General features: G+C 39.3%; 1 protein-coding gene and 1 long non-coding RNA gene across 4 annotated transcripts; one reads left to right on the plus strand and one right to left on the minus strand.

Annotated features, from left to right (window-relative positions):
• Nucleotides 1-50258: 50258 nt before the first annotated feature.
• Nucleotides 50259-181665, plus strand: edil3a (EGF like and discoidin domains 3a). Of its 3 annotated transcripts, none has more exons than XM_086314079.1 (10): nt 50259-50672; nt 83761-83787; nt 92886-93014; nt 116686-116799; nt 126878-127059; nt 142322-142477; nt 143286-143430; nt 143647-143831; nt 163915-164070; nt 178706-181665. In XM_086314079.1, the coding sequence occupies exons 1-10, from the start codon at nt 50609-50611 to the stop codon at nt 178853-178855; spliced, it is 1308 nt and encodes a 435-aa protein (XP_086170205.1). In that variant the 5' UTR covers nt 50259-50608; the 3' UTR covers nt 178856-181665. The 3 variants fall into 3 exon arrangements, with proteins under 3 accessions (XP_086170205.1, XP_086170203.1, XP_086170206.1); XM_086314077.1 differs by having other exon boundaries at nt 50260-50672; nt 83758-83787; XM_086314080.1 differs by lacking the exon at nt 83761-83787 and having other exon boundaries at nt 50260-50672.
• LOC147317275 (uncharacterized) lies at nt 52343-54422 on the minus strand. Its single transcript, XR_015131820.1, has 3 exons — nt 54317-54422; nt 53832-53915; nt 52343-52431 (listed from the first exon to the last, which is right to left on the minus strand). It is a non-coding gene; the product is annotated as an uncharacterized LOC147317275 (long non-coding RNA).
• Nucleotides 181666-245631: the final 63966 nt, after the last annotated feature.

The following is a 245631-nucleotide window of genomic DNA, read 5'->3' on the forward strand; positions in this document are numbered from 1 at the left end:
GATATTTATTCTGATCTTCTGAAATCCTGCCCCTGACAAATACGCTTCATATTCTAACAATTACAAAAAACTAAAACTAACAATGAAACTAATAAAACCAAACTATCTACTGAATATTTTCAAACAGTGAAAAGCAAACAGAAATGATTAAAACTGCTCTGGAAACTAACTGAAACAAAAAATAATACAAAAATAAATAAAAATTAAACCTATGACAAAATGCATTGAAATCAGGATCTCGCAGTGGTAACACATCCAGACATTTTGATATTGGTGCTCTTTTAGCTATGACTTCAGATTTTTCCTCTACAGTGAGTAAAGAAGACACAGTTTGCATGCTTAAGTCTACCAGTGGCAACTGCATACACAGCCGCGTCCATATTTAGTTATTAAAAAGGCTATACCAATAGTGAATGTAAACCTGAGGGTCTGAAAGTCTGAAGTTCTCTTTGTTGCCTGACTCTATTAAATACCTGCATGCACAGCTTTAGGTGAGCAGCTCTCTCACTCCCCCAGCTGCACATTTGCAGGTGCAAACAGCAGTAGCACCATTAATGATTCAAACCATTAGATCAGTCAGTAAATCTGAGAACAGTGAACTGCGTAATGCACTTTGGTACACCTCAGAAAGGTGAGCTGTCACACAGTGTTGCACAAGTAAATCATTTGATACTCATTAGCTTTCCTCAGTTTTGTGTCCTGAACTCAATCACAGCCATTTATTCCACTTTTAGTAAGCGTGACCTGCACTAAAAAGTCAAAATTATTTCAAATTCTCTCAGTGTTTTCAGTAGTGATAACTACTGTTGGCATACATAATTACCATAACTGTATGTACGATACAACCTTTAACTCACAAATTATAGTAAGAGGTAGTGTGGTAACCATTAAATCACATGTTAATATTCAGCTTTTTCAGCTTTAGTTGCATAATAACACATAAATAGACATAACGACCACAGGCTATATTACACAACCATTATTTTATTTTCTTAGTTTGTACAGTCACTCATATATTGTGTTATTAATAGATTGAGACACTTGGCCTACTAATTTTCACTTTGTCTTTTCATGTTGTTATATTATTTTGAGTATTTAACAAATCAATAAATACATTTAGATCTTTAGGTAAATTAAAATATTATCAGAAATCAATATTCATGTGTGAATTTACTTATTGTCATCAGTCACAGCTTCAGCAGGGGATAACACATAAATCTTATGAGTCAGTAAAGTTTACTGATTAATGTTGCATTAGAGCTGTAACATTCTCAATGTGCTTAATGATTTGATGAACAAAGATATTAAGGTAAAAATGTCATTTAATTGACATAAAATGCCATTTGTAGAAAAGCTTGCAAGGTTTGTTCTTTGAAATGAAACGCTAACTGCGCTGACAGTGGGGAAAAAGCTATATAAACTGGGTTCATCAGGAGGTGGAGAAGAGGAAATAACGCAATAATACTGCCATTTTTGCAGGGCAGTGGGCTGGACACCATCAAAACCTGATGAAGTGATGAGGAAAACAAGTCTTCAGCGTACAGCATCGAGAGTAAATCAAAGCTTTGTAATGGTTAATGATCTCATCTCACTGAATGCCTCATGAAATTAATTTATACGGTTTAATCAGTCCACATTCTGCACTTCTCTCTGATTATAGTAGATTTACAAAGTTATTTCTTTCTTTGCAAAGTAAGACGAATAGCTCTGGGCTCTGCAATATTTTCTTCTTTCACCTTAATATTTATTGAAATTTTTAGCATGCCAACATGCACACACGTAACATTAATGCGAGATAAAATGCAGATGTGCAGTCATCTTTCTTTTGCTTTGTTCCTTCATATAATAATACATATAATGTATTCTCAGCATTAGAGCCAGACAATTACATTTCTAAAGACAGAATAATCTGTAAACCAATGAAATTAAATGGGATTGTAGTGGATTATGCAGGGAATAAAGAAGAGAGTAAAATGCATTATGTGCAGATTACAGTAAACCCCATAATCTGTTTGTCCTAAATGGGCTTTGTTCATTCGAAGCCACAATCCATCTGTCCCTCTGGGACACTGTTTCACTGATGCCATCTCCAGCTGTAATTATTTAGACAAATCTCACATTATGGTTTTTCTTTGCACCTTCTAAATATGCTCAAAGGCTTGAAGCGATTCTCTATGTATATCTGAGAGAAGAAAAAAAACATTTTCTGCTGTAGATTGAAAATAAAAGTCTGTAAGTTTACTGAGAATGTACAAACTTGATAAGGTAAAAAATAAATTTCCTCTGTAAGGTAAACATATATTGGCAGGCAGGGATTGTTCAGGATATACAGTGTGTGTGTGTGTGTGTGGTTTTTTTTTAAAATATGTGTATGTTGTGTTTTAATATCTCCTGACTAACCACAAATTGGGTGTACAATGTTTACACGATGATTCTGTCATGACCTATATAGTGCATAAAACATTAATAATGTCTGGATTATGAAAATACAGCTGGAACAAGGTACATATTTTTCTCGAACACACACAGTGCTTGATATCAGAGTTAGGAGACACAGACATATGCTACATACAGTCAATCATGCGTAGTGAAGTGGGAGGACCCAAATGTAGGACACATGGAACAGACTTGAACAAACGGCAAGTCTTTATTTTGTCTGATCAAAGTCCAACAGCGAAAGTAAACAGGAATCCAAATCAGAGTGGGCAAACCAGTGGGGTGTATAACGAAGCCAGATTAATGGGTTTGCGATCTTAAAATCAGACTTTCCCGTGTCATGAAAATGTCTCTCTTTTTATCTGGCTCAGTCACCATGATACTTTATGCTGCACACATAACCAGGTCGGGAGAGGGTGATATTCTGACTTTCTGTTTAAAACTGGCTAGAGGTGCCAGGTTTTCGCTGATTATTGTATTTACAGCATGTTCTAAGTGGATTTTAGATGCTCTACAGGGGGAATGTGTTTTATATGTGAAATTTCCCCTCACTCCCAACCGACTGCACTGGCTGGCTGCCCCTCCCTGAGCTTAGTTCTGCTGAATGTTTCTTCAGGTTAAAAGGGAGTTTTTCCTTAACAGTGTTCCCAAATGCTTGCTCACAGGGGGCTGTGGGTTTGCTTTCCAATATTGCAGGGCCTTTATCTTACAATATAAAGCGTCTTGAGGTAACTGTTCTGAGTTTATGCTATATAATTTGAAATTAAATTGAATTGAAATGTGTTAAGCTATTCCTTACAAAACTACTAAATAAAGTGCTATGTTGTCTTGAGAATTTGTATGTATTCATTTGGTGATGGAGAAAATGTATATGTTGTTATACTTGAATGCAATCTGCTGCTAAGTCTCTTTTATACTGCTGTATTTACAGCTATTAGACCATGTAAAACAAAGAATACCTGTAGGCCAGAAAGGCAAGGACACAGCACGACATGACAAAGTAAAGAGGAAAGACTGAAATTATATGTACAGAAAAAGTTTGTGTTTTCACTTTAGGGGAAGTGGAAACACAAGCACAACAAGATACAGGTGAGGATAATCAAGACAACAGCACAAGAGGCAGGAAGTAAAAACAAACAAAAGACATTTAACTAACAAAATAAAACAGGCAGTGAAAAACAGTAACTAAAAAAGCTAAAGCAGAGACATTGATGAATTAACAGGACAAAGAAACAAAGGAAACATGCAGTGAACTGATAAACTCTGATCACTAACGGAAACTGAAAAGAACAAAAACATGAAATACTAAGACAGATAGAAAACAAAAGCTACACTAAACAATGTAGAAAACAAAGAAACCATAAGACACAAACCAGTAGCTAAAAAAAAAAAAAGAAACTAAACTTCAAAACCTCAAAATCACTGGGACACACCCAGAGGTCACAACACAATCACTCTATTTATTGCTGCATTCCAAATCACATTCCTTATAAATGGCATGGATTTAACTTACCATGACATGCATTCCTTCGGTGGTCTCTATTGTTATATCTCTTCTCTTTCTGTCATACATCAGCTGCCTTTATATTTTTGTTGTCATCCTTCACTTACAGAAGACTGCAGTGAGGAAGCTTAATGGCCCATGTGCACCAGCCCACATGGAGTGCATGATGTGAAATGTTTTAATACATAGACTTTATACACCTGCATTAGCCTTGTGCGACTATACTTTTGTACAAAAGCAAGAAAAAAAGTTGCTTTGTCATTTATACAGGGAAAAAAATGTTTAAATATAAACTTTAACACAGTCATTGTATAGGCTGTATCAACTAAAGAATATGCTCTCATCACAACATGAAGTTTTAAATCATAGAATAAATTACATTATGTAGTTTTATTTTGAAATGGCTATGCTCTGATCAGGAAGTTGTTGTTTTTTAAGATAAGGACTGGAACTTATGTAGCATCTTTCTACTTAATTTGACAACTCAAAGTGCTCCAAATGCATCCCATTTTGAATGGTCTCCAACTGAATAGCTATGGTTAGTATACTGTAAATTCTTGCATTATTAATGCCGTCAGATAAACTGACCAGAATCAACACACTGTATCCATTTATTCATTTTCTTTACCAGTTATCCAATGAAGGGTGGCAGCAGGGCCCATGTAGCTTTCATAAGGCGTGAGGCAGGTTACATCTCAGACAGGTCACCAGTCTATCACAGAAACCTTGTACATGTATTGCATGTATTTTTGAGTGGCAGCTTAATATTTAATATTGTGAATTCCAACTGCAGCAAGGATGTTTGTCTGTATAGTATCTGATTCGTGGCCCTCAAGCAAGGCACTAAACCTGCTCACGGGCATTGTATAGTGACATCACCAAAACTGATTACATCTTCAGCAAAAAAAAGAGAAAGCAAGAAAGAAGTTGGTAAGAATGATGACATGGTCCATATATCACAATAAAGTAAAATGATAAACAAACGTCAGAATGAGGGCTTCAGTAGCCTGGCGTTTTGAGTGATATGATCACACTGCACTATATCCAGACAACAGCTCTGTGCTGAAAAATGCCATTAGCAGTTGGCTGCTCTTCAGCAGGGTTGTGGGTTCAAGGAGATGCACAGCAGTGCCAACAGGCTGATGGGTAATCTGACATGACAATATTATCGTGTAGGAGGGCACAGTTGGCACTTTCTCCTGTCATCTCTGCTCCACTCCACTTTGCTCCATTACCACACACAGCACAAAGATTGTTCTCTTTGTGAATGCTCCCATCAAGAAGGCGCAGAATAAGAGAAAAAGCATGAAAGTCAGGGGTAGAGAACAGAAAGAAAGACAATAGGCCTCAGAAGATAATAGAGACATAGCGACATTGTGACAATAAACAAGAAGACAACTTCTTCTAATGGACTTTCACTAAGGTATTTGTTTGTATCGCTCTTAAATGAGTTTACCACAGTACGCAGCTAAGCCCATTTCTGCACTCTAACTCATAAATGACTGCTTTGTGTTAGCTTTAATTTAACTTTTTTGTTTTCACCCAACTTCATTATTGCAGAGAATGTATAATGGGAATTTAGCCGTACATTATACCCTAAGCCATAATGTCTACACATTTTAAAAAGTGCACATTTTCTACAGTTTGCTTTCCATGACATGAGCTGGCTGATTCAAAGTACTTCTGATCACAATAGCACAGACTAAAGATATTATATTAATTCAATTTAGTAGAGACATTTGGATTTTACCATTAACAATTTACAGCTCAAGTCAGATTCCTATGGATGATTTTTAAAGAGCATGGCAAAAAAAGAAAAGTGAAACATACTTGTCTTATGCTAAGATTAATGCAATGATATAAGGAGAGTAAAATCACTCATTTAAATAACCCTGCTTAAAATAGTGGAGAGCTTCATTAATCTTTATGTCATTCCCAAGGATAAATGGGAGAAGTAATTAGAGCTAATAGGAATTTCATTTTCCCCTCTATTTTGTGGAGTTATTATTCACTATCTGTCTGTGATGGGGGAAAACGATTGCACAGAAATAGTTTGTGGGCTATGTGATAGAATGAGGTTATATCATTTCTTTTCAGTTTTTGGATAATAACTGGAAACTTTAGCCTCTTTCAGTGTCAAAAATCACAAATAAATTCCACGTACCTCCAGGATTTATGCCATTTAAGTAGACTCAACAAGACAAGCCTAATAAATGGGGGAGAACTTGATAAGACCACCACAGCATTACCACAATCTTGTGAATTTTAATATGCAAAGTTATTTAAAAAATATATTTAAAAAGGGGGGTTTTCTTCTTTGATTTTGAAAATGGTCTTCATCCAAATGAAAATGAAAAAACAAACAAAGAAAACCAATTATTGTGAGACCCTGTGAAGAAGATTTCTTTGATGTTCCAAGTCGAATTCTTCATTTCCGTTGTCCACATGTAAAGTTTCTGAAAATCTTCAACATGGAAGGAGTTTCTCAAAAGCTCCATTTTCAGTGACCTAAAACATTGTTTACATACAAAAGCACAGAAAAGGTTACGTTTTCCAAAACATTTGTGTATAAGTGGATAAGGCTTTGATGCATTTAAATAACCCAAATAGAGACATTGCAAGGAAACTTTGGCTATGAAGTCTGAGGTGTTACATGGTTCATGTAATAAAAAAAAAAAAAAAATAACATTTTAGATGACATCTAGGTCAAGTAATGTAATGCACTGAAATACAATGAAAAAATTAAACAAATACAAATTTAGCTAAATAAAGCCACTGCATTCAGGTGATAAATTAAGAAATATTAACTCGTACTTGCTTCCAGTCACTGTCCAGCCAGTTGGGCTGTGCAGAAACTGAACAAACCAGCATGATATTACAAAAAAAAAAATATAGCATCATATTAAAAAAGCCATTTCTAAAAACATCAGTGACACTTCAGAATGACATTAATGCTTGCTGCATTTGAGCTTTTCTCTTTTCAAGAGAAACGACTGGATAAAGTCACTGCACGTAGAGGCTGGTTTTATACCGCTTTCATGAAATTGCCGCCGTTTCATGTTTAACATTTAAGATGTCAAGTGCTGTTCTGTGAGTGGCTACATTTCAAAATATAGGAAAAGAATTTCTATCACCACCGAATGCTGCAGGATTACTTATAGCAACATTAACAATGATACTCTGCCACTGTACATTATGTCAAACAACACATTTCTTTTTTGTTAACTTAGTAGCGATAAATCCATGTGGCCAAATGGTTGTTTTTCAATTCATGATCAGCTCTGAAAATCGTATCTTAGAAAAAAAATAAGTCAAACACTCCCTTGACTTCCCAACTTATCCCAGAGATGCCCTTGAGCAGCACACTTAACCTCATATTCTGAAATCAAGCTGCTCAGTGGCCAGCTCAAAAAGACCTGCAGTTATATTGGGCTGTTTCCAGGTGCCGTTAACATTACTATAGTAATATTAAATTAATTTCTTCAGTGCTCTTACCTGCTTCAGACACTGACAATTGGCTGTGTCTGTGAATGTGCAGAGTAACTGTGTGTGCTGACTAAAAAAATCTGGGCAACAGAGGAACACATGATTGTATAAATGCAATGGTTGATTACTGGTAAACATCCTGAGACATACTGAGGGATTTGCTGAATCTGCTACAACATAATGGGCATCACCATCAAGCTATCATCTAAGCAAAGATTGCATTGTAAATATGCTAAAATAACATGCTTTCCAATAATTTTTTTAAGTTTTGCTCCATTTATTTTCACTCCAAACAGAATGAACTATCTGTGAGCCCCTGCTACTTTTGATCTGTATGAATTTGAGATGATTTAAATCAGACTTTATCCATTGAAAACATATATTGCAAAAGAGTGGAATTCAGCTTTTACATTTTTATATTAAAAGCTAATCCCACCTGTACAGAGTGTGACAAATAATGGGTGTCACCATATCGTAACATATCTTAATTAACTGGGAAAGATTTACACATATTTATTATTTGGGAAAGAAGCAGACTTGAGGGCAAACCATAATCATTTTCAAGTAGTCACACTGGTGTTTTACATGATTGTTCATTTTAGCTTGGAAGTATGGAAACAGACCGTAATGCTGAGAACTAATGACAAGATGTATGCCACAGCTGCCTGAAAATTAACAATACTGGTAATTACCAAATGTTTAACCCACCAGTACAAGCTTTTTCATGAAAAATGATATCTTTAATGTTTTCAGATTTTTTTGCTTGCTACAAAAGAAGCAGTAAAGCATATGACATTTTTTAAATAATATGACCAATTGCCGTTATTTACTTGCATTCATAAACAGAAAAAAAATGTTTTTTGGTTCATTTTTGAAGTCCAGTGTCCAAATTTGGGTGTAGAAATGTGAATTCAGTTTGTTATTTGCCAAATAAATAATGGCATATTTTTTTAGGTAGGTAGGTAGGTAGGTAGGTAGGTAGATAGATAGATAGATAGATAGAGTTGTTGTAGCTGCTTTGTCTCCTGTTTATTTGCAATTGTGAAAAATTTGGTCATGTTATGCTGTTTTCACTTAAATTGGTAAAAATCACATCTTCTGACACACAACGAGTCCCAGAGTACCACATTTTTACTGTGGGGGCCCTAGTGCCAATCCATCACCTGAATGGAAAATATGATTTACAAGGCATCCATACAACCTCCAGGAGTGATAAATTAACTGGAAAAAACATTCTTTGTTGATCCCATAAGAATATGACAGCAATATATACATGCATATACATATATATATATATATATATATATATATATGTGTGTGTGTGTGTGTCAACAGCACATTCACAAAATGAAAAACTTCTAAAGTAAAATGTTACAGTACAGTACAACAACTGGTTACGTACTGAAGTTCTGAAAATAAGTCATCCAGTCACATTTTGTTTTTGCTGTGGTGAAAGATTATGAGCAACTTTGGGGGGCCAGGAGGCCTGGCACACACGCTATGCCTGAGGGGATTGAGTAATGGTGTAGTAGCACATGTATGTCCTCTAAAAGTGTTTATCAAAAGTGAGTGAGAGCTATAGCAGGTGGGGGGAGCTGGACAGCCCTGATAAAACACATAAACAATAACTCATCCGTAACTAATGCAGTGTCATCAGTTTCATTTTTATCATGCAATCTGCAAATGGAACATGCTTCAGGTTTGATAGCCACTGGTGTACCGGTCACGCAGCTTGCATCGTGCCATGTTTATTGCGTGTTTTGTTATAGAAAAACAAATGTTTTGCTTATGGATTACCACTGAGGTACTTATGTTGATATCAACAAATGCTCAGCTCACAGGCGTTCTGTCCTGCTGTAAAAGTATTTTTCCATCCTTAAATGCGCATAAGCTTCTTTGAGCTGTCCCTGCATCTGCACAGCTGCGCTGAGGAATCGTTCCCTGTCACCACATCTAAGCCACTTTGCTCACCTCAACAGGGAGGGAGAGAGAAAGGGAGAGGAAGAGAGAGAGGCAGAGAAAGAGAGAGAGAACCACTCTGGGATGATAACCAATGTTAAGAATTTCAAGCGAGAAGAGATTAGGCCACATTCAGCTACAATGGAGGGAGGACTAAAGGGAAAGGACTTTTCTCAGAATCCAAAGCAATGCTTTGAGGATTGAACCAAAACAGAATATCCTTTTAAAAAGTGTCAGAAGTATTTGTAAGATAAATCTATCTGGTAATACACGAGTTTTAGCTCCGATTTTTAACAATTCAGCAACTTCTTTTCCATCTCCCTACCTGACAGCGCATGTCTCTGTATAATAATCATGCCTGATATCCATTTTGACTGCCTTGTTATATAACTGTCCCAAGTAAATATGACCACACTAACCAGAGAAAGAATGAACAATGGCATCGTTTAATGTCTGGAGTATATTTGTGTGTGTGACTTTGTGAATAAAAGATTCACCTGACAGCTTCATAGTTGATGGGATTTCTTTTTTAGCACACTCAGCAATATCTTGCTTTTTTTTTCCTCCCCTTTTTTCTCCCTACCCTGTCTCCTCAAATAAACACTGAGTCTGTATTCTATAGCTGACTTAGGGGTGTTTGAAATGCATGGTGGTGGTGCAGCAGTATGATAAACACCATCCTCGTTAGACCACTGAGGGAATCTACATCAGGGTTCACTTGAGGGCAAACAGCATTCATCATTGAAGTGCTCTGATGTGAGTTATAAGCTGCTGTAGCCATTATTATGGGTCAAAAGCCTCATGACAGCACTGGGGTACAAAGAAGCTTTGACCACAGCAGACATAAAACAATAGCATCAATATGGCAGTTCTTTGTTGTGTGATAGTGAGCCACCATAGCGACCAAAACTATTGAGGAAGTCTATTAAGAAACTTGAAATTGCTTCTCTCTGGCTGCTTGACTGCCTGACTTCTCTTTCCATTTTCAGAATGGCCCAGACAGTAGAGACAGAGAGGATGGCCTTTATTTTTCTAATGTGGTTACTCTGTATGCCCCCACAATCGTCTTCTCACGTTGGGACCTTAGGGACCAATATAAATAAATTTCATAGCAGTTATCAATATTTTTGAACTAAAAACAGTTATTTCAGTTTCTCAGTAGAATATCTAAAATATAAAATATCTAAAATTACCTTACACACATGAGCATTAAAAAACATTACCTGATCAAATTTGTAAGAATAAGAAGCCTGATACTACTGCAACAGTGATGTTCTGATTTGCACTTTTAGCACAGCTTTACACTGTTTTTAAAATGAGAGGCATATATACACTATATGACCAAAAATACTGGCCCGCCTACTTATTATACCTACACGGGCTGCTCACGGTTGGCCAGGGGAGGTTTGGAGCTCTGCAGTTATTGAGTCAGCAGAGCTTTGGAGACTTTTACGCACTGTGCCCCTCAGCTCTCGGCGACCCCGCACTGTAACTTCACGTTATCTGCTCTTCATGGCTGAGCTGCTGTGGTTCCTAAAGACTTCCGCTTTGCAATAGTACCGCTCGCAGCAGATCGTGGACTATCCAGGAGGAATAGCCAAGTCACAAACTGACTTGTTGCAACAGTGGTGTCTTTTTACAGTCTCACGCTCGAATTCAGTGAACTCTTTAGAACAACACGTTCTTTCACAAAGGTTTGTAAAGGCATACTGCATGGCCAACCACTTTATTTTATACACCTGTGGCAACAGGATTGAAACAAACACCTGGATTCAAAGATTAAGAGGTAGTCTGCAATACACTAAACTCAACGGTACTCTGCATTTTTTATGTAATTGTAAGTGCCTTCAGTGTTAATTAAAGCCATATTCTAATCCACTGCTCTGATTTGAATTTCAGTAACTCTTTAGCTTGTAAGTTAGTATTTAAGATGTGAATTGTAATTTGTGGATTACAAGATTACATTGAATTAATGTTGATTTTTCATCCGAATTATTATTATGGTCAAGATTGAAATCTCGGTGCTAAATAAATGTTGATGAAACCTACAGTGTCATAGCTATGAGATTATAATAACTATATATAATTGATTGATGAGCTATTTATAGTTGACCAGGCAACAACAAAGAGGTTAAAAATTCACAGATTTATAGTTGACCGGGAAATTAAAGCTATTATCAGTTGGACTGTTGCATTGCACCTCTCTCATAGTAGTACAGCACATCTGTTCAACAGTCATTGATTTATAGTTGATCGAGAGATGATATTTGAAAATTATGAATTTATGGTTCACTGGGAGACAATCTTGTATCAGTTGACATTACTGCACCCCTTGCATCTCCTCTGCGAACACATCACTTATTTTCTAATATTTGAGTTTTACACAGCCCAGTGTTTAATAGTACAGTTAAAATGTTTAATCAACATTATTATATCACTTATCATAACAATAGATAATCAAATTACATTATTCTGAAGTATTGTAAAAAAAAAAATTGTTAACATCAGTTGAAATTCCTCTTATTTCCTCTTGATCTTTAGTGTTAGATCCACATTGTTTCAATATTACCTGAGGGTGCAAGATGATGAAGAATCAGTGTTAGAATTCAATGAATTTGAGGTTGACAGTAAAACATGCAGATTATAAATGAAGGTTGGGGAATGATGTTTGGACAAGCACGGCAGCAAATTATAAACCTGATGAGAGAAAACAAAAAAAACCGTGCTCAATTAAGCGATATCTCCTGGCATGAAACAGAAGCTATTAATGAAGAGATATAGTGGCATCTCCAAGACACGGAGAAAAAGAATCAGGAGCTGGAAGTAAAGCTTGATGAAGCGCTGGGGGAAAAAAAATAATGTAATTCTTCAAGAAAAGGAACAACATACAAAAGAGAGAGACATGCAATGCAAACTCCAAAACATGGGGAAAAAACAGTGCTGCAAGTAACACTTGATGAATCACTGCACAAAAATGCAGAAATGCTTCACAAGAAAGAGTAACAGCAAGAAATACAGAAAGAAGCATAACCTGTTCTCCTAGACTTTGAAAGAAAATAATCTAGAATTGCAAGCATGTTATAACAAAACTAAAAGTAAAAACTGGAAAAATATACGCTCAGGCATGCAATGTGAGTTCAATGAAATGCAGAGGAGAAATTGGGATTTAGAAGACATATACAACAAATGTACAACATTTGAAGAAAAAAAAGCAAAATTAGTAGAACTGGACAAAAGATACAAGAAATTTGAGGAACAAAATGCAGAAATCAATCACATGAAAAACCTCATCGTACTGAACAAAGAGCTACAGGAACAGTGCCTGAAAAAGAAGAAAAACCACTTCGGCTTTTTCCAGAAGAGACACTTGGCTGCTTCCTCACTCAATCCTGAGGAGGAGTAGCCTCATCTTCCTCCATTTTTTTTCTATTTTAATCTTCACCTCGTCTCCCCTCCTTCCCTTTCTGTCCTACCACCTCTCCATCGCTCTCCCTTTTCTCTTCCTCTCCTCCCTTCTTCATCCCTTTTCTCTTCTTTTCCCCCCCCAACCAGTCACGGCAGATGACTGCCCCTCACTGAGCCCAGTTCTGCTGGAGGTTTCTTCCTGTTTAACAATTCCTGTACGTTGAAGCTCTGATTAAACTTCTTTACTCAAGTAAAAGAAAAAAAGAAAAAAGTACACGCTCCGGTTGACCATCTTGGGGAAAGACCCCCATCCCCTCTGATTGCCTATATGGGCATCAAGCACACAGAGGTGTTGCTAGCAGACCCCGACTCCTGCGAGCACTCCCACGTAATGCGTGGGAGTGCATATGGGAGTGGCAGGGGCCACAAAAGCCGATCCCTTCCTTTCTGTCACTGCAACAAAGCCCAGCAGCAAATCCAGCTCAGCTGCCTCTTGCTGGGGGAGAAGATGAGGATGAGGATTTTAACATGGATATCCTGGGAGATGAAAATGAGGAAGATGCCATTCTCCCTCCTGCAACGTCGTCGGGGTCTAGCAACTCCATCGTTGGGGAAATTCAGTTCAGTGCAGTGCAGGATGACAAGGGCAAGGAGAGGGATCTTTACAACGATGAAATATTACCTGCTCACCAGGTACCCATCAAGCAGCTCATGCCCACTGTCCCGGCGTTTATGAAGGAGATGAGGCGTTACTGGAATAAACCCTTTTGCCACCGAGTACCCATCAAGGGTTACACTGGCCTGGAGATTGCAGATAGTGAAATTTTGGAGCTAACCAAACCCCTGGTGGTGGAGGAGCAGTTGGTGGCTTTTCAGCCCCCTTGAACTCATGTCAGTGGGACCAACCCTTCAGGTAAAATGGAGCATTTTACAGCCATCATGTACCAGAAAGTTTATAAATCAGCAGCTCACTCAATAAACTATCTGAATGTGGTCACCCTGATCTCTGTTTCAGGAGATGGGTACCCTGAGTCCTACGGTTTGGGAGGAGGTATGTATCATCACGGATCTTATTTTCCGGCTCTCTAGGGGTGCAGTGCAGGGTTGTGGCTGCATCATGGGCCTGGTTGTCGCAGGGGAGAGATCGCGGTGGCTCAGTTTCACCAACCTGCCTGACTAGGATGAGCAGGTTATTATGGATTTTACGTACAAACCGTCACAGGCTACGGGATTGTTTGGGAAGGTAGTAACCACTATGCAGCAGGCTGGTCAAGAGGTGCATGACCTGCTGATGTGGCACAAAGACTGTGTCTCGCGACACAGGATGTGATGTGAAAATTGTCACTAGACACCCGTGACACAAGCAACATGGTGAGCACAAAAACTGCCTAACCGTCTACTTTCAATATGGAAAAGTAGCGGCTCTATTCTGTACTGCTCCTGAATGACTGAACTACTCACCCTATCGCTAAGCTAATTTCTGCCGCTTGTATCTGCAATCTCATTCTAATAGTGTTAACATAAGCATCAGGTGAGATTAACAGATTTGTGGGCTTTCTCAGCAACGATGCACCATCTGGTGGCACAAGGCTGCATAACATTTAGCACAATAATTTACTGGCATTGAGCATCAATTAACATTTTAACAGTTAGGTTAAACGACTAGTAAAAGGGGCATAGTTCAAAGGCTAAAAAAAATATCTAAAATATATATATTTGCAATAACTCCAGAATCCAGAGAAAAATGCAGTCTCCCTTTGTTTGCCGTTTCCTATTATCACCGTAAGCAGAGACAGCTAATTATATACTGCATCTCCATTTAAATTTTTGTGTATTTTTCTGTCCTTTCTTTCCTCCAGTTACAGAAAAATAATAATAATTTGAGCTTGTTGCATTTTCACAGTTTTTTTCTAGCAATGTAAGATGGCTATTTGCCCAGCCTCAGCTACCCAACTAGGTAAGAGCGGTTTCCCGGAAAAGAATAATGCCAAATTTGTTTGTTAAAGCCCTGGGATTGAACGTGTCCCTACACTAAACATTTTTTGTCCTCTTTCTTTTTAACACCACTGGAGCACCTGCTGAAAATGTTCATTTAAGATGATCAACATAACTGAACAGTATTAGTGTGAGACTGTCATTATCTTTGAACAGAATGACATTTGCAAGGCCTCATGTATAATGTAGTGTTGTTTCACGAGCTAAGACCTCAAGACAAAAACACTTCTTATATAGTAGCTGTGAGAAAGCATTGTTCCTCTGTTCTAATTAACTGTATCACAGCTATGCCAAAAATACACTCAAGGACTGATTTGTTTTAGGCATATGGAGATGGAGAGAAAAAGATCTTCAGATAGAACACCCAAGTCTGTGGGGAGAGAGACCCTGAAAACCTGCATAAATTACTATGTTGCTCACAAAAATCTCTCATTTCTCTGTATAACGTGACCTAATTTCTCGTACCTGGGGGACAGCATCTCTAACTCCCCCTCCATCGCAACACTCGTGCAGAGGCAAAGCATTGCATCAGAGCACTGAACATGAAGAACTGAGGCTTTGATGACGTGAAATAAAATGCAGTTTACCACCGGGTAAAATCTGGTATCTGAAGTGGCAGTGCAAATGTCATTAGTGAGCACTCGAAATTTATGGTTTGCTATTGTTTTAGAAGCAAATATCAGTGCTGATCCAGATCCAGTGTCAATATAGACATTTGCATGAACGTACGTACGTAGTTCATGCGTGCTTTTCACTTAGGCTAAGATACCTGCTAATATTCACTTAATTTTTAAAGACACAGACTTCGTAAAAGTGCTAGAAAGAACGATTGGGTAGCAGGGAAACATCCGGATCTTGTTCAACCAATTAGGAGATAAGATGGTGGCAAAAAAGTACCATTTTTTTTATAATTTTTTGCTTCCCAAGACAGTACTTGGGAAGCAAAATGGCAGGGGTTTAGAATAATGTATATACTTAGTTAGTAATGTATTAATACAGGTCAAAAACTAAAGGATACAAAGAATGAAAATATTTTACATTAGACCATAATATAACATCAAATCATATTTTAGTGTGCATAGCCATATACATATATGAGCCAACAACTTCAACACTCTGGTCCAAAGCTTGCACCAGTTGCTAAGTTTCCAGAAACAGTTAATTTAGGTTTAACTGTGAGCAGCTTTCTTTTTGTGCTTCATTTTATTTTGAAGACATACCCTTTTGCAAAGTAATTGAGCAAAGACAATCAGGGGAAACGTGTGAGACGACCAATATTGTACAAAGGGAAGCTGCGTTTCAACAGAACATTTGTCTCTCTGGGTGCTGAGAAAGTTCTACTTAACATGCAGATCCCAAAACAAAACAGTAGGAGGGCGTATAGACTGAGAGCTTGATATGCAGACAGGCATGGCAGGACAACAGCAAATAATAAACATGCTAATTTACGAAAGTGTAGCAGCCACTTATCTAGAGCCAAAAAAGTCACATCAAAATTGGCTTAAGCATTCTCTTCACCTCTGCAACAAACAGGCAGCAGCAGGCATTATGAGATGAGGTTGAGTGCTGCAGCCGCAGTTTGTTTGCTGCTTTCCACCCACAGCTTATAAAATATTAAAGGGCTATTTTGATTAGAATAACATAATCATCACTTCTGGCATTTACATATATAGTGCATGCTTTCAATGGAATAATGGCTAAGCTCAAGGACAGGATAATATTGGTTATGGAAAAAGTCTGAAGCCTTTTATTTCTCTGGAGTATGTGTTTTTGTGGCTCATTAGAATGCAGACATTCCCACTTAATGCAAATGGAAATGAAATGTGGGGAAAATACAATTCAGTCCAGTTCAGCATTGTTTTCTTTTGAAGATATTATACAATGTATTAAGAGAGATATATCCGTTTATCTGCCAGACCTAAACTTGTATGTATAAGATATCATAGATATCATACATAAGATATATGTATGCTTATATCTTATACATATTTTTTTTCAACTTGCTTTTATTTTTTCATGTTAATTGGTCCCGTGTGTGCAGGGGACGCAGTGTTCACATGAAATAATTCTGTCATTTTGATGCATGCCAGGATTATGATTGCCTTTTAAGTGATTTGAAAAACACTGCAAAGATGGAACATTATTTCTTTAAGAAGCCACCATAATGTGGTCTGAAAATACATCTAAGATTATGAAGTGCTGACAGGATCCCTCAACACATTCTCATCTCTAAACCAGTTGAGGTCTTGAGGATGTGCTGAGCACTATTCAGATAATCAACATAACTTGACACTTAGTCATTCATAAACAGGATCTGGGCTGTCTGTAAGCGCTGGCATAATAAAATAAATGTTTAAATGGCTTTGCTTTTCAGTCTTTCAGCAAAAAACTGGAATGCACAGGGTTTATTAAAGGTTAAAAATGATTACAGTTTTTCAGTTACCTCAACAAGTATTTATTTCTGTAATTAAATTATATTAGCAGTCATATACTCTGTGTGGTAACTTTTTCCTTTCACTCTGTCACTAGATCATTTTAAACAGCTTGATCCTAACCTACTGAGACTCGCCTCTTAACTTGAAGTCACCGCAGCTGACTGGCACTATTTCTTTTTTCCAACCCTGAGCCACGGGAATCTATGAGGTCATCCCATACAGTACGTAACCATTGTAGCAGCTGCCAGGCACAACATCTACTTGATGAGCAGTTCGATTTCCAGCTAAGATGCTTTCATCAAAAATCTCCAGGGGAGAAAACTCAATTTCCATTTTAAACTATTTCAGGTGTTTTGCAATAAACGGTCCCAGGTGCCAATATAATGTTAGGGCCCTCGCTGCATGTGTCACATCTATGTTGATTGTTTGGTTTATGGTCGTGTCATAAAATATAATGACACTCATTGAACTCCTGTGGCAGAGGTGGGAGAATGAGCATAAAGAAAATATATAGTTCTTCTCATGAAATTCAATTATTCAGGATCACTTGCATCATGTGAGATTTCTGAGTAGTCTGTATAAATTCATTATGTGTGTTTTCATTGCGATGTTTTCACTTTTGTGGATGCTTCCTTATATAATGTAGACTGTAGCCTGTATCTAGTGTGATTGTGATAATTCAAAAAGCTTAAATATTCGTAGTACTGTTTAATATATACTCATTTGCACCAGTAAATACTTTTTCTGAAGGTGTGACAAATTAAAAAAAAATTAAAAATACTATTTTTTTTGTGTTTTGTTTTCTGTGTGGCTCTCTTTCTCTCCCCACCTCTCTCCCTCTCTCTCAATCTTTATTTTCGCTTTTTTTTTTTTTTACCAGCAATAAAATGTTGTGGCTCTGTAGTTCAAAATCTATCTACTCTCCTCCCTCCAAAAAACATCTACAGTTTTTGTCCCCAGTATATGCAAATATTGAGCAAGATCTATTATTCAGTTTTATGATCACTGTGTGTGCAGTGGTGTATCACCTAATTTATACACTTCATTATGGCTGAGTCAGTCTCAGGCTGAGGCGCTGTACTCTATTGTGCTAAAGTCTTCGTCTGTTATGCAATGTAAGTCGCCGTGGTGAAACAAAGAAATGTTGGTTTGGTACACTAATGTTGTATTAGGTAATGAAGAACTGAAAATCTGTTTAGACACGATAAGAGGTTTTCCTCACTCTGTTGCTGCCTGAGCCAATCATCATTCAATCATGTAGTGTCTGGCTACTTCCCTGCCACTGGCAACGAACCAAGCCATTGCTGACTTTATTTCCACATATAGACTACACTATTTTCTGCACTAGAATACTTTCAAGACTCATAGTTGGCAGACAATCAAGCCACAAACAGAGGAGTACATGCATGGTAGGAGTTTGTGTGTCTAATGAGATTTTCCCCACCAAATGGTATTTATTTGAACATGAATACTGGTTGTATTTGTCAAACCTGCTACACTCTTTAGTATCCAGTCATGCAGGGCTAGTGACCGCCTTGGAACCACAGCTAAATAGAGAAAAATATATCTGAAAAATACAGCTTGTGATTTTCTGTCAGTCGCTATGTGACTTTGGTTGAAAAGAGGTATATGATGCTGCACTGAAAACCTCCTTGTGAATGCTCTGGTCTCAAACAATTTTATTCCAAGGTTTGCATGGAAGACATCAACTTCTCCACAAACAGTTGCCAACTGCCCAGCAAGTGCAGCAGTAGTGAAACAGGAAAAAGTGTAATGCACTGTTAACCTTCAAAATAAAGGTTGTGCCTTTTTCCTGCAGCTAACATCTTGCAAGATGCGCAACCTTTAATTTGAAGGGTCTTAGACCAGTAGGTCCCTTCCTTGCAAACAATAGATATTTTGTACAACACCATCCTTGTCACTTTTCACCTAGTGACAGCCAGCAAGAACACAATAGTAGTACAATACTACTACTTAGAGCACTCAAGGAGTACATGTTTCACCAGGAAGTCCCTACCAGTCTGTTGGCCTATGTGACTGTGACTGAGGCCTTTATCGCCCAAAGTTCAGTATGCAATATACGGTCTATATATTTATATGCAGAGGGAGAGAGAGTAGTAGATACTTGGTAAATCATCTGTTTGGTTCTTAAATTTTGCTTCCTGAGTAACACACTTGTCTTGTTCCTGTAGATACTGTCACCAAAGTAAAACATGTATGATATTTTAAGGCATGAAAATTAATAAATCTTAAAGTGGGTCATCTGTTAATCGGAGGGTTAGGAGATGACTGCCAAGGTATCCTCGGGCAAGATACTGAACCCCAAGTTGCTCTCCGAGTGTGAGTGTGTGTGAATGCTTTGGTAGAAAGCACTTAGGTAGAAAAAGCATAGATTGCACGAATGGGTGTGAAGCATGCTGTAGAGCAGAAATGTGCATTTTAAGAACCAGTCCATTAAATAAGTAAACATCTACACTACATATCAGAAATCTCTTTGATTTCCAACCAACTGTCAGTCTCCGGTTATATTGCTACAAACTCTACTTGTATTTAAGTGTTGAACACAGAGAACTAATGTAACTTTACATTTATTGGTAGGAGCTTGGATATGACCGCGGCCGTGATAAATCTATTGTGGCTTAACAATATGACAAGAAAACAAGTGCATCACTTCACCAACAAAAGGGGGCGAATTTCAAGGTTTTTGTGATTCACGTTCTCCTCTATTACATGGCTCTTACATAAAAAAATAAAAAAAAGAATTTTTTGAGAAGATGGCCTCCTGGAAATGATGTGTGACTGTGTTCCTACCAGATAGTACATAGAGAGCTTTCTCTAAAGAAGCCAAAATCACTGTCTGCCAAATTATTATATCAGCACTTTAGAAAACTGCTCTTCACTCTCAGCCATAAGGACTTTTGCTTTTTTCTCTATTCACAAACAGTATTCCTTTCCTCCTTTTTAAAAGTGTGAAGCACATCAGTTGCCACTTCTATGTTCTAAATATTGAAAGGAATACCTGACCTTGCAATGGCTTGAATTTCAATCAAGCAACACAGAGTTTTCGAAACAAAAGCACAAACATCCCCCGCTGCATTTTCATTTGCTCACAGATTCGGTTTTATTTTACATGCATCATGCATAAAATACAGTGCATTAAAAATTTACAAGATTTTTTCACCCAGAGTATCTGTCAGCTTTATGAACTTGGCTTATTTCCTCATTTGGACTCTTTTCATCCTGACTGTATGACACCTTACAGTTGATCAAAGTCGTTATGCAGTTTCAACACTGCCTGCGTCTGATAAATTTACCCTCATAATTTACTCTCATGCCAAGGCATTTGCTTCATCCTTGGTGGGCTGTGAATCCCTGTAAATGTTCTCTTAGAAATCAATAGGGCCATATCGTTTCTCACAGTGCCTGTGGTGACTGTAAACTATCTGTGGGGAGAGAGCTGTGTGATACAGGAAAGATAATTGCTTCCAGGAGTCTGAACACTTTAAGAAGTTACCTCTTTCTTTGATCAGGGTCAGCCCAGTTACGTTATTAATGAAATTTGTGTGCTAGATACTGATACTGGTGGTAACTGAGCAGCTAACGCAGACACATATGGCCTTGCGGGTGTACATTGTATTGACATAGCATGTTCTGGCTATTTTGGTGAAAACTATCATGTGAATGTTCGAACATAATAAAAATCACTTTATCCTTAAGGAGTCTGAAAACTGGGTAAATACAACCCTGGACGAACAACAACATTTGAATTATTACACCATGTGATTATTTATTTACAAAAATACAGAACCATTGAGTGAAAAACCAACCAACCCATGCTGCTTCCACAAGATTCAGGAGGGTATGTAGGAGACAGGTGCTACTAAATGCATTTGATTAACTGATCATTAGCAAGTGTGAGCACCTGTATAAAAGCAAACAAAGTTTGGGCAGTTTGCTGGTCTAAAAGACATCATCACCAGGAGTGGAACCTGAAAAAAGTAATCCAAGAGCTACATCTTAGAGTTTAAATGTTAAAGTTCATGACAGTAAAATTAGAAAAAGCCTGAACAAGTATGGCTTGTTTGGAAGTGTCCCCAGGTGACATTCCATCGTCTCTAAAAGAACATGGAAGAATAGCTTTTTAGCATGACTGTATGTAGTTGTATTTGAGCAGTGCATCCCCTCCAAAGCCGCAGAGAGCGATGCTAAGTATATTCTATGTTCTGTTCTATGTTGTGCTCACAAATTTAAGATATTAATCATACAGTCATATCTGGGTGTCACATATTGCATTTATTTTGCATATCTCCCAAATGAACAGTTGACTACACCATTTGCAGAGCTAAATATGAGTGCACGTTCTCGCACTATGACAAACCTCCAGGTACCTGTTTATGTCAGTGCCCCTTTCTTCTGTATCTAATACACAGAGAATCCTCTGAAGTGATATCTGATTGGAGGCCAAGCACACCAGAGACAAAGTCATTTACATATCCCACATCTTCTGTGTACACGGTTCCCATTTATCATCAAAGTCAAATTTATGGATAGGTATTTCAGCGAGCGATATTAATCAAGCACAAATCCAAAGGGAAACAGAAATCAGGAGCCAGAGGACAGCAACTTCTTGTCTGTGTGCTGAAGGCCCATGTCTTGGGTAAATATTGCATAGCGCTAAAGTGTAGGAGTAAGCAGAAACAGCAAAGAGAGGGAGCACAGTGTGCAGAAAGTGAGTTATTTCAACTCAGCGTTTTGGCTTTGCCTGATGTGCTGGAATATACGCACTGATGTTTTTGAGGGACTAAGTGGTATGGTCGCAAGAGGCAATGTTATTTCTCATTTCATATTGGGCGTCAATACCAGCTCCACCAAAAAAGACATACTGTATGCATTCAGTAGAAGGACAAGTCTGAACAGTCACTGTTAGAGGGGGAAGATTCACAGTTACAATGCGGTATTATAGGTGTAGTAGTGGTGATATAATTTAAAACCCTAGCATGGGTCAGTTTCAACAGGAACATTAAGTGGGCTGTCATAAACCCAGCAACAAGGGTCACTTGATGAAAAGATACATCCTTCCTAAGGTCTTAATGTTCATGACAGCAAGTTCACAGAGCACTTAAAGACCAGCTTCTGTAGACAGAAAGCATTTCTGGACTGGGCTGAAAGCTTGGAAGTTACACGCAGCATCACAGTTGGGTGCTATTAACAGTGCTTCATGCTTCAATCCAACATGACTTTTACTGCAAAAAATAGACCTAAGCGCACAGAAAAAAATGACAGTGTGAATATTTGGAAATAGCTGACATTTTGTGCCCATGCTTTATAAGCTATAGAGTATTTTTATCATATCATTTGCTTTGGCACTGATAGAGGTGGGTATTTGGATAACCGCTGCTCATCTACCATCACAATGAACACCGGTGTACCACAAGGCTGTGTGATGAGCCCTTTCCTCTACTCCCTCTTCACCCACGACTGCAGACCTGCTGATGGTTCCAACACCATCATTAAGTTTGCAGATGACACCACGGTGATTGGCCTCATCAGTGACAACGATGAGGCCGCCTACAGGGAGGAGGTGGATCGTCTGGCTGAGTGGTGCGACAGAAACAACCTGCTGCTTAACACCGAGAAGACCAAGGAGCTCATCGTGGACTACAGGAGGAATGCTGACCCACATCCACCCATCCACATTAAGGGGACGGCTGTGGAGCGTGTGAGCAGCTTCAAGTTCCTGGGAGTCCACATCTCCGAGGATCTCACCTGGACGACCAACTGCTCCAAGCTGGTCAAGAAGGCTCACCAGCGCCTCTTCTTCTTGAGGACTCTGAGGAAGAACCACCTGTCCTCAGACATCCTGGTGAACTTCTATCGCTGCACCATCGAGAGCATCCTGACCAACTGTATAACAGTCTGGTACGGGAACTGCTCTGCCTCGGACCGGAAGGCGTTGCAGAGGGTCGTGAAAACTGCCCAGCGCATCGCCGGAGCACCACTTCCTGCCATAAAAGACATCTACAGGAAGCGGTGTCTGAAAAGGGCTGGGAAAATCATCAAAGACCCCAGTCACCCATCACATGGACTCTTCACCCTCCTGCCCTCTGGGAGGCGCCACAGGAGCCTCCGGACTAAGACCACCAGGTACCGGAACAGCTTCTTCCCCACAGCTGTCAGACTCCTGAACTCTGCCTCCTGACATCTGACCCACGTTAAACTCATGGACTGAACATACACACACCCACAATGGACAACTGTACCCTCAAACACAATAATAACATGGACTGAACCACCACTCACAACCACTAGCACTTTATATAGCCTCTGTAGGAATTATATCTCACTTATCTTAACTGCACTACTGTATAGATCTGTGTAAATAATCATTCTGTACATTCGATAATCTTTAATCCTACAACTGTTTACAACTTGCATAGTTCCCATTTCTGTATAGCTGTATATCTCAGATTTCTGTAAAGTTATTTATTTCATATTCTGTATAGTTTTTCATATTTATATCCTGTTCATATCCTGTACATAGCTTGTACTCACTACAGCCTGTACATACTTATAGTTATAGAATATTCACAACATACTTCATACCGTGTACATTATAACATACCATAATAGACCCATTTCTGTAATATACTCACATATCTATATTATTGCTAATATATATTGTAATATATCTATATCACTAAAGCACTTCTGGATGGATGCAAACTGCATTTCGTTGCCCTGTACCTGTGCATGTGCAATGACAATAAAGTTGAATTCTATTCTATTCTATTCTATTTGGGACGGGGACCTATCAGCATCGATACATAATGATGTTACTTAATTTATGACCCCATATTTTAAATGTAATGTTTGTTTTTACAGAAATTATCAAACCATCTACCCAGCCATGTTAAATTATTGTGGCTGTGGATATTCTTCACTTGACAACAAAAATTACCTTGATTGAAGTCATCATGTTAATATTTTTTAGGGAAATTTATGAAGAAAGAAACTTTCCAGCTAGCATTTTAATCTCTCCACTGTAGACGGACACAGACCGCTAAGAGGCTGCTTCATGACCGAAGTTATTGGAACCATGTGCAATGAATATGCAATGTTGTTAAAGCAGCAATAAGATGGAGAGGGACTGCTATCAGTCTGCAATTGAATGGGATCTAGTTGGTAAATTCATGCAATGTGTTTGTTATAATGCGAGCAATTGATAAAAACTGCAATTATGCTCATTGTCTACACCCACAGAGATTCACATTAAAGAGAACATCGCATTTACTGCTTACAGTCCAGACAGACCAGAACCTCTTAGATCAGAAGCAAATATTCAGAAAGTTCTTCACAAATACGGAAGTGCAGGCAGGCGATTTAACTGCAAAATGACTTATGTGCTCATCAACCTTGCCTTTACACTGTATCTATAGAAATATAACCACAGTAGAACCAGTTCAGTTTAGTCCCCAAGTGCAGAGGGTCATGTTGTGTGGACTAAGATTTACTCTGATCTGTTTGCATTTATAGTCATAAAGTCACATGCCCTTCATTTTCATGTAGCACTCAAAGAAAGCCAAAATAACTTACACTCAGAAGAAAAGAAGCACTTGTGTACAGCAGACACAAAGAGAAAGTAACACATTTTATGTTTTGTCTCACTTTTTTCTCACTCTACATCTGAGTTGAAAACAGTAAATGCACGTTCCATCAGTTTGTTGTGTTGTTCACATGCTGTCCCCAGAGTGAGTATACATTGTGAGCAGGGAGTGAGAAAAGAGAACAAAGACAAACTCCTGTGTATGGAAATAGGGAACCTGTCCATGTTTGTGTCTTCAAGGTCATGAAAAGGACAAAAATACAATGGCTTTTTATTTCTTTAACGAAACGCATGATTTATCTGTCAACAAGTCATACTGAGGTCAATAAAGGATGACAGAGTTGCAGATGAATTAAGCATGAACTCACTTTGAAGCTGTGAGAAACACCCTATGGACAAAAGTACTGGGACACCCATACATCACAGCTACAGGAGCTGATTGGTCAGCATGTAGCTCCTGGTGCTTCAGTTTCTGTGCTGATGTTAATGCCAGAGGAGGTTGGGAACACTGCAGGAACTGAATCAGCAGAGCATTGTTAGTTTTTATACACCATGCCCAGCTCTAAGCTATACGTGGTCTGACAGTTTATGGCTGAGTTGCTGCGCTACTTTGCAATGATACTACCTGCAGCTGATCACGGCATATCTAGGAAAGAAGACACTTCACACACTCATGTGTGTTGCAAAACTGGCACCATACTTCTAAACGATTGTTTCACAATGTTCATAAAGGCAGGCTCTGCGGCTAGTTACTTGATTTTATACACATGACAAAAACCTGAAAGATTAACACGTGACACAGAGTTTTGTCCATGAAGTGTATATCAAACTGACCTATTTTATAGTGTTCATTGTGGCTTTATGTGCCATTACACTACAACATGCATTGTTACCATGCAACACAGACTCCTAGTTATACGTTTCATGCTATTTTCCTTCACCATGCTGGATTTACTTGTAACACAGTGTGCAGGGTCAGAGTCTTATCTTTCATTAATTTCGTTTAAAGTGACTTTTGCATCTCAAACCACGAAAATAAAGGTGATTAAGATTAACAAAAAATAAGAATAATCAATGCACTTCAAAGTTATTTCACTTTAGGAGATACTGAAACAATCCCAGGATGTTGTGCTCTATAGTCTTGTTGAATGTATGAGTTCAACTCCAGAGTAAAAGCTTATTTATTTCTAGTAAGAATGCAATGGCTGCTATCTGTGGAATGAAAGTCTTTTATAATCAAGTATTTTAGAGGAATAGTTTGGCATTTGGGGCGACCGTGGCTCAGGGGGTTGGGAATCGCATCTGTAACCGGAAGGTCGCCGGTTCGATCCCTGGGCTCTCTGTCCTGGTCGTTGTGTCCTTGGGCAAGACACTTTACCCTACTGGTGTTGGCCAGAGAGGCCGATGGCGCGATATGGCAGCCTCGCTTCTGTCAGTCTGCCCCAGGGCAGCTGTGGCTACAACTGTAGCTTGCCTCCACCAGTGTGTGAATGTGAGAGTGAATGAATAGTGGCATTGTAAAGCGCTTTCGGTGCCTTGAAAAGCACTATATAAATCCAATCCATTATTATTATTTCTCTAAACATCTACGTGCTTTATTTCTTTTTATTTTCTTTTTCACATTAATTAAAAGGTTAGGCCTACTGTTTTTCTCCATTTCCAGCCTTTTTACTGCTCGACAATCTGTTTAGGACATGCATGTAAAGGGTTAAAGTTTCAATAATAATGTTGACGTGGAACAAAGATTGGTCTGCAATAATCTATGGGTGCATTGTAGCAAGGCTCTTTGATATCTCTCTGTCCATAAGTACTCAAAGTGACTCTCCTGTAATCATAGGCAGACTAACCTACACAGAGCATGAGCAAATAATCCCCAAACCCCAAAACAGAGCCAAGTCACATCATGTGTTCAGGCATCCTGATTGCAGCACAGTCAGGATTATTAATGCTTTCAAAGTAAATTATACTGTGCAGGAATCGTTTAGGATTTCAGCAGAGCAGGAATCAGGTTTCCTTCAGAGTCACGCAGCATTCCTTTTAGTGTCTGTCAACAACTTACAAGAAATGCAAATCAGTATAAATAAATAAATATCAAGGGCCATTGGTGACTTTCAATATCACAAGCTCTAAACAGTTGAGAGTTAACATACTAATAATAAATAAAATTAATGATATATCTGTTTAACATCTTGAGCATGTTTAAATATGTTTTGTTTTTTCAATAACCAGCACTAACATAATTTAATGTAATTTAGTTACATGTTTTTCTGTAAAATGAAACATTATGCTGTTGAACTTATGGCACCTAACTGCAATATTCTACATACAGTTGGTTCAAGTTAGTTTGAATTCATGTATATGGTGTGAATTTATTCTAAGTTGACTTTTTGAGTGCTATGACTATTACATTATTCAGGTGCCAGCTATGGGCTTATCTGGTGTGAACTGCCACGGGGAGTTTAGTGTCCTGAGTTAAGGACTCGTCTGCCACGTGTGAGTTAGGCCTTTAAGGCACAACCTTTCAGGGTTTCTAGCCACTCAAAGAAATCTGCAGTATGAGACCAAGTTTAGTTTTAATTTAGGCCAACAATGTTTCTGTTGTAGCTACAAAGTCCCAAAAGGCATAACTCACACTTGGAGAGATAAAAATGTAATTAAAAAAAAAAACAAAAAAAAAAACTTTTTGCATAGAGTATAAACTATACTGAAGTGAATATTGATAAGAACAAGCTGTATTAAACTAGCCTGGTCCTATCCCCTGAATCACGTGGCCTCTTGAAATTTGTGGGTTTGTTGTAGTCCAAATCAGCAGCATGCTCTCAACCGAACTGTGAGGCACCTATGCAAATGAGACTAGACCTAGTCAATCTGTGACTGAGACAGGAAATGGGGGCTGAATATTCCAGCATGCTTGCTGGTTATGTGATATTATGCATGCAGACCGCTTGGAAATGAGCCACCCATACTGAAGATGGAGTGGGCAGGAAAACACCAGTTTCCAGGTTTTGAAGTGGCACTCTTTCACAAGTACCACTTCATTCCCAAACAAGCCTTCTTGAAGCGGTATTTAGACTTTGCTGCCAGATGGGTTTATGTATCAACCAGATACATGAAGGTATCGCACAATGAATGGGGTGCTCTAACATGACTACTCATTCATTCTAATGAAAAGTGCTCACATAGAGCATATACCAGAAATAAGTAGTACTTTTCCTGGACTAAGTCAGTCTGAGAAAAATATTCTCTAGAAACTTCTTGGAACCGCTGCATCATTTTTAATAGATGTACTGGTCAGAAAAATTTCCATAATATTTGAATTTCTGTTTCTTAAGTAGTAGCTGTATGTTGCAAAACCTATTTCTGGAACTGAAGCCGAATAAACAAACACACAAACCTGATATCCGCTCACTCTGGTACATCTGTTAACCTGCTTGTTAAGGCAAATATCTCATCAGCAAATCACATCACAGGAACTTAATATTCCAAAACTTTTAACTTTTGTAATATGCTGTTAGTCCATCTGATTGGCATAGAGAGAAGAATGCACACATAAGAGATAAGATTATTAGTCCCAAAATGGGAAATTAGTTGTACATGTACATATTTATTATTTCATCAAATTATAACACATCTTTCCAGGAATAACAATTTAGCTTCATACAGTGTATACAAGATCCAGTAATAGTCCACAAATTCTTCTGCTGCATCAAGCCCTGGCTTACCTACCCACACTACACTGTGACTTCTGGCATCTCTGTTCTAGATACGGTGTATTATGCTAGTAGTGACTAATTTACCTTCAAGCCTAGTCAAGCAGAGATTAAAAGCAGGCTAAACATTTCTGCACCTCACCTCTCCATTATTTTAATTTGTGCCATCTCTTGGGGGAGTTTATCAGACTTTATGAAGCACCCCTCGGGACTTGTAAACAGACTTTGATGTGTGAAATCAGTTCCTCTTTAACCTTACTACACTATTTTGGCTGTTGTTCCATTAGCTATTGTAGTTTTGTTCATTCTGATAAATATTTAACCACAGACATACAGTCAGCTCGCTCTCAAGACAACACTTAACATTCCTTAAGTTATCTTGAAACTGCTTTAAATTATTCTGCCATTTCACACACTTGACCTTTGATGATACAAAGATGTGAGCCTAGATTTATTATTTATGACTGCCTTCATTTTCTTTTTACTGTGAATGACCTGTTTTCACTCGGTGCTGTGATTGTGCATTACAATTGAATCTGTTGTCTTCTAAACTATATGATTACCTTGTAATAGTACCCCAGGACATTTGATAATCCCAGCCTCCCAGTATCTCTGCTTATATTACAAAATGTTAACATTGCAGTGAAGTTCATAATATCTCTTAAAATTAGCAGTAACTGGATTTTTCAACAATACACCCATGAACCACATTACCCAGGTCACAAGTACCTAAAGGTTCATTTTTCAAGTATGGCAGTCCAGGTGGGAATAGCATTAAAAAGGAATACCCGTTCCTTTTAATGCCAAAGGGAAAACATCAAACAGAGAAAAGAGCATGAACTTAAGACATTTTCTTTTAAGGAATATATTCATTTTCACCTCTGATCAACTTTTAACTTTAGCTCCTTAGATCACAGAATACTTGTGTATCCCTGCGGTCTGGTGGAGGGATGATATCTGACACAGTTCAGTCCTTGAGACTAAGGTGCGTGCTTCTGTTCAGTCTGACCTGAAACATGTTCAAGATCTCTCCCCTGGGTCACAAAAACATCTAAAAGACAGACCATCAAGGGCACAGTGAAAGAAACAAGAGAACAAGAAGGCTCCATTGTCTTCTGTTTTTGAAGTCCATGTGCATGTGTTTCAGTGTACCGTGTTTGTGGATGAGGCAGAAGAGAGACAAAGAGGTTGAACAGGAATAGGTTGCACAGAAAAATGGAACTATTTCTTTTTGAGTATAACACTAAAGGCTTATTTTCGCCTTGGCTGAGGGACTTAAGAGCAATGCATAACTTCACAAGGTTTCACAACCTCACAAAAACAAGGAAAAGTGTTAAGGCATCAATTGTATTTAAATTATTTTACTGTGGTGAAGCGCCATAGTTTTCCCTAACACTTTCTTTTAAACAGACACCTGTTATTGCCTTAGCCTTTCTCATCTTACAAAGCTGACTGATAGACAAGAAAACCAAATTAGTCTGAGAAGGAAAAAGATTTCACTCTTGGAAGAAATAGCAAAAGACAAAAGCAAGAATGTTGCAGAAAATTGTTACCAAAATGAGTTGGAAATGCAATCAGTTACTCATCAGTTTCATGTGACAGCCTATCTCAATTTCACAGAGCCACCCCTCATTTATTTATTTTTTTATTTTTATATTTTGCTTGCATGCAGCCAGCCATTCATAAGGAAAAGAAATGGGAGGAAAGGATAAAGGATGCCAAATAAGAAATACACTGAAAATCAGCGTCTGCGGGTCCTATGGAGTTAAATCAAAACTTACAATATTTAGTTGAAATCATTCAAAGACACAACAGTGAGTTTCTATTTCATCTGTAAACCACAATGGAGTTGCAGTCATGCTTTGGGGTTGCATTACTGCATTTCATGCATCGCCATCTGCAAAGTGTCCTGGAATTTTGTAAATAAAGTCTGCAACATGGAAAACTGTGGTCAAACTATTTATTACTGCGCACAGGAGAACACACATACACATCAAAACATAACAGGTTCATAGTAATGAGCGTTCTAACCTCGGGGCGTCGCAGCACCACTTTTATAACATCGCACAAACTCTGTGTATCTTTTAGTTACAACAGTCTTTTGTCCAACCCGGGCTGTTGCTGAACAAAGAAGACTCCCACTGTCCTTTCCCAGGCCAGCACCTGGCGCTGGCCCTGAGCTTCATCCTTCTGAGCAAAACAGCAGATCACATAGTGAAACATTGTTAGGCCCAGCTAAGCAGTTTTCACAAGGTCATGCTGACACATACTTACTTAATCTTAAGCATGCAAAGGTCATACAAAAATCATACAGTGAAATTCTAACCACCTAAATCTAAATGTGAGGGTAAACTAGAATTTTCCACAATTTGTACCACAATGATCCCTGCTATGCTTTTAATGCCAGTGAAGTTAAAACACACACACATGCAATGGAATAATCTCAGTCATGGATTGGCCTCTCCAGAGCTCAGATCTCAACATTTGAGGTTATTGATTGTAGGTTATTGTAGGGTCTTACAATATCCAATATATCTTACAATATAAAGTGCCTTGAGGTGACTGTGATTTGGTGTTTTATGATTTGAACTGAATTGAATGAGGGGTGCCTCAAAACCTTTGAACCGTACCGTAAGTTTCCACATGGATTACTACAAATATGAACATACTGTAATTAAGGGAGTCATTATTACCTTATAGTAAGTTTTTCTTCCTCCTTACTTTCTTGTAAAGATTTGCTAAGGTCTTTTGTGATATAGGATTTAGCTACCTTTAATATAAGTGCACACAGGTGAAAACCCTTAAAATGTAAATTAATATAATGAGAACAACTTATAAAGAAACACTAATTCAGACTTTAAGGAATATCTTAAGTTGATGTGTTTTGCTTAACCTATCAGCTGCATAAATATTAAAATATATTTTATTTTTATTAAAACCCAAAGCATTCAAAGAAGTGGCTCTGAGAAGACAAGGTAAATAACAGTGACTCAGTAGCTGAGATCACAGCTAAGATGTTACATGTTGAACAGAATTAATTTTCTCACAAAAAGCTTTGGGGACTGCTGTACACTCATATCTGAATCTCCAAGTAGTATTGTGCTGTCAGAAAACTGTCAAGACAGGCTTAAATACTCCCATGTCAGCACACGACACCTTGTAAATAGCAGATTGAGTCTTGAATGGGAAACGGCTGATAGTAGGAGAAAAACATGAAGCTCATCATACTTTTCTATGCTGTGGTGTGCTGGGGGAGCAGCACAGCAAAGAGGGACTCATCCAGGCTGGAGAAACTGATCAGGAGGGCTAGCTCTGTGGTTGGCATGAAGCTGGACACTCTGGTGACAGTGGCAGAGAAAAGGACATTAAAGAAACTGATGGACATTATGGACAATGCTGGGCATCCTCTGCACACGGCCATAAACAATCAGAAGAGTCTGTTCAGTGACAGGTTGCTTCTCCCCAAGACAAGAACTAACAGACTTAAAAACTCCTTTGTCCCACACGCCATCAAACTGTTTAACTCCTCTCTGGAGGGGAGAGGGAGGGGAAACAGGAGGACAAAGGAGGGGGGAACAACTAAGCTGTAGTGCCTCTGCACCTCACTGTACAATACCTTGTGCAATACTTTTTGTAAATAGTCAACAGTGCAATAGACTCAATACTTGAAATGTGCAATTCACTTGTATTTTTATTTTTTATTCCTATTTATTCTATTTATCCCCTTTGTATATTTTATTTATATTTGTCTCTGTATGTGTGTGTGTGTGTGTGTGTGTGTGTGTGTGTGTGTGTGTGTGTGTGTGTGTGTGTGTGTGTATATATATATATAACAGTTCTGTAACTGTAACTTCGGTCGTTGCTGTGCTTTTTTTGGAAGTCGAATTTCCCAGAGGAACCCACCCGAGGGATTAATAAAGTTCTATCTTATCTTATCTTATCTCATTAGGGAAGTGGTGTTCCCCAAAGTCTGCCATGGAAGTTCTTTTTTGCAAGTAAAATTTTATACGAGATATCCATGTTGTGATGGTCACTTCTACGAAAAACTTTGTTTTTCTTTTGCTAAATATAATATGTTGTTGACCTTTCACTTTATTTTTGTTGTGCTTCAACAGAATTTATAAGTTTCATCATTTTCAGATGGCTTAGTCCAGTCCTACCTGACCTACTTTACCATTTTCAGAGAATTATTTATTTATTTATTTATTTATTTATTTATTTATTTATTTATTTTTTGCATCTTAAGCCACTTAACACTGGCCTTTGAATCATTTCACTGCAATGTCTGCACAAAGCAACATCTCTATCCTTAGGCACTTTATTACAGTAGTCTGTTGCAAAAACACACTTTAATCCTGCTGAATCTATGAAAAATAGTTTGACAGAGATAAAATAGATAAAATATACCAACAAAATGTTCTTCAAAGAGCTATTAACTAAGAACTTTGTACAGCTCTGCATGCTGTGCAGTGTGTCCTTAACTATTTCTAGGGATGCACTGAGCCACCCGGCATTTCTTCAAGTTTTCTTCAGCAATAGTATTTTTGCAGCAACTATGTAATTTCCATAAAGCTTTTAGCCCAAAACTTGGTATATCTCAGCACAGTATGCAGAAGAAAAAATAAATATGCAGCAGATGAACAGCATCAGAAAGTCATTTCCTTAATAAATGGGAAAGAAATCCCTTACAGAGTTTGGGGAGATGTATTTCAAGACTTCTACATTTTACTGTATATGAAACCATAAAACCAGTTACTTAAAAAATTCAGAAACATAAATCTCTAATAAATATTAATATAAATGAATAATCCAAATAATTATGCCTGATTTTCTTTACACTTCTTCCTAACACGTGCCTTTTCCTAAATCCACTAATCGTATTACATCCATCCATCATCCATCCAGGAGCCCAGGAGGCATCCTTGTCAGATGCCCAAACCACCTCAACTGGCTCCTTTCGATGTGGAGGAGCAGCGGCTCTACTCTGAGCCTCTCTCGAATGGCCGAACTTCTCACCCTATCGCTAAGGGAGAGGCCAGCCACTCTTCAGAGGAAACCCATTTCCGCTGCTTGAATTCGCGATCTCGTTCTTTCGGTCACCACAGCTCATGACCATAGGTGAGGGTAGGGGCGTAGATCGACCGGTAAATTGAGAGCTTCACTTTTACACTCAGCTCTCTCTTCACCACAACAGACCGGTACAGCGTCCGCATCGCTGCAGCCCCTGCACCAATCCGTCTGTCGATCTCCCGCTCCCTTCTCCTGTCACTCGTGAACAAGACCCCGAGATACTTAAACTCCTCCACTTGGGGCAGGGTCTCGTCCCTGACCCGGAGTGGGCGCTCCACCCTTTTCGTATTACAGTCACTAATAAAATAATTATGCTAAGTATAACTAATTGTTTTATAGTTGCATGCAGAATGAGTGATATAAAAAAACAAAACAAAAAAGAATCATTATGTAAGTACAAAATTTTCCTGAATTCGGTCTACAACTGAAGGGTAAAGCTATGAAAATCATCCATCTATTGATGACAAAGACATAACCATAAATTTCCAACTGTCCCCAGGTCAGAACAATCCATACACTGCTTCACACATGACATCAAGTCTATTCAAAGAATCTGCAAAGTCAATATGCTAACAAAAAACTATAACTCAAGGATTCCTGGGACAAGAATGGTGCTCGGATGACTGTACGCTAACCTGAACCAGGCAGCCAATATTAAGCAATTAAATCTTCAGCAGAGATCCACAGGTTTGCTGACTGTCTCGTGAGGTCACAAATTATGGTCTTAATGTACTGTGGACATCCATCCTGAAGCCATGACAGGAAACGGGCTACGTTTGTAACGTTGCAGGTATGGACACTCTTGCACTGTTTTGGCTTTGAGAAATTAAGCTTAGAACACTTCTTATTTAAATATATAAAATTCCCTCATTCATAACATTTCTTGGGAACACCAGTTAAATATAAAGAAATCCGATAGAATAAAAAATAAAATACCCTAGCAAGTTTATTTGTCTACTTTAACGTGCCTTTGCATTGACTATGTAAGTCTCTGAAACTCTGTTAGAGGGATGGAGAACCACTCTCCTGAAAGATTTTCCTTCACTTTTTTGATGTTGGTGGTAGATAAGTACAGACTGGGTCATTATTTATGTACATGTATACTTTTAAAATCATGAGCAGTGTTACAGAGGTTTGCCTCTGGCTAAATCGTAGCTTTAGGCTTTGATGGACAGGAAGACAAAAGAATTCTTAAACCAGCTGAGGCTAAATTGGGGGACTTAGAAGCATCTGCCCGAGGAGAGAACCTGGTATGGAGGTTGAAGAACATGAGTTGGATCAGTGATCATTTTTTGACGCCTGCCTGATTATTGTTTCATCAAAGATACCCTGGACTGTTAACTGCTACCTTGCTTTTATGGCTCTCTTCGTATATAGTGAGGTTGCCAAGCCAGGCAGTGATACCTCAAGGATGTTTTCACCTGCTGCGTGGTAAAATGAAGAATCACTTTCTGGGAAGGAAGGATAGCCACAGTTATTCCCCAGTAAAGGCATTTTTACCCATGAATACTATGTTAATCTATTTTCAATGGTATCTGTAACTGTCAACCTACACGAAGGCTATATTGTGGTCATGCATAACCACTGGTAAGTGGTTTTCAGGGTGCTTGAACACAAACACTACTTTCTCTGTTGTAGGTATTAACAACGATGGAGTGATTCTCTGACAAATGGATAAATCAGAGTCTTGTGTTTGTATATGCAGTGGGTCTGACATGAGACCCTTTACCCCTTCAGAAAGAATCTACATAATGCTTCAATGAGTGCGAGTACAGGATGAACAGCACTAGTGTATTAATATTCAGTTTGGGGTGCAGGTTGTCAGTGGTCAAGGTTTCAGACAAGATCCTGTTCAATGCTGACCTTCTGGGAAAACACTTAATAACATGGTAGTTCATTGCATTTGTGGGAGGACATAAGGCAGCAGGGTGTAAAGGCTGATCTGAGATCAACAAATAACATTTAGTATACACTGATGTTGGAAGTTAGTGACTAAGTACATAACACATCTTTTTCTGTTTTTGTACAAACTGGTAGGCTCACATCTCGACCGCTATCTTCATCAGCAAAACGAGCAATAGATCTAAAATCGTTGTTCTCATGTGGACAGGATTCTTAGGGATCAGTGTGATAGTTGCAGTTTTCTATTACACTGTTGCCACATGTCTATAGGAACCTATTAAAAATAGGATACTAAGCTGATGTCAGTTCATCTGCACATGCTTTGAATAGACAACTAGAGATGCTATCTGGGCTTCTGGCCTTGTTAAAATTGATTTGCTTGAACAGCCTATTAACGGGGTCAGTCTCTAGCCTGTCAACATCATAAGCATCAATACCATCACCACCATCAGTGTGTTGTGTTGGCTGAAAAATAATAAGTGCCCAATGCTTGTAGAGAAATACTCACTGAATTTGCTATTGTCAATTAATTTATTTTTTGTGGTTTTCATGCTGGTGACCCGGTCCCATAGTTTTTAGATACGATTTTCTTTCACAGCATGTTTTCCTTCTTTGAATTTCTTGTTTATTTCCTTTTTCCAAGGGTTTTTTTGTTTGTTTGTTGTTGTTTTTTTATTTCAGTGGTCTTAAAAGCCTGTTTCATTTTGTTGATACAATCCTTCATTTTTTTTCCAAATGCATAATTTGTTTCTGGGTGAGACTTTCATTGTCTGTTTTAGGATTAAGTTGTTGACAAAAAAAACTAATTGGAGGTAACCTCTGTGATCTTGTCAGTGATATATTCAGTTCTCAATGGAAGCTATCCATGTTTGTGCAGAGAAAACAGCTTTTTGGTGGCTTATTTCTGTCATCTGTCTAATCTTTGATGGAATTCAGAATTATGTAAAGTGTCTTTTAAGGCTGTGGTTAATCTATGTCTGCATGTGTGTGCAGACATAGATTTGGGACTTGTCAAAAGTCCTGTTCTTGGTTATATTATATTAAATACACATTGGTCCTGCAACTGATGTATCCATAGGCCTATATTATTGGCTGTGTTTTTTTAGCTATTTGCTGATATATTGGTATTAGCATTTATCGCAGCTGATTCATAAAAATTAAAACAGGAAAGTAGCGAGAGGAGAAACATCCTTCAGTGTGTTATAAATATTAAGATTGCATAGTGTATCTACTAGCGCTCTGCAACTTCCCTGTTGGCGACATGCGTTTGGAGCAGACACTGCACACGAACAGCAGCGAGTTGAGTAAGAGTGTAAACAAGTAATCCACAAGATGTTGTGACAGTAAAACAAGTTTATTTTTAAACTGCATTGTCAAATTATCTCAGTAAGAACACATAAATTACACATAATAAATGTTAAAGAAATCTGTTTATGTTTCTGTATCTGAAAGAAAAAAATATCGGTTGATATATCTGATTTTTAAATACTGGTTTCTTTATTGGCCTTAAAATCCCAAGATCTTTGGGCTCTACTACAAAATCTCTGAAACAGAACATTGATTTTTATCCTTTTCAATTACTAGACCTCTCCTAGCTGAGTGAATGCTGACTGAATGCTGAGTGAATGCCTATCAGAAGTTCACTGGGGAAGGCTGCTGAGTTTGGCTGGATACTTGGTCCACATTTTTGTCCATGATTTCATGCCGATTTTGTCACGGTCTGGCTGGCAGACCGTGGGGAGATGGGGAAATAGGACCCAAACGCCGGACTCTTCAGTGCAACAGTGTTTATTTACAAGGTGGTGAAGTAAACAACAATAAATCCCCAGTTTCCCAGACTCCCGTGGAGTGTCTTCTTCCCAAAAGTCCCCGTGTAGTGCTCTCTGCCCCAGTGTCCCTGCACTCCCCGTGCTTACTGCTCCTTCTCGTCCCACACTCCTCCTGAGGGGAAAACAATAGAGGCAGCCGTTAACACTTATCCCAGCAGGCATACACTCACACTTGACTTGTTTGAAGACTGACGTGTAGTCAAACGCAATAATCCCGCGTCGGTGGAAGCTCCATCGCTCATCTAAATAGCTCCCCCGACGAGCCCAGATGAGGAGCAGGTGTGCGGCCAGGACTTCGGGTGTGGCCAGCCCTCAAGTTAGACCACGCCCCCAGGGCTGAAGGTGCCTGTAACTTGGCCACAGCAGAAAGGCAAAACACACACATACCTGCCTACATACAGATGTGCATAGGGGCAGTGCAGACAACACACCAAATAATAATAATAATAATAACAATAACAGTCACAGTCCCCACTGCCCACGGACCCCGAGTCCCCAGAGCCGGGTCCGTGACAGATTTCAGGCCAGTAGGGAACCTGTCTAAACTACAATGGTGTCATTACTCTGTATCCATTTAATATTTCATATTTAATATATGCACTGAAAATTGACTTCATAAAGGAAAGCCTCAAGGCAAAAAAACAAAGAAAAAAAAACATTGCATCCTGCTTTAGTTTGAAAGACACTGTATGTCAGTTAACTAAAATCAAATTGAGATCAAAGCACCATTTCTGTGCTCCTGATCATTTAAACAACAACAACAACCTAGAACTGATATTTGAAATGATTTATTTCTTGGTGCAGTAAATCATTTTTGTGAGTGTTTGCATGAGCATGTCTCTGTGCTTACAGCTCTCTACCAGACAACGTATTTGAAGATAAAACGAGCAAATATTTACCATAGGGGAAAAACTGCGGAGCTTAACCAACATATTTGCAAACAATCACAGTAAAGATGCAGAACAAAATTATGCCTCTGTTTGTTTATTTCACACCTCCTGAGGTTCATGGTTTCTATGGAGACCCACAGTATGTGGGTGGTGGCTGTGGGGACTCAGGAGAGACCTTATCCCCTGCTCAAGTTCTGCAACATCGACAGTCCAAACACTTTAGATCCACATTCATTAATATCCACAGCTTTTCAAAATTTTGCTCACATTTACTTTTTAAAGCCTTAAAAGATTTCTTGCACAAAAAGGAAGGGAACTGCATTTTATATCTGCATCCAGGCTGTGGGTACAGTGTTTCATCATGTGGCCAAAGTGTTGTTTTGTTATTGTTTATTTATTCATTCATTCATTTACTTTTCTGGTACTCATTTACAAAATATAGGATCATTTGTGGGTTTGGGTTTTTTTTTTAACGGCTCTATGATATAAGATACTTGTTACTAGTACATTAAAGCTTAAATAAAATAAATACTATATATTCACTTTTTTGCAGTTTGTTTGTTTACACTACAGTACTGGGCAAAGACACAACATAGCTAAATCAAAATCCATTAGAAACCACAATATTTGAACTGAAAGTTGGCATTTCCAGAAGTCTCATGGAAGGTACTTTTGGCTGCTCCCTTATTTCCCAAGGGGTCACCACAGCAGATGGATCCTCATATTTGACATGACACAGATTTTACACCGGATGCCCTTTTTGAGGCAACCCTCCCATTTATCCGAGCTCGAGACCAGCGCAAGATCGACGCTAGCTCGTGATCCCCCGAGGCTTGGTTGCTTTCCCTCCTAGACTCAAAGCAGGGATCTTTTGTCTGTAAGTTGAGTGTTTTAATGACTATACCGTGGAGACGCTATTTCTGGAAGCCTCATGAAAGAATAAAATCTCCTTATCGATAAGGAGGAGAAAGCCAATTTTGTATTGTCAGCTTTACTTCAGCAGTGTGCCAATTACCCTGCAGCGTCCACAGTTCCCACAGCTGTTTTCCAGATCTGTAAGAGAAAGGGAAACAAATTTAGGAAGGCTTATGCTGCTCAAAGATGGCTCTTGAATTGGAATGGAAAAATGTCAAGTGTACTGCTTTGTAAAGACTGGGATAACAAAATTGAAAATCCTCCATTGCCAAACAGAGAGTTTCTCACAGACACAGGCAATCCTTGCATAACATCTGAATTATTTAAATATGGCAGCGGGGGTGCATAAGCATTACTGATTTAAGTCTTACTGGGTGAGAATGGACACAAACATTCCTTGACAGCTATAAAACCATTTTCAGCTGCAGAATGTGTGACAGAGTCCATAGAGTAAAGGGTGACAGTTTCTGCAAGTAGGATCAATATATTGATCGTAAGTCATGGCTCACTGGCGCTGTCATGTTGGTGGTCATCCCAGCTCTGCTTAACTTATTGATCATTTAATAGATTTTGCCAAAGAAGTTAATGGTCATACAGGAATTAATCATTACCGTTTATCAGCCTGGTGTGTCTATGAAGGCATCTGTAAAATACCAGTTATTATTGCAATGCTTTTTATCAGTTTCATAAAAAACAAAAAAACAACTTTCAAGGAAAGTATTTGGTACTCATTGGACAGTGCTCTGTTCTCTATTAAATTCATATCAAGACTCTAAAGCTTTGTGATACAAGGGCATTGGATTGTCAGATATTGTCCTTATAAATGTTGCTTTTAGTTTGGGATGAATAACAAAAAAAAAGAAATAACATTTTCCCTTTTTTGGATTAAGTCTGTTTTGTTTTATTTCCTATATAAATGAACAAAAATACAGCCACGTAAAAACAATGAAAAAAACCTACACATTTGCTTTTTCCATAGGATTTAAGAGGGTAAATAGCAGCCAGGTTTTGCTAATCAGATACCCTTGACTAACTGATCATCTCATGAGGACCTTTATATATTCAGAGGTTTTGGCACTTTCCTGATCTGGAGTATACAGGTGTGTGTTAACACAATGCCACAATCTTCCCAGGAGTGAACATCCCTCAAGGTCAGAAAGTGTAATGGTCAGAGCAATTCGAAAACCCAGGAGCTACTCAGACTTTACAGGCCTCAGTTGGTATGTCAAATGTTAAAGTTCATGATGGATGTAACATTTGACAGACAAAAGACTGAACAAGTACAGTTTCTGTGTTTGGAAGGGTTAAGCCAGTCAAGTTTATTAAGTTTTTATATATAATACAATGAAAAACAACAGCTGTTAATATAATACAATCGATTAAAAATATAAAAGAAATCATGTCTAACAAGAACATGGCAGCACAGCTGAGGTTTGAAATATTGTGTCTGAAAAATACACAAAACATCTGAAACAATGTGCTCTGGACAGATGAGATCAAAGCGGAGATTATTGTCTGTAATGCACAGCACCACATTTGGATAACACCAAAACACAGCAAATCACTACAAACACCTAATACCAACTGTAAAGGACGGTGGTGGGGTGAGTATTCTCGAGCCAGATGTGAAGCTATCTGTCCAATAGCTAAAGTTTGGCCATTAATGAACAGTGAAGCCAAAGCACAGCAGCAAATTTACACCAGAATGACTGAATAAGAAAGAATCAGTATGCTGCAATGGCCCAGTCAAAGAGCTCAGCCCAACTGAAATACTGTGAAATGTCTGCAAATCTCAATGAACAGAGGCATAAGAGTAACATTCCTGTATGAGTTTACCAGAGACTGATAAACTCATACAGGAAATGGTTACATTAAGTTATTGCTGCTAAAGGTGGTTCTACAAGCTACTGACACAAGGGTGCATACGTTTTCACAGGACTGCAAAACATTTTCTGAAAACTATTTTTTCACATGACTAGATTATACCACTTGTATATAATATAACTCAATACTCATTTAACATTATATTTTTACATTAACCTTTATTGCTGAAAGGCTTGAAAAAAACAATAAGATTGTGTTGCTTGATTTCAACTGAACTCCCTGCCACAAGACCTAGCTGCTGGTAATATGTGACTTTCAGTGACGTGCAGTTTGTCACTTTCCTTAAGTTATTCAACTCTGAAAAGAATATTTTCACACATGCAAGTGAGTAAACACTGTGATACTGTTGTTTACTCTCAGTAAGTGGAGGCTTGATGTTAAGTGTCACCTCTTGTTTATCCCTTTCATCTCCTCCGTTTCCACCCACTCAGTTACTGCATCATGGCTGCGATTTTGGAAAACAAGAAACAAAATTGTCAGAGGGCAAAACATTTACTTAATCTTTGAGTCAGGGATTTTAGATATCGCTGGTGGCTCGATGGTGAGGTTACTGTGGTACCATCACAGCAGGACACTTCTGTGTTTAAAGATCAAGGTTAGGTTTAGCCTGTGTGGAACTGTCCATCTGTGAACCCAGGTGCTCCGGTTTCATCCAAAAAGCCAAACTTTTTGGGTTAATAGTATAATCTATTGAAATAATGTGTGAAATTCAAACATTATTATCGTTGGATACAGCTGTTTACCCCTTAATATTAAGCTAAGTTAACTGGCTGTTTCTGATACCGGTTTCATTTTTATCCAACACAAATGATCATCTAATCTCACTGTTGCAAGGAGAGCACAGAAATATATATCTAACGGGCCAAAAGGTCTGCTTTTTAAAATACTTTTAGGGTGAACTGGCCTGTCAGGCTTCATGTATGTTTGTTTGAGCCAATAAGATCATGACATTATGTGTATTATGTAAATGCACTACACAGAGATACAGTAGAGACAGGGTAGCGGCTAATTTTGCTTTAACAGGGTGTTTTGTTGTCTGTGGCTGTTTCATTGCACTTTAAATACAAAACATTGCCAAATATGTAATCCACAAACACTTTTTGCAACAACCAGTAGACACGTTAGCACTGGCTCTTTCAATTTCCAAATGTCTTTTTCCAGCTTCTGGGTGTCTGTAAATACTTTCTATGGTTCCAGTGGAACAGAGGCTGTAAGTAACCTCCGTAAATGGTTTTATAAGCAGTTCACTGAAGCATGATGTCTCCTTACCTGAAAGCCCTTTTCATTATCCTTCACTGATACAATTTATTTTCAGGCATTTGCGGCATAGGCTGCTGATTCTCTCAACTGAGGCTACTTCTCACGCTCTTCAGAAAGATCGAGTGGCCTGTGTTCTCAAGATGAACTATAACTTTATATCTATAGGAAATCTCACATTAGCAAACTTTTCTAGACTTTTGGTTTTTCTTTTTTGTTTGGTTTCATCTGAGAACATTTTGAGTTGCACGTCTAGGTTGAGGCTAGAAGGGCAAACAAAGGCCAGTTTTTACTGCTCGTAAAACAACTTCAAACAGGATTTATGATCAGAGCAGATCCTTTGAAAGGCCGCAGCTTTTAATGAGTTTTGTCAAACAGCAAAGCATACTCATCAAGAATAACTAAATATATCACCCCGTTTCATAAGGCATTGCAAAAGAGAGAATTCATTTATAATAAACACACATTCGTTGATACTTTTAAAGATTCTTCTCAGCCTTTACCTTTTAGTGTGAGTTCTGCTGTTTCTGGTTGTTACGGGTAAACAGCTAAAGGGCTACGGGAGGGAAGAATGGGTAGGGATTTGGACATGATGGTAGGCAATGTGTGTTTACTTGAGATGATCACGGAACTGGAGGAGTCGGGTGGGAGGATTTGGTCATAACTCAGACTGTTACATTATAAATCCTGCTGTCTCTTTCAGGCAAAGAGCGTATTGATTTTTGCACAAGAAATATAGTCCAGGTTGTTTGCCTTTGTTGATATGCAGCATTGTGGTGTGGAAAATGAGTTGCAGAGGTCTTGTGGGGGGTGTGATCGCACACATTGACGTGAATAACCACCCCTCAGCATAATCATGCATTTGTGTTTTCAATTCTGGTTCTTTGGTACATTTGTTTCAGTTGAGTAAGTCAGGTGTGCAATGTGTGCTTACACGGTTGGCCCAAAGTGCTCCTATAACTGTGTCTTTGCATATTTCAGCTGCGTTTCTCAATTCTTTGCATTATCAGGGGCTTGCTCATATTTCTGTGTTCATGAGAAAATCTGAAATGTGTCAATACTGCAGTCCTAAACTTTTTGAGACAACCCTCATCTTTTCATATTTTGCTTGGAAAATCAGAGATAGGTGCAGCGGTTTAATGAAATGTGCAAACATACATGGAAAAACTAAGCGGAGAAAACCAAACCTTTGTAGAATTCTAACAAAGCTGAAAGTTTGGCACGACCAACTTTTTTTTTCAACTGAGCCTGAACTCTTAGTCAAGGTTTCTTGTCATTTATTTACGTAGTCTCAAGGAACAGCTCTCCAAGCTTCTTGAAGGACGCTCCAAAGCTCTTTGAATGTTGTCTCTCTTTTGTTCTTTTCTCTCTCGAGTTGATCCCACACTACTTCAGTAATGTTGATGTCTGCGCTTTTTTGTAAGCTACTGTGTGCTTTTTTTTTATCAAGCTATTTCGGATTGTTGTCATACTGAAAAATGAGGGAAATTGTCAATCAGATACTTTCCATATAGTATTGTATTGATCAGAATCTGATGCTACTTTTCTGCATTCATAATTACATCAATTTCTTACAAGATCTCCAACACCATTGGTTGAAATGCAGCCACAAATCGTGACAGAGCCTCCACCGTGTTTCACAGATGGCCGTAGACACTCAGTGTCACTTGCGTCAATTTGAACCACAATTTCCAAATAAAACCAGTTGTCACTGATTTTCAGTCCAGTTCTTGTGTGCTTTAGCATACAGTCTTTACTACCTGTTTCCCTAGAGAATGGTTTCTTCACAGCCTCCTTTCTATTGAAATAATTACTCATGAGATTTCAGCAAACAGTAGACTGATCAACTGTTGCACCGATGTAACTTCCTTCTAGGACGCAAAATATAGAGGAAATGAAGGGTGGTTCAAGACTTTTGCACAGTACTGTACCTTTAAATAAAACATTTTTGAAACAGAATTCTGAAAATCTGGAAAAAGTCCAACAAAAACAATTTAATCTGTTCAAACTTGTTCCTCCACACTTCGGAAGCCAAATACGTTTGCTTCTCACACCCTGCAATTTTTATCACCCACTAAAACTTAAAAATCAAAGGATTTTAAGTTTTTCTTAAAGGTCATAATAATAGCACCAGAAAATTCTGTTTTTATAACATCATTAGTGTATTCAATTTAGTTCCCCACAACTTTTTCACGTTTGTGTGTCCAACATTTTGAGAAAACCACTGTGATAAAGGAACTGTTGTTAAGAAGACAAAGAATATTTGATCAGTCTGGGTTTTTAACCTCCTTTTTTAACATCAAAAAATTGGTGATTATCATCTTGATGGTGACAGTGGTTGTGTCTCTGTTTCAGGCAGTGATTGTTGTGAATTAGAGGTTTAAAACTGCTGCTGTTGTGATTTGCTGCCATATAAATAAAACTGAATTGAAGAATGACAATAACTTGTGAGAAGGAAAGTTTAGGATATTGCAACATCAGTGTGTTACTACATCAGTGTAACAAAGCCTACCTAAATATTATGATTTTCAGCCATAGTTTAGAAAAGAAATATAGGTTTCTGAATGAGGGGAGTCAGGCCAGTGTTTCAGTCATCCACCAGATTGTTGCCTTGGACATAGTCATGGTGGAAATAGATGGGGCAGGGTGCGCTGTGGCAAATGTTTCTTTTAGTTGGGGTGAGTAATGGAAAATGTTTCTTGTAAGGCGATGTATTATCGTTCTTTCACTCTAAAAATCACAGGGTAACTGGGCTGCATTGCAAAAGAACAAAATGTATCATATTAAATATTGTTGAGTGCAACAACAAGACAAAGGGGTTCTGTTTCCTCATCATTTACAGTTAAAATAGTGGAACTGTCTACTGACATAAAAGTGGCTAATATTGAGCATCACAATCATAGCTTAATTAATCACCTCACTCATTCATTTGTAGTTTCAGCACTCCGTGTATTTGCAGCTGAAAAAGTATAATAATAAGCACAATGAGAAAGAGAAGGAAAGTATGCTTGTGCCAGTGGTATCAGGAGTGAGGGACTAGAAGAAGAGAGGAAAGAGAAACAGAGAAGCCTGCTGGGGGAACATAACTCCGCTCTGTCCCAGTGCTGAGAGAGGAAAGAAAAAGAAGACACAATGCAATATTCTCTTTGGAATTAATACACTGTCTCTTCTGCAAGAGCATCTAATTTAGTGTTACTTGCCTTCCTCACAGTCTCATGCTGCCCCTCGCTCTGTGTCTCTGCCACTTTCTTCATCCATCTCCTTTACTATCTCGCCGTTTCCATACTGCTCCATGCCATAACCATCCTCCCACCCACCCCTCACCCCGCAACATCCACCACCTCTTTCACTTCCCTGCCTCTCATTCTCTTCTTCTCTGCCTTAGGCCTTTGTTAGACTGTCTTTGTGGCGAGTGCAGAAAAAGAGAGACGGGGGCCTTGAACACAAGTCAAGCAGTTTGAATGGGAAAAGGATGGCAGAAGAAACTGGAGAAATGGGAGATGAGAGAGGGACCGAGTGGATATGAAAAACCGCTCGCCTCCTGTGAGAGACTGAATGAAAAGGAAAGGGAGCATGCTAATGAAAAGACAGGCAGGCAAGGACGAAAAAAGTGGTTATCTGTAGTTTTAAGAAAGTTAACCTCATTAAAATTGTGCTAAGAGAAATGCTGAGGGCATACCAGATAATAAATTCTCATGCTAATAGTACATGCTTGGTCAAAATTCATAGATTTTTTATCTATTAAGTTCCAATTCAAAAGGATTTCTGCATCCTAAAGGTGCTACAGCTGCCTCTCCAACTGAATAAAAGCAAAAACTCTGTATGCCCCAAATGAAACATTGCTGGAAGAGAAATAGTGAACACCCGTCTTCAGCTCTTAGTTTCTTTTCTAGAAATGAAAACATGGAACTCATTTTAGTGGCTAAAACAAAAACAGCAGTAAATGAGTCAAATATGAGAAGGTCACTTTGTTTTCCAGCCCGTTGCTCACCCTAAATGGGTCCCCACGGTCTAAATGAGGATGGATGCGAGCTGAAGACATTTCACTGATCTGTGCTCTGTGTTTCGACAAGCCGAGGGAAAGACAAGGGCAAAGGAGGCAAACGGAGTTGAGTTTGAAGAAGGACTGACCATGTCTAGGTTTAGATATGCGAGTGTGAAGGATTTACAGAATACACTTGTGGCTGCTGTGATCTGTTTCTAAGCTGTGAGAGGACACTGGGAGGAGGTCAAGAGGTCGGTACTTAGCGTGGAGATTTAGCAGCGAGCCCTGGTGCCAGTGGACAATCTTCTTTGATCTTCTCTTTGTTACTCAATTCTTTTACTTTTTCCTACAGGGCATACACAAAACTAATGATGCGTTTAATGATCGCAGATGCATGCTTTTTAGTCAGATGTTAAAGTTTTATATTTTTTAGATGACATATTTTGTTTTTCTGACTACAAATAAAGGCTTTACCTCACACATTTTACCGATACCTTTATTTATAATGATATTATCAGTGCAAAAGCATGAAATCTATAGTCAAAGATTGAGAGGACAGGATGTGATCTTGGAGGGCTGGATGGACAGGTACTATTTTAAAGGGACCAGTGCAGTGCTTTGTAGCACTTTGTAGCAATATAAAATAGAAGTGGATCCTGTGTTTTTCATATGTAGGAATGTCCATTATTGGAGTTGTGCTTCGCTAGACCTGTGCCATTTCCTAAACCTAATTTATGGTCCTGCAAATATGTCTGTCTGCATACACATTTACGTGTGCAAAGTGAGGTGCAGTCCTCCAAAATCCCAAATGCACATTGCTGGACACAGATGACCTATGCCTATTGATTGACCTGAATAGGAAAGGGCGTAGCAGTGGAGTTTGCCAGGAGTGGGAGAACTTTAAAAAAAATCTTCAAAGATCAAATATCACAACATAACTTTGCTCTTCTCTGCAGCTGGCAGACAGACCACCAACAGCACAGGCAAGAGTAGCCAACAGTCTGGTTGTACCACATATTTTGTACACTGCTTTCATCGACAACAAACACTGCAGGTACACTGTCAGCCTGCTACTGCCCCCAGACTGCCTTCATGTTACCTCCGCTTAAGCATAAAATAAGCATTACAACCACATGTTTTACCAGATGTCTGCAATCACAAAATGTTCTTGTCTAGAACAATAAAGACATTGACTTTGGTCATAAAACAACTAAATTTAGTTTGTTTGCCTGCTTGGTTGCAGTCAGAGTTGCTGCTGTATTGTGTTGTTCTGGAGCCATCTCAGCAGGGTGAAGCAGTTTGCAGGATGTAGGTTGAACTATGGGTCGTTCAGTCTTTACTGTCAACATTGATGGTTGCACAGCAGTATTCTGTAGTGTTGCTCTTGTAAGGCAAACAGAGCTCAAAGGGTAGGCACCTGACTGTGGCCCTTGCTCCAGTGTAAGCGAGGTTGAATGGTACCTGGTGATTTTAGTTAATATTGACTTTCCTGCTTGTTCAGAGTGAAGGAAGAAAACTTAGGCAACATTAGGCAAAAGTGAACAAAGTGAAGAAAATACAGAAGAAAGTTTGTGAGCTGTTATAGACAAGTCTTGTAGGATTATGTGAAAGAACTCCACACAAAATAATTCAACACAGGGACATGAAAAATAAAGAACAAAGATAACAACCAACGAGGAGAAAAAAGGAACTAGGGCTCCAGTATCATACTGAAGTCTGTAACACAGCATGGGGTCTCCTTGTTGCTGGACTTACTGATATATCCTTCTAAAGACAGAGTTAGGTGCTGTTACATGGGCAGGTTTGATATTATCATAGCACAAACCGCACCTTTCCCCTTCAATATAATCAGAACTAAAGAAAAAGGCAAATAGAACAATGAGCAGGACAATTTAACAAATTCACATCTGTTAACCAATGTGTCCTTAACACAATGACTAGACAGCATCAACAGTTGTTCTAATTTAATTTTATGATCACAATTACAGCTAAGGAACATCAGCAGCCACTGGATAATTTTTTTTAGGGATGTGTCGCATCCCTTCTTTGCCTTCTTTGCCCTTGTCAGTGGATTCATGAAAACCAATGCTTTTTTAAATATAATGGTACGCAGATGTTCCAACATGATCATACTTTGAGGGAGAGGGATGTGCTATTCCACCAAGTATTACGTGCAATGGAGACAAGTCTGGAAATCTGACACAGTGGGAGGTGCTCTTTGGAATAGAGGGCAGCTTCTCATTATCATGATAGCAGACTTTACTGTGGCCACTGTGGATGATTTATTAGTCTTGACCAAGTGCATACAGTTATAGGTCTCTATCTACATTAAACCATAAGACACCTGATAGCTTTCATGATTCATAATGAGGAGCCTGAAAGCATCTCAAGGTCAGACTGTTGGGTAAAGACATCGACTTAAAGTCAGAGTCCTGCTACTTTTCTTTCTTTCGTTCTGGAAACTTCTCTCTCAGATGTGCAGAAATGGCAATGGTCACAAATATGGAATGAAACAGTGCATTTATTCATGGATCAGTTATTCGTGTAAGGAGAACATGTCATTGTAATGTCTGCAGCCAGTATGCTATTGCAGAAAATGTCTTTAAATACTATTATTATTTCTTAGAAAACAGATCAAAAATGTTATTGAGGAGTAAGATAGCTATGTTGAACAAATATATGGGGGGAGTTGGTCGGGGCCCATAATCACAGTTCTCACCATGAGTTAATCAGTGTCAGTTTATAATTGGCAAAGTGCAATTGTCACATTAATTTAACTCAACCCAGATTCATGAAAATCCAATCAGAGGTGGGCGAAATATCACACGTGGCACAAAGGAACAATCAGTGTGGTGCCACCCTCTTGAGAAATAATCTAATTTTGAGAATGTCACACCCCAGTGAGACACCTGTATACGTTCAGTATGCATAAACAGTCTGCACACGCTGTGAAAAAGCATGGATGCGTTATTGTAGGTTACTTATTAAAGTTTATGTTTCAGTAAGATCTTCAGTTGAAGGATGGAAATGGCTTGTAAACTGGAAACTCGCTGTAAGCAGGGAAGTTGTGGTTTGTGTAAATTAATATGCGTTAATTAGATGTTCGTTAAACTCTGTTTCAGAGATGCTGTTCAGTCAGTGCCATCTTTTTCTCTCTCCTAGAAACAACAGGAGAATCTACAAAATGAAAATTGTTCATAGAACATTACGGCCAGTATCCTAATGCGATAAAGAATTTTCCAATTTAATCTTTTTGTTGAGGATACTAAAACTCATCAAGGCTTTCCAGAAAAATACTTTTGAAACTACTAAATTAATTGCTGAGCATCCAACTTCCGGAGGCTTAAAAAACAGAAATCTGAGAGTGAAATAAGGAGTTTGGGAGAGGCTGATTATGCGCAATTTAAATTTCTAGCAAGTTCTGACTTTTGGAAGAATTATTTTAAAGCTCTCTCTCTATTATTTATTTTTTTTCGGGCGGTGGGAGTGGGAGGAGGAAGAGTTTGCTCCACCAATAAAGCCTACCATGAAGCATCCTCCGAGTGACCAAAGGACCAAAGTGACTGTGGTCCAAGCTGTATAACGTTTTGACTGTGTGACTGCACCTTTAAAACAATAAAAAAAATAGTAAGGAAATTAAAAAAAAACCCAAACTTATTTATCCTTTAAAAAATAGCTTTATAACTTAATTTTTAATATTTCTAAAAATAACTTTATAAATACAACTAACTGCGTAAACAGGCATTGGCTTAAACTCTACATGACATGATATCAGAAAGAGAGAGAGAATTAAAAATAAGAAAATAAAAGTCGGCGAAAAACATGGTACTATTTGTTTTTTTTTAAATTCTAATTATTATTTATTTATTTATTTGAATACACGAGACATCAAATGAAGCGCAGTTCAAATTAAAAGTCATCACTTCTAGTTTTATTTTGTATGTGTGTAGCGGAAGTGATAATTCTTCTGACTCTGGGAGGTTTGACAGTAGTCGTCCGGCAGCACCGAGTGAGCGCACACGTCGCTCTCTCCACTACATCGCACCACTGCGGTAGGAGCGCGGAGGCAGCAGCAGAGGAGTGCCCGGCAGGCACAGTCCACTTGTTCCTGCAGGACAAAATCCAGGTGGCGAGTCTCTCACTCTGTCTCTCTGTGTCTCCCTCTCTGTCGACTTTATCACAGCGCAAGACTTTACCTGAGAGGACATAGTCATATAGCAACAGCTCTCAGGGTAACCCTCACAGTCCAGCCGGAGCAAAGGAAGGAGAAGTTTGGGCTATTGCCACGCGATTTTACCCACAGCTCCGTAACCTTGGAAGTCGGACCTGATTATTGTGAGAGGATGGGACCGCTACTCCTTTCCGTCGCCCTGTGCTTGAGCGCCGCTGTCCCACAGCGTGTGAAAGGTGAGCGGAACAAGTGACAGGCAAAAATAATCATTGTCACATTTTCTTTTCTTTTCCCCACACAAATAGTTCTTTAGCGTGGGAGCATCACCGAACAGGGGATCGATCAGAATCCTTTGGCATATTTACATATTCTACTGAAAGTGACAAAGTGCTGGTGATTATTCAAAGAGGATCGTGGGGAGTGGGGGTATCCCACATGAACGGTTCAACACTGTATTGTTCGCGGGAAACGGAGCAATCTCGGCACGTTTTTTTTTTTAAATCCGTGCACGACTCGTTAGTTAATTGGTTTGATTGTGTTCAGAGGAGACCTGTTTGAGTATACAAGCGGCCGATTGTGTATTTTATCTGTGTGTAATTGCTCTTTGATAAAGGGCCACATGAGACTGCGCACAATTAAGGCAAATGTGCACAGCTCCAGTGTTTCGTGCGCCCTCACAGTGACCATCTTCAGCTGCTTGCTTGGCTTATGTGCGAAGCTTACATGGGGTAAAAGAAGCTGAGGGTCCAGGTTTAGCTCTCGTTAATTAATGCAGAGGGACAAAGGCATCTTTCTCCCCTTATTTTCCCTTTTTTTAATAACCAATATAAAAAGAAGAAAAAAAAACGGAATAGAAAGATTTCTTGCGTGGTGACTAGACAAATCTAGAGGTGATATATATCCTGTAATAGTTGCCTTATCATTATTAACCAGCGCAATATTACAAGTAGGGTAAATGGACATTGAAGTCTAATGTAGGGTCTTACCAAAACATGTCACACTGCTTTATGCAGAGAGAAAACTGCTGAAAGCTTATAGATTAACCTGACTCCCTGAATCACCGTTCCCATCATTTACATCCTCCCCCCTTTTGCCCTTCCTGTCCTCTGGTGATGGGGATGTTTAAGCTTTTGGCCGCTATATATTTTCCACCATCAGTGCAGAGCCGTACCTGTGGGATACAAACATATATATATATATTTTTTTTTTTTGATAAAGAAAACAGGGTAGTCCTGATAGAAGTGGGTCATGCCATTGTCCCTGTCTCTGTTCATTTAGCAACACGCTTGCCTCAGGAGTCACACATGTCAGACAGACCTCAGTCTCTACACCGGGAGTGTGCCCCAAGCAGAGTTTCTAAGGCTCCCTAAGCCTCACAGTGTCAACTCACAGTCAGCTGTTACAAGACATAATACTCCCTGGTAGGCTGGCATAATGAATGTACAGGAAGAGCAGAGAGCCGTGGTGCCGCGGGTCGACTTGTTTCAAGGCTCAGTGAGTTAAAAATAAACCCCGGACTAGTCCCTCAATTAATCATATCCCAGTTAAAAATTGTGCTATTGTAAAGGGATTTATTTTTTTTGTCCATCTGCTTCAAAAATGAGTTAAGCTGTAACCTTAGTCACAAAAGGGAGCTTGTTAGAGGAGGAAATGGAGGTTAATCGACAGTGTTAACGTTTCATCTGTGTTTGAACAACAGCCATAGTCATATTGGTCAGCCTGGCAGCTATATTTGCAACCGAACCCCTTCGTCACCGTTGCTGTCAGTCTGACATGTTTAAAAAATCCACAGTCAGATTAAAAGGGACACGAAAGCATTCAGCTGTCATGAAGAAAGTGGCAGAAAAAAATGTCTTGTGATTATTAGAAATCTCTTTGTGTTGCCTTGAAGATACGGTTTACTTACCTTTTGTCATTGCTCAAAGACAGCAGGTGTCTTCTGAGATAGCGGCTAACAAACACTGCATGGAGGATGTCACAGGGTGCCTCTGTCCACTGAAACAAATTGATGGGGTAGAAAGATTCGCCTTCAGGTAAAACAGACTGCATTGTTCCATGTCAGCGTGCAATACATCACCTCCTCTCTTTGGTTACTGGGGCTGACTCTCACACATTGTTTGGGGTCCTGCCTGTCTGTCTGGACAAAGCACATGACTGCACCCGTGGGTTCTGTGGATGGATATGTAAGACGCTTTTGTGCTTTGTTTGGAGTGTCAGCCTTAATGAGTTTTATGCATCTTAATTTTAGCCCCAGTCTTGTGATAAGGACTTCACAATTAGAGGCTTTTAGTCGAATGGACAGCCATCTGGAGTGGCAGTGTGATTGTTTGCTATTGGTGAGCCATGATTAGTGTTAATATTGTTGACTGCTGTTCATTTAAGCCAAAGATTGCACTTGTTTAACGCAGTTGAAGAAGTCAAACAATACACTAATGTAGAAATATTGCAATTTTGCGAATGTTGGCAGCTTTAAATTGCTCATCATGCTCAATATGATGTAGGTTTGAGAGGTTGGGAGGCTTACTGAAGGGCAGCAGAAGTTTTGTTTAGCTGAGAGAAATTGAGCTTCTGCTTCCAAACAGTTGGATGGATATAAATGAGATATACCGACTTGATAGATAAATCTATCAAGGCTGATTTGATAGATTTATCTGAAAGGTCAACACATTTACTGGCAGCTGAGGTTATGGTTGATGTACCAATGAATTTTAATAAGAATGACATGTGACCTACACTGCTCTGCAAAAGTAAAGAGCCACCCCTCATTTCTGTATATAAAATGGGAAAACACTACAAATATACATGGCAATACAGTATATAAGGCAAGAGTTTGTGCAATCCTAATGAGGTTAAAAAACCAATATTTGGTACGACCCAATTATTCTTCAACACTGCCGCAACTCTCTTAGGCAAGCTTCCCTGTCATTTCCTTAAGCAGTCTTCAGGAAAAGTTCTCTGGGGTTCTTAAAGAACATTCAGAGCTCTTCTTTGGATGTTGGCTGCTTTTGTTCTGTTCTCTATCAAGATGATCCCACTTGCTTCAATAAGGTCTGGGCTCTGGGGAGACCGATCCATGACTGATAGTCTTTAACTGTGTTTTTCTATCCAGGTATGCTTTAAATGCATTGACCTTGTACTGGGAACCATTTTCATGCTGGAAAATGAAGTTGTTGCCAATTACATGCTTTCCAGATGGTATTGCATAATGGATCAAATCGAATCGCACGTTTTTGCCTTCATAATTCCATCAAGTTTGAGAAGATGCTCAATAGCACTGAATGTAAAGCATCCCAAAACCTCACCAGAGCCTCCGTTGTGTTTTACAGATGACTGTAGACACTGTTGTACCTCTCTCCTGATGATTTTCAGTACAATTTGTGTGTAATTTGGCATACCTGTAGAAACCTGGAGAGATCCATCCATCCATCCATCCATCCATCCTCTTCTGCTTATACCACAGGGCTAGAGGGCCAGGAGAGCTATTTAGAAAATAAATAAATAAAAGAGAGTCTAGCTCCTTGGGAGCAAAATATGAAGAAATAAGCCTTTTGCACATTACTGTAGCTCTACAGTGCTGTGCACTAGATGTGCAAAGATAGTGTGCTGAAGAAATGAAAGCCTTTTAAAAGAAGATGTATTTGTTTCCTTGCCACAAAAGAGGAAATAAATAACAGCAAAAACAAATTTTTTTACTCTGACTCAGAATTTTGGTCCATCTCTATTATATCTTTAATAAAATGGAGCTTTTGTTTGCAGACATTTAAATGGATATAATGCATATTAATTGTACAGATTTATCCAAACCTCATTACCTTTACTGGCCACTAAAGGTTATGGTTGATGTATGACTGACTTTTAATAACAATAACTGGCGACCTACCTCTACAGTGCTCTTCAATCCGGTTTTAAATGGCACAGTCCTTAATCAGTGGAGAGAGGTCAGACTTCTGTCAAATCAGCAGCCATGATTAGCAACGGATTCCAAGCAACTCATTGGACAACAACCCCTGCACAAGAAAATGCAACATAGAATATCAAAAACATAGAACTAAGTGATGTAGTGCCAGCGCTGCTGTTTTTTTGTGGAACTTAATAGGGATATTTGTTGTCAGTGCAGATGTTCACTAATCCTTTTTATATTTGAAGGAGACTTCATTTGTCTGTCATGCTGACAAGGTGATGCATACAATGCTATTTGTCTTTGCCATCTCAGTTCTCCTGCCTACATTTCATGCTTGACTTATATGGAGGGCACTGGAGTGATGGTTATCAAGGTTGCAAGGACATATGAAGAGGAAACGCTTACCAAAGAGCTTTAATGCAGCCTTGAGAAGAAAATAGCAGCATGGTGGTAAAAGACCTATTTTAGTCAATGCAAACTTTCAGACAGGAAAAAAATGGATGTTTCATAGTTATTTTATAACATTTTGTGGTTTTGTTTGATTTAGAGTTCTGTGCAAAAGTCTTGAGCTGCCCCTCATTTCTTTATATTTAGCTTCCAGGTTCCCAGACTTTCTTGTCATTAAAGTGGTTTTGAGAAGTCGTCACTCTTGGATGAGTGATGAAACATTTCCCAGGCTGTTCATCTATGTCCAGATGAACAGAATCATCTTTTTGGGAGTTTTTTACCTGGATGATTGAGCATGCATCAAGACATCTCGAGAAATAGTTCTCCAGATTTTTTTGTTTTGTTTTTAAGAGTTTTTCTTTTACACATTGGCTGCCTTTTTACCCAGTTCTTGTACTTGACCATTTTCAGAGAAAGGTTTTTTCCCCTTTGATAAGCCTCTTAAAACTGAACTATGATTCATTCAAGCATAAAAAGGGCAACAATGGACCAATATTATGCCTGCACATAACACACAAGTTAGCAAAGAACCAATTTTAAATAGTATTTTTAGAGACTTGGGTAATAGCAGTCTGTCGCAGAATCACAGAAATTGTTCTCATTTCTTAAGCTGCGAAAATGCCAAAGATAACACAGCCTTGACAGATATAAAGTTGTATTTTTCCCCCAACAGGGTGATTCGCAAAGAGGGGAAAACTTGCATATATTAGCACTGTGTGCAGTGCATTCTCAAAAAAGTGGTTTAGACCTGCTTTTCAGTCAGTGGTGTTGGGGATCTTGTCAAAACTGGTGTAATTATGAATGAGGAGAAATACCATCAGGTTTTTATTTGACCATGCAATACTGGAAAACCCCTGATTTTTAATGGTGGGCAATGTGACCTCAAAATTAGATTATGACACTTTGAGAAAATTTATGATATTTCTGACAAAAAAGACATTTGGAGCATTTTATCGATGCTTCGGGCAGCAGCAAATGAAAGACATTTTCCATCCTTCTTTTCCAATGAGCTACTGTCATTGAGGACACACTTCCTGATTTGAAGTGTGAATCTATTTTATAAAAATAAGGTGCTACCAGCAGTGTGGTGCCAGAGAGACACAAGATGTGTGGAATGTAAGCACAAAAGTAACCCAGGGAGTGTAGTTTAACAATAAATAAAGTACCAAATTATTAATATTATTATTACATTATAAATATGAGCCATATTTTTGCTGTTGAGTCTTGGCTCATGCTTTAAGCCCTGTTTTGCCACCTTGTAAACACATCAATAATTGAATGGGTTGAACATCATTAGCTGCCTGTACTGTATGTCTTCCTTCGTAGCCTGGACAATGTGTGTGTTTTTTTCCTCGAGTCATGAAACACATTTGTTCTTCCCACCTTTGGCAGGAACAATTTTCCTTGCATATTTTGCTGAGTGCTGTGCTTTGTTGGAGGTTGCTGAAGTAGTTTTAGTTTTGGCTGACTTGTGGCTGTTGCTGTCAGTTATGCCTGGGCTTCTCTGCTTGCATGCATTGGGGAACACAAAGGCATGGGGATGCTACAACATCGTCAGTGTAAAAATATCATGTAAAAATTTATACCAAACAGTCAAAGCTAATCCTCACAAATGATATGATATGGCACAGCCCTAATAATGGTTTCATTTTCCAGCATGACAATGATCTCAGACACACTGCCAATACAGCAAAAGCAAAGCTGGATAGGAAAACAGACAATGGAACACTATCGGTCATAGACTGGCCTCCCCAGAGCACGGACCTCAACATTACTCCAACAATGTGGGATCACCCTGACAGAGAACAGAACAAAAGGCAACACCCCAAGATAATTCAGGCTATGTTGAAAAATAAAGGCGGTCCTACCAAAAATGGACTTTCAGGCTTGTTAGGATTGTCGAAACTCTCTTTCCCCTTATATACTGTGGTTTCCATTTATGTTTGCACATATTTTAGTAAATCATCCAACTATTTCCCATTTCCTTGCACATTAGAAAAAAACTAAAAAACTGAGGTGCCTCAAGACTTTTGCAGTAATGGTACAATAATCATGTGACCGTCACTGAAACACTGAAAATTGTCGTGTTTGAAGCCCAGTTCTGTATCCTCAAGGTGACTTTTGCTTAACTCTGCATTTGGCAGTGAGTGAAAAGGAAGAATTCTTCAAGGCATCAAAGAGACAAAAGATAAACACAAAGACTGATCACCAGTAAAAATAGCAATTTTCACACAATAGCTTGTCTGTTTTCCCATAGACCTTAACTCAAAGGTGATGTTTCTCTTCACAAAACTATGGAAATGTTGATTCTGTATTTCCCCAAACAGTGTTAAAGTTCTATCACTGACTAAAGGCAATATATAACATTATGACAGCTGACTTAAGCTGTGGCGTTCTTAGCAAAGTGTTAATGTCAGGAAAAAAAGCAGGAAGAGCCCCGTAGCTTGAGTAAAAAGATTATACAAATTCTTCATTTGTAGTGTGAGTTATCGTTGAGTGTACATTCATTTTTCAGGTAAGAACATGCAGCGGCCTGTCCCTTTCATAGCTTGAGTATTAACAAGACCACATGCTGGGTTTAAGTAATCCCACTGGGTCACAATTAATGTTTCAACTCTTGGAGGCACAAGAAGACTCACTGCATGTGATGCAAAAAAAGTTGCAGGTAATAACTTCAAATATATGCACTTTAACAAGTGGACCTGCATGTTTGAAATCGTTAAAGGGTATAGTGGATCACTTCAAAGTGACACATGTGACACAATAACAATTTTAGCTCAATTATGCTGTTTTCATAATGCTTCAAACCAAAATTATAAATGAAAATGACATTTCTTTTTGATTACTTGATTTTCCTCCTTACAGCAGACAATTCAGTATCTCTGCTAGTACTAAACCTTACTGCCAGTGGATGGTTGTTAGTGGTGGAACGGTGGTCGCACAACGTAGCTTGATGATAAAGTATTAAAGCATGCAGAAGTGGAACGCTGAAGGTTCAAAACACTTTTGATCTGTGTAACTCAATGAACAGCATTCTTCCCCCTGCAAATGCGATCTTACTTCACTGTTTTATTCATGTGTGACATTCAGAAGACATCACCTGTATGTAATTTAACACTAAAATTTGTATCCGCAATGCATTTTTGTGTGACTCACCAATAAATACGAAATGATTAATTTGAAAAAGCACCGCAGGCTAGTTTAAGTATAAAAAGATGGGAAAAAAATCTTTTTTCTGGCCCTTTTCCTGCAATGCTTCTTTTATTGGCACATAAATTCAGAAAAAAGCACAAATATCATAATTTTCTGTTCACTAAACTTATATGGAGTAATTTGCAGAAGCGCAGCTCCTCTTGTAAATGAGTAAATCTTTGCATTTTGATGGATAAAGGTCTGTCAGCATGAGGCAGAAAGGGGAAATAGGTTTTAAATGCGTAAAAGTGCCTTTTAGATTTGTTTATCGACACCACAGATGTGACTATTGTTAATAATATTAAAATATAAATAAAACAAATTTATGTCAGAGATGTATTCTGATACCTCTCAGTCATGGTACAGTATCATAACAAACTTGGATTTTTTTTAAAAATTCAAATTCTCAAGGTTCAGCTACCATTTTTTTAGGTTAAAAATCAGAGGTATACTGCAAAAAGAAAGGCCCTGGGGCCACAAGAAAAATATTAAAACCAAACTTTTCACAGATAAGGAAGCCTAACAAGGTAAACAATTGGTAACAGTCAAGTTGGATGAAAGGAAGATAAACCAGGGTATTTTTTGGCTGGAACGTTAAGAGTTTTCTTGTATATCGTTAAAATGTTTGTATCTATCTTTCTCTATATTATTTTAAGAATGTTGTTTTTATCAATAACTGCCTATGCAGATGTGTAGGTGTGCCAAGTGTAGGTGTGTGTGTGTGGGAAGAGGATAGGTATTTAGGAGGAGGGAGAAATGAAAAGCTTACTGACAAGTGTCAATGTGGATTGTAAGTGTATCCTCAGCCAAGCACAATTTCTATGCTCAGTGGGTGTGCCTGCTGAGTGCAAAGGACCCCCTGTATTTGACAGGGAGGTATCACACCAGTATCAGCATTCATTATTGGTTTTGGCCATGAGTGAAGACTTCACCTTTCCCCAACGGATCAATAGGAAGAATAAAGTATTTTGCATTAAGTGCAGAACTGCAGCAGCCGTTAAGTCTGATGAGATGTAAGCAGTTTCAGCTTGCTTAAGTTTTAGTGGTTGACAAACAAAGAATGTAACTCTTGCTTTTGTATGGGAGTATTAGACTCATTTACATCTCTCAAAAAGAGACAATTTCTGGTTGTATTAATTACAAATATGGTTAAACTGCTTCAGATGGAAGTGAAGCTGCTGTAGTTAAAATGAGATTGATTACTTTAGTCTTTGGTCTGATAAAGAACCCACCATATTCAGTCAGGCCAGTCTACTTACTTTAGTTTAGATGAGATTAAGTGCTTAAGCCACCTGTCCCAAGGAGATGATGCCTCCTGATTCTGTCCCAAGGACATACTTAAATGAAGAGTCCCAACTCAGTCTATATTAAAAAAAATCCTTGAATTATGTCTCTGTCTTTGATTGACAGTTATGATGCCATAAAACCTACAAGAAATAACTAGCACTCATGTAAATTAATTAAACACTGTAACTGTTTTGCAACATATAATTTATTTTAAAACTTCTTTGAGGTGTTTTCAGCTTTTTACACTTAAAGACTTGCCAGCTCTGTATTATACAGTATTTCAACTTACATTTGAGTATATTAGTACATGCACTGAATGTATTGTCTGTTTTTCTTTGTGTGTGTTTGTGTGTGTACAGAAGAGTTGGTTTTTGTGCTTGAAGCTTGGAGAGGTAACCCAGAAATGTCATCACACCAAGTCTAGGCAGCAATTCTGGCTGTTTTTCACAGTGTGGAAGTGCATCCATACTTCACTCATTTGGCAAAACACAAAACAACATGCATTTATTTATCGTGTGAGTCAGCCCGAGTTTACACTAAATTGCGCTGAATAGAAACAGGTGAGTGACTGAGAGGAAGCAGGATACGATCAGTCTGGATATGACAAGTTTCAACTGGAAGCCTTTGCTTTAAACATTTTTTTTTTCAGAAGAGCAATTTTAGGTAACGACATAATGTATATGTTATCCATTTTGAAGATAAGTGCAGTTTTTTTTTTAAGTGCAACATTTTCCATCCAGATGTTTTAGATTACCCTTGGGGTTTGTAGTACCAGCCACGGGTAGAAAGAGGGAGAAAAAATAGAGCTGAGAGCCAGGATGAAAATTCCCTTTAACATGATGTTCATCGAACAGAAACCACTCCTGCCCGAAAATCAAAGTGAGACATAGTCACAGTCAGTTGCCCTCACAAAAAGGGCAAAGGTTGCAACAATTTACACCAGATTTGTACTTTCAGGTACAAGTTTCTGATAACTTTTTTTGCTAGAGTCTCAATGCTCAACAACATGTCACAAGACAGCAATAGTTTCAGATGAGCTTCTCTTGTTTTTAGCTCAGTAATAAACCAAGGGCAAGCCAAATGTAGCAGTAACCACTTATTAAGGTCTTAACCCTGTATAGCACATAGTAAGTAGAAAGAAAATTGTGGTTTTATACTAAAATACCAACATTAAAATATTACTTGACACCACTGTGACCAGTTTGCATGCTTTAAATCAAACAGAACTGAATTGAATAAACACTCAATTTGATTTGTGAACAAAAAGTCAGTATTTCTTTCCACTTCCTAACTTTTGCTTAATGTGGAGAATCCAACTGTTCACCTGTTCTCGATCCACTCGTGTTTTTCATTCTCATTGAAGGCTAGAGCCATTCCCAGCACGTACGATATACAGTAGATACATAAATTGTTAAAGATAATCTGAGAATCTGTTTTCAGATATTATTACTAAGATATTATTTTCAAATTTTGTGTCATGCGAGATACTAATAACAGCTCGAGCTGATTCAAGTTTGGTGAAAGGTCAAGGTCAAAATCAGCAAAAACTCCATGAGTATCTAAATTGGCTAAGCATTTGAGCTAAACCTTCATTGTTAGCACCCAAAGTCAAAGTTGACCTTGAAAAAATCTCCAAGTAGTATATCAGACGAAAGGGCACGAAGAGAGCTGTACAACACATTTTTTCTTTTGTTTTTTCAATACAGTGCCCTACAAGGTTACATTAATTTTACAGTTTTTACAGTTTAAAGATTTCAGCCTATTCTGCTTCAGCCCAACTATTTTTGTATGTAATACTTAAAGGTCATGGGTCAAAGGTCAGGGTCATGTCAATTGGGAAAAAGGTTTAGTTTCCATATTACCAAAACGAACATCAGCGTAAAACATTAAAGTTTTAGTGCAGCCCTTGCTTTTGAATTGTGCTCTTTGGGTTTTTGTTAATGGAACAAAGTGTAACAATGTCTGAAACCAAGACCAAATCTGTGGTATAAATGTTGTAACCGAACTGCTGTTGAGATGTCATTTCATTACTAACAGAGACACTGATGGAACCACACCAGAATTTATTTAGTGCTTTTCTGGTCACGGTGATCACTCAGAGTGCTTTAGGCCAGAAGCTGTGTTTCACCACAGCCTCATACAACAATTTATTCTATAAACTTTAAGCACTTTATCTACTGCTCAGCCAATTCAGCTCTCATAGTCCTGTGGGAGCCCAAGAAGGAATGCTCGCGTTGTGAGGCAACAATGCTAACCATTGCACCACCATGATGCCCAAGTGGGGTAGACAGAGAAAAAACAAGGCAATTATGTAACAGACACATCATTACTTCACACTTCATAGCAGAGTAACAGTAGTCTGCTTCATTTTCAGATTTAGCTAACTACTGGGACACAATTGGTATGTTGGCAAAGTTGTTACAGTTACATAGTTTAACTGTACCTCTCTGCAGCTGTTTTTCTAAAATTAAAACTGTTTACAGCATGTGTGGAAATACAGGATGATAAGCGGCTGCCAGAATGTGCAGATGTAATGATATGCATTGATATTATCCATTTGCTTGTTGCTACACAAGCTGGCCATGTGGTCTTTAAAACGTGCTTGCCTGTTTGAATACAGATGTTTTTTAACCATTTTTCCTTTAACGTTTGTGAATTCAGTCAATTAATCAATCAGTTTTACAGAAACCACAGAATAAATGTTCTCAGTGATAAACAAGACCACTGAGTTATACAAGAACCATTAAATTGTTTGTTTTCACTTTCTCCATATTTTATAAAGAAGAAAAAGTGTGTCATTTATAGCATAGTCAAGCGTTACAACACTGGTGTTGTCATGTTTAATTTTATGCCTCTTTTAGGACTTCTCACATTCTAGAGAAAGCAATCAGAGGAAGCAGACAGGAAGAAATGAAACAAATGTCAGCCTATGCTTAATGTATGAACTGTTCAACTTTCAAGCTGTTACTTCCCTCTTATTTAGTTTAGTTTTCATATTGTATACCCAACCTAATTCTAACTTGCATTATTAACCATGTTTGATATCGTCCTATTTTATCTACTTTGCTTCTGAAACAGACCTTTGTACAACTCACCACTGTTTGAGGCACATGAAATATTTACAACTTTGATCTCTCTAACCTGTTCACTTGTCCTAGGTGGGTGTGCTCTATTGCAGATTCTGCCAGTGTATTGTGACTAAGCTTGAAATCTTGTTCTGCACCGAGTGTTGAACCTGTGAAGAGTGTGACAGATTAAATTAGCAACTGAAAAGTTCAAAGTTTAAATTGCAGTGTGTATTTTTAACTGTGTTCAGTGCACTGAAGGAGAGTCTTTGTGGGATATTGCACTCTCACTCTTGCTGTCTTCCTCTCTTGCATACACAAACTCTAGAAGTTATAATTATACACATAGAAGCATAGTTCTTTAGTTGTTGCTGCATTTCGTTGGAGATGTGGTTGGATAATAGGAATAATGCTATCGACTGGACACTAGCAGCGTCTAGTACATGTGTTTATCTGTCTGTGTCACATGCTGTTCGGTTACAAAGATGTGTTATCTTTTAAAGATGTGTGCTAAGGCAAAGACAAAATAAAATCACTGAAAAGTGAATACAGCATTTTACGTCGAAGCTCAGTAATCACCCTTGACTGTACATCATCACTCACACTGAGCCTTTTCTTGCTTGACACTGAATCTCTAAGTAAGTAGTGCCTGCTACATGAAATTCACTGACCAAGGGGTAAGCAGGATGAAAAAAAATTCAATTTGTCAAGGCCTGCCCTTTCCGTTGCACACAATGCACAGCTTAGGCCTTCGGGTGTGAAGTATGAAGGGAACAAGAATCAGAAGATATTTTTCAAGTATTTTTCATGTCCTTCGATGTTTCCTGCGTTGAAGAGGAACATTAAACAGAGCTTACCAGCAATTTTTGACTTTTCAAATAGCCTGTGTAAACTTACCTAACAATAAATTGCGGCAGGTGAAGGACCTGCTATTCAGTGAGACAGAACAAAGTAGCTCATCATGTCATCCATATGTTTTTCATTTTAATAAATGTGCTGTTAATTAATGGGGATGGTAATTGTTCTGTTGGCAAGAAAACGAGATTAGTACCATTCTCATATTTGTTCATTCAGTATTTAACTGGAGTAAACAGCTTATGTTTAATTTGATTCAACACTGCTTTTAAAGTGCTGGTTAATCTGTAATAATATTAATTGTTATATTAGCAGACTGAATTTTATATAAGTAAATTAAACCCTTCAAATTCTCATTAACTAAAGTGTTAAAATTTACTTCAAACAAGGCACTGCATGCAGCAGGTATTGCTGCAAAAAAAAGGGAAGCTTTGTTTTGCAAAATATACCAGTGGTGGATAGAAGCAGGTGGAAATCTCACTTTTCTTTGTGTCAAAGGTAAAACAGGTAGTTATACTGGTTAATGTTGTTGTTAACCAGTATAACTATAATGTTTAATATGTGAGCATGCCCATAAAATACACCCATTATAACAGTGTCATTGTTGTGATCTGTTGCCTCTTTAGCAGTTTTTAACATGGATTTATTTTGGTAATCATATGAAAATACGAACCAAACCAAACCAAACTTTATATAAGGATTTCACACACTTAGCATCACAACTAGCTAATCGAATGAAACAACTTCTTCCTATTTCCTGTATTTATGCTAAGCTAACAGGCTTCAGAATCCATTAGACATTTGTGAGCTGCATGGTTTAACCCTCCTGTGTGTTTTTTGACAAGAAAATAAACATGTAGAATTTTACACAAATCTTGATTTCAATTTTTCTTGATAAAATTCTCAAGCAGAAATGTGGAAATATTAAATTAGCCATATTTCCTGCTTTTATCAAAGTTTTGATTGGTTCTCTGAAGCACCCTGTGTCTCCCTGTCTCACAAAAACACTTGCAAAAGCTGGGAAAACATGACTAAACATTTGCATTTGCCGTACAAGTGCATTCTTTGTGAATTTTCAATCAGCGTTGCTCAGTCAAAAGTGTGGCATAATTTTTCTTTCATCCAAAATGCCAAATGCAAAACATCATGACAACAAGAGGGCTAATGAGGTAACATTTAAGGAACAGGGTCAAAGAAATGCCTAGATGTGTTGTTGAATATGCATTAATCCCGTAAATTTGTGTCACAGTTTCCAGCTAAAATGCATTTTTGCTTCGCCTAGTTTGTCTTTCCTTGCCTGTTAATTTGCAGCGGCACTTTCCGTCACAGACACCTTCCTCTTCAGCGGTTACTGCGAAGATTCAGATGAGATGTGAGCTCTACTCCTTTATACATGTTTGATGAATCTTTTTATGCTACTTCTGGGATACAAGCATGAATGTGGGAGATCTTGTCTGGAAAAAAGGTACAAAAGATGGGAGGTGTCCAAGTTTGTAATGAGGCTCTCCTGGCTCACAAGCAAACTAGGGCATCTGTAATGAGCGTGCAGAGAGAAAAGGGGGGGTGGGGGCTGAGAGAAAGCAGAGAGGCATGTTGTGAAGTTGCATCAGAGCATCAGCTGTCCAGTGGATGGTGGTGGGAAGCAGGTGTCTTTCATAGTTCTCCCTCAACAGGACTTGAAGAACAAATATAGTAAATTACCAGCGTCTTCAAACCTTTAAACATATTCAAAACAAAACTCAATTAGCTTGCTTTTTAAAAGGACATTTTTGTCTTCACAAGAATTTCAGACAGGTAACAAAGCATGCTAGAGAATGATATAGGTGCCCATTATATGAGTGTTACCATTGAAAATAATATGTCTGATGGGATTACAGCAATTAGCAGTATGAAATGGATGTACCACACTGCTCAATATGTCTGTGCAAATACGTAATCTGATGACCGCAATTATTAAAAAAAATTGAAAGGCACCAAGTGGCATTACTCCTTTGTGATATGGCTGTATTGGAAAATGACATATTTACTTAATCCAATTAGCCTTTCTAACTCTTAATGAGCAAGAACCTGAAATAGGATGCTTTTGAATCATAATAATTAGCACAATCCATCAAAAAGCCTTGATGCTATGCATCTCTGCCTGTCTGAGAATTACATCAGAGGAAAGATTTGAGCACTATTTAATTGTTTTGGCTTTTACTTTTGTGACTGAGGGATAGCCATGTTTCTATTTTTTCTGTAATTTGATAGATAGCTAATTGAATAAAAGAAAGTTTTCTATTTTTTATTCTACTTCTCCTTATGGCCTCAGAAAAAAAGTGTAATCCCCTGTAATTAAATGGAATGTCAGTGTACTTTGTTTGAAATTACAGGGTAATTATATTGACATACAAATACTTAGCAAGGTGCACTGAATAAAGGAGGTAGCAAGTGAGGCTTTTAAAGGGAACAGATAAACAGTTGTAATATAGGTAAATGTAAGTAATAACACAAGTAATTTTTGTTGTGAATGACTTCAGGTGTTTTACAGGAAAGGAGACACAAATTTTTGTGTAATTTTAAGTACTGTATAACTAATTTACTGCATAATTTCTTGTGGAAAAACATATTTGGAAATCTTACATTGTAAGTACATTTTATTTTTCATGGCAAGATTCGCATTATGGAGTGGCGTCAGACAACTTAACACAGTCGAATAATAGAACATCCATCGTGCACATCAACATAATGAGTATTAAATAAAGATGTAAAAATACAGCATTAATTCACTCCATAATACTCGATCATCACCAAAAAATGATGGAGTACTTAAAATCACTTATATTATACTTAAAATTACTTACAGTTTAATTTGTGTTCTATCGTGTAAAAAACCTTTAAATTACTAATGCACAACATAAAATTACTTACACATACACTATTTAAATTTACTTACAGTATAATTATTTCACTGTTTCCTGTAACAACCTGACTGTTACCTCTGAAATTGCAGAATATGTACCTCTAAGTATTTGTAAGTAAATATGATAGTCACAGGCCATATTATGAAGTGTTACCTTTTCGGTACTTTTGATTATAGTTTGTTTATTTCTCCTTCATAAACACATGGAAAACTGTCTCATGTGCTTGTTTTGTTAGCCACAAACTCTTCTTAAATTATCAGAAGTTGAGAAACCACACTTGGCATATACATTACATGTTATGACTCTGAAAGTCATTATATGAAATATTATCATATCAGGTATTATGATGTTATTGTCTTGCCTACCTTGTACCAATTTTTAGCATTTATGCACCTAGAACACCTTACAAAAACATTGTATAATTTTTTATTTTATGACAATAAAATAATATGTATCACTACAAAAGTTTAATTATGCATCGCGTTATGATGCTGGGACGTTGCCTAGCAACCACCTAGCAGATGGCTAAAATGACCCATTTTTCAGCGTTAAAACATCTACCACCCCTATTTTTTTTTCCACATTTCTCAATTTAATTACATACACTGAACAAAAATATAAACGCAACACTTTTGTTTTTGCTCCCATTCCCCATGGGATGGACGTAGAGACCTAAAATTCATTCCAGATACACAATATAACCATCCCTCCCAAACAGTGGTCACAAATCAGTCCAAATGTGTGGTAGTGGGCACATCTGCTATATTGAGATAATCCATCCCACCTCACAGGTGTGCCACATCAGGATGCTGATCTGACATCATGAGTAGTGCACAGGTGTACCTCAGACTGCCCACAACAAAAGGCCACCCTGGAATGTGCAGTTTTTTGCACTATTGGGGGTCTGGGGACCCAGAACCGGTCAGTATCTGGTGTGACCACCATTTGCCTCATGCAGTGCAACACATCGTCGCATGGAGTCTATCAGATTGTCAATTGTGGCCTGTGGAATGTTGGTCCACTCCACTTCAATGGCTGTGCGAGGTTGTTGGATATTCGTGGGAACTGGTACACGCTGTCGTATACGCCGGTCAAGCACATCCCGAACATGCTCAATGGGTGACATGTCCGGTGAGTATGCTGGCCATGCAAGAACTGGGACATTCTCAGCTGCCATCTGCCCTGAACAATGTGAACCATGATTCATCCGTGAAGCGCACACCTCTCCAACGTGCCAGACGCCATCGAATGTGAGCATTTGCCCACACAAGTCTGTTACGGCGACGAGCTGGAGTCAGGTCAAGACCCCGATGAGGACGACGGGCATGCAGTTGAGCGTCCCTCAGACGGTTTCTGACAGTTTGTGCAGAAATTGTTTGGTTGTGCAAACCAATTGTTCCAGCAGCTGTCTGGGTGGCTGGTCTCAGACGATCTTGGAGTTGAACCTGCTGGATGTGGAGGTCCTGGGCTGGTGTGGTTACACGAGGTCTGCGGTTGTGAGGCCGGTTGGATGTGCTGCCATATTCTCTGAAACGCCTGTGGAGACGGCTTATGGTTGAGAAATGAACATTCAATGCACGGGCGACAGATCTGGTTGACATTCCTGCTGTCAGCATGCCAATTGCACGCTCCCTCATTGCTTGTGGCATCTGTGGCATTTTGCTGTGAGACAAAACTGCACATTCCAGGGTGGCCTTTTGTTGTGGGCAGTCTGAGGTACACCTGTGCACTACTCATGATGTCAGATCAGCATCCTGATGTGGCACACCTGTGAGGTGGGATGGATTATCTCAATATGGCAGATGTGCCCACTACCACACATTTGGACTGATTTGTGACCCCTGTTTGGGAGGGATGGTTATATTGTGTATCTGGAATGAATTTTAGGTCTCTACGTCCATCCCATGGGGAATGGGAGCAAAAACAAAAGTGTTGCGTTTATATTTTTGTTCAGTGTACATTAGGTGCCAACAGGAGGCCAAACAATAGCACAGGCATGCACTAGCTGTTATTATTGACCTCATCACCCCAGCTTATTTTCCTTTATAAGAGTCATATTTATGAACTCTGTGTTTCAGATCAAAATTCAGAACTGTGAAAGCATGGTCATCATCTTTAATAGGATATTTAATATCAGCCTAAAGGGATACTAAACCTGAAATAAGTACTGCAGCATTTAACTTTCTCTTGAACACTTTGTATAAGTAACATAAAATAAAACAAAGTATAAAATCAGCTGAGATCGTTCGGAGGTTAGTTAAACAGCAGAATCACTTTGGTGTTGGGAAGTGCTATTTGGGCTGTTTTCCAGCTTTAATGCCTCTGTCTTTAATGGCCTTGTGTAATACATAAACACGTAAGGAACAAGCTTGTGTTCCTCATTACGATGGGTATTTTTGTCAGTGTGTGGAACTGCAGCCTCCGAGTTTTATATTGTTAAATGTTAAGTTTGACAGTGTGTCTCAGGCCATGTTATGGAGTCATTTAAAAGTAATGTAACAATATGTTTGCAAAGAATTGCTTTCTCCAGGGAATAATTAAGTAACGTAATGCAATACTTGTGAAAAAAAAGCAGCCACTACTATTTAATAGAATAGATGCTTGAGAAAGGACACTAACATGATAACCCACACTTAAATTTTGATGCTGTGTATTTCAATGCAACTAGTGTGTCAAGGAAAGACTTTATATAAAAGAGGATTGCTTAGGCACAGTGCATTGTTGGGTCTGCTGGTTGAACCACTCAGTCATTATCCCTTGGATAGGGCTGAAAGATGTTAAATCCAAATTGTAAGTACTAGATTAATAAGACATTCATGACAGGTGCATGATATGAGCAGTGAATACTTTTCCCTGTCAGTTAAGGTCGTGCTTCTGCATCTGTGTATCAAAGATTTTTTAAGGACCTCTTAATTGTTTCAAATCTAAAATGTTTTTTTTGTTCTGTAACCGTTGCATACATTTGTTCTGTAGTCATGGTTCATACTATAGTGGTTCACCTCAGAAAAAGCTAGATCCCAAGTTGCTGGAAAAAAAAATCCTGTGAACCCTCTAGGCCTTGGGCTGAGTGCATTATCGCTGCCCCTGGCCCATGATGAGGAGAAGTATCGATCTTATCCTCAGACGAAAGCCCCCTGTGCACCTCTGCAGGGCTTAGTGCTGGCTGAGGCAGGATGCACAGTAATGAGAACAGTAGAGGGCAGAATGGGGGACCAGCTTATTGCTAACAAGGATGGAGACCTTTACACAAAAGAAAAGAAATAAGCTAGATGGGCATTTCTTTAAAACCCCTCCCTCTCTTCAAGCCACTCTACTTTTTCTTTCTCTAAGCACAGTTTAGGTCTTAACCACACCACGGACTCTAGCCTTGATGGTCTTATCTGGAATTTTGAGCTCCTGTGGGAATATATCTCTGTACAGAGTGGCTAAAAAATAAATTTAGCACACTCCCACTATGAAGTCAGAGAAGCAGTAGAGGCAAGAAAAGAGCAAGAAAGTGATTTCAGCATAACCAAACTTATAAAATTCAGAGGATGCTCCTGGCTGGCAAGAGAGATCTCCAATCCTTTGAGCTCCATTTTTGGATGCTTTTGTGGTAACAGAAGTTGCTTTATGACAAGGACTCCAAAGACAGATTTTTGGGTGTGCAGGCCTTAGAGGTGATGATTACATTTGATGATACCTCAGGCCTCACGCTGACTGGAGCTCAACCAAACCATACGAATTATGGGATGTGAATTTTGGATCATAAATGCTTTTAACATATAGTGATCAAAGTTGTAACAGAGTTGAAACAACTGTTTGTTTAATGCCTAACAACAGATTTAAAAGCCCCCCACAAATAAACGAGAAATAATTTGCTTTTCTTATGTATTATGTATGATTCTCTCTGCATTTTAGCCAGTGTTGGAAACACATCTGTGCCTCCTTCCTTACGAGGGTGGGGAATATATTGAACGCATAGTTTGCCACAGCTACACCTCTTGCTGTTGTTTATTGGAACTCTCTTAGAAAATACAGAAAAAGAGAGATTGAGTTGCTTCTGAATTTAGATTTAACAGTTAATAAAGTAAATGTATCCAATTGCCTGGTTCAATTAAATACTGTTCTGTTTTGTTTGGTTTCAATTTCCCCTTTTATTGCATGTTAGTTTAAAATGAGAAACTTATAATGAAACAAAGTAGTGCTTAAATGCAAAGAAATGCTTGCATTGGTTACTTAGATCAAAACACTGGCGTGACTGTATTCGTCAATGGGTTCACATTTAAGCGTATTAGGAAAAATTATATTTGCAGGCCATATCATAAAGCATGACATCTCCCATGACAGCTCAAAAAATATCAACACACTTTGCAGGTTGTAAATGCCTTAAGAATAAGTAAAAAAGCTGAACTAATATCAAACATCAACAGACTTAAATTTCCTTGTTATAAAGTAAAACCTGACTGAGCCCTTTGTTTGACCTCCTTACTTCCAGTAGATATAGAAATCTGTTTAACTCAGAGGGGGGCGGTGTAAAGGAATGTGCTCACCAACTGTCTGACTTAATAGGAGCACCTAAGGTTTCTTTCATCCTCAAATGTCCCTGCAGCAAAGGCGTAGATATCGTCTCTCTGGACCAGGACCTTCGATAAGCTTTCACAGACTTGGTGGCCAGTGTGAGCTCTGTTATCGTTTACCCATTTCATCTGTGTGATGTGCTGCTTCCTTTAGATCTCTCTCTTCTGTCTCGCTTCTCTGGTGACTTTAATTCCAGTCCACATTCCTGTATGTTAATTTTTTTTCTACTTCTCTTTGTGCCTTTATCTTTATAAGGCAGTTTCTGAACGGTAGTTTGCATACGTGTTCAGCTTACCAGGACCACACTGTCTGTCTTTATAGTTTTCCATGGATGTTTAGCATTTTCAGCCCTCTCAAACATATTCGCTCTCTTCTTACTTTCCCCTCCCTGAGGCCAAACCAAGTTTATTCCCTCTAGCTATTACATCCAATTAAGGAGGAGTGAGAATTTCACCCCTCCTCCCTTTTCTCTACACTAACAATACAGTGGAATGAGTCGGAAGGTTCTCCTCTCTTGTTTGATGTGAACAAATTATTCTTTAGCTACACACTTCAAAAGGAAACCAAGATTTAGTTTATATTTTCCCTGCTTTGTCATTTGGTGAACACAATGAAAAATGAGACCTCTTGACGTGGATTGATTCCTTTTTAATTTCAGATATTCTCCTCCAGCTTGACAAATACTACAGTAGTTTGACACTATAATAGAGTAATTAAATTAAATTAAACGGGTCACAAGTTGTAATCATGTAGCCAAGCTTCCTTGCTTTAAGCAATGAAAATACTGGTTACTCAATGAAATTTGTGATACCAAGGTTTTTTTTTTCTTTTTAATAAAGAGTAGAGCAAGATGGCACTGGTGTTCAGGTGGTTTAAATAGCATAAAACATACAGTAACAAAAGTGTAGGGCGCTGGTTTATCTCAGTGGGACGAGCAGGCGACCATAGCTGCTGGCCCGGGTTCGAGTCTGGCCCTTTGCTGCACGTCTTCTCCACTCTCTTTCCTTTCAGTCTTTACTATATCTATTAATGGCAGAAAAAAACAGCGTAAGTGAAAGGTGTATATATTTGACAACACTTTTTATTTTAGATTTTCTGAGGGAGAGTTGGTTTCTGTAGGCTAGTAGATGTTTCTCAGCTTTCCTCTATGACTTTAAGCCAATAATTATGATATTCTGTTAAATGAACACTGTGTATTAACAATGTATTAACTTGTAGCATTGTATTAACATTGCGTTACACGTGGGCAGGCCTGCTAACTGTTGTTAATATTAATCATAGCCGCTAGCGATTACCTTAATGATAACGTAACAGATGGCTAATGTAGTAATCATATCACTGCTAATAGTTAGATGGCTAACGTTAATGTGTGCGTTGGCTTCTTTAATATTTATGGTAGCTGTTCAATTTCTTGACATTCCTCTTAAAGTGTTGTTCAGTATTGTGAATGCCAGCTACTTCCGTTACTAGTGAGTGACAGAGCTGCGTGCCTGCCTATCTGCAGTAGAGCTATATGTTGTAACAACAGGAGGAAGCGAACACAGCGCTCATCCTGCTGTGAACGAGTATCTAAGCTGATACTCTAATTGTTAGTATTTGAAAACCCTAACATAAGCTTTGCTCTTATGTATCAGTATCACAGTGTGTAACAGTATCAGGTGTGTTGGTAATATACAGGGTGGGCCATTTATATGGATACACCGTAATAAAATGGGAATGGTTGGTGATATTAAAGTCCTGTTTGTGGCACAGTAGTATATGTGAGGGGGCAAACTCCTCAAGATGGGTGGTGACCATGGTGGCCATTTAGAAGTCGGCCATCTTGGATACAACTTTTGTTTTTTCAATAGGAAGTGGGCCATGTGACATATCAAACTTATTGGTAATGTCATAAGAAAAACAATGGTGTGCTTGGTTTCAACGTAACTTTACTCATATATATGTGCCACAAACAGGACTTTAATATCACCACCCATTCCCATGTTATTACGGTGTATCCATATAAATGGCCCACCCTGAATATGCCAGTCATGCTGACTTACAGTGTTGTCTTTTTCCTTGTTTTTCCCCCCACTATTTATGAGCCAAATCTCTGGATGAACAATTCTTCTACCTTCAGAGGCCCTTCAGTTGAATATAAAGCACCACCGCACAAGGGGAAAGCGGTCCTGATGACCTTTAAGTGCCTTTTCCTTCTTCAAAGTCTGTGCCATCAAAAATTCTTTTCCTACAAAATAATTTTTAGGAACTAAACAGCTACTGTGATCCTGGGCGTTGTTTCTCATACTGTCAGTGTCAAGTAGTGAATTTTATATATAACAGATGGCGGCTCTGGTAGGTGTTTGCCTTAAGTACATCCCAAAGCCCATGACAGCAGATTTCTGTGCCACAAATTATACAACTGACACATTTGACAGTTTAGTGTATCATATGAGTGTACAGGCGTTATACAACCTGACTTAAAAAAAAGACATAAAAATAAAATAAAACAAATAACCTCACTGTGTCAGTTCAGCTGTTCTAGAGCTTTTATTATTTTTTTGTGAAAGACAATAGCAGTTAACCTTTAGAGTTCCATCTCAGATAATTGAAGTAAACACAGGTTTCTGATACAAAGGGGTGGAAAATTACCATAAAATTTTAGGAAAGAGCTTCTGCTGCATAATGGGGTTGTGCGCTCTACCACTCAGGGACCTCATTTGCTTTTGTTTATTGGTTGTACAACACAGAATATGCCCTGCATACATAAGAGTGAAAACAGCTTTTTTTAAAAAAAATATTTGACCAATTTATGAGTGGAGATGCAAATCACATCTACCTGAGAACGATGTATAAAAAATGGCCATAGCTACCACGTCACTCACCAGTTTGTGGGTGACACAATAGTGACAATGTCATAGACTCATTATAAAGCCTTGAGATTAGTTTTTTTAATAGTTTTTTTCAATCACAATTTCTGAATAATTTCCTCTTCTGACCTTTAAAATTACAAACATTTACAAAATGGATTTAATATTTTATTCAATATGACCAAAAATGAAATGAATCACTGAACCCAAAAGAATCGCTACTCCTCCTGCTGTATTGTTCAAATGACTTTCAACTTTTATAACTGCGGAGCTGAATTAACTACTATCTCACTGATGTTCTGGTTTATGAAAGGTTTACACCAGTTTACAGCAGAAGAAGAAGAATACCCAGAGGTTACCTGGCCATCTGTTCTTTTATCAGTTAGTTTTGTGATATTAAAGTCTTTGCCAAGGAATCTCAGTAAACAGAGTGTTAGTCAGTTAATGATTGTCTTTTTAAGAGTATCAAAAGTTAAAATGCAAATGAATCGTTTTGTTATGGCACTGAAGGGCACTTGCTTGTTTTAGTTTTCTATCTCTTACCTTTCAATCAATCACATTTCATTTGTAAAGGGTTTCAGTAACCAGCATGAGAGTTTTCATTTTATTGATAATTGCCTGTTAGGCTGTCAGATTTTTTTCCTGTTACTGTATTCTTGTGGTAGAATTCAATAAATCATACAGACTAAGTTACCTTCAAGAACATATGTTATTATGTTGACACTTTGTTTTGCACACTGACTCTAAGACTAAGAAACATATTGATTCCATGTCAAAAAAACAGTATGAATCAAACCTTGGATATGTCTGCGCTCTGTATTGACCACATTACAAAAACACTTCTCTGCAGACAGACTCATCCATGGGGTTTTCATTATCTTATGCTTGGAATAGCAATTTGATGCTCTATTTGACTGAGCACCTCTTCCACATGCATTCACATACAGTTTGTCGTATTATTAGTTTCAGGAATTTTACATTTCTTTTTAATTGAATTTTTTCAATCAGTCATACTTTAAAAAAATGAGAATCTGTCTTATATTACGGCTCTGTGTTTGCCCACATCAGTTTCTTAATTCTGAACACAATATGTACCTTGTGCGTTATTGTGAATATGTTGCCATATGGTTTGAATACTTGCTACAGAAAAAGAAAATCCTTATATTTAAGTCTCCTAAACTTGTGTCTTAAGAGAGACACATAATTGCAGCAGATATATGAATAACATAGCTAAATGCCATTATCATACAGACGCACCAGCTACTTTGCAGGTACACCTTAATAGCACCTGGTTGGATCACCTTTTGCTTTCAGGACAAACTTAATTCTTTGTGGCACAGATTTAGAAAAGTGCTGGAAACATTCCTCAAAGATTCTGGACCATATTGATATGATAGCATCATGTAGCTGTTAAAGATTTGTCAGCTGCACATCTATGATGTGAATCTTCCATCCCAAAGGGGCTCTATTGGATTGAGTTCTGGAGACTTGTGGAGGCCATTTGAGTACAGTGAACTCATTCTCATGTTCCAGAAACCAGTTTGAGATTATTTGAGCTCTGTGAATTGCCATGTTATCCAGCTGGAAGCAGCCATTGGAAGATTGGTACACTGTGATAATAAAGGGAAGGACTTTGTCAGCAATTGGCCCAAAGATTGCCAAGAAAATATCCCCCAGGCCATTACACTACCATCACAGGCCTAAACGAGTGATACAAGGCAGGATGAATCTATGCTTTAATGTTATTAATACCAAATTCTGACCCCCATCATCTGAATGTCACAGCAGAAATTGAGACTCATCAGAGCAGTCTGTGCAAATTGTAGCCTCGTTTTTTCTTCTTCTTAGCTGGCAGGAGTATGATCCAGTATGGATTTCTGCTGCTGTAGTACATCTGTTTCAAACTTCAGCATGTAGTGCGTTCATGCTTTTCTCCATACATTGGCTGGGGTTATTCGAGTTACTGTTGTCTTACAATAAGCTCAAAGAAGTCTGGCCATTCTCCTCTGACTTCTGGCATTAACAAAGGCAATTTTGCCTAGAGGACTGCCGCTCACTGGGTATTTTCTCTTTTGGACCGTTTTCTGTAAACCCTAGAGAAGGTTCTGTGGGAAATACTCCAACTACCATGCCACATTCAAAGCCACTTAAAAGTGGCTTTCTTTTCCATTCCGCTCAGGTTGAATTTCAGCAGGTCATCCTTTATTTTGATGACTAAAGAAAGCTAAAGTTGCATATTCTTATCACACTGGCATTAAACATCATTGCATTCATTATGGGTCCACTGTACTGGTCTAAGGCTACAAAGCCACAAAGCCACAGGGCAATGGACAGCGACTTGTCCATTGCCCTTTCCACCGTCACTCCACAATGCACAAGAATTGTTAATTCTCATATAGTCTTTATAAAATTTGCACACAAAGATCACCTAACAGATCTTTGCCATTGTCCTGAAGGTCAACTCATACTTAACATTTTATGAGCACTTTTCAGTTTTGACAAGAATCACTACTTCTCCTTGGTTATTGATAACATAGCAAGATTAATTTGTCTTGGATATGACTCTTTGTGAGTTTCTCCAACTTCATTTTTTTGCAATACAGTCAGCAAAACACAACTTTCTTTGTGCACTTGCACATAACAGCCACAATTCACATAACCTCTGAATTTTGATGGATTGTTTATTTAAAAAATAATTTTAAGCCACATGTCCTGTATATCCGTTTAATAAAACAGTGTAAGTATTTCTGTGCTGTATCAGGAAACACAGCTGTACAGCTGAAGTATTTTGCCAGAAACTTTCCAATGAGATTTTTTTTTCATACCTCCTGCCCCATTTTTCACAATATATCTACTCCTGTTTTATTACATAGAGGTTGTAATGGTGCATAAAGCATGCCTAGAAGTCATATGAATTGTTGGGATAAGTGTCTGACATCTTTCTGTAGGGAGGTGCCTTTCTTTTCCATTCTAAACCACATGTCAAAGAGCCCCACATTAAGGGTATACTTTACCCTGCACTCCTGCTCCGCTGACAAAAAAGTAAAATGAGGATGGATGGGTTATTTACTTACAGAGAGATGGTGCTTACCACTCCACTTGATATAAAGGGTTGTGCTACTGCATTCTTCCTTGTCATTAGTTGGAAAACAACTAATGATAAGGAAGTGCCTCAACAATGCCTCCCTAATTATTGTTGGTATTGTGTCTGTGAGTCATTTCACAGTTAGCCACCCACTCCATAGCTGGATGATTTAATGTTAATAAGCACCGTAGTGATGGAACAAACACTTTTAAGGGTGCTCTTATGTGGGAGATAGATGTGCAATGAGCATCTGTTCATGGTTTGTGTGTGTTTGTGTGTGTTTGTGGAGCACAGGGAAAGGTGATATCTTTAGTGCAAATGTAGAACATGTATAAAGGCTGCCATATGTGCTGCAGTGCCACTAACTAAATCCTATTTGCAACAAACCACTTTAGACATTTGTTTCTTTTATTCACTGTGAGAAGAAGTAAAATGATATTTTCACACATAAATACTGATGGTCTTCATGGGAAGCTGTGCTGATATCAGTAAATGTCTTATAAGCGAAACAAAGTCTCAAGCGTTTACACTTTCAGAGTCCAGAGGACTTTTCTAAACATCTTAACCATGCAAAGTGTAAATGATTATTGCCTGTATTGTGTCTCATAGAAATGATACCTTTACCTAGAATCACCATTTGAAGCTGTCTGTGATGATTTATGACATTGCTAGTCTGCAGGTGACTAAAAGTGTGACTGTGATAATTACTATTGCTCATTTATGGCTGAAAACACATGGAACCTTTTAAGCTGCAGGTTGAGTCATGCACTAATTAAATGCAGGTCTGTGGCAAATTAAACTGGTTTGTGTGATAATTTTATGGATCTTTTTTTTTTTTAAGCTACTGTATGCTAATTAAGGCTGAGCATATCTCCTACTTACCACCAAATGTTGGGAAGAAGCATGGGAACTCTAACAAAAGTTTTACTGCTTGAGATAACTACAGTAGAGCTACTTGGCACACAGAAAAAAGGATTTGTCAGCTCCAGCAAGGAGGTGTCTGGGCTGCCATCATTAGCACTGACAGCCGACTGTCATATTTGATGCTACACTGCTAAATGGGAATACGATCCATTACCCGGATCGTTTTTCGACTTTGCCATGGCTTCACTGGCCATGACAGTGAGAGTGATAAGCTTTACAGAGCCTTTATTTTCGACAGAACTCGGGTTTACCTCTTTCTGGTTAACGTTATTGGGTTTTCAGTTGATCAGCCCTAATTAAGCACTAAAAAGGTTTGCAGTAGGTATAGCTGAAAGGCAACCTACTGAATCAGATCAAACTTCTCCATTAGCTTGTTATCTCTTAAAAAAACTGGATAGTAATTTGCCTTACTGATGTAAGGGGCATCCACTCAAACACCCGCTGGATATCCTTGTAAAAAACTACCATCAAAATGAGGTTCCTACACAACCTTTCCAGAATACAAAGCACCAGTGAGGGTCAGTGTCAACACAACAGCATAAAACAGTCAGTGGCTCCCACGACTGTGTAATGCACTGCTATCATAATAACAGTGCAATCATTGTGTTAACCCCTTACCCTGACAAATGCAGGTACATCAAAACAATAACGCTGTCTTTAGTATTGAAGTGTTGTAGGGTTATAAGGCTAATGGTAATGGTTAGGAAAAAACACTGAAATACATTAAATATTTCATGCAACCTAGCCTCACTCAAAGTCCAAATGTATTTATCGATTCACATTAAGCCTAACAGACAAATAATTCTCTGTTTCTTTGCTTTTTGTTTTAGACGTTTGCTCAGCAGCAGTTTCTGGAAAATGACTGCTGGTTAACAATGAACCTTAATGGAGAGTGCATCAGTCAGTATGTTACACTTGCTCTGCTGTGTGTTAGAAGACATTCAATTGGGAATTTGGCTGCAGTAAAATTCTCTGTACACAGAGAATAGAAGAAGAATAGAACAATAAATAGATGTAAAGGGCTTACTTGCTGACAAAAAGAAGAGTGCAAAAATGAAGTCACGAGTTCATGGATTTGCTGCTTTGGACGTGCCAGGACTTTAGAAGGCATTATTTACTTTCCATCTTGTGGAACGTGGTGTTAGAAATGCCTTTCATTTTTGGCACAAGTGTAGAACTTTGGGACATTGCAGATGTGACTTTTACTTACATGTTAACATTAAAAAAAGTAAATACAAATTCAGAATAACACTTTCGCCTTCTGTTATGTGGAACTGGAACAGGGCCAGTTTGTGTTTTAACTTTAAATTTTCTAGTGAACTCAACTAAAGGGGTGAAATTCTTCGTGAATCAGACTGAGTGACTGTGAAGGCCACAGAATGTATTTCACATCATTGTTATAATTCTCAGCCTTCAGTGACCCATGTGCATTATCGCTGAACAGGCTACGTACTGTTGGCATTCTTTTGGTCCACATTGCATAACCCTCAAGGTTTTCATGGATACGTTTATGTGTGTAAAACAAGCTGTAAATACTAAAGGTCACAGCCATTTAACTCTACTAACTAAACTGTACTAGCTGATTTCTGTTGGTCAGTCATTGATTTAAATGCTTCTTGCAAACAAAGTTACTAAATCAAAATGGCTTATCATATTAAGGAATGTGAGTGTACTGTGTACATATTTACCCATCGTGGTAAAAAAATTGGTGAACCCTATTGTTTAATATATAAAGGGGTATCTTCACCCTTATATGAATGTGTATGTACAGTATGCATGTTCTGCATAGTTTTTATGCTTGTTCATCTTGTGCACTTGCTCCTCTATCTCCACTGAACACCTTGAGGTCATATCAATTCAGGAAAGCCTGACTGGTTCCTATTTAGATTATGGATGGTTATTACTGCCTCCTGGCTGTCAGTCAGATTAAACCAATATGTCCCGGGATAGAGGCTTATCATCTCATAGAGAGTACCTTCTCCTAGTAAAAAGGAGGGGCCATTTAAATAAGCCATCTCCAGAACCGTCCATGTTCTACAAATTTATTAATGTGGTCTGAAGAAATATCAATGCATCAAGTATTTATTGTACAGCAATATGCTTGGTATTGCCCTTGTCTGTCAGTTTACTTTATGGATTTGTCTCAATAATATAGGACTATACCACAAGAATTACACTGTTGCCCATTCCTGTGTTTGCTCCTGCAGTAAACAAATATAATACCAGGTTCAGGGAGGAGAAAGACAAGACAGCGAAAGGAGTGCATGGGAAGGCGAAACACACACTTTCAAAAAGTTAACTGTGTGCATGCAATGTATTTTTGTGTCTTCATATGGGAAGAACTGACAATAAGCCATACTGTAGAATGACCCACGTAATATTTATAGCTTGCTGGCTAGCAGAACAGCTGTGTTTTTACCACTTTTTGATATAGACGAACCAATAGATTTTTAATAGATCCAGCCAATGGAGGGAATACTCTGGTAAGGCTCTAATGACAGCTTTTGACAAGATTTGTTGGATTTGCAGGATTTTATGAATAGAAAATATATCAACATTCAGTTTGTCAGTCATTTTTGAATCAGCATACAGCAATTCTTTGTTTTCTGTTGTAGAGATTTCATGTAATGACTTTGTTTTAACATTTTAGCATAAAATTAGAGGCACTTTCTCAAGAATGTTAGTAACAGTTTTTAAGTTGTGGTTAAGAATGATATTTATTGAAACAATGCCTATCTGGGTAGAATTCATGATAAGAACACAACCATTATGATGCCAATAATTTACTGTTGGCATTAAACACGTCACAATCAGACCTCACATGCATCAAAATGCATACCATCAATTCAGACTCCCTCTCTAAGAGGTTCAGCATTAATGCACAACATCTCTGCTGCTACTGATTTCAGGAAGTCAGCGAATAATCTGACAACAACAAAAGTGACTCCGCCTCGGTTTCCCAGTCAAAACTTTGCACTTTCACCATTTTAGTCTAGCTGAACGTGTAGGTAATCTTTAATACATATTTTTATTGTTTATTTAAACCGATAGTCTATTTTTTGTCCACAGTTTATCCCGATGCTCACTGCTGTGGGAAATAAGCTATGTGATTCAGCTAACACTGGGTGTTTTGTTATTTTTATGGAGAACACCAACAATTAGAGACATAAATTTTGCCAACCCACTGTACTTTCAATATTTTATGCACTCTTATGATTCACCACTTCAACACTTGGATAAACATAAAACCCATCCTTTTATGCATCTCTGTCTTCTCAGCATGTGTATTTATGTGTGGGTGTGAATAGTTGTCTGCACTCTGAGGCATATGTTGTTGTTTTTTTTGCCTTTATCAAGTGTGCAGTTTTGTGTGTGTGCACATGCGTGTGCACACACACAAAACTGTGTCTGAGGGCTTGCAAGTGTGCGTCTTGACCCTTATGGTGAGGCTGAAGAGAAAACGGGCGCAGAAAGAAAACCACACTAAGTGAACCGTGGAATGCGCTCGGTTTGGGGATTACATTGGCCCGTGCGCATGGTAAAACACAAAGGAGAGCTTCTGCTGCCAGGCAGATGAGAGGTTGAGAAAGTGCTTGGCTTTGACTCTGTGTGGCTTCAGTTGAAGCTTTCTCTCACAGTCAAAGCAGCATTAAAGGCTGTGGTTCACTCTTTAATTGTATCTGTTTATCACATTTATGACTAAGTGAATCATTTTTCCCTTCAGTTTACAGATGCTGCTGCCTTGATTCCAATCGTATATTTCTGTCTAAAGAGTACCACAACTAGTGATGCACTAAATAATTTGCTAGACATTTAGGAGATGTGTTGAATAAAATAAATAAAAAGAAAACTTATTTAAAATCCCCCGAGAGCACTTTATTTGATTTCCACATCCAAAAACACCACAGGGAGCAGAACCTGACAGAGCGCTGATGTTTGGTTTATAAAAAGAATAAAATCTGGTCTCCAAATGGTTCTGTGTGTTGTGGCTGGAAATGAAACAGATTTCTCAGATGGTTTTGTATATATTTGCACCTGTGTGCAATGCAGGCGCTCTATGTCTGCTTTTCTGCTTATGCAGGCTTCACCCTCTCCATATGTTAATGTCTAATTAGTATTCAGTGCTGTGGATGAAAAAAATGCTCATGACATTGAATCATACTTTAATTAAGCAAGAATTGGTAAGCAACATCATTAGCTATTGAGAAATAATAGACACGTATACTTAATATGCTCTGTACAGCAGCAAATCTCAATACATTCAGGCCTCGTTTGTCCATCCATCCATCCTCACACCTGGATGGGGGAAAAGGCACGGTCAGGATCCTGTTTCTTGACTTTTCCAGTGCCTTTAATACCATCCGGCCCTGTATGCTTCAGGAAAAACTGAACAGGATGGAGGTGGACCCCTGCCTGGTGGCTTGGATCTCCGACTACCTCACCGACAGACCACAGTACGTCAGGCTGAAGGACATCACGTCTGACACAGTGGTCAGCAGCACAGGAGCACCACAGGGAACTGTGCTGTCCCCTCTTCTCTTCACCCTGTACACCTCTGACTTCTGCTACAACTCTGAATTATGCCACATTCAGAAGTTTGCAGACGACACAGCCATCATGGGGTGTATCTGGGATGATCAGGAAGAGGAGTACAGAAGTCTGGTGAGGAACTTTGTCGCATGGAGTCACACAAACCACCTGCAACTCAACACCTCAAAGACTAAGGAACTGGTTGTGGACTTCGGGAGGTCTAGAGCAGGTCCACTGCCGGTTCAGATAGAGGGGGAGGAGGTGGAGGTGGTCAACAAGTACAAGTACCTCGGGCTGTGGGTGGACAATAAACTGGACTGGTCATGCAACACAGAGCACCTGTATAAAAAAGCCCAAAGCCGACTGTACTTCCTCAGGAGGCTGAGGTCTTTTAACATCTGCAGGAAGCTCCTGAGGATGTTTTACCAGTCGGTGGTTGCTGGAGTACTTTTCTATGCTGTGGTGTGCTGGGGGAGCAGCACAGCAAAGAAGGACTCATCCAGGCTGGAGAAACTGATCAGGAGGGCTAGCTCTGTGGTCGGCATGAAGCTGGACACTCTGGTGACAGTGGCAGAGAAAAGGACATTAAAGAAACTGATGGACATTATGGACAATGCCAGGCATCCTCTGCACACGGCCATTAACAACCAGAAGAGTCTGTTCAGTGACAGGTTGCTTCTCCCAAAGACAAGAACTAACAGACTTAAAAACTCCTTTGTCCCACACGCCATCAGACTGTTTAACTCCTCTCTGGAGGGGAGAGGGAGGGGAAACAGGAGGACAAAGGAGGGAACAACTAAGCTGTAGTGCCTCTTCACCTCACTGTACAATACCTTGTGCAATACTTTTGTAAATAGTCAACGGTGCAATAGACTCAATACTTGAAATGTGCAATTCACTTGTATTTTTATTTTTATTCCTATTTATTCTATTTATCCCCTTCGTATATTTTATTTATATTGTCTCTGTATTTATATATATGTGTGTGTGTATAACTCTGTAACTTCTGTCGGTGCTGTGCTTTTTTGGAAATCGAATTTCCCAGAGGAACCCACCCGAGGGATTAATAAAGTTCTATCTTATCTTATCTTATCTTATCTTATCTTATTTCTGGTTACACATTCTGTTCATCCCCAATAATAATGACAATCATATTTATCATCCTTGAATCTGATGCCCTTGGTTGACTGCCTCTGCATCTGTGCCCAACTTTTGGGCACGTCTTTTGGACCAATTTCACACTAATGATGGAGACAGAGGGTTGTGGTAATGCTAGCAGACAGGCCAAATCTAAGCCACAAAGCTGGACTGGGTCTTGGGAGCCAGGGATGCAGATAGTAAGTAAGTATGCCACAGGGGCTAATCCTACATTGGTCCAGAATGATGAACACATATTAGGGAAAGGTAACAGACCAGGACACGTGTATTGATGGGGCATCAGATGTTCCACTGTGCCAGGTTACGTTTCATGGCAGCACTGGAGAGCATGTCTGTTGGCAGGATATTGTACCCTACAGGTAGCAGGTGTGTCTGCCTTCACATACTGTGTGCTCAAGGGAATTACACTTAAATAAAACTTTGCATATGATAGCACAAAATGTAATTATCAGTACAGCCGAATCTGTTGCAATACAGCTGCGGCATTAAATACATAGTTGTGATGAAGCTAATAGGAATTTTCTCTCTTCCCTTTCCCCCCTTTTTCTCCTTTGTGTCTCAACAGCAGCAGATGGTGAGGAACCAACTTCAGCAGGTGGGAATTTTTTATGCTTGGTAACGTGATTTCCATTCATTTGTTTTCATGCAAGTGTGTGTGTGTAGAGGGGGAGATAGAGAAATGGAACGAGCCAAGCCTCGTCCTTCCTTCATTACTCCTGAGTCTAATTCCTGCATTGATTCCCTGCTCATGCCGGGCCAGAAACAGTCATGATTACATCATTTAGCATTTCACTTCATAAGGCAGTCCTATTTAAACTTCCTCTAATAGTGTGAATCTGAGAAATGTCTTGTCTTTGTCTAGTACAGAGTTTTGAGATTGAGCTCACAGTCCAATTTGGTCCACTGATTGCTTTTGCATGACTGTTTTTCAGTGGAAATGAAATATGGTGGATACCTGAGCCTTTATCATATTTCTCAGGGTGTTTTTTTTCCTTGTGTGTGAGTGCTGATTTTACAATCCATTTACTTAAAAGCAGCATTAATCCATAGCAATTCCAATATGCTTATTCTAGAGTTAATGCAGTGCATCCATAAATACATGCCATTAGCATCAGTCTTGATGTACATTGTATTCACTCCCTATGGAGTGGACTGAGTGTATTCTTTTTTTGCTGGCTCCAATAGATGCTAAAGTACTTATCTCTGAATTATCATATAGATGTTAAAATCATATTTTTAAGGTAGCATATTTGGTATTCCAAAGTACTGCTTCTGATTATTGAAATAACTAATGTAACAAGAGTTTTATTACAAAAGCAAGACCACAGAGGACAACAGTAAACAAGAACCTGATTTATCTTCATCAGTGATGTAATTAAAATGTCACTTCACATCCTCGGGAAGTACTGCAGCTGAATATATAATTCCTCTTTCGTTGCATCCTCAACATCTACAGTAATTGTCTTTGTCTATGTTTCTTTCATTAATGTTAATCCCTGCTGGTTTGTTGGAGATCAAGTAGGTTAAAAAAAGAATGATTTATTTAGATTAGACATAATACCACAGGAATCAAAGTACTTTGCTGCAGCAATGCAAAGAATGTGACACAATAGACAAACTACACAGGCGTCTCAAGGGAATATGTAAGTCCAGTGCAGTGACTGCTGTCTACTTTTGCTACTAAAATAGGTTTGCCTGCTGTATAAACTACTTTTTGGCATCAGCATCTTGCTCTTTGCACAAATACCTATCGTAAATCCTTTTTTCCTAAAGCATTTCAAAGCAACTTTTCGTGTATTATACTCACTTCAGATCAGAGCAGCGAGAACACGGCAAGAAAAAATAATTATGGAGTAAGAAAATGAACTGAATTAGGTTTGACTTGTGACCACTGACCTGGAACTGGACCGAGACAGAAAATAGGACAGAGTGATGAGGAAGGCCAAAGTGCTCATGACAAGTTTGAAGAATTTAGCAAATCAGCTGCTATTTCACAGCATTTCATATCCTTACTCTACACAGCTTTCATACTTTGTCTCCATTCATACAAAGGGGGATATTGTTTGCTGTGTTTGGTTATTATGGTTATTTGGCAGTGTATGAATACTGCCAAGTTATCTACACGGCTTCCCTTTAAAGCAGTGAGTTTATTCTATAAAAGTATCGTTTATTAAGCACCTGATGCGTTTTATGAGCAAAACCAATTTCATCAAAAAAACCACACGGACACGGCTGTTCTTTGATCTGCCTCGGTTGGAGGAATTTAAACTTTTAAGGCCTTTTTACTTCCATTACTAATTGCAGGGGCTGCATAAATTAAACTTTAACAAGAAAACTATATATTTTCTGAATTCTGTTCGCCAAACCTTTATTGCACAATCTCAGCGGTTGCAGTATGTGCAGTCAAAATACCATGGATACTACTGAGACCGAAGAAGCATATTTGAGCATATTTAATTGTAAAACTAACATTTGCCAAGTAGAAAGTTGAATATTAGCTCTCCAGTGAACAAGTTAGAGCCAGCCTTTGTCACATTTTCAGAAATGTTATTGGTAGACTGGGAATTTTATTTAACATATATAATTTAGATTTTGCTAATAAACATTGGAGTTTTTAGAAAGTTTCATGTTTTTTTAAGAGACCCCTGCGAGAAAAGGTACGGCTCTGACATTTTCATGGCATTTAGTCTCTGACAAGACAGCCTTCATTTCCGCTTTTCTTTGGATCTTTCTAGAAGGATGGTGGTCTTCAATGTGACCTCTTCTTTTGAGTGACATATTCCAAAGCATTTTTGTTGCTGCGCGAGTCTTACTACTTTTACCTTCAAGTGTATTTGTCTGACATTGTCAAATCCTGATGGGCGGAAATGGCAGAGTGGGAAGGGCACGGGAGAACAAAAGGCCAAAGACTCACTAAAAGCCCAACCGTCCGGCGGCTCACGCTGAGAGCCTCGATGTAATATTGTTTGTGCAGTGCCAGCTTCCATCAGTTGAAATGCAGGATGGATGCAGTGACCATGAGCCCATGAGCCAGTAAAGTCATCATACAAAAAGGCTAGGTTAAAATACATTTGACGCAATTAGGGCATATCAGATGTCTCAGCAAAGTAGCAGGGTGCAGCTTCTGAGCTGAAGAGCTTAAATGTAAATTTCATACTCTTGAGGCAGGTAAAATGTGTGCGTGTGTGTGCATGTGTGTGTGTTTTCTTTAAAGATATTATGAAAGCCTAACCGTGTGGTTGAATCCTGGCTTGTCATTGTTAACTGGGAACTGTTTAAGATGGCAAAATTGGACATGAAATTCAGAGTTGACAGTCACACAGGCATTTCAGTTTTGTTATTTAAATGTCTACCAAATTTCACTTTTTTAATAGCAGTTGCTGATCTAAGCAGGGTAAGGGCTGCTCGGTGTTGCTGTCAAAAACATCAGGAGTTGCGTACTAATATTTGTGGTGCCAGATTAAAAGCATTTCCTCCCATGTTGCTGCACAGTAACTTTTTCCCTGGGATCAGCAGAAATATGTCACATGGAGACAATACTTTGCCCGACCTGCTCATAACCCTAAACAATGCATGTAACCCAACAAGCAGTAGGAAGATATGGTAAATGGACTGATTCTTATACATCTACTCTCCTGGAGTACTCAAAGCACTGCATACAACATGCCTCATTCACCCCCACTCATACCAGCACTTCTAGACTCAAGTGCAACTAATAAACATTCACACACGTTCACACTCCGATGAACGCATCGGAAGGCAATTTGGGGTTAGTATCTTGCCCAAGGATATTTGGCATGCAGACTGGGGGAGCCAGGAATTGAACCACCAACCTTCCAATCAGTAGCTGATCTGCTCTGCCACCTGAGCCACAGTCACCCCTTCCTAGAAGATATCTTTCCTTTATCTTGGATTTAATTTTCTTTGAAAAAGCTTTAATATATTATTCAGATTGTACATGTTGTTCTCTTTGAGTCTAGAAAAAAACATAATGAGGAAGGGGCTGGGTTCATTCATGTCCATATAAATTCAACTGACTATTAATACCTCAAGCTTTGCAGCTCATCTGTGCTTTCTAAAAATTGACTGCTACCATTATTATTAGCTGTGTCACTTCTTTCAGGCTAAGCAGAGTATGTGCAAAGCATGAAATACTGTCTCCCAAATGCCTGAATTCTTATACATTTGGGGGTGAGCTAATGCTTGTGACAGCAACTGTGACAGAGCACATACGTAGCCTTAAGCCTGAAAATGTCAAATCTCTGTGATTGATCTGCAAGGAAACAAAGGATGCTTTCCTGTGTTTAACCACTGGTCAGGATTTCACAGCTGATTGATTGGCCTCTCTTTGCAGTCAGAAAGGAAATCACAATGCCCATGCTGGACACAACACAGGCTTGCATCAATCACTATGCAAGTCTTGGTTTGTACAGCAGGGCAGCAGCTAACATTTAAATTCCCAAGAAAGCTCCCAGTGTTTCCTCCTTGCATTACCCGCAGTGTTAGGATAGTTACTATTAATCTGTAAAGATTTATTATTGTGCTAAAAATACAGTGAGTAATGCAATTATAACAAATTCATCTTAAGGTGTAATTCCTCCTATTTGAATGTCATCACTGCTGCTGAACAAGCTTTACTTTCTTTTTTTTTCTTTTTTTCTTTTTTTGTGTCCCGTTTGGATCTTTAGCCATCAGAATTGTTGTCTTAAGGCCAAGAAAGATGCCAAGCGGATTTATTTTACCAAGTGGATCATCATGGCCTTGCCATATTGGTCCATTTGATTGACCTTTATTATAATTATGAATGTATTTTATTTTCAGTTGCTACAAACGGGACAGACATGACTGGGGGATAGGACAGGGAGAAAGAATGAAAGAAAGAGAGGGAGAGAAAGAAAACCAAAGGGGAGAAGAGACGGTGAGAAGGGGGGGAAGAAAGAAAAAAACAAACAAACAAAAAAAACAAAACACCTGGGTCACCTGTATGGAGAAAAAAAACAGAAGAGAAAGCAAACAACAAAGAGCAACATAATAAAAAAAAACGGCACCATCACAATAAACTAGCTAGCAGTAGATATCAGTAGATACTAAATAATAAACGATATTGTGCAGCACGCAAGATAGACAGCGCACAATGTGCTTTGAGGCAGCAGCCAAGAAAGGTGTAGTCCGCGTCTGTGAATACCCGTGTGTACATTAGATTACACACAGGTGCACTCTATTTAGTCATTAGCACTCATCAGGCAATGTCTATGGGCAACTGACTGCACTCAGAGCAAAGGGGGCTGAATAATTAAGCACACCCCACTTTTCAGTTATTTATTTGTAAAAAATGTTTGGAATCATGTATGATTTTCGTTCCACTTCTCACGTGTACACCACTTTGTATTGGTCTTTCACGTGGAATTCCAATAAAATTGATTCATGTTTGTGGCTGTTTGTGGATGTGACAATGTGGAAAAGTTTAAGGGGGCCGAATACTTTTGCAAGCCACTGTAGTAGAAGCATTAGCAGCTAATACTTTCCAGCAATCAGCAACACACAACTTAAATGGTACATGGTGTGTGTTTGTGTGAAGAAAACACAATTTAATGGCACACCATGTTTACTCCCTCGCCTTTCCTTGGAAAGTTGCTTCTTTTCTCTAAGTAGTGTTTGGTTTTTCCTCTCTGTTGCTTCCATCATGGCTCCCAGTACTTAATCCTTTCTAGAAATGGGCAGCTGTTGGAGTGAATAAGGGATTTCTTTCTTTTTTTGTTTATAGCATTAAAAAACACTTCTTTCTTAATGAAAATCATCATCCTCTTAGTTGAAAAGTTTGGAGACTATAAACTAACTTATTTCTTTTTTTAAAAATGTTTTTGTAACTATTATTTTCCCAAGAAATTAGAAACGGAACGCGGTTTTGTTTTGGTTCATGTTTTTTGTAAGTTTCTGAAAAATTGTGTCAGTCTCAGCCCACCGAGGGCACGAAAGTAGCTGTTGCAATTTTCATGTGGTGTTTTCCACTGGCGAGACAATTTGCTCTCTCTCAGATGAACAGTTTTTGATATTATATGCTAAGTGGATGTCAGATTTTTGTATGTGTGCTAATGTGATCTGGCATTTGATCCTGACTCATAACAGTTCTGCAGTTCCTCAGTTTTTGGCTTATTTTGAACTCATACCATACAAAAGTTTGCTTAATTTCCGGCACACTGGGGCGTTTTTTTTTTTCTTCCTGTTTTTCTTTTTTTTTTGACAGAAATTATGAAATCAAATGTAGATGTCATACTGAACACTCTTTGTATCTCTCTAACACACTAACTGAGAAACCATTCCCTCCCTCTTTTCTCTCTCACTACCTCCTTTTGTCCCCACTTTTTCTGTTTTATGCACTTGCCATTAGGGATGCTGTCAGTACAGCATGGTGCGACTACAGATCATTACATCAAAAGAGCCCTGAAACCTGTCAACCCCCTTTCTCACAGTGAGCAGGTCCTCTGTGAAAGCTATTATACAAGCCTCTGTTCAACTGATTATCCACCACTCTGATTATTACTAATACAGGTCCAGGATTTGAAATAGTATGACTTCGATAGGATTACCTCATTTGAAATTCACACCTAGAGGCCTACTAATTCCAGTGAGAGAACAATAATAGGGTCGGTAGTGATTTTGTATTTATTTGTTTATTTACTTCATTTTTTTTCCTATTCTTTTTATGGGTTGGGGCTAGTGTGAAATGGTTGCCCCGTTGATATAGTAAACAATTTAAGGCTGCAGCTTTTTACTTGACGTTGTCAAATGTTGTGCTCATGGCTGCTAATTTGTCAAACTGACTTAAGAGGGCATGAGATTCTCACCCTTGAGACTTCTTCTTGTTTCCCATCGCTTAAAATGAAATAAGAGACCTGTCAAAGCACAGTTTCCCTGTCAACTCTAAGATATGACTGTAAAATGACTGGAATAGAAATTGCATCACAAGATAGGAAACTTACAAGGGCATGCTGATGAAAAGAATTCGGATTTGCTAGTTCTTTTCTCAGCAGGCTTTTTGAAACTTTAGAGTCATGTTAGATATCATTACTAAATGCAGATTGTGCAGTCAGTTCATGCTGTTGGCAATGTGGTAGCTCTTGTTTATAGATTAAAAAGCATGAAAGATAAATAGATTCAAAAAAATAAATACTGTACTAAAATTAGCCCATTTTTATGGGTCCCTTACAAAGCTCAGTTGCTGCTCCATTATATAAATATCAATTAACTGGTTCACAGGTAACATGGTCGTATTATAATATACTACATTTGAATTTTTCTGGATATAAATTAAATCAAAATCATGCTTTTATAAGCTGCTTTAGTTGCGCAAATGCTAAACATGGGTCCTTTAAGCCCTTTGGTAGCTGGTTGATTGGCAACATGACGATGTCATGATATAGAATAAGAACCTTCATTGGCTAAAGATGTCTCCCGTATTTGGTTGCTGTACTTGTGATCCTGTAGGAGGAGTTTGCGGACAGGCAAACAATGATTTTGTGGTTTATAATAAGATTTAATCTAAACATTACATTTTACAATAAATGATCAATTGACATGTACCTAGCTAGCACCCAGATGCCTGGGTGTAGGCGTGGGTGACGAGGGTTGACATGCAGCAAGGAGTCTGGGGTGGATGCAAGCCTGGGCGACCACTGTAAGAATTCAGCCTAAGTGCACGGTGCGCACACATCACTAGGTGAGCAACGAACACGCCCCATCAATCTGCAAAGTTTTGACAGACTCAGTGCAGTTGTACAACTCAATGTATAAAAGATTAGACAGATATTGGCAGGTTTTTGAGTTATGAAACCTACAAGCTTGCATCTAGGCGTCATCATTAACATTTTGCCTCATTCTGCAGGCTAGTTCATGAAAGATTTTGAATGTCACAGTTTTGTTATAATAATTTTTATTCATAACCTTAGTTATCATTATGGGTTGCAAAGAGGTACCATAACGAGAACAAAAACAAAAAGAAAAAACAGCAACAAACATGGAAAGAATCATGCTCCAACAGAGTTATTAATCATTACCGGCGTAACTTTGAGGCGTTTTCTTTTTTTTCTTTTTTTTTTTTGCTTGTTTTATTGAAATTCATTCTATTGTTTGCTTAAATCCCAAAGCATGAATTCTGTAGTGGCGAAGCTTCCCAGTGTTCTGTGCACCCAAATATTGATGAGAAAACAATGGTAATGATGAATGGGGTTTTGTTTACACAGCATGAATACATGTGATTTGTGGCTATGAATATGAATTCCCTTGCAAATTAGTGTTTGGCTCATAGGAGCCTTTTGTGTTCTGAGCAGCACTGACCCTCACACAGGGTACAGCATAAGCGTTTGATTTTCTGTAGGAATGCTGAACTGCGGTTATCTGTGCACAACATGGGGTAACTTCAACCAAATGGACAGATTTTATTGGTGGAGGTCATTTGTACAGCACTGAAAGCAATAAAAACATCCACTGAAGCAAACTATGCAGAAAACAGTATGTTCCAATACAAATGAAGTGACTTAAAGGATTGCCTCAGTTTATTAGTAGAGTAAATTTGCTACAATTTTCTGAAATTCAAACAATGTTTCTGTCTTTTGGTAATGCTTTTGTGTCACAAAAGTACTTTGGAACACCAAAGGGCAACAAGTATCTCAATAAAAAAGCCATTGCAGTCATTGGAGTTAACAATTTAATGTACATTGGAGCAAAATAAGAACATCAAGTGACCTTTTTAAAATGTTTTTTGCACCAATATATTTATCACTATTAAAGACAGTGCGTTTGTGCTGGCCATTCTGCTGCACATTCACAACTTTAGACTATACCTTATATTGTTCAAACCCTCAGAGGTTGGCTAGCCTGCCCCTAGTATTCAGGACAGCAGCAGTACTTTCACAGTGGCAATCACTTGAGCAATCACTTCTTCAGAGACTATTATTTTGCTCTGTGGAGTACAAATTCAGTACAGTATTAATAACGATTCTCCATTTTGGGGGACGCATGAACAGAAACTCTTAAAACTGGTGAATTGTTCACAACAATGGCCACTTTTCATTAATTCAAAATAATAATAATCTTGTTTCAAATTTAAGTAACTGCTTAGTCAAAACTCGACTTATTTGTGTGAGGATCTGTGTGTGTACGTATGCGTGGGTGACGCCGTGGGTACATTTCAGTGCATAGATGGTGGTGCTCCATTTTACCTTGCAGCTAGTCTGTGCTTTTCGCTTAGCACTGTGAGAATGAAGTGTTGCCTTCCTGGAGGGGACACATTCAGTGATTTCTAGACGGTGCCTTGGGCCGCCCTCTAGACAACAGACACCAGCAGCAGTCACTGAAAGACAGACTCTCCCGACACTCCTTTCATCCTCAGTTTCTCCTGTCAAGCAGTTTTACTTAAACACCACCTCACGATGTCTCCCAGAATACCTTATGTATTAAAACTTTGTGTGTTATTGTGTGCTATTAAAAACTGTAGATGTGTTTAATGGGACACCCATTGTTTAGTTTATTAGACTACTGGCTGGATAATGATGTCTAAGTACACTTTTGTATCATATACCAAAATTATTGTGGAATATTATCTGCTGCAATTTGCTCTTGTGTGTACAGTTAAAAAAAAATTTTTTAAAAGCCACCCCCATCATCGGTGTCTGTATTCTTCTTTTTTCTGTGCAGGTCCTTGCCATCCAAACCCTTGCCACAACAGAGGAACGTGTGAGATCAGTGAGACCTACAGGGGTGATACCTTCATTGGTTATGTGTGCAAGTGTCTACCAGGTTTCAGCGGAGTTCACTGCCAACACAGTAAGTTGGACCAGCCTCTTCCCTATCCCTTATTTAAAGTGTCTCGAACGATTACGGAACTTAATATAAAGTCAAAAGGTTTGCAAGGCCTCTGTGTCTCTTTTATGGCATTACCAGGAAGAATGATTGGTCTGTTTGATCATAACGATTTTCTAACAGGAGTCAAATAATAACCTTGAGCAGTGAACAGATGTTGAAAAGCTGACAAAAAGTAAATTCCTGGTGAAAGGACGAGTTCAGCAAAATGATAGTGAGTTCAGGAGAGAAAGGAAGCGCTGAGCTTGCTTCCTTTTGTTGAGCATGCTCTTAATAAAGGTTGGTGTCAGAGGGTTTGTGCTGCCTGTGAGATAACTCTCGACAGTATGTTAGACTGGGAACACTGTTCTCATCCCATGCACAATTTATGCTGTCTTAGGAACTGACCTTTTGAACTCTTAAACTAGCACCTAGAATATGGGGACAAGGGTAATTAATGACTGCAATCATGGGGTACAAGCACATTTGGGTGTGACCAACACTATCGAGCCTTAAACTATTATTGAGACCGAGCAAGTCAGATATATAATTATTTTTCTTTGAACAGCAACATGCATCAATTCACGTTTCAAAGCTTCATTCAGCTATTGTTTAGATCCAATATCTGTTCTGAAAGAATGAGTCTGTTTCGCTTTAAGTATTCTTGGTAGTCTCAGCAGTTTTTGCAGTCAATGTAATAACAAAAATGTTAATAATACTTGTAGCTGCTCTTACAAAAAATAGTCTGTTATTAAATAGGACCGCTAAAGCTGAGCAAATTAGACTATTTATTTGAAAATGAAAAGTCATACATAACAAATGTGAGGTAGCATGGTGGTGTGTTGGTTAGCACCGTTGCCTCACAGCAAGAAGGTCCTGAGTTTAAAGCAAATGGCCAGCTAAGGCCCTTCTGTGAAGCGTTAGGATGTTTTGTTTACGTTTGTTCCTAGTTAACCTTGGAGGACAGAACCCACAAAGAATAAACTAAAAACCTAGAAAAATAAATTGTGTTAAACTAAATAAAAACAGAACTAAAACTAAATACTTTCAAACAATAAAACTAGTGGCCACGGGTGCTACCCCTCAGCCTCCTAGTAGATGTGCCTATTGTATTAGTTAGAAAGGTAATTTTCAGAAACATTGACCTCCGACCTTGAACTCAGTCACTCTGAGTGAGGATTCACACTTGTCTGACATTTTTAGGAGATGCACCAATCGTATCAATTTTTAAAAAATCCCAAGTGACGTCCTTCTTGCGTTATCGCACTCACAAGATTTTCAGAAAACCTTACCCCTTGTCCCTGAGTCTGAGGTCACTGAGATTTTCCCACATTTGAGATGTTTTTGTAGATGCACAGTTGTGTCAATTTGAAACTCTTTCACTCACTTCATTCTCGAGTTATCCCATTTCAGTGTCCACAGTGCGCGCCCACCTGCCCCTCAGGCAGGGTGACAATACCCCATCGGCTTTTTATACCTGAGGGGTACAAACGAATTAGTACAACTAAATGTGCGTTAGGCTGATTGATGATTCTAAACTTGCTGTATCTGTGAATGTCTTTCTGTCTCTCTGTTAGCCGTCAGTAGGTTGACAGCCTGTCTACCATGTACCCCAACTATTGTCCTATAGCAGCTGGGATTAGCACCAGCACAATTGTGACCCTAAATTGTATAAGCAAAAGAAAATAAATTGATGGACATAATAATTGTATCAGCAGACAATTAATGCAGACCTTTACATTTTCACTTTTCGACTGACTCCCGTGATTTAGACGTAGCATATAGCTTTCTCTGTGTGTGCCAAAATCTTGCTAAATCCCGCAGTATGATATATAGGCCAAGTTCTGTGGCTTTCCTGCCTCTGCGTGTGCTTGGCTGAGCATTGTATTAGCCTGCATAACACAGTTGTCCTTCACTGCCGGTGTGCTTGTAAGTAATGGCTTTAATGTATCATGGTGCAAACCGTGTGGCGTGATGGCTCCTTCTTAGTTTGTAAGAGAGAGGATTTGTAGAGAGAGAGAGAGAGAGCGAGAGAGCATGGTGAGATGTTAACCAACGCCTAACAAAAAATGTGCGCCAAGGTTAAAAAAGACAGAAATGTGGGGTTTTTTAACTCATAAAAGAAATAGTTTTTTATGCTGCACTGGTCAGTGTCAGGCATAAAACAGAAAAGGAAATAGAAGGAGTCAGTAGATCAATGTTATGTCATCGAGTTTGTCTCCAGCCTGAACTGTGAGCAATTGGCTATCATTCATGTCATAATTCAGTTATTGTTTCCTATTATGCCCTGGGGTGGTGGGAAACTGATTCGATACAGTCTGAATACACATTAAAGTCTGCCAATTTTACTCATGGACATCGTCTGAATGGCAGAGAGTCGTGAGAGAGACAGGAGGGAGACATTAATAAGCAAATCTGTTTCTGGGTAATTCCTGCAATTAAATTATAAAGCGACACGTATAATGACAGTTTAGCTGGCTTAATAATGGTAAGATACTGGCTTTAATGCACGATAAGCTGAAAGGTATATTGTGCACCTTCACAATTTGGAAAATGTATGAAACATTTCATTACTGGTGGACAGTTTTATCAGAAAGTTTGAGTTATTCACAGTTAATGTAGTGAAGGGGAAAAATGCAGTATTTGATACTGGGTTAGTTCACTGGTTAAGAGAAAAAAGGTTATTGATTCCAAACCTCCTGGTTAACCGGTGACTTATTATGTTGAGTTAGGTTTGCCCTCAACTAGTTCAAAGACATGCTCGATTAATTGTTAGGTGTGGATATGAGACTAAACGTTTGTCTGTGTCTCTGTGTTGACCCTCTGATCGACCGGTGACCCATCTAGGTTGTAGCCAGAGTCTTGACTATAAATTGAACTAGCAGTTAAGGAAAGATGAACAGATGGGAGATCCCCTAGTCACTAGTTTGGTAGATAGCTATAAAGCGATAATAAAATAAATTGATTGTATTACCTTTGCCTAAGCACAGGGGATATTTTAATAGTTTAGCAGAAGTTTTAATTTAAAGCTACTGTTAAGCTGACATATCGTATTAGTCTGCTGCTCCTGTTGATTACATATTAAAAAAAGGAAATTAATTATGGTAGGCTAAGTCATCCATTATTGTATGAAAATGTAGTTAACCTTTTAGTGCTTTCTTGCCGTTGTAGCTTTTCTCTTTGTGCGGTTATTCTGTTTGTGCCACACGGCTTCATAACGAGGTGATTATGTTGCAGTATTCAGTGTTATGCCCCCCACACTTCTTCTCGCAGCCACTGGGCTCAACAGTTTTTGTGGCAGAAACATTGCAGTGCAGGTAGCGTAAAGAGTGGGTGCTCTTTGGAAACTATTTCTACATGCTAAATGTTAGCAGTGACAGCTTTTATCACTTGTGACGTTTGGTTTGTCCCATTTTGAAGCCTTGAGAAAAGCATTTTCACAGTCGTTGGCGTTTTGAAACTGGATGCGAGGATGAGGGGTCAATCTGCGCACTCATTGGTTCTAAGTCACAAGTCTGCAGCCAATGAGCATATCCTAGATAAGCCTCCTTTGTGGACTTCTAATGACTAAAATAAAGTAATGTTTTATTTATTATGACCAAAAATGGAAAAGAAATAGTTGCACAGAGGCAACTCCAAGTTTTTCAGACAAATTTGCTTTTTTATTTTAAATTACATTTCTTATTTTTAGAACTTAGATGTTTTCGACTCTTCCTGAGGTGATGAGATTTTCACATTCAGGTCAGATGTTCAAGTATCACTGCTGAAGGTGATGACAGCGTGCTGGCACACTAACTGTGCAGTTAACACAAAGTTTGACAAGCTTGATTTCACTCAGCCACGTCATATGTCTCTGGCCTGTCAAAGATGAGGTGAATTTTATTGTTATTGCATTAAGTTGGGTTTTAAAGCAATTCTTAGTCTGTCTCAATCTCGTCTGAAAGCCGTGGCTTTCCTTTGGTTAGTGTCATTGCTTTTATTATTATAGTCATTATCATCACAAAGTCATTCATCTTTCAGATAGTGTGGTGTCATGTCCCTGTGGTGACAGGAGAACAAATGCAGCCTTATTGGGCAAGTAGCCAAGCGCCGTAATGAGCTGTCACAGTGTGAAGATTGGGACTGATTGCCTCAGACGTCGTGAGGTTGCAGATCATTTTTAGAGCACACGTTCTCAGTCCGTCAAGGACAAATGTTGTATAAACTGTAGGCATTTTTATTCCTGCTCTAAGAAAGTTGTGAGAAAGTCATGCGTAACCAGTGTTGGTCAAGTTACTTGAAAAAAGTAATCAGTAACTAATTACTGATTACTCCCCCAAAAAGTAATCCCGTTACTTTACTGATTACTTATTTTCAAAAGTAATTAATTACTTAGTTACTTAGTTACTTAGTTACTTTTTAAAAACACGATTTACAACCTGAAGAGGTGATAAAGTGATAGATCTTTCAGCCCAATTCTACTTTTTCTACATAATCCATCATACAAAATGTAATCAAATGGAAAAGTCTCTTTTTTTAACTTGTTTTATCAGTTTTAATCTTTTAACTTCATGCATCAAGCAAAACATTTAATTATATGCAACATTCTCTGACTTGAATAAATTAGTTTAACATTTAAACCTATTTTCTACACATTCCAGCACATAAAATAAAATATTTTTTGTGTTTTCACTCACTCTTTCAAACAGATGCAAGTAAAACACAGCAGAAAATAAATAAAGTCAAAGACTCAGCGGTCCTTTTGCTCTATTTTCACCTGTAAAGCAGGAGCAGGGTAGGCGGAGGGTTACCCTGGTGCAGGTGTGCTGCGGTCAGTTGAAGAATCCGCGCGAGTGTCTCTGTGAGTTTCCCATCACGTCGTAGCTACTCGGTGTTTGCTCGGAAGTTTAGGGGTTTTTTTCGCTGTAAAAAGAAGTTTTCTTCCCACGCACGATGGACGCTAATGTTTTTGTCACTTTTTATGGAATCAAACTCAAAGTAAGGCCAGTACTTCCACACTTTAAACGCTGCACGCTCATACTCTCTCCCGCACTCGATATATTATCCATTGTTGATCTGCACACAGCTGCTGTCACCAACGTCGCACTTGCTTACGTCACTGTCATGAGACATTCTCGCAAAAAAAATCACGGTTTTAGTAACGCAGTAACGCAGCGTTCCTATGGGAAAGTAACGGTAATCTAATTACTGATTTTGCAATAGTAATCCCTTACTTTACTCGTTACTTGAAAAAAGTAATCAGATTACAGTAACGCGTTACAAGAAACGCGTTACTGCCCATCTCTGTGCGTAACATACATGTTTTATCTTTAGTTTACTAAAACAATCATTTGATGTGATGCAGTGATGCCTGCTTTTGAAAAATCCAAAGTTAAAGGCAGTAGATAAAGTGCTTTTCAAGCAGAAATGTACTGAATAAAGACCCTGTTTAAAAAAGAAAGATAAAAGAATTAACAGAGTAATTGGGCTAAACTGTCTCTTAGATGGTAAGTGCTCTCTTTCTCATTCGATCTTCCTCCAATCTTTCATAGCCTGCAGGTCCTTTCAATAGTTGCCACCTCGTGCTCGTGGATCAATATGTTTCTTTGGCTTTCTTTCCTTTCTTTCTATAAGACACCAACAGATCCAGATTGATTGGTGGAAAAAATTGTGAAAAGCTTTAGTTATTTTTATTCAACCCCTTTATTTGTTCATGTATCGTATTCCTATAATCCTAGACCCGCCACCTCGCAAACCTCTTGCCACAAAATAATCAGCCACTGTTTATGGCTGTGGCCTGATGTAAAGCCGCAGGGAACCATTACTGTTAGTTAGTTCACCATGGGGCTGAACGAAGATTGACTTTCATCAGCACATGAAGAAAAAAAGAGACTCCATAACTCCCTCTGCATGGTATGTCTCGTAGCCCATTTATTGACCTGATTAGTGTATTTCGGAGCGAGTGAGGAGGCATCCGGAGATCATTACTTATTTGTTTGTTGTGTGATTCTTGTGTGTCTGTCCTCAGGCTCTCCACCTTTCCAGTTTGATTTTCCAAAAAGAAAAACGAAGATGTGACTTTTTCACCCTTGTCTGTTTTTTTGTGCTCAATTTACTGCCTAAGATAACAGCACTAAAACCCGAGGCAGCATGAATGAGTAAATGACAGTGGTTATTTGACTACAACAACAGCTTGTGCTTGTCAGCTACAGCACAGCACCCCTTCACCTTAGCAGCACTCCAGTTACCTGCCTTGGCATCGCGGGAGGTGAGCCTGTAACTGCACATCTACAGCATTTTGTGATGAATAGAATAGAAAGCCTCCTGCAGAGAGCACTGAGAGAGTACAGTAAAGTGAGGCAGAGCAGGTCTGGTGGGCTCTCGCCAAGATTGAAGCAGCTGTTATCTCCTTCAAATTGTGAGGCTGCACTATTAAAGTGACTTCAGCAAACATCAGAATGACACACGAAGACTTTCTTAGCCTTTTGTGGCTGTGTTTAAATGATAAACACAACCTGAGCATCACACTCAGGATTAAACAACCAGCATAATGTTTTTTAAGAGATATTAGAATAAAAAGGATCAGCCAGCTGTGGCTCAGGAGGTAGAACAGGCTGTCTAATAATCAGGAGGTTAGCGGTTTGATCCCTGCCTCTTTAACTCTGCATGTCAAAGTTGCTAGATGCTCACACACATGTTTTATTCAAATAAAAGGAAACTTTTATTCAAGTTTCGAGCAAGCATCACATCATTAATAGATCTACATATGCTTGGGCTTTACACCTCATCAATAATGTTAACGCCGTCACTGCTGGGACTCCCGGGAGAGGTACGAGTGTCGAACACGTGGACTGTGCATATGTTTTTTGTCCACAGTGGATTTTATTTAATCAAATAGAAACACTTCTAACCAGCAAATAGGCCCATATTTCCAGCAAATGATGCTCCAAATTGTCTCTGCGTCCACAAAATCAGCTTCACAAAGTACAGTTGCTATTTTGTTTATCGCTCCAGGGGAAAGTCGGTCGCATGCAGAAATCCACTTACTGTCTTAGATCATATAAGCAGTATAGCTGAATTATGTTTAAGGGCAGATTTGCACTTCAAGTCTAAAAAAATAAGTGTTTTCAGGGCAGGCTTAGTTAAATGGATTATGATAGATTTAAGTGCAACTTAAGTCAGTGAAAAAGTTTGTTGAAAAAGTACTTTGTCCATAGAAAGTTCATCTGTTTTCAAAATAAACAGAGGCATGGATTTAGTCACAGTGCCTGAGGTCTGTACTTGTAGCTATAAATTGGTTTCGTCTTAACAGCCTCAGTGTTACAACATGCTTGAAATTTCACTGAAATTATGCTAATCTGCACTGCAGTTATTTTTATATGAATAAATTAGCATGACTAACTTGTAGCACCACTTTGTTTTTCTCACTAAAACTTGTATATGTGTTCAAAGGACGAAGACAAGACATTTGTGACGCTTTATTCCAGTCTGCTTGTCAATATGCCAATAAAGTTAAGTTTTTCTGTCTTCCCAAATTCATCATTGTATCAAAGATCTCAAAAACAATGTGTCCTACCACTACAAAGTGGCCTCAGAACCACTGTGAACACCTCCAGCTTCGAGCTTCTCCCTGTTGTTAGATTGCTGCGATACAGAGCTGTGTGGGAAACGCTGCCATTTCCTGACACCGTCTCAACATTACATTCAGTCTCACAGCCCACCCACTGCTCACAGTCTGTGGCTGGAAAGCTGCGTTTACAGGCTGAGATGAGTGTAGAGGATCCTGGGGGAAGGGTCTGTATGTCCAGCAGACATTCAAAGAAGTGACCACAAGCACAGAGCCAAACCGACAGACGCCGATGATCAGCAAAGAGCGTGCCTGTAGATCAAAATAAAAAGATTGCTCTGCCTGTGGGCCAGCAGTCGTTTTGTTTCGGCTTACTGCACATTTGGTCTTTTTTTTCCTTTAAGCATCAAACAGTAGAATTCCTCTTTACAGACTTCAATAACTGGTGTCAGTAAACCCAACATTGTGATGTCTTCTATGTTCTTTTTCTTCTGTGTGAATAAATACAGATGAACATCTAAAATGGTAGATTGTATGAAATTTGAAAGCAAAAGAGAATGTCTGTATCGTCCTACCTGTGTCCACTATATTGTTCTTGAGGGAGGGAAGCAATCAGTAAAGGAAAAATAAACCAAAGAATAAAATACATTTTTTATGTTAGCATGCCATACACAAGTAGTGCGTGTGTTTAGCGGCATAAATGTGTTTTACATAATCCCATTGTGGCATCAGCTTTACTTTTAGAGTTTAAAAGGCAAATACCTAGAATCAAACTCATTGCATGGGGTTATAAGGACTTGGTTTAAGGCTTGGGTAGTTTTATTTTTAGGTTATTGTTAGCATCAGGGAACTGCTTATGGATAGGCTAAGTCTCCAGAATATGACTGTAAGTTAGTGTAATGTCCTGAAATGATGGAACCATGAGAGTGTGTGTGTTTGTGTGTGTGTTGCCTGTAGCAGACTAGCTGTCTTGGACTTGCTGAGTGTGACAGTGGCTTCTTCAGAGTGGCTGATGGGCTCCTGGTGAATAAGCCACTCATGGGGTTTCTGTGTAAATGGCGTACTAGAAGCAGATGTGTGTCATTTTTGTAATATAACCAACACTAGCTTACTTGACAGATGTGTGATTATTTCCACTGTTCAGATAAGGCATTCGTCTCCTGCTTTATGAAGTTACACTTGGCATGTGAGGAGGCTTCGGTCAAATCCAGAGTTGGTGGAAACTCACCCAGTTTGAGTAGTGTGTGTGTTACTGACAGTTTTTATTTGCTTTCTGGTTCCAAATAACAATTTGGAAAAAAGCTGTAGGAATAATAACTGAGAGGATTCATAGGTTAATAAGAATTTACATGTGTACATTTGTTTCAATGTTTCAGTTTTTCAACCTCTACCTTTACAACAGCATTTGTGAGTTTACATTTTTCTGTCATTTTGTATTGGTGCTATTCCAGCTTTTACAATAAATAAATACACACATTCTCTTCCATTACTGTTTTTGGGCTACAGTGTGAGTATTGTAACTCAACAGTAATATTCCACAATGGTGCACCATGATTGAGCAATTGGTGGTTGTTACGTACGGCAGATTTGCTTCCAAGCCCTACGCACAGGGTTTGGTTGAAAAGATTGAGACATTTAGAAAAGAAAAAGGTCTTTACTCTGTGAAATGAAAATGAAATGAGTAGATGTCTGAGCTAACCGTGGGCTCTCTAAAGGAATCACTCCCTGTATGGGTTTTTCCAGTTAATCTAGTCTATAGATAGTCTGTGGGAGCTGCACAGTTCATTACATGTGTGTAAAACCAAAACCCATCTGTGTCTTCATCGCCGTAATAACAGTAACACCAGTGATAGTGACAAAACTACTCCCCTTCATTTGTATTTTGCAGGACATTGAACATGAGTAGGGCATCGTTTTATGTGATGCAACCGTCTTTACATACACATTAATGCTTTTGTAGTAGAAGCTATTTTCACCATTCTTTGGGTAACTCCTGACGTTGCATCTAATTTAAGTCTCAGTTTTATAACGTTACTTTGTTGAAGGTTAATACCATTTGTGTCTCCCTTTGGTTTCCCTCAAGGGTCCTCTGTTTGTAAAGAACATGTAGGTGAGTGGGAAGATAGTTTTGCTACACAAGAGCAGTGATTCTCAGAAACTGGTTGAATGAATTTCTTGTATACCTGCGCCCAGAAATCAATATGTATTGACTATGTTTTGACTGCCAAAGCCTTTTGTTTGTACGACTTGATTTTATTTTATTGTCTTTTTCTCCTTATAGTATAAGTGAGTGATTCTTTGGGGACTTTTCATTGTTAGTGGACTGAATCCTCAATAAGTATTAGACAGACAGGCAGATCGTAGACAGGTCAAGTCATAAAGTGGAACACATGTAACACACTTTGCAGTTTTGTAAACTATACTCTAATAAGAGCCAACAAAAAAAAGCACAAAAAATGTATATACTTTTCTGGTTGGCTTTTATTGAGTCTATACTTTGTGTGTGTGTGTTGTGGGTGTGTGTCGGCATGATTTCACAAAGAGGGAAACCCGGCCAAAGATGAGCCTTGTACTTCAAATGTCTATTTCCTTGGGTATCCTGCTGTCTCTGTCTCTTCATTCCTGGAGGAGCTGACCCTATCTCGCCTCTGTCAGAGGGCAGTTTGGATAACAAGCTGGGGAAACAAGCTAGAATCAAGGTGTTTAGGAGCGCTTTTTCTGTGCCTCTGACACCAGTATTTTACTTAGCCTTTAAGGTGGAGTTGCCTGCGTGGTAGATCAAACTGACAGATGTTTTTCCTCAGGTTTATTGAATACATAGAATAGCGCTAGACATATTTAGCACCATGGTCTGAAATCATATAATTGTGATACCTCACCTCGCCCACATGTCTTCAGTGAGCAATCACTTCTGCAGATCCTTTGAAATTAAAATGCCTGTAGAAATATATTTTGAGTAAAATGACCTGTCCTTGTTAGCAAGCTGGTGCTTTGCCAGCAAAATTACAGCACAGCATAACATTGCTGTTAAAACAAAATATAACTGCACAGAATGCCTTGAGGAAGGTGAAGCTTTGTAAAATGGTCAGACTAGTGGCCTGAAGTGCAGTGCTGTAAGAGAAACATAACCTTCTAGTGTTTCCTGTCACTTTGGCAGTTCTTTATGTCACTTTTTACAAGCATTACTCACAAAGTAAAAAAAAAATAAAAAATTGGTATTTGAATCAGTACAGACAGTACAAAAACAAACTGTGCATTAAATAAAACTGAAGTTACAACTTAACAAAACATAGTAAATACATAAAAAGCTGAAGAATCTACAAAATCTGCCGACCATCAGGGGCATCCACACAAGACGCGATGCACAGTGACGTTCTTCAACTTCATGTGACAACAGGGGAAATACCTGCTGGCGATGTGAAGCTGGCAGGTCCCGAGTTAAACTTTTCTCAACGTGCAGATGAATAACTGAAGCGACTACCAATGAGTGGAAAGGATGCTGCTGATTGATATAAGACAAGGTGGTAAATACATCAGAGGGTTACCAGGGTAACTGAAGCCCGGAAGATCTGCTGGTGACCTACAGTTGGTTACATCTCCTTTAACAGTACTGATAGAGCATTTCACTGCTTTGAAAGCTCAGGATGGGTTTGTCAGGGCCTGTATTTTCTTAACTTAGTGCATTGAGATTAAATGAGAAAATGTGAAGAAGGAAACAAAACTACGAAAAAAAACAGCCTTGGAAATGTGATCTGTGGATGTTATGAAAAGAAACAGGTGAAAAATAATGAGATGAGTAAAGCTGCAAAGGTGTTTGGGCATTTCTATTTTCTTTGTTTGCAGCGCTGTGCACGCATTCACCTGGTTTATCGTTTCTGCAGAGGAGTTGTTAGTGAACGAGCTGTTACCAGGGCCTAATTGTGTGAGGCCCCATCAGTCAGTTGAGCTGCGTTGGCGCCTCCTGGCCTCTGCAGTAAAGATGGGCCATGTTGGCGGTTGGCCAAAGCATGAATAGAGATGCAATTCCAAATCCCAGATGGCGAAAATAGTCAGACTCCATTCTACCCAGGGCTTTTGGCTGCCAGTGCCAGCCCAAACAAAACACTGATAAATGTTGTGCTTGACTAGAGCTGCATTATTTCAGGATGGTCAGTGTGGGCCAAATCAATGTCAGTGTTATTTTCCTGCAGGTGGAGTTCATTCAGTGTGACACATAAAAGATATTACATTCATGGTCATGAGAATGTGGAGCATTTAAACCATAACATGGTGATATCGTGATGTATTTCTTTTTGATGATGTTAAATGAATAAATGACAGTGGTAATGTTTTTTTTAGTAAAGCAATCATGGTTGTGTTAGAGACATAATTATGTCAGAAAAGGGTCAAAATTCAAATAAGTCAAAAATATTAGTGTCAAATTTCTCTCTGCTGAAAGCACTTATTCACAAAGCTGGAAGTGCCTTTCACTGTTTTATAAATGCTTTCATTTCACCCAGGTAGATGTTGGTCATTCACTGGACTTTTTTCTATTTGACAATGTAAAAAACAAACAAAGAATAATTAAGTAAGAAAATCAGTAAGTTAAAAAAATCACTGTTATAACAGTATTATATCCAAGGTCCTCAGTTCATTAATTCTGCTTCTTCTACCAATTGTTTTCCTTAGAGAGTGGCGCAACATTTAGAACAGGCATGATTCCCAGATGAGTTTGGTAATCATCTAAAATTTTTCTTGGCATGTTTTATTTTTCAAATATCACAATAACTAATAACTGAGAAATTTGCCAGAAACAGTCATGTTTCCATTAAAATAATAGTTTGGCATATGATGATGATGATGATGATGATAATAATCCATGATTAATCTTAAAACAAAAAGCAAAGAAAATAAGAAATGTGTATTTGCATTAAAGGAGCCAAGTGGGGTAATGACAATAGTAATAACACCACCAGCGTACAGGGAGGGTACATGGGATATAGGATGCTGTGCCACTACCACAAGGAAAATTGGACTTGCACCAAGAAATTGTTGTCGTGTAGGACAGCAGAATGGACCTGACATTTGAAAAAGAAGGCCGACCAAATTTTAGATAGCGACAGAAATGGTTCAAATATAGTTTTAATATCTGCAGTGAGATAAAAAGTTGGGTAATACAATGCTGCTGAATTCTTTGAAAGCAGCAAATAAGAGATACATTTTGACCTTGAATCAGCTTATTCAGCAAAGAGGAAGAAATTACTTTTTCATTTCTGAACACTTTTTAGTTAGATATATTTAAAAAATCCGAGATGTGCTAAATGCGACTATGCAAAGCTAAATTTGTCAGTTAATGGGGAATATATATGCTCAAAGCCTCGGGATGTCTAGTATCTCAATGAGCCAAAGAGCCTCAATGCACTAATAATTTTATGGCCATGGCCTTACTCGGTTTGTGCTGTCAATTCTTATATTCTGGGTGAGATGGCTTATACATGTGTGCACTGTAGGAATATGAAAATTTGCAATTTTCTATTACAAAAAGAGAAATCCTGTTTTAGTGGCTTAACACTTTGTTTTCCTCACCTTCATAGCAACAGTGCTCACAAGCACTGTCAGGAGAGGGGCAGCCAATTAAAAATACAGATAGGGAGCTCAAAGGGAGAGGAGTTGTTTTAGGCAGGATGAACTGAGTGGCAGTTGGTAATCACTCAAAGCTACTCCAGTGGAGCTGGAAATCAGCGCAGTAATTTGTCTTTATATCTTAAAGAATTGAGGTTGTCAGTGATGTTAAAAAGAGGGTTTGGCTAACGGACATTGTCATTGACCATCGTTGTTCACTGACTGTCAGATGTGACAGCCATTACTAAAGAAACTGAAAAATTGCTTCACCACAGTCAGCAAGCCTGTGTCAGGATGTGAATTGTTGTTTTCATTCAGTATAAGTTGTTCGCCCTCACCTTGGTTAGTCTTACCTCTGTTTTCTTCTGCACCTTTTGTCTATCTGGTTATTTCATTCACCCCAGGGCCCCAACTTCAACTTTACTGTGAGGTTGTCCTGTTTGACAAGCTTTTCAATATTGTTCTGTCTTTTTTCCCCTAGTGTGATTTTTTTGTCTGTGACATTCGGTCAGTTTGTAGACTTCCCCTTCTGCCTGCTCCCCATCTGGATTGTTTGTCTTGCTGCCTGTGCTCCTGTGAATTGTTACCGCTGGTTATGATTTTTGATTTTTTAAGCACATTCTGTGTTGTTGTACTAGCTTACGTATCACTTTAGGTTTAGAAATACACTGTGGACAAAAGGACTGGGCACCCACCGGAGCTTGGATAACCCATGATTCTAAACTCATAGCCAATAATATAGAGTTGATGTTGGACAAGAGAGCCTAGCTCACAGTCTCATTACTAGTTTATCACATTTTTCTTATGGGGTTAGGGTTAGGGCTCCGTATTGGGCAGCCAAGTTCTACACCAAACTCATCCAACCACACTTTTATGTACTTTGCTTTGCGCACTGGGGCACAGTCATGCTCAAACAGAAAAGGGCTTTCCCCAAACTGTTCCCACAAAGTTGAAAGCATGAGATTGTCCAAAATGCTGTGGTAAGCTGAAGAATTAAGATTTCCTTTCACTGGAACTAAGGGGCTCCAGGCCAATCTTAGAAAAACATCCCAATAGGATTATCTCTAATACACCAAATGTTACAATCTGCACAATGCAGTCAGGCAAATAATGTTTCCCTGGCATTCACCAAACCCAGACTTGTCTTTTAGACTGATGGATAGAGAAACATGAATTGTCACTCCACTGGTCCAGAGTCCACCGGTGGCTTTACACCAGACCATCTGAGATAAGGTGATGTACGGCTCAAAAACAGCCATGGAAAACTACACAACAAAGCTCCCAGCTGATGTTAATCCCAAAGGAGGTTCGGAACTCTGCACTTATTGAGTCAGCAGAGCATTAACCACTTTCATCAACATTTCCTCTCACCATTTGGTGAACGTCATCTGTAACTTTATGTGGTCTGACACTGCGTGGTTGAGTTACAGTCGTTCTTAAATGTTTCCACTTTGCAATAATGCCACACGCTGCCTTTATTTATGTATTAATTTATATTTTTCATGGAGAGAAATTGGCTGTTGTTTTATTGATTTTGAAGAAATCAATAATACATGAAACTGAGTATGAGTAGTCCAGTTAGGTAGATATCACCAGTTCCCACTTCATTTTTATTTGTTCTGTATTAAGAGCTTTTGTAGTATTTTTGTGACCTTGTAAGTAGATATAAGAGCAGAAAGTAGCCTTGTAAGAGGACATGTCTCTTCTGATTTTCCCTCTTTGCCCATCATCTCCTTTTACCTTTTCCGTTCATGTCATTTAAGCATTCTAGCAAGTGTACCTGAGTAACATTAAGGAGCTTGTGGATCAGACTCTTTTGTTCCAAATTTCATCAGTATTCCCTTCACACATCTGCTGTGGAGGCTCCATCTGTAAGCTTAAAATGACACTTAAGGCCTTACTCTGAGTGTCATTCTTCCTCCAGGCTGAGGGCTCTTCACATTCTGCACATCCCAGTTTCGGCAGAGCCCCCCAGTCTGCATATCTTCAAAATGATGAGTGTTTTGCTTCTCAGATACTTAAACCTCTGCAGTGCATCCTAAGACACCTTTTCCAGGGCTTCTGGAGTGCTGCTGTGAATAACTTCTCAGTAGGCTAATCCCACTTCAAAAAGCATGTCCTTGGAATACACTATTCTTAATCCTGCATTCACAGCTTCATGCATCATCATCTCCCCTGACACATACGCCACATGTGCACCACTGTGAAAACAAGCTGGGATGAGATGAGAAGTTTTTTAGTCATCAATAAAACCGGTATGCTGCTGAGAATCGAATAACAGCATCTTAACTATATTACTGCGACTACACGTTTCACAGACGCATCGGATGAAGTTTCTCTTTTAACTGGTTGACTGACTTCATCAGACCCTTAATAGAAATTCTGCCTTTTGTGGTGATAGTCACTTCACATGACTAAGGAAAGGATAGACTGACAGCACAGACTGACAGTGGAGACAGGCACTTCCTTGTTCTGTCTTCTATCGCTGACTCAACTTGGAGAGACAGGGCTTGTCTTTGCTTCATGTAGCATAGACTAGACACATTTCACCGGACTGGGACTTTGCAAACCCAACATCCAAAGATGACGGTCCATATACAAAGATGCATTTCTGGAGACCTGTTGGCACAAAAGGATTATAGAAGTTTCCACCAAAAAATCCACAAAAAGAAAAAGTTCTACATAACTACTGTATTTACAATATGTGCATACATGTATAATGTTTCTGAGTATATGCTAAAGCTTATTTAATCAAGACTGCAGGCAGAAAAATAATATCATGCATTTAGATTTTATAATTGGCATAACAACTAAGCCTTAAATCTGCACTTAAAGCTCAATGGGTGGTGTATTTTTTCCACTGAGATATGAGCAGATGCATAACATTCAAACAACCGTGTGGGAGATGGGATACATGTATTTTCACAAAAGAAGTAAGCAAGACCATTGCATGATTGCAAGAGCAGCATGAGATATGTTGTTCTTATCAAAACTGAAGTAGTGCCGTGCCTCTAGCTTGACCTGCGCCGTATATAATATCACATAAACTACCTTTGCCACTGAATGATAACATAATCTACTGTTGCTGCTGTATGTTCTTTAGTTGAAAGAACTGAAAACTATAAATAATCATCATCAGACATGAAATTCTTGTTCTTGTAACTTCCTCACTGGTACATAGCCCATTAACTAAAGACATTAGTATTTTACCACACTGGTTATATGCTTGTTTTTTGGGGGGTTTCTACGTTTTTTTTCACCCATCGATTGCAATCTATTTTCAGTATCAGATCAAACATTTACAGCACCGCTATGAATCACAAGATATCAGTACCAGCCTGTCCCAGAGGAACTCTAACCACTATTACGAATAGCATGATTACTTCCAAGAAAGTATGGGTGTCCAAGGTCAGGGGTTAATTATGTGGCAGGCATAAACAACCGGTGATCCACTTAATTGCTGTCGATCACGGACCATAGAGGTCAGACCACTGCTCCATTCTTGCCTAGAGGATCAGCTTGCTTACCAAATACTTTTGCATTTGCTGGCTCAGTAACACAAAACATAAGATGAGATGAATCTTCCCCAGGGGAAATTTTTCATGTAAGCTAAATTACCGTATGTCCAGATGCAAAGATGTAACACTGTGAAACAACTCCTTATGAAAACAAAGTCTTGACTAACCTCCAGTTCTGTGGCTTACAGTGCCTTGGCAGGGGCATAAAAGAAGGCTTTACCCAGTCTTGCCCAACATCTGACTGTAATTTAATGAAGGACGTGGGTGTGATGTAGGGGCAATACTACTGGGACATTACCTTTCATTCAGCTAATTAAGTTAGGGGGCTTAACAAGTTAGAAAGGATTAAAGGCTTTTAGCAGCCGTTTATTTCAATCATTTATGTGATTTAAGTTGTTGTTTGGGCTGTTTGGACATACTGATGCCATAGCCTCTAGATACAGTCCAATGGAAACTAGAAGCATATTTAAATATGATTCTGCTGTGCAAATTAAGCTTCCATAGACCGTATTAAAGAAAACACCAGACCATGGGTGGTGAATAGTGCTTTAGAAATCCTAATTTTCAAGATGTGACCCATTAAATACACTTGAAAGCAGAGTTGTTGGTCTGTTTAGTTATGGTGAATGGCTGTACTAGGGGTAGATGAAGAGTCCAGTGGAGCCCAGAGTTTGGGTGAACCGTCTTTATACAGGCCTGATCCTGCTCCCTGGACACATCATAGTCAGTTTAATACTTGGAGCCAGTCTTATTTCCTGACACACAGGACTACTCATTGCTCTCCATATTGTCTGGCTTTTTTTTTTTCAGGGAGCAAGATGTTCCAGTGAATTGACAAGAGCATGATGATGGTATGGCCAAAGGCTAAGGAATTTTATTAAAAAATTTTATTTTATCTTTTGGAGATGTGATAATGATGAAATTTTGACAAATCAGAAATATCAAATTTAAAGAGACACAAATGAATAAATTATGATAAATTACCAGGGAGTACCATTCAATAGAGTCTTAGCTGAATCAGTCTTGTGCAGGCTCTATAGAAACATTACACGCTTCATTGGTCTGGCTGGACAGTCAGTATACAGGTTCACATTTAATTGCCTAAAAATAGAAAACAATTAATGACATCGTTAAATGTCAGCTGGGATTGGTTCCAGGCCCCTACAATACAGATCTCAATGAGAAAATGGGATGGATGGATTCTTTTATTTTTTTCAATCCAATTGAAATTTAAGTTAATTCTACTCACGCTAGTTTGCTAAATTGTTCTGATTACAAAATTCAGGCCTTAATGAAACATGTAGAATGGTGGATTTTGGCTAACTGTGAGTGACAAACCACCACGTGACTCTGTTCAATTCATGTAAATCAAGTTTATTTATTGGCACCTTATTTATTTATTTTATCGCTTCCTGTTTTGCTTTCATAATAATCTTTTTTCTCGCCATCTCGATCCCTACCTTTTCCTCTCTTCTCCAGTTTCTACCAGTTGGATTAACTGCATCCCCCAAAGTAATCCCCTTTCTCCCAACTGATTTACTGGCAAGTCTCACTTTCCCCACACTAATCTCCTAGGAGCTGATGGCCTTTCATAAAAGGAAAGCAAATCGCAAAGATGGACTAGCTGTGTTTTCCTCTCTCTGTGGATTGTTGTGCTCTAGGCTATTTGAGTGGCCTAGCCATTTGGCTTACCTCTATAATTGAACCTACTGGTGGCAACAAGCTATGTACTTGTAGCAACAGCATCACATTTCTAAGTGGTGTGATTGCAGTTGTGAAATAACCGTGGATGTGGATTGTGCCTGTGTGCACACTGAACTTTGCAGAGTATGCTGTTCAAGACCTTGTGGGCTGCAAGGAAGCAACATTTGTGCTATATATTTTGAGTTTTTCATAAAATTTTAATTTTTTTATTAGATCCAGAATCAGTCAATTCAGCATTCAGTTAATGCAGTGATTATACAGTAAAGTAGCTTTTCTGTAACTGGTAATAGAGACTGAACTTTAAAAAGGAGACAGCATTTGGTAGAAAAAAAAACTGATAAAGAGATGAAAACAGATGAACGTGCAAAATTTAGATATTTTGGGTGGTTATGGTGTGATAAGAAATGACATCAAACAGAATCCCTTATGTAGTGAGCGAAAGGCTGAATGGCGAATGGAGACATGGGAAGAGGCCCGCTGAATAACCTGGATGAAGCGGGGATGGGAAGGAGGAGGGATACATGACAGACAGCATGAGAGACAAAGTGACAGTGACAGACAATTCATTTAAAGAACAGAGGCTGGAGATTTGATTGGCTCACAGAACACAGACAGATCGGTCACTGGATGAGACTACCAATGTCAAACTTTCAAAATGAATGGATTTGACAGCAAGTGAAAACCAATGACAAAAAAGCAGAGCAGCGAATAGAGCTTATAGCGCCATTAACACCCCCCCCCCCCCAAAAAAAAAAACAAAAACAAAACAAACAAAAACAAAAAAAACCCTTTAGTTTAATGTGATATGAAAGGGGTAACTGTTTCCTCAGTGGGTAATAATCATAATCATGATAATCATAAGTTTTTGTGTTTTTGTAATTGTCAAGACTGCCTAAAATTGCTGTTTTTTTGAATATCTTCATTTAAACAAATAAAAGCTGACTTGCTTTTGGAGGTTTTGAAGATTGATAATTGTAATGTGATTATACAACCCGAGTTACTACAGTTTAAATAAAACATATTCCATTTTCACTTCATTTACCTTCTCTAACCAATGTTTCATTCTGACAAGCATGTTTTTGCTCATGTTTTGCTAATAATGTGTTGTCAGGGTGAGAGTGGTTTCATGTAAAGCTTGACGAATCTGTTTTTGACTATCCAGATATTCCTTTGTTGGTTTGGCATGTGTTTTTCACTCGTGAGATGTGGATATTCGTTTTTCCAAAATGTGGAAATAATTACCATCTCAGCTTGGGCGAATGACATCCCTCTCGCTCACAGCAGTGATCTTCACACTTCAGTTCACCTCATTGCTGCCAACTTAGCGACTTTGATGCTAAATTTATCAGCTTTTCATGCTCTTTTACATACTTTTTTTTGTTGTTTAGTTTTATGCGCACAAAAAAATAGTCGCCACTACAGCTCTCGGAGACCAATGTGTTGCTCTTCTGCCACAAGCACACCTCATTCTTCTGATCTGATCTGTTGAAGAAATTGCAGAGAAGCAAGTAGCAGGGCCTGTTTGTGTTGCTCCCCTACTGCCATAATCAGACTGTCCTATACTACGCTTATCAAAGCACAGTTAAAAACAAACACAAATCAGCTACTGTGAAGCACAATAACACCTAATTACTGTACTGTTTGTATCTGATTGTAGCAAGCAATTTGGAGGTTAAAACACAGACATTCAAAGGTTTAGGCTATCTAACCTTGAACAACATTTATGCAAGTACTACAAAATAAATCAGATATTTTTTGTTGTTCAAAGTGATTTCTTATTTAAAGTGGACCAATTATGAACATATTTCAGCTGGAACAGGCTCCCAGCTCGCCCCACAACCCTAAGATGGATAAGTTGTTGAGAAAACAGACCTCATTACTCTGCCCCTTCTTCTCTTACTAAGTGTATTTTTTGTGATTGCAAAAGTGTCATGAAGTTGTTATTGTCTCTTTGGTTGTTTTTGCTTTTTTCCTGTTCAGATTGTAACCCAGGCTCTGACTTAGCATTCAGTACATCTCTTCAGTCGTCTCACAGTTGAAGACTCTAGTGCATTCACCCTAGTGGACAATGAAAAAGATGTAATCATGATGTAATTTTGGAGGAATGGGACCGTGCAGCAACTGAAAACTGAAGTTTTAATGGCTTTGTATTAAAATGGCTCTTTTTTTTTTTTGTGAAGCAGCGAAAAACAGCCAAGCATAGACGTGCACAGACGATCACAAACTGCCTCTGTAATGATTAAAAACTAAAAAGATACTTGCCACAAAATTGTCATGTGGCTGCCAGAGATGGAGCTGACAGGCTAGGACTGTAACACATTGAAACATATTCAGTGTATTTTACAATATAATCAAATATAAGTAAGCCATGCTGTTTAGATTTGACTACATATGGTTCAGCAATTCTGTGTGTTGTTGTAGTCTGTTCTTCAAGATGAGGATTTGTGCTCCAACTGTGAAAATGTCCGCTTATTGTTGTCCTCTGTAAAGCACACGCTGGCTAAGTATTTATATAAGACTGATGCATTGAACTCTACAGGTTAGGTTACATTGCATTTGAAATATCTGTATTTTGGTTCACAGCACAGTTGATTTATCATCGACTGCATTACACAGAAATGGCTGTACAGCCAGCCAATTGACAAATAGCAGAGCTTCAGTAACATTATCTCTATCTGAAGTGAGATAACTGTTACATTACAGCTGTCTAAAAATAAATTTAAAAAAGGAACACAATGTGAGATTGTGCTGAAGATTATATCTAATTTTAAATGTCCGAAAGAAGACCGACACACAGGCAAACGTCCTGCATACCAGATAAAGGAAAACAGTGTTTGTTACGGTGTGTTTCAAGTTTAATCTGCAAAACTTTATTATGTTTTGGGAAATGCTTTACCGCTCAGTTTCATCAAAATATAATTTTACCCAAATACAGTTGTCTTGCAGTTTGCCTATAAATTACTGAGCAATAACAAAACATTTCTCACATCTTTCTCTCTGTACGTCTGTTATTTCACTCCGTTTATTTATTTGTTCTGCTCGACTGCAGATTAAAGACGTTCCTGCTTCTAGTCACACCACCACATTGACCAATATGCATGAAGACCTGACTATATTCCTCCTGAGCGTCCAACATTCCCCCTGAAAAAAAAAGATGTATTTTGAGATAATAAAAGTGACTCGCGCTATTGTGTACGCTACAGATAAAATCTTAAAGCGATGAAGCACCATAACAGACTTACTTTAATCATGTTTCACTTTCTTAAGCTTCCTAAATCTCAAGCCTAGTTACACATTCATGAAGCCAAAATGTACTTATAACTCGCAGACAGCCCAGGGTAGGTGTTAGAGGAGTCTTGTAGCAGCCATAGGCAAGTTTGGAAGTCAAATCATTAGAAATTTGTTAAAAATTGTTCAAAAGTTCACCACTTTTCCTCTCGCTGCTTCAAAATCATCCCTGTAATTTCTTGCTGTTAACTCTACCTGTAACAGAACAGAGTGCAAATGGGGTGTAATGGGTGGGGTTGGAGTTGTGTCACCTTCGATAACCAGTTTGATGAATCAGTCAGAGAAAATCTGTTTCGCAGCGCAATTACAGAGCAAAGGTGATAACGCATTCTGCTCTCCTGTATCTGTGATACTTGAATGAAGAGACAGAGGATAACAAGCACGCTGGAAAAAGCTTCTGACAGTGGGGCAAAATTGTGTGTCATCACCGTCTTCCACTTTAGTGTAGGTATTTTATAGCACCATAGATATACAGGAGTTCAGCTGCAGTTATTCTGACTTAGAAAAATAACATTGTTAAATGTGATAAATTTGATGCTTTCTAAGTGGACGTTTGTCTGTAAAGCAGTGGCCCACACAAGTCTCCCCTCTCGCTGAACTTTTGATATTGTAAGACAACGACAACAATTTTTTTTCCTAAAAGAATTTTTTTTTTTTTGCATATATGGAAATATTAGTTATTCAATTAAATTCAGACGACTCCTCGAGTTATTGAGTAATGCATTAAGGATGGTCTGAATCCACCATTGGAATAAAGAAAATAATGTAAACAAGTTAACAAGTTTCTATTGATTTATTATTTTTCTAGTACATTCAGCATTTATATTTAGTTCAAATTCAGCAATTCAAAGTTATTTTATTGGCATGGCAGTTTTTAAATAAACACATATAATTAATATATAATTCTATGCATACTGTATGTGTATGTGTGGAAGATGTGCCTTGTCCTTCTCCTTTGAAATGTCTATTTGAATTTGGAATTGGTTAAAGGAAGTGTTCCTTACCTCACTAAATTTTTTACACTTCAGGAGGAAAATACATCTCTGTTTCTGTTTCAACCTTACCTATCAAACAGTAATCACATGTCGGGCTTTCTTTATGTTGCCATGCCTTGTTGTGTCTTTCTCGTTTGATTGCCAGTTTGTTTTCACCGAGCTTATACTGGCTTAGGATCTGTCTCTGCTTTCTGCCTCTGATGGTAAGGAGATATTCTTCCAATTCATAGTCTTTGTTTAGCACTAAATAAAACATGTGAGTCTGCATTGGGTTTTAGTTTCTTCTTTCCAGTGTTTCAGATAGCTATCTTCGCGTTGTTTTGATTTGGTTCACTCTGATTGGTGTTTGGAAAGCAGTGTTGTGAGACTGATCAGCGTGTGTTTGAGAGGAGGCAGCGTAGTATCAACACTAGCTGACACATGGGACTCTTTTCTGGGATCATCTCTTGGGTTTGGAGGGCTTTGCATTGGATGGTGTCTTGGGGCCTGGATTTAAGATGATTAAAAAATGTGAGTGCTCTCGTTTGAATGTTAATTGTCAGTGAATATCTGCCTAATTCTGCTTGACAGACATTTGCTGGTGTGTTGCTGTGTGTGTGTAAAGCATATATAGAGAATTCTGCATGTAGAGATTTCAAAGAGTGTTTATCTCAGTAGGTATAGCTCTGATGAATAAACCCCATACTTTGCTAACCTAAGTAGGCTTTTTGCAAACTACCCAAATGATGTGGTATGTTCTGAAAAAATACTACAAAGAAAGTAAACTGTCAAGAAGTGGATTATATTCTAGCAAAAATAATCTTCCTCTGAGTTTTTGAGTTATTAGTTCCAAGAAACCTGTGTCTTTGTGTGAGCTTCCATGTGCACACAGAATTGAGAAACACGCAGAGAAAATTCAATATGTGCTCCCTACCAATCCATTTTAATGAAGATGAAGTCTTTGTAATTGCCCACGTCTGCTTCATATAAATGAATGCACTCTCTTTTTTTCTTGCCTCTTCCAGATATTAACGAATGCGAAAGGGACCCATGTAAGAATGGGGGCATTTGCACAGATCTGGTTGCCAACTATTCCTGTGAATGTCCAGGAGAATACATGGGGAGGAACTGTCAATACAGTAAGTACTCCTGTTTCTTTTTTTGGCAGTGTTTACCTTCTAACTCTTACAACATACCATTGATTCGAACAGCACACCTGATGCTGCAGGTAATTGCACTGCTGGTAGTATTACCGACACAAAGTGATCGATCAGAGAAAAGGGGGGCTGGTAATTCTCATAAAGAGCGTCTGTCTTCTGCTTTAGTGCTTGGTGCACCTCCCTTTGATGATAGATTTTCAATGATATGCAAGTTTATCAGGAAAATCCCCACATGGAAAAAGCAGATTTAGTGAGTCACAGCTGGAAGACCTTGGGCTCTATGAATAAGTACACTTGGGAGAGTTTTGAAGTACAGTTTGAAGTATCATCCTTATCATCAGTTCAGAGTAAGATTTGAACATTTTCACCTAAATGTAAATAGCAGCTTTATGCAAATGTGACATTGATGTTGTTGTGCGTTTTAAAAAATGTAACACTTTCTCTGAATAAGACATCATTAAGACATTATAAGATATTGTAATGCATAACAATTAATTATTATAAGCACTAAAAATAATGTATTTCAATTCCAGTATTCAAATGCTTGCCTTCAAACTAAAATAACTGAACTACATGACACATTATAACTACTATGACTTAACCGTTTATAAAGTCACAAAGAGATCCATCCCTACAAACCAGCATTCTTATAAATACCCAATTCTGGTGTTAATATAAAGTGAGATTCTTATGCAAAGTGACTGGAGGAGGTTATTATTGGCAAAGCTATGACACTATAACACATTCTCAGCTATATTCTTTGCTGCTTAGTGTTAGACACAAAGAATCAAATCAAATCAAATCAAATCACTTTTTATTGTCACATCACATGTGCAGGCACACTGGCACAGCACATGCGAGTGAAATTCTTGTGTGCGAGCCCCACAAGCAACAGAGATGTGCAAACACAACAACACAAACGAGCAAAATACAAGAATGGCCAACCTGAAACTAATAAATATATGTACAATATATAATAGTGTATGCATTTCTGGATGTGTATACTAAATATTTTCCTACGTGTGTGTGTGTGTGTGTGTGTGTGTGTGTGTGTGTGTGTGTGTGTGTGTATACACATTTTTACAAATTAAATAGTAAAAAAATAAAATAAAATAATAATAATAATAATAATAATAATAATAATAATAATAATAAAATATATAAAATATACAGAGTTGAATATGTGCAAAACAAGTGGCATTTATATACAGTGTGGAGTGCATCAGATGACTACCAAAACCTTATCAAGTGTTTATTTTCCAAAACACACAGTTCCAACACAGAAAACGGCACCGTCACAGTAAACACAGCTGCCAGTGGTACAAGTGGGAGGTATTATTGAGTATTCTCCCAGGACAAGTTTGAATGTGAAACAGAAAGTGAGGCTGATGTTATGAGTGAGTATGTGAGCTCAGCCAGCTTTTATTGGGCAAATAAAAGCTAAAGTGAAAATGATCAGTATTATTAGCATCGCCAGAAGAAAAGAAAATGCATTTTAAGGCTTTAGTGATGAAAGACTGCAAATTTTGTGCGTAGCTATCAAATGTTTACTGATGCCATATAAGTGCCTGAGACTTGATGCCTTTTGGTCTTGTGTTGGGGAGAATATGGTGCTGCCTAATGTAAGGTCAAATTGGCTCATGCTGGCTCATGCAGAGTCATTTGGGATGCTGGCTGCACAGAAAAACATGCATTTCATGTTGCTGGTTACAAAAACACAGAAACCTAAACCTGAACATAAAGGGTCTTGGAAATGTTTCATATGTTCTACAAAAGGCCTAACAGAAAATTGTTTCTGGGCTCTTATTGAAAGGAATCAGTTGGGTGTGAGGGTTAGATTTCAGGTGAAGAGGATTAATAACTGTAGGAGCCACCCTGTGAACAGTGTGCTTTCTGAGCACCATTAAATGTAAAGAACCATACAGTTAGACTCATAAGTATTTGGATAATGGCACCATTCTTTTTATTTTGTCTGTGTACATCAGCACAGTGCATTTTAATTACACAACCAAGATTTGACTGAAGTGACCACTTAAAGTTTTTTCAGCAAGTATTGCATTGCTTGTTTAGGAAAATATATATATATATAGCCGTTTTTATACATATTCCCCATTTTCACAGGCCCCAAACAAACTGAATTTAAGGATTGTTTTGATACTCGGATGAAAATCCTTCATAATCAATAACTGCCTGAAGTCTAGAAGCCATGTATCCACTGTAGCCACCTTCAGCTGCTGCTTGCTTGTACTGTATGTCTCTCTGTTTGGTCTGTTGAGTTCAAATCAGCTAACAGTCACATCACTGGTTCCACTGGCAGGCCTACATGCCCATGTCATAACATTGCCTCCACTATTTTGACAGGTAATGTGGTATGGTTTTCAAATCACGAGCTGTTTCTCTCCTTGTTCACACTTTTCACTTCCTATTATTCTGGTCTAAGTTAATCTGGGTTTCATCTTTTCAAATTTGTTGGGATCTTTGTTGTTGTTTTTCCCTCAAATGTGCAGATGTCTTCTGGCAAAGTCTAATCTAACCTTCTTGTTGAACAGCGGTTTGCACCTCGTTGTAAACTGTCTATATTTCTGTTCATGACGGCGTTGACCGTCTTGATTGTCGACCCTGGCAGTAGTACACCTACCTTCATGAGAGTGTGACTGTCTTTGTTAACCACACACACACACACACACACACACACTTGTGTGTGTATATATGTATATATATATATATATATATATATATATATTAGGGGTGCAACGATACACAAAATTCACAGTTCGGTTCGGTTCGATACTTTGGTGTCACGGTTCGATATTTTTTCGATACAAAAAAATGTTCATGCCTTTTTAATTTGTCATTTATTAAAATTATAATTTTTATATATTATAGTCTGATTTGTCATAACTTTTCCGTTTTGTGGTAAGCTTTTCTTTGGCTGTCACTTCTTCACCCTGACCTGTCTTATTTGGCTCAGCAGAACTAAAATATATATCCTGCTGCTTTTACACACGCACTCACATAAGCTCAGCGATTCTCTGCGCGATCAACCTCTCACATGTTTAAGCTTGCTGCGGGAGATTTCACTTGTCATGTTTGCATAGTAAGCTAACGATTGATGAGTTGATGTCAGAGGAATTGGTGCGCAAATTATCATCACTCACCAATCAGTACTGTCGCTCTCTATGCACAGTTCGCGCGATTGCAAAGTGAAAGCAAAAAACAAGCGCAAATTCAAACGCGATTTCAATATGTCACATATTGACAGTGGCTCACCGATGCCAATAAAATATATATATATATATATATATATATAACATTTAACATTTAACATTTAACATTTGAAGAAGTAAGAAGTTATCATATCATCATAGTATAGTGGTCACATTCTTTAGGAACATAATTAAACCTAATATTATAAACATATTATAAACATTTTAATTCTCATAAAATGAAAGATGGATTTGTCTTGTCTTGTGTAAGTATTTTGTGTTTACCAGCCCTCTTTTTTTCCCACTGGCTGCATGGAAAAAGTCTTTAAAGGAGTAGGTTTTTGCAAGAAGCCCAAGAGCTCAAAGAGGCTTTATGTGTTTATTATGCTATTGTGAGGATTTCGTCTGCAGTCTAGGAAAATATTAGGATTAATATATCAGTGAACTTGGAGCCCTGAGCAGGCCCCCAACACGGCTACTCACAAATTAATTCATCAGATTTTGTTTGCTTAATGTGCCTTATAATCTGAAAAATACGGTAACTTCTACCTTCCTTTAGCATGTCCAGAAGTCAAACTTCTTGTGTGATGGTTCCCTTCTTCCTCTGCCTTTTGGATGCTACCGCAGGTGCCTTTGACGGTGCAAAACATTTTCAGAATCAGAATCAGAATACTTTATTTACTATTTACTATATACTATTTACTATAATTACTTTGTTGACATTGTTGTGTTTGTTGGGGAGAGAACTTACAAACATACAGTACAGCACTTCAGAGTCACACTGCTAGCGATCGCAGATTTATGTAAATTTGACAAGCTGAATGCATTCTGTACTGGACAGACGCGGCACGGAGGAGACTGATTGACTGATTGATAGTTACGCCTATTCAATTGTTTGCTAATGCAAATATCTAATCAGCCAGTCTCACGGTAGTAATTCAATGCATTTAGGCATGTAGACATGGTGAATATGAAGCACCAGAATGGGGAACAAAAGAAACTTAAGAGACTTTGAATGTGGTTGTTGGTGCCAGATGGGCTTGTCTTAGTACTTCAGAAACTGCTGATCTACTGGGATTTTCCTGCACAATCATCTTTACAGCTTTACAGAGAATGGTCTAGAAAGAGAAGATGTCAAGTGAGCACTTCTCAAGGTGAAATTTCGCTGTTGTGCCAGAGGGTAGATGAGAATAACTAGACTGCTTCAAGCTGATAGGAAGATAACAGTAACTGAAACGGAGTAGTGTACCCGAGTATTGTTTCCATGAGCAACCCCTTTGTGACCAGCAGGATAATGCATCATGTCAAAAAGCTCAAATCATCTCATACTGGTTTCTTGAATATGACAAGGAGTTCAATGTATTCAACATTTTAATTTTAATGTTTCTCATAACGCAAAGTGTAAGTATTTATTTTATTATGGTCATTTTGTATTGACATTTTTTTTTTCATATTGATTGCATCAGTGGTTCCCTATATATTAGCTGTTCTGTGAAAATGTAATTGTAGACTACGAGTTTTTCAATATGCTATAGACCATCCAAAGTTCAGAACTGCACAGCACGTATACAATATGTGCAGTATTTGCACCTGGTATTTCAGCTAATATTAATCAAAGGTTTTATTGGCTGACATACTGAGAGGTAGAGCAGGGAAAGCTTATTTTTAAAATAAACAGTGGAAACCTATTTCAAAAATGTATTTAGATAATATAATGTAAGGAAAGTTAATATGTGCATGTGGATTGTTGTACTAACACAAGCTATGCATTTTTCTCTGTTTGTTCTGCTTTATTCAACAAGAGCGTAGCAGTATTCTTTTAAAACACACATTGCTAGCTTGGTCACTTTTAAAGTTGCAGCTACACAAGAACATGTGTACAGGTGCATTTTATTCACCGCCATTTGTCACCTGTGGAACGTCTGTCGTGCGGCTAACATCTGTTAGGTGTATTTATTATTCTTTGACTTATCCCCTCTTTTTGCTCCATGGTCATTAGTATTGGTGCGGTGGCATTAATTTCAGTGGGGCGCTAATTTGTTTAGGCTTTAGGTAGGGCTTGTGGGAGATGGATTCAGCTGTCACATCACGGTACTGGCGGTGTTAGTGATGTGTGCTGTCGCAACGCTGATGTATGCTCAGGGGCCAGGAGGGCAAGGCCCCGGGGCTGGCTGCCTCTGCTGCTCTGACTGACGACTGGCAGGCAGCTCGTTAAGAGTGGCCCATCATTGCCACAAGGTCAGAGGGACCGTGGATTTGCAGCAGTGTCTTGTCACAACATCTATATGGAATATCTTACAAGAGAGCTGCCCAAAAGGCACAACATCTAGACAAATATAATATTGTGTTGATGCAACACTGCACCTCGATCCGCAGGCTCTAATGGGGAAAAATAGATTTCCATTTCATTTTTAGGAGGTACATTTGGGTGATATGACATTTGGTGCCAGTGTCTGAAAAAGCATGTGTAACTGCAGGGTCCCTAACAAATTGAAAGTCAGGATTCATTAAGAAGACTCTCTTATTAAATTAAACTTGCTGCATTCTTTGCATTTGGTCAGGAGGGATTGTTCTCCCCGCAACGCCCATGTTCTGTTCATATCATTCAAAAAAGTATATTTAAGCATGTTATCAGCACAGCTCTAGGAAAGGCAGTGAAAATAATCTGCAAAGTCTGAAAGAGTGGGTATCATGGCTGGAGACTCTTTTGTTTTTCTTAGAAATAGAGAAACGTATTCTGCATTGCCCGGTTACTGTTGTTCCTGACTTTAAGTTCCTAGGGCGACGTAATCAGTTCTGCAAAAAAAGTTCACTTTTTTCTTCAACCTGGCAACCCCAAAGTCTGTAAAATCCAAGCAAATCTGCAGTTTGCGTTACTAATTCAGCATCTGAGCAAATGTGAAACAAGGTCACATTTTCCATTCTATCATCACTTAATTCCTTTCCAGTTAGACATTTGTTCAGTATTTTGTTGTAATCAAAACAAGGATTCTTGAGATGAAGCCTACAATGTGTTTTGTAAGGTCAGTGTGAACCCTAAACACCAAATTTTTGTCAGTGCATCCTTGAGTCCAGAAAAAGTTTGTGCCAAACTTGAATCATTTCCATTCTTGCATTCCTGTGATGTTCAAATCATGGAATACCAAAAAAAGAAGAAAAACAACAGCTAATTCTGACACAGAGGCCTAAAAATGTGGCTATTATTACATATGTTACTTATTTGAAGTATATTAAAATGAACAGTATACTGAATCAGTGATTCAAACAAGTAACAAGAAAAACACTTTCCATGTATTTAGTTTCAACTGCTAGGCTGCATTTAAAAATAAAACCAGTTTATTCTTAGAGAGCCTTTTTCAGAGGACCAAATTAAGTTTGTCCAACAGGTATTGGAAACTCATGAGATTCTCAGAGTTTTACCAGTGGTGTATCCACCTACACCATCCTCTCATCAGTCTGGAAGCGGTGAGTCACATAGTAGAACTAGTGAAGCGAGAGTGATTTACCATACTCAAATATATAAACATATCTCTGTCAGTACGTGTACACAAAAAGAAATACTTGTGCTTCCTTCCAGCCTCCAGTAGATCCCCCTGGACTGTCCTCAGACATTACTCACTGTCTCCATGGCTCCCTGTTGATTAGCACCCCACTGTTTTTAGCAGCTGGATAAGTCATGCTAGGGTTGTTTTCATCATTCCACTCTTTTCTGACTCTTGGCTTTCTTGTGTGGTGTAAGCCTTCTCACACGTCTCAGTGTTGCCAGTTTGGTTGTCTGTTGGAATGCATGTGTGTCGTTTGGATCTGTGTTTCAGTACTGACTTTGAAATGCCTTTTTTTTTTTTTTTTTTTTTAGATATTTTGTTTAAATGATGAAGGCAGCTTCATAGTATTTAGGTGACCATTGCTCCAGGCATCCCCTGAAGGCTGGTTCGCACAGCCACTTGCACTTCAACCAGCATAAGCAAGCTGTGTCTCGAGCTGAAGTCTGTACTTGATGTGTCCTCATTCTTTTGAGACTCTTCCAAGTTCCCTCAGTTTTTTTTCTGTGCTGTAGTTTTTAGAGCTCTTGCACTATATCTGCAATCACAAGCATGCTACTTGAATAATCAAATTGTTTGATTGATTTTTAATGACAAACCAGTGGTCCTAGAAAAAGTTTAAAAATGATGGTGTCATTAACGATTAAGGTATTATTTTTTTCGCATTCCTTTCAGAGACATACCAAAGTAAATGTGAAAGATAAACAAAGGTTGTGGGGAATTCAGCCTCCATAATGCTAGCATTGATAGAGAATGACATGCATCACACTGCAAACACTGTTGCAATCACAGCAGACCAGTAATAACTGAAAAAATCATGCAGAGACAAATCTTCTATAACTATAACTGAGAAGATAGAAGACAATGCCATTAAATAATAATTAATTGCTAAAATGTCATCAACTAGCTGACTTTTGCATAAGTAGCAAATAATCCTGCTCAACTTTATTACTATTAGTGCTATGAGTGGGTTCTCTAGTTTTCTTTCACATTGCATATCACGTGAAACCAATTTCTCGCCATTTTTTATGCAGGTAAACTGCATGTTACAGTTTAAAGTTTGCATGATGAGGAGTTTGGGAAGCTGGCTGTGTCACTGCAACATCACCCCTGTTTAACATACTTTATTGAGTGTGAGAGATTATAAACAGGTGGAGTAACAGCTGAATCACTTTTGGTGTCAATGGGCCACAGCTTATTTTAAGGTGCAACCACAGTTGCGTACAGTGTTTTCTTGCCCACATCACTTCCTTGATTCTGATGCTTTTCCACAGATTCGCAATTCGTACTTTCAAACAATATAGGATCTATAACCTTCCTGCCTTCTTGGGACCTTTTTGTGCCACTGCTATGTGTTAAATGGCTGCCATTTCCACTGTGTTCAGTGGAATATAACCAAACTTGCCACAGGATAGTTTTTACCTGTCAATGTTAATATTCCAGTGTGAATTCCTTAAATCAGCCTAAAATGGCTGAGCAGCAGAAATCCCCACACCCATCACCCTGGGGACCATTTTCTGCCCATTGACTTCCATTATAAACGCTATTTTTCAACCCCAAATTATCATCATATGATTTTATTTTTTCTTCTTTTCTTGGATGTCAATGAAGACTCAGGGCCTTGAAGTTTTAATTTTTAAATTGCAAAAAAAATGCAAAAAAAATAATGGCAGGTCAAAATGTATGTTGGTGCCAATCTTTGGTCCATCTAAAGGCCTACTTATAATGACAATCACATATTACTTCAACTGAAATATTTAGTTTCGTTTTTTGGTTTTTGGGGCTTATAACACTCGCTCATGTAATAACACTGGGATTTGAAGGGTTAAAACAACGAAAATATAATTAAAACTTTACATGAATATTTCAGGGAGAAGTAGTTTTACAAGGTTGGCTAATTTAAAGTGGAATAAAATATGGATATATGGTCTTTTTATGGCGTGGCTGAGAATGGTCCCTAGGGTGATGGGTGTGAGTTTTTTAAAGGATGGCAGGAGGGATAAAACATTTTTACATTATCAGAGCTGTCAAAAACAAAATCTGTTGTGTTTCGACAGAAACAATATTTTTATGTGCAATGTACTGTGGTATGTTGTATAATTTATGTACACCTTCTCCAGCCCATTCCATCTACATCTATATTCTGTGCCAAGTTTTTTTTTTGTTTCATCTCTCAGTATTTTTCTTTTTTTAATGGAAACACAAAGAAGTACTTGTTGTGCAGAGCAATAAATTCTTTATTGGATCAGCATTGCCAGAATCCCTTTTGCCACAGGTATATTTATTAAAATGCATTGGATATGCCTGGACACACTAATTAGGCTTAACTGCAAAAAACAGCAGCTTTAAAAAGGGCTTTTTGACTGAGGATAATGGTGTCAGACTTCCCCATTTTAATGCAGCCTCTAAGATATTTAAAGCTATTGCAAAGCTTGTTGACTTTGGGAATGATGCTGTTCAACTGTGGCTGCAGCTCCTTGGGAGAGAGCCCAGGGGCTCTGTTCCTGATGGAAGAGATGAAGGAACAACCTGTTAGTCCATCAAATGTGTGTAGTAGCACTGAGACGGAGACAAGAGTCCCAATCTGCAGCTGTGACTTAAAAGAACTTGGGAGACATGAGAAAAGCGCGTTGTTGACAATCAAAATTGTAGGGACAGTAGAATAGAAAATAGCTATGGTGAACATAACAGTGAGTTAACAAATAATGCAACAATAGTCAAGAGAAAGTCAGAGTTTGAATGACCTTGGCTAATATAATACAAATGAAATTTTGGAGCATCTGGGAACTGAGAAGTGGTTCCACTTGAGAACTGGTGCCAAATTGCTCAGTCTATTGGAACTCCAAGCTGATCAGTTCCCTTTTATTATTGCTGGCTTAGTTTTCTGACAGTTGTCCATTGCAGAAGGCTGACACTGAATTCATGGCACTGGAGCTTTTTTCCCACCTAAGTCACATGCAAGCCTTTTTTGGCTACTCTTGGTCTACACTGTGTTCAGACATAGAGATAATAAAAGCAACCAGTGATGCTGTGTAGGCCTATATTGTTATTTTCCAATAAGCTCAGTAATCAATTGTGAATCAATGGGGAATCGGACCACTGAGGGGAATCCATAATGATGACTCCAATTCAACATTTAAAGATAAAAAGAGTGAAACAAAACAAAATGGGGAGGATAAAGTCAGTGGTTTTGTGTTTTTTTTTTAACATTATACGCGTTCCTGAAACTCACTTTCCCACATTTCTGAGTGTTAGAATGATAGGAGGACTCATCTATCGCTTCCTCTCTCTGTCTCTCTGTTCTCTCAGAATGCTCTGGCCCACTGGGCATGGAGGGCGGTATAATCTCCAACCAACAGATAACGGCCTCTTCTACCCACCGTGCTCTCTTTGGCCTACAGAAGTGGTACCCGTACTTTGCAAGGCTCAACAAGAAGGGGCTGGTCAATGCCTGGACTGCAGCCGAAAATGACAGATGGCCATGGATCCAGGTAAAGCACAGTCACAAGACAGGCGCCACATAAAGTTGGGCCACAGCCAAGTGCAAATGAATTCAGCTCTCAGTTACAGACAGATTCCTGTTTTTGATCTTTAAATGGTTTAGTGTTATATTATTTAGAGGATCCCTGGTGTTTCACGTCACCTGTTTGTAGCTGATGGTAAGTATAAAGTGTTTGCGGTTTGGAGTTAATTACAGATCCTGTAAAACTGATGGCTAGCTTGCTCTTAATAAAGACTCACCATAGGTTTAAGCTGTAGGGTAGAACAGATACTGCTGCAGTTTGGATTAACATGAGAAACAACATCAAGTGGCAAACCGTTTACTTTTTAAAATCTTTATTCAGCGGCACCATCTCTTGTTTTGTTTGAATTGTGATTTACTCACAATAGTAGCTGTGCTGCCACTGTATCTGTTGTCAGAAATTGACTTTTGCAAAGTCCCCTACCGACAAAACTTTGTTGCATTGTTTTGTAATTATTCAGAGGTATTGTTGGTTTCTGTTTGTTAAGCGTTTTATGTTTTACTGAGCTATCGAGAGAAGTTTGATGTTTAAATTTATACTCAACTGTGTTGTAAACAGTAATTTTCTTGTTATCCGTGGAAAAAAAAAGGATTAATTGAATTCTGCTCAACAATTCCCTTCGTATTTTTGTCCTTTTGTACCCTAGAGTGTTTGTATAACCACCTAGAGGGCTTTCGTCAATAACAAGCATATAATTGTAAAATGAAAATGTGTGTTTATAGCAGCAAAGCACTGAGGCACAAAACCCTCCTCTTACTCCGACTTTGTTATAGTTAACCTTCACACTGTGCCATTAGTCGGTGCTTACTGTCAAAGAGCTGCATAGACAGACCGATATCATGGATTAGTTGTTGATCCTGAATTATGTCTGCACATCATATCAATAGATTCTGTCCTCTCTGGTCCTGCACTGTGGAAATCTTATTAATGTGTAGTCTTACAAAATTGTACTGATAAGAGCCTGGGAGCAGTTTTTTGCACTGAGTGAAGTGATGGTATTTAAATGTTTGCATCATTATTACCCAAAATGTAAACTGACCTAAGAGGAAATGGATTTATTTTTTTGGATTTATAGCAAAAATTCATTCTAAAACAGCTCTAGCACATGAAAACAGTTCTGATATCTGGATTTGCGCTCAACTCAAGATTTTCTACTCTTCATAAATAGACTCTGAGTTATATAGGATTTTTAAGGCGGATACCAATATTTGGTGATCTAAACATGCGATATATTGGCCAATAATTTTTATTTCGTATCAGACACACAAAACATGTTTAATACCATTTTATATTCAGAACAAGTTGTGGATTATTAATTTACGCGTTGCCCGACTCTGCTCAGATCAGCTGGTTGTTGTGTTTGCAGCTTTGCAAACACGTTTCCATCTGAGAAGTTGCAGAGGCCTCCCTAGTGGACAGACTATTCGATATCAGAATTCACACCTTGGTTAACAGGTCTTTCTCTGGTCTCTTCTTTATTTTTTAAATGTTCCTTTAATGGCTATTATAAGTGCAGGTATCTTTAAATAGCTAATAATGGCCGATGACCCCTGCAGATACATCGGTCAGGCTCCAGTAATAGAGATCAATAGTAATAATGAACTATTTTGGAAATAAGGTGTTTTTTTTCTCACATTACATTCCTCTCACTCTGTACTGTGATGACAGACAGCAAACTTTGAAGCACGCTGTTGTCAGATATAAGAGAAACAGACAATGAACCGTGAACAAAGTATAATCGAAAAACACCATGACAGTGTGATGGAGAAAGTGAAGCTGTATGTAACAACAAGAGAAAAATAAGACAGGACAAAAATGGATTTGTAAAAAAAAGAAAGAAAGAGATGATTGAGAGAAGAGAGCCCTGGCACATGGAGAGGGTGAGGAGAGCGGCACATCAAACATTCAGGCAGCTTGTTTGACTTTAATGATGCCATGTGGGATGCTACGCAGGGTGCTGTAGGCATTGTGTGTTTCTACATAGGGCCTGGATAATTGGGATGTGAGTACAGAGGTATACAGTCATGTCAGTGTTTTGGGATTATGCTAAGGAGTCGGTGGTGTGCTTTTGTAGTGTGGAGTGACTGTTCACATGTCTGTCATGCAAAGCAGGTTACACTGACAGATGACAATCCCGTCAGGAGACACTTCAGGTTTGTATGGCTATTTGTAAGGTTTACTCTGGAGCAGAATGTACTACAGTATGTGTTTGGATGCCAGCCAGTTTCAGCTCTTTCCCCCTAAATCTCAACAAATGAATCAGCCGTACACAGAGCAACGAATTTTGAATAATACATCATAGATTTTCAGACAAAGCACTTCATATGCCTTTGTTTGCATTTATGTTGGTTTGTGTGTTTTTGATTTGTGCGTGAGTGTGAGCTTGCTACTGTTCACACATCTATGTACCGTGAGACAGCCTTGCCACTTCTAGCTCACACATAAAATTGCATTTGAGCACTCAAGGGAAATATGCTGCCGGTCTCACCAATATCAGCAAAATATAGCTTTAGCCGGCTGTGCTGGAAGAATGAAACAATACAAATCACTTGTGAAGGCTAAAAGGGTCAATACATATTTCACCTGCAGTTAAGCAATTAATGACATTACATTAAAATGCAGATCTCCATCAGTATGGACACATTTCTTTGTTTAAAGAACACGCTTAGATTCTTGGACTTCAATTCTGTTCCTATCTGAGAAGCTATTTCCTCTTCATTCCAGCGTGACCTCAGTTATTAAAACATTCTACCGTCTGCTGTGGTTGAAATGTGACCCTGAGAAAGGTTTTTCTGTCACAGTTTATTTTATAATCGCAGCATGACTGCACGGAGGTTAAATTGAATAAAGCCTTTGGACACATAGGCTTGAACGTTACGACTTTGAACTAAAAGGCCTGAGATTTCCTCCCAAAACAAACTCTTAGATAAAACCAGTTAAGATTTTGAGGTCTTAAACTTGCCGCTGCACCTTTAGCACTGAGAGCAACAACATGATTTGTACTCTGAGTTATTTAGCAGTTTCTAACAGTGGTATGGCGGCCATCAATCCCTTAGCAGAGAAGCATCAAATCACTCACAGTGGTTAACTTGCCTATTTCTGCTTCTGCTACAACACCTCGGTGGTGCTTCGATCTTTAGGTGCTTTATAAATGGTGTGAAGATTTGTTTTCCTGCCATTTAAAATCATTTAAACTTCTTCAATGTCCATCTGTTCACATACAATAACGTGCTTGTATATCACCAGCTACTGCTGGCTTTTGTTGGCCTATAAGTTGGCACTTTAATATAGTTATGATTGTGTTAAAGAATATAAAGTTTGATTACTGTACACACTAAACATTACTGAAATAAAAAACAAGAAAGAAAGAACAAAGAGATGCTGATGTTCAGCACTCTTGAGCCAACCTGTATTTATTTATATTTTCTGGCAGTATAGTATTTATTTACTAGGGATAGAATATGTGCAGCCATTTACTGAAACACACATGAAAATACAGCAACAATGGCAACAACAGAGTTTGTACAGTTCTAACAAACTTGAAAGTCAATGTTCAGCATCTATTTATTCATTACATTAATTTAGTATAATACTGCCTGAACTCTTCTAGGCAAAATGTATAGTCATTTCTTTAAGTAGTCCTCAGGATTAGTTCTCCAGGCTTCTTGAAGGACATTCAAAGATCTTCTTTTGGTGTTAGCTGCCTTTTTTGTGTTCTCTGTCAAGATGATCCCACACTGCTTTAGTAATATTGAGATCTGGACACGGAAGAGGCCAATCTGTGGCTGATTGTGTTTTATTGTGTGTTTGTTCTGTCCAGCTATGCTTTTACTACATTGGCAGTGTGTTTGGTATCACTGTCATGCTGAAAAAATGAAGCTTTTGCCATTCAGATCCCTGTTAGCTGTGTTTAATGGATCAAAATGTGATTACACTTTTGTGTGTTCATTTATGACATTTTGAACCAAAAACTTTAATTTTGGATTCATTGCTCCATAGCACCTGATGCCACTGATTTTCAGTCCAGTTATTGGGCCTTCAATAACCTTTCTTCCTCTGGTCTCTTCTTAAGGATTGCTTGTTTTACATCATCCCTTCCACTAAAACCATTTCTCATGAGATTTCTGAGCTCGGGTACAAGGACTAGATTGAAAATCACTAAAAAATAAGCCAATGTCCGAAGAAAACCTCTTAAAGACCTTCTGAAAGCCCAAAGACCTTATTTTAAAAAAAGAAAGTCTGGTTCCTTCAAAGCAAAACATAAAGAAATGAGGAGTGGCTCAAGACTGCACTGTGGTTAAAATTTGTTCCTGATGCCAAGGATAAAGAAGAAGCTTTTTAAATATGTGTAGCCAAGTGTGCTTGACTGCGTGTGCGTTTGCTCACATGCATTTTTAAGCAGTGGTGCCACAGGGCTGTTAGGTAGCTTCAAGGGCAGTCTAATTGTTACAATATTGTTGCAATTCCCTCCGCAGTTCTGATCTCAGCATGTAATCAACAAGGGGTATATTTTGCCTGACCTTTGTATGCCTGTGTGTACGCATTTGTGTGATGTTTTGCTTGTTGGTATGAATATTCTGTGTGTGGAATAATTAGTGGTCTTAACAACATACAGGGAGTGCAGAATTATTAGGCAAATGAGTATTTTGTCCACATCATCCTCTTCATGCATGTTGTCTTACTCCAAGCTGTATAGGCTCGAAAGCCTACTACCAATTAAGCATATTATGTGATGTGCATCTCTGTAATGAGAAGGGGTGTGGTCTAATGACATCAACACCCTATATCAGGTGTGCATAATTATTAGGCAACGTCCTTTCCTTTGGCAAAATGGGTCAAAAGAAGGACTTGACAGGCTCAGAAAAGTCAAAAATAGTGAGATATCTTGCAGAGGGATGCTGCAGTCTCAAAATTGCAAAGCTTCTGAAGCGTGATCATCGAACAATCAAGCGTTTCATTCAAAATAGTCAACAGGGTCGCAAGAAGCGTGTGGAAAAGCCAAGGCGCAAAATAACTGCCCATGAACTGAGAAAAGTCAAGCGTGCAGCTGCCAAGATGCCACTTGCCACCAGTTTGGCCATATTTCAGAGCTGCAACATCACTGGAGTGCCCAAAAGCACAAGGTGTGCAATACTCAGAGACATGGTCAAGGTAAGAAAGGCTGAAAGACGACCACCACTGAACAAGACACACAAGCTGAAACGTCAAGACTGGGCCAAGAAATATCTCAAGACTGGTTTTTCTAAGGTTTTATGGACTGATGAAATGAGAGTGAGTCTTGATGGGCCAGATGGATGGGCCTGTGGCTGGATTGGTAAAGGGCAGAGAGCTCCAGTCCGACTCAGACGCCAGCAAGGTGGAGGTGGAGTACTGGTTTGGGCTGGTATCATCAAAGATGAGCTTGTGGGGCCTTTTCGGGTTGAGGATGGAGTCAAGCTCAACTCCCAGTCCTACTGCCAGTTTCTGGAAGACACCTTCTTCAAGCAGTGGTACAGGAAGAAGTCTGCATCCTTCAAGAAAAACATGATTTTCATGCAGGACAATGCTCCATCACACGCGTCCAAGTACTCCACAGCGTGGCTGGCAAGAAAGGGTATAAAAGAAGAAAAACTAATGACATGGCCACCTTGTTCACCTGATCTGAACCCCATTGAGAACCTGTGGTCCATCATCAAATGTGAGATTTACAAGGAGGGAAAACAGTACACCTCTCTGAACAGTGTCTGGGAGGCTGTGGTTGCTGCTGCACGCAATGTTGATGGTGAACAGATCAAAACACTGACAGAATCCATGATTGGCAGGCTTTTGAGTGTCCTTGCACAGAAAGGTGGCTATATTGGTCGCTGATTTGTTTTTGTTTTGTTTTTGAATGTCAGAAATGTATATTTGTGAATGTGGAGATGTTATATTGGTTTCACTGGTGAAAATAAACCCCTCCTTGAATCGCTACCTTATCGTGGTGGAGGGGTTTGTGTGTCCCAGGGATCCCAGGGGCTATGTTGTCTGGGGACTTTTGCCCCCTGGTAGGGTCTCCCATGGCAAATTGGCCCTGGGTGAGGGACCAGACAAAGAGCGATTCATAAGACCCTTATGAAAAGGACACCGAGGGAACAGTTTACCCTGCCCGGGATAGGGTTACCGGGGCCCCGCCCTGGAGCCAGGCCCGGGGAGGGTGCCCGAGGGCTAGCGTCTGGTGGCCGGGCCTTAGTCCATGGGGTCCGGCTGGGCACAGCCCGAAGAGGAGACATGGGCCCATCCTCCCGCAGGCCCACCACCCGCAGGAGGCGCCATAGGGGTCGGGTGCATTGTGTGCCGGGTGGCGGCCAGGAGCGGAGGCCCTGGCGGACTGACCCCCGGCTGCCAAGACTGGCAATAGGGACATGGAATGTCACCTCTCTGGTGGGGAAGGAGCCTGAGTTAGTGCGTGAGGTTGAGAGGTACCGGCTAGATATAGTCGGGCTCACCTCTACACATGGCTTGGGCTCTGGAACCAGTCTCCTGGAGAGGGGCTGGACTCTGTCTTAGTCTGGAGTTGCCCCTGGTGAGAGGCGGCGGGCTGGGGTGGGTATCCTAATATCCCCTCGGCTTGCTGCCGGTACGTTGGGGTTTTTCCCGGTGGACGAGAGGGTTTGTTCCCTGCGCCTTAGGGTCGGGGAACGGGTCCTGACTGTCATCTGCGCTTATGCGCCGAGTGGCAGTTCAGAGTACCCAGCCTTCTTAGAGTCCCTGGGGGGGGGTGCTGGAGGGTGCTCCACCTGGAGACTCTGTTGTCCTGCTGGGAGACTTCAATGCTCACGTGGGTAACGACAGCGAGGCCTGGAGGGGCGTGATTGGGAGGAACGGCCTCCCTGATCTGAACCCGAGCGGTGCTCTGTTATTGGACTTCTGTGCTAACCACAGTTTGGCCATAACGAACACCCTGTTCGAACATAAGAGTGTCCATAAGTGCACGTGGCACCAGGACGCTCTAGGCCGTAGGTCGATGATCGATTTTGTAATCGTATCAGCAGACCTGCGACCATATGTTCTGGACACTCGGGTAAAGAGAGGGGCTGAGCTGTCAACTGATCACCACCTGGTGGTGAGTTGGATCAGGTGGCGGGGGAGGACGCTGGACAGACCTGGTGCACCTAAACGCGTAGTGAGGGTGTGCTGGGAACGTCTAGCAGAGGCCCCAGTCCGCGAGATCTTCAACGCACACCTCCGGCAGAGCTTCGACAGCATTCCGAGGGAGACTGGGGACATTGAACATGGTCCATTCGGACTCAGAGTCTCCATTGCCGAAGCTGCTGCATTGAGCTGCGGCCGCAAGGTGGTGGGTGCCTGCCGTGGTGGTAATCCCCGAACCAAATGGTGGACACCAGAGGTGAAGGGAGCCACCAGGCTGAAGAAGGAGTCCTATCGGGCTTGGTTAGCCTGTGGGACTCTGGAGGCAGCCGACAGGTATCGACAGGCCAAGCGGAATGCGGCTCGGGCAGTGGCTGAAGCAAAAACTCGGGTGTGGGAGGAGTTCGGAGAGGCCATGGAAAAAGACTTTCGGACTGCCTCGAAGAGATTCTGGCAAACCGTCAGACGTCTCAGGAGGGGAAAGCGGTGCTCTACCTGCACTGTGTATAGTGCTGGCGGAGCGCTGCTGACGTCGACTGAGAAAATTGTCAGGCGGTGGAAGGAATACTTCGAGGACCTCCTTAATCCCACTGACACGTCTTCCGAGGAGGAAGCAGAGTCTGGGGATGAGGGGAATGACCCGCCAATTTCCGGGGGCGAGGTCACTGAGGCAGTTAAACAACTCCTTGGTGGCAGAGCCCCTGGTGTTGATGAGGTCCGCCCCGAGTTCCTGAAGGCTCTGGACATTGTAGGGCTGTCCTGGTTGACACGCCTCTGCAATGTTGCGTGGAGATCAGGGGCAGTACCTGTGGACTGGCAGACCGGGGTGGTGGTCCCCATCTTTAAGAAAGGGGACCGGAGGGTGTGTTCCAACTACAGGGGGATCACACTCCTCAGCCTCCCTGGGAAAGTCTATGCCAGGGTGCTGGAAAGGAGAGTTCGTCCGTTAGTCGAACCTCGGATACAGGAGGAACAATGCGGTTTTCGTCCTGGTCGCGGAACACTGGACCAGCTCTTTATCCTCTCCAGGATACTTGAGGGTGCATGGGAGTTTGCCCAACCAGTCTACATGTGTTTTGTGGACTTGGAGAAGGCATTCGACCGTGTCCCTCGGGGTGTCCTGTGGGAGGTGTTGCGGGAATATGGGGTGTCTGGCCCATTGCTACGGGCCATTCAATCCCTATACAACCGTTGCAAGAGCTTGGTTCGCATTGCCGGCAATAAGTCGGACTCGTTCCCGGTGGGTGATGGGCTTCGCCAGGGCTGCCCTTTGTCTCCGGTTCTGTTCATAATTTTTATGGACAGGATTTCTAGGCGCAGCCAAGTGGCGGAGGGCTTTCGCTTTGGTGGCCTCAGAATCTCATCTCTGATTTTTGCAGATGATGTGGTTCTGTTGGCTTCATCGGGTGAAGGCCTCCAGCTCGCACTGGAACGGTTCGCAGCCGAGTGTGAAGCAGCGGGAATGAGGATCAGCACCTCCAAATCTGAGGCCATGGTTCTCAGCTGGAAAAGGGTGGAGTGCCCACTCCGGGTCGGGGATGAGTTCCTGCCACAAGTGGAGGAGTTCAAGTATCTTGGGGTCTTGTTCGCGAGTGATGGGAGAAGGGAGCCGGAGATCGACAGACGGATTGGGGCTGCAGCTGCAGTAATGCGGACGCTGCACCGGTCCGTCGTGGTGAAGAGGGAGCTGAGTGTAAAAGCGAAGCTCTCAATTTACCGGTCGATCTACGTCCCTACCCTCACCTATGGCCACGAGCTGTGGGTAGTGACCGAAAGAACGAGATCGCGGATACAAGCGGCAGAAATGAGCTTCCTCCGAAGGGTGGCTGGCCTCTCCCTTAGAGATAGGGTGAGAAGTTCGGCCATCCAGGAGGGGCTCAGAGTAGAGCAGCTGCTGCTCCACATCGAAAGGAGCCAGCTGAGGTGGTTCGGGCATCTGACAAGGATGCCCCCTGGGCGCCTCCTGGGTGAGGTGTTCCAGGCATGTCCCACCGGGAGGAGGCCCCGGGGCAGACCCAGGACACGCTGGAGAGATTATATCTCTCGGCTGGCCTGGGAACGCCTTGGTATTCCCCCGGATAAGCTGGAGGAGGTGGCTGGGGAGAGGGAGGTCTGGGCCTCTCTGCTTAGGCTGCTGCCCCCGCGACCCGGCCCCGGACAAAGCGGATGAAGATGGATGGATGGATGGTGAAAATAAACAATTGAATGGGTATATATTTGTTTTTTGTTAAGTTGCCTAATAATTATGCACAGTAATAGTCACCTGCACACACAGATATCCCCCTAAAATAGCTAAAACTAAAGACAAACTAAAAACTACTTCCAAAAACATTCAGCTTTGATATTAATAAGTTTTTTGGGTTCATTGAGAACATGGTTGTTGTTCAATAATAAAATTATTCCTCAAAAATACAATTCAATTCAATTCAATTTTATTTATATAGCGCCAAATCACAACATAAGTCGCCTCAAGGCGCTTCATAGATACAGAGAAAAACCCAACAATCATATGACCCCCTATGAGCAAGCACTTTGGCAACAGTGGGAAGGAAAAACTCCCTTTTAACAGGAAGAAACCTCCGGCAGAACCAGGCTCAGGGAGGGGCGGCCATCTGCTGCGACCGGTTGGAGTGAGAGAAGGAAGACAGGATAAAAGACATGCTGTGGAAGAGAGACAGAGGTTAATAACAGATATGATTCAATGCAGAGAGGTCTATTAACACATAGTGAGTGAGAAAGGTGACTCGAAAGGAAAAACTCAATGCATCATGGGATGCATTGAGTTTTACAACTTGCCTGATAATTCTGCACTCCCTATAAATGACTCAAAGCTAGCTGTTCTGCAGTCAGCTGCGTTTTTACCTGGAGGTTGTTGTTGTCGTAAATAAATGCAGTTCTGCCTGTTTTTACTTAGAGCAAGATTTCGAGCTCTGGAAAGATTCTAATGGAAAATATGTTTTAAAAATGTCCTGTTTTTCTTTTTTATTTATCAGAATCCAGTCAATTAAAACCAATATGACATAAGTGAATGTGTCACGTGCAGAAAGAAACTAAATGTTCAAAGTTTCCATCGTGATTTGAGCTCCAGCTAACAAGTATGTCATTACTGCTTGTGCTCTTAATGATTTTCTCAATTATCCATTCTGCTTGCAAAATGTGAAGAAACAATGAAAAATGGCTATAATAATTTCTCAGAGTCAAGCTGCCATTCGCTGACAAATTGTTTTAGTCCTAGTCATTATGCATAACTCAATTAGCTTCTGACATGTATTTTTATGGCAGGGGACTACAAATGTAGATAAAAACAAGCAGTAATGGCTGAATTATCTACATGTATTAGCACAGGTTGAATTTTTGTTTTAATTATGAATTTGGCTCTCTAAATTCTCAAAAATAGTTTTTTTAGGCAGTCTCAAAGGATGAGGGGAAAATTAAAGCTCCCGTGTTAATGACCTTAAGTATGTATGTATATTTTCTTTATGCCTCTCGAACAGTTATGCTGAACATTTTCTGGCGGTACTGAAAACATTACAGGGAAAAACAGGTTGAATCATGCTGTGCAAACAAAGGATATGTTCTTTGTTTTGCAAATAGAGTCTGAGAACAGAAAATATTTGATGTAGATTTTTTTTTTACTTTAGAGGCTCATTTTACTGAGTGCTTCGTACACAGGTTGCTGTCTGTGTCTGGAACAAGAGAGAGTGAAATTGTGAAAGGGTAAAAGTTCATTCTATACTTCTTTCTTTAATATGCTGCAGTGTTACTATTTTATATCTAAACCAAATTTACAGAGTACACAGTGTATGCTAAGTGTATGCTCTTTGTTAGATTATAATGAAAAAAAACCTTCAATAGCAAACTATATCTAAAATGCAAGCTCATCCTACTACAAGACATCAACCTCTGAATGCGGATCTGAATTGTTTTTTTAGACGAGAGCTGCAGCTGCAGACCAAAAGTAATAGAAAAGGGAAAAAGATCAAACTGTGCTAAATACTGAGTCACTCAGTCTCATTAGCAATGACCCTAAACTGCACAGATACATAATATATAACCCATATCAGAGAAATGTCAACAAAATTTTGCTAGCAGTTTATAAAGTTATAGTTTATATAGTTATAAAGTTATGATTTTGTAAAATTAGACAAACATAGAAAGCTATAGTCTCACAAATTTGCTAGGTACCTGATTTCTTTCTTTTGTTTTCTCATTGTAAATATTTATTTTGCATTTCTTTTTTTAACAAGACATGCATCACTATTAGCACTCGAGCGACAGAGGTCCTTTTCTGAGTGGTGAATTAAAATGTGAAGAATCACCCCAATTACCCCAGCGGTGGCCTTTTAGTGACAGGGCTTCTAATTAGTGCAAGAAGTATCTATCTCTGTGGAGAATAATGAGAAGAACAAAGAAATGCTGAATTGGAAAGTGTGGGTCACTGTGGCTCCGAGGCTCTAAGAGGTTTCCTCATGTATAATTACCATGATACGTTGGTTTAAGCGTGTAGAAAAAATTGGCGTAATTGAGTCGTAGCCCTAAAAGTGGAAATTAAGATACAAATCACTGCTGTAAAATATTTATTTCTTTTTTTGACAGTTCAAGCATAGATGATAACCATTATAAACAGCGCTGGATCTGTTAGAGGCGATGTTCTAACCTCGAATGTCGTCAGGAGACAATGCTTAGAGCATTTCTGCTTTTTCAATAACAGAAAAAGGAGAATATAACTTGAGCTCGTGCTCTCAAATATTTTACTTGTAAATTGCCTTATTTCATAGTAATGTTACCACTCGTTTACCAGAAAATGTGCTCAAGCCCGCAGAATACCACAGCAAATGTAGTCGCACTGCCAGTTCCATTTTTGGCACAGGCTTTTAAAGGGTTTGTGCTCTTAAACAGACTTTAGCTAACAAACATAAAGCGAAATGCAGGCTTCTTTCTTTTCACTAAGTTGCTGTGTGAAATGCACAGACACAATAACAGCAGCACTGACTCACACAGAACCAGCCTAATTCATAGGAGTAATTAAAATTCTGTTTTAGTCTGCATTTCTTTTATTGGTTTGGCTGTCCCAGGTTAATGGTCCTTTGCCTAAATACTTCCTCAGAAGTGTGCTACTGCTACCCATCTGTTCTGCACAGAAATGGAAAGTTAGACAGCTGTGTTTTTATATTTTGACAGGGAATGAGATAGATGAGCCTTTTTTAGTGAAAATGACGCTGTTTCATTTCAATGTAGTTCCAACAAAGAATAACTGTCATCAGCTCTTATTTTCTTTATCTTATTTGTCACAGTCTGAGAGGCTATGTTGGTCTGAGAATTGCCCAGTGCCCTCTGGCTCTACTCCCCCCCCCCCCCCCCCCCCCCCCACACACACACACACAGGTTTTTTTTAATCAGTGTTAAAATTGACTGTAATAAATGGCAAATAGTATGTGTCTGTGAGTACAATGAACACAGCATCACTCCTTAGTCACCACAGGCTTCTGCGTTTTGCCACAGTGAAGTTAGCTGTCATCAACTGTCATCAGCTGTCTCATTTTTTTTATACAAGCTCACCAGAAATTACAGGCGAGTGGCATTTTTTTTAACCAGTGCTGACAGATTGAAGACAAAGACTGTAGGGAAGCATAGATGTGGCGGGTCTAATATTACTCACAGGTCTTTCAAACTTGCTGCAGTTGTGAATAGAGAAGAAGAACCAGCCGGTGTGATAGGCTGAGGTTTCTTCCAGTCAATCAGTATTCCTCAGAAATGTAAAACTCTGTCAGCGACTATCACCGAGACAAGCTGGTGTTGACACCATCAAGTCTTCTGCACTGATATTGAAGAGACAGGATCCTTAAAGAGACACTTTGTTTATTTTGAGTTCACCGTTAATACCATCGGTTTTTGTAAAACACTCTATACATATATATATATAGACTTTGTATCCAAGAAAGTCCAGTGATTAGAAAATCGACACGCTGTCAAACATGCTGCTGCTTTGCCAAAAGAAAATGTTCAGGAAAATATTGAAAATGCATCCTCTGGCCATTTCATTAGTTACACTGGTGTAATTGGTTATTATTAACCCAAATATTTTATGTGGAAATCAGATGGAAGTAGGGCTGTGCGATATGACCAAAATCTCATATCCCGATATTAAGACATCTATCGTCCGTTAACGATGTAAATCACAAAAATGTAACATTTTCTGTAAATTCTGTGAATCTCGGGCAGCTCGACTTGCGTGAAGTGTTTCCAGCTGGGCGTCGCTTACCTGGAGTCGAGTGTTTTAACCGATGCATGAAACTATACATTTTTAGACATAAGTTGTAACAGCCGCCGTTTTCTTTGCGAGTATTTATTACATGGCGTGCTGCAGGGAAAAGCCTGTTCTAACGTTTGAGTCCAAGGTTTATTTTTAGCACCTGGCGGCTCTTTTTTGCTTCTCATCCGTAAACACTCTGCATCTTTCACGTGATTCAGTTTATTTGGAAAAGTCTCAACAGGATCTTGAGCTTTATTGTGAAAGGTTTATGTGGAACAAGCGGACACGCGGAGGTTTTACCGTCGTTGTTGCTAACGACAACGCATAAAAACAAACACTTGTCTGTCTGTAGTGTGGTTATATTAAATGTAAGAGAAAGAGAGAACTTTAAGAAATTATTATAGCCACTACAGTGACCATCAAAATAATGAAAAAATATTGCCGTAAACAGTTTATTTTGCGACACCACGAAACAAACGATAGCGTAAAATGAAACGATAGACGTTTTTATATCGTCATCCGATATATGTCGTTATATCAAACAGCCCTAGATGGAAGTAACTCAGAGCATTTAGCCATTTAGACATGGTCAGGAGGAGTTCCTGCAGTTTAAACAGAGAATCAGAAAGGGTAAGAAAGGTGATTGGTGCCAGACAGGTATTTCAGAAACTGCTGATTTACTGGGTTTACATTGGTCCACATAAAGAGAAAATATCCAGTGAGCAGCATTTCTCTGGTTGAAAATGCTATGTTGATGGCAGAAGTCAGGAGAATGGCCAGACTGCTTCAACCTGACAGGAAGGCAACAGTAACTCAGATAACCATTCATTACATCCAAAATATGCAGGAAAACATCTTGAAGCAGACGGGCAACAGCAGAAGAAGACCACGCCGGGTGTCAGCTATGAACAGGAAACTGTGACAACTATTCACATGAACTCACCTGCATTGAACAAGAGAAGATTGCAGAAACACTGTGTGGTCTGATGAGTCTCAATTTCTCCTATGATGGGGTCAGAATGTGGTGTAAACACAAAAGCATGGACCCATCCTGTCTTCTATCAACAGTGCAATGATGGCGGGGATATTTTCTTGGCACATTTTGGCACTGATACTACCAGTTGAGCTTTGTTTAAATGCTACAGCCTATCTGAGTAGTGTTGCTGACCATGTTGATCTCTTTATGACCGCAGTTTACGTGTCTTCTGATGGCTGCTTCTAGCAGGTTAACTCACCATTTCACAAAGCTTACATCATATCAGATTGGTTTCTTGAAAAGAACAAGGAGTTCACTGTACAGATGCCAGACCAAATAAGGATGTTAATATGGACCACAACCTTAGAGGAATGCTTCCAACACCTTGCTGAATCATTGCCACAAATAATTAAGACAGTTCTGAACGCAAAACGGGGTTCAATGTTATGCTAGCAAGGTGTACCTAATGAAATGGCCGGTGAGCATATACTTTATCAAAATGAGCTGTCAGGGAAAGCTACTGAAGATATTGGTCTATATGTAATGAATCTGGTTTGTGGGTGCTGAGTAGGATCTATGGAAGCCATTCGTCATTTTCCTCTTTCTTAGTGCCTCTTTTTCCTCTTGGCTCACCAAGCTGCTTTACACTGGCACCATATTGACAGTTTGCACAGTGTGGGCAGACTGGATATGGGGTGTACAATTGATTAAATGTTCTATTTGGACACAGACTTTTAGAATAAGATGGATGGCCCTGACAGAAAAGATACAAGGGGGTGAACTGAACTCGATGACATGCATGCTCACAGACACTTACACCTCTATATACAGTGTCTGAAAATAAAGCTAGAATTTCATCTTCAGCCTATCTGTGTTTTTTTTCTACTCCACAGATAAACCTGCAGAGGAGAATGAGGGTCACGGGCCTAATTACCCAGGGTGCAAAGCGTATCGGCAGCCCAGAGTACGTCAAGTCTTACAAAGTAGCCTACAGTGATGACGGGAAGACCTGGAGAACATACAAAGTCAAGGGCAAAGATGAGGATATGGTGAGACACTTGTACGGGCACACAGACATAGGTGTACGCATCCATCGTCACCCATTGCTTCTTGTTCTGTGGTAGACAGACGAAATACACACTCATACATGCGCACACATCGACTAGAGACTGTGCACTCAGTCAAGGACAGGGTGGAGGACATGATGAGATGGCTTTTTAATTAGCTAGCGCACACCGGGCCCATCCTGCTGCCCCTTACCCCCCTCCACTTTTATGACTTCTAGATTGAATTTTTATACTATTTGGGGATGAACAGCCACCAAATAGGCCACAGAGCATTCTATCATTCCTGACAGCAAGCCACGACTGTCCTCTCTTTGGCCGAGCTCCGAAACAACCAGACCTCCAAACTTATTATCAGATATGTTGTCAGATTTGTATGCTCTACGTCTGGGCTTTGATATTTTTAATTTAGAGCTCTTTTGTTTTGCTCAGTCAAAGCTAGACACGGCTATGACATGTCTATGTTTGTTTGTACATCTTTCGCTCCAATCATATAGTTTCTGTCAGGCTATCTTCAGCGATTTGGATGAAACACTCCAGAAGGTAACGTGATATAATTGGAGCACTAATTTAAAACACACCACTGTTCTTATGAATTACTGGCTCAAATGGTGCGACAAATTGTCTATTTTTCCCTGTAATTCTAGCTCATTGACCTTGAATGACAGCAATTTGTTGAGCGTGGAGTAGACACTAGAGACAGCGGCGGATAGACTGCCACATTATTGAAAACTGATCTGCTTCACCATCCTCCCCCGCCCCCCATCTGCTGTTATTTCATCCCTTGCAACAGATTTTCAGAGGAAATGTCGATAACAACGCTCCATCAGCCAACTCCTTCACCCCTCCCATTGAAGCCCAGTACGTGCGCATTTACCCCCAAGTCTGCAGGAGGCACTGTACTTTACGCATGGAGCTGCTCGGTTGTGAGCTAACAGGTGAGTGAGCTTTCTTTATCCAACTGAATACACTAATCACCATCATTATCATAAATGCATCATACTGGAATTTGGAAATCCACTCCAGTATGCCTCTTGCACAGTTGTTCCTCTTGTTTTTAAGTAGTGTCAGCACTGAATCCATTTTCAGGAGGCCTGGGGTTAGATGTAAAAAAAAAAAACAGTTTAGAGCCAATCTGTTTTTGTTGTTGCCAGGCTGTTCTGAACCACTGGGTATGAAGTCAGGCCATATCCAGGACTATCAGGTCACAGCCTCCAGCATCTTCAGGACGCTCAACATGGACATGTTCACTTGGGAGCCTGGGAAAGCCCGTTTAGACAAGCAGGGCAAGGTCAACGCTTGGACAGCTGGTCATAGCGACCAGTCGCAGTGGCTACAGGTGAGATATAATCTGAGCCAAGTCTGTTATCTGTTGCAGCTACTGTAGAGATAAATCAATGTATTAGCAGCAAAATGAACAACAGACACCCCTGTTCTTGCAGATAGCTGGCTTTCATTCTGATGAAGGATTAGCTCTTACCTCCCTGGCATAATAATTGATGGTTGTGCATGGTAATGCATGCCAATGGATTCAATTATATTTCATAGGGAAGGACTTCACTGTTCATGCCAGTTGAGAATTAAATTATCTCTTAAAAAACCACCTTTGTTAGCTGCTTCTCAGTATCCTTCTTGGAAACAGTCAGTAATAGGTTGTAAATTCTGTTTATTTCCATGTCAGTCTTTCTGAATCCAACACCCACACTGCCTCAGTTGGAAGAGTTGCGCCCTGTTATCTCTGGCTGCAGTCCAAGGCTTTCTATCTCTATGAAACCAGCCCATCTATTTGTTTTCATTACAGAAGTGAAGGCTAAACATGTCTCCTGAAAGGGACAAGACACGTCTCTAAGTGAACGTTTACCTCCCAGTCTTTCTGTTTAACAATATGTGAGATTGATGGTGGCTGAGGGAGTTTCAGATAGATATCAATAAGGCTCAGTCAGGCTTAGAATTCCCTTACGTATGGCCTCATATATTGGATTTTTTCTTTTTTTTTGTTTTTCATACAAAAAAGAAAAGTCATAAACGCTTTTTGCTTTTAAAGTGCGAAACCAGATCTTACTTCATGCTGTGAAAGTGATAGCATAGAAGAAAATGTGATGTGGATTATCTCATCGGGGAATTGAAGATCAGTGATTTCTTTGATTTCTTGGCCTTTCTCGCGGACTTGCTCGCACATACCCCCTCCCTATCAGTGACACAGTTAACGCTCTGTAGTCATACCGACTGGTCTAGCTGTTATTAGATTGGTTGGGTTCTGATTCAGACATGTTTTTTTATTACGCTGAAAGCTTTTTTTAGATGGTGACGGCACACAGGGCTGTGTGTCGGTGGAGACAGGTACTTAGGCGGGCTCCATCCATGCTAGGGAGTTTGGCTAAGCAAAATTGATTGCTTTGGGTAAAAGAAAACTTGCAGTCTCATATTACATGCTGTGCTGGCGGGAAAGAGGAGATGCCATACAGATGAAGTGAGAAAATCAATGGCTTCCATTGCCAAGAACCATTTCTGTGCACACGAGCAGATACAATATCCAGCTTTTAAAAGTCGACATTTAAGAGTTCTGTACTGTAAAGTATGTTGATGAGGCTGTTGGTAATGACTGTTTTGAATATTTAGCGATCATCTTATATGCATTTGTTAAGCTCCTGCTATAATCACTGTCTTCTTTCTACTCGTTGCCATGGCAAATAATTGATTCAGAGTGGCGTTACTGAATGACTTAAAACCTCACAGACTAATGGAATTAATCAACCTTAATGATAAAATAAGTATTCCTATTAATCAAGAAAACTGTTCTTTTGCAGATTGGACACAGTGAAAAACCCTCTTTATGCATCAGGGTACATAATTAATATATAATATGGATTGCTTAATGCAGTGGTTCCCAAACCTTTTTTGCTGGGCCCCCCTTGTTTTACAAGAAAAATGTTTGCGCTCCCCCTTCTCGCGCATGCACGCGCGCACGCACAAACACATCCTCCAACCACACACGCCCATATTTTGCTCCATTGCGGTTTATTTCACACCTCAAACATTTAGTAAACAATTAAGCAAATACAAGTAATCTGCAATAAATTACAGGTAGTAATACAATAAACTACTAACTCTTTTACGCTACGTCCACACCTACACGGGTATTTTTGAAAACGCATCTATTTCATCCACACGTAAACGGCGTTTTGAATCACCGAAAACGTTTTGCGTTTACATGTCAACAAGGAATACAGAGTTCATCACGCAACGTCAAAGGTATGTGCCTTTTTTCACGTCACGCTGTGCGCACGTTTTTGTTTACATGAGATGAATTGCAGAATGGCAGATAGAGACAAAATACTGTTAATCTGACTATCTTCAGGTTTTACACGCTTACATACACACGCAGTTACTGTCCCTCCATTTAGAAAGGCAGAGGTGGCACGGTGTGATTATTTTACATGTAGTTGGGTTTTTTTTCTTGTGTAATAATATTCAACATTGCTATCAATACATTTTTCAAAAAAATGCCTCTCTGTGCAAAATGGGTTTAAAAACATAAAAAACTGTGGGATCCTGTTTGTCCGTGATCTGAACAGTCCGGCGCTGCTCCCGACACAGGGAGAACCTGCAGGGGAGACCTACCTCGGCACTTGTGCAGGTGAAACCAAAGGGAAGATATGCTTCACCATATTTTCTAGTCTTTGGCTTAGAATGAAGTTGGTTTGGAAACATATTCAGCAATGCTTCATCTCCTGCTTTGCATTTCTGTGGGCGCCCCGTGCTAGCAGTGTCCAAGCGTTTTGTTCCCCCCCCCCCCCCCCCCCCCACACACACACACACACACACACACACACACACACACACACACACACACACACTTATGGAAGGTCTGGCTTAATGTATACAACAGAAAAGACATGATGATGCACAGATTTTGTCAGAAGGCCTTTTTTGCTTATCAGAATACCCACACATTTCTAATAGATATTGGCATTCCAGGTCAATCAGCTGTGACAATGGGTAGGAGGGAGGTAACAATAAATGCACATTTGTCAAGCCTGATGTCACCTTGCACTCAGTACAGGAACAGTTTACTATGTTCAGACTGATAAATAATCACCACTCAGTACCCAAAGCTGAGATATCTGTAGCATTACCTCAGCCGTGGCTAAGTAAAACAGTTTTTAGACCAACTATGCCCAAATATGCCAAACCTAACACATTTACATTCAAAGACACAGCGAGTCCTAGAGACAGTTGCTGGAAAATCACAGCACAAATTACTGTGCTGTTAAACTGTTGTTTGCAATAGAAATGCAGCCATTTAGTTTGAGGACAGCTCAAAGTAAATGTTCAGCAGCTGTAAATGTTTGTAAAGTTAGACCTAATCTATCACTCTACATTAGGGTGGGCGAATCTGAAATTGAATAGATATATTTTACACAAAAATAACTGCTGAAACCTGGAGGGCCACTGATCTAGCGCCTTCTTCCTTATCAAAGTAACACAGGCAATTGTCAAGCCTGTAAGACTTTGTTCTGGAGAGAGCATATCAACCAACCAATGTGGAGCCCTAAATAGTAAGACATTTCCCCACCTAGTAAGCACGTCTATTATCATCATTTGATCTAACTGCACAGTTAACATTCTGAAGTTAGCAACAGCCTTAATATAAAAAATATTAAGGCTATTATATTCCTTTTCATTTTGCGACAGAAAGCTTTTAAGTAAAGAAAAAAAAATCACCAAGAGCTGGACCTTTTGGTCACCTTCCAAGTTGAAGCTATTCTGTTCTGACAGGGGATAAAATTACACACGGGGAGACTAAACCAGAAAATTTCAAGATGTTTTCAAGAGAGGAGCTGAAGCTGTCAGACGAGGCTGCCAAATGTTTCGAGCTGGCATAAGCTGATTAGTTAATTATGCACATTAAAATGTCCATGTTGCAGAAAGAACGTGATAGAGAGACAGTTGCTACTTTTCAGTTTCATAACTGTTCTGTTAAAGCAACAAGTGTACTGCAAATTTTCTGACAAGCACTGCTCGGGACTGTGGAGAGTTTTTATGGTGGATTATGATAAAGAAGCCCCAGAGAAACAAGTACACAAGGCTGGAATGAAGTGGGATTGTCTCTTCCCTCATATTTAATTTGGTTGCGGTTAACAAATGACTTGGCAAGAGTTTTGAATTCTCCATTTGTATCTCTGTCATAGGCGGCACTGAGGAGGTTTTACATTTTCTTGCTATTTGTATGTTGGTTATTTGTTGACACTCAGCTGCAGTATTGGTATTGACATGCCTTTGCACTTAGAAGTCACAGAACCTTCAGGAATTTAAACAGGAATGTAAAACTCTTCTACAAAGGAATTGCAACTTTTTCTTAGATTATTCCTAATATTGGGTAACTACATTGCAATGGGCTCAAGTAAATAATCATTAAATGTAACCATACAGTACATTAGTGAAACAAGTGTAAGCATGGCCTTGTGTAGACATAGATAGCACAAAATACATCACTTAGTTTGCAACTTGTTAGATTTATTTGTATCCAGCAAAGGTTACAAAACAAGTTATGAACGCAATTCCGGTCTGTGGTTCATTTGTTATCCCCCGTCTCCATGGTTTTCACACCCAATTATCTCCTTAAAATGATGAATACGTGTGGTGTGCGGCTGTGGCACCCTGATAATCACCTCTGCCTCTGATGATGCAGAGTGAGCGAGGTTTGTGTGAAAACTTTGAAAGAAGTACAGTAACTCTCTTTTTAATAATGGCGCTAATGGTTTACTCGGCAAACAGTGGTTGTTGCTAATATATACACTGTTTCTTTAATGCAGTGGTGTTGTAGCAGCTGTAACATCATATCCTTTTTACACTGATGAGTCACCATGTGCTTGACCAACTACTCCAAAAGCATGGATCACAGCTCACTGGTAGGCTGTGAAAAAACTGCAGGTGGACCACAAGTAGTTATTTACAATAAATGGAAATCCTTTTCATTTTCCTATTGCTGTAAATTTTAAGAATAAAAATGAAAATAAGATGCAGGTGTAACGCAATCTGTACTTACGCCAAACCTTTAATGCGTGGAAATCAGGACTGTTGACCTTGGGCAGTTCACTAGGTGTCGGTGTCATCAATTTCACCCCGATGTTTAACCCAGAATCACAGTTTCTCTAGAAATAGGTTACAAGAAATCAAATGCGTCCCAAATATCTATATCCCCCGTCCGAGGCTAGTTTCGTAAAGGAGATTGGTAGTAGCTGCTCCACCACAGGAACAATAAGGCTTCCAGCACACAATGGACACCACACTTACTTAACATAAACACATTTATTTGACACAATTTTAAATAATAAACCTTTTTTGTAGTGTCTTTCCACTCAGTGTCACAAGGAAAATAAAATAAATAAATAAAATCAAATATGTATCCTTTAAGGTCCTTTGACCAAATGAAAATCAGATACATGAAGTAATGCTATTAATGGAGATTCAACCTCAACAAAGCTAATCATTGCAAGGTTTTTGTTTTAGTGGAAACAAAAACAAGAAGAAAACATTTTTCTTTAGTCTTGTGAGCAATCATCAAAAATAAGAAAACCAAAGAAAACCATAGGCCTGTGTCTGATATTATTATTTACATCTAAACCTAGAGTCTAGCATTAGCATTTATGGATTCAAACACAGCATCAGTGCTTCAGAGTTTCTGTGGTTTCTGTAAGTAAATCACACCAATCCATCTGTTTACTCTGTATTAGACAGATTTGCCCAGATATTATCACTGTTTAGTTTGTAACACGGGCTTATTGAATGAAGAGCATTGATGTTGCAGGATCGTAAAAAAAAAAAGAAAGAAAAATGAGCAACCATAAACTAACATGCAGAGCAGAGCACACATAATTAGTGTGAACTATGATAGTGCGGGTTTACTTAGGCAGATGCTGATGAGGTAAATATTGAAAGTGCAGCAGGTGAAGTACTGGGTACTCATGGGGGGGAGAAGTGCCTCTCTGTTGGAGCACGTGGGACCGAGGAGAAAACACATTGGGCGATTACAAACAAAGATGGGGTAACAAGTTAAAGAACTGCCAAAGAGAGCTGAGATCAAGGTAGCACTAGTTTACAAGCACACATTTCCTCAATGCCAATATTATGTGCAGAAATCAAGTATCAGTTTAAAAAAAAAGCTATTGCACTCTCATCTTCTCTGTTGATCCTAAGAATTTGGATTGATACTACCAGTACAGGAGGTTTGGGAAGTTGGAAATTATCATAAAGCACTACAGGTATATGACAGAATTGGGTTGCAGCCATTTATTTCTTGACATTGGCTAAATGAGTCTGTGTAGTCAATGCTCACTAAAAATGATGAAGGCCAGCCAGGAGATAGTTTTCCCTCTCCAGCTTTTTGGCTTTGACAAAGTTCCAGTCTGCCACCTTGAAAATAGCGAGACAGTAGGACAGCAGATTGCATCATCAAGTTCTGGTTTATATTTTTTATCTATTACCTTCATTCATGAATCAGTATGAAATAAATACCAGGCTATGTGAACAGTTTGACTCAGTACTTTGTATATGGTTGTTGATAGCAGTAATTGGTGGTTTTGACCATTTCCTTGTTTAAATCACAAGAAATGATCCATGTTGAAAGAGCAGTCCTGACCTAGGAAGAAGAAGACATTACCGGCATGAAAAGAAGCAGGTTAGCTGAGCTTTTTGTCTGAAGTCTTCTCGATTTAAATGAGCATTGCTTTAATTCGTGGACCTTAAAAAGTCATATTGTAGCAGGAGTTAGTGATCCGGTTATACTGCTATGTTTTTTAATGGAAAAAAAAATACTTTTCACTCTATTGAGTACCTCTTTGTGATTTGCATACTTAAGAAACACTTCAAAAGTTTAAAGGATCCCTCAATGTCATGGAGACAATGGCAATACTTCCTTAGCATACTTAAGGCATTTCGTACAGTATTAATGGCTTTTAAGCAAGTAAGATTTCCAGAGAGAGAAGCGTAAAAGCCACTAAGCACTGTTCATCTGAGGCAAGTGGATATATTTAATTCATGGTCCAATGCTCTTAATATGAAGCACGTCTGGAATCCAAAGTCCATCAGCACCAAAAAGGAATGGCAGTGGTTATACAGTACCGGAGGAGACTCCCAGCAGGATGAATGTGAGAGATTAGTGTTGTCGTGTTAAGGCTAGGCACAGTACAAGCAGCACTTCAGATAGATACAAGCCAACGTTTAAATGGGATGAACAGTCTGTTGCTCAGCTGTTACTCAGATGTTCTTCTTCTCGCCTTATCCTCATCTTGAGATTCATGAAGCACTCTCGGTTTCGTTAATGTTCTCAGTGTTCAGTCATAGTAACCCTGCTTGCTGTGGGTGGTTGATTATTACAGGGGCGGTGGTGTGGCAGACAGCGTCATTGCTTCACAGCAACGAGGCCCCGGGTTTGCTTATTCTATCCAGGTACTGCAGCTTCTCCCACAGTCCATAGACATGCATGTTGGGTTAACCGGTGACTCTCAATTGGCCATAGATGTGAATGTGAGCGTGAGTGGTTGCCTTTCTGTGTACGCCCTGAGACAGAATGGTGACTTGTTCAAATAGATAGATGGATAGATGATTAAAGGCACTCAGGACACTCAGTAAGCAAATATTTAGATTAAAAAAACATTTTGCTAAAAGCAGTATTCATGATTTTTACCAGAAAGTGTAACTTTTTAATGGGTTGCATTTCCTAACAAACAGTGGTAAATAAGATCAAATAAATGTTGTTATGTTGTCATTTAGCTTGTCTTTATCTCACCCACTCTCACAGACAGGTTAACCTCAGTAAAGGTCAATGTTGCAGTTGGTAATGTTGTATTTATAAACTAAGGAATTAAAATGATATCTCAAAAAAGGCGTGTGATATCCCACCAAAAGAAGGCACTGCACTTACCTGGTTTGACAGCATCAGTGCATCTCAAAAGTCTAAATAAACACACAAACACATCTGCGGATATCCGTTGTTTCATTAGAGTGAATTTTGTAATAGGAGCAGAAAAATTACATTAAAGTCAGTAAATTAATTTCAGATATAGTAGTGAATGATTATAATCCTGCAATTTTTTATTTACTCTTTAAAAGCATTCATCAATTTTTAAACCTCTATGAGTGTAATTTATAGTGCAATTCAAAATGCACTTGTAATAAAGTGCATTAATTAATATACTGTTGAAGAAAATCACCCACAGTGTTCGTTCATAAAGCATTTTACACGTTGACACTTCACACTTTTTCTCATGTGGGTCAAAGACAAGAGCGCACAATAAGTAAATGTGATGCAAGATTGAGTCCTGCACAGTGCCTGTGAGCCTGCATTTGATATAATCAAACCGGGTATTATCATTTCACCAATTTTGCCGAGCGCAGCTTCCTAATCAAATTGCTGCTTCAAATACAGCGCTGCTGACTGCAAACTCTATTTCTTTTAATCAATAGAATTAGCTGGGTGTTTGTCTCATCCATCCACAGAGGAGAATGGCTTTAATTTGTCCCATTGAAACTCTCATCTCTTCTTGAGTGTTTATGCAGCAAAGATGAAGTGTGTCCTTTCTAAAAAAAAAAAAAAGGAAAGAAAAAAAAACAGAAGAAAAAAAACAGAAAAGCTGCAACTGAGAGAGCAAAGGCATTGTGGCATGAAAGGATTTAAGAGGGATTCTTATTGTCTAGCATGGCAATGATCATGTCTTTATTTCAAGAACAAAAGACCAGCACTTTGTTGCAAATACTTGCATGAGACAGTAAGAACTCACTGGGAACTTTAAAGTATGATCCCCTCTGCAGTGGAAGATTTTTTTTGCAACAAATATTAGGCAGCACAAACGTGGTGTCCTCTTAATCCAGCATTTTTTTTATTACTGTCATATTGATCTGGTTGAAACTAGATAAAGGCACTTGTCCCTGCAGATTGGACTATTCAGCATTCTAATCACATTCTTTATTTTTCCCGGCTGTGCAGCTTTTTATCGTTATTTGTCCTACTGCACTAAATACAAAACCGAATCGATAGGAGCGGCGCCTGTAGCTAAGTTTTCTTTCTGAACTAATTGAAGAAAGCGACTGCTACAGGGAAAACATCTCCGATCGGTTTCTGTTTCAGATGCCGCTGAGAAGCACATAACCATGAACTATGAACAGTGATCTGCCAGGTTGCAGCCACGCTTGTCGATGGGGATTTTATCCAACATAATATTAGCCGATCCTTTTTCTGCGTAAATATTTATTTTGCTTAGTTTTATTTGTTAGTCGTGCTTGCCTAAACTTGGGCTGCGGCACTGCCTGCTGGTTCTGACTTTGAAAGCCATGTTAACAGATGACCGCTGCTCCAAATCCCACTGCCAGCGCTGATGTGCCATCTCAGTTGCAGAAAGGCAAATTGAAATTTGCACCGTGTAGCTACGGGCGGTGCGTGAATGATTTTACAAGTGGGGAAGTTTTTTTGTTTTGTTTTTTTTTGTTGAATATTAAATGGAATCGCTCTGGGCTCTTATCAGACTTCAGTAGAAAAAGCATGTCAGATGGGACACATCTGCTACTGCATATGTAACTGCTGGCTACCCAACTATAATATAATCTGAATAGACATAAAAAGTAACTGTTGATTCAAAAATAAAACATTTTTCTCACATATGTTGCGAATTCTGGGCAGCACGGTGGCACGGTGGTTAGCACTGTTGCCTCACAGCAAGAAGGTCTTGAGTTCACCATCAGGCCGGGGTCTTTCTGTGTGGAGTTTGCATGTTCTCCCCGTGTTTGCGTGGGTTCTCTCCGGGTACTCTGGCTTCCTCCCACCGTCCAAAGACATGCAGCTTGTGGGGATAGGTTAATTGGATAATCCAAATTGCCACTAGGTGTGAATGGTTGTCTGTCCCTATGTGTTAGTCTTGCGACAGACTGGCGACAGACTGGCGACCTGTCCAGGGTGTACCCCGCCTTTCGCCCTATGACAGCGCCCCCCGCGACCCTGAAAAGGATAAGCGGAAGCAAATGGATGGATGGATGTTGCGAATTCTATTATTTTGACACCATTATCCATGAACTCAAAAACAATTTGCACACTAGCCGAAAACATGCCCGATGTAAATTCAGTGGAAGCGTTATCGTCCGAGCCTCACTTCCACCCTGTCCAATACGACTCTTTCTTGGCTCTATTTTATTCAGATTCCCTGCAGCTAGTGTGCTGATTCAATTAGCTTCCAAATAAAGTTATAGAAGGAATGGTAAATCCATCTGCTTCTCTGTTTCATTTGGTTGTGTTCTTTTTAGCGTTTCCTCCCTCCCACCACATCCTTAAATGTCCAGGTCTAAAATCTGTGTAAAATAACTCATTTGTTCTTATCATCAAATGAAGCCATCTTATCCTTCAGCACCACATCCTCTCTCTCTTTCTTCCTCTGTTTCTCTCATTCCTTCTGACCTAACGCAGGATGCATTTGTCTGTTTTATCCCGGGATGATTGATTCATGAGTCGGCAGCAGAGCATGCCGCGGTTCTGCAGGAATTGTCAGAAGTGAAGGTGCCAGATCTTAAATCGGTGCAGCAGAGTTTCGCTGTGTTTTGCATGTGTATCTTGTGGTTTCATCGTGTTTGGAAGCCATCTCTTGGCACACAGGGGCATCCGCTACTCACATCTGTACACTTAAATCAGACATGATATCCACTCAGGAGAGTATGGACTGGATTTAAGGAGGACTGCTACATGCTAGAGTATCATGATAAATTTAGAATAGTCTGAAGCCAAGCTGTGGCTGTGTAGATATGATACTGCAGTATGCACTTATGTCCATAAATGTGTTTTTTAATTTCATCACTTCCTCTTTTTATTGCTTACGATGTCCTCCTTCTCTTCCATTTTGTGCACTGTGTGTTTATATATGTCCATATGTGTGAGAATTTGATATGAATATTTCATATACCGTGTGAGAAGGAGGAGAAGGAAGCGGGGAAAGTGGTATGATGAGATATAAGTGCAGCACTCGGAGTAAACATTTATTTTTTAAACTGCAACCTCGTTTGCACTACCTCCAGAAAGAGTAATCAGCGATAAAATGGAAAACCTTTCTTTAGGTTATTAAATCATTTTACATTTTTTACGCCTGCTTAATATTTCAACAGTAAGGAGTTCTCTTCCCACCAGAGTGAGTTACAGATTTGAGTTCGGTCAAGATCACACAAGGAGACAGAATGCTTTAGATTTTTCGTTGTGAGTAAGTGTCCATCAGATGTCTAGCCACAGTGAGCATTAAACAGAGTGTGAAATTCCCCAAGTCCCTTACTAGTGCACCATCAAGACCATTTTTTACGCGTGTGGATCCAACTCCCACACTTCACTCATTCTGACATGGGAAGCATCTGGCTACAGATGATGTTCTCCGTGCCGTGTAATAGCTCTAAATGATCCAGATGACCATGGTTGATTTCTTTCCTGTTCCTTTTGCCATGACCAATTCCCTGCATCGGTGCAACCATTTAGACTTAACTTGACATGCTGAAGTGAGGCTCCATCTGTTTTATGGCTACAGTATGTGCTCCAAGTTTTCTGAAAGAGGCCTTTTCAGATAGCAGTGCTTGTGCTCTAAGCCGGTTGCTTTGATTAAAGTCTGACTTTGCTTTAGAGCAAAGAATGGAAATTAAATAATCATTTAATAATCTGAATATGCACTTTCTCCTTTAAAGCATGGAGCTGTGCTTTGAAGTTGTGGATTGGATGAATGAGATCTAAAAAAAGCTGACCTTGCAGGTTTTTTTGTTTCAAGCTGTGACTGTAAGGCGGATGGTCATATTTCACTACTAATTTATCAAATAGTTTTTACTCCGTAAAACGATGCGATATTGCCATCACCCTGCCAGGCAGGCGGGCAACATGAACACCCAAGTTTGTGAATGCAATAACTCAAGAACGAGTAAGACTTTTAAGTTGATACCATAGGTGTAGCTACTAAAAATCTCGGAAGAGTTAGAATCTCAGTGACCTTAACCTCAAGGTTGAGGTCAAAGGTCAGATTTTCTCAAATCTTGTAGATGCGGTTACTCGAGAAGAAAGTCACTTAGCATTTTGAAATTAGTAATGTAAGTGTATCTACCAGGAAGCTGAGGGGTACCGCTGACCACCACCAGTATTTTAATAAATTATGGCTATAGGATACGGTACTGTGAAAAAGTCTTTAGCCACCCCTCATTTCTGTGTATTGTTCTAGGAAAATGGGGGAAAAAATGCAGTGCAATGTTCTAAAACCTTAAAAAATATTTTTTAATAAGGAAATAAAGTGGAAAATAAAATGATATGAAGAATATGAAGGACCATTCCTTAGACATCTGGAGTATCTTCCTAGCCTGAGGCGCATAATACAAAGCAAGTTTGGTATAGCCTGGATATTTGTACCATCAGAGTTTGCACAATTCCAACGAGATTAAAAGTCAATATTTGGTATGAGCACCTTTATTCTTCAACACAGCCTGAACTCTCTTAGGCAGTTTTCTAGTAATTTCTTTAAGTAGTCTTCAGGAATAGTTCTGCAGGCTTCTTGTCCATAATCCAAAGCTCTTCTTTGGATGTTGGCTTTCTTATGCTCCATTTTCTGTCCCACACTGCTTTTCTCTGTTTTCTTTGTATTGTTGTTGGTTTTTCTCCCTTACACTCGTTTCTTTTTTCTTTACCTTATACAGCTGCCTCTTTAAGACAATTGTTTTTGTGATTTGGCGCTATATACTGTAAATAAAACTGAATTGATCAAATTATCCATTTTTGTGAAAGGCTCCTAGTAACAAAGTGCCTAAAGATCCATCCATTCTCTTCCACTTGCCGTTATCAGGGTTACGTGGAGGCTGTAGCCTACCCCGGCTGTCATACGGCGAGAGGCGAGGTAGACCCTGGACCCGTCTGTCGCAGGGCTAACACACAGAGACAGGCAACCATTCGCACCTATGGGCAATTTAGAATCACCAATAAACTTAACCCCACTAAAGTACATTCCTCATAAAATGGCCAGGCACAATTAAAGAAAGAACATCAGAAAGTCTGGAAAACATTTGTTCAACATCACTTTAAAGATGACAAGTAATATGAAGAAATGAGAAGTGTCTCTTCTTTACTTTTGAACTGTTCATTTATCTCCTGTTAGAAATTCTGATGCTGAAATATCAGCAAACAGCTTATTTTCGCCAGTACATCCACCCTACCGATATACTGGTCGTGCGCTCTGATTTATTATGTATCTAATATGGATACATTTATGGATAAAACTTCTCATGCTGCCATTCTGTCAGGTTTGGCTGATAGAGTCCAAGTCCACATTTGGAGGTTCAATTGAGGGTAAAGGTTGAAGTTTGACAGCCAGAACTTGTCATGTCTGGGAGATTTCTAATTCGCCTTTTGTTTTCATCTATTTTTTTTCTTTTTGCTACCAAAAATTGCTTATTGAACTTTGGGAAAATACCAGGGAAAAAACACAAGGACCCCTACTCCCTGAATGTGAAATGCCAGCGATGTTTGGCACCGTAGCAATTAAAATTGACTTAAATTAACACGATCGAGGCTTACCAGACATGCTGAAATGCTAACTTTAGCAACATTAGCATTCACCGGATAAATGGAAATGATACTGCTGGTGTCGCTAGATAAGATGTACAAACAAAATTATTTATTTTTAGCAACAAAGAATTTAAATTCAGTTACATGCAGCATTGCTTCATTCGAGAGCGCTGCCAGGAAGATGAGAGAGAAAGGAGTGAGAAGAGTGCAGGGGAGGATGTTTAATGCATGCAATGTTCATGGCATGTATAACTGTTTGCCTTTCAAATTTGTGTGTTTGCAATTCACTGTGAGTTACTGCTTCCCTCTCATTTTGGCTGTAAGATGTGCTTTGACCAGCCAACCAGCTGACTCGCTGCGACAAAGACACACGGCACATGAAGATTTTTCTTTCAGGCGACTGCATTTGATTCTTATTTTGACATTTAGGACTTTTGAAATCAGTATAGTCCAGTCAAATTAAAAGAGAAAAAATGTTTACGCCCAAGTGTGAACGGTCACAGCCACACTGACCAGCCTGTTATGCTTTCCCTCTGTGACATTGACTTTTGTATGCTAAATGCTCCAGGGCAGCTTCAAACTGCCTGCAAACCTTCCTTTCAGTGTGTGAGAACTCAGCAGCCATTTATACCTTCTGACATCCCACCACCCCGGTCACAAAAGGTGTAAGAAAGGAGGATCCACTATCTGTGAGTGTGTGTGTGCACGAGCCATACTGAAATTTGTAGGAGTACGCACATCTCGGTCTGCGTGCTAATGCAGGGAGCTTGTTAGCTTGTAGACTTGATTCTATATAATTCTATATAACATGGCTGCGTAAGACAGATGGTAACCGAAACACAAAAAGTGATCATTTGTACTGCACTGTGGAGTAGAAAACAACATCACAAGGAAAAAGTGAAGTTGATTGAGCGCTGGTGCGTGGGTTTGTGCGCATCCACGAGGAGGAACGAGAAGAGAATGAGTCATAATTCACTCGTGGAGCAGGAGACCTCCTTAGGTAACATAAACAGAGGTGTAACATTAGGTGAGTTATTGTTCCCTTAAATTATATAATACAACAATATAATCTGAGCTGATTAGAGTTAGTGACAACAGTATTTTATCAAACAAATCACCTAACAATGAAGTGTACATTTATGAACAAGCTAACACTTCCCCAGATATATACTGTGTATTTGTCACCCAAGCCAGTCACTAATCCTGCGTGAGCGTGTGTCATGCATTTCTGTTTTATTTACAATAAAACTTTTTCTCATGTTGGTTTTATATGCTGACATTTTTACAATAATAAACAAATATATCTGATATATGATATTCACATTTCAGAAATTTAAAGGTGATTTGTAAAGCCGTAAATATGTTGCAATTTATTTTTTTTATGCTATCATTTTCACTTTCATGGTACTGGGACAATGTGCTGTCATACAGAGAAAAGAAAAAAAACTTCGTCAGCTCAGCGAGACTCAGACCAGTGGTTCATTTTATGAAATAGGCTTAGCCAGCTCACCTCTGTGTGCAGTGGCACATCTTTAAGCTTAGAAAGGTATCATAACACAAACAGGCTCATTTTTGCTCTCAGTAAAGAGGTGCTGTACTCACTGAACCATCTGTCTGGAAATTGTCTGCCTGCAGTCTCATCCCTCATTTTTTTTTTTTTTTTTTGTAATTTCATGTGTGCTTTTTGGATTAAAGATCTTTTTTGGAGACAGGTGGTTTGAACCAGTATATAAAAGTGTTTGCCATTTGGCATGTTATGCTGTTTTCAGACGGTATTACATGTCACCAGCTGCCTCTCTGATAACTCATACATAACTCAAAGCAAATGGGCCATTTCTCTGTGTAATGGCTCCCTTATTTGACTTCGCATCAGCAAACAGCAGGAACAGTCTACAAACATCCACAGTGGTTCAACTGTCTGCTGTGATTACTCAGTCCAATGTATATCAGTCCACAAAAAGGTACACTGTGACATTAGGTGGCTTTGTTTGGATTGAATTCTTACAAAAATACATCAAACATCCAGTGGTAAAAACTGTACAATTGCAGATGACTGACGAGTGTAATTGTCAGATTTGTAAGGCGTCTTTTATGTTTTTTACAGTATTGTGTATATAATCTTATTCTTTCGACTGCCTCTTTCTCTAGCATCCTCCTCTGTCACACCAACCCTCTGCATGTCCTCCTTCTCTACATGAACCACCTCTGAGGTCTTCCTCTTTTCCTCCTTTTCCACAGTTAAGCAGCATTATTGAAGAATGTGACAAATAGTTTAAAATACCTTTGTTATTAGTTTTTGACATTTTCCATTAAACGGTTCTCAAATTTAACTTAATATCTCAGTGTTTCGTGGTTTTAAACTACTCAGTCAGTTTTTTCCCCTTGTGACTAAGAAATTAGTCACCAGGAACATCCCTACTCCCAACTAAAATCTTAACACCACCAGCTCTGTCTCCTGTATTTTAATAATTCGATTTTAGCATTAAAAATCTCTTTTCGATTTCAGCGCTTGCACATACTGGTGGATTAACCATTACAAAAACATGAAAAAAGGGTTTTGGTAATTGCCAATACTCGTAATTCAGGGTAGCTGTGACATAAATCGTACATTGGATGGTGGTCTTTCTTTCTTAAAGGTGAGATTAAAATCAAACAACACACGCCTAAAACAGTGATAACAAATTCAATTTAATGCTAAGTTTCATTAGCAATGAGAGCCATTAACATTACCAATTAACATATGCAGGACTGACTGCCCCAGTGCAATTTTGACTGTTATTATGCCTGTAATACGTGAAACAGATTTTAATTTGTTCTTAATTGCATCACACGTGCATTTTTCTCTGACTGCTGAACTTGACACAATTCAACTTGATTTTTTCTCAGCACTGCCCTGGTCTCCTTACCAGGCCATGTGCTATTTTATCATGCTACCAACTGAGTTGTAGTAATATGACAAGATGTTCACGTTCAGCGTGATCACATGAAGCATACAGTGCATTGTTTAAGTTTTCATGAGTAAGTAAACAAACCTCCTACAGGTATGTGGAAACTTCCTGTAGACAGAAAAGCACTTTTTAATGTTCTTGTTGCATCTTTAAGCTTTAATGATAGCTGCCCTGTTGTGGGGTTCATGGGCCGTAGCACTATCCGCCTCATGACTGTGAGTTGAATTCTGAATTCTGCCCTCTAAATATACAGTATACACAAAGACACAACACCTCCCTTAGGCTGCAAAGATTAAACGAGTCTTCGCTGCATACAGTTAAATCAGCACAGCTGGACGAAGACTGTTAGCAGGTTGCTGTATATGTGCACGTACTGTATTCATAATATAGAAAAGTGGGACGTATTCGGCTCCTTATTAAGCTTTCCTCTCGCTGCATTAATCTTCTTTATCCTGCAGTGGCAAAACCATTTCAATACAAACAGGACATTTAAATACCAACTCATAATGAGCGGGAGAGATAAGTGTTTCTCTGACAGAAGTGTACAAACATTTCCACTTTGCACAAAGCCATCAAAGACAAAGTACAAATAAGTAACTGACCCTGTCAGTTACTCCCTATTGCCTCTGCGGCTCATGGTTCTGGTAATACTGAGAGCTTAGATATGAGATGAATCTAATTTTGTAATCTCAGACTCAGAAAGCCAAATCCTAAAATAGATTCTCGTGTTTCACTTCTCTGTAAATTGTACGCCACAAGCATTCAGAGATTGCTACAAAGACTTCACACGCTCCTAGTTTGTCTGGGTTAAAAGCTTGTGGAGGAGAGAACGGGGTTGAGAGCGTGATGGAGGAAAGAACAGAAGGTGGGGGCTGGAGGAGAGGCCGTGCTTTAACAAGCTTATCTCGCTCCCTAATGCAGTTTGGGCCATCAAAGCGTTGAGAGGCAGGGACGCTAGGGGCGGCTGTATTTTTTGACCGCTACCTGTGACAGCAATTACTGGTTCCCCTTTAAGCATGCCTTTGTTTGGTGGCAGACTTGAATGCTCGGGTAGAACAAGATTACCTCAATGTTTTGCAACTGCAGCATAATCAAAGCCTCACAATGCCATGCCCCTCTGAATCAACCGAGCTAGGTCTGCCACCATTTCTTTCTGGACCCTTTATTCAGGAGGTGGCTTGACATTATTTTCATTATAACAGTGTTGGGTGTTTTTTTTTAAAGGTATACATCACAGGCAAATATTCCACAACACTTCCGCAGCTTCTCTTAGAAACAGCAATGAGAACTGTGGTGCATAAAAAAAACGGAGGTGTTAACAAAATTCATTTAGAAGTGGAATTTAATGAATAGAGCTTTCACGACAATTAGATAATGCATCCATAGCACGCTACTGTATTCGCTAGTTGCATACCTGTGCTTCAGGTATTCAGTGAAATAAATGTCCCACTCCCAAACCTTTGTTCTGCTTTCAGTAGCTTATCATCTCACATATGTTGGCCGAGTTAATCCCTTTAGAGATAGTGTGGCCTTACCTTGGACCTTCGGTGCCATAAAAAACTATTTGCCCCCTTCCTGATTTTTTTGTTTTTTTACATATTTGTTACACTTAAATGTTTCAGATCTTCAAACAAATGTGAATATTGGACAAAGATAACCAGAGTAAATACAAGGTTCAGGTTTTAAGTGATGATTTCATTTGCAAAGGGAAAACATTATTGTTATGGCCCGTCTAGGGTTAGCCAGACCACAACATAAGGGTGATCCATCCTCGTCAGATCTCAAGCAGCCACAACTATTAGTTTAACTTTAGTAATTAAAATTTGTTTGGAGATTAAAACAAATGAAACAAAAAACTGAGAAACAGGGAAGGAGACAAAAACTTCTTCACTGTAATCCAAACCTGTGTCTGCTTATGTAGCATAGCACACAGCACAGTGTCATCATTTAAAGCCTCTGTAATACCCAATACTAAGATTTGCTGTCATCTCATTTGCATTAACGCTAAGACAAAACTGTCAGGGTTTGGGGTTTAATTGTAATTTTGATTTTGTAAGATCACTTCCCTGCTCTTTCTTTAGAGCTAATTTCCCCCCCTCTGCGTATTCATGTCATTTCTTTCAGTTTTATTTTACCAAACTTTCTTTTTGTCTGTTGTTTGGGGGGGTTTTTTTCCCTTCATTTGCATCTTGCTTACCTGATAGTTTTCTGTGCATTTACAGTCCAGTCCCTTGTTGGTTGTGTCAGCCTTTGTGTGTAATCCTAAACTGCATTCCTCTATTTTGATACTAGTGGTTTTTTATTGTGTTCCTTGCAAATTTAGCTTTCGGTTTACTTGTTTTCTTTGAACTTTGTTGAACAACCTTCCGGAATTTTATTTATTCCTTTGGCTTGTCATTAAGGCTTAGGTTTTGCAAACTACCTGTCAGCCTCCGGTGTCCTGCATTTGTGTGTGTTTGCATGTGTGTGTGTGTGAGAGAGAGAGGGTTTTTTTTTTCTAACTCGTCACAACAGATAATGCAGTCAACTGGAAAGTGTTTTGTGATGTGCCAAGCTGCACTGCAGGGTTCTGCAACGTGTCAAAACCAGGAGACGGAGTGAAACTAAACCATACCTCATGCGCTAGTTTGTTTGCTTATTTGTTTAATCTATGAGGGGGGCATTTTTTTTTATTTTTATCAGAACAGTGTGACACAGTATAAGTTGGCCTGTGACCAGGCCAATTAGTGTGATGCATGGTTGTCTTGGTGTTGTGTACAGCATATTCAGCAAAAGAAACAACTCTGCATACTTACATTTCTCTCATGCGCTCGCTGCGCCTCTAAATTTTGCAGCTATCTATGGCACAGCAAAATGTCAAGTTGAACCCGGTATTTCATCCTCTATTCATAGCAAATTGGTGCCACGTTGATGTATGTGCTAAGTAGAACAGCTTTACTGTTAAATTTGAGCTATTTTGTGTAAAGGGGGTACCAGCCTAAAGCAGCTTCTTTGATATCACCTACGCAGTGTTGTTATTATGTTAGTTTGCTGTTTATCTAATATAAAATGTCCTCGTTTAAAAATGGAAGATGGAAAAACAAAATTTCCTTTTTATAAAAAAAAAAAAATGTGTGAATTGCATGTTAAATAACAAGAACAATAAACTTTTTTCTGTTGTTCTACAGAGTTTTCAGGTTTTCATTGTGTTAAAGGGGTCTCACATTACACACCCACTGATTCCTGAGAAAAAACAAACTATTTATTTAGTAATACTGCACTTAAACCTTAAAGTTATGCATGGCTTTGCTGAGGACTAGATTAAAAATTACTTTCAATCCCTTTCACTTAATGAATGCAATATTTATTTAACATAATTATCATGGTGGTAAAATCTCGCCCCAAAAAGCTTGATTATCATCTCCTTGGTTCAAAGTGTAGCCTGTATCCTGAAATTCTTCTTAACTTCATTTTTTGTTTCAGACCAACAGTGTTATGTACTTTTGAATATAATAAAGCATAATTGAACATTAAAAAGCCTATAAATGTAACAGTTTGTGTATTTACTGCCTGGAACCCTTGCGCAGTAAATTGTTTGCAACAAATGAGAACCTATTAAAAATTAACCCAAATGGAGCAGTGTGGGTCTCAGAAGCTGCTGCAGCATGCAATTTCTGTTTTGCTGAGGCGAGATTGTGGACTTAGCCTTGTTGTTCAATATTCTGTGAATAATTGAAACTGACTTGACTGGCGCCCGGTGTCTTTATTCAGTAAATCCTCAGATAAAATCGAAAGGAAAAATGCTGACTTAATCCTGAAAACTTAGCATATCTGACACTTTGCTACCTGAGTTTGTTGAGCAATCGAATTTATCATTCTGGTTTTGCCTCTCCTTCTCTCTGCTCCCATCCCTCCTTGGGCTTTGCTCCTCTCAGGTGGACTTGCTTGTGCCAACCAAGGTGACAGGTATCATCACCCAGGGAGCGAAAGACTTCGGCCATGTCCAGTTTGTTGGCTCATATAAAGTCGCTTTCAGTAATGATGGAGAGCAGTGGAATGTATATCAAGATGAGAAGCAGGGCAAGGACAAGGTAAGTTGCTTTTACACTACATATTGATTTGATTGGTTTTTATTTTATTTTATTTGAACGAAGGGTCTCACTCAGCCAAATAAACCTGAAGCAGACAAAAACGTAGCAAATATCAAAAAGATGTGTAAATGTGTTATAAGGTGTTAAATTGTGAAAATGTTCATCTTGGAAGCTGTCTGTTTCTCCTTTCCATTTCCTCTTAGCATCTTCTTATCAGCGTCTCAAACTGAGCTGTCCTGGTCTGTCCTATTGCCTTTCTCTGGTTTGAGATCAGATAAGACCACCCTGTCAACCTGGCCAGGCCGGTGCTATGCTGAAAATCTTGTTTACGGTCCTTCAGCAGAGTACAAATGTCCATTCCAATCGCCCACAACAACAGAGACAGTGCAGAGCTGCAGCGGGCTCTTTGTTGATATCAGGGAACCTGCAGACACAGGCTAACAGCTAAAGCTGGAGCGTCTTGTCTTTCAGATACTGATTGCAAGACAATCTGTGTTTACTTTTCGATCTTGCTGTGCTATTGAACGATAAGGCCTACCTCTTCATTCTGATTCATCCAATGCTGATGTGTCGAATTCAAGAAGCCAAATACGCTTAGCATGAAACAGCTTTGGGATAATATACTGTATACTTTGTTTATTCTCCAGTCTAACTTAAATCCATTTAGGCTTTGTAGATGATTTCAAAATATTTAACATTTTAAAATAGTTACAATAGTTAAATTAGTTTTCAACTGGAGATGACATTTGTATTAATAAATAACTGACTCATAACTATTAATGAAACAAAGTCCAGCTGTTAAAATTTGTGAATTTGGTTTTGTCAGAACAGCCCTACCTTAGTTCTTATTTTTATGCATATTTATCACACATTTCACATCATCGAACTAATTTTGATATTAGACAAAGATAACTGGAGTAAATGCAAAATGCAGATTTTAAATGATGATTTCATTTATAAAGGAGAAACCACTCTGCCTCTATGCAAGCAAGTAATTGTCCCTCTTTGATAAATCATGAATTAACTGTGATTAACCATGTTTTTGCTTAGCTAAGTTCCATGTCATTAACCACACCCAGGCCTGAAAAAGAAACATATCATGCTATGATCTAAAGAAACAGCTGAGAAATAAATTCACTGACATCTATCAGTCTGCAAATGGTTACAAAGCAATTTCGGAGACTTTGGGACTCCAGCGAACCACAGTGAGAGTCATTATCCAAAAATGGAGAAAAGTTAAAACAGTGGTGAACCTTCCGAGGAGTGGCCGGCCTACCAAAATTACTCCAAGAGCGCATCGATGACTCATCCAGGAGGTCACAAAAGAACCCAGAACAACATCTAAAGAACTGCAAGCTTCACTTGTCTCAGTTAAGGTCAACGTTCATGATTCAACAGTGAGAAAAAGACTGGGCAAAAATGGCATCCATGGGAGAGTTTAAAGAGAAAACCACTGCTGACTTAAAATAACGCAAATGCTCATCTCACATTTACCAAAAACATCTTTGATCTAAAAACATATGGGGAATGATTCTGTGGATTGATGAGACAAAAGCTAAACTTTTTGGAAGCTTTGAGTTTTGTTGCATCTGGTGTAAAACTAACGCAGCATTTTATAAAAAGAACATCATAGTCTGATGGTCTGAGGCTGCTTAATCCAATTGAGATGTTTCTGTATGACATTAAACAGGCCATTCATGCAGGAAAGCCCTCCAGTGTGGTTGAATTAAAACAATTCTGCAAAGAAGAGTGGGCCATAATTCCTCCACAGTGATGGGAAAGACTCATTGCCAGTTATCACAAATGCTTGATTGTAGCTCTTGCTTCCAAGGGTTGACACAGCCAGTTGTTAGGTTCAGTGGCCAACAGCTTTTTTTTTACAACGGGCTAAGGCTAATTTTTTTCCTGTAAATTAATGAACTAATCTTTAAACTGCATTTTGTATTTAGCCACATTGTCTTTGTCTAGTATCTAAATTAGTTTGACGATGCAAAACATCATCACTCATCATCATCACATCTGTTTGAATCATTCTGTTTTAGCTCATTTATTGGTCACCTCCCAAAAAGTCCATCCTCCTCTGATTGGTCAGTGGGCATGAAGAAAGTCAGACACATAGACAGTATAAAAGATGGAGCTGGTTTCCAGATCTGAACAAATGAAGCTAATGCATAACTGCCCTTAAACCTGCAGTTTTTTGTAACGGCCACCAGGAGGCGAGAGCTGTCCTCTGCAGGAGCTGTTGACATTTTGCTAATGGGTTTATAGTCAAAGTCATTTCAGGTTATACTGCATAATTATAAAGCATTAAGTCTATTTATTACATTTTGGTGTCAAAAAGGAAGATTTTTCGAGATGTGATCACTGGATACTGAAATGTGCTTTAGCAAGTCAGTTTGAAAATACCAAAACGGCTTGAAACAGCTTATCTTTTGTGCTGTCTATGGTCAGGCAGCTTTGGTGAAGTGCTTCACCACCTTAACTCAGGTTAGTTTCTGCTAACAGAAAACAAGTCGTTTTAAGTGTAAATCACGGCACATTATGTAAATGATTGTTTTGTCAGCACAGAGCAGAGGTTGAAAAATATGCCAAGCGGCAGGTTTCCAGTAGTCTTAATGTGTTACGCTGTATGTCTCTATTTTATGCTCTGTTTATTGTCTGACAACAGAAACAGAAAACTGGGAATATTTTCAATGGAAAGTCATCTCTATTAGAGTGGCTAGTACATAGCTTTGTGCCATTCTACCATTAAACACATGGTGATTGCCTTGTTATTGCTGCAACATTGCCATCAGAAGTAAAACAGCTCAGAAGCTGTGAGAGCATGAAGACTCTTGTGTTCACCGTTGCAACCAGAAGCAGAACATTTGGTGTGCTTTGTTCATAGCTGAGATATTTTCGAGTAAGAATTAGCAGAAGGTACTCTAGCGAGGAATTGATAGTGGACTGCATGGCATCTGGCTGCATGTGGATTTAGTTGAAGCACTTGTTTGAGAGTGTACCAAAGGAACTAGGTAAGTAGCCATTATGCCATTGTGTTACTTAATGATGAAGAGAAGTACCGTGTTTCCTGGGAGAGAACAGCATGGAATTCTTTACATGAATAAAGAAAGTATAACAGACAAATAAAACCTCACAAGGCATAATTTGAGCACTTTAATATCTGAAGGCAGACTGGAATTTTTGGATTCAGAATCTGTATTCCAGTATATACATCTATAAGTGATTTTTTTAAACCAATAGTACAATAAGACGACACTGAGTTTAACATCCTTTAGTTACTAGTTTTCTGTCATGCTTTGTATCATAGCCCAGCTGTGGGTCATACTCTGTAGTTTGTGCACAGATATTTTCAGGCTTTCTTAGATAAACTGTTTCTGAGCAGTTTGAAGAGGTTACCGGTGCCCGTAGCAGGCATTAAGTTGAGGCAGTGTCCTGTCTTTTTTCTTTTTCTTTTTTGTCAACATATTTTTGAAACACCTTGAGAATTTTATTTTGAATTTGGCTCTACTGCTCACTTGCAGCATCAGCAGGTCAAAGATCCCCTCTGTGTAACATTCAATAAAAAAAATTGTGTAACTGTGCTACTGGGTTGAAGATGTTTGTGAAGCATTGAAGAATTATAACTTCCTGCTTCTTTTCAGCAAGATCCATATTTGAAACATTAGCATCTATCAACACGTTGTCTTTCCAAATCAAAATAATTGGCCAAACCGAGAAGATGAAGAATTTAACTTGTTTTTCCTCTCTGAAACTACACACTATTACAGTACATACACAGCAAAACATAACCTCAAATGAGGAATCACTCCCATCACTGAGCAAAATGGAAACACTGATTTAAACTGCAGTGTGACCCACTGATGGAGGCATGCAACCACGAGGGGAGTTGCAGTCTTAGAAAAGAGCTTCCATTTTTGTTTGTCTCTGATACACGATAGATCAAAGCAGCGCTTCGTTGACACCAACAGCTGCTCTCAGTTTATCCCCTTATCTTTGCTGGGGATCCAGTGAAGTAGCAGATCCCTGGAAATAATTTTCCATTTCTACAGGTCATATTCTTTGCTTGAGGAGTTTGTAACACCCGTGGTGATCTTTGGCTGAGGGCCAGGCATGCTCACCATGATTTATACTCAGACAATTTCAATACCTTGGAATGAATGTTTTCTAAGCGTCATCTGAGTTAGAACGTGAAAGAAGGAAAAATACTGGTTGTATCTCAAGAGAATGATACATTTATTTTTAAGTCTAGTTTCAGCTCCACATTTTTTTGTTCTCTCCTGTGTTGTTATTGCTGTATAATTCAGAGAAGAGCTAAGACTATACCGTCACTCCGAGCATGTGTGCTCTGTATTAGAGGGCGGGCGTGTTTTGCAAGACTTCAGCAAATGTCAATCAGTTTGTCCCTTGCTGGAGCCAAGTGGCTGTTCAGATGTATGATTCTTCAAGGTGTTTTCCCCCTTCAGTCAGCCGAAGCAGCCATTAATGCTAGAGGACACATTTGGCTGTTAGACTCCCGAGGCTCCTCCTGCCACACCACAATGCTTGACTTGGCAGGGATATACTGTGAAAGTTTGTGTGTGTGTATGTCCGTGTGTGTGTTTGCCTATTTCCAACACAGTGGTAGAGGCTTGTAAGTATTCTTCTCAGCTCCCCCCTCCAGCTCCTGTGTGGCAGAGGCTGCAGGCAGTTAGATCTAGATTGAGAGAGGAGACTCTGTCAGAATACAGATGTTGTCAAAGCAGGGCCCAGCGGTGCACGCACAACAGTATCCCTCTACAAAATCTATAGAGTGCCCTGTTTGCCTTTTCTTTGTACACCAATCCCACATACTGCTGTACTGCACTTGTAACTGAGACAAGTAAGAGCAAAGTCCATTGTTTAAACATAATAGAATAGAATAGAATAGAATTCAACTTTATTGTCATTGCACATGCACAGGTACAGGGCAACGAAATGCAGTTTGCATCCATCCAGAAGTGCTTTAGTGATATAGATATATTACAATATATATTAGCAATAATATAGATATGTGAGTATATTACAGAAATGGGTCTATTATGGTATGTTATAATGTACACGGTATGAAGTATGTTGTGAATATTCTATAACTAAGTATGTACAGGCTGTAGTGAGTACAAGCTATGTACAGGATATGAACAGGATATAAATATGAAAAACTATACAGAATATGAAATAAATAACTTTACAGAATCTGGGATATACAGCTATACAGAAATGGGAACTATGCAAGTTGTAAACAGTTGTAGGATTAAAGATTATCGAATGTACAGAATGATTATTTACACAGAGCTATACAGTAGTGCAGTTAAGATAAGTGAGATATAATTCCTACAGAGGCTATATAAAGTGCTAGTGGTTGTGAGTGGTGGTTCAGTCCATGTTATTATTGTGTTTGAGGGTACAGTTGTCCATTGTGGGTGTGTGTATGTTCAGTCCATGAGTTTAACGTGGGTCAGATGTCAGGAGGCAGAGTTCAGGAGTCTGACAGCTGTGGGGAAGAAGCTGTTCCGGTACCTGGTGGTCTTAGTCCGGAGGCTCCTGTGGCGCCTCCCAGAGGGCAGGAGGGTGAAGAGTCCATGTGATGGGTGACTGGGGTCTTTGATGATTTTCCCAGCCCTTTTCAGACACCGCTTCCTGTAGATGTCTTTTATGGCAGGAAGTGGTGCTCCGGCGATGCGCTGGGCAGTTTTCACGACCCTCTGCAACGCCTTCCGGTCCGAGGCAGAGCAGTTCCCGTACCAGACTGTTATACAGTTGGTCAGGATGCTCTCGATGGTGCAGCGATAGAAGTTCACCAGGATGTCTGAGGACAGGTGGTTCTTCCTCAGAGTCCTCAAGAAGAAGAGGCGCTGGTGAGCCTTCTTGACCAGCTTGGAGCAGTTGGTCGTCCAGGTGAGATCCTCGGAGATGTGGACTCCCAGGAACTTGAAGCTGCTCACACGCTCCACAGCCGTCCCCTTAATGTGGATGGGTGGATGTGGGTCAGCATTCCTCCTGTAGTCCACGATGAGCTCCTTGGTCTTCTCGGTGTTAAGCAGCAGGTTGTTTCTGTCGCACCACTCAGCCAGACGATCCACCTCCTCCCTGTAGGCGGCCTCATCGTTGTCACTGATGAGACCAATCACCGTGGTGTCATCTGCAAACTTAATGATGGTGTTGGAACCATCAGCAGGTCTGCAGTCGTGGGTGAAGAGGGAGTAGAGGAAAGGGCTCATCACACAGCCTTGTGGTACACCGGTGTTCATTGTGATGGTAGATGAGCAGCGGTTATCCAGCCGGACATGTTGGGGGCGATTGGTCAGGAAGTCCAGTAACCATTTGCAGATGAGGGAACTGATACCCAGGTCTGTCAGTTTCCTGATGAGTTGTGAGGGGTGGATTGTATTGAATGCTGAACTGAAGTCTATAAACAGCATTCTGGCGTAGGTGTTGTTGTTGTCCAGGTGTGAGAGGACAGAGTGCATTGCGATGGAGACTGCATCCTCTGTGCTCCTGTTCCGGCGGTATGCGAATTGGTGGGGGTCCAGGGTGGGGGGGAGACAGGATTTGAAGTGTGCTAGGACCAGTCGCTCTAAGCACTTAGTGATGATGGGGGTGAGTGCTACTGGGCGGTAATCATTGAGGCAAGATGGGTTGGAGTTTTTGGGTATCGGGACGATGGAGGTGGATTTGAAGCAGGCCGGTACCACAGCGTGGGCCAAGGACAGATTGAATATGTCTGTGAGCACTCCTGCAAGCTCCCCAGAACACGCTCTGAGAACACGCCCGGGGATGCCATCAGGGCCTGCAGCCTTGTGGACATTGATCCTGCTCAGCACCGCTCCTACATCGGTGGGGGAGAGAGTCATAGGTTGGTGGTCTGGCGTCATGTCTGCTTTGGTTGTGGTTGTGGGGTTCCCTCGCTCAAAACGAGCATAAAAGTTGTTGAGCTCGTTGAGGAAGGAGACATCAGAGGATGCGGGGGAGGGTTTGGTGGTCCTGTAGTCTGTGATGGTCTGGAGTCCTTGCCACATGCGTCGGGGGTTGGAGTTGGAGAAGTGTTCTTCTACCTTCTTTTTGTAATGGTGTTTGGCTTTTTTGATGCCCTTCTTTAGATTAGCCCTGGCTGTACTGTAGGCGTGTGCATCTCCTGACCTAAAGGCAGTGTTGCGGGCCTTCAGGAGGAGACGAACATCCCGGTTCATCCAAGGCTTCTGGTTGGGGTACATGGTGATCCGTTTCTGGGTGGTGACACTGTCTGTGGTTTTGGAGATGTAATCCAGTACAGATGAGGCGTACTGGTCCAGGTCTGTGTGGGTGAACATATTCCAGTCTGTGTTTTTAAATCTGTCCTGGAGCACTGCGTCTGTCCCCTCTGGCCACACTTTAATTGTCCTCACAGCAGGTTTCACACGTAATTACACTGAGACACATCCATAATCCTACATATCGGCTAAGCTGGATTCCCTTTCCGCACGTGGGTCACTATGTTACCTTGTCCTGCACCACCGCTCTTGCATTGGTGTCAGTATTGAAACAGTCCGTCGATGGGTTCAATCAAGCACAAAAGTAATTGATTTATGTTTAATAGTGTTTTACTCAGGTGACCTGGGTTAATTAGTCATCAGAGCCTTCAATTCCATTCAGGTCAGAGGGTAACTGAATACTAGATGGGTTTGAATACCGACATACCTAAAATGAACCCATGGTAGTAGTATTTAGTAGCTGCGGTCCACTGTGCACCTCAGGATTACAAAAACACATAACTAGGTAACGTATTGCTGACCCCCTCAAAGACTGGTCTCGGTGTGCGTTTCAGTTTGATGCAGCGTGACTGCCTCTTTCTCACCTCGCATGATGCTTTTGACCTTTCACTGAAGACGTATGTGAGTTTTCCTGGTATTACCGCAGGCGGCTCTGGGCAACAAGGGGTTAGAGAGCAAAGAGATCTGAGCGACCTGATTCCTTGACCTGTGCAGCAGGTTTAAATAATGTAGTATGGGCTGAGTTGCAGCTCTAGAGTCGCATAGGGCCTCACCTCATAATGCTCCTGACTGTCAGGAAAATCAATAGTTAGGAGCAGTTGTGGCTGCTGTGTCACTCCGAATGCACACATAGTGACATGTGCTCTTTGTCATTATGCCTTCATTGCTGCATAATCTCTTTGTTTAGTGTGAAGGTAGAGGCAACTAGCTTCAGCATATTTGACTAAGTTTACTATTCCAAGAAAAGTAATACATGCAAAAACACCACCTGATTCAGAGTCTCCTTTTCTTCAGAATTATCAACATAGCTTTGTGAATTTTGCAGCAGTTCAAATAAACTTACAGTTTAGAATAAAACACTGCCACATTGTTAAGTGTTTCAGTTATCCGTGGCACAATTATTAACACTTGGCTTCACCTGTCAGTTGCCAACTCCTTTATTGTCACTGTCACTTCTGCAAGTCACGCATGGCAGGTTGGGCTTGTTTATACTCAGCTACGCATAGTTTGTTTTCTTCTTCTTCCCTTAGAAAACAAATAAAAACTGTCATTTGTCTTCTGCTTAATAGATTCTAATTCCAGTTACAGTAATAACAGGTTCTGCCACTGTTCTAACTCAAGTACAAAGCATATCGATCAATCTGTCCATCCATCCATCCATCCAGCCATCCAAATATCATATTTTCTTAACCATTTATTAAATTCAGGGTCATTGCACGCCTGCAGTCCATCTTAGCTGTCACTGGACAAAAGCAAGAACAAAGGCAGTAATAATAAGTAATTACAGATTGTATATTTAGTAATCTTTTATTAATAACAAAACTCCAAAGATGCTTGAAACTGCCTTAATTTTTTTAAACAATGCCTTTCCCTGTTTTGCTGTGGAATCATATCCATCCATCCATTTTCCTCTGTTCATCCGGGTCAGGTCGTAGAAGCAGGAGCCCAAGCAGAAAAGTCCAGACCTCCCTCTCGCTGGCCAACTCCTCCAGCTTGGCCCAGGGAACACCAAGGTGTCCCCTTGGAGAGATATAATATAATATATATATATATGTGTGTGTATGTATGTATAATATAATATAATCTCTCCAGCGTGTCCTGGGTCTGCCCCGGGGACATGTCCAGAACAACTTACCTTACCTCACCTCATCTCACCTCACCCAGGAGGGAGCCCAAGGGGCCCTAACCACTTCAACTGGCCCTTTTCAATGTGGAGGAGTCGAAGCTCTGCTCCCAACTCCTCACCTTATCTCTAAGGGAGAGGCCAGCCACCATTCGGAAAAAGCTCTTTTCTGCCATTAGCATCTGCGATGTCGTTCCTTCGGTCAGTACCCAAAGCTCGTGACCATAGGCGAGGGTAGGGATGTAGATTGACCAGTAAATCAAGAGCTTCGCTTTTACAATCAGCTTTCTCCTCACCACGACAGACCAGTACAGTGTGTGCATCACTGTAGCCATAGGATTGTTATTTGATCTCCCGCTCCCTTCTCCCCTCACTCTAGAATATGATCCCGAGGTACTTAAACTCCATTTGGGACAGGAACTTGTCTATGAACTGGAGTGGGCACTAAACCCTTTTCCACCTGAGAACCATGGCCTCACACTTGGAGGTGCTGATTCTCATTCTCATGTGAATGAGGTGGCGAGGCCACCGCCTGATGACGCTTGGCTATGCCTAGAAAGTCTGTCCATAAAAATTATGAACAGAATGGGTAACAAAGAGTCCAACATACTGTCGGCTGTGCGGACCAAGCGCTTGCAACAGTTGTATAAGGATCAAATATCTAGTCGGTACCTCTCAGCCTTACGCACTAGCTCAGGCTGTTTCCCCACCAGAGAGGTGAGGTTCAGTGCCCCAGTTGCTAGTCTCGGGACCCGGGGAGTTGTCCTCCAGGGTGTCCACCCCCAGGTGGTGGACCTACAGGAGGGTGGGCCTGTCCCCCTTCCTCGGGCTGTGCCCGGCCAGGCCCGGTGAACTAAGGTCTGGCCACCAAGAGCTCACCTCCGGGCACCCTCCCTGGGCCTGGAAGTAAAATTGCAAGTTTTGTACATTTTTATGCAAAATTTTCTATGTTAGACAAACTGATCAGCATAGGAAAAAAAAATCATAAAACCTGTTAAATAACTGGAATTTGGAAATCTGAATCTTTATGTGTGTTTACAGTATGCAAACCTAATGATAACATGCTGTTTATACATTTTTCAGAGACTTCCTTTTCTTGCTCTTGAGAAATGATCCAGCTTTCCTTTAGTTTGCATCAGTCTTTTACATCAGTTTTAGATGTGTTTAACTATGCCAAGTGATTCAAAATTGCATCTTTATGTCTTTCCCGTCTCTGAATGACTTGAAACACTGGAGGGTGTTTGCCATTATCCTGTTGATGTGGAGGAAATCTTCAACACCTTCCCATCCCCCATCTTTTTTTTGTTTTCCTCCACACATTATTTGTCCTTTTATTGTGATTCTTCACATACCCTGTTCCAAAGAGTAGATTTATATACATTGTGTGCGACCTGGCATGTCCCTGGATAGTCTGGCAGACATCTCTGTCATATTTCGATCAGCTGCTGGCTTTATGGCCTCCCTCTTCTGCCTTTTATAACGTGCTACCTAAAGTCACAGTGAGACTCCTGCATGTGACACATTTCTCAGGTTGAAATAATGTTGTCAAATACTAAAAAAGTTGAAAGAAATGCCCACAGAATTGTTTAGAAATGTTGTTCTTGAAGAATCAGCACTGTTGATCAATTAATACTCGTTTTGTGAAACGCATTTATTGTACTACAGTATGAACAATAATTGCCAAATACCACAGAAAATGTAACATTAAACCTCCTGAAATAAATGGGACACTTCTATGCAAGAGCACGTACCAAATTACGCCAGTCAAATTCATTCCTAAGTAATAAGGTTGGTCCGTCTGATGTCTTGATGCTTGTGTTGACTGTGGACTGTACAGTCACTAACAAAGACCAGAATGTGAAGTATTTCTTCATAAATGTATCTGGTACCAAAATACAACCCTAAGCTGTTGCATACTCTCTTTTCTGACAGTATATTTTTGTTTCTCCTAACTGAAAGGCAACGACCGAGAGGCAAGATGGGAACAGAGTTCAGGAAAAGTTCATTCCATATGCTCTATAAAATTCACATATGTTTAATCTTGTGTAGTCTTCTTGTTGAAAACCAGAGGAATCATAAAAAATGTGTTATTGTACAACTTTTGGATCGTTATCATCCTGAAAAAGCAAAATAAGTGATTAAATTCGGATGCAGATGGAAAATGACTTATGTGATTGACTCATTAGACAGAAACTGTGTAAATCTGTTACACATTGAAGCACGGAACAATAGACAAAAGGAAACCTAAAATATAATGCTTTTTTTTTTTTTTAAGCACTCAAAAACAGCAGAACAAAGAGACGGAAAAGACTAGGAAACTGACAGAGAGCAGGATTCCATGTGATGTTGTTTGCACCAGATACAAACCTTGTCTGACTACAGTCTAAGCTCTGTGCTACAATATAGATGAGAAAGAGAGGGGAAGAGAATGGGTTTCACTGAAGGAGGAAAATGATAAAAAAGAATGTAGAATGAAAAGGTGACCCAAAAATAAGGAAAGTAATGAAAGAGTACACCTGTCACCTTCAGCTTATGTTCCCATTAAGAGTAACTCACACAGGAGCCAGAAAATGAAAACCATAGGGGCAGACATGCTAACTAAAGAATTAGTCAGAGACGAGTTAATCGAAACGCACCTGGTTAGAAGAGAAATAAGAGGTTTGATTGTCACGCCATTGTGCATTGATTGCAGACCATAATGTCTTATATGTCCATCTGTAAATAGATACCAAGTGAGTCATGAGAGTATCTGATATTTTAAGCCATGATTTATACAATAGCTTTCTCTGTAATTTGAGCAGTATAGTATCTTTCATGCAATATTGCATGAATATCGTTCATGCAATATTGTATTGCATGAACTTTGAATGCAAAGCTCCTCTAGCAGCGTCCGAGAAATAAACTGAGGTGATGAAAATAAGAAAATAAGAATAGCATACCTCGTTAAACATTGTTAGTGCAGATGCTATATAATTATGTATAATTAATAGTAGCCTAAACCTTTTGTTGCATTTTCTTTGACAGTAACTACTTCTAAAAAATGCTGTAGATGGATAAACTCAGTATTTATTGAAATGTAAGAAAAGAACAATAAATAAATTTCAGCTTTTCAATTTTTCACATTTAGTTCTGTCCTCTTTTTCTTGCATTTGTTTGTCATGATTATCAAATTTTTGAGTTGTGCTATTTGGAAAATAAAAAGATTCAGAGTTTTTACATTGTACAATTACCATTGCAATTTTCTTTGATCTGACAATACTTACCTCATTTTCTTTATTTCATTTTCACTCTCACGTATTTCCTGCCCATTTGATCAGATCCCCCTGCCCTCGTTAGTATCAACCATATCCAGTAACCCTCTTCTCCTGTGTTCCTTTTCCCCTGTGGCAGCTAAACTCAGTGTTTTTGTGTCTCACATTCCAGCTGTTTCTCCTCACATTCTCCTTGTAGTCATTAGATTGTACTGTTGTGTTATTGATACTGCTGTTGTGTAGCACTTTTTTTGGGTGGGATACAGCCAGATTTATTTGGACTGTGTAGCAAACTTTGTTGCAAGTAAAGACCTTCTTATTCAAGCTGTCTGAGAGTGACTCATGCATTTGAGTCGCATCTGTTGGGATCCTCGTTACGGTTCCCAGTTGACTTGACAATCTTAGACTTTATACATAATGGTTTCGAAGCGACAGTTCCCCCATGTCTAATATGACAATGATTCGCATTCGTTCTCTGTGTTGAATGCGTAATTTATATTGTGTACTTTGATTGCACAGTTATTTTCTCATGTTGCCACTATACCGGTGAACAAGAAAGCACTTTGCCTCTTGTTTTTCTATGCATAATTTGTCCTATTCAAAGTTATACTGGCTTGCCTAAAACAATCGGCTTTTCATCCTTTTCATTTAAGATTATTTTACCCGATTGACTAGAAAACAATTCTGCGCTTATGTTTGATGAGGACATTTGGATGTGCAGAGGACATTTATACAAAACCGAAGCTGGTGCTTAATACTTAAATCTTCAAATCTCCTCTCTGGCCTGGTGTTTTAGAAAACACTGTACAGTCTGTGAATATTTGGTTGAATCACACAGTCTGAACTGTTTTTTTTTCTCCAAAATTCTTAATGCCACTATGAATATTTGAAAGGGGATTAGATGAGTATTTACTCAAAAGATGTGAAGCCCCATTTCTAGCACCTGCTTGGATTTAGCCCACTGATTTTTTCATTCCACACAACACCGAATCCCATTTCATCCCAATTACGCAGGCATAATCATATCTGTTTAATTGAAATGATCATATTCGTCAATGAAGCACTCCCTGTAGATGCATTTCTCCTTAATATACTTCATTGTACAGTCTATTAAACACACACCAAAGCTTGTAATAATTAACAACAGAGCATGCATACCAGTGTGACAATTATAGTTGTTTGTAATAGCTGGTCAGTCACTGACCTGTTTATTTATGGTTCACCTTAAAGTTCTTAATTTTCATTGAATCTCTATGAAATTATATTTTCCCAAAACTAGGGTGATATGGTCTGCAAAAAAAAATCATCTCTCAACAAAAAAATGTGAATTAGACAAAAAGAGACATGCAGATCTACTGATGTATCAACAACTGTAACCAAAACTTTGCGTTTCTATCAATGTTAACAAAATCCCCAGCACCACTGGCTGCAGAAACTATGTTCTCTTTGGAATTTTAGATTCAATGAAATGTGTATTTTTTTAAAGACCACTTTAAAAAAAATTACAAGAAGAAACGAGGGGTAGTTCGAGACTTTTGCACACTGTCGTATGAATGATGGTGACTATATGAGGAGTAGGCGTGTTCATTAATATCTATCAGAATGCATGTTATTCTCTAGCACAACATGTAATGACTTTTATGGAGCCAATATTGAAGAAAACTGCAGGGCTTTTTTTAAAATAACATTATGCCAAAGCCAAAGTGAAGAATTCAAGACTGTGTGGCAAAACTGAAGGAAAACAGCACCAACAAGCCTGAGGTGCAGGCTACTTAACAACATTCAGTAAGGAGGAGAAACAGCAGCTGATGTTTTTGACTAATTATGAAGGTGGCACTTCCAGCTGTGCCACTCTAACAATGCGCAATCTTCCCCAGGGGGGAAACTGTTGATATGTTCGCATAGTGCATAAAAGAAACCACGAATAGGACTGAGTTGTGGGAATGTTCTCTTTCTGGTCATGTTTAGATTGAAATTCTTATTGGCTGCACTTCATTCATTACCAGTTCAAGCATGAGGTCTTCAAGGTAACAGTCTGTAGAAATCAAATGAGAAATGCACCAAGAACGTTTTGCAACCCCCTACCGAAAATACTTTTGGTTGTATGTGTGCGTGATTTCTCTCTTTGTCTTCACACATGACGCACGTTGAAGCATGTGGCTAGAATATTGGACATGAATATTGCATTTCAATTCTTTCCATGGGGATTTGTTTTTGCAGAAACAATCGAGTCAACTAACCATTAACAGCCATTCATGTTGTCATTTTTCCAGGTATTCCAAGGGAACTTTGACAACGACACACACAGAAAGAACGTGATAGACCCGCCTATCTACGCTCGGTTCATTCGGATCCTTCCCTGGTCGTGGTACGGCAGGATCACTTTGCGTGTAGAAATACTCGGATGCACAGAGGAAGAGTAAACCCTTTCCTTCATCTTTCTGCCCATCGCCCCTTGTCCCTTGGCATACTGGAGTGTCTCACAAAGTACTTCAGAAATAAACTGTGCAACCTGTAAAAAGAAATTGATTTCCAATGGATTTTTCAAGAGTATGCGTTGGTTGTGATGGGTTGCTGTTTGTTCTTTTGTACAATGATTTAAAACCTGCCCCTGCCCCTGTTTGTCCTTTTGTTTTTCCTATTTAAAGCGTGATCTTTGTCTTTTTATTCCTCTCAAGATTTGCCATCCTGTTTGGAATGAACTTCTATAATATATATATGGGAGGGGTGGGTTTGGGGGTGGTGTCAGAAAGGGAGTCTCCCTGTGGTTTTAACTTGTTGCCATAGAAGCTATTGTACAGTGTCACTTTTTAACAAATGTGTGAAATCTGTCTGTTGTGCTGCATTGGACATGATTAACCAGCTTCATGCCATGACTAAACTGTCTAAATGATCATGTAGATGACATGTTATCTCATCATCAAATGTGTTTTTACTTTGAATACAGCACCTCCTCAAGCCATGCCTTTTCCCTAATGGACACTGGCATTACATCATCAATCAAAACACTGCTAAAGCTCTTGTATTATATGTAAAAGACTAAGAAATTGCATGGTGCGTGAACTATAAATATATATTATGAGAAATCATTTAAAACCTCCAGCCCTGAAAGCAAATGGATTTGATTTAGAGACCTATTTTTATGTGCATTTTTAAATAGTTCTGAAACATTACAACACACTGCAAAAGCTTAATAAAGATGACTGATATGTGAGACAAAAAGCAAGCGCTGCAGTTTAAAGTGGTTCTGCAGCACTGACACTGAGGCTTATAAGGTTGTATGTAGTTGAAATGTTAGCTCACATTTTTTTTAACATTCGATTATTGCTAGATGTAAGATTATTTGCTATTATTGTTTGTTTGCCATTTTGCATTTATTTTATTTTGTTTGGTTTTTCAGTCTCAGCTGTTAGATTCACAACATGTTTTTAATGTCCTCGTGTTGTCTTGGAGATCTAAGTCAAATCAATTAAAAAAGCTCAGGATAGATGTTATCCATATTAACCCACAGCGCATATTTTTGGCCTCCTAGTTGAAGATTTCTGTGTTATTATTTAAAGAAAATACCACATGACTGAAAGCAATTATTGAAAACATCCATATATGCATAACTCAAACGCTGAAAGCAGTTTCTTAATATCCTTAATTTCTTTGGCTTGATAAGTGAAAACCTTTAATTAATTTCCTCATTTTCAAAAGACAGGAAAATTGCTCATATTACTATCGTCATCTCAGACCTACAATGACCAGAGTGACAGAACAGAGCTGTAAATTAATTATGGAAATGGAATAATAAGCTTTTATTAAAATACTGGATTAAAGTATAGGAATAAAATATTAAAATGCTTATATGTGTTTCCACTGTTGCTCTCTGCATTTTCAAATGGTTGCAGGTTGCTAAACATATTTAAAGACTTGCAGTTTTTACTGTATGGCTTCTCTTGTTGGCTACATCTGCAGTAAATGAACAGCAATGTTTAGCCAGTTAAATAAATGGAAGCAAACAAACCCTGAGGTATTGCAGTAGTGTCAGAGCTTGTGGGCCTGTATCGGACCTGGATTGCTCAAGGGTTTTCCACTCTTGGCTAGTTTTTCCAAAGCTCTCTAGTGCAACAATAAAATCCAAAAGGAGCCACTTCCGCTTTGATACTCCATGTTTCACTTCAGCCTTGTCAGCTTTCAGGCCCATAACAAACCCTTCATTTTATATTTTCAGAATCTAGTTCTGAAAAAGAAAGTGAGAAATTTACAGGAATTCTGTACTGAAATAACTGCATCAGCCTTTAACAGATATTTTGATGGCATGAATGAATAAAAATAAAAATCCTCTAACATTATTTTTTAACTTAATTCTGCAATGTGAAATGATGAAAAGTACAGAAAGACATCATGAATGCTTCTAGACAAAAGGTAAAAAGTCTGAAATTAAAAAAACAAAACCTAACAATGAAGTTACCTAACAACCAAGCATAGGCAGTAGTGTAGGTTTGGTAAATGGCAGTGTGATATGATACAGTATGCTATAATGGACCGGATGTGTGTTAAGATGTTATTTAAGTGTTACGTATTTGTGTAAGTAACATCGAAAGTCTGCTGTAGATTACCTATGTGTTTCTTTTTCTTTGTCTTTGGAGTGAACTGGTGACTCCATTGACACTTCATAGGTTCATGATCACAGGACACACATAAGTATACGAGTATCTCTTGTATATTTTACATATTCTCTGTGATTCTTTATCGACAAGTATCAAGTATTTCCAAGATCTGCTCCAGTTTGTCTTTGTAGTTAATTTGTCGTGAGCATTTATGACAAAGCAGGTGTGCTGCAAAGCTTTGTGGAATTTTGCATGATGATTTGAAGCGTACAGTACAACAAGGATGTCCACAGGCACATTGTGTTCTTGCATATCATAAAGATCTAATAGCCTTTACTTTGTATTCACCATCAGTTGTCTTGTGCATTGTAAAACTGAAGCATCTCACGGGTCCAAATGGGGAAAAAAATAGAAACTCATCATGTCTTTGTATTTCAGTGTCAACTGTTCACATATTATTTCTTACTTCCTCAATCTCACTGTCACCCACTATCTAGAAAATGTACCCATCATGATAATAGTTAGGTTCAAGCCTGCAGAGGAGAATCTAAAACTCTGTACAGTGGAAAAAAAAAGACATTGCTTCAAAACAAAAAGTTCTTTCAGTTTGACAAATAAAAACATATCTGTGAAAATGATACGTTTGCTTTGTGTTTTTTGAAATCTTTGATGCCATTGATATTACTTTAGTAGGAAACATAATAGCTTCAAAAAAGAGTTTCCCACCTTTCTAAAGGCTGGGAACGCAGCATCCACACAGTGGAGCACACAAGTATTTCAAAGAGAGAAAGTTATCTTTCCTTTTTATGTTTTCTTTTTCATTTTAGCATCATAAGTCTTTTGCTGTTTCACTGTTGTTACAAAATTAGTTCAATTTCAAACTTCTTTCAATAGCCACAGCGCAACAGCCTTTTTTCCCAGGATGTGTGCTATTTCACAAAGACACACACATACAATGAGTTATACAGTGAGTACCCCTTATGTCAAGGATAAGACTAAATACCTATGTGGAAAATAAAGATTTGTTAGTGTAATTGTCAGCTGTGAATGGACTGGTTTATGATTTGTGACAAACAATTAAGTCTCAAGGTTCAACAAACTGCATACATACAATCCCATTAAATAAAAACCCAATCACTAACTGAGTGTACAATATATATCCAGGCTTTTTGATGCCATTTTAGCTAAAAACAATGAAATATTATTATTATATTATATCATTAGTTATAATTTAATGTTTTTGGAAATGCTTTTTTGCTTTCAGTAATACATTCATGTTTGGTCACTATGTAGCCAGTATTCCTGTATTAGTATTAATAGCAACCTCTTGCATAGTCTGCAAATAGGGAAACAATTCAAATGCTTACCAGCACAAACATTACGAATTCTTAGGATATTTAAACAAGGCATATTCCAGGCAACTACTTTTCCATTTCATTGAAATCCAAGAAAAAAAGTTAGACCAGTCGATTTGTCAGAAAACTCTAAGAAAACACTGACATTGAGCAAAAAAAAACTCTACATGGATACCAATTAACTGGTAGTATCTAATATTATGGTACAAAACAATTATTAGTAACAAAAAAAATAAATTGCAGTAACAAGTTACAATGGGTATGACATGAAGCTGCTGAGCTAGCTGTTTCCATCCTCAGTGTTCAGTTTACAGTAATGGATTGGATTTATATAGCGCTTTTCAAGGCAACCAAAGCGCTTTTCAATGCCACTATTCATTCATTCTCACATTCACACACTGGTGGAGGCAGCTACAGTTGTAGCCACTGCTGCCCTGGGGCAGACTGACAGAAGCGAGGCTGCCATATTGCGCCATCAGCCCCTCTGGCCATCACCAGTAGGCAGTAGGGTAAAGTGTCTTGCCCAAGGACACAACGACCAGGACAGAGAGCCCAGGAATCGAACCGGCGACCTTCCGGTTACAGATACGCTTCCCAACCCCTGAGCCACGGTCGCCCCAGTACAATCATTGCACCTATTCGTCCAATTTTTGGCATTACTGCCTTTGCTGTTTTCGTTGTACCAGCAGCTACAGTTTTGGAGGAATGTTTCAGAGTTGACACCAGCTGACAGTAGCAGTACAAACTTTGATCACTCCCACTCAGCATGCAGCAGCAACAAATGCAGCACCACAATCACAGAGCTACCCGAGCGGCATAAGACCAGCACATCCATGAGTAACATGGTAATCATTAGTGAAGACCTTGTGCTGCTATATGGCCATAAAAATCATCGACAGACATCAGTATTAAAAGCATCATCCTTTTTTCTTTACCAAGGTTGATGACTTTGACTGGATTTTTCATACCTTATAGAATTTTACAGTTTAAAAATACTTGTTGTAATTTGTGATGCCTCCATTTAAACCAAAGAATAATTATGTTTCTGCTCCCATTTCTTGTCCTCTGTTGCCTTGCTGTTTCCTGAAAGAAACATGTGCATTGGACCTACTCATGCTATTTGTTATATTACGACTAAGCAGCAAGTTGCACCTGTGACGTTAGTAGAATAGTGGCACCCTCATCAGTTCTGCTCGTTTCCAACCCCCCACTAATTTGCACTGCTCTTTGCAGACTGCATTGTTCATGGCTGATATGAGCTGACTGCCTTGGTGTTCCTAAATTCGTGCATTGTCCTTAGATCTCACACAGAATTTCTTTGGTGTTTATTTTTTCGATTACAACCTCGCAGTAATTTACCATGCATGCCAGATCTGACCCTATGTTTCATTGATTTACTGTGACATGCGATGGCCATTCTGTGCCTCCCTGAGGTTAGTGCCACAGTTGTGGCAGCTTATCAAAATGAGAGTTACAGGGCTAACACAGTGCAGGCAAAAGTCCACTAATGCTTCTGCTATGGAAGTGTCAGTCCAGTTTAATGTAATTGGCTTGTAAACCTAGGTGACTGAAGCTATAGGGCAATTAAAAAGTGATACGAAAAGGGGAAAAAATCAGTTTAGTCGAAGACCCTTAAAGATTTTACATTTAAATTAGGAAGGGTCACGTTAAGGAAGATTGTGCATGCAACATTCCATCTAATCTACCTTAGATGTAATGTGAATACATATTATGGTGATCATTTATTGCATAAAAAGTTCAAGAAGTCAAACATTTTGTTTGATATATGGAATTTCCCATGTTGGGTCTGTCAGTAAATGCAACATGAGGTGAGCACTGTGACTCTGGACCACAAGAAGTTGTTGTTCCACTTGCAATAAAGAAATGTTCTGCAAGAGCCCTGGATCGATCCTGGTTTTGGATGTTGGAAGACATTTACATTATGAATCAAAGTTGCTGTTCACTTGACTGGCAAAGCAATTTCCCTGTGCAGTCGTGTTTTTATCCATCTGTTGGTTTAATTTTCACATCATGTGTTTTTAATTTCTTGTTCTCTTACTTCCCACCTTAGTAATCAAAGCAATTCTTGTTTTTCTCTCCATTTTATGTCAAACAGCTGTTGTTTTTAAAGGCTCTGTAATAAAGCAGAAAATTGTTTGCCATTTTAGTTTCAGCATTTGTGTTCGTGTTTGGACTCGTCTTTGTTGTCTTGACCTTTTATTCTATTTGCAGTTTCACGTCTCTTATCTTCTCCCAAGCAAGGAGCCTTAATCTATTACTGTGATCAAAAAGCAAGTCATATTTACTCTGGTGGCCCCATGATTGAATTTAGCTTTACAAACTGAAATAGCTTAACAGATTAAAGGATCACGAAACCTTATAAACCTGAGGTAGAAGGAGGCATCCTAATTAACAAAAGGCCTTGTGTAAAAAATAATTAAATTTCACTAAGTTAAACATATATAAACAGGTAATCCTATAGTATGTTTTAAAAGTACCTACAGGTAAAACATTATCCAGTGCAGTGCATAACAGAAAGCACATGTAGATACTGTATGTGATAACACTAAATAGAGATCAGAGGAATAAATTGTTAATAAAACAGTATTTCTCCACTTCAAGTACTTTACGAACACCGAACTCTGGAGAGGAAATTGAGTTAAATATCTTACTCCACCATCACAGGACTCAATATCAAATATGTACAAGCTCTTGTCACGATTCATTTCAAGCACTTTATTCAAGCATGGTGTTGCATAGCCTTAGAAATATCAAGAGTCCTATATAACGATTCAACATGTCTATTTTTAAAAAGCCATGCTGAAAGAATGAGGAATAAAATGTTTAGTGTGAGTGGAGTGTAATGTGTAGTCGCTCTTACTGCCTGTCTATAGAATTTGCAAAAAGCTATTTGTAGGAAAGTCGAGATTAGGACTTGTTCCAATCAGGAGTGTGTCCACCCCTCTGTTGCAGAATGCTACATTATAATGTGAGCAAAAATGACAGGTTTTGGATCACATTAAATACTCTGCTGCTGTTCTCGTGTAAAACTGACTAACGGAGCTGCAACAGTAAAATGTTTAACAAGAACTACTTCAGACAGCATAGAAAAACCTCAGAAATACAAAAAGATTTTTATTTTTTAGGGATAAAAATGTTTCAATCTTCAATTATTTTAATTAAGCCAGATAGCAAACAAATGATTCTGATTCTTTTGACAGAATTATCTTAACTTCTACTTTTACTTACTCTCGTACTGCATCTACTTTCTCCTTTGACAGCATCACACATCAAGGTACCGTGTAAAAGTCTTGAGCTGTCCCGCATTTCTTTATATTTTACTTACAAGAATCAGTTCTCACGAGCAATACTTCTCTCAAGCAGTCAGTATTTTGTCTACACATAATAGACAATGTAGCAAATAACCGATTTAAAAAGTACCTTTAGGCACTTTGTTCCCATTTCTTTAGTTGAATCTATAAAAAAAGACATAAAATAATATTTTTGCATCAACAAGGTGATTCCTGAAGAGGTATTAGCCAAAAAATGGCATATCTTGACATGGTGTGCAGTATGTTTTTAAAAAATTTGAGGAAACTGAAAAAGAGCAGGACAAAGGGTGTGAGAGAAGTGTGAGGTCGAAAAAATCTGCAGGAAATGGACAATATCTGAAGGCCATGTGCTTAAAGAAATTACTAGAAAGCTTAATAAGAAAGCCTGTTGACTTTATAAGCTTGTTAGAATTACACACTCTCTGCATTTATCTTGTATGCTAAATTAAATTTATCTTTGCACACATTTTAATAAATAGTTACATATATTTCTCACTTTTCAGCAAAATAAAAAGAAAATAGAGTTGGCCAGTAAAGTACATTTCCCCAACCCTAAACAATTACATCATTAAATGTTCTGATTTAATTATGTGTAAGCTTTTTTTTTTCTCAGCAAAATATTCTGATTTGGGTTCAAGTACGAACCTTGTTAATGTTATTTGATCTTTGTTTTCATGGTTCGAATAACACGTGAAGTTATGGAGCAGACATGGTTAAAACAAACAGTGACTATCGGTTAGAAACAAGAAATAAGCAGTGATAAGTAATTCAGTGATCTTACATATTTTTCTTACCTCACTTGTGAAAGCTTTTGTGATTTATCTCATCATCCCTTATCCAGAGCATTTTGTATCAGGAGCACTACAGTACATAGAGTGTTTGAGCTATATATAGTGTCACTTATCATATGGAATAAATTTATCTGCATGCCGTGTTGTTTGTCGCAATGAATATTGAGGGCATATGAGTTTTCAAGTGCACTGTGATATCTCTCTTGTTATCTTGTTTGTGCAGTCTTTGGGGAGTTTTTGGCAGAACTGGGCCACACTTGTGTGGACTGTTCACTTCTCTAATGACAATGAAGCAAATGTTATTTTTGGTTCAGTTTTAAAAACCTGTAGTGCATTCAAGAGGGACAGAAATTGTGACTAATAAGCTCCTAAAAGCATTAAACTATCTTTTTCCCCCTGTTTTTGAGGTCATCTTGAATGCCTCCTTACACAGCGAGTGTAGCGAGTCGCATTGAGGTTAATAAAACAGCTCCTGTTTCTGTGAGAAGTCACATGACTGAAAACAGTGAAAGTAGGCAACACATAGGGAGATTAGAGGTTCTTGGACAGGACCAGTGTTCCAAAGCACCAGAGTTTATTACTTTGTATGTATAACCTTCTCACAAAGGTAGAGCGAATCCCTGGGAATTTTTACAACTGCTGGCATTGGTTGTTATTAGATTTGGTTACTTTAACAAGTCAGGCGCAATGCATTTACATTTCAAAACAGTATGTATGTGAGTACACACTGAAAATGAATCAAATGAATATTGACTTCATATTGCTCCTCCAATTTCTGGTTTTAAGCTGGTTCAAAGCAACAATAGGTGGATTGGTTTTATTATGTTGTAAATAAGGTGACAGATTTCAGGGCCAATACTAAAAAATATAGGATTTTAACTGTGTCTTAGTAATAAAAGAACTTTATTATAATGCCTATTATATGCCCCATTGTTATTCACAGTGTTTTGGGAACAGGTGTATTAATGTGGAATGTTATGACATAAGATAACATTATACCATATATATTTATCACCTATAACCCCACCCCCCACCCCACTGCCACAGTGTCATCATAAACTTTCTTTGGTTACTCCCTAGTGGTTAAAAAATATTCTCTCTCTAGAGTCAAGTTTAAAGTTTTAAATGAAACTTAATTACATGCAAAGTTGGGCTTGATGACAGATCAGAGAATAGAAGCACTGTCTACTTGCTGACATACACAGACTTTCCAGCAGTCTGGGATGATATTAGTCCAACAGTGCATTTTGTTTTACTTACACAGCTTTACCTTTATTTAAAATTAAGATGGAAATGCCTAAAGGGTATTCATTGCATTCTGAAGCAGTAAAGGATCTAAAGGACTAGAAAGTGAAAGAAAAGAATACAAATGGAATAGTTACTGTTAAAAATAGATTAGGACTGTTTTCTTCTTCACTATCCACATTTTCTTCTAGAATGAGATAAAGATGAAGGAGAAACTGTATTACTCTGGCTTTACATCAGTAGAAATAGCCTGGAATAATCTAAATCCTCTTCCTAAGGTGATTTTTTGTTGTTGTTGTTGTCTGTTCTTTAAGATTATGGCATTCTTGTAGTGTCTTGTCTTATATCGCTAGCTAGTCAGATATTCTGATCTTAGAAGCTTAAGAAAAATCAAAGCTTGAATGGGAGATGAGGAAGAATAGCACTGGGTGAGTAAGTGATAATGTGACCAGTTGAAGGAGGTGACAAAAACTTTGCAGCAGTCTATGAAAGATACATGAGCCAAGCTCCCATGAGCCTCCAGTCCATGTTAAGAGGAACGTGTGAGTCCAGTGCCTTTGAGAGTCACCTTTCTCAAAACTTGCACAAAGCTGTATATACAAAACTTAAAACTTGAGCAGAGATGTGCTCTTACTGTAGGCAGTGTTTAAAGTTCGGAGAGTAAACTGAGTAAACTGGACCTGAATAGACCTGAACTATCAGTTCTCTCTACTTATATAAGACTTGTTACAGTCACAAATGCTTATTTTAAGCATTGTCCTAACCAAAATATCTATTCTGATGTGGCTCTACTTTTTTTTTAATTTGTTTTTAGCTCACTGCTGTATTTTCAAATACGGAAGTAATTCAAGCATAGTGTTTATGCTCATATTTCCTCCACATAAAGGTTGTACACTCCACCTCTCATTTAGTCTCTCTCCTCATAGTGCCAGCTATCCCTACGCAGCTATCCAAAACTTCAGCTCCTTCCACAGAATTTGTATATGATTGATATCTGGAGATTGGCTACGCTACTCCATAATGTGCATCTTCTTTAGCTGCTCTTTTGTTGCTTTGGCAGTATGTTTTGGGTCTGTCTTGCTGTACGACCCATCCATGACACACTTTCAGTGTTCTGGCCGAAGGAACAAGGCCCCTGTCCAAGTTTTTATGGTATGTGGCTGCGCCCTTTGGCCCTTTGATGTGCTGTGCTTCTACCTCCATGGTTGACTGTGGCAATGGTGTTCTGATATATCACCTTTCTCATGGTTATGCTCACACCATGAGGCAGCTCCAGCCCGAGGGCATTTCATATTTTATCCATTTCCAGATAACCACACTTAAAAGTGACCTTTTCAAAGCTTCTTCTGGAGGCGCTGCTGGGCTTTCTTTACTAGGGCTGATGTGTTTGTGGACCAGGATAGGTCCTCGGATATGTGGGTGCCGAGGAACTTAAAGGAGGACACCCTCTCCACATAGTCACCTTTTATGGAGAGGGGAGGGGGATCAGTTCTTGTTTTGCATGTCCATGACCACTTCCTTGGTTTTCTTGGTGTTTAGGGTGAGGTTATTGTAGTTACACCGTTCTGACAGTCGCTGGACCTCATCCCTGTAGGCGGTGTCATCATCGTTGGTGATGAGCCCCATCAGAGTGGTGTCGTCTGCAAATTTGATGATGATGTTGCAGGGGTGCGTAGGGGTGCAGTCACTGGTGTAGATGGTGTATAATAGTGGACTCAGCACACATCCCTGTGGTGAGCCAGTGCTGAGTGACAGGGTGGATGATTGCTGGTTGCCAACCTTGACTGATTGTGAACGGTCTGTGAGGAAGTTTTTGATCCATGCACATGTGGAGGGGGGGAAGTCCAAGTTTACCAGCTTGTCTATAAGAATGTCTGGGATGATAGTATTGAGCTGAAATCAACGAAGAGCATCCTTACTGATGTCCCAGGATTCTCCAGGTGATGCAGAGCGGAGTGGAGAGCAGTGGAAATTGCATCCTCTGTGGACCTATTTGCCTTGTAGGCAAACTGGTGGGGGTCGAAGCTGGGTGGGAGGCAGTCCTTTATGTGTTTTAGGACCAGCTTCTCAAAGCACTTTGCAACCACTGGAGTCAGTGCGATGGGTCTGTAGTCACTGAGGCTACTGATGGTGGTGGACTTGGGGACTGGGACTATTGTTGGCGATTTCAGGCAGTGAGGGACAGAGGCATGTGTCAGGGAGAGGTTGAATAGTCTGGTGAACACATGAGCCAGCTGGTCGGCACAGGCTTTGAGGACTCTACCAGGTATTCCGTCGGGGCCAGCAGCTTTCCTCTGATTTACTGCTCTGGACACATTCGTGTCACTAATGTCTCTCGATAACTCTTTAATCTTAGCCATGTTGGTGAAGAGGTTGAAATAGAAGAAACTGTGAATAGGTGGGCTCTGGATCCATAATGAGTTATGATCATGACTATCTGTAACTGATTGATTGTCTGTTATCTGTTTGTGTGCCATGTGGGCACACAGCCAATCTGTGGAAGCCATGATTCTTGTTGGGTTGTTGGGAATCAAATACTTAATTCACTTTATCTTATGCAAATTAATTTAGGACATTTATGTAATGTGTTTTTTTAGACTTTTGGTTGAAATTCTGTCGCTTTCCATTGAAATGAAACTATCATAAAATTAGAGACTGTTCATTTCTTTATAAGTGAGTAAGTCCACAAATTCAGCAGAGGATCAATTAATTATTTCCCCCCTGTAAGTGAAGTATGAAGTTATATTAACTGGTGCGATGTATAAAAAGTCCAAAAAGACACATTAACTTGCATCCTGTACTGCTCTTCTCTACTGCTCTTCTCAAGCTATTGCTCATTTTTTAACTCTGCAGTACAGCGAGCTGAACAGCAAGGATAATAACTGGTGCGTAGAACTAATCAGTCACAATGTTACAGATGTTTTTAACTTCATCTTTACCTCTAACTACCAGCTGTCTCTGTTACTGCCTGCACCGTAGGACTGTCTGAAAGGACCTTATAATGTTGCACCACTGTTTTTTATGCATATGTTCTTCCTATGTAAGGAGGATGGTACTGAGACAGTACACCGGCCTAAAGTTTTCTATACGTGTTTTCTATAAGTGGTAAGAAAGGTATCAGTTGTGCTGCTTTGCAAAATTTAGTATTTATTTACCTAAGTATTTGCAGTTTTTGAGACTTTATACATCTGCTAATGTATTATTTAGAGGAACATGTTGTTGTGTTGTGTTTTTAGTCATTAGGGTATAAGGTAAGATATAAGGACAACTTATAGGATCTAGACTTTAGATTATATGGACATAGCACATATGAAGCTATTATGATTTTTTTTTTATGGAAATATACCAATTTTAATTGTTCCCCCTTTTTAGAATAGCTTTTTAACATTTGTGATATTTTGAAGATTTAAATTGGTTGTTGGTTGGCTTGGAAACGCCTTAATATCTCCTCTGGAAGAGTTAGAGAAGGTGTCTGGGGAGACAGGGATCTGGGCATCTCTGCTTAGACTGCTGCCTCCGCAACCCAGACCCAGATAGACATCAGAAAATGAAAGCATAGATAGCCGGGCAAAGCATTATTGTGATGGTGTAAGTCTAAGGTCTAAAACAAAATTACAGAAGTTACAAAAACAAAATGCTGTTTTTATACGAGTATAAAAACAGCATCATATAATATATGAGTAATAACAGTTTGACTCCTAGGAGCCAGCTCCCCACAGTAAGAACTTTTACTTTCAGTACTTCAGATTCATAGAGCTGGTAAATATACTTGCATTTTTTGCATGTCTTGCATTGAAGGATTTATAGTTTTCCTTTAATAGTTATGTTCATGTAAAATATTCATGCCCCTCAGTACTTCTGTTATTATTTTACAATAAACTGTATCAAAAGGGCCTCAAGACAAAGTTACACCTCTGTGCTGACAGTCTCACTCTGCATACAGCAATCCTGTTTAAGCAGCCAAAAAAACCAACCACACTCTGCTTTTTCAAAAAGTAAACTTCATTAGAAGGAATGTTGAGAGGATGATATTAACAAAAAGGTTTGTGTAATGTAGTGTTACAACACACACACGCACACACACACACGCACACACACACACACACACACACACACACACACACACACACATATATTTTTAAATTTTGTTTCTTTTCTTTTGTCGCCCTTCAGTTTGTTGCCTGTAGTCAAGTCAAGTCAAGTCAAGTCAACTTTATTTGTCAATTCTGCCTTGTGAAACATGTTTTCATCTTTGTCTGCTGGTTCAAATGTGCTTGCTGCTATAGATACTCTGTGGACCCAATTAGAATCAAACAATAGAAGCAAAATCCCTCAAGGTAGTGATTGTGTGGTTTGGACATTTTTATCTGCAGTGGTATGCGGTGCTGAATCTGACACAATTTGAAAGCATTTGTTTTATATCAATACTCTGATACTGTACACTCTTAATTTATGAGCCACTGTAAAGGAAGGATAGAGAGGCCCCACTATGATGGCAAACCAGGGATTCAGCTTTTGATGACTGGTCAAAAGAAACAAAAAGATGGATGAAGTTTGGTCCAACCATGCAGTAGGCCAAGCGACCTATCTCTTTAAATTTTAGAGAAACGTCTGTACTGTACAGTTAAAGGAAATCATTATTATTTAATCATCCATAATGACCTAATTACTAATAAAATTGCAAGCTTTTTTTAGTGAGATTAAAACGTTCATTAATATGTGCCACCAGCTTTTGAATGATGCAGTTTTTCAGATTAAATTCCATTGTGTTGCACCAGTTTCAATGACAACACAATGCACAGTACTAATAATAAAACTAATAAGTATCAAAATAACAAAACCGCAGCTGGGGAGAACATCCTGGGGCAACTGTGTTAACTAAGTGTTATCACATTGCAAAAATAGCGCAAGTACAAAAAAAATCACAATAGGCACACAACAATTGACAGTAATACGAAAACGTTGTTGCAAAATCATAATTGCTCACAAAAATTTAGGCGTGAGATGATATCAAGTGCCTGTACTGTGCAATCATGGTCTAAAAATTGAATGCATAAACAAAACTACCAAAAGCAATGCAAAAAAAGAGACCGGTGGTTCTCCAAACTTTGAACAAAAATAAAAAAATAAATAAAAAAAAAAGCCTGAGAGCTGCTTGGCCTGGAACAAAGAGACATCATTCTTCTCCAACCTCCCTTAAACAGGGGCAGGACAGTCCAATTACTTTGTCGGGTAGCACCTGAGAGCAAGGAGAGGAGAACAAACTCAGCAGCTTAACAGACATTAGAGCACAACATATTTTTATGGATATTGATTGATTTATTGATCAATTTGATCATTATTCTCATGGTGTCAGCTATCAAACTTTTCCCTTCAGAACAGAAGGAATTCACCAAGATGATTTGGTCCTTACTTATATCCTGCAGCTGTACATTCATGACGCAAATCTCCTGTTGCACCACATCCCAAAGGCCCTCTTTTGCATTGAGATCAGGTGGTGGAGGCCAATGAGTGAACACATTTTTGTGATCAAGAAACCACTTTGAGAGTTGACCTTTGTGACACTGTGGTTATAAAGGGATAGATATGGCCAGCAACAATCATCATGTAGGCAAACTGAGACTCATCAGACCAGGCAATGTACTTTTTGTACTTTTAGTTTCCTGTTCTTCAGTTACAAAAGGGGAACCTGGAAGCAGGAGGTGACTTCAGAGATGCTCTTCTGCATACTTCAGTTGTTACTAAGTAGTTACTGTTCCCTTCCTATCATCTCAAAGCAGCCTGCCCGTTCTTCTCTGATCTCTGGCATCAACAAGGCATTTTCACCCAGGGAACTGCTGCTCACTAGATATGTTCTCTTTTTCAGACCATTCTTTGCAAACTCTAGAGATGCAGGATGTGCAGGAAATTTATGGTTAAAGAAAACAGAAGTAGAAAATCATCAGTCTCTGAAATACTCAGACCAGCCTATCCAGCATCAACAACCCATTCAAAGTAATTAAAATCACCTTTGTTCCCTATTCCGATGCTCAGTTTGAACTTCAGCAGGTCTACAAGCTTAAAATGTGCTCAGTTGATGCCATGTGATTGGCTGATTGGATATTTGTGCTAACAAGCAGTTGAACAGATGTAACTGTATTGTACATAGCAATTTTTATTATTATTATTATTATTATTGTTGTTGTTGTTGTTGTCGCTGTTGTTTCTCATTGTCATGTCAGTCTTTATAGTGTGTCACTCTTCTATAATTGAGCAGTCTACAGAAGTAATTTTGTTTTAATGAGTGAAAAGGGGAAAGTGTTTTAATGACATGAATCCCTCAGATAATATTTTGTATAGACTAATGAGCCTCGTGACAGATCACTCACACAACCCAAATTCTAGATGTGTGTACATTCACGTGTGAATGAGTGCGGATGCAATGCTCACAAACAGAGCTGCAAGAGTTAGGAACACTGTCAAATTAGACAGCGAGAGGTCTTTTTTTTGGCCTGTCCTCTAACGTCATAACAAAGCAGAGGATATTTGAAGGGTAATATTGTTATCTAGAGGGTAAACATACTATCTCATTTATGATCTGAACTTCAGAGACATCTCACTGTGATGGATGCAGTGCCTTCTTTATTGATAACACAGAGCTCATATAGCAGAACAAATGAACTACACACCCTTATTTAATGAGAAATTTTATTATTAGGTAATTCTCAATTTTGTGTTAATACATTTGTGTCATTAAAATATATATCAAAAGCAGTTAAGATAAATTCTATATGTTATGAATTTTGATGTAATTTATAATTAAATTAGTTCAGAGATATTTAACTTACAAAATTGTTTTTGAAAAGAGCGCTTTCTGGTTTTTCTCTCAACATCAAATCGATCAAATTATTGTTATTATGTTCCTATTTGCATCTGTTTGTAGTTTGTAGCTCGCTCACAATTACTATTTCAGCTTCTTTTCAAAAGAAAAACATGTTTGTATATGTTGCTTCCACTTGTCTAATTATATTTGAAAAACTATTATAATATATTTTCTATAAGTTTTCCTCTAAAACCTGTATTAAATGATAATAATTAACTGTCATCATGTGCACAAATAAGATATGCTTATTTGCATGTTTATATGTTATTCCAGCAGCATATATAAGCCACTTATATCCTCAGAGGGAGTCATACGAGTAAACAAACCTTTAAATCTGTGCAGAGATATAAAATCTTCCTGATTTGCATAAGCATTTTTTTACACTTTGAGATGGCAGAGATCATACCAAATTGGCATGAAAGCCCAATGAGCTATTTGGGTGCAGCGTTACACTTCAGAGAGCCTTTCAAATCAGCCGCCCTCTCATCTCTGCCAATGAATGCTGCATGTGATTAAAACTTAACACCAAAACACAGGAAGCGACTCAGTGGTTTTATCGAGAATGAAAACTTGTGCCTTGAAATCCACATAAGGAAAAAGAAAAAAAAAGACATGAAGAGAGGAAATGAAAAGGAATAACCGCCGATTTCATCTCTGCAGTTATACACTTTTATTGCATGAAATATATTCAGAAACAGAGTTCAGAGAAGAAAGGAAATTTAATATTCTAGGAAACATTCTTCTCATTTCAAGAGGAAAAACTGCCAGTTAATGGTGGTAAACAGTAGGTAGATTGTAATGTTCAAAAGTGGTAAATATGACAAGCGTGATGCTGACATTAGAGGAGTTTATATTGTTTGTTTGTTATTTAATGTTGAAGAAAATGTAATTTTGTGACTACATGCAGACTACGTAGCGATTGTGAGTCCCTATGTTAACATTTCATGTGATCGTAAGAAGGAGTTTTGCTTTTTGGCTATTTTCGAGATGAATTTTATCTGTAACTGCTTAAAGTTCACAAAAAGAACACATTTTCAAGTCTGAGCTTGAGAAAGCACATAATCAGGTCCAACCTTAAGCAAACTCTAAGAGACCCTTAATGTTGGAGCGAGAGAGAGGGGAGAATGAAAAGGGGAATATGAGGTAGGATGTGACTGGGAAGAGGAAATAGCTTTGATGCCTGCAATCGCAATCTGGTCAATCAGCAATCAGAGTGCGCTGAAACACTAATGAGGGGTTCTGCTGATGCAGATGTGATATGACAGTTAAATCAACTACCAGAGTTGGCCTGTGGTGTTCTTATGGAGTGAGCCGTAGACTCGCTGTGATTTGAAGGGTTATTTGAGAAAAAGAAAATGTTTTATTCCTACAGGTTTGACACCAGATTCTAAGGGAACCCGCAGTCAAACAGCCCAGGAGAAATGATAATAATATACATCACGGACATTTCACACACTCTGATGTTAGACCCATTTTCATAATAGTCTCAGTCAGTCTGCTGATAGGTGATATTGTATTATCTCTTAACAATTACAGAATGATATTAAAAGTTCTGTCTGTTATTTTGTTCTCATGCAAGCATGAAATTGTGAAAAGATTCTGCCATAATCTAAAATGTGTGGACAGATTAATTAAATCCATATATATGTGTTGAATGATAACAAGGCATCTGTTTAGATATAGGTATATCTCCATCCACACTGGTGGCTGTAGCTCAGGTGGCAGAGCAGGTCAGCCACTAATCAGAAGGTCAGTGGTTCGATCCCAGGCTGCCTCCTGGCTGCATGCCAAATATCCTTGGGCAAGATACTAACCCCATGTCTGCCTACTGGTGGTGGTCAGAGGGCCCGGTGGCGCCTGTGTCCGGCAGCCTCGCCTCTGTCAGTGCGCCCCAGGGCAGCTGTGGCTACAATGTAGCTTGCCATCACCAGTGTGTGTGAATGACTGAATGTAGTGTGAAGCGCTTTGGGGTCCTTAGGGACTAGAAAAGCGCTATACAAATGCAGGCCATTTACCACACCAAGAGCTATTGTTTTAAATACATGTGCTTGTTTGGGATGAGTCTGCATTGTCTGAGCTTGAAAACAGTGCACGGTGGCTGCGTGAGCAGTGACTCCATTCGACACTCCAGCCTAATAACACGCACGGTTAAAGCGCGCTAATGCTCTCCAAATGACGGCATCTGTCCAGAGCAGCTGTCCTCGCTTGTGTGCTCATTTGCTCTGGTCAGGCCACCTATGCTGACCTCCTCTGACTTGCTTTGGGCTCAGACATCACCAAGAATGATGATACCAGTTGTTCAGCTACCAGGACAGGTGAACTGCCTTGGCTGCATTCAGTCATTGCTCAGCCGCGTTTGATCTACATTGTAAGCCCCATGTCTAACACAGCACACTGAGCCTGCTGTGCTCAGTAGTAGGCTCTGCTGTAAACCACGAGCAGCTTTTCAGGGGTCAAACAGATGGCATCAGTGGATACAGGAGATTCATCAGATTAGGTTGATTTGTCAAACAAGACTGATTATGTAATAGCTTTCATCAGCCTGAAGTTCACTCTGGCTTTCTGTCCTCTTCTTCTGCTGTGATCAAAAAGTTCTGAAAACAAGTGCTTAAAAATCAAAGTCTCATTTTACCAACTGCCAGTGTCTTACCTAATTTAAACTGGACCAATGTTCAAGGTCATGCAGCTGTTGTTTGTTTAGATCTTTCAGTAGAAATCCCATCACGTTCCCTTGTACTTGTGCTTCTGGGATGTGCGCTGGACATCCTCCACTCTGTCAAAATGGCAATCCTTCAACTTGATTTGCATTTTGGAGAAGCAGATGAATTTGCTGAGAGGCAAATCTGGCCAGTGATCCATATGTTTAGGCCGGATTGTGCACATAATGCCAAAAAACTCATGGGTTTTTTAATGCTCTCTGAGCCAGCACACTGCCATACTCTGCAGTTCCAAACATTTCCTCTGAATGTTCCTCAGACGCTTCAGGATTTCACAGAAGTAATTTTCCCCTGGTGGATGAATTCGTGATTTGCGATGTGCATATGGATGCTCATGAGTTTCGAACTTTATGTTTGCTCTCTGCACAAGTTTGAGATGAAGCAGAGAACTCACAGACTTCCTGTAGTGCAAGCGGTCAGAATGGATTTTCAGGGATTAAACTAGAAACAGTGACTTGGGTGAATAACACCACGAGAAGACATAATATGACAGCACAAGATTGCTATTGCTAATAAACTTTTGTGTGTGTGTGTCTGTGTGGATGTGAGTTTTCTTTGTTTGTTTTGTTTTGGGTTTTTTTTGTGGTATTTTTGCACAAGGCAGAAAGCATCTGCAATTTTCAGGGGATTTAAAATATTTTTTATAGGAAGGGAAAAAGCAAACAAGTGCATTGTTGAAAAATTACTGCCCATGTGTTTTATCATGTTCGGTCCAAAAATGTCTATTTTTTTGTTTCTCTGACCTCTGAATGCAAATTTCAGCGCAATATTTATTTCCTGCATACAGTGGAATGTGAAACTGAGCATAAAGAAAGAAATAGTAGTGCATCTTAATTAATTTTTAAATTACACAATTATAATTATCACAATAAAGTGTCTGATTGCTCCCTTGTTCCATGATTGTGATAGCAGATCCAGTCTTTGTATGTGTACACATATTTTCTTACATGCTCTGTTGCACGCCCATGTTCACGCGTCAGACTCTGAGATGTGAAGCGAAAAGGCTATGACTCACCAAAGCTAGTGAACATTAAACCTCATTTACTTCTTTAATGAGATATCTGTATGAGGTGACTAGTTCTGCCAACTAATCCCGGTATTGCACACAAGAAATGCAATTGGCTAATTGTCAAAATGCAATGCAGTCTATTGCAGGCCCATATATCCCATTATTGAGATAGCTGATGAGTGAATGGTAGCAGCATGTGGTGCTGTCTGGGAACAAGCAAGCTCTATCTTCCTTCCAGGCCTGCAATAAGAGCTGTCTGTGAGGTCTGATAAGAGACCCCAAATTAATGACATTTTAATTACTGAGCCATTTGGATTCTCTGCCTTTGTTTTATAACAAGGGCAGTAGAATAATCTTTAGGATGCTTACTTTGCAGCCACTCTGTTATATAAAAGAAAACAATGTAGGGTGCCCAGTTAACATAACATGTTAATATCAATCAAAAGGAAAGCATTTGTTTAAAAAATGGCAAACAAGTATGGCAACGAGATACATGTCACCCAGTCAATGTGCCAGCCAGTTTCCAGACCCTCTAAACTAGAGGTGTCAAAGTCATTTTACATCTTGGGCTGCAAACGGCCAACTTTTTATCTGAAGTGGGTTTCTGTCAATGTCAAGTAGTTTAACTGCACATCTAATCCCTCAGATATGTTAATAGAAGAAAAAGAGGAGCAATTTCAACAGTGCATTTCAGTTTCGTCTACATGAGAAATGCTGCTGTAGTTAATGAAAGAAATCTGTCAGGACAACTCTTTGGGGTTAAATTGTAAGATATTAATGCGTAAATTCATGGAAAAGTTCTGGTATTAGCTTATTGCTATTCATGTCATTAATTATGAAGCTGAAGGTTTTTGTTAATTTGCAGAAAATTGCCCATTTTATTCATTTATTTCACTTTGGACCCTTTATACACTTAAAAGTCCAAACACATATTCGAAAGATGCCCAGTGGGCTGAATTGGAGTCTTCGCCGGGTCGATTCTGGCCACCGGGCCTTATGTTTGACACCGCTGTTATAAACAACATTTTCTACTTTTTCTGATCTGTTAAGAATTTCAAAATAATTTCCCTGGATTTCACATCTCATGTAACTTCACACCATCACACTGTTTGTCTTCTCTGGAAAATGTTCATGTGACAGGTTCACAGTTCAGACTTAGTAATTAGTTTTATTTAACACTCACTCATCACATACTGGGAACAGCAGTACGTTAAATGACATATCTGTTGACATGTATTATCTGTCCTGAATAAATTTGCATGTAGTGATTTGCATGTAAATGTTTTACAGATATGTGATGATGATTTCCCCCCCCAGTAGGTATCTTTATTATGCACCTTTTAAATCCAACCTCTCTTTTTCCATTTACAATAACTGTGCCAGCACAAAATGGACTTGTTGGCTGGTGTATCAGCACTAAAGTGGGTTCTTGTTGTTTTTCATTTTCCCATTATGGTTTTTAGAGCTAACCTTCAAAGAGCGGAGATTCTTTTGTTACTTTGAAAAAAGCAAGATTGTGTAACTTGCAATATTCCAGTGAACTCTGATACACATTATGAACAAGATAAAATTTCTATTTGTTTTCCTATTTTTCTGTGGACTCTGCTGCTGCTGGGTATATAACTAATGAATTTAACACTTAGCAAGTTAACAATATAAGACTGCATACTGTATGTCTAATGGATTTTTTAATGAATGTGTTTAGCACTAATGCATCACTTAAAACATGAAAACACTCCAATTACAGTGTTGATAAGGCTGAACATGACAAATTGCTCTCTGACTTTTCACATATCTACTGTCATGCTTGCAGATTTTGTGAGGCTGTAGAAAGAGTAAAAACAATGTCAGCTTGACAGAATGCTCACACAAACAATGGTGACACGTTGATGTTGTACAAGTATAATATTCCTCATAATCACCATCTTTTCAACTCCCATTAAACACAAAGCACAATCGAAGCTGATGGGAATTTCATTTGTTTTGCGGGCATGTGGTTATATGCCAAATAGTTTGACAAACTGATGTTTTCTCTAATATTTAGACCACATGGTGGAGCCAGGTAAAAACTCAGAGGACCACCATTAATAACTGAATTAATTTGAACAGAGACTGTATGAATTAAACTGATTAGGCAGAAATAGCAGCCTTATGCTGGGAAAACAAGGAAACTGAGCTCACTATTGTCAGGAGGCTGCGTCCTTTGGGAACCATTGTGGTTATGAAGCGACGTATATAAAACACATGGATACATTTGAAGGCAAACAATAAAACACACACTGGCTGTCTGATGATTGCAGTGATTTTTTGTTTTTCAGGAACTTATTTCACGTGGAATTAATCTCTGGCTCTTATATACTGTGTCTTTTGTCCTGTCTTCCTCCCCTCACCCCCAACTGGTAGTGGCAGATGGCTGCCCCTCCCTGAGCCTGATTCTACTGGACGTTTCCTCTGCCAAGGGAGTTTTTTCTCCCCACTGTCACCAAGTGGTAGCCCACAGGGCCATCTGATTGTTGGGGTTTTCTCTCTATTATTGTAGAGTCTTTAACTTACAATATAAAGTACCTCAAGGGGACTGCTGTTGTGATTTGGTGTGATCTAAATAAATAATCCCACTTAGACTGACTGCAGTCGTGTTGAGGCACGTCCTACTGCAAAGATTTACAAATAATTTATAAATGCAGACAGACTGCCAACACTTTGCAATCAGTCTAAGTCAGTTTGCACTGATGAGTCTGCAACACATCTCTTTGCAATAAGAACCTCGACTCAGCTGTTTGCCGACTGGTTATATCTGATTTTGCAGTTAAATTGCTCTTCTGCAGCAACTAGAAATTTGTGGAGGAATTTCTTATTTTTTAGAGCAAATCTAAGAAGTTCTGGGTACAGAACTAAATAAGACAATAAATCTGAATGTAGATTTATTGTCATTCAGCAAATGGATCAGTTATCATACTGAAATTTCAACACAATGAAATAAGTAAATATGAATATAAAAGCAAGTATTAAAAAGAATCTAAGCTATATACATATAAAAAATATAAGAAAACATAAAGTCTATATACATATATTAGTAAAAGAAAAACTTGACAGGTTTTAAATAAATATATTGCACAACAAAAGAGCAGACCTGGTCTCTGTCTTCAAAGCAACCATTTCAAAGGCTGCAACTTCACTGGTCGTGCCCTGGTGTCCAATCACTGTTTTCACTAATGTGACTGTAGTGTAAGGAACAAATAAACCCTGGATGTCATTAGCCTGAGTGAACACACTGAAAAAAAATGCAGTTCTAAGTTTAAATGCAGTAAATCCTTTATCAAAAAAGTAAATTAGAAGAAAAATCTTTTTGTAAGCATCTTGTGATGGTCAAACTTTAAATATTTATAAGCCACCTTGAAGAAAAAGCAGCACCTCTAGTAATCTCATCAAGGTCTGAAGTATCTTCTCAAAAGTGTTGCAGTGCATATCTGGTGATTTTCCTGTATGCCACCAGAGAGGGCAACGCTGCCATCAGAGCAGCCGTTTCATTAGGGCGAGAAAAAGTGGACAAAAGGAAAATGCATTTGCATAAAAATAACAATAGTGAAATACAAATAGGATGGTTCATGACCACGGTGAAAGTGGCATCCCTCTGAGACAAAACCAGGGCCGTGTCTTTAATTTGAAGGAGAAAGGACGATAAAACCTTTCACCGATAAGAGGCACAAGCGCTCATCTCTTCCTCACCCAATGTTCTCATATTGTCTCTGATTTTTGCTGTTGTTTTTCTCTCCACTCACAATTCCATTACTTATTTATCTCTTGTTTTTGCCATAGTCTGTTCTGGGATTGCTGCGCTGTGTATGGAATGACTATGAGCCCCTATATATCTTTCTGATGGTGAGATTTTACTAAAATGCTAAAGGCTAGCTTCGATGCAGGAATTATGACTGACAGGAATTTGTTGTCAGTGGAAGATGAATATATCAGTCTGCATGTGTCTGAGTAGTACACAGTGTAGTAATTCCCTTGTATGCAAAAAGGTTACAACAGAAGCCAGATGCAAATGATAAGTGAGACATTTCTTCTTACTATGCCAAGGTGCACCTAGATTATGCTGGGGGCAAACACAACCAAGGGGAATATTAAAGTGTGTTAAAGAATGAGAGAGAGCACATCCCTTCTTTTGTGTGTGTCTATGCATTCATTACCCCCCCCCCCCCCCCCCCCTCTGTATGTCAGAATCTATGCATGCATGTGTACACTCAAAGAACACAATGAACAGTCTGTTGATACGCTCACAAGAACAGAGAGCACCTTTGAATTGTAACATCAATGTTGCTAAGTCACCAGTGCCACAGAAGACATTTCATGAATCAGGCAAAAGGATAAAAAAAGGACAGGGATAACGAGCCGGCCATGGTCTGCAGCGGTATCACATTGGGCCACATGGTCCCATAAAGCTATAATAAGGAAAAATGGTCAAGGCGTGAAGAGGAGCCAAGTGGCGGGGTGAAGGCCACTAATTTCTCTCGTCTGGCACGAGAGATAAGGGAAAGATTAAGATTAAGAATGTCCATCCTGTTGAAGGCTAATTACGAGGCACTGTGCGCAGTTGTGTAAGAAGCATTTAACTAGGAAAGACCGGAGTATGTCCACTTGTTGTTTTTGTGCAGTAGTGGGTAGTAACAAAGTACAAATACTTTTCGACTGTACTCAAGTAGAATTTTCAGGTATCTCTACTTTCCTTGAATATTTATTTTTCGACAATGTTTTACTTTTGCTCCCTATATTTTTAAACTTTCTGCTCCTTACGTTTTTTAAAACAGGCTCATTACTTTGGGTTTAAAACAATTCCATGTTTAAAGGTTGTTAAGATAAAAAGAAAATGAAAGCTGTTTCTAAGGAAGCGTTTTTCAGCTACCTGATTTTTTTTCTTTTCAGAATTATTAAGACACCAACAACAAGGTCATTAACGTGCTACATTTTAATGTACAGGATACTAATGAGTAAGAAATTACATTGATGATGAGCTAGAATGCAATATATTGCCTTTAATAGAGAATAATGGTGTGATGCCATGATGGGGAGGAAAGATCAACTGTTGTGATATTTTGATACCATGGTAGCATTTACAGGATATTGTTTTATAGTGATATTATACAGGAAAACTGTTACTCAATAAGGCCCATTTACTAGTTGTTTTTCTCTTTCTCTGTGACCCAAGAATTAATGTGTAAGAATCACAGGATGGTACCTCAAGGTTGAAAACACCACAGAGATCACTTCCTTACTCCCATCCTCCCTTCTTTATCTCCTAGAAAAGGCTTGTTAAAGGCCAGATGGTTTGTTTCAGAATTCACTAATGAAAGAACTCTGTATTCTATGTCTAGGAGTGTATTTTGCTGGGATGATCATAAATTGTAGCTGAACTGATAAACTACACAAAGGATACTTCTTTGCTCAGAAGGCAGGAAGACGTTTCCTTATTTGGTCTGTACCGGTTTGAACTGAGAACCTGCTGACACACGAACCTTTTTTTCCTCTATATAAACTGTTGTGTACTGAATAAACCTTGAGTTGATTTTGGAAGAGCAACCTGAAGCAGTTTCTGTGTCATTTTGTTCTCCCAAGCTACTCCCGGCGCTGTAACTAACCCGCTGAACGGCATACCTGAGTGTTACTTTGAATAATTAGGAGTCTTATAAGGAAAGGACAAAACTCTGCTTATCGCTCACGCCACGGAGGAAACCCGGGACGGAAATTTCCTTCATGAAATGCAAAACCTATGAAGCTTTGTTAAAACTCAACAGAGGACGCAAACATAAGCAGAAGAGGATGCAGTGTGTGCACACTTACACACACAAACAGAGGAGGCAAAAGTGCAGAAGTACAGATACCAGGGGTAAAAATACTTCAGTAAAATTACTTAAGCAACTTTTATACTCAAATAAAAGTGAAATTGTACAGGCTCTGAAATGTAGTCAAAGTAAGACATTAAAAATCTCCTTAAAGGACAATTCTACTAAATATTTTTTTCAAAGGTAACTGAATGTTGTGTTATATTAATATAATAATAAAACAATATTGCACATATAATAAAAATGTTACACTGTAAATTCTAACACTGATTAATCTGCTTACTTTTCACAATCAGTGAAATCATAGAGGGTGACTTTGCCTCCTCAACTAAACAGTAAAATGTAGGTTTTTGTTAGTGTAAAGGATGTGATTGCCTGACCTGCTGCTCTTTGTGGATTTATATTCAACAAGATGTTAACAGTTTCACAGGTTATAATGTTTACACTATATTTACATTAGACAGTAGAAAGCTAATTAATCTAAGCATCATCAGCTTAAATGCAAATTCATCTCTGCTACACTTGATGTAACCTAAATCTGACCATGAGCACCACATCAACCAGTCGAATACACGTCACTACTGTGAATTCACCACATAATGGAAGCTAACCTGTTTATCTCACACAAAGCTACCCAGTATTTTCATGCAACATTTGAGTAACCCAAAGTTAGTAGAGCTTTGTTTGTTTTGCAGAACTTCAGAAATTTATCAAAACACATCTACAAATCCAATATGTGACTAAAATGATGACATCACATGCAAGCTTTAAATTTAAATTTATCACGTGCCACTGAGCAGTCTTTGCCTTTAAATCTATCCTCTCTTCTTCCTCTTCTGTCTTTCTTATCTTTCTCCATTTCTGAGTGAAGTTAGCTGTGAAAAACAGCAGCTGGACCTTTAGTGACACACTGTGTGACAACCTGCACACAAACAGTTTGTGTGTTTGCTGATGTTTGTCGAGATGATAGAAATGTTGAATTTGAAATTAGCTGCTACTTAAAAAAATGTGTCTCCCTTCATCCTCTTCTGGAGAGCTAGCTGCATCACAAGTTACAGACACCTGCCCTCCTCGACCCCTACCTCCAGAGCATAAACGCTGTAAATGATACTGTTAAAGGTTAATATAATTCAGAATTGTGCATCAGGAAACGCTGTGTCTTTCCGCTGTTCTCTGATGAACAATTAAGTTATAAAACTGCTAAAGACGGGTGATAGGTTTGTAGCATAAACCTATTCGCTGGAACGTTGAAGACAATATAATTACACCGCAAAGCAAGACACGAAGTAGGCGAATTTCTTCATGTTACTCGTGCACGGGAGAGAACCGGACAAAGCGCCGTCCCTTCGCTTGACCCCAGTTGCTCTCGTCCGTTCTCCCGTACCACTGCCCTTTTATTGAGGTTACATGAATATGCATAGGTTCATTAACATATGACGTCTACATTCACACAAAGAGTACCTTGCCTGTGTGTGTGTGTGTGTGTGTGTGTGTGTGTGTGTGTGTGTGTGTGTGAGGTCCAGATGTGACCCTGTGAAGACTCCCCAAAGCTGGTGCCAGGAGTCTAGCGGTCCATCTGAACAAAAGGCTCTTATAACTTAAACAGATATACGTGTGCTTGCTATACCATAAATCAATAAGAAAAGATACGACCTCTCCTAGGAGGTGTGATCTACGCCGGAACACTCTGTAGAGGGAGTGAACGCACTCCCCCTTCATGGTACACAGAGCTGTTACAGACCTCCTAGGATGAGACATTCTTTCAATCTACAAATGATTATACACCTCTAAGCATATATGGTTAAATATTTCTAAGCATAAATGACAATCAACAATACAAATCTAACAACGGGAGTTTTTGCTTTGCTTTGTTTTGTTTTTTACTGAAAACATCTGTATGATGGTATTATAGAATCAAAACAATTAGGTAAGGATGCTAAAGTTAACCTCAGAGGAACTGTGTTGATTATTGTGTTGGTCATTGAGATGTTAACTTGTGGTTCATTGCAAAAAACTTTGAAAAATCAACAATTTTTACTTTAATAATTAGTCACGAAAATATGCAAACATTAGATTGTTTTAAAGTATAGGTTCTCCTCAGTAAGTTCTTCACTGATAGCCGTGCAGACGTGGAACTTTTCAGGATCAGTAGGAGAGCGAGTGATCAAATGGCCCTCATTTACATAAAAGTAGTTTGAGACTAAGATTAAGTACACATAAATTTCTACCACCATTAAATCTGCATAATTAATCTACAGCCGTTGATTACAAACACCATCACCTGTGTCGAGTGAGGGTTGCTAATGTTTTCGACCTACAGTGTCAGTCGCAATCACAAAGGAGGACAGCATAAACCTCCAAGAAGTCGGGGTTGCTGCTGACATCTGGTTTGTAATTTTTGATCACTGAAGCGATTTTACTTGTTGTCTGTCCCAGAACAGAAAAACAGATGGAGAGACCTGACACTTACCTTTTAAAGTTGTTCTCTGCAGCCGGGCACTAAAGTGCAGCCCCAGACTACCTCCTCAGCCTGAGGGAGTGGGAGCACAGTTAGCTGTGGTGGGAGTATTTTCTGAACTGTTTATACATGCAAAAAGGCTCATCCGAATATGTGCGACCCATGTGCTGAAGCTGTGTACATGCCTGCGTATTCTTTTGTGTTAATGTGTTTGAAAAAGCACAGGCTGTGCAGCACGGTTGTCTAGTTGTGTTTCAATAAAGTTGCCTTCAGCAACAATACAGTATGGCTCTGCTCAACTGTATGTGTAACTGTGAATATCTTAGTGTTCTTTTTATATCCAGCCTTTCCTTCCGCTCTCATGCATAATGCATATCTGTCACCTGTGCTCTGTCTGAGTGACTAACTCTTTGTATCAAAGAATTTTCTGACCTACAGAAGACTTCTCTTCAAAACTGGTGGTGCAGGCACGCAAGTACACACACACACACACACAAACAAATGAATGCCTGCAAAGTAATAGTTTGATAGCTTCAGCCCAAATGATCCTGTTTTTTTCTAACAATTTCTATTTTCATTATAGCTTCCGTTCATTTTCACAGTGTTTCCAGCCTGGCTGTGCTCGCTGCCGTTGTTATTTCTTACAGGCTGCACATTTTTAGCTCAGTTTATATGTTTCTAGTTACTATACAGTAGATCCCACGCTGTGAGCATTCAAAAGTGTGTACCAGCTACAATATTACTCCACCAGAGTGCACAATGCATGCACATTTTGGGTAATTTCTGGAGTTAGAACAAAGATAAAGTAGCTTTAGGCAAAATGAATATATTACCAGTTTTTCTCTTCTAAACTTCTTTCATTTCATTTCATTTTTCTCATTTCTTATAAACAACACAGAAATACCATCAAACATGGATGCTGTAAAAACAAATGTTCAGGGCCATAAAATTACTTCTTGTAGGGTATGAAGTAAGAAAATGATGTGAGAAGAGGAAATATTAGCTCTAAGTAGCCTCTGTTTTAAATCTCAGGAATTGTGCGAGCAAGTCATCCTTTTTGAGCTGAAACGTGATACAGTTTTGCTCTTGAGACCATCTGTTCATACACGCTATAGAACATCATCTCTTTCGCAAAGACTCATTCGCACAAGAAGATATTGTTTCATGATTGCAAACATTTTGTCATCATGGCATAAAGACATACTGTAGATTCTACTCACTCACACACATATTGAGCTGTACATATGCTGGCTTCATTTTGGTTGTGTCAGCTCCACCTGAACTTCTTCTTCTCTTTCTACAAGCTTTAAGCAACTATTTGTTCCGTTTTAATTTTTAATTCCAGTGGAGCATTGCATAACTCAGAGTACAAAATTAACATTCTCCCACAAATTTCTTCTGATTGGCTCCCCCGTGCATACAATACGGTCTAAGGTGGGTGAATATAGTAAGGAAATTGGCCTTTCTGGACATTGTATAAAGCAGGGATGTCGAACTCATTTAACATCAAGGGCCATATACAGCCATCTTTGATTTTAAGTGGGTCGGACGAGTGAAACTCCCCTTTCTGTCAGTTTAAAGATATTCAACCACACATTTAATCACTGCGATATTTTAATATAAGATAAAGAAGTTCAATTTCAACAACACATTCCAGGTTTTTTTTATATAAATGTGTAAAATTGACCAAAAAATGTTCAGCTAGCTCTCTGCCCCGACTGTATTTATAAAGCATTTTTGTTGCTCTATAAACAAGTTCTGTTTTTAACCTAAAATTTCAGTAGTAAAGTAAAAACCAGGAACTTTTCTCTTAATAAATTTTTCATCCATTACTTTGTGACTTTGGTGTAGTATGAATGGGCGTGGGAGAGGTGTTTACAAGCAGAAAAAAGCTGTAATACTTACAGAAAAGCTTTTAAATCCAAAAATACTTTTGGCTTATAGTGACATTAATATGAGAACATGGAATTATTGTGAGGCATAGCAACAACCTTCATGCTCCTGCTTTTTAAGTCTATACAGAAATAATAAATAGCTGCCCATGCTTGCCTTCACTAGCTTCTACTGCACGGCTCTGTAGCATAATTATCATTATAACTATGCTCCCTAACTTACATGGGCAGCTCTGCTACTGCATGGTACGCATACTGTTATTAAATGGTTGGTGCCCTGCTAGCTGTAGGGCGGACTGCACAGACTGAGGTCCTTTTCAGTTCTTGTGTTGGATCCAAACGTATGGGTTGCATCCAAGTCAAACAGCGTTGCTATATTGCACACACAGATAATTGGTAAATTCTCACAGCCTCCAGCCATGAATTGTGTAAACGAGACTCTGAAGACAATGCATTATCAGGGCCCTCTTTATCTAGCAGTGTAAAAACATCAGCCCAGTTAGCACACATTTAACCATCCTATTTTATTCATACTGTGATTCTTCTCCGATACCCTTGGAAAAACTCTCAAAAAGACAAATTACTGGGGGTTTTTTGTCAAAACATCCTTAAACTGTGATGAAATGTCTTTGAATTATGGTCAAATAGATGATCTAGCCTCTTACTCAGTATGTGTCTGAGTCAGAAGGACAAAATGTGTGGAGGTAAGAGTTATTCTTTATCATTCATTTGGAGATAGCAAATGTAAACCAGACAGCAAAGCAATATGACTGTCAAAAATGGAGTCAACGTGTGCACGCGGTGCTGGTGAAACACCTGCAGGAGGGAAAAAGAGCTGGGAAATCAAACACTCCATCTTAACTCTGACTCCATCTGGTCTTCCAGTCATACTGAACAGTCGCTGCTGCTGGTATCATCGCACGCAGAAACACACCCGCTCACTTATCTCACTCACTTTCCAGCTCACTGTCTCCCCGTGCACCACGCTAAACCCTTCATCATCTAGTGCACTGGTGTGTGGCAGTGATTGAATAATGACTCATATGTAAATACTTGAATATTTAGGCTGAAGTTTTTCTTCTCTGTAGTAGGTACTGCACATGTTAGCACACTGTGTTCTCAGAGCTACAGTTCTGAGGCTGATGGAATACAATGCGACCCATTTTTGTATCTGTTCTTGAAGAGAGGCCAATGGTCTCAGCTCTGCAGATGGCACATTTATATTCATTTCACAAATGCTACACAACTCTAAATTATTTGGTCTGTTACAGGAAATTTGCATTTGCATTTATTTTGAATCCTAAATTAAATTAAACCCTCCATAATTTGTTAGTTGCACAAAATATGCCATACTAGCAGAAAATTGCATCGTGGCAGTAAGTGAAAGACAAAAAACATGTAAAGTATTTTCTGGGTCAGCATCTTCTTTTTTTTAAACTTTGAAGTAAGAATATTCTGTTCATGTCAGTCTCCATGTGACCCACTCAAGGTCATGAGTTTAATTGCCTTGGCAAGCTTGGTGAGCCTGCATCCACCTCAAAGATCTTTAAGTATGGGCATCATACACCTGACTAGAGAATCATAGTCTGAAAAGATTGAAAACCCTGAATAGATGAAAAGAACTGAGAGAAATCAGACACCTGCTAAGCTACAGTACGACAATAACTGACCTGCATGGTGCAGATGCCATACTTCAGAATTCTGCACCATTCGGGTTATTGGATGGTTTGCCTACTCATGTGTGAAAGAAAAGCAGAGCTCCGGGTGCTTCAGGAGGAAATGCTTGATGATCCACATCTTGTAGGGCTATAGTTTAGCCTGGCAGTAACACTGATAAAACATAGCAAATCCTCATCTGGCCAATGTTTGTGTGTCAAATGCAGACAAAAGAATCAATAAACTTGTATTTTTACTGAAAATATCAAGAAAAACCTTCAGTTTTGTATAATTGGTGACCTTTTTAATTTCAGAGAGAAAAATCTGAGTTTCATTTGCTTTTTAATGTGTTTTTTTCATTAACTCTTGTTAATAGAATTCATGACCACTGAATGATCAACCGTGCTAAAAAGCTAACAGGGTCATTGAAAGACTATTAACAAATGGTATTGTGCCTCATGTTTATCTCAGAGCAGCCTTGACCACAACTTGTCCACTGCAACTGAACTAAGTCTGTAAATCTGACACGGTGCCCATGCTGCAATGTGTTCAATAATGCAAAGCATTGGCAGTGGTGTTGGTAGTGGAGGAGCAGGGGTGAATTATACTCGTTCCTCGATATAATTTCATCAAACAGAACAAAATTAATAGAATGTGGGAGAAAAAAGAGGAACTTTTGGCAGGAGAAGGCATGATCATAGAGGAAGTCTTGCTATAGGGTATAGAGGGGGGAAAAATGTTGACTTAAGTCACAAAAATAAATTGTTTCCCATGTATCCTCCCAGTTCATTCAAGAGCGTCTGAAAGGATGTCTTTAAAATCAAACCAACCGTGTACATTTAATATCATGGCCACAAAAAGGAAAAAAAAAAGTAATTTCCTCTTTCCAGTCCATCAAAGACTTTGGAGCTCACTGACCTCACAGCTGGATCGAGCAGCAGAGAGAGTTAAGGGGAAAGAGTACTAACACTGAACATAGCCTTACACTTTCCAAACCAACCAAAGACCCACTGGGCCTAATCATGACCATCATGGAGGGTTCTGACTGCAGATAATCCCCTGACGAGATTTATGAGCACCTACTTTTAAAGTTATAGCAGAAAAGTGCAGTTTGGATATATGCTAATCAGACTTGATCAAAAAAGACACCAAACTTTTTTTTGATACTGTTGTGCTTAAATGTTCAGTTTCTCTTTCCTTATGGAAGCCATTACATAAAGTGTTTAAATGATGTGCATTCAACTTACGGCTTCATTTACCTTCAAACAGCAACAACGTCAATTCAAAGTTTCTATTTTTGCTCCTTTGCTATTCATCCATGTGCTTCTATAAAGTCCACTTCCATTCAACATATTTTTTCCCTTCTTTTTCAAATAAACTCATTAACTGCATCTTTTGTCGTGTGGTCTCTTGAGAGAGGAACAAAAGCAGGGATAGAGTTACCGACAGCCCTGTAGCACTTTCAGGACTGAAGACTGAACAGCACAATGGCAAGTGTGTCACCAACAGTCCCTGAGGACTATACAAAATTAGCCAAAGGAAGATTAAAGAGACAACTTTAGTTACAGTCTTAACAATCACAATTTAGCAACATCTCCAAAAAGATTCACACGTTTTGTGGAGAGCTGAGGTCACCTACTCTGTTCATGAAGCAAATTCAAGTACGAGCCATTATCTCTTAATGACTTTACTCGTTAAGTGTCTGGCAAGTAAAAAAATTGAAAGGTGATCATCAAAAAGATTTCAGTTCATTTTTTTTGTTGAACTTGTTGATCTGCATAACCTGAACGCAGTGTATTTCTTACTGTTATGTTACCGCCGTGGAAGCAGTCAGTCGTTGCATCATGAGAGATGGTCACACTTACTAACAGCCTGCAGCAGCATGTAACACACTGGCAGTGATTTTGCAGTGCAATGCTAATGTAATTTCCTCTTAAATCATAATTATAACAACACATGCCTTGTAAATTTGTTCATATTGTCTCTTCTTCTACTGTGAAGAAGTCTGCTTACAGAAGCTGTCAATCAAATGCAAGAATCCCCATGCAGCCTGCAGTCAGCTGAGTGCATTTATGCACACAAGCTGAACTCATTCCTTCAGTTGTTTCCATGTAAATCCTCAGACATTTTTGCAACAAAGGGTACTTAAAATGATTTAGAATGCAGAATAGCCTGCTACAAAAGCATTAATCTTAAAAATTTACTTAAGTGCAGCACAAGTAGCATGCATGCATTCATTGCATATTTACTGTATGGTTTTTGCTGGAAAAAAACAAAAGAAAAAAATCTCAGCATTTCTGACTTGCAGCATTCAAAAGACTAAGCCTCTGTTGAACCAAAGCAATGAAAAAAACATCTGAGGATCTGCTGGTTCACATCTTCAGCACATGCCATCACACTATGACTTTCTTGCAGCATTGTTGCAACACACACATGCATCTATGTAATGACTCACTCCATTGTTACATTATGCATCGCTCCACATTGTGGTTGTTTTTCAGCACACTGGGTAAGATAAATATACATCCCCCTCCCCATCAGCCCCTCTTTTTCTTTTCTTTTCTTTTCATGCTTCTCTGATGTACTGTAAATAGCATTTCTATGAGACAGGCGTGAGCTGCAGGTTTCAAAGGTACAGAGCACAATATACATATTCTACTCACTATTTTTCAAAGTGGGAATTTGAAACAAAAATGTGATGTTTGGGCATAAAAGGTCAGAACACAGGCACTAGAACATCTACATTATGAACATTCAGAGAGCATTGATTGCATCCTCCTACCCCTTTCAACCCACATCTGCACTCAAGACCATTTGTGCAGGAGAGGGAGTATCTGTGGAGCATGATGTGTCCAATAGTGCCATCTGTTGTTCGCTGGATCACACTGCGATTAACTGAGCTCTACTTTGGATAGTAAAATGAATGTTAGGAGGAAAGAGAGAGAAAAACGTCCACACTGTACAGATGTAGTCAGATTTTATCCATGGATTTTGAGTCTTGCTTTCAAGCTAATATTTAGGCTGACTGTGTAAAAAAATTCAACGGTTAAACTTTAAAAGTCTTTTGGATCAAAAATCAACCAAGATGTGTTCATTATTCCACGCAGAGATCACAGCACTGTTATTATACCTATTCAAATGCAAGAAAATGCCATGCTTACACTCACTCAGACAACAAAAATATAAGTACGTCAGACAAAGACAATGTACTTAAGCACTACCCTCTGGAAAAAAAAGTATAGTTGTGGGCCCATTAACTGTACAGACAGCACCACCTGCTGTTTAGACTTTATTTATACTGTATGTTGCATGTTGAACACCAAATGAGGCAGAATAGATATCTTGTCTTGGATGAATGCACTGCATCTATCTTCCCTTCAGAGTCTTTAAACGCAATATCCTGTTTAAAGAAGCTGGATGCAGCGATGCTCAGCACAGAGTAGCATATTCCTCAGTGAGTGGGCTGACAAACGTCTTAGTCAGTGAAGGGCATCAGCCCCTAATGCATAATAACACCTACAGCCTCCAAATGGTTGATTGTTTAACCCCTCTGCCTCCCCTTGCTGTTATCTGAGTGATTTTATGCTCTTTTCTGTCTCAGAATGTGAATGTGGGGGTGGTCTCACCCCATTAGAAGCCACAGAAGAGACATTCTCCCTGTGGTGATATCCATCACAGCACCGGCCCTGTAAAGACTAATAATGGGAGAGAAAAAACTGAAGCACTTGGGGGCGGCAGTGATTGATGATGCGCTAAGGTCATTGTGACCAGCCAATCATAGCTCAATATGGTCGAAACTAAGCAGGAACATTTTGGGCCTGTTGCGCTGCTTTAAAAAAGGCTTTTTCGTATCAACAGTTTAATTTGTGTGTGTGTTTGGACCTGCAGCAGGCGAAAAAAGTGTCTATATCGTAACTCATGACTCAAATCTGCAGGAATCTAATACCCATAGTGGATCAATGGAGGAAAGGATGAAACAGCCGTCTGCTTCTTGCTGTTATGTGGCATGTAACCCACAAGATGCCAGTGATTTCCTTGTGCTGTCATTTGGCTGTTCAAACACACCTATCAAAGCCAGCTAGAAGGCGACCTCACATTTTCTATGAGAAACAAATGTGCGTCTACACTGTGATAACATTCTCCTCAAAGTACTTTCCCAGCAAGTGACAACGTTTCTTTTTCATAAACAAAAACCCTGTCTGGTAGAAAAGCTGATTTACTCATTCTTCCTTTTCTGAAACCTTTTATAAAGTTTGACAGAAGTTTTCTTCATTTCACAAGTCATCTGAGTCTTTCTTCCTTTCATTGCTACTCTTGGTCGTGTAAAGGGAGATGAAAGGTCCAGAGCAGTCTGCTGTCCTTGTATTGTCTGCCTCAGTCTCCCAGTAGGAGGAATGTAGGTACACAGAAGAAGTCAATATTGACTCAAGTCTGCTGCTTTGTCACCTTCACTGAATGGTGCTGATTGCCTTTGACCTTTGACCTATCTTATGCTTTGTCTGAATGATCACAAACTCCAATAACTGTGGAATTTAAATTTCTCAGGTGCTGTGTCTGCCCATGTGTGAGGGTGTTGTGGAGTGACAGAATTATGCTTGAATGTGATAATAAAGCCAAATGAAATTTTTCAGAAAGTAACCCGTCACAGAGAGACAGTACAGTAAGAGCTCTGCAAGTGACTGTGACTGTATTTGCAGTGCAGTTCCACTCTATGGCTTTATCACTACTAATTGCGTTTATCTTACATATCAGTAAATATGAGGAGTAACACGGTGGCTGGCAGTAATTTAAGCTCAGCGAGTTTTAGTAATCGAGAGGATGTCAAAACAAGGTTTTTCAAGAGTAGTGTTGGGCTTCTCGTTTTTTATCGGTCCTAAATTGTATGCTTTAAAGAGAGTTGTGCCAGAGTGCCTGTTGTTAACTCACACTGACATTACGTCCCATTACTTCACTCTCACAGCACTTCACTATTAATATTAAAATGATGGCTTATTAGGAATAACAGAGTTCAATTCAATTCAATTATCAATTTAATTTTATTTATGTAGTGCCAAACAGCAGTTGCCTCAAGGTGCTTTACATTGTGTGTTAAAGACTCAATTATAGAGTGAAAACCTCAACAATCAAATGATCCCCTGGGAGTAAGCACTTGGCAACAGTGGAAAGGAAAAAGTCATTTTTAACAGGAAGAAACCTTCAGCAGAACCAGGTTGTGGGAGGGGGACAGAACAGGAGACACACAGTGGAAGAAAGCATGAAGTGATGGTGCTTTTTACTTTAGTGCGAACAGCTCATATGAATTTCAAAGCAGTTCTACAGTCTCTCAATCTCCCTTTGGAGAGCCGCGAGCTTCGCCATACTTGCGCTCTGTGATGTTGTCATTCTTGTGCTCAAAGAGCCGATTCTGAGAACTCACGACCACAGTGAGCCTCCACGAGATGTCATCCAATTTGCGCTCAGAGATGTTATTCCGAGCGAGCCCTTCCGAGATGTAATCCAGTCTGCACTCAGTGATCTTATTCTGAGTATTCATGGCAGCCGTAAGCCTTTCCAAGATCTTATCCATGCTGCACTCAATGAGCCCATTTTGAGAAACTCACGCCTCTTCCCATCGTTCCAATCCCAGTGGTCAGCCTTGTGGGGGTTTGAAGAGCCGGTTCCGCTTTCTTAATTCTTCGATAAGTCAGGGCCAAGCCAGCTCCGATCAGCAAGATCCCTGTTATCATGGTTCCGAATAGGTAGATATCTTCAGCACTCAGGCTCACCCAAGCCCAAACTTCTCGTTGAGAAAGGGGTGTCAATTGCATTCAGAGACCAGTTGATCAAATCCATAATTCCTCTTTTAGGTTTTAGAGAACAGACTGTGAGAGAGTGTTCCAGGGAAAAGTAATACAAAAAAACACGAGACTAGACAAGGACATAAGAGGCTAAGCAGGGAAGCTAAGGGAGAGGAGGAGAGGAGAAAAGTGCGACAACAGCAAGAGCAGAGAGACTATTTTAATGATTTCAAATGATTTCAAATTCCTACACATCGCTTTACTTGTCTGCAGCGAGCAAGTTCAAAATGTTTGCATTTGACTTTTGTCCCTGAGCAAATAGGAATACAATGGGCCCTTTCTTCAAACCTGCCCTACACTGTACCCTTGTTATTTCTCCTCTGCTTTATTACTTTGCACGCTAACACATACAAATTCTTGTGGGAGCAAATATTAGTGTGGGAGCCAAAACCGCAGTGTAAGTTAAAGGGTATGTTTAAAGTGTTCTAACAGCCCAGTAGCTCCTCTGTCTGGAGCATTTCTCCACCTTATGTCCCGAGAAGCTCAGAAGTGACAATTTACAGTTAATCCTGGTCAGCTTAAATGATGTTGGTGCAAAACTGCTGAGCTTTGATTATATTGTAAAGCTATCATTTAATAGGACATGTAGATGTGGTAAAAATATATGAGAGTACTCAGAAATTCCCCTTTTGTTGTATTTGCTGTAAAGGATTATTTTCTGCTGGGGTTTTACTCTTGTATTTCTCTCGGGTCCATTGGCCTTTTCTTTACTTTCTCATGTCTAGAGTTCTCTATATTTCAGTGTAGGGGATTATTGTGGCCTTTGATGATAGCAGACAAAGTATTTTCCATTGCTCTGGGTCCTATCTTTGGAGAGAAAACAAGCTAGCGCTGTTCAATCGACCTGTCAAAAGCTAGGAGCATAACCATAGATAATTCTTATGAGAATTCACCCAGAAAAAGAAAAAGAAAAAAGATAGGGCTGGTTGTCCCTGTATCAGAGTGGATTCTGTCGTCTCCCCATGCTTTTCTCACACCATCTGAGGATGGAAAAAGGAAAGGGCAAAAACAAAAGAAAAGTGCTTTTATGATTCATTTTTAAACTAACATACCAGAGGCAGTTTCTGTCTGCGCTTTGCTGTGAGACTTCGTTTCACCTTGTCGAGCTGTTTTAGAGAACTCCAGAGCTCCATAATCCATGAAGGTTCTCAAAATCGGACTCGTCTTCAGGTGCGCACGCGGGAAATCAAACGCTACCATTCATTCTGCTGCTTCCTTCTTCTGTATGAAAAATGTGTGCAGTAGCCTCTCAACAGTGTGAAATTACTCCCCTGGGTGGGCAGAGAAAAGGCAGTCAGCCAAAGAATGTCACCTGGATTCCACTCAATGTCCCCTCATTTGTCATGACTTTACTGCACAGCACAGGCACAACGTACAGAACCCTGATTTTTTTGTGGTGCACTATAAACTGTTGTTGCTGATAGTGTTTTCTGTTGTCACGTTGAGAAACAATCTTGTTGTCTCTAGGGTTGGTTTGCCAACAATTCTTCACCATTGCTCTTAGTACCACTAGCACCTTAGCAGCATCTTAGACAGCCTCCTTGTTCTACTTTGCACATTTACAAACACCTAACTCTTCTACTCTTTTGACAACAATGTCATTAGTGCTCCTTTCTCATTTTGTGTAGCTAGAAAATGTTATTACACTAAGTCTGCCTGATCCCCAAATAAAGCAGTGCCTGGTGATTTAAAAAGGGGAAAGAAAGTGAGACTTTTTTGAGGGAGGCTGAGTCTGATTGGTATGAATGCCACATTGTGCCCAAGGAGTGTGAAGGAGAGTCATTACACCCACAGAGGAATCATGGGAGGGTCTCTTTTTGAACTCTGAGCATTTGTTTTGAAGTTTGATGTTTGAAGCTTCCAATTATCATGACTAAGTCACTTCCTCGAGCCAACATTTGGCATTTAATGTGAACATGTCACACAGACTCTCAAAGCTGGTGTTCATTTGTTCTAATTTGCATGTTTTCAGGTTTTTAGTGTGTCTAAGTGTGTGTTTAGCATGTGTGCATCAGAAATAAACTGTGACCAGATTAGAACACATTTGCATGAAATTGTAGCTGCATAGTTGATACCTTAAACTTCTTTAACTATCAGAACTGAACATCAGGCATTTCTCATGCTGCTATTTGCGGAAAACAGTTTGAAGACAAATGTCTCTAAATCTAGTTACTGATTGTTCTCATCATTTGCTGCCACTGTATCAAATTACAGACATTGGAGCTGGATCATTTTAGTTCTGTGAGTTGTGGTGTGGGGCCCAAGTGGACTGGACTTGTTCTGTCATATCTTTAATTCTCAAGTGGATTGTGGTTTGGAGGTGTGTATAGCTTGTCCTTCTGTTGTGTTCCCTGACCTTTTCCTGAGCAGTTTTTTGTGGTATGGTGAGGTGCATTGGTCTCCTATAGCTCCTGCTAAAGGAAAGTGTACTTGGTCTGCATTAATGTTCAGAAAAAGTGCTTGTTAACATGTTTTCAACAACAAATCTGATTGAACTAGAATTACAGTATTGTGCAAAAGTCTTTGCCCACCCCTCACTGTATATTTTGCTGGGAAAATTTGAAATAGGTGCAGTGATGTATTCAAATGTTTAAACGTGCACGAATTGCAGTATATAAGGAAAAGCAGAGTTTGTATAATTCTAACAAACTTGAAAGTCAATATTTTGTATAATTACCTTCATGATCACCAACAGCACTGCCTGAACTTTCTTAGGTGAGTTTTCTTCTAATAAAATGATCCCACACTGCTTAAATAATGTTGAGGTCTGGATTCTTGGGAGGTATTCTGTGTTCTGTAATAAAGTTGTGCGTTTACTGCTTTGGCAGTTTGTTTTGGCATCATTGTCATGCTGAAAAATGCATTGCATGGTGGACCAAAATCTAATAGTTTTTGTTATGGTTTTTGCATAACTCCGTTCATTTTGCAAGATCTCACGCGTTCAAATGAAGCCCTATCCATGATAGCGCCTCCAACATGTTTTACACATGGCTGTAGACACCCACTTTTGCACCTTTCCTGGCCACAACCATACATACTGACAACAGTTTGAGCAAAAAATGTTTAAATTCAATTTATTACTCTATAAGACTTGGGGCCAGAGTTTTTTTTTGTGTAATTTGGCATATCTTAGCTCACCTTTTCTCTGTGTTTCCCTTCTTTAAGAATGGCCCCTTAACAGCTACTCTTCCACTGAGACGACTTCTAATAAGTGAACAGTAGATGGATCAACCAAAATGCCAGATGGATCTTCCAGGTCCTCGGATTGGTCTTTGCTGAATTTTGTCATACTTCCAAAAGACATGACTCTCAGATGTTGTTCATCTGCTGTAGATTTTTTTTAAAGCCTGCCACTTCTGCTTTAGTCCTTTACACGTCCAGTTTCCACATTGCCCACCAGTGGAAGAATAGCCAAGTTTTTGACCAATAGGAAATTGGTGGTGCAAAAAATTTTTGTTAACTTTGACATTTTTAAATGAAGAAATGTGAATATATTATGTGTTTTTTATAGGTTATGTGCAGTTACAACTCGGATTCATCCCTTGAGTTAGATGCCTTTTTTATATTCGGATGATTCGTAGGTCAGTGTCAAGAGGCTTAAAAAAGTACAACGACTGGACTGAAAATGTGTGAAAAAGTAGCCAATACCCAAAGAACAACTGTGAAAGACCTTTCAGAAGCCTTCAGAAAAATACAAAGTACAAGCAACTCTTGCTCCTTGGAAGTAAAATATAAAGAAATACGGGGTAATTCAAGACTTTTGCAAAGTACTATAAAATTAGGGTCATTAAAGTAATTCACAAAGTGTAAGTTATTGTCATTATGCATCATTTGTGCTTGTGTTTGTGTGTGTTTCTTTGACTTGGGTGGAAAGGGGTTGTATCTGTGCATTAGGGGCACATAAATCTTAAGTCCATGCATGAATCTGTCACTGGTTTTGTATTTCAACGTGCATGTCTGTTTTTTGTGTGCAGCTTGTCTGTGCAGTCATGGATCCTTGCTGAATTTTCTGTGGGTGTTTTGCTGGCTGTCACTCCAGTGATCCATCTTGTCTCCTCTCCCAGCTGCTGATTTGCCACAAGCTACAAGGGGAATTTGCTGAAGGAATTACACCGAACTTTAAGCCATGAATCTGACATTAGCATGCCATACTTCATCTGACATAAACACAAACGGCCATCCAGTTGTTTTCAAGAATTGCATCACTCTACTGGGAAAGAATCCTCAACATGAATTAAATATATACAGTGCTGTATGTAAGAGCCTTACGCTATAGTTTGCTGGCATGTATCACAATTTTTTTCTGTTTTGATGATAAAAGCTTTTCAGAACAGCTTTTCTCATCTGATTTGAAGAGAAAAGCTGTCATCACATTCCTTTATACCCAAAAGGAATGTGATGACCCAGGAATATAATTTAAAATACAGAAAATACAGCATGGGGCCTCTTTGTCTCTAATTTGAGATGGGCATAATTCCAATGGTCTCTTGCCGTTTAATAAAAGAATTGTGTGGTACTTCATGGTAAAGTTAAAAAGGGTTAGTGCAGTTTAGTGTCACATATGTTTTACATGCCTCTCTGCTCCAAAGCTTACGATGATTCTCGAGGACATTTCTGCTCCTCAGAACTACTAAAAATGTCATTAGTGCAGTTTTATCACCGTGCAAAGGTAATAAATGTTCTTTATACCTCATGATTTCATTTTATCTCTCTTACTTATTCGTGAGCTTGTATTAGTCGACATTCTGTTTTGTTATTCATTCACAATAAACTTCTGTAGAGGAATTCATCTCATTCTCAGCACAGCTGCTATGTGAGTTACAGTTTTGATACAATAACTGGTAATGTGAAACACAAAAAGATATGACACTCATGCTGTAAGAACTGCAGCTTAAATGACACCATTATGTTTATATTTAATTTGTTTCACTTGCTTCACTTTTCATTACTTACACAGGGTCAGTAAATGGACCAATGATGTTCTTTATTTACGTTACACTCATGAACAGTATAAAAGATGGACATGGCTACTGTGCTGTCACCCATTAGTTTTTAAAGCCCTGTTTTGAAGCTTTGCGATTAGCATTCCAACCACTGCGGTCTTGATCGCAAAATACTGGATGCGCTGGATCTTGCTGATAAACTGCACTGTCATTAGCTAATAACCTGTGACTGACAACTCATTAGCCTATGTCCATACACAGATAATCCTCCATAGGCAAAATATGCTTCATTTTTTTTAAATTAAATAAGACTCCAAATAAGTTACTGAGCTCATAAATTCACCAGGAAAGTGTTTAAGGAGGTCAAGGCAGAGAGCCTTTTTCTCATTTTATGCCTCTACAGGCATCAAAGTGTTTTTGCAGCTACAGCTATCGCCAACCAGAATGCAGAATGCAAGTTCTCCTATATTGACTTCATTTTTCTGACCTGGAAGCTTCATCTGTGTTTTAAACTGTCTGTGATTACACTGATTATTAGATGTTGCAGAATCCTTCAACTAATAGTATACTGTGAGGGTGTGTGGCATCAGTGTGTGGGTATTTACACAGTAGGATGATGCACAATGGCAGTTTAATGGCATCTGTCATCATTCAATTAGTTTGAGAATCACTTGAACAAAACACTGCAAAGCTGTGTTACAGATGATTAATCATTATAAATAATACTCTTGTAAATCTTTAGTCATGCGTTAGTTAACAGTGCACAAATTGTTTCAGTTGTGTGATGATCAACTTAAGTCAGTCTAACTGTTTTATTTGTACTGATACGATTATTCAAAGGGAATAAGCATATTTTTATTAGGCCTGATTGAATGATTTTACTTCCTTTGGTTCATTTTTCTGACCTGGAAACTTCATCTACTGATGGCATATTTACCTTGTTTTATGTTAGATATTACAATATCACAGTGATGTTTTTACATCAGCAAAAATCTGATATTTTTTAGCGGCCTAAACCTGAAACACTCACTCTGACTCCTAAATCAGAATCAGAATCAGAATCAGAATACTTTATTGATCCCTGGGGGAAATTATTTTTTGTTACAGTGCTCCATTTTAAACCAACATTAAGACAAGACAAACAATACGCTAACTAAGAATAGTACAATATATACATATATATACATACATACATACATAAGTCACTTATAAATAAATATTTGGAAAAGAAACATGTGTAGTTGTAGCAGCAAACAGTGTGTTAAGTGGATGCGTTGTACAGGGAGATGGCCACAGGCAGGAATGATTTCCTGTGTCGTTCAGTGGTGCTTTTCGGTAATCTCAGTCTCTCACTGAACGAGCTCCTGTGACTGACCAACATGTCATGGAGTGGGTGGGAGGTGTTATCCAACATTGTCTTTATCTTGGACAGCATCCGCCTCTCCGACACCACCTTGAGGGAGTCCAGCTCCATCCCCACAACATTGCTGGCCTTACGGATCAGTTTATTAAGTCTGTTGGCATCTGCGACCCTCAGCCTGCTCCCCCAGCATGCAACAGCATAGAGGATCGCACTGGCCACCACAGACTCATAAAAAATATAGAAATCTATCAAAACTTCTTTAAAAGTAAAAATGAAATTCTTATTTATGATGTAAATGAACTGATTTCATGTTTTATACACACACTAGACCTATCTGACAAGTCCGAAATCAATTAAATGTAACATTTAACCACTGAAACATTTTTCCTGCTCAGTATTGCAAGTAAATAACTGTAATTGGGCATCAAAAAAGATAATAATAAAAGGTGCTTTACTATTTTTCAGCTTTTTGTAAAACACTAAACTTATAAATTCATCTAGAACTACAATAATTATATTTTAGCAAAAGAAGAAATCATTTTGATTACAGAACTTACACATGCTGGTACATTAACTATCAAAAAATCTTTTCTTTATGATTGTCAGTGCTATTAATGTGGGGTAGCTGTGGCAAACCTTATATTCAGTCTTAAGCGCTGTAGTTTATAAACAAGCAAAAAAAAAAAAGGACCAACAGGTGTTGTGTAACTTGTGTTGTGTGACTGAGCTGCACCAGTGAAGCATCACTGTGACAGTGAGTGGTGTTGGGGTGAGGAACCAAAGTGAAGGCATCAGGAGGCACATAATTTCAAAACAAACAGAACATTTATTTCATTATAATCAAGTCAGAAATATCAAAATCCAAAGTGAAAGTCCAAAAATCACAAGGAACTAAACACAGGATAACGCAGAGAATGGGACTAGGTAAGGAGAGTCATTACACCCACAGAGGAATCATGGGAGGGTCTCTTTTTGAACTCTGAGCATTTGTTTTGAAGTTTGATGTTTGAAGCTTCCAATTATCATGACTAAGTCACTTCCTCGGGCCAACATTTGGCATTTAATGTGAACATGTCACACAGACTCTCAAAGCTGGTGTTCATTTGTTCTAATTTGCATGTTTTCAGGTTTTTAGTGTGTCTAAGTGTGTGTTTAGCATGTGTGCATCAGAAATAAACTGTGACCAGATTAGAACACATTTGCATGAAATTGTAGCTGCATAGTTGATACCTTAAACTTCTTTAACCATCAGAACTGAACATCAGGCATTTCTCATGCTGCTATTTGTGGAAAACAGTTTGAAGACAAATGTCTCTAAATCTAGTTACTGATTGTTCTCATCATTTGCTGCCACTGTATCAAATTACAGACATTGGAGCTGGATCATTTTAGTTCTGTGAGTTGTGGTGTGGGGCCCAAGTGGACTGGACTTGTTCTGTCATATTTTTAATTCTCAAGTGGATTGTGGTTTGGAGGTGTGTATAGCTTGTCCTTCTGTTGTGTTCCCTGACCTTTTCCTGAGCAGTTTTTTGTGGTATGGTGAGGTGCATTGGTCTCCTATAGCTCCTGCTAAAGGAAAGTGTACTTGGTCTGCATTAATGTTCAGAAAAAGTGCTTGTTAACATGTTTTCAACAACAAATCTGATTGAACTAGAATTACAGTATTGTGCAAAAGTCTTTGCCCACCCCTCACTGTATATTTTGCTGGGAAAATTTGAAATAGGTGCAGTGATGTATTCAAATGTTTAAACGTGCACGAATTGCAGTATATAAGGAAAAGCAGAGTTTGTATAATTCTAACAAACTTGAAAGTCAATATTTTGTATAATTACCTTCATGATCACCAACAGCACTGCCTGAACTTTCTTAGGTGTGATTGAGCTGCACCAGTGAAGCATCACTGTGACAGTGAGTGGTGTTGGGGTGGCACATAATTAAAAAAAACCCAGAGCATTTATTTCATTATAATCATTATAATCAAGTCAGAAATAACAAAATCCAAAGTGAAAGTCCAAAAATCACAAGGAACTAAACACAGGATAACGCAGAGAATAGGACTAGGTAATTGGAGACAGATGGGAAATAGAACAAAGCTAAGCTTAACACAAGAATTAGTTGTCTTAATTAGTTAATTAGTTAGTTAAGAATAATCAGGGAAGACATGGGTGATTATATTTAGCACAGAATGAGGGGGAAACACTGATGGAACTAAGAAATAACATGAACGCAGTGCAAAAACTCATGAAAACTAAAAAGGAAACATAAATCAAATAATGCAATAAAATCCAGGCTGGGTATTACTAGAATGATGGAACATCAAAAACGGAATTCAACACTCAACCAGCAAAGCACAGAAACCAAAACTACAAACAAGAGAATAACAGAAAAGCCAAACATACCAATTAAAAACAACTTAAACCCAGGGCCATGACAATCCCTCACCGTTAGCGTAATGATTACACTTGATAGACTCCACTGTAATTTTACAGTCTGTAATTTTACTGGCACTTTTAATTAAATGTTGTGCATCAGTTAGACCAGTACAGTCCAGGGTGCATTAATGGTTTTTGCCCATGCTGAGAAAAAGTATTCTGGGAGATTCAATTAAACTCCGGATGACTCTTATTTATTAACCTGTCAGTAAATAGTTGTTGTCCTGTGAGATGGTTTGTTTTATTTTTAGCATACCTGCCTGTTTTTTTTTTTCACTTATATTGTAAAAATCATTCTGTGTTTAAAATTTTCAGTGAAGCGATGCATACATTAGCAATGTCACATTTTTTTTTAATTCTAAAGTTGTGTGTTTTTTCTGTTACTTTTGATGAGTTTGCACCTTCTTGTCTTATCTACATTTGGGTATGGCATCTTTTCCCCCATAGTCCAAAGACATGCAAGTTATGCAAAAGTAAGACCATAAATTAAAGGTTATGCATTAAAAATTCAGCGGTTGTACCCAAACTCCTGCCCCCCGTGACTCTGCACAGGATTAGTGGGCTCAGATGATGGATGTTATATTTATTATTTTACCTGTGCTTTATCAAGATGTAATAATTTAATATTTTGTACCGTGAGTGAAGGCTAAAATGAGAAATATCTGGCAACTGCACCAACATCAGTTATTCAGGCAAGTGCACAGCAGTGTGTGTGCCTCTACCAAATCCTGTAGCACACTACCTGCAGGCTGTCATTAAGTGAGCATTACATGTACCAGTTTCCTGTAGATAAATGAACACAAGCTCTCATCAGCATAAGTTCTCAGTGCCCCTGCTATGCAGAGTTCAGTCTGAATTTTATGTTTGCCACATGCGCCTGCTTCATGCTGTCAGCCTATTGCTGAAGTGGGTGTGGGAGCCCCCGAATTTTTCATGTTCGTAAAACACAAAGTGACCAACCACAGCAATTAAAGTAAGCAGGATATTCACTCAGACTCTGATTAATCTGTCATTATTTTGCTCTGCAGAATGGCTGTGTGTAATTAGTGGGCACCAAGAGGCTGCTGCTGATTTGTGAGGTTTGGTTTGTTAGTAAAAGTGAAGATTGGTTGTGTTTCAAGTGCAAGAATTAATTAGTATGAAAGATTTATTTGTACTTGGCTGTTACGAAGACATGTCAGATAATCTTTTCCCCAGAATTTGATCAGAATACAAACCCACATGTCCATTTTAGCAGCTTCACACGCCTAAGGAGGCATATGGGACCCCTCAAGAATAAACAGAGCCAAATGTTTTTTAAATGCTTTTGTAAGCGTGCATCAGTGCTGAACGGAGCCATTTCCAGCAGTGCAGCAAAGTGGCTTTTCTTTTTTTCTTCTTTTTTTTCAGAAGCTGCAATCAAAGCCAGCAAATCCTAAAACTTAAAAAGCTTCCCCGTCTTCAATTAGTTGCTTTCAGTGACCTTTGAAAGCATGCACAGATACATGGATATCATACAGAAAATCCTAATTTAATTTCATTATAATATTGAATTACATTTTTTTTATGTAAGAATCCCTTGTAGTCATATTTTCACTTTCAGAATATCATTCTTTAAAGTACTCTTAAGTATTCTTATCCATGTGTCCCACTTCTTTATACTGGGGATGGAGAAGAAAGCAGGTTGGTTATGTAATCCCTCTGAGGCCTGCTGCGGTCTACTTGTTACTGAGGCTCCATCGCAGTGAATCAGCTCATATTGAGAATGACTCAGTAGAGACTCACTGCTATGGCCTCAGTATCTGTTGAATCAGCGTTATGTTAGATAGAACAGTGTGATCCAGGTCCCAGCCTCACCTGCTGTGAAAACAGGTTGCTTTATTCCTCAGTGTAAAAGCCAGTCAGATCATCCAAGTGGTCAATGTGTCGATGTGTTTTTTAACAAACTTGATTTGTACTTTACATTTATCTGAGAGGGGGCTGATGAAAAAAATAGTCAACATTGTGAATACTGGCTTGCTAATAAGTGTTTGCATTGAATAACAGTGATTTTCTATGCTGAGCTGTTATTGTTGTTGTGGTAAAATTACACGTGACAAGTACTGTGATTTTGTGGAAGTCTAAGGAGTTAAAAATTGGACCACAAAGTGAAAAATTATGTTTGTTAAAATCTAATATTAGCAGCAATTAAGCAGCAATACTTCAAGCTAGAATGTGTGGCTTCGTAGTTTTGTGGTGCTTAAGAAGCAGAAGATGCCCAGTAAGGCCCTGGGAACAGATACATAAAACCCTTTTGGGGTTGAAGAATGGGCATCAAACAAGTGACCCAGTGTGAATAAAAGTAGCTTACTTTTACTTAAGCTCGAGAGGGTACTTGAGTTTGCACCTGAGTTTTTAGTGTTGGTGGGTGTAACGGCTGCTGTGGATTTGTGCTGACTGTTGTGCGCTTGGCTTCTGACATCATTTTAAACCACCCTTACATAACACACATGCGTGGAGGTGATGAAGAGTTTATTAAGGAACATTTAATGCATAAATCAAAACCTAAACTAGCAAATAGCAAATCAAAGTGTGCACGGCGCTTTGTTAACAGAAGGCACAGTCAGTGTTTCCACATTGCGTCAGGCTCTGAAAGAAAAATCCTCTCTGTGCATCTACACTGTTACCATAAACCAGGCAGAGGACGATAACAGACTGATATTTTCCTGTTTCAAGATTTTGCACCCATGCAGTATCACCAGTGATGCTTTTAACATTGAATGTGCAAAGATTTTCCAGGCCTATGTGCTTGTTGTCACATTAGTGCTGGTGGAAAAGCAAAGGAACGGCTTGGAAGGAGCCTAATGTTCAGTAGCCAGTGATTTTTATATCTCGGCAGGGAATACAGCATGTACATGATCCAATCCAAGGGAATTATGTTTCATAAAGACTCGATGCGTTGGAAGAGAATAATCATGCGAACATGAAGGGTTTCGCTTCTTTGTGCATTGTACACGAGGTCCCATGTGAGAACGTTAGCCAGCTGTGTTGTCTGCTTGATGTTCATTGATCTCTAGTAGCATGCCATTTTTTATAAGACAGTTAAAAGATTGCTAATAGGAGCTCCCTGATCCCAAAACCAACCTCAGCTCATTTTCCACTCACTAACCATTAAGATTTCACAGCGGTGTATTAAAGTGAACTGCAGAGCTCTTTGCACACTGTATACCAGAAGCACAACTGAAAGAATTTCATCGCTCCTGGTAGGGTTCTTTAATTGTTTAACTGGTCGAAATTTTGACTTGAAACTTCACTCTCTGCTGCACATGATGCAGGCAGACACTGTGAACGGAGTTTCCCAGAATTCACGTTTCCACCGATTTGTCAGTGTCTTGCAAAACAGTAGAATGCAATGATGGTGGTCCACTGTCATTTTCTTTAATAAGCACTGCAATGGAAACGTTTTCTTTTACATGATTCTGACAGATGGGGTGTTGACTGTATTTGCGTAAGTCTGCTACATTTAGCCAGCAAAAGCAGATGATTTTCACGTGGAGTTTGGCTGCATTTTGGAAGAAATACAGGTGGTCAGAACTTAGTAAGCAAACAGATGGACAGAAAAGAAGTGGATTATGCTGTAGGAGAAGATTTGGAGGAGGTGTCAGTGAATTATTTCTTGTTGCTATTGGTAACTGTTAAAAGAAACATGAATTCAAGCTGATTGCAAGATCTCATCTCTTTTTAGTTTTTGTGTTCATTTTTTGTTTTTAATGACAATTTAAAGCCAACAGGACACACAAAGAACTTCACAGAAATATATGTAACCTACTTTGTTCCCTAATATTAAAATTGTCAGTAGAACTAAAGTTTTTGCTGTTACCACTGATTTAAATACAATTCCAACATATTAACATGTTTTCATTTTCAAATTTGGAAAGTTCTGGTTCATTTAAGATACATAATCTTTTCTCGGTGCCAAAGATGTTAATTTGAAAGTTTTTTTCAACCTTTTGTATTATTTTAAGATTATACCACCAAAGAAATCACACCAAGAATCCAAATTCCAGGCCGTCTTACTGTTTCAAACCTCTCTTTCTCCCTCTTCATCTGGCAAGTTTTTCTCATTTCCCTCCTGTGTATAAAGGACATGTGGAAGCTATTTTCATGTTGCAGTGTGGACCCCAAAACAAGGAATCAGCTAGAGTCTGCTGCACATTATCTTGTGCAGTCAACCAAGCTGATTTAGGACAGAGATGCCCAAGTTTGAGGCTTTAGTTTGGTTTTAAGGGAAGGACAGGAGTCAATGAAAAGATCATCTCCCATTTGTGTTTGCATACTTGTATTTAGGTCAAGTTGTTGTGTATAATCCTTTTAGTATTGCTGATTGACAGTGTGTTTTTCTTTCTATAAAATTGTTCATGGAATAAGCAAATGAGGAGAAAATTGTGAGAAAGCTTTGATTGAGAAGAATGGAGATATACACGGCAACAGTGGACAGGAAACAAACTGTGAGCAGAATGAAAGGGAATGGGCTTGAATAGAGAATTACACAGTGCTGAAATAAAAGAGACCTGTTATTGTGCTCAGAGAACATCAGTGTTGGACAGCTACGGCTGGGATAAACTCTTGGATATAACTGTGGGATAAACTCTGATTCAGTGTTGCGTTTCATAAAACATCAAACTTATTGAAAGTGAGAACCGGTCTTGATTTTGGACGCGTGAAAAGTCTTTCAGCTTTAGGATGCTGACACACAGTGAATGCCAGTGGAAGGACATACTTTGTGTTAACGAAGTACCTTCATGCAGTAAGCTATGCCACTGGGAGCAGATAAATGTGACCTATTTATTTTAGATCTTGATCAAACCCATGTGTTACTTAGAAACAAAAGTAGGGGAGGAGACTCTAGTGGGAAATACAAGCAGCTGGAACATGTCCTACACAGTCCCTAAACCCATTTGAGGTTTAGGGCTAGCCTTCCGGTCTGAACTGATGCTTTCAAATGTAGGGTGGTCCTGAAAACTCATTTCCCCCGAGGACACCCCAGGACTGGGACTAATTAAATGCACATTTCACATGGAGAGTGTTTACATTCTCCATGTGAAAAAAAGGAGTTTTACGCTTGCAGCCAAATAACCAAGGTAGAAACCTGTTTGGTCAGTCATATGAATGGATGCTGTGTGGTGGGATGCACTTGTAAAAAGAAAAATGATTCTTTTATTGAACACTTACCACAGGACTGTTTAATAATACTTTATAGTCTGTTGGACGTCGTATGTGACATGCAGCAAAGTTTCTATGAGTCAATGACCTTAAACTATCACACTTAACATTGGCGTGTGTAACAAAGTGGGTGAGCACTTATAACAATTTTATACTCACCATGTTTCTGCATGTGCTTGTTTGTACCTTACAGAGAGTTAGACAGATAGACTATGTGCACGTTAACATATGCTACTTCCGGTGCGGAAACTCCTGTTGGGAGCTTGGTTTCCGGTGTCCTATTCGCTCCTTGTTTACGGTCCAAAACAAGTTAAGCAAATGAATGAATCAAGCGGCGATTTACATTTCTATAGATGTCTTGGGCATTTACCCAATATATCTGTAAATGATGTTCATTGACTTGTCGATATTTTTCCCCGCGCCTCAGAGCAAAAAGAGAAAAGGGATTCAAATGTTATATTTCTCAGCTGTCCCTCGTTTATCGCGGGTGTTATGTTCTAAAAATAACTAGCGATAGGTGAAATCAAGTAATCAATTTTAGTTTTTGACGGTGCAAAACGTTTCGTGGACATCGTGGACATACAGTACTGCACTTCAGAGTCACACTGCTAGCGATCGAAGCAGCGATTCTGTACTGTACAGGAGAGACGTCACGGAGGAGATCGTCTGCAGCGAACAGGACGCAGGATACAATGTGATGTAAAAAAAATAAGCATGCAAACTTGCACTAAAAAATGTGAAACAGCGAGGTGAAAGGTGAACCGCGTTATAGCGAGGGACCACTGTAATTTTTAAGGTAAGTCACAACATACCCTTCGTAAATACTAATGTATAGAAACCCTCACCAGCAATCATTCATTTTTTGTGTGGCTTTTTTTCACGGTTTGTTAACATGCTGTGTAGGTGTGTACTTGACTAGCTGATCTTGACATAACGGGGAAACATCTGGTTTGACTATTCTTCACCTGTAGTTTGAATGCTGAACATTTGCCTGTTTAAATCATAAGACCAGTCACTATACAGAGATACTTCTGAATGTGGACGATGTGTCTGCTTGTGTTGAGTGATGTAAACAACTGATCGATCTAAACTCTTTAAACGTCAAAATTGATCATTAGATTTTTTTTATGACACAACAGTGGTGAGTGTTCCCACCTCCTCCTCTTTGTAACTTAACGCGATCTTTCCGTTTTGAGTTTTGGACATGATTTTGGAGTATATCTTCGCAGTACCAACTGACGGTCTCAAACCAGGAAGTTAGCATTTTCTCGTGCACAGGGTCTATTGTGCAACAAATGCAAGCATGTCATATGCATATAAATTACTACAAAATCAGCCAGGAGAGAAGTATGTTTTCTTAGAGAAAATCATTGATTTTGAAACTTTTTTTCATTACAGTCATTACTTTTCTGTCATTCATTCTTTTTTTGTTGTTGTTGCAGTTTCAGTTTTATATTTCTGTCTTGGCTGTCTTGTTTGGGTAAGCACAAAGACATTAAATGCTTTTTGTGAGGGGCATGTGTTGCTTTGCATGGGAATATAAAGTAGCATGTGGCTGAGGGTGAGAAATGTGCTGATGATGACACCAGCAATGCCGAGAGTAAAATGGGCTTTAGTATCATTCAATCCGAGGATTATTTCCTGTCAAACAGGAGCCTGTTCTGCAGAACTGAGAAGAGAAGAGGAACAAATTTGTTCCTCTCCCTTTTCTTCGCTTTTTCACACTGCTTCCCCTCACACAAAGGATCCTCTGTGTGAGGAGATTGTGTGCAGCAGCGAGTGAGGGTGGTGTGCAGAAAGTTGGATCTGGATGGATGGGAGGGTCTGCTTTTTATGACATTGCACTGTTGGCTGAAGATGTAATTATCAATAACTAGATGGGCACTTGAAGAGCGCAGTCATCAAGCAATGCAAAAAAAGAGTAATATAGTGAATTTGATTTGCACTAAAATGTAATAAAGATTTCTTTTTGCTCATGCTCTTTCTCCCCACCAACTTTAATGGAATTCAAAAAAAGGAGTCTTAATGACAGACAGGCAAACAGTTTGCAGTAAAGGCATCTGAACAAGCAGAATTAAACCACCTACTCAGCTTTTACCTTGGATAGAGGAATAACTCAAAAGCACAAGCAAAGACATCTTGTTTCAATAGTGAATCAAAGAAACAGTCGGGGACTGTGTGCATATTGATTGCCTGTAATACAGCCCAAAAATCACCTTGGAGAAACTGCAGTTCATGATGAGTTTAAAGGCAGACATCCTCCCACATATTACATCCCACTGTATGTGGCATTAATTTACGCATAAATGATGGATGCAGCACTTTTAATTATATAAGATAAGAAACTTACAACTAAACAGCTGGAATCACTTATGTGTGTTGCAAAGCGAAAATGGTGACCAGTCGAAATATTTAGATTTAGGGCTTTCAAGAGGAAATTGTTATAATGTATTCAGCATATGTACACTGATTTAAATAAATGAATCCATACAGATTTTTAGAGTGTTTGCAACACTGACAGAGTTTTCTAAACAGCTGCAGAGTTAGTGTTCATCAGAGAAACAGAGATGTGCACTCATCGGGTTTTCCCCCGTGTTAGGCTCCCTTAATAGGTTTTATGTCTAATCGATTTTAAATGAAGGAACTGCTCTGGAATGATTCCAGGTCTTTGCTACACGCAAGCCAAGAACCAATCATACAGTTTAACTTGTGGGTATTTTTTATTTTGTTCCTTCAGCTTTTCACTTGGGGAAATTTGTGAACAGTGCCATTTGCTTTCCACACATTCTCACCCATAGGGTACCTACAACATTACTGCACCGCAGGCTTAATTTACATTACTTCACTACAACTCTCACTTGCTTCTCCGTCTTAGCTGTAAAGATTCTATTGGTAAATACGTAAAATAATTACGTTAATAAATAAGCAATTTTTGGCCTTACTAATATTCATTTTTCTGTAAGTTTTCTGAGCTGCACTTTGAGTGACACTGTGTGTTTCCAATCTGCAAATGGACGATAAAAAAACCCTTTTCCCCCCAAACTGGAAACAGATTTTGCTGTACAAAGCTAAATGCTGTCCTAGTTTATTCACCTTCACAAAGACACACAATGAGCCTGTTTTTTAAGGCACTAAAAAAAAGCCGAAATTTGTTTTTTGTCTTTTATTCACAAGGCTTATTTCACACAGGTGCCTCCCCACCCTTTTTCTTGGCTACAGTTTGGGTTGAGTCCTTGAAGTCTAGGTGGATTGTGTGACTTTTTATTGCACCTTAAATCAGTTGTGAATAAAAAACATATGGGGCTCAAGTGCTGGCTTCTTTGCTATTCAGTAAATCACTGTGGGCGCAGTAATTTGCCCTGAATCCACCCAAACTGTTTCCCGATACTCCAAACTTTAATAATGTTTTATGCTGATTTTCCTCTCTGTTAAAGACTTTTTGACCATATTCTGGCATCCCATCTCCTTATGGCTCAACAAGGTTTTTCAAAATGTATTTTCTCTTTTGTTTCAACTCCAAATAAAAATCCATATAAATTCAATAAACTGTGTAAAAACATTTGCATTTTAATACAAACTAAAATATTTTTAAAGAAGGTTTTTAAAATTCTTTTCAGCTTTTAATTGCATGTGAGTTTTGTACTTTTTTAAAACACATTTCAAGTGGAATAGCACATAGTTCAAGAAGTTTCAGAAATAAATATGAGTAATCAGAGGTGTGGACTCGAGTCACATGACTTGGACTCGAGTCACACTCGAGTCATTAATTTTATGACTTTAGACTTGACTTGAAAAATGTTCTAAGACTTGTGACTTGACTTGGACTTTTACACCAATGACCTGGGACTTGAATTGGACTTGAACCGGTTTACTTGAAAAGACTTGATATTTCACCCCAAATATAAAATTTAACATACATATTATATAGAGATTGAAAATGTGACGTCATTCAGGGGTAAAACCGCAAAGGATTCTGGGAACTCGTGGCAAGAGGTACTAGCGCACGCAGGCTTTCAATTAAAATCAGTTATACAGCGATAAAAAGAAACACAAGAAGCCGTTGTATTATTAACTGCAATAGCCGGTCGCATAACAGCCACGGGAAGCCGACGGGTAAAGAGATCGGTTGTTATCGGATTACGTCGCTGAAGAGAAATTGTTCGAGCCATGTTTCCGAAGTAACAAAGACGCGACGGATGGCCTGGATTGCAGCCATTCAAAGATCAAATATAACGTCCCAGAACACTCCAGCTCACAGGTTAGTCTGCTCCAAGCATTTACACGAAGGTCAGTGTTTTTTAGTAGTTAATACGTCATTTTTCTTAACATAATTGGTGATATAGGTTACAAGCAAGTCTGGCACTGAACAGAAATTGTCGCGCTATGCTCCTTTATTTATTGTGCATAAATAGTGAATTGTCCTGACACAATATTGTGTTTCGCTTCTGTTATTATGGTACATTGACAAAAACATATACTTTTATTCACAGGGTAAAACAGTTGTTTTGTATCACTAATTGCACAGTAGGATTACAGCATACAATATTATTGTCACTGCTACATTTCTGTGACGCGTACCAGAAATTATTTCCACTACTAATTAATTACCCTTGAGCTCAAAGGTCCTATTAATAAACGGTTAACGAATGTGTATTTATGAAGACGATTTGTGAGACTGGTAAGCTTATGATACGTACGATGGTCTTTCGTTCTACACGGTGCATTTCAAGGTCCTGTACCCATCCGTCGGTAAACTGTACCTGGGCTTGTTGCAGTGACCTGAAGTTACTAAACTTCATGAGTGTGTGCACTCACTCCAAGAACCGTATGATTATAAATATACATATAAATATGCTACGATGAGATAGCTGACTTCATCTAACTAGCAAATGTTGTCCAGGCTATGTTGGTGATGCAGTTTTTTTTTAATATGTATGATATTTTTGTCATGCGATTTTAAAGCCGGTCCTACAAGCGCATCCAAGAATAACATGCAGCTTATCTCAGAACTGTCGGTGAAAATTATTCTTGGAGCTAGGTTTAATTGAGCTGCATTTTAAAGAGGTGCAATTTCACAATTTGTGTATATTTTCTAAGTTCACTATTTTGTCATGTGTTGAGAAAAACACAGATTTAAAAATTACATGGTCTAATATTTACATTTAGCATAACTGCAACATTATTTTTTCGTTTGTTTTTTATAAAGACTCGAAAGGACTTGAAATTCAAAATTTCAGACTTGTGACTTTACTCGGACTTTTACACCAGTGACTTGAGACTCGACTCTGACTTGCCTGACATTACTTGAGACTTGACTTGTGACTTGAGGATAAAGACTTGAGATTTACTTGAGACTTGCAAAATAATGACTTGGTCCCACCTCTGTGAGTAATAATAAAAAAATTAACCTCCAGCAGCAATTAAAGAAGGGTGAAGTGGCAGTAGCTACTTAAATGATGACACATGTGACTTGTGGTTTTGCTATTTGCCCAAAAGAATCATTTGAATTTACTCATTTCCCAGTCCAACTGTAAAGTCGTTCACTGTGCCAGTGTGGTCTGTAGACGCATCCCAGAAAACATAAAGAGGAATGTGTGGGCTGTGGCAACATACAGCAATTACATGTGGGTTTCAATGGCTCCCTCTTCTTTATCTTTAGGTAGCTCTTGTGTTGAATTTACAGCTTTCCATTTAAAATGCTTAAATGAGTATTGTGCCTTATACTGCATTTTAACACCGATCATGCAACTGGTGGCGTTTTATCAGAAACACTGTGTTCTCTGACGTCCCTTGAATGAATAAATTTGATTACAACACAGTGTTTGACTATTATAGTTCAAACAAACTATAGTTGGGTACACATATCTAAATTATTATTAAGAGGGAAAACAATCCAACCTACATGGCCTTGTGTGAAAAATCATGAATTCTTTACAAGGTTGAGGTCACACCAAAGCCTGAAAACTGCCAGACCTGCTGAATGAAGAAATCAATTAACTAGAAACTGTCTGAAAATCTGAAGCAGACTAAGAGACCTCAAAAAGAAACACAACATGAAATGGTGATGAACTTTCCCAGGAGTGGCCAGCCTATCAAAATTACTCTAAGAGCGCATCAACGACTCATCAAGAAGGTCACAGAAGAAGCCAGAACAACATCTAAAGAACTGCAGGCCTCACTTGTCTCAGGTAAGGTCAGAGTTCACGACTCCACCATAAGAAAGAGACTGGGCAAAAATGGCATCCATGAAGTGCCAAGTTCCAAGACTAAAACCAGTGCTTGGCAAAAGGAACATAAAAGCTCGTCTCAGTCTTGCCAGAAAACATCTTGATGGTCTTCAAGACTTTTGGCAATAACACAGCATTTCAGAAAAGGATCATACCAACAGTAAATTATGGTGGTGTAGTGTGATGGTCTGGGCCTGTTTTGCTGGCTTAGGATCAGGATGGCTTGCTGTGATAAATGGAACCATGAATTCTGCCATCTACCAAAACATCCTGAAGGAGAATGTCCGGCCATCTGTTTTTAACCTCAAGCTGAAGCGCTCTTCAGTTCTGCAGCAGGACAATGATCCAAAATACACCAGCAAGTCCACCTCTGAATGCCATAGTCAAAGTCCTGACCTCAGCCCAACTGAGATGCTGTGGCATGAACTTAAAAAGGTGGTTAATGCTCAAAAACTATCTAATGTGGTCGAATTTCAACAATTCGGCAAAGATGAGTGGATCAGAATTCTTCCACAGCGCTGTAAAAGACTCATTGCCAGTTATTGCAAACATTTCATTGCAATTATTGCTGCTATGGGTGTTTAAGAGGCCAATTTTGTGTTTACTTGTGTTATCTTTGTCTAGCATATAAATTTGTTTGATGTTCTGAAATATTTAAGTGTGACAACATACAAAGAAATAGGAATCAGGAAGGGGGCAAACATCGCTGTATATACTGTTGTCAGTTTGAGTTACTGGGGAAGGGCAGAAACAGCATGAGATAACGATTTAAATGACACGCTGTTCAACTGAAATCTTCTAAGTCTCAGTGTGTGTTGCTCACTGTGTTATGGTTACCCACATTCATTAGCTTTTCTCAAATGCAGATCAAATGAATCCTGTAAAAGTTTCCAATTATGCCTCTGTGTGTATTCAGACGATGCAATTTCTTTTGCGAGGAATGACTCGCGCTTGTTGTTCTGAGTCATGTCCTGCTAACATACCTTTGGTGTTTATTCTGCATAAGTTGCAGTGTGTGTCAAAACCTTGTGCTACAAACGCCCTTTCACACATTTTTCTTGTGAATTTTTTACAACTGATGATGTCTTTAGGAAAAGACTATTTGTTTCCATTACAAATCTTGAACAGGCTGGCATTTTAATTGATACTTTTTCAGGGTTGCTGACAAAGTGCTCTCAGAATACAGGCAACATATGTAAACAGGCTCATACTCAAAGTGATACATGATTGGAAATTTAGGGTTCGCTATCTTGCTCAGGGACAAAAGAACCAGGAATTTAACCACCAACCTTTTGAACCCCAACCACACTAAACCAACGATCCAGCTTCACCATCTCATTGAAAAAAAAACCCTAGGATTTGACAAATGTTTGTAATAGAGCTCCAAATTTCCAGTAAATCTTTTATTAATAGAAGTCATCACATGTGCTTTCCATAGCTATCCATATTGACACAATGATTTAATTCCATCAGCTCAATTAAAAGTTTTAAATGTTGTTGCCGACAGCCAAAATTCAGCGATGACCAACCACGCTCGACTTTATGATTTACACTTGTGAGCTGACATAAGTGCTGGGTTTCCACAAGTGTTGTTACTGTTGTGACTCTCCCACAGGCCTTTGCCCTCCAACCACATGACCCCCCCCCCCCCCCCCCCCCCCCACACACACACACATAGCCCCAAACGCTAACAGTGAGATCTTGGCAGCCAAGTACAAGGACAAGGCCAGCCTCCAGATGGAGACATGAGAAAAAAGAGAACACAAAGCAAAACAGAAACAAAGAGAACAGATTCATTGAATTAGGACTGCTTCAAAGACAATTTGAAGGGCTCATTTCAGTGTTTCTTTTGATAAAGTATAATACATTTTAGGTAACAAAAAAAGAAGAAATTTACAATATGACATTACAGCATCTACCCAGACACCAGTCACAGACATCAATAACAGGCTAGGTGATATAAATGTCAAGTTATGTTTCAGTGGCTTTTGAGTTCTTGATCTTCACTGAGATTTGAAGAATCATTCAAACCTTATGAGTTTCTTAACTGCTGCATTGTGGTTTGTGTGTGTCAGGTCCAAAACAGCAAATGGATGACATGTCCCAACACACAGCCAGAGTTCTGTTATGCTTCTGCCTAAGTCACCCTGGCTGTCTTTCAGTCATAGTGCACAGATGGCGCACAGAAGAGCCAGAAGAGCCAAGTGAAGGTGTGGATCCATCCCATCTCAGGATTTGTTGACTGAGAATATCCATGACAAAACATGAAGAGAAAAAGGCTCTTTTTGTTTCTCGCTGATCTGATATGGAGAGGATGACTGTGAAACACCAGATGTGTGGCGTCAAAGCTCCTCTGCTCACGTCTGTATCTACATATTAGCTTTCCCGTCCCACCCAAACCTTTTAAAGTCCAAGTTTTTGGCTTCTTTGTTCCATTACCAAGATTGAGCAGCCTGTTATTCTCGTGTAAACTTCTTCTATTGTCTAATTGTGTAGATAATGAGGAACATGTGTTTGGCGGTGGCTAATGTGAAAATGTCAAACCCATGCTGTTCAGCTTTGACCTTTTCCTGTCTAGTGTCATGAGGAGGATTACATAAGAAAGTCCCAGGGGGTCCTGACAGACACTCTTCCGATGCCTTATCCTATCCTGCCTGTCGATGCCTTATTTTGGCCAGGACCCAAAAAACTGCTATCTGTTGCCATGACTTCTTGTTAATAAATAGCAGACTATGAATCTGGATTAGGAAAGGAAGGAAGGAAGGAAGGAAGGAAGGAAGGAAGGAAGGAAGGAAGGAAGGAGATTTTCCAACCTGGCTAAAGGTTGGGAGTCCACAAATGGCCAGCTGTGAATGTGCTCATGGCCCAGAGACCTGGCTCTGACACAACAGACCCAGAGAAACAGACAATCTGCACAGGACACCTAAGCCTGTAAATTATACAGGTGCATCTGTATTTGCGTAATCTTAAGCAAAAAATGTTTTATGCTTTTCTCTATAATCTATTGCTACTGTGAGATCACATCAACCTTTATCTGTTGATAAACTGTTGATAAAAATACATTTTTTTGGCACTGAATATAAGTTTGGAATTCTGATCTGCTTTCTGCATCTTCTTTAGGACAAGCAGGGGAAAACATGCATCTTGAAAACAAATTTACCATCTTTACAAGATTGAAGAAGGACCCTGTAGATGAGCAGAGCTTCCACATGTTGACTGCTGTGCTTCAGCATCTGGCAAAAAATGTAGAAAACAAACAAACAAAAAGGATTTATGAAAGATCAATATATCTCACATTTAGCAGGCATGTGCATGTCTGATAATTACAAAAACAGAAAAGGTTTATACTGAAAGCCTACAATCCTTGCAAGCATATTCAAATAAAATTATGTTGGGTTTCCAGATGCTTGAAGCTTTTTAATCCATGCACATTTTAAATATATTTGAATACATCTGGGAGCTAAACCATGTAACACATTTTGCTGACTGTATTGGTTTTGTGCACAATGCCAAACCTGACACCAATTCCTCTTTTATTTTTCTGTCAACACGACTCAATGGGAACATTGTAACAAAAAGTCATTTCTTTCAAACATGTGTACCAGATTATCATGCTGTCACAAATAGTCAGTTGATGGGAGGTTAGGGCTTTTGTACTTATACAGTTTAGTCAATAACAGTAAGTCGTTAAAAAATTGCACTGCCTTTGATGTCCTTTCCAGTGTCTAATCTATACGATACCGCTGATTGTATCACTGTTTTAAGCGCAAAATGTGCCTCACACTGTGATGGTGTATGAACCAAAGTTCACTTTTTCACTGTCCCCGTGGCAGTCTTATGTAACCTCTTTTTGGAGGGTCCAGTCTAAGCTTGGAGATTTTGATTACTGCCATATACACCAGAAGCACAGTGTACCCTACTGTCATCTCTACTGAATGTGAAGGACTGACAGATGGGCCAGAATCAGAAAGAAAGCAATAAACAATTTGGGATGTCCCATCTGTTATAATTCTGGTGCTAGAGCAGTCCAGAGAAGCATCAGTACCATATTCCTCCATTCCTGAGGCTTGACCATGTTTCAAAGACATTCAGAACACCTGAAAAACATCTAAGAGGGACCACACTGGTCATCTCTGCCACATTTTACCTCCCTAGAGCTGTTCCGAATGCTCTGCAGTATTGCTGTCTCAGCCTTGGCCAGAACATCAGAAGAGACTGAGAGAAACAAGCTCAAACAATTTACAGTAAGGGTTGGAAGAGTGGGTATTAGCCGACTTTGTCTTACCTTCTTAGTAACAGATGTTTAGTGCCAAAGGGGAAAGAGAGGCAGGGAGGATGTCTTTATAGATAAAAGAAACTAAGAGGTTTAAAATAAAAGGATCCCTCACAGGGACATTTTCTGTGTGCATCACTTTTTTCTGGCCATTCAAGTGGTCCCTGCATGTGCATGTGGACAAACGTCTCCGGGTGTATTCCAACCAGAAACCCTGGATGACTAAAGAGGTCCAGGTCCTGCTGAAGCAACGTGACGCCGCTTTTAGATCCGGTGATGGTATGCAGTACAGTGCAGCCAGATCTCAGTTGAAAAGAGGCATCAGAGAGGCCAAGGCAGCGTACAAGAGAAGGATCGAAGACCACTTCACCACCAACAACTCACGACAGGTATGGCAGGGAGTTCAGCACTTAACCAACTACAAACCTGGCAATACCACGTTGACTGAGGGTAACGCGGAGCTTGCAGAGGAGCTGAACCACTTCTTCGCACGCTTTGAGGTGAAGGGACCAGAGGCAGCAGCAGCAAAAACATCGGACAGCAGCAGCCCAAGCCTCATAGTGCAGGAATATGAGGTGAGGCGCACACTGAGGGCAGTGAACCCCAGGAAGGCCACCGGACCAGATGGGGTAACCGCAAAGGTCCTAAAAGAGTGTGCAGACCAGCTGGCTGGGGTCTTCACTAAGATCTTCAACACTTCACTGTCCCAGTCCTGCATCCCGCCGTGCCTAAAGTCAGCCACAATTGTCCCACTGCCAAAGCGTACTAACATTAGCAGCCTCAACGACTACCGACCAGTTGCTCTAACACCTGTTATAATGAAGTGCTTTGAGAAACTGGTCCGACGTCACATCATGTCCTGCCTGCCACCCACACTCGACCCGCTCCAGTTTGCATACAGAGCTAACAGATCAACTGAAGATGCCATCGCTACAACGCTCCACACCACCATCTCTCACCTGGAAGTGCAGGGCCGTTACGCCAGGCTGCTCTTTGTTGACTTTAGCTCTGCTTTCAATACGATACTCCCGGACAGACTAATAGATAAACTGCTGGAAATTGGACTTCCTTCCACCACCTGCCGCTGGATCAGAGACTTCCTCTCAGACCGTGTACAGAGAGTTAGAGTGGGGCCTCATCTTTCCTCAGCCCTCAGCCTCAACACCGGCTCTCCACAAGGCTGTGTACTGAGTCCCCTACTGTACACTCTGTACACACATGACTGTGTTAGTTCCCACCCAGACAACACAGTCATCAAGTTTGCAGATGATACCACTGTGGTGGGGCTCATCTCAGGGGGAGATGAGACTGCATACAGAGCTGAAGTTCAGAGGCTGTCAGATTGGTGTGCAGACAACAACCTGGACCTCAATACCACCAAAACAAAAGAACTGGTAGTTGACTTCAGAAGGAGGAAGTCCGAGCTGCAGCCTGTCAGCATCAACGGGGAGTGCGTGGAAAGGGTCTCCAGTTTCAAGTTTCTGGGTGTGCACATAGACACAGACCTCCAATGGAGCTCTAACACCTCTGCGGTCTTAAAGAAGGCCCAACAGCGTCTCCACTTTCTGAGAATCCTCAGAAAAATGGACCTGAAGAAGGAGCTGCTGACCGTCTTCTACCGCTGCTCCATTGAAAGTGTGCTGACATATTGCATCGGTGTGTGGTTCTCCAGCTGCACCACAGCACACAGAAAGGCACTCCAGAGGGTCATCAACATGGCCCAAAAAATCATTGGACATCCTCTTCCCTCCCTGAAGGACCTGTACAGCACTCGCTGTCTCAAGAGGGCACGCAGCATCCTACGGGACTGCACACACCCAGGACACCGGGTGTTTAAGCTGCTGCCGTCTGGCAGGAGGTTCAGGCTGCTGAGGTCCCGAACAAATAGACTCAAGGACAGCTTTTACAACAGGGCAATAGCCCTGATCAATGTAAATAGCTGACCTGACTGGATACCTCCCTGGACTTTTTAGGGGGAGGTAACAATGTTTAAAACAATAACAATAATATTTATATTTATAACAAGGTGCAATAATAATTAATGTGCAATAATAACAGTGTGCAATACACATACACTTATTCTTCTTTTTTATACTAAGTTAATATACTGTGTTGTGTTGTTTGTTACGTTGTGATGTGTCATATCGTGTCGTGTTGTGTTATATGTAGTGCCGACGTAGGACAGTTTTTCCAATTTCATTGTACTACTGTACTATGTATGACTGTGCAATGACAATAAAGAGTTATCTTATCTTATCTTATCTTATGTATGGGCAGACAGATGCCTTCTGTCCTTTCATAAAGTTCATAGTTGTGCATGACTTCATCTCTTAGCTTATATTTAATTGAAGCGTAATAGATAGACAATTATCCCTTGGATGCACAACATACCAATATCTACACTCTTCCACGAGTGGGGTCAAAATTGACCCCAAATAAAATCAATGCATTTTGCAATAAACTCGGTTGTTATTCTTGAAAATCTTTCAAACGAAGAGCTGTAATATTTTCATATTCCAGGTATTCCTCATAAAACATGATTGTGACATGAGGCCACTTGCATTTTTATTTATTTTTTCATTAATTTTAAGAAATTGCAGTTTTTGTATCACTTGTATCACTTTTGTATGCTTGCTCAACATATATTGCAGAAGCTGTGTCTTCCCTCTGAAAGGCACGAGTTGTTCATCCACTGTAACACAATCAGTGAGGATGAATTTCTGCCTGCCGTTGACCAGGAACAGGCCCCATATGTAGCGGAAAGCTGCCATGTTGTTTGTTTTCAGTCGGCAGGCTCTGGTCCTCTTGTCATCAAAGTGCAAGAAATGGCGAATATCTTCAAATCTACGAATTGACATAGTGGCCTTGTACAATGGGTTATGCAGAGGACTCCCAAAAAACACATAGACTCGTACATCCCAGTTCTTCTCACTTCCTGCAAGAATGGTCAATCAAATGAAGGCCAGGAGCTTATGTTTGATTACATTTTTCCACTCTTTTCCCCTGTCTGTGGCTACTCTTTGTGCCTCCATGTTTGTGCATGTCAGCATCTCTTCTATTATATTATCAGACATGAACATCTTCCATGCATCTCTTGGGGAGACAGTACTAAACCCAGGTGCAAGCCCTGGCCAACTATTCAGAATATTGTGGCTTGGTGTTTTAGCCTGGCTGGGAGGTAACTCTGCCCAGTAAGAGCAGTAAGAGGAGCTCATTCTGTTAGACGCAATATCCATTTCCTCTTCAGAGGACTCATCAGAGGACTCCTCTGTACCAGACTGGCATTGTTCAGTGGCAGGACAATAGTCATCTCTATATCTGAGATGTCAGATTCTGAGTCAGTTCCTTCAATGGGCTCTTCATCCCATCCATCCTGGATATTTGTAGGGCAAGGTCCACAAGGATCCTGGCTGGCCTCATAGCAGCTATGTTAGATATTAAAAAAAAAACAAAACATCAGAAAGGAAAATGTTTGAAATGCACAGGAAACTATAAATCATGTATGTTGCTGTGTAAAAATTAATTCCTGATTCATCAGATTTGTAAGTGGGACAGTCAGAGCTGCTAAGAATTAAAGGTTCATAGCAGATTCCATAGGAACTGTTTGTGGAAGAGCGGGGTAGTGATACAAAAACTGCAATTTTTTTTAATTAATGAAAAAATAAATAGAAATGCAAATGGCCTCATGTTACAAACATATATTATGAGGAATACTTTTCATTTTAAAGATTTTTTTTTTCTCTGTCCCGTTTGGCTCTTTTGCCATCAGAATTGTTGTCTAAAGGCAAAGAAAGATGCCCAATGGATTTACTTTACCAAATTGACCATCCCAGCCTTGCCGTAATGGTCCATTTGATTCACCTTTTATTGTTTATTTTATTTTCACTTACTGAATACGGGACAGACTTGACTGGGGGAAAGAAGGGGAGAAAGAAAGAGGGAAAGAGAAACAGCTGAGAAGAGTGACGGGGGAGAAGGGCAAAAGACAAAAACCAACAGAATGAGCAGGAAAAAAAATGCATATATCAATCACCTGGATCACCTGCTGAGAAAGAAAAAAGAAAACAAGCAGAAGAGAACAAGAGTAATAGAATAAACAACATCACAATGATATATGGGAATATGACAGTAAATACTAAATATTAAACATTATTGTGCAGCACATAAGATCAACAGAACACAGTGTGCTTTGAGGTAGGAGCCAAAAAGGGTGTCGTTTGTGGGTGTGATCACCTGTGTGTACACCTGTGAGCATGGACGCACTTGTTTTTTTTAAAAGGTTCCTTCATGTAATGATCTGCTAGAGGGTGTGGGGGCGTCCTCCAGGGCATGAAGCAGGTATGGAGGAGATCAAAACTCCAGACATCCAGAGGCCCCCAGAACACAAGAGACCAAGGAAGACCAACAGAGGGGCAGCCGCGCCACTGTCCCAGTAAGAGCTGAGGAGAGTCCCAGATGAGGGCTCACTCAGCAGCCGTGGAGCAGAAGCCAGGGGGAGTTGCAGTGACACGCCCGTGAGCTCCACCGGCAGCCAGCCGTGCCTGAGTGACCGAGCCCCAGGCCAAGAGGCCGGGGGCACCCCACCTCCGAAGTGGCCCGAGCGAGCCCAAGGCTCCAGGCCCCGATAAGCGGCCGCCAAGGAGTGAGCCGGTGTGTACCTGGACGCCCATCCCTGGACACAAAGAACCACCAACGCACCGATGTCTGAGGGAGTCCGCCACTGGCAGGGGAAGTGGTGGTAGGGGGAGATAGGCCTCCAAACCTTGGAGGGCCTGAGGTGTCCCCAGAGAGGTGGCGCCTGACACCCAACCTGACATATAGACACAGACATACAGGCACACACATATACAAACATCCATTCCCACCCTCATGCTCTCATATGCACTTACTCCACACTCAACCAACGTGGAGACAGACATAAAGAGACGCTGTACACACGATCACACTCCCCAAGCTTACTCTATTAACCGGGTCTAGGTACCCTTGCCCCTGGAGGGGGGAACTGCACCCAGACCCAGGTGGTGTTACCCTTTTCCCTGCGGTGGGGGGAGGCAGACTGCCCCCATTTTAAAGATTTTTAAAGAAAAACAACCTGTGGGGTCAAAACCCACGGGTGCATCTAAAGGTTAAGAGCACCGGATAATAAAAACGGGAAGAAGCCACAAAAATTCAGAGTTAATGAACCAAAAGC

This window comes from Aulonocara sp. 'chitande type north' Nkhata Bay, linkage group LG12 (genome assembly GCF_057382095.1).
Source record: "Aulonocara sp. 'chitande type north' Nkhata Bay isolate Kocher_YH1m ecotype deep benthic linkage group LG12, A_spYH_male_GT1.1, whole genome shotgun sequence".
NCBI lineage: Eukaryota > Metazoa > Chordata > Actinopteri > Cichliformes > Cichlidae > Aulonocara > Aulonocara sp. 'chitande type north' Nkhata Bay.

Excerpts from the sequence above, each read along its gene's own strand:
- edil3a (XM_086314077.1), top strand. The coding sequence starts at position 50,609 with ATGGGACCGCTACTCCTTTCCGTCGCCCTGTGCTTGAGCGCCGCTGTC. Across the intron at positions 116,800-126,877 it reads GGGGAGGAACTGTCAATACA|AATGCTCTGGCCCACTGGGC; the intron begins GTAAGTACTCCT and ends CTGTTCTCTCAG. Across the intron at positions 143,832-163,914 it reads ACCAGTCGCAGTGGCTACAG|GTGGACTTGCTTGTGCCAAC; the intron begins GTGAGATATAAT and ends TGCTCCTCTCAG.